General features: G+C 39.5%; 1 protein-coding gene across 3 annotated transcripts; it reads right to left on the bottom strand.

Annotated features, from left to right (window-relative positions):
* Positions 1-48,599: 48,599 nt before the first annotated feature.
* KHDRBS3 (KH RNA binding domain containing, signal transduction associated 3) lies at positions 48,600-263,631 on the bottom strand. Of its 3 annotated transcripts, none has more exons than XR_010021789.1 (11): positions 263,140-263,326; positions 207,635-207,753; positions 184,494-184,610; positions 178,212-178,358; positions 166,790-166,929; positions 139,104-139,299; positions 100,433-100,515; positions 60,842-60,900; positions 58,841-58,989; positions 57,387-57,444; positions 48,600-48,658 (listed from the first exon to the last, which is right to left on the bottom strand). XR_010021789.1 is itself a non-coding variant. In XM_063079793.1 (9 exons), the coding sequence occupies exons 1-9, from the start codon at positions 263,225-263,227 to the stop codon at positions 58,898-58,900; spliced, it is 1,041 nt and encodes a 346-aa protein (XP_062935863.1). In that variant the 5' UTR covers positions 263,228-263,631; the 3' UTR covers positions 58,424-58,897. The 3 variants fall into 3 exon arrangements, 1 of the variants encoding a protein (XP_062935863.1); XR_010021790.1 differs by lacking the exon at positions 48,600-48,658 and adding an exon at positions 52,632-52,652; XM_063079793.1 differs by lacking the exons at positions 48,600-48,658; positions 57,387-57,444 and having other exon boundaries at positions 58,424-58,989; positions 263,140-263,631.
* Between the last annotated feature and the right edge of the window lie 24,727 nt (positions 263,632-288,358).

Below are 288,358 nucleotides of genomic sequence, written 5' to 3'. Positions count from 1 at the left end.
CAGGAGAATCTCTCTCTCCAGCTTGCTAGGAAGGGCTCTTATACTACAAGGCTGAATCGACGCTGTGACATCATGTGATCTTTGTCATATTCTATTAGTCAGAAGCAAATCACGGTTCCACTTGCAAGGGGAAAGGACCGCACAAGGGAATAGCTCATTAGGGGTCATCTTAGGCAGTGGCTCCTAAAGGATTGAAAAGGCTTGGTTTAGTTCTCTGCTTATTCCTCTATCCCATCCTAACTTTTAAAGCAGCTATGGGTACATTCCAACCCAGATGCGACCTCCTCCATGAAGCTTTCCTTTATCTCTCCTTTCTTTAGGGTCCCAGAGCCTATTATCTAAATTTCTGTGGTGTATCAATTTTAATGAATTTTGTTCAAAGAAACAGAATGCCTGTGTATTAATTCTCTGTTGCTGCCTAACAAATTAATCTGTTACTAGTGAATTAAAATAACACACATCTATTATTTCACAGTTTCTCTGGGTCAGTAGTCTGGGCACAGCTTAGCTGGTTATTTTGCTCAGGATCTCACAGCCTCAGGAGGCTAAGCCTTTTCAATCCTTTAGAAGCCACTGGCTGGCTGTGTGTTTGCAGGCAAGTCATTTCACTTCTGTGACTCTTCTGTCAGACGGAGATAATAATTCCTGCCACTCATGACTGACAGGAAGATCAATTAGATAATGTATTGAGTGGGCTTCTGCTGCCTTTCCCAAACCCAGAATCCCTCCTGCTCCTGTGCTAACTAACCACACTTTCCCCCTGGGGTGGGGTGGGGGCTATTCCTGCCTCCACCCTCTGTGCACATGATTCTGGCAGAGTTGACTCAATCCCCATGACCAAGGCCAAAAGCTTTCACTGTGGCCACCATCCACCTTGAGGGTTCCAGGGATGGTCACAGGGGCCAGTTGGAGCCAGTGGGACGAGACAAGATTTTTGCTGGGAATTCTGAACTGAGACCTTGTCTATCCCTGCAAGGACATGAGCCCACGGCAGCCATGCTCCAACAAGAAGAGAGCTTGTGTGGGAACAGAAGAACCATGGAGGAAGCTGTGAAGAATGATGGAAAGAGAAACGTGATCCTAGGAACATCATCTGAAAGTCTGATATGGCCATGACTAAAACCATATCTTACCCCTGGATGTCTAAGTCTTATGAGACTATAAATTACGCTTCTGGCCCGAGCCATTTCCGGTCAAGTTTCAGTTGCTAACAACCAAGAGTCATAATTGACATATGTTAACAAAAAGAAAAAGAAAAAAAAGAGAGAGAGAATACAGCCTGGCATACGGTAGGTGCCCTGTAAATAGAACCAGTAGTGGTGGAATTAACCTTACTTTCCCGTATATTCCTTTCTTAATCCCTCTCAGTGGGAGTCACTGGAGGATCGTCATTCCTGAGGAGTCCTGGCCACAGCAGAGCATCCCTGAGAGAGTCCATTGGCCAGGTGGGAGAAGCTGCTTGTCCATCTTGCTGCCCTGGGCTTGGTATGTGGTAGGAAAGAGACCGGAGATTCCTACTGCCTCGAGGTTACTGTAGGCTGTCTGTCACTCAGCCTCCATCAGGGGCTCCATTCGGTCTCCCAGACTGTAGTTTCTTTCCTCAAGAGTCTGCCCAGAACTCCGTCCCATTTAGCTGGTCCCTGCCCTCCTCCTATTTAGCTCTTCTGGTCTCCTTCTTGGAGGCTCAAATCCCGAAACCATCAGGTTAGTTCTGCTGTGATGGGGCTAAAGTCCCCTTCCCTCATTCCACAGCTGTTGATTGAGCATCTACTGTGTGCCAGATCTGCTTCTATGGACACCACAGTTCACAAAACAGATCTAATGCTACCGAGGGGAGAGAGAAAAAGCAGAAGCAAAAAGGAAGGGAGGGGAAAGTGAGAGGAAGGAGGAGATGAAGGAATGTTGGGAGGAGGGGAGAGTGAAGAAATACAGCAGAGACCTGCGGAGGTACAATGGGATCGCGATCATGTAGTGCTTTAGACAGGCAGAGAGGAAGACCTCTTTAAAGAGGTGGCATTTGAACTGAGGCCTGAGCCCAAGTCACAGAGCTAGAAAGTGATAGAGCCAGGACAGAGTCCCCAGGATTCCTGGCTCCAGGTCACTCTTCTAGACTGTAGAGGGCTGGGAGTGAGGGTAAGCTTGGATTTTGGAGCCAGACGTACCTGCCGACAAACTCAGTAACTGCACAACCCTGGGCTCGTTTCTTAACTTTTCCCAGTGTTCGTGTCCTCCTCATAAGATAGAATAACTTTACCATATGAGCAGTTGTAGCAAGAGTTAACTGAGATTTATTTCTTTATAAATATTGTGGTTAAAGAGTGTGACTCCACGAAGTGCACACCGAAATAGCTTTGTTCGTCCCTTCTACTGTCCCTGTAAGCACCCTGTGAACTTTCTCTGCCCTGCTTCCTGGATAAAGTTTTAGGCAAGTCCCATAATTTTATCACCCTTGGATAGTAGAAAAGGAGTCTGCCCTCCTGATAACTCTTATTTCCAAGAACAGACTCAACACGAATTAAAGCATCCAGATTAGTTTACAATCAAAACTCTCAACTTCATTTAAGTAAAACCTTGCCCACCCCAGGTGGTCCGATTCTTCACCTCTCTATCCTGGGCTCCTCCCTTCCCTTCCCAGCCCAGCTCTCTGTGTTGGGGGAGGGAATGGAGAAGCGGACGAGAGGGAAGCAGGTGGGCCTTAGAAAGTCCTGCTTGGTTCTATGGAGATCACGTTCTGTGCTTGCTGGTCTTGTAAGCTTCAAAAGCTGACTGCTTTCCTTGGAGCACATTCATAGACTCATTGGAGATCCCATTAGGGTGCTCCACGTGGCCCAGGCTCCTGACACAGAAGACACCTATTTCCTGCCCGACCTGGTACAGACCTCCCTCTCATCAGCCATCCTGGCAGCACAGCCCCTGATTCCTCACCGGGACACTCACCTGGAAGGCTGCCCTCTAAGGAGGGTCCCTTCAAGGCAGTTTCAACCCAGTTACCTCCTGAGGTGCCCACTGCCCTATGGGAAAGTCCTGTCTTCATCAGCTCAGGCTTCCATAACAAATCACCATAGCCTGGGTAGATTAAACATCAGAAGGCTAGGAAGTCCAAGGTGAGAGTGCCAGCATGGTCAGGTTCCAGTGAGGGCTCTCTTTCTGGTTTGCAGACAGCTGCCGTCTTGCTGTGACCTCACATTGTGGAGAGCAGAGAGAGAAGAAGCAAGCTCTCTCCAGTCTCTTCCTATAAGGGCACTAATCCCATCATGAGGGCTCAACCCCCCACGACCTAATCACCTCCCAAAGTCCCCATCTCCAAATACTATCACATGAGGGAGTACAGTTTCAGCATACAAATTTGGGGCAACACAAACATTCAGTCCATAACAGTTCTTTATCCGGGTACCCTGAGACAACCCTGCTAGGTCTTCAGTCTCAGCAGCTCACCTGCCCACTCTTAGAGATGCTGCCGAGGCTCTCCCACCTGCCGGGCAGCCCTTTCCCTGATGCGCCCTTGACTCTAGAGAAACAAGAGAGCAGCCAGGCAGGGCCAGCATCTCCCATGCGGGCTCCCACCAGCCCAGGGAGCAGGCTGTGTGCTTGGTGCAGCCCTACTGGGTGCTACCACTCCTCTCCCCAAAACTTCTCCAGAGGAGTCTTTCCACTCGCCCATCAAGAAAAGTGTGTGCCTCGCCCTGCCAACCCTGGGTGTAAAACCAAAATAGTGAGAGCACAAGTGGGTGCCCAAGAGTGGAAATGTGTTTCAGGACAGCCTTGGTAGGAGGGAAGATGTATAAATGGGAGCCTGGAAGCAAGCTCCAGGGGAATTAATAAAACACTGTCTACAGAGCAGCTTGCTACACAGCCAGAATGGTGCTAAGTGTGTAAAGACGATGTTCAATTTAATCCAAAACAATCCTAGGAGATGTCTGGGCATCTCCTACATGCTTGGGTCACACCACTGAAAAAAACTGGCCGGCAGAGCTGACATCTGAGAGGAAGGAGACAGACAACGTGCGATCAGCACAATGAATTGGCACAATGAATTCCTACAGCAAGTGCGTGGTGGAAGGTCATCGATGCTATGGGGAACGTTGGGCAGCAGTGTGAAGGGACCGGAGGTGCTGGGGCACGGGTGACAGCATTAGTTGGGTGGTGTCACGGATGGTTAGATGGAGCCCTGAGGATACATAGGGGACAGCATTCCAGGCAGAGGGTACAGCTAGTGAGGAAGGAACAGATTCCCAATTTACAGATGGTGAAGCTGTAACTCAAATAAACTAAGTAATTTTTCCTGTGTCACAGGCGCTAACAGATGGCAGGGCTGCTTGCTAAGAAGCAGACTGCTCTGGCCCCTCCCAAAATACTGCATCAAAACTTCTGGGATTCAAAATCATTCTGATCACTCTGAAATTAGGGATCCACCGTTCTATAGGATGACGTATTAGTCTGTTTCCGTGGCTTATAATAAAATACCTGAAACTGGATAATTTATAAGAAAACAAAATTTATTGCTCGCAGTTTCGGAGGCTGGGAAGTCCAAAGTCCAAGGAACATTTATGGTGAGGGTCTTCCTTGGTGGTAGCTTCAGTGACACAGGGTATCACATTTCAAGAAAGGTAGGAGGGAGAGAGGGAAAGAGAGAGCGCTCTTCCTATGCTCTCCTTGTAAAGCCTCCAAACCACACCCATGACCACCATTAAACCATCAACTTAATCACCTCTTCAAGGCCCCACCTTTCAATTACCATAATAGGATTTCCACCCTCCACAGTTACAGCGGGACTAAGCCTCAGCGAGGCTGGGGGCGCACATGCACTCTGCAGCAGGTGAGACTCTCACGCCAGCCCAGTTCTGTGACTCCCTAGCTGTGGTTCTGGGGGAGTCACTTAACATCTTAGTCTCCTCCTCTGTAAACGGAAGTGTGACTGCTACAGCTGGGTGGAATTGTAGCCCCGAGCAACCCAAGCAGCAAAAATAGAAAACAGCAGAGTAAATAATGACCATTTTTCTAAAGAAGAAAGCACACAGGTTATCAGAGATGAGAAATGCCCCCGGCGGATAGGACGATGCAGGTCCGGGGTGCACACTCAGCAAACATTGGCTCCCATCCCGCAGTTTCCTTTCAAAAGTCCAAAGGTCAGCCCCATCCCGGACCAACCAGGACACTACGTGGGGTCTGAAAACAGATCTCAGATTCTGGATCCCACCTTCTGTACAACTTATCACATTCCCAGCTGGTTCTAGGATTTAAAAAAGAAGAAAGAGAGAGAACGCAAGCCACGCTGCTTTCCTTCAGCAGCGAGAAGGCAAGGACTTCAAGCAATCCGTCACGGAGGAAATCAGGACACTGAAGTAGGGACTTGAAAACGAAGCCGAGACAGACAAGAAAGTAGATGAAGTACGAAAAGAAGCTCTTCTTTTATGCATTTATACATGAGAACATCAAAAATATCACAGCTGAGACCAGCTGCACTTCCATTTGCAGAAGTAACTGTGGGACTACAAGTAGGGGACAGAGGTCACAGTGGCACTGGACGTGGCATTTGTGTGCACCCAAGCACATGCGCACACACACGCGAACACACACGCACAGGTGCTGCCTCATTCCTGAGCCACACGGTGGCCATCGGGTTCCTCTTCCCTTCCCTCTGGCGCTTCCTCCTTGGGACAGCCAAAGGACTGCTTCAGAAACACGGGTCTGACCTGTCCCTCTCAGGCTGAAAGATGGCTGTCAACTCGCCACTGCCCCAAGGAACTGGAAAGGCTCCTTCCCGTGGAATTCTGAGCTCTCTGTGATGTGACCCTGGCCTCCTCCCCAGCCACCATGCCCCCATCTGTTCCTGGACTCCGGCTCCGTCAGTGGGGACAGACTCTCTTCCTCCACGTCCCGCCTCTGTGCCTTTACCCACGGTGTCCTTCCTTCACTCCCACAGCAAGCACTTATTGAGTGCCTTCTGTGTACCCAGCACAGGAGCAGGTAATGGTGTATAATAATAAGAATTAGACACATTCCAAGCTTTGAAAAGGAGCCTATCCCAGGGGGAGACAAATACATAAAGAGATCATTAAAAAGCCATGTGTGCAGGAGGAGAGCATGTCCAGGAGGGGAGCCCGGGACGAGGCGTGACAGCCAGGCAGGGGGCAGGTCAGCGGGAGCAGGAGGCCTCTGCGTGGGGGAGGTTTTATGCACAGAAGGACGATCCAATGAGTGAATGTATTAAGTGGGGAGGAAGCCAGATTTCCCACTGTTGGAGAAGGATTTAGCAACACGGAAGGGTTGGAAGCCAGAATGAACGCTGGTGAAGGACTGGCATCGGGCAGCTCAGGATAACTCACACTTTCAATATATACAGATAGAAACAGAGACAGACAGACACAAATGTGCAATGGGAGCGCCTGGCCGCAGCCACGCTCCGTTGATAACAAGCACACTTCACTCCCAGATCTTGGCTTCTCGATTCCATTCTCTTCTAGAAAGAATCAGGGATTCTTGAGAAATGGCTATTTTCAGGGCTAAGGCAGAAAATGTACAAGACGAGGCTGGAATATCTTGGACCAGAGAGCATGATAGTGTTAAAAGATCGATGCGAACATGCCCAGAGGAGGCCCTCACCAGTGTAAAGGGGTCCCAATGGCCGAGGCAGAGAAATCAGGCCGTCAGAATGAGGGTAATAGATCATAACCTGTAGAATAGAATAGGGAACCACAGTCTATCCTGATAAATAAATGAGTGAATGCATTTGAAATTCCTTGAGGAAGGGGATACTTACATATTTTGAATGTAATCTTCCCATGAAACACTTGTGACTTGCAAAGAAAGTCAGGGAAAGGACTCTAAAGGGATGTGACAACGAAGGAAACAGGTGGTCCTTTTGCTGTAAGGATGTTACTGGGACAATTGGAGAAACTTGGTGGGTCTGAGCATGGACGGTTTTGATGGATGCCGTGCGCTTATGCAGGAGGATGTCCTTGATTACGGAAACACACTCCACAGTGCTCACAGTGATGGCAGCAGGTCAGGGACAGACTCTCAGATGATTCTAGAAATGTGTTTGTACCTCCAGCCTCCTGTGAGTTTGCAGCTGTTGATATAAAAGGAAACAAGAAGAGGTGCCCCTGTGGAGCTATGCAGAGGGGTTACAGGAAAGCTCTGGGAGGAGCCCCAGAGAAGGTGACACCTGACATGCAGCCTGAAGAATGATTACAAGTGTCTGGGATGGCCGTTGTGGGCCCAGATGCCTTCTTAGTCCTGGACAGGTCGTTGCTCACCTGCACAGGGAATCCCAGGGCCCAGGCACCTCCCCTCCTGCTGCTTTGCCTGCTTCCAGGAGCCGCCCTCCCCTGTGTGGATGAAGCTCGTTCATCTCTTCCGTCTGGAGTTCCAGCTGGAGGAAAGGGGCGGTGGGGCTGGGAAATTAGGCCTTGGGAGTCAAGCAATTTCCTTTTAAAAGACGTGGCCTGAAGGTCGCACGTTCCATTCAGACCAGTTGGTTGCAACTTTGTCGCATGGCCTGCAGGAACAGAGACACAGGGTGGGGTAGTGAGGTCGTCCACCACACCCCACGCTGGTTCTGTGAGTTTGGTGTCTGGTCTCTTTCCAAGGGGAGCAGTATGAAGGTTGCACTGAGATGGCCTGTGGCCCTGCTGGGGGGGTGGGGCATGGCACCCTGAAGCCAGTTCTGCCCGGGCAGAGGGGCACCACAGAGAGATGGGGTTGATGGCTGCTCTGAATAGCCAGGAAAACAGCTGAGATTCCAGGACTGGTGGGAGGAGACAAGAGAGTGCTGAATGGTGGCAGCACCAGGAGACCCAGGGCTCCCATCCCCCAGTGTCCCCAGGAGTGCTAGTGCTTTCTGTCATGACTGCCTCCTTTTCCACGCCCCCCACATTTTAGTTGAGAAATGTCACGGGCTTGGGGCCAGACAGCCTGGGCTCCCACCCCGGCCCTATCCCTTGCTGCAGTGCGACCCTGGGCAGGGCCCCTAATCTCGCTGGTACCACTGTGGTCAATGGAAAAACAGGATGAAAGCGTCTCCCTCCCTGGTTCAGAGAGCATCACCTGCCACAACCCCTGGAACATGGTGGAAGCTTAGAAAGTGTTGCACAACCGCAACCTGTGGGCGTGTCTGCTTCCTGCACTGAGCCCAGGACCCCCCACTTCTCTTCTCTCTCTTCCACTGGGGCCCCGCCTTGCGCTTCTGTTTCTCTGTGCTTTGGGCCTCGTTGTCTCACCTTGCCCCTGCCGTCCTCACCATGCCTCACACCCGCACTACGCAAAGTGTAGTCCCCTTCTCAGCAGCATCCCCTGGAGCTTGCTAGAAATGCAGAGTCCCAGGACCCACCCCAGACCTATTGGCTCAGAACGAAGCCTCATTCTGACAAGATCCTGGGGGGATCTGTGTACATGTTGAAGTTTGAGCAAAGCTCCAAACTTACATGGCTATTCCACAGCCGTCACCTCGTAAGCTCTTCCCAGCTTCCTGTGTGGCAGCTGTGTAGCGAATGTCATCAACATTTTACAAATGAAGAAATGTCCACAGGGACCAAGAGGCAGAGCAGGGACTCTGAGCTGGCTCTTCTGCCTCTCGCCCAGGGTCCCTTGGCATGCCGTGGCCTGCCCTTCCTTCTCAAAGTTCAGAGATCTCAACTGTGTTTCCATCCGTGTCCCCACCCACCTCCCCAGAGCACCTGAGAAATGACATTTAATATTGCTGCAGGTTACTTTGTCCCTACCTCAAACAAAGTCATCAGGGGAACTGGAGAAAGTACAGACCTAGCAAGGAAGTAATTGCCAGGCTGGAAGACTTGATAATTGCCAGATGACTCGAGCTTGTGAAGAGTGGAGCTGTGGAGATTGGCTAATTGATCTTCTTGATGTGGGCTAAGAAAAAACATCGCTACCTGCCACAGTGGTTGCAGGGTTTGCTCATCCCAGGAGGGAAGGGCAAGATTCTGCTCCCAACAAGGTGAGGTCTCCTTCCCACGAGTGACACAGCCAAGAGATACAGGCACAGGCTGACCTGTTTCTGAATTGTCATCACAACACTTAACGGGCTGGGGAGACCTGGGAAAGTTCTTATTCCTTCTGAGCCCCCCTTTCTCTTCTATACAATGGCTTAATCACACAAATTTCAGGTCCTCTGCCCATTTTTTAATTGGTTCATTTATGTTTTTGCTAGCAAGTTATATGAGTTTCTTGTATATTTTGGTCACTGCAGCATAATGCACGATAGGAAAGATATGGAAACACCCTAAGTGTCCATCAATGAATTGATAAAGAATATGTTTTATATGTATAATATATTATATATTTATATACAAATATAATGGAATATATATTATTCAGCCTTAAAAAAAGGAGGAAATTCTGTCATTTGTGACAACATGGATGAACCTAGAGGACATTATAAGTGAAATAAGCCAGACACAGAAGGACAAATACGGCATAATCTCACTTGTCTGCGGAACCTAAAATCAAATGCATAGAAACAGAGAGTACAAAGGAAGTTACCAGGGGCTGGGGGCAGGGGAAAATGGTGGGGGGGATTCTGGTTAAAGATTACAAACTTTTAGTTATAAGATAAATAAGTTCTGGAGGCCAAGTGTACAGCATGGAGACGACAGTTAATAATAACGTATTATATACTTGAAATTTGCTAAGAGAGTAGATATTAAGTGCTCTCACCAAAAAAAAAAAAAAAAGATAATTATGTGCACACATATCAAAACATCATGATGTATACCTTGAATATGTGCAATGTCTATTTGCCAATTATACCTCAATGAAGCTGAGAGATGTTTTTTTTTTTTTTCTTTTTTGTGACCAGTAAGGGGATCATAACCCTTGGCTTGGTGTCATCCGCACCACGCTCAGCCAGTGAGCGCACCGGCCATCCCTATATAGGATCCGAACCCGCAGCCTCGGCGCCACTGCGCTCCCAGTGCCGCACTCACCCGAGTGAGCCATGGGGTCGGCCCAATTTTTTTTTTTTTTATTTTATAAAATACCAATATCAGAGGAAAGCAGAAGCATTAAGTCACATGTGGAGTGATGGTTGCAGTGCCACAGGAAGTAAGAGCTCGGCAGAGCTGGTTGTCATCAACCCAGAGGTACCCCTTTTGCACTCTGTCTTACAAGCAGAGGTGATGATGAACAAACACAGAGGAAACCAGCCCTGAGGAAAGCAGAGCAGACTCAAGTCAGTAGGATGACCAGGGCCACGTGAGAGTCTCGCCTCCTCCAGGAGGCCCTCCCAGCTTCTAGGGACAACCCACTGACCTCTCCTTTCCAGGCTTGCTGTAGCAGTTACCATCTGAATCGGCCCACCCAGACCACCTCAAAGACACACAACTGGTACCCACACTCACCTCCAGCTCATCCCACCACTTACTCAGCTTTCTAATTAGTTCTGCATCTCCTGACCCTGACCTTGGACTTGCTCTTTTGGCTGATAATGGATTTAGATTCTCCAAATCAGACCTTTGGTTCTCTTCCTCTCAGAACTCACCCATGAGTCTCTTGCTCCATAGTTCTCAGGAGCAAAACACTTCCCCCAGCTGAAGTCCCCTGGGCTCAATGGTGATACAGTGATGCCTCAGTCTGTTTGTGCCACTATAACATAATACCACAGACTGGTTAATTTATAAACAATAGAAATTTATTTCTCACAGTTCTGGAGGCTGCAAAGTCCAGGGTCAAGGTGCCGGCAGATTCAGCGTCTGGTGAGGTCTGCTCTCAGCTTCCAAGATGGTGCCTCATTGCTCCGTCCTCCAGAGGGGAGAAATGCTGTATCCTCACATGGCAGAAGGGACAGAAGGGACAAACTCAGTCCCTCCAGCCCTTTTATAAGGCACTAATCCATTCATGAGGATGGAGTGCTCATCGCCTCGTAAAGGTCCACCTCTTCATACTGTTGCACTGGGGATTAAGTTTCAACGTGAATTTTGAGGGGACACAGACATACAAACCATAGCAGGTAACACCTGTGGTATTATCTACTCAGGACATCCCCTGCCCAATACCCCTGGAAGCTGCCCATCCCACCCCCATCCCTCTCCAGAGTCTTCACTGGAGCCACACTTTGCAGCCCCCAGCCCCCTCTTCTAGGTCTGGGAAGCTAGCTGGATCCAGGCTCACCAGAGCTCCTCCCCAGGAATTTTCAACTAAAACAAGACGTCGCTGGAGATGGGGCCACAGGACATGAAGCTCTAGAGCTGAAAGCAAACAAAATTCCCACTGTGGGAAGGAAGCCAATTTTCAGTGATTGCAAATGAACCCAGGAGCTGGGGGAAGCAGGAGCTGGGCTGGTGCCGTCACCCTGGCTCTATGCTCCTATCTGCAGCAGGGTCTACACGCCCCTAAATTCCCTCCCAAGTGGCTGCCAGGGACAGCTGGAGAAAAGAGGAGCTGTGTGTGTGGTTTGGAAGGTAGGAAGGAGGCAGAGGACGTTCTTCTCCAGGACGGACAGGTGCGGAGCTGCCTGGCAGACCACAGCCAGCCTTGCTGACCACCATGGTCTGAGAACCCCATCAGGCACTGGGCAGTGGGTCCGCAGAGGCAGCAGTGACCATAGAGGGGACACGTTTCCATGGCTCTGCTTCCTGCATTTTCCACAAGCTCCAGTTTGTCCAACCCTTGAGGGTGCCTTTCTGACGGACCCCCTCCAGCCCTTTTTTACGGGGCTAAGCCACTCATGAGGGCCTCCAGACCTGCCTGCCCGGCTCCTCCCACCCCCACAGACGCCAGGATTCCCATTTTACGCTCCTTGGCACAACACTCGCTGAGGCACCTTCTTCCTGCCTGGGGTGGACTGATGCGGGATGGATGTTTCACCTGATTCTGGTGGCTCATGGCCCAGATGAGACCCTTATCTGTGGTTGTCCTGCCCCCTTTTGACCCCTAGATCCGGGCTCCCACTCTTGCCTCTCAAAAGCAATGACAAGTGATCTTCAAAAACGTGAAACAAACATGCCACTCCTCACTGCTTTTTCATCACCATCAGGAACAAAGTCCTAACTGTCCCCCGTGGCTTACCAGACCCTCCGTGATGTGGGTCCTGTCACTCTGACCCCATTCACCATCCTAGAGCCACAGTGGTCATCCTTCCCTTCCTGAAACTATTAAACCCATTCTGTGCTCAGAACCCTGTTGTCTGGAGAAACTTCCCGGCTGTACAGGTGTTAACTTCATCTCACACTGCAGGTCTCAGCTGCAAAGAACCACCCCAGAGAGCCCTGCCCACCCCTCTGCTTGTTATTCCAGAACCTAGCTTATATCCAGGCAGAAAGAGGAAGGGTGAATACCTGCTGGGCGATTCACACCTGCCCCCTGGCTCAGTCCAAAGGAAAAGGCAACAGGGCCTCAGAGGGGCCACTGGCTTCCGCTCCATCATGTGACTCCCGTCAGTGCATGTGAGGCGCACCCCCACTGGGATTCCAAGTCACATGGCCAGAGGTGGTACTTTTTATTTCTGCTCATCTCTCCCTGAGGTCCCCATACAAAGGTGTTCAGAGGTGTCTAGACCACTGAAGTCTGGATTTTCAAAGGTCTGAGGAGCTCAAGGAACCACTGGCCCAAGTCCTTCATGTCAGAGATGAAAATGAGGTCTCGAGCGGGGACAAGGCCCACTTAAGTCCCCAGCAAGTGAGCACCAATGCCTCATGGTTCCAGAAGACACGAGGATGCAAAATAAAAAGTCAAGATGGGATTCTTTGCCTGCACTCTCTCCTTTAACTCTCCTACATGTGTGACCTGAGCCCAGCGGAGGCAGGAGACAAAGGTCAGTCCTCACTGGCTTATTTATCTAGGCTGCTTAGCAAACCAGCCGGAGCTTAGTGGCTTGAAACACCATCAGTTCACCATTTCTCATAATTCTTCCTCAGCACTGCATGAATCCTCCTCAGTGCCCGGGGCTTCATGTATGGGGCACAGAGATCCCCAGCACCGGGTCCTAGGCTGAGGGGGGCTCTATCTCTCGTTGGCTGGGCAGCAGCGCTACAGTCTCTGTGGGGTCGGCTGGCTCGCACAGGCCACCGCCTCGAACCACGTGCTTGGCCACGGAGCTTCAGTTCTCCTCTGAGCAGCCCAGTTCTCCATGTGGTGTCTCGTCTTCTGAGACCTCTGAATGTGGCTTCTCCTGTCAGCCAATAGCCTGGGCATCCCTAGAACAGGGCAACTGGATCCCAAGAGGAAAAGCCCCAATACACAAGCACTTTAAAGCCTTTGCTTGCATCATGATTGCTAATGTCCTATTGGCCAAAGCAAGCCCCGTGGCCAAACCCAGAGTCGACATGATATGGGGAGTGAACACCAGGAACGGTGGTTCCTTCCGGATGCCTGTGTGCCAGTCCTCCCCAAAACAGTCAGAAATGTCTCCCTCCCAATGCCTGGCCTGGGCTTTGTGCTGGGGAAGCAGAGATTCACCAGACGTGGTCCTGAGCTAAGCAAGGTTCTGTCTCTGGCGGTATTGGAGACTGAACACCCTGAACTATCCTCTCGTTGAAAAACACCTGCGAACACTGAACACAATTTTATAGGGTTTCCAATGCAAACACAGATGAAAATTCAAAAAATTCTCCGAGGCCAAAAAACAAAGTGAAAAAGGAAGCCAGAGAAAGAAGCCGTGAGAAAGTCGGCTTTCTGCGGGGGACGTCTGCTGGGCCCCAGTGCGTCTGGACCCCAGTGATAGCCACATACCATGCAGAGAAAAAACTGGATGGGCCAGTGGTGGTGCATCTGACAGAGATTCTAAACCAAGCTGGAATCCCAGAGGGTTAGAATCTACTCCATATGTGTGAACTAGAAAGAGAAATTAAAAGCATATCCTGCAGAAAGGCAGCAGGAAAATCTGCCCATCTCTACCTCAGCACTGAGTAGAGAGAAGCAATACCTCCCCTAGAATTCATAACCACCAACCAGCTCTCACACATATGTGCAGACCAAACTATTATTTCTTGTGTGGTTCAAAAAACCCTTTGTGCTTGGGCTGCCGTAACAAAATACCATAGACTGAGCGGCTTAAACAGAAATTTATTTTCTCACAGTTCACAGTTCTAAAGGCTGGAAATTCATGATCAAGTTTCCAGCAAGGTGGGTGCCTGGTGAGAACCCTCTTCCTGGCTTGCAGAAAGCACCATCTCCCTGTGTCTTCCAATGGCCTTTCTTCTGTGCACATGTGGAGAGAGAGAGAGAGAAAAAGAGAGAGAGAGATATCTCTGGTGTCTCTTCCTCTTTTTATCAGGACACCATTCCTATCAGATTAGGGGCCCACATTTAACCTTATTTACCTCCCTAAAGGTCCTATCTCCAAATACAGTCACATTGGGAGTTAGGACTTCAACGTAAGAATTTGGGGGGAACACAAACATTCAGACCATAGCAGACCCCAAGCTTAGAACTTATTTTAAAGTGAAGCAAATATGAATCATTTCTAGAAGAACACAACTTTATTTCAGTACTCAAAGAATTCCTGCAGGTAAATATCCAAAGAACATGAGTTCAACATTTAAAAAAAATCTCAGAACACTTAAGGAAACAACACACTATGAATGTAGAATCAGACCACAAATAATTGGGTACAATATAAAACTGGTGCATTTAATGTTTAAAGGAATAAAAAAAGGAAAATTGCTCACATGCATAAGGCATAGGAGATAATAAAAATGAACAAGCAGACCTAAAAGGTGGTACTTCTCCAAATAAAAATAAAATAACTGAAATTTAAAATTCAATAGGGGGGTTAAAGAACAGACTGGCTGCAGACAAAGGGAGAATTCATGAATAGGAAGATAGTTCTATAGAAATTATCCAGAATGTAGCATGGAGAGACCAAGGTGAAAAGTATAAAAGCGAGATTAAAAGACAAGGAGACTATTATGAAAAGACTTACTCTTCTATAATCAAAGTCTTAGGACAGAACAGTTTTAATTTTTTTTTCAACAAAAATTTTTAGAACAGTGAAAATGGGGAAGGAGGAATCTGTGTAGAGGACATGTCTATGGATTTTCTTGACATGATGAAAGACAGATGAAGATTCAGGAAGCCCAACACATCACAAGCAGACCATTCTGACCATTATAAAACCAAAGAACAGCAAAAACAAAGAGGAGATTCTAACAGCATCCAGAGACGGAATATAGCAATGACCAAAGATGGAAAATTGACTTCTCAACAGCAACAACGAAAGCCAGAAGACAGTCGAGTAATACCGTCAATGTGCTACGAGAAAATGTCAACCGAGAATGGTATATTTGGTGAAACAATCTTTAAAGACAGAGGGCACCATAAAGACATTTCCAGACAAGTACAAATTGAATGCATTTATGACCCACAGCCCCTCGCTGAGGGAAATTCCGAAGGAACCATCTCAGGCGGAAGAAAAGAGTCATCCTTCTGAAGGCTGAAAGTCTTCAGAGGAAAGGATGAGTTACAAAGTTGGGAAATACATAGGAGAATCTCAGCAAACTTTGTACAAAATAATAATCTCTGACAGCATTCACTCCTTCATCCATTTATTTATCCCACATGGGTTTCCTGAACACCACCTGGTCCTCAGGCTCGCATGGACTGTGTCACAAAGAGAATGGGCTTCCACAGAAAGCATGCATCAGTGACCTAACAGTGAACATGTCCATTGCATTATGATTTCTCGATAGTTGCAAAGCGTAAGGTACCTCACTAATAATGGAAAGATGACTGAGAAGACAACGGTGCACTGTGTGTGTGGACCGTCCCCACTGGAGGGTAAGCGACGTAAAGGCTCAGGACTCACGCGTGCTCCCTCTTCGCTGCCATAGGACGGGGACCGGGAATGGCAGCGCAGAAGCCAGGTAACGCTGAAGGGTGTTCCGGGGGAGGCTCAGACCACTTCCATCTGCAGGAGGCAGGGAAGGCCGGAGCTGAGCCTTATGAGACGGTGAGAACTTAGGGACGAGGCCGGGAGAGGGACAATGAACAGCATCGCGGAGCCTTTGTGGTGCCATCCAGAGCCACGTTTCCATGTGCCGCCAGGGATGGAAGTAAACAGTGCATTGCAAAGCAGCTTCCAAGCAAAGACACCAGGAAGGCTCACATATTTCAATCAAGTTACTCCATATTGGAAGGTTTTACTAATAATGTCATTAGTGATGTATATGTAGACATTTACACACAAAAAATTGACGTCATTGTTTATGATAGGAAGAATAGGAAAACAATCAAATTGTTTGGGTAGGGAAATTATGGTACTCAATGAAATATAACATGCAGGTAATACCAATGGTTTGTTATGTTAGAGTATATAATCAAGATATAAAATTACAGGAACAGTGTGATTATAATTCAGGGAAGGTATCTATGGGGAGAATAAAAGTGAATGGGAGAAAATATTCCCAGATGTTAATGGTTATTTCTCATTAGGGAGACTGTAAGTGATTTCCATTTTTCTACTTCTCTGTATTTTTGTGACCTCCTTAAACAGATATGTATTTTTTTCATGATGAAAAATAAACACTAAATCATAATTTTGTCATGTTTCATAGAACACGTGCCGGGTATGGAATGGGATTTTACCCCAAAAGCATCAGAAGAGAACTTTTCAGGCTCTTTCCCCACCTGCAGAAGTGCTGGAACTCCAACTCTGACCAATTTCATTCTTCTGCTCAGAGCAGGATCAAGTCCTGGGATCTCCATCCCCTGAGCTCTCCCACCATGCTCCTAAGAGCGAATGGGTTTTTAGGTCTGGGGAGGTTCAGGCGTTCCTGGCGTGGCTTGGAGCTGGGCCCCGGCCTCCCCCAGCACTCACACACACGGTACGCTGCAGGCGCCTCTCCACCACCCACCTGCACAGCTCCCACCTTCTCATCACGCCTGCAGTGGATGCTGTGAGGCACCACCGCGAACCCCTCCAGCACTGAAGGATCTATTCCCTAAGCTGGGAGTGTTGTCAGCTGTCAGTCCTCCTCAGCAATTGCCTTAGTTCAAGAGAGTCACCTTGTCAGAGGGCATGTCACCTTGCTGGTCAGTCCATATCCAATAACCTGTAAATAACTGGAGCCTAAAAGCCCAGCTTCCCTTCTCCAAGTCAGAACAACTCTGAGGGGCATCCCAGCTGCAGAGCTCCCAGTGGCATTGGTGGCAGGTGTATTGTGACTGACCCCTCAGCTCCTCCCATTGTTCACTCCCTCTTCCTGTCCTTCCCCCACAGGGGCGGCCTCCAGAGCACTCCCTAGCATGCTTTCTGCACGTTCACGTTCACGTCCATCTCAGGGTCTGCTTCCCAGGGAAGCTGCCCAGCGACACCTGCCGAAATCCCCCACCCTTGTCCCTCTGAGATGTGCACACCAAGGGCCTCTTTCTGCCTGACATGCTGATTATCCCACAGACTGTTGTCACATTCACCCTGGAGTCCTGACACTGGGCTTCACTCATACACCAGCCCCTACTCACAGCCCCTATAGGCCTGTGATTCCTTCTTCTCAGGTGATTTTGCGGGTTTTTTTGATGACATACTTAACAAGCACTTACTATTTACCAAATATCCTGCTAATTTCAGTAAACAAAAACCAGACATAGTTCCTATTCCCACTGGACTCTCAGATCAGTACAGGAAACAGACATTAATCAGTCAATCACGCAAATTAATGTATATTAGTTTGAATCATATGACAATGCCAGTATTAATCCATTTTAATTTATAAAGCCAATACTTTCATATGGTTCAACCTAAAAGTGATAAATATTCATAAAACCCCACACTTACTTTCCCAGCTTGAGCAATAAACCAATACTGAGAATTCTCCCTGATCATTACTGACATATTTGCCCAATGCTCAAATCAAAAATCTTACCCTGTTTTTTTGGGTGTTTTCCCCCCATATATGAATTTGTCATTTTTTAAAGTAAAAGCACATGTACGTACAAAAACTTCACTGAACACTGACTTTCCCTTTAGTTCCTTACATCTTATGTGTTGCAACTAATGTTGAGATTGAAATTGAAAAGTGAGTTTGGAAACTCCAATCAGAGCTAAGCGAAAGAAAATAAATAAATAAGTACATCTCCAAATGTGCCCCGGCTATTTCTGCTGATGCGAATTTTTTTCTGACATTTCCTGACAACTAGCATTCAATGGGTTTCTCCCCCCACCTGCCTCCAACCCGCCCCTCCAACAGTTGGTCAATATAATGATGATGTATTGCAACTGACACTGACATAAGCAAGTGGGACTCCACGTGGCCACTCCAGCACTAAAGCAAATTTCCAGCAGACAGGGGCAAGCGCAGAGGTCTCAGAGGACATCCTTCAGCATGCCTGGGCAAGGAGCCACGTGGGCATTCTTGAAGGGACACTGTGCAGAAAACTGGAAGGAATGGAATAGGAGAGAAGAGTGTGAGAAAGGATGGGGCCTCATGGTGGTGGCAACTACCTTGCATGGAGGTTGTCCAAGGACGGCTTCTCATCTTCCAGTTAGGTGTCGTGCACCTCTGTGAGCTCTTTCTAAGTGTTTGCACAAAACTCTAATACCTTCCAAGACAGAGAGAGAGGCCGAGTTCATTTGGGGCACCACTTGAACTGATAACATGTCCTAGATATTAAGGTCCTACAGAGCAGGACTGGGTCTTAGGAAAGACTTTGTAATATAAGTAGGAAAGGAAACACAGGCCATGCCTCGACCACTGGTCTTTCCAGGCCAGCAGAGATTCACGTGGGTTTTTCTTTCTTCTTGTTTTTACAAACACTTCCTTTCTACTTGGACAAATATTGTTCAGCGTGTCTCTGATGAGACTGAAGCCATCAAGCGAGGAACGGCGAGGGGACTGAATCCCGAATTCTTGACCAGCCACTGACCATGCCCGGAGTCACTCCCACCAGATCCCCAACAAAGCTCTGCGTGACAATTACAGAATCCAAAGCCACCTTTATTTTTTTAAATAAACACATTGTGGTTTATTTATACAATTGAATATCCACAAGAGAAAATGGTGGTACGATAGCTAAACACATTAAATCAAATGAAACTAAAATACAAAATTGTTGAGTAGAAGACACACGTTCCAGAAGAATGAATATATCCAGTATTATTGAACTTATGTAAAGTTTTTAAAAGGCAAAATTAAATGATATATTGTTTGGAGATACATAAATAAATTACAAAAGGTATAAAGTAAAGCAAAGACATGATTTTCACACACGCGTGCACACACACACACACACACACACACTAGTAACCCTTTGGCAGAAGGGATGGCAAATCCACCTGGATGGTGCAGGGAGGGGGTCGGTAGCCAGGATTACATTTTCATTGTGTGTGAAGGAGCGTGAAAATGGACCCCTCAGAAATACTAAAACACCTCTAATTTCCCTTCTATTCTAGGACTCGAAAATTCTCAAAGATTTAATAACTTAGGTGTCAGAAATTATTTGGGACAAAACACTATAACTTTTCTTGGCATTAACTGGGAGTCCTCCTCTTGCTCTTCTGTGGTAGACAGACTTCTAAAATGCCCCTGAGATTCCCCTTCCTGGTACACACCCAGGTCCTTCTGATGCCAAATGAAGGCCGGGCTATTTCAGTTCATTATATGCTGTGCAGTCGTGCAATGCAATTGTCCTAGACTCTCATTATTTGCTTTGAAATGCTATTTGCAGGTTTGTAATAACCTGCTGGCAAGCATATTTTTAACTCTTTAAAAGTATAACACAGTCTTTGTGAAGGTCCTATGTAAGTATTGATGTAAACTTTAGAATTAATCCAGTGCTCCTCTTTGAGTGGGGTACCATTATTCATACAGTTGTTCACATCTACTGAGCTGTTACCACATGCTAGACACTGTTTGGGACATGGGAAAATTTTGGTGACCTCGACAGACAAGGTTCTGGTCTTTCAGGAGCCCACAGTCTAATGGAAGAGTGAGACAAGTAATTCTATGCTGAGCACAGGACATTAAATGCCAAAAAGGCAAATTCAGTGGGTTCCAGGGCTTGAGATGGCCTGGGCAATGTGACCGAATGTTTCAAGTGGGAGAAGAGTTGGGAAAGGCTGTGAGGAACAGCGTTTAGAACAGGGAACAGCACAAGCAAAGTCAAAGAGGTGCAGAGATTTCAGTGTTCAGGGAATGAAAGTACGTAGGTTCTTATGCCTGAAATTCAAGGTATAAGTAGAGGAATCTCAGAAAACACCACTGAGGCCAGGCCTAGAAGACACAATTTCATGTATGAGATACATATTTGACTAAGTTAATTCTGTGTCTTCTAGAACACGGGTCAGTAATCTTTTTCTGTATAGGACCAGATAGTAAATATCTCAAGCTTTGCAGGCCACATGGTCTGCGTCACACAAAGCAGTTGTAGAAAGTACGTAGACAAATGAACATGGCTCTGTGGCCAATAAAATCTCATTTACAAAAACAGACTGTGAACTGGATTTAGGAGGTAGACCATTGTTTGTCACTCTCTGTTTCAGAAGTATTATGCTGTTTGGGGGCTTTGCCAATTTTATAGGAGGGTCCAATTTGCAGCAATGAATGAAGATAATTTACCTGAACAGTCTGCAAACAGCTTCGACATGTAATGCGATTTTCCTAGACTCCCTTTATTTGCTTTGAAATGCTATTCTCAGGTTTGTATTAACCTGATGGCAATCATATTTTTCCATGATTTTGTGGTGATTTTTCAATTATAATGATTGTAATTACTCAATTGTGGTTCCATCTGCCCTACTTGCTTTTGTGGTTACAGGGAAGATCAACATTACCTCTTGGATGGGAGCGTACAATGTTGGAGCTCGAAGGGACGTGCGAATTGTACGATCACGTGCATTTTATAGATGAGGAAATGGAGATCCAGAGGGGTGAAGGACATCCCCAAGGTCACAGAACTAGCGTGGCACACAAACACAAAAAACTGTGTTATCAAGGCCTGCATTTGTGGAATGCCCACCTAGTGCCAGTGACTGGGCTGGAGGCTTTACGCTCTCAATTCCAACCCTCACCCACTGCAGTGCTGCTCTTGCAGATGGTTCTCAGAGAGTGGACCTCACAGGAAGCCTGCCTTCCAAGACTCTACCGAGCAGTGGAAATGGGAATTGCACATGAGCATCTGTGCGGAGAACAGCACATGTCAGAGTGGCCTCTGGAGAAGAGCAGCAGGTTTCGAGGCTGACTGACGTGCTCAGCATCCCAGTTCTGACCTGGCTATGAGATCCCCAGTAGGTCTCTTAACCTCTCTGAGCCCAATTTTCTATCATGCACGGTTGCTCTGACAGTTAAAGAAGGTCACTCACCCAGGGACAGGAGCAGGGCCACAGCTTTGCCAAGGCCTCCAGCACTGCGTGATGTTCAGCAACGTCTTCCATGCTGGACAATTAACAGCTGGAGCTTACTGAAATGATTTAGTGTGAGTCTGGACCTTCAAGAGTTCAAAATCCACTGTGGCCAAGTCCCTCCTTCACCTACTGAGCTCTTCAGAGCACACTTACTGAAAATCAGCCCGGCTCAGACTCAGGCTGGGGACTGCGAATCTCCCATGACTTCACAGTGCTCTAGCAAGATCACACCCGTGGAGGATGCTTATGTGATGTGGGTGTCAATGCCAGCCTGTGGGTGTCAGCTGGAACTGGAACTCTGAGGCCAGGAAGGACATTGCTCATCCCTTGTAGGCTGATGTCAAGCAGCCCCAAGGCACCTGAAATGTGCTGAGAGCTCTGCAAACATGACCTCCTGTGGCCCCCTTCATCCCCTGAGGGTCATGCAATAGTTAACTTGGGGTGTCAATTTGATTAGGGATACCTCACAGCTGGAAAAGCATTATTTCTAGGTGTGTCTGTGAGGGTGTTCCAGGAGGAGATTAACGTGTTGGTCACTCAGAGTCCAGAATCTTTGCTATTTCCAGTCTGCGATGCTTCCTTAGTGCCAGATGCCACACGGGAAGGGAGTTCAGCTGCCAGAATCTCACTGAACCAACAAGAACCTCCAGACCCTGAAAACTCCCCAGCCCAGTGCTGCAGGCCAGGTCATCCTTCCTCATTACAGACTGGGTGTCCCACCCTCTGCAGCCCTGCCCTGGAAGCTGCTGGGAGAAGCTGGATTCCTGATCTTACAGCCTTGCCTTTTTCTTTGTAATCAGAGTAACGCTGCATGGCCCCGAGTCTGTCTTCTTAAAACGCACAGGGTTCTCTGAAAGGTGTGTGGATGATGATGAATGGGGCTTGGGCCCAGCCTCATCAAGCCCATGCGTCTTCATAACCGGGGAGTGGAGCCAGAGCTGCAGAGAGAACGGGCGGGAGCGAGGCCGGTGCTGGGAGGCAAGTCATCCGTTCTGGTCTGTGCTGAGCACACAGCTGGGCCTTTGGTAAGAGGCACCTGGGGCAGGTCCCCAGCACATGGCAAGCCAGGGAGGCTGTGACCATGGAGGTGTCCAGGGGATGGGACCCAAGGGTGACTCTGGGCTTCTCCACTGCCAGCTCTGGGACCTTGGCTTCCTCACCTGAAAAAGAGGATGATAGTGATTCTACTAAACCCAGAGAATAGTCAGGACCAAGTGAGAAAATTCACAGAAAGCTCCTAGCCTGGTGCCTGGCTTATAATCGGGGCTGAACACATTTTATTTAGAAAGGAGAAACAAATTTCGGGCCAACATAGGCGAGGAGGCCTGTGGAGACCCAGCCGTGTTGCCATCGACCTTTCGTCTCTGCTCGGGTGTCCAGTGATGCATGACATGTCCTCACGTGAGCTTCTGCATTTGGTCCTCACACCAGTCTTGTAGAAGAGCATAATTAGCCACCCTGTGACTTGTGAAAAGACAAGCTCCAAAGTGTGAAGTGCCCGCTGGAGGCTACCCACAGAGCCGCCTCCTGCGCGAGTGGAGACAAAGCTCACGCAGCAGCTTCCAGCAGCTCCCGGGGGATTTAGGGTTGAAAATCAGCAATGATGAAAATTGATAACTTCAGCTATTGTAGACTGTGTTACTGCTGACAAAATAATAATCATTGTCACAATAATCCCACCATGTTACTTTACTGAAGCCTCTTGGGGGTGCGCCGCAAATGCATACTGGGTAAATGGAGCCTGAGGTTCATTACATTTACACGTGTGGGGGGTGGGGCTGAGTCTGGAAGACTGAGTGACTTGCTTGGGACCCAGTTGCAGAGTGTGGGAGGCAGGACTCAAAGGCAGCTGAGTGAGGGCTCCATGCCCAAGTTCACGCAAGCATCTGGCTAAACTGCTATAGAGGGGCCCTGGGATGTGTGGCCTTGTTCAACTTCTGTTTGCAGGGAACTGGAAGCCAACTTGTGGAGGTGAGCCCAGCAGTGCGTTTTGGCACTGAGAGCCTCTGACCTCGTTTACTCCTGGGCAGATCCCCAGCCTTGGCCTGCCCTGCAGGTTCTGTGGAGAGCTGCAGCGCTCCATGGGAACATGCGGCATGTAATATAGGAAAACCTGCTGGGAATTTTCCCTTATTGGGCAGTCTCTCGTTTCTTTCTTCTTTTTACTCTCTAAGCTTTTTCTTAAAATTCAGTAGCTAATTCCGATATGAAGACTGGAAAGAGAGATGCATATGAGTTTCAGTGCATTATTGAGCCAGGTTTTGAGCCCCTTGTGCAAATAATCGTCAGGTCAGAGCTGGAAGAGCCCTGGGCAGCATGCAGTCCAGACTTATTTTACAGGAGGCTTCCTTTTCAGACTGAACCCAAGCAGCCCGAGGGCAGTAACACACACTTTGTTGCTGTTTCTCCTCCTCTGTCTCATTCTCTCTGCTCCCTCACAGATACTTGACCTGCAGCCAAGCCTGCATCTGCAGCTCTGCCATGGGGAGATCCAAACCAAGGCGCTTAAAAACAGTGTGTGGGGCTGCCTTGTGCCCGTCTCCCGGGCAGTGAGGAATGTCAGGTACACGCTCTGGCTGAAGAACACTCATTAGAAGTCACAAGGTGGGGCTTCCGGGAAAGCTCTTGGAAAACTCCAGCCTTTCTTCCTTTCCCTGCATGGACCAGACATGATGGCTCAAGCAGCTGTGGCCCTCTGTGGCCACCTTGAGAATGGAAACCACCTGCCAAGGACCCAGAGCACAGCAGAGCTGCCATGCCCACAGTGCATGTTCTGGAACACTGAACCCCGACTGCCTGGGGCCAGAACCCAGCTCTGCTGTGGGATATTGGGTGAGTTGCTCAGGCTCTCTGGGTGACATTTCCTCCTCTGCAGAGGGAGCCTCCAGCAGAATGTGCATTCTCTAGTGCTTGTGTGGTTATAGCCCTCATTCCACCTCTGGACCAGTGACCTGCAGGGCCAGCACTATGAGAGGAAAAAAGCTAATTTGCTTAAATCCATTTTTCGGGTTCCTGCGAAGCTAACAGATGCAATATAAATTTTAACTTCTTTCAGGAGCTCATTCAAAACGTACAAATTATGATAGCTGCTCTGTACTGAGTGCTTTCTGGGTACTAGGCTTTTAAATTACTGTGATCGTGTTCATCTTCCAGACAGTGGGGCTCCATGTCAACACCATCGCCTCGAGTTGTCTGTTAAATGGAAGCTGCCCTGGGCCTCTCCCAAGGCCACCCAGCAGCGCAGGAAGAGACAGGGCGCTGCTGGAAGGCCTAGGATCCTTGGTGGGAAGAAGTCCTGCAGATACACAGTGGCTATCCTCAAATGCCTGAAGGGCTGCCCAGTAGACGGGGCACTAGACTTACCCCAGCAGGACTGCTGCATCTCTGCTGAGGACACACTCAAAGGGCCTAATTAAAACTACTTTCATAGAGGGACTGTGTTGGGAAAATAGAATAGTTTGGTCAGGGCCCTCCCTCGGTCCCGTTGGGTGTGGTTTAGCACATCCATTGTAAGCAAATTGTGTGTGTGTGGATTTAGTGCATTTGTGCACCAATGTATCTTTTTAGTTTTCTTGCTATTCTTGTGTTCTTGAGAGAGATGGGGGGGGAGAGAGAGAGAGAGAGAGGAGGGAGAGGAGTAGTTTTGGTGAAGCAGGTGGGTGTGCATCGGCCTCAGGAGTCTTCCCCATGCAGCCATGCTTTCCAACCTATGGCTCCAGGGACCTTTTGGCCAGTTACCTAGCTCATAGACCTGTGTGAAGGGGTCTGGTGACCCAGCCTGGCATATGAAGGGTTTATGACCCAGTCTGTGAATGGGCTTGAGGGGTCTGGGAGCTTCAGACCCAGCCCTAGCTCAACCATCAGCCCAATCAGCAGGATTACTGGCAGGTAAAAGAGCCTGACAACTGGCATGGTCGTCTAGCCGGAGCACCACAACTGATGTAGTCGTGGTTGAGTAGCTTTACAATTGGCGTCACGAACAGGATTAAGTAGCTCTGCAACTGGCTATGTCGATAGGATTTCAGACATTAGCCACCCCCTAGCCAGACAATGGGCAGAGTAGAGGCACCAACGAGCTACCCCCAGGTACTCGCAGTGGTAGGAAACCATTGCCAGCCCAGCCTGTGGAGGCCGGAGGACGCGGGGGTGAGAACAGCCATGGATAGGGTGCCAGATGGGAGCAGTGGCAGAGGCAGAGGAGCGTGGCCATGCCAAGATCACTGCCCAGCAGGAGGGGATGGAGGACCCATACGCTGAACAGATACTCCAGGAGCCAAGCCGGGCCTCCCTTTTGTGGAACGCAACCAGAAACCATAGAGGTCAGCTTCCCAGGGGACAGAGCAGGGCAGAGGAGAGTGCAGGACGGGTCTGGGGCAGAAGGGGAAAAGCTGCTGTGGGAGTTCAGTGGAATGAGAGCATCGGGGAGGGGTTGGGCAATTCGAGAGGGAGCTGGAGGTCTTCAAGGAAAGACTGGACGAACACACCAGAGTTGCCATCAAGGTGTTCCCAGCGCTGGGTAGATGGACCCTCAACCTCATGGCACATCAGAATCATTTAGGGAACTTTAGAAAACTACAGATGCCTGGGTCACACCCCTGAACGGGAACCTTCCGGACAAGCCCAGGCACATGCATCCAAAAAGGCTGCACAGTTGTGGTGCCAGGATGGAGAACCCGGGGTGGTTTGGATGGGAGCTCTGTGCTTTAAGCCCAGGCCCTGACCGGGAGAGGAGGGCAGAGGTCCCAGGTCTGCCACGAAGCAGCTGTCTGGTGTCTTGAGAAGCTCTTTAGCCTCAGAACCTCTAGTTCCTCACCTTCTAAATGAGGGTCTCCAGCTCACCCCGAGGTGTCAGGAGTTGAAGACAAGCCAAGAGCCTGGCACTGGAAACAGCTCCTGCCCTGCCCCTCCCTGAGCCCGGCTGCCTGGGCTCAAATCCCACTCTGACACTTTGTGACCTACGGTCCTGTCTCACTCTCTCTGTGCCTCGTTTTCTCACCTGTAATGCTGTGGTCTGAAGGTTTGTCAAAGTTCACATTGGAGGCGTGATTTGCAATGTGGCAATGTTGAAAAGTGGGACCTTAAAGAGGCGATCAAATCGTGAGGACTGTGCTCTCATGAATGGATTAATGCATTCATGAAGTAATGGGTTAATGGTTTAATGGGTTGTCACGGGTATGGACTGGTGGCTTTCTAAGGAGAGCAGGTGAGCTCACTGGGTGTTCTCGCCCAGCCCTCGCCCTGTGATTGCCTGCATCGCCACGGGTCTCTGCAGAGTTCCCACCAGAAGGCGACACTCATCAGATACACCCCTTGGACTTCGAACTACCCAGCCTCCCAAACTGTAAGAAATAAATTTCATTTTCTTATAAATCACCCAGTTTCAGGTATTTGTTATCAGCAACAGAAAAGTGACTAATACATGTGATATGGTGGAGATAATGGCATCTGACCCATGAGACTGTGAAGAGCCCATGAGTTCATTCTGTCCAGGGCTCAGACCAGCAGCTGGCCCGGGGGCTGGTCCACTATTACTGCTGTGGCTGCTCCACATTCCCCTGGCCCAGCAAGGGCAGGGGTAGAAATCAGGCAGCAGAGGAGCAGTCAAGGGCCTAGGGATACTTAGCCTGGAACATGTTTTGGGGGTCAGAGGGTGACTGTCACCTTCAGATTCTGGAAGTGTGGTCAGGTGGAGGAGAGGTTGGATCTGTTCTCTGTGGCCTAAAGCTCAAGGCAAAGGCCAGTGGGTAGAAGCAACAGGAAAGCAAGATTCAGGTCAATATAAGGAAGTACTAGTTTTCTTCTGCCCCGGCTTCTTTTCTCTCCCTCCTGCTCCCACTTCCATGGGCACGTGTGTGGTGAGCATGTACCGAGCACCACGTCCGTGGCTGGTGATGTAAATACTGAGCCGCCTTCCCTGTGCCTGTGGTCCAGCAGAGGAAGGCAGGGCTAATGGCCCCGCCTCAGGGTCCCCTGGCTCCCATAGCAGCCTGTGTCTTGCACCTCTCACGCCATCCTGCTAGAGCTGCCTGGGGGAGATGTGGGTGCCCCATCGTTGGGGAGGGTTGCACTGGCCAAGCCAGGACTGTTGGTCGGGGCTGTTCTAGGAGGAGGGCTGGGGCTGAGTGAGACTCCAATGGGGGAGGGCTGTGGTCAAGGTGGGCAGCGTCCCTGCTCCCTCTCCTGTCCTCGGGGTGGCCGGGCCCCCGACTGGGAGCAGTCCCAGAGGGCCCCTCACTTGCTCCTTGCTGTGGGGCCCTGCGTCCCATCTTCATCGCTCCCTGACGGTTCCCACGGTTTTCCTGCAGCTGTGGGGTTGGAGGCCTGGCAAGGGGAGAGGCCCTCTCCGCAGCGCCTGGAGGATCCTTACCCAGATGGCTCCTCCTCGCTAATTTCCCATCCCTTCCTCCTGCTTCTCTCCCACCAGAAGCGCCTGAGGCGTCCTTTCTTGCCCTCTTTGTCCCCCGGGGCGGTGCATTTGTGAATGGGCCAATCTGACAGCTCCCAGGGACATTGAGACAAGGAACCTTTGCCAGACTCCTAAGGCCTTGCAACCCTTCCCCACTGCCCCTGGCAGCAGCTACTGCGATGCTCTAAAGCCATTCTCAATTATTTTAGGAAAGCAAGTACATTGACGAACTCTGACATATAAACTATTACCAGACACACATTCTTTGGGACATGTGCTCCCCGTAGCCAATTGTGACAACAGTTGAGAAAGCAGTTCATGTCTGCTATGGAGTGGGCAGAGTTTTGATCCTTCTCGGGATTCATGAAGCCAAGGACGAGGCGCAGGCATGATCCCTGCTGGCCAGAGGGCGGGAGAGGCGAGGGCGCCCCTGTGTCACTCCCTGACTCACTGAGGGTGCAGCCCAGGTGACTCAACACGCGTCCCTTCCTGCTTTACCTCCAGGTAGCTCGGAGCTGAATTAATAGCTGAGAGGCAGAAACAACTTCAGCCCAACCTAGAACCTATATATTTTTTCTGCTTTTAAATGATCTTTATTTCGAAGGTTTTTTTTTTTCTTTTATATGTGTTTTAATATTGTAAGACTGCTCAAGTCCTTTTCAAGGAGTAGACAGAATATAAGTGATAAATGAATAAACACATTAATAAGTAAAGAAGACACAAATGTCTTTTCCAAAGCAATTTTTCATTCCTTCCTGGGTGTCCTTCGCTCAAGGCAACTGCAGTGCTCGTTATCTGGCCCCAACCATTCACCCTTCTGGGCCTTTGCTCACACAGTGTGTATGAAACACCTACTACGTGCCGGTGCTCCAGGGCCTGGGATACATGGGTGCCCAGATCCGGGGTCTGGGATACACAGGTGGCCAGAGACACGGCAGCAGCCACTTGAGATGGGAGGGAAGGCTCTCCCTGGGGAGGCAGCGGCTGCCATTAATGATGAGCTCTCTCCTGCCATGTGCATGTGAAGGGGTGGGGGAGTCAATCCTAGACGGCCCTGCCGGTGGGTCTTTTCTGGTGACCAGATTACAGGTGGCTGGGATTCCAGGGTCCCTGAGTGTGTGCTCTATAAACCTCCTCCACCAGCCCACTGAGATGCCCAAGGCCAAGGGAAACCAGATGAAGACAGATGCGACCACCCACTAGGGCTTGGCTGCCACCCCTGGGCTAAATTAGGGAGCACCAGAAAGACACCACGTAGAAGCAGACACGAAGTGCCAGGCTTCGCCTTCTTCCTGACTGGTTTTCAAGTGGGTGGGGAGGCCTCCCTCTCTCGAGCTGGAGGGGACCAGAGAGACAGGGCTGACGACAGGGCAGCTAGAGAACGTATGTGAGTGGGGGGCCCCAGTGGAGACGTGGCTTGAAGCCCTTTCCCTTCTCACAGCAGGGACAGATGCCACCCAGATACCTCCCACCAACAGTGCTGTGCTCAACTTGTCTTTGGCCTTGACCCAGACTATGGGTGAGAAGGAGTCCTGATTTCTCCTCTGGGGTCTTATCCTCAAATGGCATTCTATTTGGCAACAGTGAATTCTCAAATTCAAAGCTGAGATTTAAGGGATCCCCTATGGGCACCTCATGATAGAATCTTCCAGAAAGCTGGTGGGTCTGTATCTGAGGTCACCTCTGAGAAAGGACACCCTGGGGTCACCAAGCCTGAGAGTCATAGGGCGTCAGAACAGGAAGGGCCTCCAAGGGTGACCGGTCTGGTGGCTTTCCAAGGGGTTTACCAGGCCCAGCACAGGAGAGTGTTGTGGAAAAGCTCCAGGGCCTGGCCTTAACCAGAGCAGTTTCAATTGCACCAGCTGTTCATACTGGTAAGATTTTTGTTAGGAGAAAGGATTAGAAAACTGCTGGCTTCATGCAACCAGCATAATGGCAGGAATCCCTTTCCTGGCCAGAGGGAGCATCGGGCACCTGCTTGAACTCACGAGTGGATGTAAAACCCAGCCCACCCCATCCAAGATCAGAGCCAGTTGAGAATTCAGAACTCATTTGTGTGGAGATCAAAGTGGCACCAAATGTTGGTGACTATGCAATATTTTTCCCCCTTCTTCCTCATGAAATATCATTTCATGCATGTTATGTATTCCATTAGAAGACTACATTGTCTAGCCTCCCCTGCAACCAGGAGTGATTGCTAAGTACTGGCCAAAAGTACTGGCCACTGGGGTGGGGATGACTTTTATCTTTCCTGTTACCAGTGTGAAAGGTTGAGGCAATGGCTAGAACCCCAGCAGCTGTCTTGGCCCATGAGGTTATTCTTAGGGTGAAAGGGTGCATTTTGGGTGATGGAGAGGAAGGCTGTGGAGTCACTGTACCAGCTCTACATTATCTGACTTATTGTGGACATTCTTTGTATGTGAGAGAAACAAACTTCTATCTTGTAAAATCACAACTATTTGTAGTTTTCTGTCATATTCAACTAAGTCTGTTCCTGGCTGAGAAGCTTGGCTAAAGGGGCATGTGACTTAGCTACACAGCACAAAGTACCTGTCCACACTTTTGCCTCTTCCCCAAGACCCAAGTTTATAACTTGGGACAGCTGCCCCTCCCCAAGGAAAAGTTTGATATCATAAGAATGGCATAATCTCCCACACCTCTGCTTCCCTCTGGTCCCAACTAGATATGAGTAGAGAGCGATGAGATGAGCTCTGCCCATCTGAGACAGTCCAGGGAAGCCCCTTTCTCCTGGAAATGTAAGGGGTAGGGGGTTAGGGTTCCACTGTGAGACAGGCTTCCCTCCCTCTGGGGGACTGGCTCATTGTGCCACTGGACAACCTTGACTTCTGTAGGATGCCTGTCATACTGAGCTGGAAAATCCCTGTCCTAGGGAACGATGCCCACGGATGTGAGTTCTACCCGGATTCACACAGAACAAGTCTAATCTCTCTTTGAAGGGTGTGAGGATGCTTTAAAATAAAGAGAGTACCTAGACTGTAGGGTTGCTGGATGAAATATAGGACATCCAGTTTAATCTGAGTTTTAGATAAACAATAAATAATTTTTTTTTGTAAAATAAGTCCCAAATATTGCAAAGTACATACTTAAAGACTTACTGGTTGCTTATCTGAGATTAAAATTGAAGTGGACATCCTGTATTTTTATTTGCTAAATCTGGCAACCCTAGCCTAGAGGCACCACATTTCCAGACTCTCAGATGAGCTGCACTCATTTTTGAGAAAGGATGTGATTTGAAGAAAATGCAGAGATGGCCCATCTGTGACTGTCACCTGAGACATCCTCTTCTCTCCCTGCCCTTGTCCTCTGGTCCAATTCTAACCCTGCTTTGTTCAGAAATCTGTGGCCCCCTCCATGCCTTCCCTGTGACTCTAGCCCACAGCCATCCAAAATGGCCTCTGTGCCCACGTCACTTCTGGTGCACCAGGGCTCCCCACATCGGCAGTGGCCCGGGGCTGAAGAGGAGACCTGGGCCGGGCCATTAGCATCTTCTTTCTCTGGCTACAGTGATTGGCTGAGAGGCTGGCAACAAGTGACCCAAGTCTGTCCAATCAGAATGAAGAGTTTTGGCTGTGTTGGGATGACCAGATGCCACCCTGGAAGGACACTCAGCCATCTTGAGAGCCTGAGGGCAAAGCCAGTCCAGGGACAGTGCCGGCCCCAAGGGACCAAATCTAAGAGACAAGCTAGCTTTATCCTCTGGACTTTTCTGCTACTTGAATCAATAATTCTCCTGTGGCTGAAAGCCAGCTTCTTCACGGTCCTGTTGACACTTGCAAACAAAAGGCTCCTAACTGACACAAATCTCAAAATATGGCATTGAAGCCTGTCCCATCCCAACATGTGCAAAGTGCTGGGCACCTTGTTGGCCCCCGAAGACTTTGCTCCCTGTTTTTGAGAAAGGACGTGGGTGCCAGGGCTGGCCAGGGCAGCAGCAGAGGCCATCAACTAGAAGAGTGGAAAGAGCCGCTCTAGAAATCCTGGAGACAGTCTGATGCTGCCCAGCCCACGCCTGTTCAGGAAGCGCCAGCCTGCCCGCCTCTCCTCCCCTCGGTGTGCCCATCTCCTCTGTTCAGGGCCTGGGGACTCACCTTCCCAGGGCTGGCAACATTTGGTGGGCGGGGGGGAGGGAGGCTCGGGGAGAGCAGCAGGAAGGGGTCAGGGGCTACGGGTGCTTCACGCTGCCCAGTGCTCAGAAGGGGAAGGAGTGAGTGCCTTGATGAGTGGGCCATCCTGGGGCCCACCAGGAGGTTGGCCTGTCTTAGAAAAGTGCCTCTGGTCACCCTGTGGAGACTGGAGAGAGGGAGGAAAGTGGATAGAGCTTCCCAGGCATGAGGTGGTTGTGGTTTCCCAGGCTGGGGTTTCCAGGCAGCCCAGGCTTTCTGGACCAGCCACTGCTAGACAAAGTGTCCCTCCACATTGCTGCGAACACGTTTCAGGTTCTACCTGTTGCCTCAAGCTGGGGCTTCTGAAACCTGGGAAGACAGGAGGGCTGATGAGTGGGGATCAGGGGAGAACCTGGGCCTTATGGGCTATGCTGGTCCTCCCTGCACCCGGCCCGGGGCAGTGGGAAAGGAGCCAGCGGTGGATTCAGACGCATGTGTTATGTCTCACAAGGACTGTTGCTGGAACCCGAAATTGCCTCCCGTCAGCCAGGGATCCCTGTCCTGCACCCAGCTTCCCCACGCAGCAGCTGACTCCTCCTAAAATGTGGCTGTCATGCTGTCACTGTCCCAACCTAAACCCCCAGCTGCTCTTCACTGCCTGCCCACTGGGTCAAGTTCTAGGTCCTTGGCAAGGCGGTGAGGTGCTCCTGGACTTCTTCATGAGGCCCTGGCCCACCTCCCGGCCTCACCCCACCCTCCTCCAGGTGCATGTCACTGCTTGTCACTCTCCCTTTCTCCATCAGGCACTGCTCATGCTGTTCTCTTTGCCTGGACTGTCATTCATTGTCTCCTCAATCTGCAAGAGCAAGCTCAGGCACTGACTCTTCCAGGAGGCTTCCGGGTCTTACCTTCTGCTTTCCTCCCTGACGCTCCCTCCCACTGTGCCCCTCAGGCTGAGGGGTGCTCCTGTGTGTTCTTCCACACACCGTGAAGGATGCGTCTTGTGGACACTTGAGCCTTGCTGTTACCCTCAGTTCTTTTTGCCTTGATTACCAGGATGCTCAGGGCCCAGCTATAGTTTGAATGACCCCCTCAAGCTCATGTTGGAGTTTAACCCCCAGTGTGGTGATGGAAATGTGGGGCCTTTAAGAGGTGATTGGATGGTGAGGACTGTGTCCTCCTGAATGGATTGATCCATTCATGGAGTAATGTGTTGATGGTTTAATGGGCTGTCATGGGTGTGGTTCTTATGGCTTTATAAGGAGAGCAAGTGAGAAAGCTAGCTCTCTTATTCAGGTCATTCTCTCCATGTCATTGCCTGTGTCACCATGGACTCTGTAGAGAGTCACCATCCAGAAAAAGGCCCTCACCATCTGCACCCCCTGGACCTTGGACTTCCCAGCCTCCAAAACTCTAAGTAATAGATTTCATGTCTTTATAAATTACCCAGTTTCAGGTATTCTGTTATAAGCAACAGAAAACAGACTAATACAGGCCCGTCTGGGGCCTTATGCTGTGCAAGTTGCCCTCCAATGCCACCGTCCTCTGGCTGCATCTCATTGCCTCAACCCCAATTACTTTCCCCACATGTGCTCATCTTTTCTTTTTCTCCATATGTGTAGTGTGTGGGCATTGCAGGAAACCATCCCCAAATCCTCTCATAGGGGATGAGACAGAGCACAAAAATCAGTAAATAAAAGTGACAAAAACCTACCATCTTCTTTGAATTCAATTACATAACTAATAGGAGCAATACATTTCTCCTGAGAGATAATGAGGTGGTGTGTTTTCTCCGCACAGAATGTAAAGTGTTGTTGGTGTTTAAGGGAAATAAAAAATAAATTGCTCTGGCTTCTTCCTACTCCCTGCCTCCTGCTGGGTTTTCTCTTAAGCAATGCCAGTGATCTATCAGAAGGTCAGATCAGAAAATCACAAGTTAGAGAGTTTGCATAATTCACCTAAAGGCTTCCAGCTGGTCGGGAAATTCAAAGCAGGCCAGCCTCCCTCCACAACGTGAGCTCTTTCCATTGCACCCGAGGATCACAAAACATCCATTTTGTGTCTTAGTTTCCTGTTGCTTCTGTAATAAATTGCCACGTATTTAGTGGCTTAACACAACACAAATTTATTATCTTGAAGTTCTACAGGTTAGAAGTTCAATATGGGTCTCACTGAACTAAAACCAAGGTATTGGTAGGGTTTTGTTCCTCTCTGGAGGTTCTATGAGAGAATCTGTCTCCTTGTCTTTCCCAGCTTCTAGAGGTTGCCCACATTCCTTGGCTCAGGGCCCCTCCCTCCACTTCAGAGCACATCACTCTAATCTCTGGATCGGTCCTCACATCTCTCTCTAACCTCTAGCCTTCCTCTTACAAGAATGCTTGTGATTACATTGGGTCTACATGGATAATCCAGAATCATTTCCCCATCTCAAGATTCTTAACCAAACATATCTACAATATTCTCTTTGCCACATAAAGTAACTATTCACAGGTTCTAGGGGTTAGGATAGCTTTGGAGGGGGCATTATTCTGTTGACTACAGTTTGGGTTTTCCCAAAAGTAGACTCTAAGACAAGGATCCAAACAGTTTCTTCAGGAGGTGATCCCAGGAAGCACATGAGAGAATGGGAGTTGAGAGGGAAGGAGAACGTCCAGGAGAGGGTGTTAAAGAGCTGTCACCACCAAGACACCTGGGGCTCAGCCCCATGGTGGTCCCTCTCAGACACTGGCTTCTGAATTTTCACACCAAGAGGCAACGGACCTGGTGAATTTATTTACCTGGTACTGACTCCATGGGTACACTCAAGGCAGAGAAAACTGTGATGCTCAAGGCTGGAAGCTTCTGATGATCTCAGGAGTGGCCAGGGGCACAGCAGGTGGCCACTGACAGTGTCTACTAGATTTGCACTGGGGGAACTGAGCCTGGTTACGTGACTTTGTCGCAGAAAGGTGAGGAAGGAGAGCAAGAGAAAAAATGGAGGGTGGGAGGAAGGAGCCCCTGGGGCCCCTGGCATCTATCCAGAGAGAGGGGTGGAACCAGCCCTGACTGACCTGGTGTCCCCACCTCCCCTGTTACCTCCATGCCTGTCCCATGACTTTGAGCCAGAAGCAGAGTTGTCCTGAGAACCTCAGAATTATAAGGTACAATGGATTTTGACGGGAGTGTAGCAATCCCTCCATTTTCCACATGAGAAAACTAAGGCTCAGAGAGTGGACATGACCCACCTAGAACTTTCCTACAGCCCCTAACCTCATGGTGTAGTGGAGAGAAACACAGACATGGAGCCTGCACTAACAAGGACAGGCTATCAAAAGAGCCAAACCAAACACAGAAAGCTCTCATGTCTCAGTGATGGCTCCACGAAAAGTTATTTTCATTTGCATTGTGGTCCAGGGCAGGGGGGGACACTCCTGGAAGCCATTTAGGCCCTTCCTGATGTGTGGCATTGTCCTCTCGCCTCAGGCCACTGTGGGGAGAAGCTGGGTCACAGAAGGCACACTGTCCTGAGTGCCTTGGTTGGGAGGTGGCACCTGCCACCATGCCTTGCTGGCCATTGGTGAGAGCCCAATGCCAGGGCTGGAGCATGTGCTGTGGCCCATCAGGACTAACACGGTACATGGGAGGGGAAGCAACACCTGTCCCCACCTCGGAGCCAGACAGGGGCATCTATGCCCAACTCAGTCCCTTGCCTTCTGGGATCTTGGTCAGATTCCTCAGGAATCCAACGGGGACATGGTTCCCAGCTCTCAGGTTACTGTAGGAATGGAATCGTGGGTAAGAGCATATATCATGGGTCCTTGTGCCCAGCACAGCACCTGGCCTGTAGGAGGTGCCCATGGAGATGAAGTCCCTTCTCTTTCTCATGGATCTCAGTCTGATCCCCTTTTTATCATGCACTGGCGTGACCAGCTGCCCTCTCTTTCCTACCTTTTTGGCTGCATTTACCTCAATTCTGATAAGACTGAGCAAATAACTTTTGTGCAGAGAATGCCCTCGAAATGGCCCAGGAAAGGGGGCCAGCCTGGGCTGCCACTCTGTAGCTCCTCCATTAATTGATTTCCTTGCAGCTCCTCACTGGGAGACAGAAGGAGGGCTCAGCCCCTTGTGCTCCCCAACTCTCCTCTCGTCCCCACAGGATGGCCCCAATCTGTTTCTGTAAAGCATCTATTTACGAAGCAGGTCACAAACAGAGAGCGCCACCATCTAAAAATAGAAAGCCATTATGGAGCAGACAAGTGTCTGTGCTTGTCCTTCGAGAGCTGAGATGGCTTCTGTTTTCCTTCCTTTTCCTGCTTATGCTTCTCTGCACTCCACCCCTCCCCCTTCTCCCCACCACTGCCCATAGCTTGTGGGGACTGGGGGCACTTTTCAGAGACAGGCCATAGGCCATGGAGTAGCGCCTCCATCCCCATGCTCACTCTGTGCCAGCTTTGCCCAAGTTTTCCTCGAATTCCACAAACCCACGAGGCTACATTCCAACTTGCCAGTTGAGGAAACTGAGGCTGAGAGAGCTATGGGGCTGCTCCAAATCACAAAGCCAGGAGGTGGCAGAGCTGAGCTGGGTGTCACTGCCCCACACCATGTCCACAAGGGGATTATCCTCAGAGACAAATGTGACCAGCACCTGAACAGCGGCCTAGGAGTGTGGGGCCCCATCTCCCGTGAGCCCAGCCCCACAGTGGTACTGCCCCAGTTGGTTCCCGAGCTGTACCCGCTGGGCCTGCTGGTTTCACAGAGCGTTGTGGCCACGCTCTCAGCAGAGAGAAGACAGAGCGCTCTGCGAGATGAGGCCATCCTGAACACAGGTTGTGTCATGGCCTAGCAAGACTAATGCCCAGATCTGAATTATGCTGTGGCTCCGGCCCTCTGGTTATTCCTCGTCTTGACTGTCCTTTCATGGCGCTCCCTCTCCCCAGCCTCCTTCTCCTCTTCCCCAGTAACAATAACCAGCCACCAGGGACCTGCTGTGTTCTAGAAACAACCTCCTGCCTGTCTAGATATTACCAACAAGGACTCAGGCCCAGAGTGGCCACATTACTCGGCGGGGACACAGTTTAGGCAGTGGTGGGTCTGTGCTCCACGTGCTCTCCATGCCACAGCAGGGTGTCCAGGCTTGGCAGGATCCCCGGTCCTAGCCCACCAGAATAGGCCTCTTTGCTTGGGATTTCACTGCCTCGCTCACCAAGTGTGCTTTGCACAGCTGCCACATGCCTCTTAGCATCTTTGGACAGTGGATAGAGGCCAGCACTCTAGGATCAGGGAAAATGCCTCTGGTGCAGTCTGAGAATGAAGGGGAGCAGAAAGCCTGGGGCACCAGTGAGTGGAAAAGGTTCCCAAGACCCAGAAGGTCCTGTGTCCACAGAAGTGCTGGTCATTACAGCCTTAAAGCAAGGTGCGAGCACGAGAGTGGGAGAGCAGCCCGAAGGCCCTCAGCTGCCAGAGCAGCTGTGCTGGTCAGGGAAATGGGGATGCTGGGTGGCTGGGGGTGGGGGTCGGCTTTTTGCATTTGACTCTCGCTCAGGTGGTGGAATTTCTCCTGTCACCTGTGGCCAGTGTGGTAGGGCCCCTCCTTTTTCACCAGCAAGGGCTGCCCCAGTGAGGAGTGGTAGGGGATGATCCTGACAGCCTTCAGGTCAGGGGTCATCTGCTGGTAGGTCATCAGTGAGGGGAGGTCAGGTGCCCACCCAGGGAACCTAGTCGAGGCCCCACCTCCTGCCCCTCTTCTCACAGTGAAGCAGGAGGCAGGCGTGAGCTGGAGGTACTGCTGAGTGGTCCAAACAGCCATCCTATTGTGGTACAGAGAGAGAGGGCTGGGCTGCCACTTTTTCTAGCTAATTTGACTGCTCTGAGCCACAAAATAGAGTTACCAAGGCCTCGCTGCTTAGACTATGTACATTAAATGCACATGGTAAATGAGGTCAAAGAATTACCCCAAATGCCTGAAGTGGGCTGAGTGGGAGGTGACAGAGATCAGTGGGGACCAGGGCTGAGCCTCGATGGCACTGCTCCATGCCCCAGCACACTGTGTGCTTGTGGGCAGCAATCTGAAGATGCAGACCATCTGCTTTACCAAGAGAAGCCAGCAATCTAGATGTTCGTGTGGAGTTACCTGACAATACATGAAAATAATCTAAAACATTGTGTGGGCCAAAGGAAACATGTTGGCTATACGGCAACAGAGAAATAGGCTCACCGTTTAATATTGTCTAATGGGAAAGAAGTGTTTTTTTCTAAAGTATCTAATTTTGATCTCATTTATTCAGTATAATAGATTTGTAAGAAAGAAAAGTTTTGAGGGAAATAAATATTCTGTCATATGATTGCACCGGTTGGTTCAAGAAGGAGGATTAAGGAGGGAAGGATCCACTCACACACGATTAACGCAGCACGTGTTTCCCCATGAAATGGCTGTGGTTTCCATTGCGAACACTGCATCCTCACAGTCTAGAGTATCCAGGTGGAGAGACCCATGCTGGCCCAGCACTCCTGAGCTTCCTTGGATTTTAAGCTTCCTATTACAGATGTGTCACAGACTTGCTGCTGCAGCCAAGCTCTGTCCAGGGTGCAGGGGACTCAGCTGCCTGGGTTCTGCTGCCTTTCAATTCCCTCTTTTGAGGACTTCTGCTCTTGCCTCTGCGATTATCTTTGACATCTTTGGAAATCATGAATTTACAGTTGGCTTCTGCCTGTAAAGGGAAGATGTGATCCCTTTGTCTGCACTCTGTTTTCATCACAGGGATGAATTCTCTTTGGGTATGGACACTGATCTCCCCTAGAGAGCTGCGGGCTGCTTCCCCAGAGGCATGGTTTTGGAAGTCAGGGGAGACAGCGAATTAGCACATCAGAGCATGTTGTTTGTGGAGATCGTTCTGAATTTTGTTCAGCTGAAATACCACATTAGACTAGAGATCTAAACGCTCTTTGTCACATTTCTGGTGTGTGTTTGTGATCCTCCGGCCCACTTTCTCCTCCCCTCCCTCTGTGCACGTTTCCTCCCATCTTCTGCACCCAGCCCAGGCCCATCATACAGCAGGTGCTCAACCAATGCTCGATGAATGAATATGTGAGCCACAGCTGCATGCTTTCCTTGGAACTTTGCTCCTGTCCATGGTCCATCTATATCATTACCAACTTCAAGCTTCTGAGAGACTCTCAACAAAGTCCTAATGTAGTTAATGAAGTCTGTCCATTTTATAGATGAAAAAACTGAGGCTCAGAGAGAGAGAAAGAGATCTTTCACATAGCTTAGCTAATGAGGAAGGGAAGTTGAGACCATAGCCTGGCTAGGGAGAACCTGTCCCAGTGACAGGCCATCAGACACCTGCCAGGACACACTCTGCCTGAAGCTGAAGTGGCCAATACTGGGAGAAACAGGCAGAAGAACTTCTTGGGCCGGCCTCTTGGTTCCTATTGGTTACACAGTTGAGGCACCAACTGGCTCCAGAGGGGGCCAGGATCCGGAGGGAAGAAGCCGAGAAGAGAACCAGGGCCTTGGGCAAGTGAGGGTCTGGAACCGGCAGGGAGAGAGATGGAGAATCAGCCAAGGAGACCGAGGCCAAAGCCCCGGCAGGGACAGCAACTTTTAAGGGAAGGCTGTGACTCGCATGATGTGAGGCGGCAAAAGCCCAACCAGGCAGGCCAAGGACAAGGCAGATGGCGGCGGGGCGGACTCCAGGCCACACCTGCTGGCGGGCGGGAGGGGAGAGGCTGCCAGGACCTCCCGGACCGAGCAGGGCGCACCCCTCGCTGAGCCAGCGTTTCACTCAGCTCCTGCTGGTGCTAAGGGTGGGTGACGGGGAGGGGTGAGTCCTCATCCTGCCATTGCAGATGACTGAGAGCTCAGGGACATACCCACAGAAACCAGCGGCGTGCCCGGCAGGGTTCAGTAGCAGAGATGGGCCCCCACTACCTGTGTGACTTAGGGGAGGCATTGCACCCCGCAGCCACGCTCAGCACGGAGGAGGTACCGCAGGGAACTTCCGCCAGAGGGGAACACGAGGTACCTGCCAGGACAGGAGGGGCATTTTCAAAAGGAAACGTCTTCCTGGCATGGATCGGCGCACACCACGGGACCAAGGAGGGAAGGCAGCAGGCGAGGCCACACTGCGCCCGCGCAGATCCCCGCGCTGGGTCCCTCGCCACCCCCGTCGCCCCGTCGCCCCCTCGGTGCCAGCGAGCAGAGCTCTCCACATCCGACCCCACCGTGAATGCTGGATTCATTACATCCCCGGTCACTCCAAAGCAGCTACTGAAATGCGGTAACATTTGAGAAAACGCTTAGCAGTGTGGCCCACGGTAGGACGCCAGCAATTTTTATTTTATGTACTCAGATGCAACTATTTTATTTCTCCATCCCCGTTTGTCTGTTACCCCCATAGAATAATATCAAAATACCCAAAGTGCCCCCTGAATAGAACAGCCTTCGGAGGTTCCTACATCGGTCAGCAGATGTCCACGTCCTACTGGCGAGTAAGCCGTTCTGCCGAACCCTTCCACTGGCGACGGTGGTCGGGGTTTGGAAAGGGATTCGGAGCAGAGTAAGCATCGCCTATATCCGAAGTTGCAACGTTTCTCCCTTCTGTAAAATTACCTAGATGGCTTCAGGGAACCCAGGAAGCATTTCTTTTGTCAACGAAGGCTTCTTACGTTAATAAAAGCGTTCTTTTGTGTGTGTGTGCTATAAAATGTGTCTAGACTGCATTGCTGTTGACGGCGGTGACGCTCCCAGAACACCGTGCAGGTGAGCAGGGGCTTTGCAGTCGGCCGGGTCTGGGCTCAGACCTCTCCGCCTTTCAGCTCCCGGTGAGATTCAGGGCGGGCTACTTCAGCACCAGACCGTCCTGCATCTTCAAGTTGAGACTGCACATGCACATGCACATGCACATGCTTAGCTTGTGTAGTGCTGGGCAAGATGCTCCCACCGCAGTGGGTCTTGTCGTGCACCCTGCAGTCAGCACTCCGCGTCCCCACGATGCCCACCTTCCCTCTGGACAGCGGGAAGCACCTTCACAATGCAGATGCGGTGCCCGGCAGGGCGGCTGCAGTGGGGGACCTGGCGGGAGGGTCAGGCCTGGGAAGCCAGCGTTTCAGGGCAGTGAAACTGCCCACCAGATGGAGCGTCAGGTTCCTGGGGAGCAGGAGAAAGGGGCGGCTCTGAAAGCGGGTCGGGACAGGGTCCAGGCAAGCGTCCGAGACAGTGAAACGGCAGGTGAGTGGGGTCCCAACTGCAGCGCGACAGCGCAGGGCACGGAGGCGTGCAGGGCAAGTGGCCAGAATACGGGGTGGGGGTGGAGGGTGGGGGTCGGGGGAAAGGGGAGGGAGGCTGGGCCCATAGGGAAGGGCCTCGAAGGCCAAGCCAGGGAGCTTGGGCTTTACCCTGGAGCCGATTAGGCAGCACCGGAAGGGTGTGAGCGGTTAGGAAAGTTTAATCTACTGCCACACGGAAAAAGGCAAATTACAGAGGGGTTAAGACTGAAGTTGAGGCCCTGAGAAGGATCTCTTCTGCCACAACTATGTTGCGGAAGTGATGTGGTCTCCAGCTAAAGCAGGGTAGAGGACATGGATATGATGGATCTGTGGAGCAATGGAATTGCGGGCAGGGGAAGGGCTGGCTTCTACCTTCTAAACTGGAAGTGTGGGGAGAGAGGGAAGTATTACCATGGCAGTAAGAACTAATACATGTCAAGTGCTTGCTATGTGTCAGGTCTCACTTTAAAGACTTGGCATGTATGTCACTAAATTCTGACAAGCCCTCTGAGTAGGCACTCCTATCCCCATTTCACAGGTGAGACACAGAGACACAGAGATGTAACTTGCCCAGATGGGAGCCAGCCCCCAAGATGGCCCCTGTGGCTCCCCACCTCCCACACTGTACCAGGAGTGGTGTGTTTGACCCATAGGGTGTGGTAGGAGTGAAGCTATGTCACTTCTGAAATTAGGGTATAAAGGTCTATGGCTTTTGTCTTGTGCACTCTCTCATTCATGGATGCTCCCTCTCTAGGAACACTCACTCGCTCAGAAGGAGCCAGCTGTCATGTAAGGATACCCAGGCAGCCTATGGAGAGGCCCACATGGCAAAGAGTGGAGATCTCTGGCCAGCAGGCATGTGAGTGAGGTCGCAAGTGGATCTCCAGCCCCAGGAGAGCCTTCAGATGACTGCAGCCCCAGCCAGCAGTTAGACTGCAACCTTGTGAGAGACTCTGGGCCACCAGAATGACTCCAGATTCCAGACCCTCAGAAAATGTATGACATCACAGATATTTGTTCTCTTAGCTGATAAGTTCTGAAACAGTTTGCTACACAGCAAATGATAACTAATACACCAGGATACCAGCTCTAGTTAGTACCAATCTGATTCCAGAGGCTGTACCCGAAGCACTGTGCTGTACTGCCTCCACGAGATAAGGAATGCATTTGGAAGAAGGGCATCATGGGGCAAGGGAAGAGCAATGAACAACTGGGAAGGCTGAGTGGGAACTGCCAACATAAGCGTTTAGTGCTGTCTAAAGGAAGTTAGGTGGGGACACAGAACTTGGCACAAGGAAGGAGGTCGGAAGTAAGCAGCCAGTGCAGGGTCAACAGTGAAGAATATGATATAAGTCACCACTGAGCAACAGCATGGGAAGAGGAGCCGTTAGGTTATGCATAAAAGCATTATTTTGCCAGAGCCTCCAATTATTCAACCTGGCCTGGGTCACTTTGCAGATTTTAGCCACGCTGAAGGGCAGAATTCTCAGATTACCAGAAAGTAGAAAATCTTTTGGCATGGCAGCAACCATAATTTTGACAACTCCATAGGCAACACTTTAAAAAGATAGCTTTGGGGGTCTAATATTGTTAAATACACTTTGAAAAAGCCATTGGCTGTTATTTTTAAAGCCACATGAAGATGCTCAGATCCTTTAAAATTAAACACTAGAATGGTTATTTCAACCTGCCATGCTTGAAAAACTGTTGATAACAAGAAAGAAAATGTCAAAGAGGAACCCTAGTTCTCTAAGATGGACCAAAATTTAGTTAGCCAGAGAAAAGTACAGTTGCATTTCAAATCTAAAGGCTTCTTTTGTTCAGTTATTCTTGTGCTGAACAACTCCCTCTTGCACTCTTCTCCCCCAAAGCTATGGGTGGTTGATTGTGTATCTGTGTAGCCAACTATGAGCACCTGCTATAGGTCAGACCCTGGGCTAAGAGTTGGGAATACAGTCATCTAAGATAGTCTTTGTCCAGCAGGCTGCTATAATCTAAATGTTGACGTCCCTCCAAAATTCATATGCTGGAACCTAATGCCCAATGTGATAGTGTAAAGAGGTGGGGCATTTAGGAAGTGATTAGTTGGCTCCACCCTCATAAATAGGATTAGTGTGCCATTATAAAAGGGGCTCAAGGGAGCTCCCCCGTCCCGTCCTGCTGTCTTAGGGAACATAGAAAGTGCCATCTTTGAAGCATAGAGCAAGCCCTCGCCAGACATTGAATCTGTTGGTACTTTGATCTTGGACACTCTCACCTCCAGAACTACAATCAGTAACTTTCGATTGTTCATAAATTATCCAGTGTAATGTATTTTGTTATAGCAGTCTGAATGGACTAAGACAGAAATTAGTAGCAAGTGGGGTGTGTTGTAATAAAAACCTAAGACTGTGGAAGCAACTTTGGAACTGGGTAATAGGCAGAGGCTGGAAGTTTTGAGGTACATTGCTATGAAAAGAACCTTAAGGGTGATTCTGCTGAGGACTCAGAAGGAGAGCTGTAGAGGAAGCCTCAGTCTTCTTATAGATTACCTAAATGGTCATGAACAGAATGTTGGTAGAGATATGGATGGTAAAGCCCACTCTGATGAGGTCTTGGAAATGAGGAAATTGTTATTGGGAACTGGAGGAAAGGCCATCCTTGATATAAAGTGGCAAAGGACATGGCTGATTTGTGCTTGTGTCCTAGTGCTTTATGGAAGGTAGAACTTGCAACTGATGAAATAGGGTATTTGGCAGAAGAAATCTCTAAGCAAAGTGTTAAGGATGCTCCTCTTGACTACTTATATAAGAGTACTTCAAATCTTTCATAGTAAGATTTGTATTATCTTTTAATTCTATTTTTCCACAAACTTTAGAAGTATGCTTGTAATAAACACAAGGAGTATTCTTCACTGGGGCTACTGGGAGCTGCTCGTAGCTCTTTAAACTGGCTGGACCTTCCTGTTTATATCTTCATATGTATCCTTTTAGCCAGTCCACCTTACACATTTCATTCCTCTAACCCAGTGCTTCCCAACTTTTTCAGAATATGGTACATATAGAAAATTATAATACATACGGAACTCATTGGAGTGGAGGAGGCCCAGAGCTACCCAGCCCTACAGAACTTCCCCCAAAGCTGAGGGAAATCAGTATCTTTGTATACCTGAGACCCATTCAAAGCACAGTGAAGAATACTTTTGGAAGTATGTTTGTAAGAGATGCAAGAAAACAAATTAAAGATGGAATTTATAATCAAAAGGGAACCAGAAATTAAAGATTTGGGAAATTCTCGGCCTGACCATATTGTAGAGAATGAGAAAATGAATTCAGAAGAGCACACCAAGGGTGTGGCCAAGTGACCATTTGATAAGAAGATTAGTATGTATGGGTGGAAGCCTGGTGCTATTCATAAAGACAACGGCAGAATGACCCTGAAGGCATTTTGGAGATCTTGGGGGCTGCCCTACACATCACAGGCCCAGAATACCAGGGCCTTGGGAGCAGAATAGTTTGAAACCTCCATTCACTGCATTCTGGTGCAGTGCTCCTTGGCTGCCCCAGCTGTGGCTCCAGGGGGCCCAAATATGGCTTAGGCCATCCCTCCTGAAGGTGCAAGCAATAAATCTTGGCAGTGACTACACAGTGCCATCTCCACAAGTGTGCAGAGTGCACCGTTATAGCAGCCTGAATAGGCTAAGGGCTGTAAAGCCTCATAGCAGGGCAGACAAGGAAGCCAATGACTATAACATAGTGTAATGATGTAGGTATAAAGTGCTGTGTGTTAGAGTTAGTTTCTGGGGCTAAGCCACAAAGGACAAGCATAAGTTATGTAGAATCTTGGAACTTCTAAATCACTGTGCTGTGAATGGGTCTCAGGTGTACAAAGATACTGATCTCCCTCAGCTTTTGGGGAAGCTCTGTAGGGCTGGGTATCTCTGGGCCTCCTCTGCTCACTCCAGTGAGTTCTGTATACAATTTCCTTTAGGTGCCATGTTCTGAAAAAGTTGGGAAGCACTGGGTTAGAGGAATCAAAGGAGTGAGGTGGACTGGCTAAGGATACATCTGAAGGTGTAAACAGGAAGGTCCAGCCAGTTTGAGGAGCTACAAGCAGCTTTCAGTGGCTTCAGTGAAGAATATGTGTGTCGCGGTATGGAGCATGGTGTCAGAGAAGCCAAGTGGAGAGCCAGGACTTTCATGTCCACTTGTTAGCAACAACACCCCCTGTGGTATGGTGGAGACTATGTGAGGATCTTCGACCTTCACCCCCACCTGGCAATAAGGAGGTGCCCCACTTCCTCCCTGCTGGTGTGGTATCAAGGTCTAGTGGACAGTTAGGATTTTAGCACCCATTGCCCAGTGGTAAAGAGGCAACCACGTCCCTCACCATGCCAATGCAGCAATGGTGGTGTCGGCAGACACATTGTGAGAGCTCCCAACTCTGCCTAGCAGTAGTGGAGAGACCCTCCTTTCCCTCTCCCCTTGTCAACAGAGGCCAAGTGGGGAACCTGGACCACTTCTACCTCCACCAGGCAGTAATAAGACAGCACTTCCCTTCTCTCATCAAAGCGGTGTCTAAGGAGGACAGCTAAAACAGATTTATATAAGATCCACAATCTCCCAACATAATACCCCAAATGTCCATGCTTCAGTTGAAAAATCACTCATTCTACCAAGACCAGGAAAATCTCAAATGAAAAAAGACAACAGATGGCAATGTCAGGATGACACAGAAGTTAGAAATTACCTAATAATTATCACAGTAGGGATTTAAGGCTAGAGACACAGGTAGAAGCCAAATCATGAAAGGACTTGGGTAATAAGCTGAGGAGTTGCCAAGTTAGCCTGGAAGCTGTCAGGGAGCTCCTGAGGATTGTGGTCATGGTGGGACATGCATCATTTAATAGCAATGTTACACAGCTGTGGAAGTAGAAGATCTGTAGACTGGGGTAGCAGCCACTCTCTTGGGCTATCTTATGCTATGCACCCACCTTCCTACATCTGCACCTATGTTTTCTGCATTGCTGTTGACTAGACAGTGCTTATACATACCTCTCACCTGCTCATGGACATTTCTCCAGGAATCTTCTCTCTCCTACACTCTCAAGTTTTTCAACTCAGCTCTATACCCTTCTCCAGCAACTCCTTAAAGCAAGATCACTGAAAAAGTTGAATAAATTCCTCTCCTCCAATTCTCTCTTGAATTTGCTCCAAACCTTCACTCTATGAAGTAAATCTCAAGGCCACCAATGACCTCTTTGGTGTTACTGCCCTGTCCAATCTTTAGTCCTCATCTCACTTTTGGTCTATCTGCAGTGAAGGATCAGGTCCCATTTCCTTGAAATCCTTTCTTCATATACTCTCCAGGGCACTACTCTTGCTTCTCTTCTTACCTAACAGCAGCTCCTTCCATGTCTGCTTTTCTGGTTTCTCCTCATCTCACTGACTCAAGCATTGTAACATTCCATGGGTCCTGTTCTTTCATTTCCACACTTACAGTACAGCTTTAAATGACATTCTATATTCTAATGGCTCTCAAATTTCTATCTCTAGCTGAGATCTTCTGCCCCCACCCCACCTCCTCCAGATTTGTATCTCAACATATCACCAGTTCTTTCTATAGTCTTCCCAGATAATCTCAGGAGGCAATTCTATTTTCCAATGGCTCTGGATCAAAATCTTGGCATCATCGAACTTTATATTTTCCAGCTCTCACAACTAATCTGTGTACTAAGTCTTCTCAGCTCTTCTTCTTAAGTATATCTGAAGTCTAGCCAGTTCTCCACACTTGCACCACTGCTACCCTGGACTATGCTAACATTCCCTCTTACCTTCATTGCAGTGGCCTCTAGCGGGTCTCTCTGCCTTGCCCCACTATAGCCTATTCTCCGTTGTCACTGCCAGAGTGATTCTGTTAAACTATATATTAGATCACATGACTCCTCTGCTTCACTCCTCTTCCCATCCCTCCAATAACTCCCATGAAAGTAAAGCTCAAAGATGGCCTCATATGCCCTGGTCCTGCCAGCTCCCTGATTTCATTTTGTTCTTTGTCCCTTGCTCATTCCATTATTTCTGCACTGGCATCTTTGCTGTTCCTCAAGCACTCAAGCATGCTCCCACCTCAGGACCTCTGTATTTGCTAGTCTCTCAATGTAGCTCACTGTTTTACTTTTTAAGGTCCCTGCTAAAATGTCACCTTATTATTCCTCAACCACCCAAATTAAAGTCTAACCCCTCTTTGCATTTTTGTGCTCTAACATTCTCCTTCACTCTATCACCACCCGACACTCTCCTTTTGTGGCTGATGGCCTGTCTTCTGCCACTGGAATGTAAGCTTCTCCAGGAAAGACTCCCTCTGTTTTGTTCTCTGCTCTCTGCCTAGTACATAGGATAGGCTCAGCATGTAAGAGTTTTCCAATAAATGTATGTTTAATGAATTAAGATGCAAGCAAAGAGAGTTCAAAATTCTTTTCCTATTTGTTTAAAATTAATTCCACACAAAAGCATACACCGAGCTGCTCCTCGGCTACCACAGCCCTCTGGAGCGTGCCATGTAACAGATGCCCATGCCCTTTACTTGTGCATGACCTGCTCACTGAGAGAACTGCTGCTCCCTCGAACACACTGGCTTGTATTCCATGCATTTCTGGGACGGAAAAATTTGTATTTGACAAATCTAAAGGTCTGAACTGCAGGAGTAGAGAACTGTGTTTTAGGATGCATCATAAGAAGATAAGAAAAAGATAAACTATTTGAAGTCTTTCTGTGGTTAACACAATGCTCCAAATGTGGTCCACTGTAAAAAGTGAATGCCTTGAGAAAATGTGTCTTTGAGGTAAAAAAGCGACAATTTAACAATGTGCGAGACTGTTCATGAAATTCGAAGACAAGGAAACGTACATGTGTGAGCTTCTAGAAGAAGAAATAAAACAGATCCTCCTGGAGCATACTGAATTAAAATCACAATGCACCAGTAAACTAGGAAAAGAGAATGAACACAGTAACACTGTCCACAGGGATTATGACCTTTATGTTCCATAACAAATGACAGAGAAGCACAAAAATCAGGTTTCTATTCTGTCAGTGCCACTCGCCTCAGAAGCCTTTATAATTAATCTTTCATGTGACAGAATACTTTTGGCATAACACTTTCATACTTATTGGTCCATAACTGACATGGACAAATCATCTTCAAATGTGGAATACATGTACACTCTTGACTTTCTGCAGTGAGCTGCAGCTGTGTATGGTTCTCAAGTGTGCAAAATTTAGAGCTGGGCTGAAATAACAAGACTTTGTTTTTCGAGGCTTATATTAAAGTAGAAGGAGTTTCAACAGACAGGCTTTATTAACTACTATACAAATCACACTTTCTGTTATTAGGAGACACAAAATAAGATCGATTTTCTTTCCTCTTTTTAAAAAACAGGCTTTCCAAATTTAAAAGCATACCATTTAATAAAACACTTCACAGAATACAAAATTGTGCAAAAAAATAAAAATAAAATAAGATGATTTTCAAGTTCCCAAGTGGATTCATTTACTGACTAGGCACATTGGTGAGTTGACTATTCTTAAAAGCAGTCCATAAACAGAAGGAAAGTTCCTGAAAGAGAGGAAAATGAAATATATTTCTATTCATCAAGAAATTAATAATTATATGCTGTGTTGGGAATGGCAGGATTTAGGTGAAGGAAGCAGGCATGTAGAAATTTAATAGAAATATTAATGTATATGGAAAACAACGCACAACAGAATCGTTAAAATTAAGGACATAAAAAATTTGTGATCAGTAAGGACAGAAGAATGATTAGTTAGTATGATGAAAGCTACAGTTCTAGCCATTATGACACAGGTTTGATTTCAGAATGGCAATGCGTGTTTTACGTGAAACCTCCAATATGAAAACATTAAATGAATTCCTATGAGTCCACCCTGGCGCAGTCCTTGCATTCTTGTCATCTGATAAGAGACTGAACTTTCAGATATATTTAAAAATTTTATAGTGAACTAACACTGGAGAACTTATGTTGATGTGCTATCCACAGCTAAACTCTGTTACTTAAAAAACTAGGTGGCGACCGAAAGGAAAACTCCCCAATCACACTGAAGGGTCCATTGCTGTATTTACTTCTCATGGCTCTGTTTATATATGCTCCATCCTAAGGGATCCTGACACACCAAAGAGTACAGCCCAAAGCACTGGTCTGTCCTCCATGGCTCCCTGGGACCCAGCCCTTCCTATCTCTGCAGATGCATCTCCTGCATTTCTCTCCCAGCACCTAATCTCTAGCGACTTCTTGTGTGTTCCCAAACACATTCTTCAGTGTTGAGGTACTGAGCAAGGCCGTTTGATGCCTGCCAACACTCCCTTTCCCCCCTTGCAACAGCCTGTTATGTCCAACATTTTTCTGCTCCCATCCAGCCTGCAAGATTTCGACTTTCAAAACCGTGTTCAGGTTTCATCTCCTCCCCCTTCCTCAAACCAAACTGACCACTTTTTCCTCAGAACCACCCGTCTTTAGCTAGGTTTTTATTAATGCAGAATACTTGAGACACAGTGAGCATCACAGTCTTTCCTGCAAAAAGCATCAGTATTGCTAGGACAAATTAGATGCAGACGGCCAAAGGCTAATACTTTAAAAAGTTAAATATCTAGTATAGTAAATCTATTGATTAGGGTACTGCTTTAACTAACCAATGACTATTGCTTGAATGGCTTGCGGATAAGTACTTTAAGGTCTATAAAATAAAACAGACTTATTTGTGACCCTCACAGAGCTTACTGGGGGATGCAGGACACCCCACACATGTCCACTAGCAATTCAGAATTAGGTATTTGCCAATGGAGTGTTATCGCCACCATTCTTGGAGGAAGAGACGAGAGGGCTTGCTTGGCTGTAGGAGAGAGAGAAGATCCTGAAGACCTGGAAGGATCTGGATGACCAGAGAAGAGGAAACGGTGGGCAAAGGTGCTGTGAAAGGAAGTGCTAGTGGGGGTCTCACCTGCTTCCCCAGAGATACCATGGGTCCTCAGGACAGAGGCTGTCTCCCTTACCCTGCTGTGCCCACAGTGCTAGCACAAGTCTGCCACACAATGGAGCAGCCCTTAAAACACATCCGCTAAAGCAAATAGGTTCCGGGAGTGAGATGAGACAAACACGAGTCTGAGGAGGAGTCATGGGACTTTCAGCTCCCCCCAGAAGACACAGGGATGAGCACCCAGGAGGTGCCCCTACTTGGCTCCACACACCTGCATCTCCTCACTTGTTCATCAGGTATCTAGCCTACCACACGCCAGATGCTGTGCTGTGTATGAAAGACCATTGTAAACCCACTTTTGAACAGAGTTTTCTGTGTAACCACTGGTGCTAATCACTGCATACAGTAATGCATACATATAGTATTTAGAGTTAAAGTTTCTTTAGAAAAGCATTCTAAAATACACCATGACCCCTATGGGGAATAACAGAGTAGTACCTGTAAAAAAAAAAATGCAATACCCAATAAGTCTACTTCAGAAATTTATTCTACACGTATACAAATGTGTACAAAAAAAAAAAAAAAAAGAGATGCAAGGCTTCATTCTAGCACAGACATTAATGAGAACAAAATATTGGAAACAAATTACATGTCTGACAGTAGTTGTTTAAATTATGGCCCATTCATATATAAATATTATTCAGACAATAAAAAGAAAAAGGTAGCTTTATAATATAAAATAATAGAAAATAAACTCTGAAGTGAAACAAGGAGGAGAGAAAACAATGAAATGCTTTATATGTAAAAAGTAGTGACAACTTAAAAAATATATATGCTTTACCTGTGTACAGACTTTCTCTGGAAATATACACACAAAAAACAGCAGCTGTGTTTATTTGGGGATAGAGGTAGGAACTAAGACCAACTTTTCACTGTATACTCTTTTGGAAGTTTGGATTTTATACCAAGCACACACATTACCTATTAAAGAATGTATTTTGGTTTTCCAACATCACATTTCCCACTGACAAAAGCCAATGGTTACAGAACTAAATACCTAATTTCCATTGAGAAACCAAACTAACATAGATGGTTTCTTGACTTATGATGGGGTTATGTCCTGATAAATCCATCATCAAATTGAAAACGTCATAAGTCAAAAATACATATAATATGCCTAACTTACAAAAACGTCATAGCTTAGCCTAGCCTACCTCAAATGTGCTCAGAACACTTACATCAGCCTACAGTTGGGCAAAATCATCTAATACAAAGTCTCCTTTATAATAAACTGTTGAATATCTCATGTAATTTACTGAATACTGTACTGAAAGAAACAGACTGGTTCATTGTTGCTGCCCAGTATCACAAGAGAGTATAATATGGCGTATTGCTAGCCTGGGAAAAGACCAAAATTCTAAATTCAAAGTATGGTTTCTACCGAATGCACATTGCTTTTGCACTATCTTAGAGTTGAAAAATTGTTAAGTTAAACCATTGTAAGTTAGGGACTATCTGTGCTAAAAAAGTGCTCTGTGTTAATTTTTCAGGAATTACAGGTTAGTTTGTTCATTCATTCATTCTCACTGCACAGCTTGTCAGTCCCTGCTATTTCTACGTGCCAGGCACTATGTTAGCATTTGGAAGTGCAAGTCAAATAAGACATGATTCCATCTTTACAGAATCTAAAGTCTTACAGTCTGGAGAAAGACACACACTCAACAAGTAAAGCAGACAATCAGGATACCACCACAAGCACTCAACAAGTAAAGCAGACCTTCAGGATACCACCACCAGCCCTGCACATGTCACGGGGGTATCTGTTCATTTACTCCATGTCCTTGTTTTGAATGTCTGTTAGGTGCAAGGAACTGTATTAGGTAGCAGACATATGAATCCTGCCAGTAGTGGTGGTGAAATGAAATACTATCACACACCCACACACCCATGAGAGTACCTAAAAACCTGTTAAGTCCTCTTTGAATGGAAAGATGACTAACTTCATCCAATAAGGCCAAAGAAGTACTAGTCCATTTTCCTGTACTATAAGAAACTGAGCCATCTCATTCATCTTACTCACACATTCCATGCCTTGTTCATTTACTGCTTACCAGGCATAAGACAAGGCATCGGCACTAAGGATGTTTATATTCTGATAGGGGAGAGGAGGATAAATAGCCAGTCACAAGATACTGTGTTGCAGAATACATAGAGTAACATGAGGGTCCTCAAGTAGGGATTCTACACCCAGGCTAGACGTGGAGCCAGTGGGCCAGGGAAGGCCTCCTGGATGAGGAGATGCTCCAAGTTTCACTTTGAAGTTTAGATAGACCAGGAACGACTAGCTAGATTGAGCCAGGTGCGTGGGGTAAGGAAATGTGATTTAGGGCAGAGACTGGCACAGACATGGAAGTACTGAGTATGGCAGGGCTGAAGCAGAGCAGGGCAGGGTGGACAGAAGTGTTGGGCCCGAGGCAGCAGGAGAGGCAGGCAGCAGGTCACGCAGGGCTTTACGTACAGAGCAAGGAGCTTGAGCTTCATCCGAAAGCAACTGGGAGCTACTGAGGAATTCATCATACCAAGATGCACAAAACAGTTGGAGCAATGGGTACTAATCACTGAAAGAAATAACCAAGATTGCTGAAATAGGAATCCTAGTCAGAATCCCTTCAACTGGATAGGAGTTTCTATTAGATAAGGGAGGGTGACATTCAAATAGAAAAATGATCCACAGCCTTTCTCAATCAAAGATGAAAACAGAATCAAGCATAAAATAGATTACGTTAAATATAATAATGGATGTTTTCCTTTCTGTCCCTATAAAATACTGAATATTGATATAAATAGATATTATTTGCATAGAAATTAATAGGCTCTATTATTTATATGCCACAAATAATCTATAAAATGGCTTATATTTTGGTTAAACTTTTGACTGTACCTTTTTTATTTTTTCTTCAAATCATCAGTTTTAAATTCTGGGACCCATCTCTGTACACAGTCACAAGACTCTAATTTTGAGTTAAAATGAGAGAGCTAGACTGTCTGAATTGTAATACTGTTAACATGAGTGTGATGTTTTGTGGGGTATTGGGGGCATGTCTCTGCTAACTGTTCTTAACACTGCATGTTTGAAATCATATACATCACCCTGATGATGCCTTTCATTCACTGATTTACTAAACCCTTAACTCTGTCAAGCACTGTGTGAAGAGATGGGAACAAGAGGACGAAAAGTTAGGGCCCCTGGTTTTTAAGGCACTATCTGGCTACAGGACCACTAGCCAGTGCAAACAGAGGTTGCACAAAGTTTTTTTAGAACACAGACTAAAAAAAACACTATATCTGCCTAGGAGAATGCATCAGGACAAGCTTAAAAAAGGTGAAGAGGATATTACATTTGAAAATGGTTGTCATGTATTTAAGCTTCTAAGCAGGACCTACAGGAGCCTTCATTATGTATCCCCTTGCCTACTCAGCCAGCATCATCTCTTACTTTCTCTAATTATCTAATAGAAGTTTCCTAGATGATTGTGTTTTCTTACAACTCCAAATATTTACATACAGCAACAAATAAGCGTAAACACCTTTATCTGTGCCAGACATTCTTCTAATTTTCACAGCAATCCTATGGTAGATATCATTATCATGCCATTTTATGGGCGGAAAAATTGCAGTTTACACTGCACTTTAGAGAGGTTAAGTCACTTGCCCAAGATTACAGAGCTAAAGTAGAGCTACGCTATAAATGTTCCAAAAATACCTTCCCTATGTGGTTGTCTTCTACTGGTCCTAATATCTCCACTGGCACCTCCTTCTATCTCTAACCATCTGCCTGGGTTATGCATCCCCCTTCCATGGGCCTATAAAGCACCACATGCATATCTGTCAGAGTCCTATTGATGCCTTCTCTGCCCATTTTTCCAGTAGACTGTGGTCCCTCCAACCACAGGAATTATACCTTCAATCACTATATTCTTATTGTCTGCAACATAGCAGATGCTCAGTAAATGTATCTGAGTGAACACTGATACTGACTTGACTTGGAATATCTTGAGTATAAGAAGATTCAGAACCTAAATAAAGTCAAGGAATCTCTCCATGAAGGAATCTGGGGCAAGGGTGGGGCAGAGACAGAGAAGGCAGTATCAATCATACTGTCTAGCCAATGTTCAGTGTTGTGTGAGTTACTGCCAGGGATACAAGATAACAAAAATTAAAGGCTACTGCTCTTAAGGAGCCTTTAATGGGGAAGCTATTGTAGCACACTGAACTGACAGTGTAACAACATGGTGAAGACCAAAAGCTCTGGATAGAAGCAAATGGGTTCAAAACTTGGCTCCACCAGTTACAAGGTATGTGAGCTAACCTAAGTGTGAAGTTTCACCTCTTGCAGCTTAAATTTCTTCCTTTTTAAAATGGAGATGATCCCGTTTTACAGTTGTGAGGATTCAGTAAAATAGTCTATAGAAAGTGATAAGCACATGCTTGGTCATTATGGTAACTTGCAACCAATAAAAATCCTATGGTTATCAATACTAAAATGAAGAAATATAAACTAAACATGCTCTTCAAGGAGGGTGGTAGAATCGTGGCCTGGTTTAACTGAAGACATAATGGCAGAGAGGGATTAGGCCAAGTCCTGAAAGGATGTGTATTGTTTTGGGCAGAGGAAGATAGGATAGCGAGTGGTGGTTTATCAGTCTATCACCTCCATGAGATTTTGAGTTGCCTGAATGTAGGCTTTTATATCTTATAGATCTCTATATTTCTAGTGCCTCCTTTGCGTCTAGTATAGAACTCATGCTTGATGAATGTTGTCATATGAGAAAATAAATAAATCCCAAGTGGGGGAAAAAGCTAGTAGAAGGAGATTTGAGAACAATGCAATGTGCTCTGAGGAACACGAGAAGACTGGCTTGTCAACAGCAGGGTCTTCACACTGAAATAGGAAGAAGTAAGGCTTGGTAGATTATGGGCTAGACAAGAAAAGACCTTGAAAACCAAGCAGGATCCAACTAAAAAATAGGCAAAGAAGCTGAATAGACATTTCTCAATAGAAGACATACAAATGGCTGACAGGTATCTGGAAAAATGCTCAGTATCACCAATCATCAGACAAATGCAAATTAAAACCACAAATGAGATTTATCTCACCCTAGTCAGACTGGCTATTATCAAAAAAACAAAATAAATGCTAGCAAGGATGTGGAGAAAGGGGGACCCTTACACATTGTTGGTGAGACTGTAAATTAGTACAGCCATTATGAAAATAGTATGGAAGTTTCTTAAATAAGTACAGATACAAATATCTACCATACGACCTAGCAATCCCACCACTGGGTATATACTCAAATGAAAGGAAATCAACGCGTTGAAGGGATACCTGCACTTCCGTGATTATTGCAGCTCTATTCACAATAGCCAAGATTTGGAACTAACCTAAATGTCCATCAGCGGATGAATGGATAAAGAAAATGTGGTATACATACAAATAGCATACTAGGCCATAAAAAGGAATGAAATTTGGCCATTTGCAGAGCACGGATGAGCATGAAGGAAGTTATGTTAAGTGAAATAAGGTAGGCACAGAAAGAGAAATACTGCATGTTCTCACTTATATGTGGGGGCTAAAAAATAATAAGTTGAACTTTTAGAAGTAGAGAATAGTACTAGACGTAGGAAAGATGGGGTGGAGAGAATGAGAGGTTTGTTGATGGACACAAATTTACAGCTAGATAGGAAAAATAGGTTCTAGTGGTGTACACTAGAGCTAGGCATCTATAACAGTAACTTATTGTATATTCTAAATGGCTAGAAGAGAGGACCTTAAATGTTCTCATCACAAAGAAATGATACATTTTTACAATGATAAATTTGCTAACCACCCTGATTTGATCACTACACATCATATACATGTATTGAAACATAACTGTACCCCACAAATATATACAGTCAACACACTTCAATTAAATTAAAAAAATAAAAAATAGAAATAATAATAAAAAGAAAATCAAGCAGGAAAGCTCCTGTTCAGTAGTGTTCCTGACCTTTCTGGATCGCAGTCCCTTCTTATAGTCTGATGAAGACATGGATTCTTTTAAAAAATGAAAATAAACATAAAATTGCACAATAATTCCTATGAATTAGCTCTGAAGACCAGCTGGGGGTTGACCCTCTACCTATCCATAATTCCTGATTTAAGAAGCCTACATGTATTACCTGATATGCTAGTTCCTAAAAAAATTATTTATAAAAGAAAGAAAATAGTGAAAAATTTCAATAACATCATGCACTAAAGAAATGTGGTGTATTTCACATTCCCTTTCTGTGTAAGGAAAGAAGTCCCTCCCGCACCCCAACACAATGAATTTTATTTTAATCTATGAGAATGATGAAGAGAATTATTTTCTCTCTAAAGACACATTATTTGTTTTGTAGTAATTTGGCTATTGAGAAAAAACAAGCTCATGTATTTCTCATATCAGTAAATATGTGAATTCAGCTTTGACAAACTTCACAACTGTATCACTTTCAGGTTACAAAACACTTTCACAAGATTATCTCACGTAATTCTTATAACAATTACATGGGACAAGACAAACATCATTTTCATTGTACTGATGTAGAACATGAGATTTGCCCAAAGTCACACAGTTAAGTGGCACAGGTCAAATAAAACACTTTAAAAGTAAGACTCTCTAGAAAATCAGGGACTAAATAGTGTTTTTTAATAATTTAGGAAAAAAAAGCAAGAATATCTGAAAAGTGAGGCCAAATTAATACCTTTCCCTCACAGATCCCTACATATTTTTAAATTTTATGAAATAATTTTATAAAACATATTTTATAATATTTAACCTATAAAAGTAATAATTTGTTTTGCAAAACTCAGGAGCACAAAAATTCATACTTCCATAAGACTAAGATAATTATCACTAAAAATTTCCACCATACCTGTGTAATTTTTTGCCTATATATCTATATGTAGAAATATAAAAAAAACTGGAATATTACACATTGTTTGGCAAACTGCTTTTTTTACTTAATAATTTGAAATTTTTTTCATGTTATTGACTAGACTGTTATATTTTCATTGAAGAAAGTAATCTCAATATCTAAATATTGTTAGAACCTGAGCCTCTGATATCTGCAGATTATAATAAAGCTTACTGGGTCTGACTTGTTATATTCAGGAGGCTGCTTTTCTAACTCGAGAAGTTAATCTGCCATAATCACTACGGTTGGTAATAGTAAACCAGCATGGGAAATTTTCCCTGTCTTTAGATAAGCATGAAATTGTCTTCATCTTCCACAGCAAGTTGGAATCACTGGAATAAGAAGACTCTTACCTTTGTTTGTCTAGGTGCACAACCAGTTTCTTTGAAATTCCAAGATGGCTGACATTTCCTAACAAAAGAAAAGATCTTTTTACTCAAAATAAAGAGAAGGAAATTCCCCAAGAAATAAACATTAAACACTTTACATAATCTACAATTAAAAAAAATCTTAAGCCAAATGATTAAAGAATAACTTTATTAAGTATTTGTCAGTTTTAAGAAGTGCCCTCCATTACTAACCAAATAATGTATTACAAATAACTAGTTATGAGGTTTTACATTTGTTTAATAGGGAATAATTGGCCCCAATTAAACTGACTAAACTAAGGATTTTTAGATTACTAAAACAAATTAAACTTTTTAAAATGAGAATTTAGGTGATCTTAAAACCTTTCTAAAATGGATAATAAAACTTGCTAAGTTGTAATCTCCCTGGTTTTTTAGTTATATTAAGATAAATTAAGTGAGATTAAAATCTTATTTGATTTATTTACCTTTGAAAATGAAGACCGTTTAAGGGTTACACATCCTCAGCCTTGGCGAGTGCGACCTCAATTAGTCAAGTCAGAATGTCTTTAAAAGCTTTGTGCTTATTGCTTCCAGCATGGAGCGAGGTGTTCATTAAGGTACCAAAATTCTCATAAAAAATCCAAAGTTGCACTAGTGAAAAAACGCTTAACAAGATGAAAACTGATCACATCTTTTTCAGAAAATCCAGTAGTTATTTTAAAACCAGTTTTTAAACAAGATTTGGTTTTGCATAGTTTTAACGTGCCACTCAAGCAGCTTGATACCATTTGGACTCTTTAAACAGCATTTAAATCTACGGTGAGTATAATGGTACATTTAATTTTATACCATTTTTAAAGTAAGTTGTACAATGTTTAGTGTGACCCTTTTATGACAAGCATTGTTAAATGAATTCTTTCCCTGTTTACAACTATTTATGAAGGCCTTTTTAAATAAGAAAAACATGAAATTGTTAGCTCACACACACGAAATTTCTTTCAAAAGTTTATTTAGTATCAAGCAAGAGAAGATTTTGCTTAACACTACAGAACATTTCAAGACTTGAGTTACAAAAGAATACCACATTATTTGCACTTGTAATTGGCTTCCCTTTTTACGCATGTTGGCAAGAGGAAAAAAAAAAACTAGCATATGGCTGAAAGATAAAATAACTAAATTCTATGGAAACCTTTAAAATGAAAGGTGAGGCTTGTGTTAAAAGAATAGATTAACATATTTAGTAAACCTATTTTTTTGTTTAACACTAGTTAATCAAAGTTATTTTTTTTCCTTTTGATCACCTATTTTTTCATATACAGATTGGAAATAACAAAATTTTACATGTCTTTTTTTTCTGCCCAGGTTGATGTTTCAACAAAGTAGTTTTAAGTTCCATCCATTCAGATTTAAAGCATTCTGATTTATTTAAAAAGGGATTGTTCATAGAAAAAAATTACTTTGAACAGTATACAGGACTGGTGGAGATTGGCTATTCACAACATCAGACAGTACAATCAGTATCTGCCATATGGCTGGTCTCTGTAGACGCCCTTTGCTGTCCTCGCTGAAGGTGCCTTGTGTCTTGAGTTAGTCCACTCCTCTTGACCTAAAATCAGTAAGATAAATCACAATTAGATCATTGCCATGGATCCCACTGTCTTCACTTTTCAGAATTAATCTATCCCTGAACCAATGGTAGACATCACATTGAAGATATATATCCCTCTCATACTATAAGAACACCTAAGGGAACTTACTTAAAAAAAATTATAAAACAATGGAAAACAATTGTCTCACTAGCAAAACTTATCATCATGCGAAGAAAAATGATTTTTGTATCTTATATGGCAACCAACTTTGCAAGAACTTTCCTCTTGGCTACTCATTTAACAAAAGCTCACAAGGTCAAGTAACAAATGGAACTGCCTTTTGCTAAACATTAAGACATTTATGAATGGGAAAGAGAATGGGAAAAGGATGACTTAAATTTCTTCTAACAGCAAAAACAAAGAAGAAAACACAGATAAAAATAAGCAAAGACAACAGGAGAAAAAACTGGAGAGCAAAATGGGAATGGGCAGACTGCAAATGAGAAACGCTGCCTCACTCTTCATAGGTCCTTTCATAGAAAGACGAAAGGAAAGTTGCATTTGGTGGAAATTTACAACTCAATAAGATTTTGTGAATATGAAATAACTTAATGATATAATGTCAAATTTAAGAAATCATAATATAAAATCCATACTGGACAATGTTATTAATAACAAAGGACATTCTATCATCTTTATCTCCTGAAATTAAACGCCTGTTAAGCCTGAAGATAACTTTCACATTATCCACAGGTCTTTGACATCAAACAGTTAACATCCCTGCTGCAACATAGAGCAATTTAAAAGCCATGTGTCCACAGAGACCAATTTAAAAAGCTGTGAAGGAAAAATGCTTAAAATGACCTCTTCTTTTGATACAAACATGCAATCAACGTCATTCCCTCAAGCAAACTTGCATCAATTTAAGTAGAGGGCATTCAGCAAGCCAATACATTTCTCTTAAGTGTCTGTTGTGAATTATGAAAAAAAAAATCCAAGGTACAGTCATCACTGCTTAGGGCAGGTGATACAACAAAATGCACTTCAAAAGGAACACTGGAAAATGTTTTTTCAGTTATGTTCAGGGAAATGTCATAACATCCATTAACCACAATCCTGATTCCCTGCACTGGGTACTAGGCATTCATCAGAGCTCTACAACTGATTGAAGCTTCGTGTTCTCTGATATCTCTGCCCGGAGGCAGAGGCGCTTCTTACTATCATTATGTTACTGCCGCCAATTCTTTTAATTAAACCTGTCATCCTTTTGCATATTGAGATTCTGGACATGGGTTCCCCAGCATCTATACCAGCTCCCACTGAATTAAGAGGGCTTAGCTGTCTCCCTGTAAGCCTGATAGATCTTTGTAATCTCCTCCTTGGCTCAGTGCTTTTGCAACCTTTATAGAAAGACTCCCAGTGCAATTTTTTCAGAGGATTTGAGATTAGAAATGAATTAAAATATAAAGATGGGGTGGGGAAATCACTTTAGAGCTATAGACTCAACTGCTTCATTTCCCTTTACTGTCAAGAAGCAAAGACACTTCAGAAAGACCCAAGCTATCAAATGTTTTCAGTTTAGCAAACTATTCTATAAGAGAAAAAATCAGCACATGGCAATCAACCCAAACAGAAAATCTAAGTTCAGATTCTGAATTCATGCAATTTTCTAAAGTCTTTAGTCCTTTTTAAATATTAAATTTAAATATTAAAGGAGCCTCTGAAAATAGCTAGATATGCACAAATGAACTGAGAGGAAGCTACTGTTTCATTCTAAAAAAGTCTTTATGAATTCCCCTCCAATTAAGAACTTTAAGGTCTTTCTACAGTCATTACTCCTCTCTCTATATATTCTGGCCACTCACTCACCGTAGGAATCATAAGTCTCCTCACTGAGTCCATGTCCGTAATCATAGTAATCAGCACCACTGTATTGAACAAAACAAAACACAGGAAAAGATGATTTGGCTGTGAGTTTAGATCTTCTTTTTTGGCAGCTGGCTGGTACAGGGATCCAAACCCTTGACCTTGGTGTTATAGCATGGCACTCTAAACAAGAGCTAACTGGCCAGCCCCAGCTGTGAGTTTAAATCATGTTCAATAACTAATAAAGAACAAGCCTACAATCTGAAAGAAATTCCCACCGAGATGGCAGAGCTCTAAGACAGAAGCCTTAGACCTTAGGATTATCAAAGTCCTCTTTCTTAATCCCCCAATTATAAACAAGTACTCAGATTAAATGTTTAATTTCATCAGCACTGTTGCATTACCACCAGGACGTTGCTGGCAAAAGTTGACAAGGCACCACTGCCATATGTAACAGGAGAGCAGGTGAATGGAGCTCTGCAGTCTAGTCACAAGTCTGTGGTTACATATGGCTGAGGATCTCTTCAAAGTACAGGCCAATCTACATTCTAATGCACAACATTCTTGAGACAGCAAGAGGGAGAGAGTTTATCATTGCCATTTTGCAGATAATGCAAAACAGGCAACATACAGATAACATATTTGAACTTAGAATAATATTTTATAGAAATAGACTTGTGGAAAAACCAGATTACTAAACCATAAGCATCTTCAGTACCTGAGGAAGGGCTTCCATTCACCCTCTCAGGCTTTCTTCTTTCCCATTCGACTTAATTTTGTAGGAAAACAATAATCCTGAACTTGTTATCTTGGACTGTCACGGAAATAAACATCCCCAGTATTCCAACTTCATACAATCAAGTAAGAAGTTTTTTTTTTTTTTTTTTTTTTTTTTAAACCAAAATGGAAAATGATCCAGCTTAGCTGTTTAACACCTTAGGAAGTCACAACATGAAGAACACAATCCATGCTGGGAGTGCCCACTGCATGCTAGCTGCTGAGGTCCCACCAAGAGTCATCATAACACCTCCGGCCTGAGGTAAGTGGAACTGACATATCCATTTTATAGATAAGGATACTGCGGATCAGAAAGGCTTAAGAAACCAGTCTAAAATCTCACTGAGAATAGTACAGCTGAATCTATCTGACTACAAAGACCACAACCTTTGATTATATACACACTTGGCTCTCCCCCCCATGTTTCCTTTCTCAGGTAAATGACACTAGAGACCACTCATCAAATCCAATGACTATAGCACAGTATGGCCATTCCTAGTAGGAAAAACATAAGCAGTGGGAGTTACATTCCTTTCTGTATCAAGCATGTGGGATGGGTCCTCAGATGTGCTACTTCTTCTGCCACAAATGTTCTTCTTTCTTCTCCAAGCTACTTCCTTCTCAGTCTTTAGCCTAAATGCCACTTCCACACAGAACCCTCCCAATCTCCCAGGGTTAGGCAGGTTTCCCATTACAGCACGTCCATTGTTTTTCATCCTCCTCCTGGTCTGGAACAGATCTGTATGTTCACATGTGTTGAGTGACTGGGTATATGGAGAAGGGGCACTTCTATCACACTGGTGTGTCATGGATGGCTTCTTAGAGACTGTAATGCTTGCGCAGTGTTCTGAAAGACCAGGAGGTAATGAAGGGCGAAGAGAAGGAATGAACGAAGGTAATGGCAGCAAGCAACTTCCAGGCAGAAAGAACAATATATGCAAAGCACAGAGGCAGGAAACAAGTTGAAAAATCTGAGTGTCTATAAGTAGTTCCATCAAATAGAGTTAATAAGTATTGATAAAATGCCTGGGCCAGAATATTCTTCAGTATAAAATGCTTCCTCCACATACAGAATATAGACTACACCTTGTTATAGTGGTTTCATCACATCGTTACTAGTTAATGCAATGCAGTGTATCATACTGGCTGTGATGTGAGCTCTATGTATAACATAAGCTCTCTGGAATGTGCTATGTTAAGCTCCACTGGCTCTTTTAAATGTTACCCAGGAACAGAAGAGTCACTTTTATTGCTGACCTACTACACCAAGTGCAATGTGCAATTTTTCCACAGAGGCACATGTAGCCCTAAAAATTTTAAAAATGGCCTTCAAATTGAGGGCTGGCATTCCTAGAGGACCTAGATGAAAGGAAGGAAGGAACTGTGACAGGAATGGAACTACATATTGTGAGCTGCACCACTGCCACACTGATAGCTTCTCATGTTCACAACTTAATCTAAAGAAAACCCCTCTAATGCTTTTATAGATGAGGCAGCTGAGGCTCAGAGAGGCTAAGCCACCTGTCCAGGGTCACACAACTTAAATGGCAGCACCTATACTCTAAGCTTATGACACTACCATTGCCATGTGCTGAACACACATGCAGGACGTGGGCTTGTTCACCACGGCAGGCCATCTTATGAAGGCGGTTCCTGCTTTACTCTGACCTACCCTGTCGCTCTTCCAGAATTTCTCTTACTGGCTCCCCCTGGGGTTCACCTGATCCCTCCTTACGCTCAGAAACAGAAGTCAGGGTCCACGTGAAACACTGCCACTTGATTACAGCGACTTGTAACTGCCTTATTTCTCTCTCTCGTCTCAAATTCCTCCTCTCCCTTTCTGTAGTCCTAATTTTCCCTCAAGGCATAATATATATTTATGGTGAGAAGAAAATAAGGGGGACTAGCTGAAGAAAGAGAAGAGAAATTTTTACATTCAAAAAGATTAAAAAAAAAAATCCAGCACAGACAAAAGAAACTATGGCTTTCCTAGTTCTTAAAGTGTCACAGCCTTAAATATGAGAATGCTATTAAAGGAGAATATTTTTCTTTGTCTTGAGAATAGAAATTCAGACTCAATCAAACCTTTTGATAAAAAGTGACAAAGAGCGGTCAAGATATCTGTGTCTAAACTTGGGCCTTCATCTGCGGTATAACCTTGGGAGAGACACTCCGCTTACTGTATCTTTGTGTTTCATCTGTCAAATCAAAGGGCTGGTCTAGATGCTGCTCAGATCCCCCAGCAGCCCTACCATTCTCCATGGCTCATTCACGGCATCTGCCCCAAAGTAGTCAACAGAACTTCTCATTTTGTTGAAAATAAATTGGCTAATGCTTCTCTGTACTAAATTAAATGAACCTCAATCTTCTCCCCAAAGGTCAAAACTTACATCATGATGGCTTCTCAGACAAATAAAACCTTGATGTTCTTGAGAAATTTTGTCTTTTGCAAAAATAAAAATGAGAGTAATCTCTTCATAAAACTGTAAAGAATTTCCTTTATTAAGACAGTTCCCAATTGTTTAACTTGGAACAGTAAATGACAGGTACTGAGACTAATAAACAGAAGAGTCCAACAACTGCTTTTTGACCAAACTAAGCCTGCTTTATTAAATGAAGTGAGCAGTAATGAACATCAGTATAGATTGGAAATTTGTCTGTGAAGTACTCTAACAGTTCAGCATAAAAACAAGGGGCAGTAAAGAATATTTTCCAATGAACAGGAAGATAAAAAGTAACATAATTTGGTTCAGCAAAGGTTTGGTGATAAGACAACCTTAGCTTTGACAAGTGAAAACTTAAAACTGACATTTGCTATCATTTCATCCAGTTTCTGATCATTTATTGCAAGACTGTCATCAAGTGAGAAGCTAGCAGCAGCTGAGCCCCATTCTCATACCTGTCAGTTCCATCTGAATTGCTTTTGCAGCATTTCATTCTGTGCACCTCAAATGTCTATTAACCAAAGACGTGTCCTATTTCCCAAGGATAAACTAAAAACACAACATATGGCAAAGACAAAGCAAAACACAACAAAACAAAAAACAAGAACACTAAAAATCTCTTCATTTATGGATACAATTTATAATATTAACAATAGGCAAGAAACACATTAGGCTGAATATTCCTCAACTCCATCAAAAAGGATCAAGGGGAGCCCCTCCCTCAACATATCCAGAGCAGGTTTCTCTCACTGGCACTAATGACCACATGTCCCCAGGCCACCTGCCCTCCCTTCACGCTCTGCCCCATTACAAGGGGTCAAAGGAAGTCCAAGTACTCAGCATAATTTTTGTCTTTACCAGAGGTTCTTGATTCCATCAACCCCAGACAAGAAATAGCCCTTAGCACTGGCAGAAAACCAACTGTAGCACTGGGATCAAGTCCACGTCTCCCGAGGCCTTCTGTCCTCCATCTACAGAGGCCATAAAGAAAAGGACCACAAATTCTGAGCAGGGACTCCAAGTGAAATGAAATCCGCCCATCTCTATGAGTAGAATGAAGAAGGAATTCCTATTATTAATCCTTCCTCTGTACCTTCAACCTGTTTGGGCCTCACCATCAATTTCTACTTTAAATCCGCTGGGACTAATCTCATTAGGCCCTTTGCTTGTACTTATGTCAGCTAAAGAAGCTCTAGAACACTAGGTCACTCTTAAACTCCAGCACACCTAAAGTTCTGCACATCCCCTGTCTGTCCTAATCTCCTGCCCAACTGCAATTCTCTTACTGTGCCCACTGGAATGCATGGCCTATCACTGGCAAAATTCCCTATGTAGTCTCAATATCTTCTCTGAAAACTTCTCACTCAATGAAAACTTGATTCACCTCTAGCGATAATTGTTCCCAGGCAGCCCTCTCCAGTTTTTTCTTTATCTCCCACAGCTGAGGTACTTGTCCTAGAGGAAAGGAGGGTGAATGTTCTCTTCACTAACTCTGTCCCCTAATACCTACACACCACAGCCACTTCCAGACCATCATGCTTCACTCCTGTACAAATACCCAAGCTATGAATTCCCCAATAGCATCACTGTCCTGAGTCTTGGTGATTTCAGTATATAGGTAGATGATCCCCTCTTCCCTGGACTCCTCTTGTCCCCTGATCTTGCCTCCTTTGGCCGTTCACACCCATGTCACACCCTAGGATCTTGTCATTAACAAAAATTTAAATCTTGAATTTCATATATCCCACTCTCTGACTATGATTTCCTCTCTTTCAGTTTCTAGTATTACACCAACTATCCTTTCAAATCCATTGCAATCACCCCCAATACATCCTTTAAACTTTTTATCGCTTGTCAAGATAACCAATGAATTCTAAGTTGCTAAATATGATGGTCAGTTCTCGGTCCTGATGTTCTGTGAGTGATCAGTATTTGGTACAGCTAATCACTCATTCTTCCTTGATAGTCTATCTTCCTTACTTGGCTTCCAGATGCTATTCTTCCTCATTTCCTTCCTACCTCATTGACTACTGCTTATCAGTCGACCTGCCTATTACCTCTTCGCTCAGATTTTTTAAAGTTGGAATATCCCAGAGTTCAGTTCTTTTCTTCTTTATTTACACAAATCCCTTGGTGATTTTATCTCGTCTCTTGCTTTAAAAAAAATCTAAATAGCAAAAACTCTCGAATTTCTATCTCCAGTCCAGGTATTTCTCCTAAGGTTTATATTCATGTATTAACTGTATCTCAACTTCTAACACACATCTCAAATTTAACAAGGCCAAAACCACACCGAACTTCTCATCTTATCTCTAGATCTCCTATGCCAAAGCCTTCCTACGTGTCAGTTGACAGCAAATTTATCTTGTTTGCTCAGGACAAAAAGTTTGAAGTCATCCTTTTCACTGACTTTTCTCTTTGCCTAGAATCTCCTACCTCCAAATATCTGCATAGCTGACTTTATCTTTCTCAAGTCTTGGCTCAAATGATGTCATCTCAATAAGCTCCACGCAGATGAAAACTGCAATCCCCTACCCTGGCAACTCTGGACATTTTTATTATGCTATATATATATATATTTTTTTTTTCCTGTAAAATTTGCCACCTTCTATACATATTATACACCTATTTATTATCTTTATTGTCTATTTCCTCTTAGTAGAATGAGAATGTAAGCTCTACAAGGGAGGATTTGTGTGTATTCACTGATATACTGCAACTCCCTTAGAACAACACTCAGGACACAGTAGGAACTCAGTAAATATGTGTTAAATACACTGACTGAATGAATTACAACAAAATTGTTGAAAAACTATGTGCCCAGGCAATTTAGAAAAAGACAAAATGTTGTTAGTAGGTAAGGTGAACAAGAGACTACCCCCTCACCTGCTACCCCCAATTTTAAAGGCATAAGATGGAAGGACTCAAAGGTACTTAATATTTTTTGAATGCTGAATAGACTTGGAAAATAACGTAAAATGAAGTACTATGCCCAAGTGTGGTCATGCATTCAGCAAACATTTTTGGGCACTGCTACGTACAAGATACTGTTCTAGAAAACGAAGCTATAGAAACAAACAAGGTGTGAGCTCTGCTCTCAGGAAGCTAATGAAGACAAATGTAGTTCAGTAGAATATGGTATGAGTATAGAGGTATGCCCAAATTATCTTAGGATCAGAGTCTAATTTTGTTGGGAGGTGGGCAGAAGGTATGGAGAAGAAGGCTAATCAATAAAGGTAACATATGAGTGGTTGAGGGACTGAAAGAGGAGAAAAGAAAGATGTGAGTGGGGGTCAGACTGCAAAGTATTTCATGAACTCTTGAAGAAGGGGAATTACTAATTCACTTAGTATAAACAGGGCTCTGCTAGCTAGTCTATAATTATATATATATAATCTATAATTATTATAGATTATAATTATATTAAAATATAATTATATTTAATAGGTAGTTAGATGTATAAAATCTCATTTAACCTCATAACAATTCTGTGAAATAGATATTTTATCTCCTTTATATATAAGAAAATTGAAGCTGTCAGAGGTTAACTGAACTATCCAAGGATGATCAAGTAAGGTCAAGGCTGTAAGTCAGGGCTGTCTGATGCTAGAGCTGATTTTGTTTTCCACACCAGGGCACCCCCTCCCCACTCCTATTTGTATGGCTAAGAAATTTGGAGTTTATCCTTTTGACAAGAAAGCTACAAAAGTCTGTTTATTCATAGCACTGGGTTGTTGTTGTTTACCCCCTTATTTCATCTCTCTTTATTCCTGGTATACAACCAGTTACATTCACATTTTGGCACTTACTATGCCCTTTCAATCTGAATAATAACCCACATCTTTCTTTGGCTCATGAATTTTTATTCTTCTTTTTAAAAATTCTCTCTTCACCCTTTAATTTACTTTATTTTCCCATTCTGGTAAACCCAGTTAGGTTACTTTTGAAGTTGTGGGCTCTATATTCCATCTCTCTCAGTTTTTATATCTAGCTCTTCATCCTTTGGTTACTATTCAGCAGCCTATTTAGCCATCTATCAACTTTTTATCTTCTCAACTCCATAACTGGTTTGGCCTGTATAGATTCCATGTCTTCTTATCCATCTGAAGATTTAATTACTTATTTTATAATCATCTTCTTTCCTCTGAGCTCTGATTACTCAAGGTGTTAGTTTTTCATTTTGCTGAGTCTGATGTTTATTAAACGCTTTGTAAATTTTGGGTGTGTGGTAGTTTTTGCTTTTGAGATTCTCAGTTTGCTTGTCTGTGGAAGCCACCCCTTGTTTAAAATACCTTTCTTCTGTTCGTTATGGAAAAGGGACAGAATATACTATTGGGTGGGATACATAAGTCATTTATGTTCTGCATTTGGGGGCTCCTGGTTCCCCCTAGAGGGTGGTACTACCGCGGTTTGGCCTTGCACTGTTACAGCTTTAATCTGGGAATTACTCTGCACTGCTGAGCACCACTAGGTTATAGGCAGGACCAGACCAGTCTAGTTACTCCAAAGGCAGATCTTCGATCACTTATGAGAAGAATGCGCTGAGCCTCTTGGCACTCCTTGTTTACAGCCATTGATTTTGGGGTTAAATCTTCCCTAAACCACTCTACCATCACAGTACCCATCTTCTGAATGGGGGGTTGTCCGATTTGGTTTTTTCATAGATCTGGTTTCAACTCCTTCCTCTTATGAATCTTTCAAAACTTATTTTTGTCACTTCATGGAATTTTAAGAAGGAAGGGTGAGTGGAACAGGTTCTTAAATCTATCCTCTTGATTTATCTTCCATTCTTTTTAAAAGTCCTTTTTAGTTTACAGTGCATTTAGATAATCTTTTAATTCTCAAAATCCCTTTCTGAAGTGGACATTATTTAATTCTACAGATAAGAAAATTGAGGCAGAATATAGCAACCAGGTCTAATTCATATTTCTGCTCTATGGTGCTTATAACCCAGCATATAGTAGCACTCCAAAAACATAAATGAAAGACTAACATGAACACTGAATGAAAAGTAATATTTAAAATAAAATTTTGGGACTACTCTTATTTTGCCATTATCATAGATAACTGAAGATTTCAAATTCCTTCAGGGTAGATGGCTAAAAAAATTCCAATCTGCTTTTATTAAGAGCCTTACTTATCTAATAGTTCTTTCATAACATTTAACAGTATTTCCTCAGGAAGATACTGAATAGTAGTTTCCAGATTCGGGTTGTACAAGTTGGACAGAACAAGAGTTACAGCCAAAGTCTAGTTATCTGACTGTGGTTTTGCTACATTTTGTCCCTTCTGTGATACCTGTTCACTAGAGCTCCTACTGGGAGCTTTTCAGCTACTACGACTACTGTCATCTAATCTGGGAAAAGAAGATGCAGTAACTTCGCTGCATTCCTGTCTTCTGTGTTTTGCTAAATGTGTTCAGATTAAATACATGAATGTTAATCTTTTGTTCTTCTTGACCTGAGAATTCCAAAGTTAGATGGGGCCAGTTTTGATGTGTGAGGCAAAGGCTCAGCCTCTCTTCTTAGGCACACTTAGTATCCAGAGTACTTACTATGTGACAGGCAGGCGATTATGATATTTCTGCCTTTAAGGAGCCTATGATGTGAGGATAATTCATTTGATGGGAAAACTACACAAGGTTTATAATATTGTAGATAACTTGCCTTATTCTTCTTCTGCTGGATCCGTCACTAATTTGTCTCTTTCCCACAGCATTAATACATGTGAGTATTACATCTTCAAAATGGCCTAGAGCAGTGGTTTTCAAAGCGTGGCCTGTGAACTCCCTGGAGTCCCTCAGACCCTTGAGGGCATCTACTAAGTCAAAATATTTTCACAATAATACTCAGATGTTATTTGTCTTTTTCACTGTGCTGACATTTGTACCAAATTTGGTGCGTAAAACTGTTGGTGCTTTACCAAGAACCAAGGCAGTGGCACCAAACCACACTAGTAGTTTTTTTAAAAGAAGCATTTTCACTTAAGAACGTCCTTGATAAAGGAGTAAATTTTACTGATATTATTAAATCTCAATTATTAAGTACACACTTTTTAATTATTCTGAATGATGACAGGAAAAACACCCTTAGAGCAATTCTGGGGCACCCCTAATGGTGATCTCCTGGAAAAGCACCTGGACAATTCTTTACTTGGAGGGCCCAACCAACTGCTTTTTTCTCAGAACATCATTTTTACTTGAAAGAATGAATGGCGCCAAACTATGGTTATTCAGAATTGAGTATGTGGAAGACATTTTCTCAAAAACAAATAAAGTGAGCCTGTCACTTCAAGAAAACAACTGACAGTATTTGTAACCAATGCCAAAATTTGAGATTTCAAGTTAAAAACTGCGATTTGGGAAAACAAGTATTTGCCTCTGTAAACTAAAAGCAAGCCAATAATTAAAGACGTCTTTGTAGAGATCAGTGGTGATCATAAATATTTTTTTTTAATTATTGCATAATGAAATGTGTAATAGCATTGTGAAGACATGCATAACTCAGTGGTCCAATATATTTCAAATGACAGGTGCATGACGTCATAAAATCCATCAAGTGTGTAAGACAGACCAAGGTATTTTAATGTAACAGAATATGAAAAGTTTATTGATATTGTTTCAGAGCCTCCATTGCAACTAACCTTTAAGAAACTACCCTACCAAAGAAGACTATTCACAATTACCTGAAAAGGCTATTATTCCCTTTTCAACTACCTTTCTGTTGTTCCAACTACTTCAACCAAAACAACATATCACAACAGACTGAATGCAGAAGTAGATATGAGAATCCGCAATGCCACAAATCTTACTAATATTTTTTTGTTTCGGAAAATAGCAATTTTTCATGAAAATAGATTTGTTAAGAAACAATGGATTGAATACTGTTATATTTAATGATTAATAATTTTTTTATTAAAATATTTTTAAACATTTCTGTTTTAATTTCTAATACTGTAAATATTAATATATACACGCATATACTCTAAAGAACTTTGTGGCTCTCATTAGTTTTTAAGAGTATAAAGAGGTTGTTGAGACCAAAAACTTTTAGAACCACTGGCCTAAGACACATGGCTGTAGTAAATTTTAGGAGGAAGGCAGATTGAGTATTATGTGCTTGCCTGGAGAATGATTCCTTTATCTGCAAACTGTCTCTTTCTCCATGCAGTGATGAGGGAGGAAGTACTCACAAGCTAGCCAGGAGAGAGCTCAGTATCACAGGCTGCTTGGTATCAGATTTCACACAATACCATGATTAAAAACCCCTGTCTTTTGAGGCAGATACACAAAAAAAGTCAGAGAGAAACTAGGATTTCATCAAAGCAACGTAAATGTATAGATTCCCCCCAAATCATCAGGAACACTTTTAACACAGGAATAGTTTCAGTTCCCTAACTGGTATGTATTATTCACTAGTGCCAAGAATGTAAGAAACAGAAACATAAACCTAGGTTTGAAATAAATAATTTTCTTAAGAAAAAAACCCCACATACATTTGACAACAACTGGAATATTTAATTTTCAATTTAAAAGGCCAGATGAAATATATAGTTTAATCAGAGGCTCCCTCTATCTTGAAGAGCAAGGTTCAGCCATCCTATCAGCTCATAAAAATTGAAGGTCTAATTTTCTAAATTATAGACCTTTCAGAGTTGATATTCTTAACCTGATTGTTAGACATTTCATTCCTCAGGAGAACATCCATCATAAAGTTGACAAGGGAAAATAAAACAAAGGCAAATTTAGAAAATAATTTTATCTTGTTTCTTAAGCTACGAAATAAGATTTAGTAAAAAGAATAAGCAGAAAGCAGGGCTTAAAATAATTTGAGAAATGATTCCTGCTCCCATTCAAATTATTAAGAGTTAACAAAAAATCCAGTTTACAACAGAATTCCATTTTAAGAAATGGGCTGATATTAAGTACATATACTGTAAAAATATTTTAAAAATTGTAACTGAATCAGCTGTTGCAAGAGATTGGGGAGAGGGAGGGATAAATAGGCAGAGCAAAAAGGATTTCTAGGGCAGTGAAAACACTGTATGTTACTATAATGGTAGATACATGTCATTACACATTTATACAAACCCATAGAATGTACAACACCAAGAGTGAACCCTAAGGTAAACTGCAGACTTGGGGTGATAATGATGGGTCAGTGTAGGTTCAACAATTGTAAAAAACATGCCACACTAGAGTAGGGGAGACTAGGTATGTGTGGGAGTAGGGAGTCTCTGTGCCTTCCTCTCAGTTTTGCTGTGAATCTAAAACTGCTCTACAAAATAAAGTTTTTAAAAAAATTATAACTGAAATCTCATCCCCTATTTTTTTCCAGAGACAAATAGGATTTTAAAATGATAAATAACAGATCCTTTTCTCCTTTACTAATAAATTAGTAATTTAAAAATATGAAATTTGTTTTATTTAAATATTTAATAGTCACCTTATTTTATAAAATTGAGGCTATTAAAATATGAGCTTTACTGTGACATTAATGTCAGTTTACATTTCCATAATTTCTGCCAAAAAAAAGTACATTCACCTATTAAAAGTTTCATCATTATTTTAGTAGAAACAGTTAATCATTTAACGTAGAGAGACATGGCCCAGAGTCCTGGCTCTGACACTTACCAACCAACTGCAGCATCAACCAGTGGCCATTTACTAAATCAAATATTATAAGCCAAACAAGCTCATGCATTCATTCAACCATCACTCATGGATTCAATTTATCCAAAAATATTTCAGAAACAAAATAAACTCACTACTTTTGTAGAGCTTACCTTGTAATGGGAGAGAAACAATAAACAATTTATATGTATAAATAATGTCACACGGTATGACATGCTACTGAGAATAAGACAACAACCAGCAGAAAGAGACTGGGAAAACTGGAATAAGGCTGTTCTTTTATAATCTAGTCAGAGATCCCTCTCTAATAAGGTGTCAAGTGAGCTGAGATTTGAAGGAATTAAAGGAGTCATGCAGATATTATATGGGGGAACAGTATTCTGAGCAGAGGTACTACCACATGTCAAAGTCCTTAAGGAGGCCACATTATAGGTACAATTGAGGACTTAGAAAGAAATGCAGTGCAGTTGGAGCAAAAGGGAAAAGGGGAAGGGCAACAGAATCAGAAGGCAAGGTGGATCATATAGGATCATGCTGGCCTCTGAAAGGCTTTGGCTTCTTTTTTTTACTTGTTTTTATCCTAATTGAGATGGAAAGTTCTCAATGTTTCTATAGCTCCAAGAAAACACAGAATTTGTCATTGACTGAGAAAGGAAAGAGTATGGCAGAAACCATGTTTGGCTGGGAGAGATCAGGAGTTTAGTTTGGGACAGGTTAGGTGTGAGAAGCCTAAGACATCCCAGTGAAGAGAGTAAGGAGGCAGTTGGAAAGAGAAGCCTAGGGATCAGGAGAGAGGTCTGCACCAGAGATATACATTTGGGAGTCACCGTCATATAAAAGGCACTTTAAACCATGAGAAAGAACGATCACTCAGGGAATAAGTGCAAATGGGAAAGTCAGGTTGGCACTGCAAAGTGTAAAGGGCAAGGAGAAGAGGAGGAACTAGCAAGCGAGCTGGAGTACACAGCCAGTGAAGTGAGGGCACAGTGGCTTCCCAGAAGCTAGGGGTCCCTAATCACTGTGGCAAAGGTACTGAGAGGTCAAGGAGAACTAAGAACTGGCTCTGAGATTTGGCTACGTGGAGGTCATTGAGGACCCCGAAAAGAGTTGTTCAGTAGCAGGGTGGGGACAAAACGATCAGGTTCAGGAGAAACTGGGAAGAGACCAGGTAGAAACAGCGAGTTGCACCTCTCCATCTCATATTCTACCTGCTTCACATGGCTGCTGGAGGATCAGCTACGTTTCTAGGTGAAAGCATTTTATTAATGAAGTCACTTATTATTATGGAGACTCAGTATAACATAATGACTAAGAGTTCAGGCTTTGGATTAAAGGTTCACTTAATTTTTTTTTTTTTTTTTTTTTTCGTGACCGGCACTCAGCCAGTGAGTGTACCGGCCATTCCTATATAGGATCCGAACCCGCGGCGGGAGCGTTGCTGTGCTCCCAGCGCCGCACTCTCCCGAGTGCGCCACGGGCTCGGCCCAAGGTTCACTTAATTTTGAATACTATTCTTCCATTTAGAAGCATTATAATCTTGGGCAGGCAGCTAAAATCTTTGAGTTCCAGCTTCTAGAAGTTTCTCAGATATAAAAGGTACTCAATAAAAACAATGAAAGTAATGAATAAATGAAATACGTGGATTACAGTTACTGCCCAATAAGTGATTAATGCGTCTGTGTCATATATGACAGGGTGATAATAAATGAGGAATAATTACACGAATTCACATACACAAAACACTTTTGACTGGTCTGCCACTTAATCAGTACAAAATAAATGTTGACTATTATTCTTAACCCTATTGTTTTGTTTGTAAAACTTCACTTCAGATTAACTATCACTTTGTCAAATAAAAAGATTTTAAATGCTAATATGTTTGCCAGAGAATCAGAGATGTGAGTTTGCCTTTTATAGCTGATCTTTCCCCTCTCTACTGTGAAATACTTTTAAATTTATCTCCACTATAAAGTGTAAGAACTTACTGGTACTTCGCTGAATTAAAGGCAAGAGGTTGACCTTGGGAGGTCATATGGCCCATCTGCTGGCCTCCGGGTTAAACTATCTTAATCATCTGAGAGAAATGATTATCTCTCCATTTTCAAAGACTTCCAGAGATGAATCCTGAATAGCTTGTCATAGTAACACACTCGAACATGCCTGCCAGAAAGTTCTTGTTTTATGTCTAACCTTAATCTCCCATGAGACACTCAGAATCCTTCTTCTCTTATTCTGTTCTCCACAGAGCTTGAGAGTACCACCTTCTGTATAAGACGACTCAGGAAGATAGATTACTCAGAGAAAGCAATAAGGAGGCGTGTGCCCTGGGAGCTCTTTGCAAGTCTAATTTAGGAGGACCTATTGTAACTGTAACTATTATCTGGTGCTAGGTGTTGGTCATGTAAAGACAATGAGTTCACACTCACAAGGGACACAAAGATTTAATACAACACTAAAAGTAGATACCACTTATTAAATGCCTATTTTGAGCCATGAATTGTGCTAGGTATTCTACACAACTTTTATTTCATCTTTAAAACAAGCTTGCAGTACAGATAGTATCTTTGTTTTATAACTTTATGCTAAAAACCAACAACACTTTTCTACCATTTAAGAAGATGTAAACTCTCACCTCTTACACTATCTTTTGCAAGATAATCTTGGTAGAAAATTAGGAGATTCAGATACCATCTTCTTCATTAAATATTTGTTCAGATATTTACAGAGCATCTACTATGTGCCATTCCTCGGAAAGGTGGCCATGAAGATTTAGTCTTTGCAATAACACTAGTTTAGTCTAGTGTTCAGGCTAAACAAGTGTTAATAGGTAAATGGAGTACTATAATATGGAGAAATCCAGAATCCTGTAGGCACTCAGAGGTGGGGTGCCTGAGTCAATTTTGGGGCACATGGGAAGGTTTCCTGCAGAAGAAAAATCTAAACTGACAAGTAAGAGAAAAGCTAGACAAAGATGAAGAAAATAAAGCATTCTAAGCAGAATAGCATTTAATCTGGCTTGGTAATAAAGCAGCTAATCAGAGACGTAAAGTAACTTATCTAACATCACATGGCTAGAATGCCATGGACTTAGGATATGCCTAGTTACTCTGACTTTCAGTATAGATTCTTTCCACACCATCTGCTTTTCACTACCATCTAATTTAATTATCAATCACTATATTCTCAGAATAATAAGAAATATGTATGTTTGGGTACTTTTTTAAAAAGCCATGTAATTTAGGGAGACAAAAGAAAATGACTGGAAATAAGATAACACTTAATGAAAGTCTTAAAGAAAGGAGTGAAGGAAATGTCCTAACTGAAGACTAACTCACCTAAGGAGGCACGACTTTCCACTTTTCCTCCTAATTGCCTGAATCCCCAGTTGGTGGCTGGTACTACAACAGCCACTGTGACTGAGATGAGCCTTGGGATACAAGCCAGGGTTGAGGAGGGTGAAAGAGAGGCAGAAGAAGTATGGACCCTTAGTGACTATAGAGAGTTGTCACAATAGCCTGGAGTTGCTTACATTCTTGCATGAGAGAAAAATAAACCTTTAATTTGATTAAATTTATGGTTAATTCAGAGTTTAACCCAGTCCTAAAAGACAGAGCACTACATTCTGAAAGAAGAGATGCTGAGTATCACTATATTTTTCTGATACAGAGATATCTAACCATGTTTTCTTATTTTAACAGAAAACAGCTCTATCGTGCTACTCCTTCCTACTGAAAGTTGCTTATGGACACGAGGGGTGACAATTAGCTTTGTATCTCATGAATACCCATAACCAATTTTAAAAAAAGAGAAAAGTTGCTTAAAGGGTTGCAGATGGTTCTGAAAAAAAATCTTCATTTTTATTAAATTTCAAGAAAAATTGAAGAGCAAAAAGAAAGCAAGATTTTGTTTACAAGAATATCCTCAGTTCAATTGTGCTTTTTTTTTCTTCCTGCAACACACCTGAGTCACCAAAGCAGTCTCAGTGATAATTGGTGTATGTTTCACAGACCATAATGCCAAATTCACTTTCCTTATACATTTATATTTTCATTTTTAAGCAGGTTTCTCCATCTTACTGTAATCATTTTAGAAGATTATATAGAATTAACAGTTAAGAAGCAGGCTTTGGAAACAAACATACAAGGGTACTTTAGAAAGCTCATGGAAAAATGGAATTAAAAGATAATATGCATCTTTCCATGAACTATTTGAAGATCTCTTGTATATCAGAATCTTGGCTTCACCATTTATTCTGTCTAAGCTTAGGCAAAGTTAATTCAATTTTCTCATCTGTAAAAATTGTCTGTTTATTATTTCTTTTTTTAAAGAACTAAACATTTTATTTATTTTTAGAGATTTATTTTTTATTGAAACATAATTGATTATACATATTTGTGGGGTACAGAGTTGAACACTAATACCTGTGTACAAAATGTGATGGTCGGTTTTAAATTAATATCTTTAATAAGACTGCTGTAAGGCTTAAATGAAATAACATGTTACATACATATATCAAACTCTTATTCAAGGACAGCTGTTGTTAATAATAAAGCAGAGGTCCTTTCTAAATAACTAATATTTTCCCCAGTGTTTATCCGATGTCATACAATCTACTACTCAGCAAATACTCACTCTTGACTAAGAGAGTGAGGAACTTATCTTTAGTGATACAAGCCTTAATGAAAATATCGACAATAACAGTTTCCTTATATTTGCACAATATTCTGTAATTTCATAATTTATTTAACTTTCAGGGAGGTGAGTAATATTTTGTTCATTCACTCTATTAGTTAAACAAAAGGTTTCATAAGATTTACTGTGTGTCTTGCCCAAGGTCACACAATAAATGACAAGGCTGAAATTCAATTTCAGACCTGTCTTTTGACTCAAGCTTCAGTATTTCTACTATAGTTGTTAGTTAATTTCAACAATTAATTGATTTCTCAGAAACACTAACATTAGAACTAAGATTTCTTATGAAGAAACACAGGGAAACATCCACTTATTTTTCTGGCAAAGAATGATTTTAAAAATATTATCAATCACATATACTGTAATTAGACATCACAAGTAATTTTAATGAGAATTCTTTGCATTAAGTATTAAAACTATATATTAGAATTTGATAGAACTTAACTTTAGAAACCGGGGTGAAGTAACAGGAAGATGTTAAAAGGAGAACTGTCTGTCACTACAGACTGGGAATGTGGAAAAGTCTTGAGAGTGGGAAAGGGGTCAGGGATTAGTATTCAAGTGAGGAGGAGGCTGGGAAGGTTGTTGAGAATGAGTTTCAAAAGAATGAAATATATAGTTACAAGTTTTAAACACATAAAAACATTTTTTGGAGAGAAAAACAGATCAAGGATGGGTTCATTAAGCCTCTTTATTCATATTTCTATTTTTGATTCCCCAAGTCCAACTACTCTGGGTGCTAAGGCATGTAATTTTTTGGTATTAGATTCCTTGCCTCTTCCAATAGCATTAGAAATGGTCTATCGACTTCTCTCTTATTTATTTATTTATTTTTGGTGGCTGGCTGGTATAAGAACCAAAACCTAAAACTTGGTGTTATCGACACCCCACTCTAAACAGCTGAGCTAACCAGCCAGCCTGGTCTATCAATATTTTATGAGCCAGTTTACAATACTTCATTGGATCCTATGTTAAATCTTGGATTTGTTTTTGCAGCCACTCCTTCCACCTGCTATACTGAGGAAGCTTTTGGGGCAGATTTCTGATATGCAATACATTGCATATCTGGATTTCAAAGCCATATCTATTACTCTTTAAGAAAACACCCATTGCAATCTGCAATATTTACATATGAGAAATAGTTAAGTCTGGAAGGAAGCCTCGTGATTTTTTTTATGGGACTATCAATATCCTGGTGAAACAATGTTAGACTAGCATATAGTTTTCAGTGCTTCTGGAGAATCTGGCAGTACACTACCTTGCATCACTTTGCTTATCAAATTATATTGCCTCACTCTTCACATACACAGAATCAAAATAATTTAAACTACACTACCCACAGCACCGTATTTAAACTCAGTGTTAAGAAATTGAGATAAGAATGCCTATTGTTTATTAAAATGACTAATGTCAAGTAAAATTTTACCTCTGTATTTATTCAGTAAATATTTATTGAGCACTTTGTATGTTTCAGCACTGCACTGGATGCTGGGGGTATGATAGCAAACAAGTTTTAAAAAGACAGATATTGATCAAAGAATCACTTCAATATTGAATTTTAGTTATGAAGGAAAATTACTTGGCATTGTGAGAGAATATAATTATATGGAAAAAAAACCCCACTCTGGCTGCAGTGTGGAGAAATGATAGGAAAGAGCCCATGAGTGGCAGGGCAAACAGCAAGCAGGCTACTGGTATCACAAGCAAGATGACCTGAGTTTGGACCAGCATGGTGGTAATGGCTATGGAGAGCACCCTGATTTATAAGAACCCAAAACTTGCACAAACCTGAGCCTGGTCTTTAGGGCCATCACAAAATGGCCCCTATTGATCTTTCTAGACACTATGCACACCTCCTTACGCATGCTAGACTGTAGCCTCCATAAAATCTAGTTATTACCAGCACATGCCATATCGATTCCTTCACAGGACCACTGCATGTATTGTTTGTGCCTTCTCCTGTTTGCCTGGTAAAATGGTGATCTATTTTAACCATAGTTTTGTATTAATGATAGTTTAGGGTAAACAATAACTCACTCATTAGATCGAGAGCTTTGCAGGAAGTACTTTTTCAAAATTTCCTTGGAGTTTTGTCCATATTACTGCAGCTACCACAATCACGTTTATTTTTATTGCCAGCAGCATTCCATTCATTGTATGAATACTTCATGGTTGATTCTCCTGCTGATGGGCATCTTGGCTGTTTCCAGCTTTTGGCTGATACAAATGAAACCACTTTGAATATTTTTACATGAAGCTTTTTCTGGATACATATTCTCATTTCTCTTGGATAAAATTATTAGGAGTGAAATTACTGGTTTATAGGGTAGATATATATGTTTAACTTTTTGAAAGTCTGTGAAATTTCTGCTCTGGTCTTTTGCCCGTTTTTAAAATTGGGTTATATATTCTTTATCAAGTTATAGAGTTTCTTGATAAAGTTTGGATAAAAGTCCTCTGTCAGATATATATGCCACATATATTTTCTCCCTAACTGTGGCTTACCTATTTATTTTTTAATGATATTTTTTGATGAAGAGATGTTTAAAATTTTGATGAAATCAAATTTATAATTTTTTTCTTTTATGATTTGTGTTTTCTATATTCTCTTTAAAGAAATAAAAAGAAAATCTTCTATATTTTCACATAGGAGCTTTATAAATTTATCTTTTATCTTCAGGTCATGAATTATCAAATTAACATTTGTAAATGGTATGAAGTGTGTGTATGTATGCGGGAGGAGGGTCAAAGATTTTCCCACTTTCACATAGGAGGGTACTACAGGGAAAAATAGAAGTAAAAGATAATATAAACCTTTCCATGAACTTTTTGAAGTACCCTCGTGTATTTAATTGTCACAGCATTACTTATTAAAAAGATAATTCTTTACCCACTAAATTGCTTTGGTGTCCTTGTTGAAAGTAATTATGTGTGGGTCTATTTCCAGACATTCATCAATCTACTTATTATCTATATATTCAAAGTACCACACTGTCTGGATTACTGTGGTTTTATAAGCTGAAAGTCAGTAGAGTATTTCTAATTTGTTCTTCTTATTTTGGCTATTCTAGTTTCTATGAAACTAGAATATTTTAGAACTAGCTTGTCATTAAAAGAAAAAAAAAAGCAGTCTGCAGGAGTTTAGATTGAGTATGTAAAGAATTTATAGATAATTTGGAGGAAAATAGACATCTTAACTATACTGCGTCTTCCAATCCAAAAACATGGGCTATCTCCATTTAGTTAGATTTTCATTACTTTCTATAAGCATCTTTTAATAGATGTCAGTGAAAAGGCACATTTTGTTAAAATCAACCCTAAGAATCTTCATATATTGTTAGTGAAAATTTAAAATGGTTCATCCACTTTGAAAAACAGTTGGGCAGTTTCTTAAAAAGCTAAACATAAATTTATCATTTGATCTAGCAATTCCACTCCTGGTTATTAACCCAAGAGAAACAAAAACTACAATTCCACACAAACATCTGCACATAAATGTTCATAGTACTATTATTTAATAATAGCTAAGAAGTAGAAACCACCCCAGTATCCATCATTTGGTAAATAAATAAACAAAATGCAGTATCCCATTTTATGAGTATAAAATGCAAAAAAAGTAAAGAAAGTGATGATACATGCTACACTGAGGATGGACTTCAAAAATGTAATGTTAAGTGAAAAATATCTGATGTAGAAGATCATATATTGTATGATACATTTATATCAAATGTCCAGAAAAGGGAAATACATAGAAAACAAAAATGAGACTAATGGTTGCCTGGGGCTGGGGCTAGGAAAAGGAACTAATTTTAAACAGTTATGAACGAACTCACTGGAGGGATAAAGTGTTCCAAAATGAGATTTTGATGTCTGTTGCACAACTCTGTAAATTTACTAAAAATCATTAAACTTTTAATTTAAATGGTGAATTTTATGGTATGTAAAATTTATGTCAATGAAGCTGTTAAAAAATCAGCCCTAAGTATTTTATGTTTTTTAATGTTGTTGTACATGGTCTCTTTCAAGATTATCTTCTAAGTGTTAATTGCTATTACAGAAATACATGATTTGTATACTGACTATATTATGTAATTCATAAACTTACTTATTACTTTGAGTGGTTTTTTAGTAGATCCCTTAGGAATTTCAATTATAAAATCATGTCACCTGTGAATACATATAATTTTACCTCCTCCTTTTCAATCTGTGTACATCTTATTTCTTTTTACTCACCTTACTGCACTGATTAGGTGACAGTACAATGCTGAATACAAGTGGCGAGTGTGGACAAACTTGGCTTGTTCCCAACTTAAGAGGAAAGCATTAAATATGTCAGTTAAGTACAATGTTAGCTGTAAGTTTTTCACTTTTGCATTTTTTTCTGTAGCTATCTTCTATCAAGTTAGGGAAACTGTCTTGTACTTCCAGTTTTCTCAGACTTCTACTTGTTATTAATCATTAATGTATTTTAAGTTTTATAAAATATTTTTTCTGTAGCTATACTGAAATGATCATATGATTTTTCTTCATTACTTAATGTAGTAAATTACACTCATTAACTTTCATGCTATATAATATAAACCTTGCATTGCTGAGATAAACTCTACTTAATCATGTTAAGTTATCCTTTTTATACATTACTATATTTGATTTGCTAATACATTGTGTGAATTTACATCTATGATCATGAGAGAGCTTGGTTTGCAATTTTGTTTTTTTTTTCCTTGTAATGTCTTTTTCTGATTTTGGTGTTAAGGTTATGGTGGCCTCATAAAATGAGGTGGAAAATGGTCACACCTCCTCTATTTTTTAAAAGACTTTGTGTGGTACTGACATTACTTCTTCCTTACAGGTTTGATAGAGTTCACTAATAAAGCTATCTAGCCCAAAGTTTTCTTTTGGGGAAGGATTTTTACTTATGCATCTATTTCATTAATGAGTACTGAGCTATTCAGGTTTTCTATCTCTTCTTGAGTAAGTTTTCGTAATTATGATTTTGAAAGATTTTGTCCATTTTTTGTAAGTTGTAAAATACACTGGCATAAAATATTCTCTCATTACATTTTCTTGTGACCTGAATCTGTAGTGATATTCTCTCTTTAATTCCTAATATTGATAATCTGAGTTATTTCTTTTTTCTCTCTTGATCAGTCTTAGTTTATCAATTTTATTAATCTGTTCAAAGATCAACATTTTGCTTTACTGAAATTTTTTCTTATTAGTCATCTATTTCATTAATTTCTAGTCTTACTTTTATTATTTCCTTTCTTCAACTAACTTTGGGTTCAATTTGATCTTCTTTGGTAACTACTTTTTTTTTTTTTTCTTTTTTGTGACCGGTAAGGGGATAGTAAACCTAGGCTTGGTGTCGCCCACACCACGCTCAGCCAGTGAGCGCACCTGCCATCCCTATATAGGATCCGAATCCGTGGCCTCGGCGCTCCCAGCACTGCACTCTCCCGAGTGAGCCACGGGGTCGGCCCCTTTGGTAACTTCTTAAGATGAAAGAGTAGATTACTGATTTTATAGTTTTATATGCTTACGATTTTTTTCTGTCCTTCCATTTTTTATTCATTTTTGTGCTTTATTAGGTGCATGTACATTTAACATTATTTCTTTTTGATGAAATGCCCACTTATCATTATGAAATGACTATCTCTAGCACTTTGTAATCAATTCCGTTCATCTTGAGATCTACTTTGTCTGACATTACTACACCCACACCAACTTATTAATGCATACTATTTTCATGATATATCATTTCCTATCCTTTTATTTTCAAGGTTTTTCTATATTTATGTTTAAAGTATATTTTTTCTAAACAATATATATAGTTGGCTCTTTGCTTTGCATTCAGTCTGGCAGTATCTGATTTGTAATTTAGGTTTTTAGTCTGTTAATGATTGATATACTTTGACCCAAGTGTACTATATTAGTATTTGATTTCTAATTCTCTAAAATGCTCTTTTTTCTTCTGTTTAGCCTCCTCTGCCTTTTTATGAGTGAAGTAGATTTTTCAGCATTTTATTTTTATCTCTTCTATTGACATTTTAGTTATGCCTGTGTTTTATGTTTTTAGAGGTTGCTCTAGAAGTTGCAGTATGCATCTTTAACTTACATTCTATCTCCAATAAATATTTAAATGCTTCACAAACAGTGTAAGAACTTTCATCTCAGCCTTTATACTACTGCTGTCATATTTCACTTTAATATATCTAATATGCTATAAATTCCATACTAAATTACTATAAATTTTACTTTCAACAGTTAAGTTTTAAAAGATTTAAATATAAATAAATGCACATGAATTTTTCTAAAGGTCTCATATTCTCCATATTTGCTTTTTCAGGTGGGTGTCTTTCATTCCTTTAGATAGAATGAGTCTTCTATCTAGTATTATTTCTCTTCAACCTACATTTTTTAGCATTTCTTGTAGTGCAGGTCTGCTGGATACAAACTCCCTTTTAACTTTTCTTTCGGTCTGAAAATGTCTTTATTTCACACTCCTCTTTGAAGGATATTTTCTCTCTACAAAATTCTAACATGATAGGTGTCTCTTTCATCACTTTAAAGACAATGTTCCACAATTCTACTCTCAACTTCTATGAGAACCACTTTTTTTAGATTTCCCGTATAAGTGAGTTCACACAGTATTTGTCTTTCTGTGCCTGGCTTACTTAATGGTATCCAGTTCCACCCCTGTTGCTGCAAATGACAGTGGAATAGTATTCCATTGTGTATATATATATCACATTATTTTTACGGGTGGGGGGAGAGGTGGATTAATGGGTACAAAGCCATAGACAGAAAGAATAAATTACGGTGTTCTAGGCTGATTATAGCTAGCAATATTGTATCATGTATTCTAAATACCTAGAAAAGAGCATACTGAATGTAATCACTGCAAAGAAAACATAAATGTTTTTGTGATGTTTTGGTGATGGATATGCTAGCTACCCTAAGTGAGTCACTGTACGATACATACATGCATTGCAACAACATATTGTACCCTACAGATATGTACAATTAAGAATAAATAAATAAATACAAACCTAAAAAAAAAAAATTCCATTGTGTTCTGGCCTCAATTGCTCTGGATAAGAAGTCAGCCATCTTTCTTATTATTCTGCCTCAATGTAACTTGTCCTTTTTTCTTTGTCTGCTCTTAAGATTTTTTTTTTTTTTTTTAGCAGTTTGTATATGCTTTGCCTTGCTCTATTTTTCTTTATATTTATCCTCCTTGGGATTCTCTGAGCTTTGTGGATAGGTGTAATGATGTTTTTCATTAAGTCTGGAAAATGTTCATACACTATCTCTTCAAGTATTTCTTCTGTCCCGTAATTTCTCTCTTCTCATTCTGGGACTCTAATAATGCATGTTAGACTGTTTTATACAGTCTCTCAGACCTCAGACTCAATGTTCCCTCTTCTTTTTGTGTGTCTATTTGGATACTGTCTATTAATCTGTCTTCAAGTTCTCTTATTATTCTTCTATTGTGTACAATCTGCTTAATAAACCCACTGAGATAATTATTCATTTCTGGTATTACAATGTTTCATTTCTAGCATTTCCACTTGACTTTTAGAATTTCCATCTCTGCTGAAATTCCCATTTGAAAAATTAAAATATCTTTTAATTAAATCTATTTAATTAAAATATATTTTAACATATTTATCATGTCAATTTTTAAGACACTGTCTGCCAATTCCAATATCCAGGCTGTCTTGTTCTACTGATTATCCCCTCTCTTGATGATTATATTTTCTCATCTCATAAGGTATTATTGAATGTTGGATGTTTTATGAAAAAGAGCAGAGAAATTAAGATAAGATTTTCACTGTAAAGGATCTAGTTCTTCTTCTGTCTGGTTGTTAGTTGCTGAATTCCCTTTCTATTTCTGCTGTAACAAATTACCACAAACTTAGCAACTTAAATAACATACATTACTTTTCATGCAGTTTTGTAGGACAGAAGGCTAACATGAATCTCACTGCATTAAAATCAAGGTGTTGGCAGGGCCATGTTCTGTTCTGAAGGCTCTAGTTTAGAACATGTTTCCTTGCCAATTCCAGCATCCAGAGGCCAACCACATCTTGGCCTGTGGCACCATTCCTCCATCTTACAAACCAGCAGTGTTGGATCTATCTCTTTGTGCCTTTTTTCCACAGCCACATCTTCCTCTGATTTTTCTGCCTTCCTCTTTCACTGTTAAGGTCCTTAGTGATTATAATATACCCACCCAGATATTCCAGAGTAATCTTCCCATCTCAAGGTCCTTAACTTAAACACATCTGCAAAGTCCCATCTGCCATGTAAAATAACGTATCTACAGGTTCTGAGGATCAGGATGTGGACATCTTTGAAAGCCATTTATCAGTGTATATGGGCAACAGTCTTCTCCTGTAATAGTTTTAAGTTTGCAAGCTCTTTCAAGCATAGTGGTATTATTTTTAGATAGGAAGATGCTATTTTGAAAAGCTAATTTTTTGTTCCAAATTGTTCAAAAATATCTTATTCCAAAGGGAAATTTGAAGTTTTCTATTCAAAAGAATTTGAAATTATGAATTCAAATGAAAGAAAATTATAACTTTAAAGATGACAAAATACATGAGATACACGCTCATCAGAGGGCTTTTGCACAGACTCCTACTCCCACAGATATCCCCTAAGGCAAACCCTGAAACCTCCTTCAAATCTTAAATTATGTTCTCCAAGAAGCCAAACATGCCTAACATATTAAAAACAGTCACCATTAGAATTTAAGCTTTATAAGGGTAGGGATTTTTATCCTTTTTGTTCATTGATACTTCTTAAGCACATAAGGTGGTTTTTGGCACTAAAAGATACTCAACAGTTGTTTGCTGAATGAACGAATAAAAGACATTAAAGAAATGCCAATAATTTACTTTTCTGGGACACAAATATTTATTTAGCAACTATCTGCGAGGCACTTTGCAAAGTGCTTAATATATATTACCTTGTTTACATAGTACTTACTACTCAAGAAGAGTAGTTCAAACCTTGGCTGCTTATCACAATTACCTGCAGTGTTTAAAAAATTTACAGATAGCTAGGCTACACCAAGACCCAGATTAAAAAATACTAAATGAAGAGGAGATTTGCTTGGGCGCCATTTTTTTCCCCCAAAAGGCTGCACAGGCTACTCTTCTATGCAGCCAGAGGCGAGGACTATGTCCATTTTCATATTAGACTTTCAATGGTACCAGATTTCTTACTGTTTCCAATAAAGAAACTTTTAAAACAGATGCAGACTGAAGAACACAAATAGATCACTTTTCTGATCAGTACTGTACGGGGGCTGGGAATACAAAGATGAGTACAAAAGGGTCCCTGCCACTGAGGGAAAGGAGAGAGATTCTCAACAGTTTAGCAATTAATACCAGGGAATAGAGGCAAGAACAAACATAGGGTATTTTAGAAACACAGAAGACTGACTTAGCACTTATCAAAACATGGAAGGAGGGAGATGTGAGAAGAAGAGAATCAGGAAAGGTTGCCAGATGATATACCTACTGACCCAAGGAACTGTAGCTCTGCTGCAAGCAATTCGAAAATAATTAAAATGTAAAGAAAAGCAAATTGTCCTGTTTGTACCATTTTTGGAACCACAAAATGTCTTTAAACCACAATGTCTTTTAAAAGTATATGTGAAGAAAATAAGTGAAGAAGCCATGAAGATTCTGATGACATTAAACTTACTTCACAACTTATGCTTTAGATTTTAATATGTAATTTAGCAAACTACAAACGAGCCACGAGTGAACAATTCAGGATAAGGTTAGATTATACCTTATATATATGGGTGAGTTGAGATGAGTCTGGAGAAAGAATTGGGGCCAGATCAAGAAAGGCCTTGTTAAGGTGATGACTTTTAATAGAACGAATGGTCCTATCCTAAACCGTTAATCCATTCTATTTAAAAATTAATTGCTAGCATTAGTAATATTGTTGTACTTGGTGGAATGATAACCTGCCAAGGCTAAATACCACACATCCCCCTCCTCAGAAATTCCTTTGTTTTGTTTTTCAAATTGTCATACAAACCTTCATTTCTCTTTATCAAATTTTCCTGAACCATAAACTTCGAGCACTCCAAGGGGCAATCACTATCCCAGAGAAGCACAAATAGACTCCACTGGATTAGTATCAACATATACTTGTAGACCATATTGTCTTTCCAAAATTCTAAAATTGTGACTCTAAGACATTTGGCCTTAACGGTTTCAGATAAAGGATTATAGAATTTTAACAACAGCATTTGTGTCAGGCATCAAAGTGCTTTCCACATATGAACGCATTTAACTTTACAACAACCCTATAAGGTAGTTACTATTATTATCAATAAAGCACAGGTTAAATAACTTGCTCACGGTCACACGTTTAGCAAATGGCAAAGCTGTGATTCAAATCTAGGCAGTAAATTTTTTGTTAAATTTTTTATTAACCAAGTGTTTCCTTAATCGAGACACTATTTTATCTATATTCTGGCTATGTTAACATGATTTTTTTTTTTTCCCCTATATCTAAAATTGTCTTATCAGGCTATATTCTTGTATGTAGTTTTACATCTAATGTACCTAAAATTTAGCAACATCTAAGCCTATATCTAATACTTTTTACCAACCAATTAATAAAGGTTGCCATTGGATTAAATAACTACTTCTATTTTGTAAATTTATAAACAACATAAATTCATCTTCATGCGGTATAGCAATCCATTTATAAATGGTAGATTTAGGAAAAACATGGAAGTTTTGATCATTAATTCCCTACTTTCCTATATATATATCTATTATTTTGGTCCTTTACAGAACGCAAACAAAAGCACCAGAGTAAGAAACAACCAACAAAAAAGTAAAAACAATTATTTCTTTTAAACTTGTAGTGAGCTCCAAATTAGCTGGTGATATTTTGTACAGAGAATAATCAGACATGAGGTGATCTGGAACCAATCTGTTACATAGTGATGATGAAGATGCTAATGATCATGCCACCATAAGTCACTATTATTAATTGAAAACCAACAAAATGCCTAGCAATGATAGATTAGTATAATAAAACACGATGTAAAAAAAATGGTGAGTGCTATGTGGCAGCCTCTATCCTAAACTGTTCAAGTATATTCTCACACTTAATCCTTACATTTGCCCTGCTAGGTAGGTACTATTATTATTCCCATTTTGTACATGGGGAAATTGAGGGTTAGTGAAAGATCATATACACAGCTACTAAGCAGAAGTCAGGTCTGCCTGACTCCTAAGTGTATAATATTTTCACGCTACTTTGTTTAATATACTTGTGGAACTGATCAATCCTACCCTCCGTAAAAATACTGAGTTACACAAACTTTAGGACACTAATAAAAGAGAATACCAAAAATAAAACTACAACTCAATTACTTGAAAAATTGGGGTAAAAATCTAATTATAATAATACATTTTGTAATTACTGAGAAAAATTGGGACAGAATAATAACTACCATTTGTATAGTGATTTATTAATATATAAAATATTTCCATATCAATTATTTAATATAATTTTTAAAATTTTGGGGACAGCCCAAATTCAACATACCCTAGATGGACTTATTAAATGTTTTCCCGCAAATCTTATTACCCATCATAATTAATTATAACAATCCACCCAACAGGTTAAATGAGAAATTAGATTCATCATCTGTCCCTCCCTTTTCCTGACAAAAACCATTTATTCTTTTTAAAGAGCTCAAATATATTTACAGTGCCAAACACTCATTGTTGTAAGTTCAGGCACTTATTGTGCAAATATTGCGTCATGAGTTACAAACATTTTTTTTTTTTTTTTTCTGACCGGTAAGGGGATCGCAACCCTCGGCATGGTGTTGTCTGCACGACGCTCAGCCAGTGAGCGCACCGCCCATCCCTATATAGGACGCAAACCCGATGCCGCTACCAGCACTGCACTCTCCCGAGTGAGCCACTCTCCCGAGGGGCTGACCCGTTACATTTTTAAGGTTCCTGGTATATGCTCATAAATTACTTTGCAAAATAAACATATCTCTTCACAATAACAAATGAAAGTGAAAAATACAATCTACAACATGTCTGAATTATTTCAGTATATAAAGCTGTGAGTACTATAAGGGAGATGTGAATAGATTCTGAGAAATTAAAGCACTGACATTCTCTATTATAAATCATCCTTCAACAAGTAACTTTAAGCTCTGACCTCAACTCTGTGCTTCTAACACATTTTAGGACTCCAAACAATCTAAATTAGATGAGTCTTAAACAACTTTTTATTTCACAAATGGGGCATCAAAATGGCATACATAATTTTATGAAGACTGTTTATTTGTTGGGATTTTATTGACTGGGGACTCCTTAGAAAAGACTGTACATTTCTACATGCAATAACTAAACTCATAACGACAGTTATACAGAGAGGTAGAAGAGCAGAATGCCTAGACTGCCTGGGTTCACATGCTCCCTCTAGCATTTACTCTCCATGAAATTACGGAAGTTCCATAATCTCTGTGCCTCAATTTCCTCATCTGTAAAATGGTATAATAATAGTACCTACCTTTATAAGGCTGCAAAATGCTTAGAACAGTGTGTAGCACCTACTACATACACACTACTATAGAAAATTTATTGAGCTATTATGTACATTATAGCTGCTACCTCGTTTAATCACAATCTTATACCCAATATTATTATCATCTACAGGTGGAAGAAGACTCAAGTTTAGGAACCTGATCAAAATCATACAGCTGAAAAAATGGAGCTGGGATAAAAATCCAGGTTTCTGTGAATTTATAGTCACTGTCTTTTTTACTAAATCATGCCTAACTTTAATAGTCATAAAATTATACAAAACATATTTTTCTACTTCACTAAAAAAAGACTGTATATATACAATTTTTAAGGTTAATTCTCTTAAACATCAAAAATACACTTTAAAAATGTAGAAAACATGGGGAAAGAGAACATGGGGAGATTTACTGAGTAGCTCTTTATCTTACAGAATCTAAAATTCTAGTGAAGATTTAAAATTGGGGGTGTGATAGCCAACATATCTACTTTTTAGAAACCCTGTCACATAATCTACATTTTAGTAATGAACCTCTTTCCCTGGTATGTTCACTCTCCACAGCATCTGTCACTGCTATGAATGGTTGATCATAAGTACCTCTGTAGTCTTCTCAATGCTATTAAGCAGATGGCAGTGCTAAATCCAAATGATGTAGTACATCTCCCTGGTGGACTTTGTTTTCATATACTACCATTATTCTACAATTCCTCAGTGATAAATCTCATGTATTCTCAAGAACATTAAAGAGTGAACTGACAGTGGCAATTGATTTATTACTACTAGCATGTCTTTGCCCTGCTATTGTGTTTTCATACACTTGTAGAGATCATGCGTGAAGATTCCATGTGGTGAGTATAGGAGCTCTGGTATTCTCTACAATTATAGGAACATTATTTTTTATTTACTTATTTTTACTAGTTGCTTTAAATTCAAGCAAAAGAACTTTTCTCTTAAAGAGAAATGAGAATGAAGCCTGACATTAATTAGCTATGGTGACTTAGGTTAAGCTCAAATTCTTTGAGGATTAGTTTCCTTATTTGTAACATTAAGGACTGTGGGGTATTTTTGGTTTTTGTTTTGTTTTGTTTCACTATAGGTGTCATGGAGATGGCAGATTCAGATACCAAGTACTGAAGACAAGAGAAGCATCCCACCACGAGGTTGCAAATTAATGATCACCAGCAGCTGAGTATTGGAACCAGGCGCATTGGCTTTCTATGGAGGTTTTGAGAACTGAGTGCTGGAATGCAGTTTTAGAGTTTGCCATTGCAGCAAGTCAGCCGAAGGGGAGGTTATATCCCCCAAAGGATGATCAGTCCAAAGGACTAGTGGCTGCCACCAATTTGGATTCTGAAAACCTAAATGTCTTCAACACTTGGTGTAGGAAGATATCTGCCTTGTATATCAGAGAGGCCATTCTTCTCAACAAAACCAACAGATGTATCAGGCATCTTTTTTCTAGGACAGGCACATCTGGTATCACTCATTAAATTTTTGAGTTTTCTAGCAATGTCCCTTGCCAACTTGCCAAACAGGAGCATCTATATCTTTTTATAAATTTACTTTTCTAACTTGGTTGTTGCAAAAAAATAAAATAAATAAATAAGGACTGACAATCTTACAGAGGTTCTTTAGAATTAAATGAAATGATAATACAGTAACCAAGAGTTAGAACTCAATAGATATTTGATTCCTTCAAGGTTTGTTAACTTGAAAATCTTGAAAAAAAAATGCCTTTTTTTGTTTGTTTATTTAATTCTAAGGAATTTCCTGATTAACTACACAACCTCTTAGATTATTTTCAATACAATCAAGGTATCAAGTTTAGTGGAAGGAGAATTCTAAGTTTGCGAGAAGCCCAATGGTGATTATCAAATTCATGTGATCAAAGCTTCCATTTAAGCAATGTTACACTATAGCTGGCCCAGTACCTGGTGATATGAAACAAACCTCAGCCATTCATGGACCACTCTCAGGACATCTGCCATCCATGGATAAACTTATCCTATTAGTGACTTAATACTACTCCCTATACTGACTTTCTTCTAACTTAAATAAATTTATTATAATTGAATAATAACAGTAACATTCATGAAACCATGTGTCTGATAATGCTATTTAAACTTTTCTAATAACTTGAAAATCTAATTATTACAATTTTTAAAAAATCTGCCCATGTACCATCTGAAATCATATTGCAAAACATCAATGATATGTGTACTACTCTTTGAAAAACACAAGTATAATGGAAAGACTTTGAAATCAACAGTGTTTGACTAAGTGTGTAATTCAGGTCACTTATTTAACCTCTCTCTGAGTCTCAGTTTTCTCAAGAATTAAATGAGGATGATAATACCCACCTTTTAAGGTTAAAATTAAGATCACAGGGGGGATATGTATGTGTGTGTACTGATAAACTAATGGGACTGAGACACTACAGTAGATGGCCAATACATAATAATTATTATAAATAGTAATACTTATAAATGTTAACACTTTAGCCTTGGGCTGTTCCTTCCCCTTTCTCTGTCAGGGCTGACAAAGATTCTTGGCTTGGCTAAACTATGGTCAGGCTCCTAAACCTTCTCCTAGGCCCATCTGTGTACTTTCTTGCAAAATCCAGTTTTAGTGAAGAACCCTGCTAAGTCAGTTTATCAAAAACCTCCCACTCATGATATCTAACTGCCCTCAGTATCATCCTCCACTATCCCCCAGGTAATGCTTGATCACCCTGGCCTGTCTTCGACAAGAAGCCTGTTAGGTGGGTTTATCCAGAATCCACCTTACCCCTGATGTTTCTTCTCTGTGATTTTCCATCCACTGACCCCACCCCTACTCCTTGGCTATAAATTCCCACTCACCCACGCTGTATTTGGAGTTGAGCCCAATCTCTCTCCCCCACTGCAAAATCCCATTGCAGTGGTCCCTGAACCCATCACAATGGTCCTGAACAAAGTCTTCCTTGCCATGCTTTAACAAGCATCACTGGGTAACTTTAAGAGGGTCGTGGCTTCACTTTCTCACTGCTGCCCTTCCTCCTTTTTCCTTTTTCTTTTTCTTACTACAGGGTCCTTGACTGAGAATTAAAGTATTTACTGGTCTACAGTATAATTTAGGTTTGTATCTCTGTTTTTTTGTCAATGTCTACATATTACTGTGTTAGAAGTGTTTGTCTGTTGATAGCTTATAATGCTGAATTTGTACTAAGAGGTTCCTTCAGTAGTTGTGCAGCAAAGAGCCATAAAACCAAAGGACCAATCTATATAAAGTATATTTGATGAAAATTTTACAAGGCACAGTTAACCCCCCCCCCAAAATCATTACTGTTTTTAAAAGTCCAAATCTTGACACATTAGGACACATTATTTTCCAAAAGAAAGTTTTACTGATGTTTAAAATGGTTACATCTAAGTTAAACCACAGGTCATCATTTCCAAAAGGAAAATTCCAAATTATTTTCAGACCTCCATAGTTTAGCTCTTGAGAAGACATTTTTGGACACATAATGCTAAAGCTGCCAACAGGCACATGGCAACATTAATTTTTGTCTCACCGCTTGCTTTCCTTGGGTGTGACATTTGAAAACACACTAAGAGTGTTCACAGTTTCTGACAGCTTTCATTACTTTGCCTATTTGGACAAAGGGGCTTAGGTGTTGTTTTGTCAGAAAACAAGTCAATAATTTTATAATTTAAAATATTTTTCTTAGCTGGATAATAATTTTTAAGAATCAGATGAAAATATAGGCTCAAGTACTTTTCAGTTGTGTATTTCTGAAAAAGTTGCTAAACGTCTCAGCTTCCTCATATGGAAAACTCTACCTTGTAGAGTCTTTATGAAAATTGGAGATAATGCATATAAAGGACATAGATAGCTGGGTCCTAGACTCAATAGATTCTGCAAAACTAAGAATGATTTTTAATCCTTTAATTCCTTTTTCGATATAATTTTTAATTCCTTTTTCAATAATTTGTTTTCATGAAGATCATAGAGATTTGGAAGGATAAAATGAAATAACTACTTGAAAGTATAGTCTAAACCACAGAGGGCTATGGAAAATTAGTATATCAGTATTAAACCCATTCATAAGCAAACTATTTTTACTACACTGTCATCCACATATCCTCAGGAGGTTATATATTAACATTTTTTTGAGACCTTTTTTGTTTTACTTACTTTATGATCACTCCAGGAGCTAAATATACTGCGATTGTTATTAGGATTATAAATAAGACACTGAATGCAAACAAATTCCACTTAGTTTAGAATTAAATGGATACAATTACAAGACGCTTCCAGTAGTTAAAACTATGACATCTGTGAAGGCTCAAGTCAAGTCAGGGCAGTGGTCAGGGCCCTGAGTGCTGAGGCCATTTATCAACCACTATTCACAACAGCTATTCAGTGGCTGTGCATCCACAGGAAGTAAACAATAACTATTTTTCAGCCAATGTGTATTAGAACAATTCCAATATTATAAAGAACAGTTTATATTTCTCTTCACAAAAATTGTGTTGATATCTTTTTACTCATTAAAAGTGTGAAGTTAGATAAATGAAGCTTTGTTTTACACTATAATATTAGTATTATCAAGATCATTACAAAAATCATTGGGGAAATGTAGCTGAACTATACTGAATTTTCTATCAGTAGGCATTCTTAATGGTACTCTAATTTTAATACAAGGTATTAGAAAATTGGGAGAAAAAATTCCTAATTTGTAAAACCTCCTGAGAGAAAGAAACTTGTTTCTGCAACAAAAGAGTGTCATAAAATGATTAGGACTTATGAAGTTTAAAGTTATAAATGAAAGAAACCCTTTCACACTGCAGCTAATACCCCATGGAAAGCCATACCATTCTTCTTGTTCTACTGTGTTTTCAAGTGGGCTATGATTGTTCACCCTAATAACTCCTGGTTTATGGGAAATGGTGATACTGACCATCCATCCACATGGAGAGAAGCCCTTTGCAAGGTATTCCTCTCTCTTCTCATTCTCATTCTAAAACATTTACTTGAAGAGTCCTTCCAGGTTTACTAGTACCTGTGTTTCACAGCCACTTTGTATGAAATGAGAACCAGAAGTAATCTAGAACTGTGGAAGCAGGGCAGGAACTAGTGTTTACTCATTGTCCAGAATGTGCTACTTTACATAAGTTATTTCATTCAGTCCTCTAGCAGAGAAAACAGAGTGGACGACATATCTCCCTCCACACAGTTTACAGAGAATATATGCTTCCTGTTTTGTTCAGCCTTTAGGTCAACTCTCTAAAGCAGTAACTATACTGCTATAGTAAATAGTAAATACTATAGTAAATAGTTACACATTTTATAAACTCAGGCTTAGAGAGGTTAAATAACTTCCCAAATCACATAGCCGGTAAATGTTAGAGTTAGGCTCTGAACACAGGCTCGTCAGACTCTTCATCACTGTGGAATGGATCTCCACATTTTTATTTCTTTTCCCACTTTTTTTTGGCAGTTGGACAGTATAGGGATTAAACCCTGGACCTTGCTGTCCAGAGCACTACACTCTAACCAACCGAGTTAACCAGACAGCTTTCTCCAAATGTTTTTGATAATACATCTGCATCAGAAAGAAAAATGTTTTTGAATTTGTAACTGTAATGTGCTTATGTATAATATGTGTACAATAATGTTACTAAAGTTGTCTTAAAGTACAAAACATTAAAATAGAAATGTAAAAAGTATGAATATGAGCTGATGCTCTCTAATTCTCTTTCTGCACACTCCTGAGTGAGTATGCCCTTAATACGGGGACTAGTACACTATGCTGAGGTCAGAGACAGACATAGCCAGGATCATTTAACTCAGCAGTGTTTAAGAGAAAGAAAATGAGAACCACATTTACAAAAAGTAAAAAGAAACAGATGGAATTAATTTTAACATCATAACTGTACTCTGAAAGGAGACCAAGTAAACAATTTTGTAGTAATACATAATTATAACTACAACATAGTATGTACTTTCAAATTTTGAGTCGAGAGAACTATTGAAGTATGAAATTAATTTTATAGAATCTGAAGTGTCACAATCAAGAAATTTTAGACAGACATCAAGTGTTACACAGTATTATCTTCTGGTGAATATGAAGACTGTATGCTCCTTGAGAGCAGTGTCAGTGAATGTTATTTGCTGAAAGCATCTAATGTAAAATTCGAAAAGCTAAGTGTCTAATTTAACTAGTCTTAGCCTATAACTTTAATATGTAGCATAAATAATTCTATATTTGATTAAGGCAGTACAAGCCTCATATGGCAAAACTTCTGGTTCAGAGTGAAACAATTCCTAACGGATTTAAAAGCATCACAAAGCTTTAGATTTTTGAATACTGTATATGAGAAATACAAACAGGAATTAGTTCCAGTAACTGAAATAAAAATCATGATGAAAGTACAGCTGAAAGGCAATGGAGCAGACTACAGAAGAGAATGGTCTGGGGATTTGTACCACTGCTTGGTACAAGCAATAGAGTTTGGATGAGCAATAGAACCTTTCTGAACCCACATGCAAGGGAATGACGTGAGCTTAGCAATACTGCAGGGGATGCTGAGAGGGGAGAGAGAGTTTGTATAAAGTCCATGGAATGGTGCCAAGGACACAGTAAACACTAAATAACTGAAGATGATGGTGATGATGATTTCCCCGTTAATACCTAAAATTTGGTAGTGGGGATGATTTGAAAATATGCTATTCTTACTGGTTTTATACTATATTCCTACTTCTGAATAGTATTGTGCTTAAATCCATGTTATAATACTGAATTGTGTATACCCATTTCAAATCCACATGTTGAAGCTCTAATCCCCAAGACCCCAGATTGTGGCTGTATTTGAAGATAGTAACTTTAAAGAAGTGATCTAAGTTGAAATGAGGCCTGTATGGTAGGTTCTAATACAATCTGATTGGTATCCTTAAAAAAAGAGAAAGTTTGGATACACAGAGACACCAGGGATGTATGCACACAGAGGAAAGACCATATGAGGACAGGCTAAGAAGGTGGCCAACTGTAAGCCAAGGAGAAAGGCCTTAGAAGAAACAAAACCTGCTGTCACCTTGGATCCTGAACCTCTAGCTTCCCAGACTATAGTATTTTCTTATGGCAGCCTAGCAAACTAAAACAATGCATAAAATCATTTCTTCACTCCACTCCACAGCTGCTTTATTTCAATTTACAACAAAGCAGTGGTTTAGTGTAGTCTGAGAGTGCCGTTGTGGAAAAGATACATGCTTACAGTCAGTTGTATGATCTTAGGCAAGTTACCTAATTTTTGAGAACCACTGTTTTCTGCTTTAAAAGGGACAGATGTTTATTTCACACATTAGTTATGAGGATTAAATGAACATTCAGAATACCTAACAATGGCCTTTGCATTTGCCCATGTGTGCAGTTCTCACAAAGTTCTCTGCACTCCTTCAGGTAAGACAAGTTGTAGCACTGAAAAGATCACTTCAAAGAAGGTAGACTGGCTGTCATGCAAGATGTTTCTTTTAGTGAGTCTTTCCTGGTATTTAAAGGTCTTATAATTTATAACATACCCAGCCTCTTAATTGGTCTGTGCTTCTAGGCTCACCATCTGCCAATTTGGCCTTTACACTGTCATCTAATTAACTTCTCTAGATTTAAGTCTGAACACGTCATTCACTTGCAAGTAACCCTTCAATGGCTTCCTACAACTGTCTAAAGTATTAGGTCTCAGCATCCTGAGTAGAGAACATGCGGTCACTCCTCCTCCGGCCCCATCTCTCTCTCCCAACTCCTCCTGTGCGCATCACTGTAGCCTTACAAAAGCATGTGTAGCTGCCACAAAAAACTTGTTTCATGGCTCTGTGCCTTGCTAGTCCTGCTCTGTAAAATGCCCTTACCTGTTTGTCAACTGTGACTGCTATGTATCCTTCCCTTTCTCAAGGAAATGTCCCCAATATTCCCAACCAGAATTTAGCACTGTCTTCTTGGGGAAACAATAAGTTTCTCCTGAGACCTCTCATAATAATTAGGATATTACACTGCATTTAAATATATATATATATATTTGTTTCCTTGTAGCCAGTAAGCTAAGATAGTGTCTCTATCTTAATTAATCTTTGTATTCCAAGCATCAAGCACAGTGCTTAGTACAAAATGGACATTCAATGAATACTGATTAAATAAATGACCAAAGGAATAAATGCTTGTAATCAATCATATTATGATCATAACTTAAAGTGGAAAGACTGCAAGCTTTATATGTCTGGGTTCACATTCAGGATTAGTTATTTACCACTCTGAGCCTGTTTCACCATGTATATTAACTCTTGCTGTTGTCATATTGGATTAAATGATACGTTGGAAGTAACAGATTAAATTCCATGCCTGATTTAAAGTAGGTTCTAAATAAATATGGACTTCTTATTCTCTATTGGTTCACCTGGAGTCATACTATGACATCACTCTCTTTGAAAGAGCATAGCACTTAACAGGATAAATGCTTTAAATTTGGTTCTTCATACCAAATATCAAAAAACAAAAGCTTATTTGGACTATTATCTTGTATTGCATATGCGCTTCATTAGAAAGCTACATCTTGATTTCCACATCAATTAACTGGATGTGATCATTTTTACTACATAGGGTTGGACTGATGGCTTTGAAGATCAGTTGAAATCAAATATAAAACCACTAGCACAGTATCTGGAACATGTTAGATACTCAGTAAGTATTAGATCCTTCTCTTTTCTCCACGGAATGAATCAAATTGCAAACGTAACTAAACTGTGCATAAGTTCAAGCAATAAAATACACCTGCATTTGAAAGACAACACACTGCATACTGTAACAAATATGGGACAGAATTAACAGAAAAGTGCAGTGAGACTCTAGAAATATACCAGGGTTAAGAACATGTGCTTGGCAGTCATTCAGTCTGACATACCGCTTCTCAGCTGTGCAGTCATAAGCAAGTACCACAATCTCTTTTATTCAGTCTCCTCTTCTATAGTAACAGCATCTGCCTTATAGGATTGTTGTTAGAAGTGATGTGTTCATATGACCTAGACTGTAGGCCTTATGAAACTTATAAAAACAGTGCCAGAAATAAAGTATATACTTAGCAAATGTTGTGGGGGTGGAAGACCTGCTTTGCCAGGATATTTAGATTGAAAACTGAAGTACTTGTGGATATTTATGTTTTCAAACAAAATCTGAGAAGGACTTATTATAAAGAGCACAAACCTTTGAGTTAGAAGATCTGACTTAGATTTTTATCTTTCCACTTACTATGCAATTTTTGGCAAATTATTTTATTTTGGGTTCCTTTTCTTCATTTATAAAAATAGAGAACAGTGCCACATACCTCATGAGTTGCTGGGATACTTAAAGGAGATACTTTATGAAAAGTCTTGCCTAGCATTCACTATGTGCCTGTTACCGGGCTCGATATCAGGAGTGCTTCTATCCACCACACTAAAGGATACAAACATGATATACAAGGCTTCTACTAAAAAAGACCAGTTGAGAGCCAAAGTTTGAAGTCTATTAATTTTACAAGTTATACAAGAAAATAATTTGGCATGAGCAAAAATAATTTTTTTTTTATATCCCAGTTTACCTCAGTATCAGTTAACAAATAAAAGAAGCGACGTGTCCAAACCTAGATTGGCACAGTATGAGTTTAAAAGTGAATTTATACTTCATCAAAATAACCACATGGTCCATATTTATTTATGCTTCATAATCACTCTAAAGCCAATATTTCATTTTATTTATGTCTATCTTTGTCCTCTAGTTAGAATTTTAAGCATAAGCAAAAGGTTTCTAGGTATTTAGGAAAACATTTTGAACATAATAAACACTGATTTCATATATCAATGAACATCAACGTAAGTTATCGGAAGAGATAACCATTTAGTTCTGTTTTGACTCTGCTAACATTCATTTATTTCTGGGTAAATACTTCTTTAGAAAATAAATCAGAATTAACTCATTATTCACAAGTAGAAATTTGAAGTTAGAAAACAGGAGTACTGCTGCTAAGAAGCTGAAATGTTCTATAATAGGAAATAAAACTTCTGGCACTTTCTTCTCCAGGCACTGACAGTACAAGATATTTACACATTTCTGACGTAATTTTTGGCCTTAGGACTGCTTAGTCACAGAATTTGAGGACATTATTCCTCTTCAGAATATAATGAACATTTAAATCAAATTTTTAGAATAGATAAAATTTCAATTTCTATTTCCCAAGCCTGATTGCTTTAACTTAAAAGTAAATTTGGGTGGGGTAACACATGGTAGTTGGTAGGACTGAGAGTGCCTCTTCAATTAAAACAAACAAAAAACAAAAAGGGCAAGCCAAATTATCTTCACTAACTGATTACCGTATTTTCCCCAGAGTATATAAATGTAGCAAGGCACAAGTGTCTGCTGTGGGTCTTGTAATAAGGACTGACTCTTACCTTTGGGCTGGGGTGCTATAGCTGTTATCATAGGAATCATAACTCTGTTCATCATAAGCAGTGCCATATCCATCATCATAGTCCTATAATATAACAGGAGAAGTACAATAACATTTAGAGAAGTTTCTGGAAAGAAAGAAGTACTCTGTTTTTTAGAGAATTTTCATTAATTCAACTAGCATTTAATTATATGTCCATAGTATAAAGAAAAATATATGAGTGACTTCAGTGAAAATGATGGATTAAGAACCTCCAAACATTCTTTCTACAAAAGCAAAGAGAAATTGGCAAAAATTGTCAGAATCACCACTTTTAGAACCCTGGATTGCAGAGATCTAGAGATTACTTATTTTTTAAAAAATGACTGAATCCTGTAAGAACATACAATCTTTGTGCTATTTTAGCTTGTCCTATCTGCATTGGCCCCTCCCCCTCCGCAAAGCTGAACAGGAGCCTTGAAAACCAACAGCCACAATTACCAGCAGTCTGGAGGCCACTGCAGGAGGAAGAACAGGGTGGGAGCTCTTTCAAAACCCCATTTCCAGTGATCTATTTTTATTTAACCTGATTTGGAGCTTAACCATTGCAAAAAGCCTTTTTCCTGAAGGTACATGAAGAAAATAATTAGAGGCAATTATTTAAGGTTTCAGCTATCTGAAATGATGAAAAACTCCCTGGGCAAATAATAGGATAATCAAAGAGGTTAAAAGGAAAAGTGAGGAAGGAGATGTCCACACTTTTTTGAAAACCCTGAAATATTCCTGGGACTCTAGAAGGCACATCCACACTTAATGCCATGCATAATATCATGTCAATGCCCAGGAAATACCTGAGAAGAACCTGAGCTCTCTCTTCTGGTTGACTCTGAGGTTCAGCACAAGCAGGAAATGAAAGGCTAAGGCAGAGTTTGTTGTAAACTGACTGGGTGAGTGTTGAAGACAAGTCCTTGTACGCACTCAGGGGTCTTCGGCAAAGAACAGAAAGTTTCCAGGCATTTACTGAAATCTCTATGCAATCATGAGATCATCATTAAGCTAACACAGAGGTGACTTCATAGATAAAGACTTTACAGAATTAGTTTGGAAAAAGTCACTAAACAAAGGACAAAAACAAACAAGAAACCCTAGAAGAATTTAATTTCCAGAAATGATGCATTATATTAAATGTCCCGTTTTAAGCAAAAAATAGAGACATGCAGAGAAACACAAAAGTATGGTCCCTACACAAGAAAAAAAGCAGTGAATTAAAACTGTCCCTGAGAAAGGTGAAACACTGGACTTATTAGACAAGACTTTAAGTCTTATCTATTTTAAATATAGCTAAATAACTAAATGATACTCTTTCTAAACACCAAAAGTAAAAGAACAATACACCTCACCAAAGAAAGAATTAATATAAACATAAAAAATATAAAAAAGAACCAAAAGAAACTGAGTTGCACAGTACAATAACTAAAATGAAAAATTCATTAGGGAGGCTCATCAGCAGATATGACTAGGCAGAAGAAAAACATCAGTCGAATTGAAAACAGATGAATTGCGATTATCCAGTCTAAGGAAGAGAAAAAAAAATGATGAAAGTAAAGGAACAGAGTATCAGAGACCTGTGAGACACAATCAGATTTGATCCCTGAAACACCAAGGTCAAGGATCAAGATCCCCTTATCAGTAAGCTCCCCTGCTGCCAAGAAAAAAAAAAGTATGAAAATATGCACAATGAGATATCAGGAGAGGAGAGAAGAAAGTAGGAAGATTATTTTAAAAACCAATGGCTGAAAATTTCCCAAATTTGATGAAAAACTTTAATGTACACATCCCAGAAGTTCAACAATCTCAAAATAGGACAAACTGAGAGACCCACACCTATATATGTCATTATCAAACTGTTGAAAAGCAAAGACAAAAAGAGAATCTTGAGAGCAGCAAGAGAGGCACAAGTTTTCACATGCAATAGAACCTAATGATATTAACAGCTCATTTTTAACTGAAACTATAGAGACCAAAAGACAATGGGATTGTATACTGCAAATACTATAAGAAAAAGACTGTCAACTAAAAATTGTATATCCAGTAAAATGAAGGAGAAATTAAGACATTCCCAGACAATCAAAATCTGAAAGAATTCATTAATAGCAGATATCCTCTATAAGAAACACTAAAGGGAGTCCTTCAATGGAAATAAAAGGTCATTAGACAGTAACTTGAATCTACATGAAAAAATAAAGAACACCAGTATAGGTAAATTGTAATCCCCAGGGGATTGCAATGAAAGAAAATAATTTTTAAAAAATGTAGAAAAAGAAGCAACAAAGGACTTAAAGTGGGACAGTAAAAAAATATCTATTTAATAAAAAAGAAGCCAGTATGGTCTATTAAAAAAATATACTAATAAAGCATATAGAAAACAAATAACAAAATGGTATATGTAAATCCTGCCTTATCAGTAATTACTGTAAAAGTAAATGGATTTACCACACCAATGAAAAGGCAGAAATTGATATCACAGAATAAAAAATAATCCAATCAATTCTGTCTACAAAAGACACACTTGAGATTCAAAGATAAAAACAGGATGAATTAAAAAAAAAAGGGGGGGGAATATATACCATGGAGAAGTAGCAAAAGAAAGCAAGAGTGACTACAATACTAATAACAGACTTTAAGGCAACAATTTTTACAAGAGAAAAGACATTTTATAAAAGTGGTAAGAATATCGATCTTCCAAGAAGATAAAATAATTATAAGCATGTATGCATATATATGAACATATGTAATAACAGCTTCAAAATATATAAAGCAAAAACTAATGGAAATAAGGGAGAAATAGACAATTCATCAATAATAGTATGGTACTTCAATACCACACTTTCAATAATAAGTAGAATACCTAGAAAGAAGGTAATAAATAAATAAAGGTAGAGAAATCCTTATCCAAAATACTTGGGACCAGAAGTGTTTTGGATATCAGACTTTTTCAGATTTTGAAATATCCGCAGAGCACATACCAATTGAGCATCTTTAACCCCAAAATACAAAATCTAAAATGCTTCAATGAGCATTTCCTTTGAATGTTATGTCAGCACTCAAAAAGTTTCTAATTTTCGGGCCGAGCCCGTGGTGCACTCGGGAGAGTGCGGCACTGGGAGTGCGGCGACGCTCCCGCCGTGGGTTCGGATCCTCCATGGGAATGGCCGGTGCACTCACTGGCTGAGTGCCAGTCATGAAAAAGACAAAAAAAAAAGAAAGAAAGAAAAGTTTCTAATTTTCTAGTATTTCTGATTTCTAACTTTCAGATTAGGGATGCTCAACCTGTACATCTTATGAACAACAATACAAATCAATTACACCTTAAAGACATCTATAGAACCCTCCACCCAATAAGAGAAGATTACACACTCTTCTCAATAGTACATGGAACATTCTCTCCAGGACAGACAGTATATTTTTCCAATTTCAAAGTTTACTACAAAGCTACAGTAATCAGAACAGTGTGACACTGGCAGAGACATACAGATTAACAAAATAACATTGAGAGTTAGATATAAACCCTTACATTTAAAGTCAATTAATTTTCAAGAAAGTTACCATGACAATTCAGTGGGGGACAGAATAATCTTTTCAATAAATAGTGTTGGAACAACTGGATTTCCACATGCAAAAGAGTTAAGTTGGACCCCTACCTCATACCATATACAAGAGTAATATAAAATGCATCATATACATATCATAAGTATATGAGCAAAATTATAAAACTCTTAGAAGAAAACATAGGTGCAAATCTTCATAATCCTCAGTCATTGATTTCTTAGATATGCCAGCAAAAGCACAGATGAAATACAAATAAGTGTACTTCATTAAAATTAAATTTAAAAAAAAATTAAGCAAAAAATTTTATTGAAACAATTGATTATACATGTTTGTGGGGTGCAGAGTTGAATATCTATACCTTTGTACAATGTGTGATGATCAAATCAGGGTAATTAGCAGATTCACCACCACAAAATGAAAGCATTCTTTGTGTCTGTTAACCAATTTCTCACCAACTCCCCCAAATTAAAAACTTTTATCCTTCAAAAAACACTAAAACAAGGAAGTGAAAAGATAATACACTGAATGGGAGAAAATATTTGCCAATCATGTATCTAATAATGGTCTAATATCCAGAACATATAAAGAACTCTTACAAGTCAACATTAAAAAAGATAATAGCCCAATAACAGCACAAGGCATCCTCCTAGTTCTACTGAGGACAAACTTCAAACTGAGAACATTCCAAAGATGTGATAACAAGCACGCTACGGTTATTTTAAAAATATCATAACATTAAAAAAAGTCAAGAAAAGTAATCATTCTATATAAATCAGATGTGTGTTACTCAATGATATTTAAGTCCATGAAAATGTGACTCTTACCCTACAAATGATTTCTAAGTTTCCATGGTTAAGTCAATTACATAGTGACTTTGCACTTTTATTGGTATTTACTTAATATTTAAATGAGAGCTTGGAAATAACACCTAAGACAAGTATCCTGGAACATCAGTATTATCAATACTAATCAATTTAATGATTACAGAATATGCAAAAGACATCCTAAAGTAGAGAAATATGGTTGAGGAGCAAGAAAAAGGGTCAAGTGTCAGATAGGCTTCTGTAATTTACTATCAGTAACATTAAGCAAGCTCATTCACTTCTCAGAATCTGTTTCATTATCTGTAAAATGTGAATCTTTGTAAGTATCTTTGTAAGGGACGAAAATTTACATATATTCTTGCACAGTGCCAGATACAAATTAAAAACTTTATAAAGGATAGCTTATATTGTAGTACGACATTACCCATGCAGACCCCTCTTCTGGATTTTTAAAATAATACAACTCACAGATCAAGAACATCAGAAGCCACTACATACAAATGGTTTTAAAGTGATTACCTTAGTTATTCTCTTTTTAAAAGCATCTACTAAATATGAGACCTCATTTGATTTAGGAAAATACAAATATCTAAATAGGAAGTTATACTGCAATGGTTTTAATTTTGTAAAACAAATATTAACATGAAGAAAAGATACTGTCTTTGTAGGAGTAAAACATAATTTACACATGATCACCTTAGTTTTAAAATGTCTTTTTCACAAAGGAAGAACTGAACACTTGTCAAAGAGCTATGTGTTCTATATTAGTAGCTTGAAAAGAATAAGGCTTCTGTACTTTGGAGACGTATAATAGAATGTAATATGAACAGTCATTAAATGAGGGCAAAGGAAGAATAAAAGTTGGGAATGTGGTTACACGACAACATGCAAACCATACTCCTCTTCAAAATAACTAAAAGTAGATTACTAATTTGGCTATGATCTTTCAATGGCCCATGAAAGGAGGAAAAAGCTATCAGACAAAAATAGAAAACAAAAATTTTGAGATGATTTTCGTTATCAGGTAAGTAGCAAAATGAAGACATACTAATAATTCTGATGAATTAATAAATTAAAAGAAGCCTGCATCACCTAACAAAAAGAACATTCATACTAAATTTAAAAAAAATTTTTTTTCACTTAGCACCTCTCCTGTTTTTGGCACTCTGTTAGACACCGTGGATGAAAAGGAACTTCACAGTCTGGTGAGTACACTGGCATGAGGTGAAGTGGGAGAGAGATGACAGACAACTAAAGAGACGACTATAATTCAACATGTCAAATTCTGTGTCCCAGGTAAGCACCGAGGTGGGAAAGACTAGCCCAGTTGGGAAAGGGAAAGAGGAAGGAAATTTCCATGAAGTGTCAATGCCAGAACTTGGTTTCAAAGCACAGAAAAGCAAAAGTTGCCAGAAAAAGTGTTGGGAAAATAGAATAATTTAATCAGGCTCCCCTCATCTCCTGGCCGGCTGGGGGTGGTTCAGAGCATTCTCTGAATTGTGTGTGTGGGGAGGTGGTTGGAGTTAGTCTGCCCTATGGCCACCTTCCTGTTCACTGGGATCTGGTTGCTTCATACTGTACTGTAAGGCAGCGCAGACCAGGTAATACAATGCAAAACCCCTTGGGAAGGGGAGGAAATGTGGCTGTCTTGAGTTTGTGGTGCCTGGTGGCTACTTTTCTGCTGACCAGAGCCTGGCTGCTGTTAACTACACTGCAAACTGATTGAGATTTGCAGCAGAAAGCAGAGTTGTTGGAAGCGTGGATAAATGTCCTGGAGGATGACATGCAGTGACTGGCCACTCCTGCCTCCCACACCAGGGAAGACGACCAACCCAGTGGTGAGTTGGGGGAAACTGTGCGTCTCCAGGCACGACCTGTTGTGCACGAGAAATTGAGACAGTAAAGCAGCACAAACAGGGAGAGCCCTTGGCTGCTACAGCTATGGGACCTAGGGGTGGATGGTGTAACATGCTCTAGAGACGACACAGTAAACATGTTGCATTTGTCTGAAGGCAAAAGGCTCGGAGAGTGCCACTTAAACCCAATGGCCAGACAGGTGTCATACAAACCCAAGAAAAGAGTGCCACATCCAGATGGGCAAATAACTTGAGGAAGGGTGCCCCTGACTCGATGGCAAGTGGACTTTGTCAGACCACTGCCAAGGTCAGAAAATTTCAGATACATCTTCACAGCTGTCAGTACAGCTACTGGACTTCTGTTTGTATGGCCTTGTAAGGGCCCAGACCAAGTGAACACTGTGAAGGCACTGAATAGCCTTACAGCTATGGTCAGCCGATAGTTATAGAGAGTGATAATGGAAACCACTTTACTGGACATGGGGTTCAGAGGTGGGCCTCCCAGTAGTACATTCGGTGGAAGTTACATGTGCCATATCATCCCCTGGCAGCAGGAATGACTGAATGATACAATGGTCTGTTAAAAAAGGGACTAAGGGTATCTGCCCAACCCCATCCCTGAAGGTGTGGGCACGGTGATTATGGCCAACAGTCAGAATTCTAAATGAGAGACCCTGCAAGGGAGGGCCCTCTCCAGTGGAAGCTCTGTTGCATGAGGCTGCAGCACCTATACAGCTGCAAATCACTACTAAAGGCTTTTGAAACCAGGATATGGCAAGAATGGAAATCTTCTCTTACTGGCCCCAACCTGTTTGCAACAGGGACAGACAGTACAATGGGAATGGCCTTGGAGAATAAAAGCCCCCATATATGCTGGGTAGGTTTAATAGGGCCTTGGGGAAAAGGATTAGAGGAAGCCTTGCAAGTCTCACCTTGGGTGACAAGTACCTGGCCTCCTCGAGTAAAGGTAACATGGCCTGGAACAGATGAGCGCTCTATTCCAAAGGGCACATTTCTATTATCATTATGGCCAATTATGAGTTCCCCTATACTGTTACATGTAGAACCCACAGATCCAACAGTGTTAGCAGATAAAGTATGTTAACATAAGCCAGGTAAGATACCTACTCCTGCAACCATCCTTTCTCGGGATGGCAAACTGGCATGTACCTTACCAGAGGGGCGAGAACTTCCCCTATTGGTACCAATAACTCTTCTGTCTTTTGGCCCATAGTGTTCTGGCTGCAGGCACTGCACCAGAGTCGACTGGGTACATAGGTACGTTGGCATGATCATCTACTGAATATGCATTGAACGGCCCATCAGTATGACTGCAGGATTCCCATGAAGGATCACACCAATGGTGACTACTAACAGGGCATATGTGGCTAATAGTTAAAAGGACAGAACTACAAGCCTTATGACATATTGAACAGACAATAGGTTATGTAAATGTAAGGGCCATTTATCCTCACTAAGGTAACATCGAGGAAGATTCAGAATGTGTAGACTGTATGGTGAGGGAACCTGAATGGGTGGATTGTTGGGAAAACAGAATAATTTAATCAGGCTCCCCTTGCCTTGGGTCTGGTTGGGGGTGGTTCAGTGCATTCTCTGTAAACAAATAGTGTGTGGGGGGTGGAGTTAGTTAATGTGCATGTGTGGTACCACGGTTTGGCTGGCAGACTGGCAGGCATCTGCCTCAGGTGTCCGCTCCATGCAGCCATGCTTTCCAACCTACAGCTTCCAAAGACCTGTTTTTTCAGTTACCTAGCTCAGAGACCTGCGTGTGAAGGGTCTGGGGACCCAGCCTGGCATGTGAACAGTTTGTGACCCAGTCTGTGAATGGGCTTGAGGGGTTGGTGGGCTCCAGACCCAGCCCCAGCTCGACAAAAAGTTTTAAAAAATAAAACTAGGCAGAATAAGCAGCAGGTGCAAAACAATGGAGGTACAGAAAACAATGAGGTGCACAAATACAAAAACACTTCTCATCTAGACAAGCGAATAGCTTGTTGCAAGTCCACTGTAAGATGCAAATGGAAGAGAGGGGAACAGTGAAAGTGAGACACCAATAAGCCAGATCATGAAGGACCAACGTAAGGAATGTGGATTTGGATTTTGAGTGACATGATTCACTTTGTGTTTTAGAAATATCTCTCTGATAATAGTGTGTGGGCATGGAATAGAAAGGGGGAATTTAGAGGGCTAGATTTGCAACTAGGTCACTGCATTGTGCATCCAGTTTGGCAAAATGCAAAGATCATGATTTCTTTATTAATTTGTTAGTAGCCTGAAGAGAATAAGGTTTCTTCAAATGAAGAATTACTTTTCCGTGCTTATTTAAAGAATCAAGATTGTAAATGACTAGAACTTTTTAAAATAACTAAAACATTAAGCGCTACACTATTTTAATTCTATAGTTATGCCATTTACTTCTTGCTCAATTATTCTGCCAGATATTACAATGTTAGCAATTTGTCTGAATTTTCAAATTAAGTCACTGAATTATTGACTTCAATATTTTTATGCTGAAGATTTTAAAAGATTAAATTTGCAATTCTCACGAGATTTCTTTCCATGACTTCACAGTTGGATTTGGCCATGGGGGTGAATATTTTGTACTTCCTCCCATTATAACAAGTATTATTTGTTCAATGGACAACACTTGAAAAATATAGGGAAGCATAAAGAATATTGTGACAGGAGAAAAGGGGAAAAGCTGAATGTGACAGCAAATAAATGTGTAAGTTTCTAGGCAGGGAGTAGAAAGAATTCTTGTTGATCATCTACTTTGACTGCAAGGTAGAAGACGAGGTCACTGGATGAGAACAACGGGGAGATTAATCAGTAAATGACTCAGCAAATGATTAAAATGAGGAAGGGCAGAGGGTAGCAGAGCTGGGTAAGAGCCTCTAAACATTAGGGCTTCTTTTGTCTGAGAACTGGGTGACCTTTGGTAAGCTGAGAGTTTCTAATTCTCTTACCTTCCAGTGTTCTCAACAAGTGGTTGCCCATTTTTTCTTATTTACAGAATTTTACATTATAAAATTCCTCTTTAGATTTTTTTGAGGCTAGGGTAGAAATTTTAAAAAATAGTGAATGCATTATTTGCTACAATTTAACATATAATTGAGTAGAATCATACAATATCGTATAGACAGGGGTGTTAAAGATTTCGTTCAATCACACATCAAAGCTTACAATCAACTCTTAAAAAGCTCGCCAGAACCTGGAGTGGAGAACTCACTATACCTCACTGAAGGCACTGGTCAGACCTGCTGATACATTTTCTTTACACTTGAAATATTTGTGTAATTTCTGACATTTCTATATTTTTCTCCTAGAGAACATTCCCCTTTGTGACATGGCCCCAATCTACACGTCAACCTCATTTTTTGCTGTGTGTTCTCTGTGCCTCAAATGCAGTAGCTACTTCCAGTTCAAACGCTGTTTCCTACACAACTCTCTGTGCTTGTCCTCTTTGCTTAGTGAGTTTTTCAAGATGAAGCTCAAATGAGAGCCTTCAGTTCTAACTTCTCGGGCCCACAAAAACAGTTTATCATACCTGCACCAACAATAAACCTAATATACATACACTGTAAGATTTGCTTTTTGCCCCACCTACTATTATGAACAGGGACTGTACCTTATTTATTCTTTTATATCAGGCACAGGGTAATAACAGTGTCTGGAACACTACTCTTCTCAACTTTGTCCTGAATTTTCCTTAGCTGGTCTATATACTTCCAGAACATCTAGGCATCCCTCAGATGACTAAAAGTGAGGAAAGTGGGCATTATAAACTTATTTTAAGCAAGCTATTGAATTTCCTTTGGAACAAGCTTAAAAGAGCTCCCTTATGTTGTTAAAATGCATTGCAAAGATGTTTTATACCCTACCTTGCACTTTTAAAATAAGGTCCTTTTCCTATGAATGAGGCAGTACTGGAGATCCATGAGATCTCTAATAAAATGGTATAGATTCATCAATCTACACAAACCTATAAAGCACTTTTGTCTGGATAGAATTAATGCTTTCTGCTTTACCAACCCAACTAACCAATAAGTATACTTTTTATCTCCTAAATCTCTCTCACACCCATCCCTTCCTCTACATTCCCAAAGTGAATCATTAGATTCATTCACAATTATTACATTCATTCGAATCATTCAAAATTTCTCAGCTGTGGCTTGCTGGTTAGCTCAGCTGGTTAGAGCACAACCTTATAACACCAAGGTCATGGGTTCATATCCCCATATTGGCCAGCCACCAATAGAAAAAAAAAAAAAAAAAAAAATTATCACGGAACTAGTAATATACCCTAACTGGTCTCCTTAGCTTTCTAGTGCTTCCTCATCTAACCAGTCCTCCAGAATTATCTAGCTAAAACACAAATCTGATCTTGTGGCTTCCCTAGTTAAATTTTCCACTTTCCATTCCTCTCTCTTGGTTCCTACAAGATAAAGAACAAATTCCTAAGCCTTTCACAGTCTTGCCCTTAGCAATTTACGTAGGAACAGTGCCTGCCACTGCAGCTTTGCACTATATGCTTCAGCACCTTGTTAAGGTCCCTGAAGCAGCTTTGCTGTTTCATGCTGTAATTTCTATGACATCATCTTTTTGGTTGGTCACCAGAAGATTCCAAGCTGAATTATCACTTCCTCCTTTGTGCTTCCATGATAACTAACAACTTACATATACATGGCACCTGTAATTATTTTTTTGCTTCCTTTTTCTCTCACTAGTCTGCAAGGCCCTTAAGGGCAAGGGCCAGGTCTTGTTCTCTTATATTCTCAACATTTGGAACATACAAAGCATGTAGTAATGTTTGTTGAATGAATGAATACAGACCAAACGGCAAGAAAGTGATAAGCTCTTCTTAAAGATGAATGCAAAATGAGGAGATAATGTAGAATAAAACACAGTATTAATTAAAATACTGTAAAATCTTATAAAAAGATTTCACTTGTATTAATTTTTGTCAAACATTAAATAGTCTTATATTCCCTGCTCTCAGAAAAAAATAACCCTTTGAAACCCTATTCTATTTCTGAAAGTTGGAACAACATTATCAAAAACTGTGGACAAACATGAATAAGAAATAAATGTATATACTCTCATACATTCTTGCTTCATTAAAAAGACTTGCTTATTCATCAAGCTTCATGTCTGAGTTCTTAGCTTAGAAAAGGCACTGAACTGAAGATAGTGACTTGGATTCTTGGTGGATGCCAGGCTACAGTAAGAACAAACATGTTCAAATACAGGTAGAGATTCTTCCTTTGTCATTCCTGGCTTATAAAACTCAAACCGACATATGGCCAAATACCAGAGAAATCTTGCTTTGAAAAGAAGAGATTTTCCAGGATAAAGGAAACAGCATGACCTATTTAATTCTATTTCTGTCACAAGTAAAATCAACCATAACATTTAAACTTGGGAAAAACCATTTTAAACATACAGAAGAATTTATAGAAGAGTGATTTTAAAATACTGCTTCGGTTTTTACTCCTTTTCAAAGGAGATAATTATGCTATATAATACTTCACTTTAATTAGAACAAAAATCTCAATATTAATAATTCTAAATAAGAATATTTCCCATATCATTAAGTAAAATGTCATTTACTTATTCAAATCACATGCTCAGTTGTTTATTCTATGACTGTGAGAAATATACAAAGGTAATTCAAAAAGTTCATGGAAAATAGAATTGAAAGATAATATGAATCTTTCCATGAACTTTTGGAAGTACCCTCATGTTATGTGACTTCTAGACTAACACAACTTTTTCATATCAGTCTTTGGAGTCTGAAGACTATGTTCAAATTCCAGCACTGCTGTGTGGCTTAGGGGAAGATCACTAACCTCTCTGAAACTCAATTTTATAAGTTGCAAAATGGGAATCATAATACACCTTCTGGCTGTTTCTGATGGTTGTGGGATGATTAACAAAAAAAATACATGTGAAAATTGTTTGGCACAGTTCTTACCCAATATAGGTCGTTTCATCTTAGTTAGAGACCTATTCCTTTTAACACACTCAAGCTATTAGGCCAGAAAAAAATCAAAGCTATCTGGGTAATTGTCTTTGGTAGAATGTGATGAATTCTTAATATTTTGTCTAAAACTCAATATCTGCATATGCATTCTGCAAATACTAGTATTAACTATTGTGGGCTTTTAGATAAAGAAATGACTGACCAAGATTAGCTACCGTTCTATCCACAGCTGAATATAGTCTTTAAAAATATGCCTATGTCAATTATTCACAGAATGTCTTCTCTTCTGAACTGAGGTAGAATTACATTAGTTTGAATTTGCCAGTATGCTAAAAAATATAGTAAAAGGAAAATAAAATAACAATGAAGTTTAACCCAGAAATCCCACAAACAAGGGAAGGGAAACTAACTGCAAATGGAAAATTAAAGAAGATGAAATTAAACCAGAAATCCCACAAAGAAGAGGGAAAAGGGAAATAACTAAATTTTAGTGAGTCCATATTAACCTGGCATCATCCTGACAATTTTTATATCAATCTTTCCATTTACTCTGAGAGGTAGATATTTGTCAAATGCTACTACGTGTCAGGCATTGTTCTGGGCACTGGAAATAAAGCATTTAACAAATAAAACAAAAGAAAAATCTTTGTCCTTGTGGGCTTACATTCTGGTGGAGAAGCAGATGAACAAAACCAATCATCAAAATATATCGCATGTAATATAGTCAGAGTGTTGCGGGGGGGGGAGGTTGAGATTTTAGACAGGGTGGCCAGGACAGTGCTTACAAGCAAGAGACTTAGAATACAAATGTGACAAAAGTGAGGAAACCAGCCATGCAGATTTTGGGGGGCAAGAGAGGGAGAGCATTTCAGATAGAATAAACAGCAAGTAGAAAGGCCATGAGGTAGAAAAGTGCTATGGTTTGAACGTCTGTGCTCCTCCAAAACTCATGTTGATACTTAATGCTCATTGTGGTAGTACTAAGAAGTGGGGCCTTTTAGGAAGTGATGAAGTCATGTAGCTCTGCCCTGGTGAATGGGATTAATGCCCTTATAAAAGAGGCTTTAGAGAACCGCCCACTCCTTCAGTCCCTTCATCCCTTTTGCCCTTCCACAGTGAGGGGCACCTTGAAGCAAGAGCAAGCCCTCACACAGACACGAAATTTGCAAGTGGCTCAATCTTAGACTACACAGCCTCAAGAAATGTGAGAAATAATTTTCTATTACTTATAAATTATTCAGTCTAAGGTATTTTGTTATAGTAGCAGGGATGAATTAAGACAAGACATAAAAGAGGAGTAAGCTGGGGGAGAGGTGCAGGGGCCAGATCATGTGGGGCCTTTGTGGTTTTAAGTGAACATGGCCATTGGAAACATTGTGTCTCATGGTATTTTCTGTGCCATCCAGTACTTTGTCTTTGTGCTTCACTGATCTCTTTCTTCAGCTATGTCTAATCTGCTATTAAACCTATCTGCTAAGTTCTTTTTTAATCCCACAATGGAGTGAGATGACTAGAAGGTGAACATCGGTGCCCTCCTCTGGGAATACAGAAGGTTCCAAACCAAAGCCTAGAAGATTTATTTATCAGCTCCTTCAACCAAACTCGGTACACCTTAAACTCTATTTTTTAGACCTTTCCAAACTCTGAATTTCTTTTAAGGCTCGATTCAGTTTCTCAGCTACCTTAATTAAGAATTGGCAGAAACCCCCAGCAGCCTTTCTCAACCTGGGTTCCACCAGGGAACAAAGCCTGATGCTCCAACGAGTCCACTATACATAGACTGAGTTAACTTCTCTATGAATCTAGAATGACACTAGTTATATGCCATTTTGGGGACAATTAAGGAAACAGTCACATAAATCATTTTTTAGGTTATGTGATTTAGATGAAGAATCCCTTTTGAGAAAGGATGCCCCAAAAGAAAATCAGCCAGAAATGCTGAACTTACCTTTTTGGCTTTAATTTTCGTCCAAGTTGGTTCACCCAGTAATTTTATTTTATTTTTTAAACTAAGTTAGCTTTTATGCCTTCAAAGGTAGTTTGTTTATTAGTTGTTTTTGTCTCATCTTCTGTAGTTATTCTCAGCAAGAGGGTCTCAGGTGCTGATTCTCATCAATACTCAATATTTATTTGTTTATTACTCATGTCTCCTACTACAAACGTAGTCTCCATGGGAACAGGATATTCATCTGTCTTGTTTACTACTGTGTTCCCAGTGACTTGCACAGAATAAGCATTCAATAAACACTTTCTGAATAAATGAATGACTGCCGGTAATGGGTTTATACTGACTCATAACTCCAAGTGTTTTTCTTTGAGAAAAACTGCTCCTATCTGAATGATTACTGGCCAGAAAAGAGATGCCAAGTGTCTTTTATCCTACTGTGAATGAGGAAAGGGCTCCCGGTCTACCAAAATGCACATCTGATTCACAGTGCATAGTTTTCTGTACAATGAAAATGTAAGCACCAGGCTATCAGAGTTTTTAATTTTAGTTTATTCTTTTTTCAGCTTTTAGACTCACTGAGAAACCTTCAGATTATCACCTTGTCTAATAGCAGATCTCCTTGAAGAAAGATGTGCTGTTCTGTTATAAATGAGAAAATCTGGTCTATTTATTAGTACAATTCCATTAATTCACAAATTGATCATATTTTAATACATTTTATTCAAGCATAAAATAAGTCATAAAGTACAAATCCTAACTGCACAACTTAGTGAATTTTCACCAAGTAAGCACAACTGCAACTGTTCACATATTTGGAGTAATTAGCATCCAGGTCACAAAATAGAACAACAGTCCCCAGAAGCTCCCTTTGTTCTCTTTCCCAACTATCTCCCCTGAAAAGTAACCACTATCCTGACTTTTCAACACCGCCAATGAGTTTTTACTTACTTCTGAACTTTATATAAATGCAATCAAAGTAGTTCCTATTTTGTGCCAGATTTCTTTTATTTAGCATCATGCTTCTGAGATTCATCCATGTTGTTGTGTGTAGCAACAACTGGTTCCTTCTCACTGCTTTAAAGTATTGCTCAATATGATTATACAAGTTACTACAATACATCTATCCATTCTACTGTTGACAGACATTTTGCTTCTTTCTAGTTTTTGTCTTCCGGTCCATCTATCCATCCACCTACGTATGCTTTGCTGCTGAGGAGTTACCTAGGGGCAGGACTGCTAAATCCTGGGGAAGCATGTGCTGGGCTTTAACAGATAGTACCAAACATTTTTCCGAAGTGGTAACAATTTACATTCCCACAGCAGTATATGAGAGTTCCTATTGTGCCTCATCCTAGCCAATACTTAAAATCACCTTTTTAATTTTAGTCATTCTGGTGGGTGTGAAAAGCACTGGATATCATGCTTTTCGTATACTAATGTCTAAGTAACAGCAAGAATCTTCCTTGAAAAATAGATAGAGCTACATTGGTAAACGGAAGAATGAAGATTTCTAAACCAACAAGAATAAAAATACTTATGCATCACTTTTTATGTGTCAGACACTACTCTACGTACTTTCCGTATGTTAATTTATCTAATCTTCATAACATGCTCATGAAATAAGCACTAATATTTCCATTTATAGATTAGGAAATGAGGCACAGAGCAGTTAAGTAACTTGACTAAGTTCATGCAGCAATTAAAGGCACAGCAAGGATTTGAAACTATTCAGTTTGGCTCCCTGGCTTTGCTTTCAACCACTGCGATATACTGCCTGTCCCTATATGACTTAGGGCCAGACCCTGTACTGTAGTGAACTCCTCGGGATAATGTCACACTATGAGGAAATACTGGGAAGGCCACCTGGCTTTCCACTTATATTACCCAATGTCACTGACAATGTGGTTTTATTTGAAACTGCTTTTTTATTGTATTTATTTTAAACGGCTATAGCCCTGAAGTGTCTCAACATTCTATGCCCTGTTATGTATCTCACACTCTATTCTACATATACAGTAATAAATAAACTAAATAGAATAAAAATAAAATAAAATAATTTTTAAATATAATAATAAGCCTCATCAATAACATACCACCACCAAAATTCTTCTGGCTGTCTGCAGTATACTAAGACCTTCCATGTGTCTATGACTTTGAAATATCATGTTGAATCTCCACGTAAAGTACTCTCAGTTCTCCTGGTCTGCGTACTACCAGTCCCCATTACCACTTGGTTTAAATGTTATCTCCTCGAGAAAGTCTTTCCACATTCCATCTAACAGTCTTCTCGCTTTGCCACCCCCCTACAATATTCTTTGCATATAAGTCAATTACAGGTGTTTTTACCCTGAATGTTAGTTGTGTTTTATCTCTGAATTAAGAAATCAAACACTAAGCACTTACTATATGCAGGGCTCTGTGGATAGAAAATCATGGCCTCTAACATCAAAATAACTTAAAATGTAATGGGAAATAATAAGACAAATGAGTGCTTACATTACTCTAAGATAAGTACCTTAAATAAGATGAATACACAACGATCCATACTGACCACCTAAAACATATAGGGGGTTAAGAAAGTATTCAAAGGAATGGTGGTAACTGCTGTAGAAGAGCAGACAGGCCATCCTACAATACGTCACTTTAGGTTAAGGATTATTTTAAGCCGAAGGCAACTGAGAACAGGCAGATTCAAGAAAAGTTCTCTGCTCTTCCCCATTTGCCTGAGAGCAAGACATAAATTTACAAAGGCAAAGGTGTCCCTCCTCCCCTCTCTATCAGGAGAGACAAAAGTTGATCACTGAAGACAACTTTAGACTCTTTAGCCTGAGATGGCACCAGAGGAATTTACATAACAAACTCCTATTTGCTTTTCCACAATTTGCAGCCCCTAGAGACTCAAAATCCTTCTCCCTTGCCTAGTCACTTCTTAAAAATTTTCTGTTCTTTGTTGAAGATGCTATGTAAGCTGGAGTTCCAGAGCCACCTCTTTGAGATTTACTCATTCCCTGGGTATCTCCCATGTACATATAAATACAGTTGTCCCTTGATACCCACCAGGGATTGGTTCCAGGACCTCAATGGATATCGAAATCTGAGGATGCTAGAGTACGTTATAAAAAATGATATAGTATTTGCATATAACCTATGCACATCCTCCAGTATACCTTAAATCATCTCTAGATACTTATAATACCTAATACAATGTAAGTGTTATGTAAATAGTTGTTACATTGTATTGTTTTTTGTTTGTATTTTCTTAGTGCTGTATTGTTTTTTTTTTTTTCCCCCTCCTGAGTAATTTGATCTGTGATTGGTTGAATTCATGGATGTGGAACCTGTGAGGACCGACAGTACACATACTGATAAACTTGTTTGTTTTTCTTCTGTTACAGGGGTCCATCCCAACTCAGAAGTGTAGAAAGAAAACTATTTTCCCTCTCCTACACTGTGTTCCTTCCTAGAAGCTGACCTACTTGAAGGAAGAGACTGAGTTCTATGAATGCTGCTTAAATGCTAATAGGAAACGATGAAAATAAGACTGTGGGTTCTTGTAGAAAATCCACTATATATAAAGGCCTAATCTAATGGCTCACAAGTTCCTCACCCTGCTCCTAGCCCTAATTCACCTGATGAATACCATATATCTGTCACATCAGCTCAAACACAAACATCGCTGTTCAACTCACTTGGATGGAAAAGCCTAATTATAAAGGCAAAATTTGCTTCCCATGCCTTAACAACACTGTCATTTTAAAGTCCTCCACTCCTTTGATAAGGCACTTTTTTTGTTGTTGCTTTTTTTTGTTTAAGGTGAGAAGAGAAGAGAAGAGAAGAGAAGAGAAGAGAAGAGAAGAGAAGAGAAGAGAAGAGAAGAGGAAAGGAAAACAAAAACCAAAAACCCTGTATACTCATATATTTAAAATCTGGAATTATTTCCTGAAGTTTTACATTTCTAACATAAGTCAACCTTTCAGGTAATCAGGAAAACAACTGACTTGTGAGACTCCTGATAGACATTTCAAGTAAACTGCATATTGCTCCTATCCTTGCTTCTGGTAAAATGAATACAAAAAATTATAAGCCTTCATCTTTTTATCTAAAATAAAAAGGTGTCCCTAGGCTTTTCAATTCATATTTAAAATGCATTTTCATAAATAACCTTTTCACAATCTGCACAGTGTTTTAATTAAATTTCTCACTATGGAAAACAAGATAATTGAAGCAGTTTAGAGATTAGTTAACTGTCAAAACTTATGCCAGAAGTCACTGAATTGGGAAAATTTGCTATCAGCGCAATCCTCATCTGTACAAAAATCCCCAAACTAGTCATATAATTAAAGCTTCAGGTAAGCACTAGCTTTTTCAAAAGAATGAGAAATACTATGACTTAACTGAGTCTCTAAACAAATCTACATTAAAGAATAACATGTACATTAAAATATATATTTGGTTTTCCCTAAAGGCCTTCATCAGTGTCCTCAGACATCAAAATTTCGGAAGAGTTTTTTTGCTTATTGCAAAGGAGGAAGTGGTGGTCCTGTATTCCCATGTTACAGATGAGAATACCACGTGTGGTAGAAGCAGTGTTTTTCTTCTACACAATTTTCATCTTACATAGCCTTAATGAGTCATGAAGCTAGAGAACAGGCAGAGGAGGCACATCTCCTCACAGAATACAAGGTTTTAGATCTGTGGTGCTATTCAAAACCATCTCTTTGACTCTTTAAATGTGGATTAAGTTAACCAATGGCAGATGTCACATCAGGAAATACCCTACAGTAGTTGCAGAGGATTGGTAAAACCAATTACTCCTTAATCATGTAGCATTTGCTCTTGATTCTGCATAGCAAACTTTTATGCCTGAAAAGATTAAATAATTTTTTTCATTCACTTGTCAGTTTCTCCATTTGCAAATATAGTAGTTCTTCTAATCCGCAGGGGATTGGTTTCAAGACTTCTCTTGGATATCAAAATATGAGGATGCTCAAGTCCCATAAAATGGCATAGTATTTGTATATAACATATACATATCCACGTATACATTAAGTCATCTCTAGATTATTTATTATACCTAATACAATGTAAATGCTATGAAAATAGTTGTTATACTCTATTGTTTAGGGAATAATGACAAGAAAAAAAGTTTGTACATGTTCCAGACCCCTCGTTTTATTTTTTTAATACTTTCAATCTGCAGTTGGTTGAATCCACAGACACAGAACCCATGGATACAAAGGGCCAACTGCACAAAGTCTGGGATTAGATGAAACTGACAGGATGCTGGAGCATGGGTTCTGGAGCCAGACTGTTGGGCTTTAAGTTGTAGCTCTGCTCTAATCAGCCGTGTGACTTTGAAAAGCTACATACCTCATGGTGGTGTTCTAAGGATGAATGTGAAGTGCTTGAAAAGTGCTTGCCAGGAAGTAAGGCCACACGGGTCTTCTGTACTAGAAGCATGATTTGGGGAAAATTATTATCCTCTCTAAGCCCTCTAAGCTTCAGTTGTGCAGAGACGGTAATACTTACAGAGTTGAAGTGAGGACTGAATGAGATCATATAGGAAAAGTGCCCATCACACTAATACTTTAACATAATAAACAACCACATGACAGCTGCCTTTCTTCCATTAACTTAAAAAAAGTTGAAGAGTGTATCATTTTTCTGTGATTACTGAATTAGAAAAAATATTATTAAACAGCTAGGAGTAGGCTGGTCTACAATTCTGTGATGATTCCCAAATGACAGTTGCTTGAGGTACTGCCCACCCAAACTTATAATAAATTACAGCAATAACATTTCTACTGGCCTTACAACTGCAGTTGATGATTTTACAAAGAATCGTCACAAAGCACAGGATCTTCTTCCATGAGTAAGATATACCAGGGCATCAGTTTGGAAAAAAGGTCCATGACCAGTTATGCCTTCTTAAACATTCACAATTGTCTTTTGCTCCAACTTTTGTACTCTTTCCACAACTACTTAATTTCTCATTTCTTCTAGCCCACAACATTAAACAAGTTAGAATGCTGAGAATAAAAATTTTAGGGTCCAAGAATCTGGTATCAAATGTCAGTCAATTTTCATCCATGTAAGTCACTGGATGGTACTGGCTGGTTGGTTACTTTTTTAAAAAAAAATCATTTTTTAAATTTAAATTTATTTTTCTCTTCGTACATATTTGTGGGGTACAGTCTGTTGTTTCAACACATGCATATATTATATAATGATCTAATGAGAATAGTTAGCATATCTATCACCTAAACATTTATCATTTCTTTGTGGTTATAACATTCAAGATCCTCTTTTCTGACTATCTCAAAATATACAACACAATATTATCAGCTATTGTCACCCTAGGGCTCCAGAACTTATTCTTCCTATCTAACTGTAACTTTGTAACTAAGAACCAGTTGGTAAACCTTTTCCTGGCTGCCCCTCTCCCTTACCTTTCCCTGCCTCTGGTAACCATTATTCTACTCTCTTTCTCTTATATATGCAGTACAATACATTTGGGTACATTCATACTGTGTGCAATGATCGAAACAGGGTGCTTAGTATATCTGTCACCTCAAACATTTGTTACTTTGTGTTAGAACATTCAACATCATCTTGATATCTTGTATATTTAAAGATACAAAGTACTTTATTAATTCTACTCTCCCTATGCTACTACAGAACACTAGATCCCATTCTTCCTATCTCTCTAATATTTTGTATCCACTGATCACCCTCTCTCTCCATCCTGCCCTTCCTCTTTCCCCTACCGTCTCTAGTAACCACCATTCTACTCACTACTTCTACAAGATTAACTTTTTTAGCTTCCATGTGTGAGTGAGAACATGTGGTATTTCTTTCTGTGCCTGGCTTATTGTACTTAATTGTCTCCAAGCTCATCCATGCTGCTGCAAATAGCAGAATGTCATTCTTTTTTTTTTTTTTTTTATGGCTGAGTAGCTGTTGGGAAAATAGAATAATTTAATCAGACCACTTCGCCTTAGGTCCAGATGGGGATGGTGTGGCGCATTCTTTGTAAACAAGTTGTGTGTGAGAGGAGTTAGTGCGCATGCACAGCGCCACCACCAAGGCATTTACTGCCTTGGGTGTCCGCTCCATGCAGCCATGCTCTTGAATCTATGGCTCCAAGGACCTTTTTGCCGGTTACCTAGCTCAGAGACCTGCATGTGAAGGGTTTCGTGAAACAGTCTGGACAATGGGCTTGAGGGGTCTGTGAGCTCCAGACCCAGCCCTAGCTCGACAATTGGCATAGTCATAGCAGGATTCTGAGCAGGCACAGGAGCCAAAAGCTTTTGGAAGAAGGAAGAAATGTGGCTACTTTTGAACATGTTGTGCCCTATGGCCACTTTCTTGTTGATTGGGATCTGGTTGCTGCACACTGTACTGCAAGGCAGCATAGACCAGGCACTACAGCAGAAAACCCCTTGGGAGGGGGAGGAAACCTGGCTATCCTTGAGCATGTGGTGCCCAGTGGCCACTTTTCTGCTGACCGGAGCCTGGCTGCTGCTCACTATGCTGCAAACTGATCGAGATTTGCGGCAGAAAGCAGAGTTGTCAGAAGCGCGGATGATTATCCTGGAGGATGACGTGCACTGACTGGCCACTCCTGCCCGTCACACCAGGGAAGACGACAAACCCAGTGGTGAGTTGGGGGAGACCGTGCATCTCCAGGCCCAACCTGTTATGCACGAGAAATGAGACACAAGCAGCCTATGGGACCAGACGGACAACCAGTGGGCAGGTTGACTTGGGGAGACAGTTTAGGCAGAAACATGGGGAGACCCTGACTGCTTGGCTGTTACGGTTATGGACTTAGGGGTGGACAGTGTGATGTGCTCTGGTGAGGAGATGTAGAAATTGGTCTCTATTACCATACACTCATCCCTGAGGCAGCAGCTACAGAATAGCCACAGATATGCACAAGGGCAAGGTGCTTACTCTTTGATGGACTGGGTGAATGCAGCTGCCTGAACCGTGTGGGCAAATGCTGGAGAACTGCCCAAGATTGTTAGTAAATGGCAAACGTATGCTGAGCTGGTCCAAATCATTCGAGAGCTGGGGATGCGGCAGTCCATGTTTAATCTGAACAACCGTGGCCTGGACAATGAAAATTTTACAGGCAACATGAGACACAGTGCTTCAAAATACCGTCAACGTCCTTTGAGTCACTGATGGCCATACTGGCCCCATACAATGGTCATCCTATATACGAAGTAAGGACCATGATAGCCGGCTTGGGTGAAGTAGAGGACAGCAGGCAAGCAAAAGGGGGCCAAAAGGTGGCTAATACCAAACCCGCAAGAAATGCCCGGGATTTTATCCTGAAGGCACCAAGCAAGACTAGCCATAAGCAGATGTCGCTTGACTTGCTTGCAGCAGGGGTTGATAAAAAGAAAATTGACTGGCAGCCAAATGCGGTCCTGTTTGCCTCGTGGCAACAACTGGGCCCTGAACAGCATTTCACCAAATGTCTGGAAACAGGTAGCAAGGTATGCTCACTGGATTTAAAAGATTTTTTGGTTGCTCCTGAGGAGGTGGATGAAATGTTCCATTTCGATTAGGGAGCGGGCCAAGGTGCTCATCTTTTAGGAGCAGGTGAGGACTGGAGGTCTCATGTTGAATTGTAAATATATTGGTCAAGGACAAATGTGCAGAGTATTTTGGCCTTGGTGGATACAGGATGTGTTGTTAACCCTGACTCTCTTGCAGATTTAACCCAGGAAGCTCCAAAACTGCTAAGTCACTTGAAACAATGTGGGTGGGCCGTGAACAGAGCCAAAATGCAAGCACCATGGCTGTCAGTCAAATTCTTTGGAGTGGTCGGGTCAGGTAAGATGAGGATCATCCCAGAAGCTATTGTAGACAAGATACAGGCATACACTTGACCCACAAATGTAGCTCAGCTACAGACATATTTGGACTTTTGGGGTATTGGAGAGCTTTTGTACCCCACATGGCCCAAATGGCACACCCACTATATGCGTTGACAAAGAAAGGAGCCTTCTGGGATTGGGCTGAGGAAGTAGAACAAGCTTACCAGGCTACAAAAAGGGCAATACAGCAAGTATAGGCTTTACAAGTGGCCAATCCCACTAAGCCTTTTGAGTTAGACGTAAATATAACCCAGGACGGGTTAGGATGAGGTTTGTGGCAGAGACAAGACCGATGCAGAACACCAGTAGGATTCTGGTCTCAGCTCTGGAAGGGCACTGAAGTGTGCTACAACCTAATAGAAAAGCAGTCAGCAGCTGTGTTTCTGCCTTGATAGCCACTGAAGCTATCACAAGAACTGTCAAAGTCCTAGTAAGGACAACATACCCCATAACAGGTTGGCTGAGTATGTGGGCAACCAACCCTAAAACGGGTGTAGCTCAGACTCCCACTTTGTCTAAATGGGGAGCATATACAGAACAAAGGAGCACTCTGTCAACGAGTCCTCGGTCCAAAGAGATGCAAACTGTGCTAGGCCCAGTAGAGGTCATGGAGGAAACACTGGCACAACCCTTACCCATGGAAGTAGAGGCTACACCTTTCTATGAGGGACAGGGACCCATCACAGAGCAAGCTTGGTATACAGGTGGCTCTAGCATGGGAACTTCAGCATCGTGGACAGCACTTGCTGTCCAGCCTTTAACAGATACCATGTGGTATGAAAATGGAACAGAAAGCAGTCAATGGGCTGAACTGAGAGCAATATGGACGGTGATAAAAAATGAGCCTGGGCCATTAACGATTTGTATTGACAGCTGGGCTGTGCACAAAGCTTTAACCCTTTGGATTTCTACTTGGAAGTACCAACCGTGGATAGTAGGCCATGACCCCTGTGGGGACAAGCCATGTGGCAAGAGTTATGGAAATTGGGGCATGAGAAAGAAGTAACTCTTTTCCATGTCACAGGACTCTTCCCCTTAGCCAGTCCAGGAAATGATAAGCCGATGCCTTGGCTAAAGTAAGATAGCTGGAGAGAGCCCCAGCTACTGATGTAGTCCAGTGGTTACATCGACGAATGCACATGCTGGCAGTAAAACCATGTGGATGTCAGCTCAAAGATGGGCCCTGCCTATAAAATGGGAAGATGTAGTGAATGCCTGTAGTGCTTGTTCAGTGTGTGCTCAAGAGAGTCCACACCCTCGGCAGGTGCCCCATACAGATGGGCAAATAATTCGAGGAAGGGTGCCCCTGACTCGATGACAAATGGACTTTGTCGGACCACTGCTAAGGTCAGAGAATTTCAGATATATCTTCACAGCTGTTGATATGGCTACTGGTCTCTTTGTATGGCCTTGTAAAGCCCCAGAGTAGATAAACACTGTGAAGGCACTGAATAGCCTTATGGCTGTGTATGTTCAGCCTGTAGTTATAATAGAAAGTGATAACGGAACCCACTTTACTGGACATGGGGTTCAGAGGTGTGCTTCCCAGTAGTCCATTCGGTGGAAGTTACATGTGCCATATCATCCCCATGCACTGGGAATGACTGAACGGTACAATGGCCTTTTAAAAAAGGGACTAAGGATTTCTACCCAACCCCCATCCCTGAAGGGGTGGACACGGTGATTATGTCTGACAGAATTCTAAATGATAGACCCTCTCCAGTGGAAGCTCTGTTGCATGAGGCTGCAGCACCTATACAGCTGCAAATCACTACTAAAGATAAGCTTTTGAAACCAGGATATGGCAAGAATGGAAATCTTCTCTTACTGGCCCCAACCTGTTTGCAACAGGGACAGACAGTACAATGGGAATGGCCTTGGTGAATAAAAGCCCCCATATATGCTGGGTAGGTTTAATAGGGCCTTGGGGAAAAGGATTAGAGGAAGCCTTGCAAGTCTCACCTTGGGTGACAAGTACCTGGCCTCCTCGAGTAAAGGTAACATGGCCTGGAACAGATGAGCGCTCTATTCCAAAGGGCACATTTGTATTATCATTATGGCCAATTATGAGTTCCCCTATACTGTTACATGTAGAACCCACAGATCCAACAGTGTTAGCAGATAAAGTATGTTAACATAAGCCAGGTAAGATACCTACTCCTGCAACCATCCTTTCTCAGGATGGCAAACTGGCATGTACCTTACCAGAGGGGCGAGAACTTCCCCTATTGGTACCAATAACTCTTCTGTCTTTTGGCCCATAGCGTTCTGGCTGGAGGCACTGCACCAGAGTCGACTGGGTACATAGGTACGTTGGCATGATCATCTACTGAATACGTATTGAACTGCCCATCAGTATGACTGCAGGATTCCCATGGAGGATCACACCAATGGTGACTACTAACAGGACACATGCGGCCAAGAGTCAAAAGGACAGAACTACTAGCCTTAAGGCATATTGAACAGACAATAGGTTATGTAAGTGTAAGGGTCATTTATCCTCACTAAGGGAACATGAAGAAAGATTCGGAATGTGTAGATTGTATGGCGAGGGACACTGAAGGGGTGGATTGTTGGGAAAATAGAATAATTTAGTCAGGCCCCCTTGCCTTAGGTCTGTTTGGGGGTGGTGCAGCGCATTCTTTGTAAACAAGCTGTGTGGGTGGAGTTAGTGTGCATGTACAGTGCTGCCACCTGGCTGGCATTTAGTGCCTTGGGCATCTGCTCCACGCAGCCATGCTCTTGAATCTATGGCTCCAAGGACCTTTTTGCCAGTTACCTAGCTCGGAGATCTGCATGTGAAGCATTTGTGACCCAGTCTGGACAATAGGCTTCAGAGGTCTGCGAGCTCCAGACCCAGCCCTAGCTCGAAAGCATTCCATTGTGTGTGTGTGTGTGTGTGTGTGTGTGTGTGTGTACACACACACACATCATTTTCTTTATCTAATCATCCACTGCAGGACATTTAGGTTGTTTCCAGCTCTTCGGTATTGTGAATAGAGAGAGCCCTAATAAACATGGGAGTGCAGACGTCCCTTCAACTTATTGATTTTCCTTCCTTTGGCTATATACCCAGTAGTGGAACTGCTAGATCGCATGGTAGTTCTAGCTATACTTGTTTGAGAAATCTCCATACTGATTTCCACAGTGGCTGTACTAATTCACATTCCCACCAATGATGTATATGAGTCCCCTTTCTCCACGTCCTCACTAGCATTTGTTATTTTGTCTTTTTGATAATAGCCACTCTACCTGGAGTGAGATGGTATCTCATTTGTGTTTTTCAGCTGCATTTCTCTGACGACAGTGATGCTGAGCATTTTTTCATGTACCTGTTGGCCATTTGTATGTGTTCTTTAGAGAAATGTCTATTCCGTTCCTTTGAACATTTTTTAATCAATAATTTGATTTTTTTAAGATTAAGTTGAATTCTTTATACATTCTGGATATTAACCCCTTGTTGGATGCACAGCTTGCAAATATTTTCTCCTATTCTCCAGGTTGTCTTTTCACTGTTAGGCATTTCCTTTGCTGTGCAGAAGCTTTTTAGTTTGATATAATCCCACTGTTAATTTTTGCTTTTGTTTGCTGTGCTTTTGAAGTATTATTCATAAAGTCATTGCCCAGATCTATGTCCTAAAGTGTTTTCCCTGTTTTCTTCTAGAAGTTTTATAGTTTCAGGACTTATATTTAAGTCTTTAATCCATTATGAGTTGATTTTCGAATAGGGTGAGAGACAGGGGTCTAGTTTCATTCTTCTGCATATGGATCTCCAATTTTCCCAGTATTATTTATTGAAGAGACTGTCCTTTCCCCAAGGTATGTTCTTGGTTCATTTCTCAAAAATCAGTTGGCTGTAGGTGGATTTATTTCTGAATTCTCTATTCTGTTCCATTGTTCTATGTGTCTGTTTTTGTACCACTACCAGGCTGTTTTGATTACTGTCATTTTGTACTATATTTTGAAGTCAGGGAGTGTGATTATGACCCCCTGCCCCCACTTTGTTCTTTTTGCTTAAGATTGCTTTAGCTATTTGTGGGTCTCTGGTTGTTCCATATACATATTTGGATTTTCTATTTCTTGATTTCTTTTTTTACTAGTTCAATGTTGGTGTATAGAAAAGCTACTAATTTTTGCATGTTGATTTTGTGTCCTGCAACTTTACTTTATTTATCAGGGCTAGGGGTTTTTTGGTCAAGTCTTTAGTTTTCTTTCTATATAAAATCATTTCATCTGTAAACAGAGAAAATTTGACTCCCTCCTTTCCAATTTGGATGCCCTTTATTTCCTTTTCTTGCCTAATTGTTCTGGCTAGGAATTCCAGTACTATGCTGAATAAAAGTGGTGAGATTGGGCATCCTTGTCTTGTTCTAGTTCTTAGGTGGAAAGCTTTCAGCTTTTCCCTGTTGAGTATGATGTTAGTTGTGGGTTTGTCACATACAGGCTTTATTGTATTAAGATACTTTCCTTCTATGAATAATTTGTTGAGTCTTTATCATAAAGGAATGTTGAATTTTATCAAGTACTTTTTCTGCATCTATCAAGATGATCATTTTTTTTTCTTTCATTCTGTTGATGTGATGTACTATGTTTACTGATTTGCATTAAGTTACACCATCCTCGTATCCCTGGGATAAATCCCACTTAATCATGGTGTATAATCTTTTGATGTGCTTTTGGATTTGGTTTGCTAGTATTTTACTGAGAATTTTTGCATCTGTGTTCATTAGGGATATTGGCCTGTAGTTTTCTTCTTTTGTTGTGTCCTTTCCTGGTTTTGGTGTCAAGGTAATGCTGGCCTCATAGTACGAGTTTGGAAGAATTCTATACACTTCAATTTTCTGAAATGGTTTAAGTTTTAAATTTTTTGAATAGTTTAATTGGGATTAGCTCTTCTTTAAATGTTTGGTAGAATTCAGCATTAAAGCCATCTGGTCCTGGGCTTTTCTTTGTTAGAAGATGTTTTATTACTTATTCAATCCTGTGTGTTTTTGGTTTATTTAGGTTTTCTATTTCTTCTTGGTTCAGTCTTGGTAGGGCATATGTGACCAGGAATTTATCCATTTCCTCTAGGTTATAGTATTTATTGGCATATAGTTGTTCATAATAATCTCTGATGATACTTTGTATTATGGTGCTATCTGCTTTAATGTCTCCATTTGCATTTCTGATTTTATTTATTTATTTAGTCAGTCTATGTCTTTAAATTGGAGCTTTTAGTCTGTTTACAATCAAAGTTATTATTGATATGTGAGGTCTTACTCCTATCATTTTGTTGCTTGTTTTCTGATTGTTTTGTGTATCCTTTGTTCCTTTCTTCCTCTCTTAATGTTTACCCTTGAGGTTTGATTTCTTTCTCTTCCTGTTTGTCTCCTCTACCAGTGAGTTTTATATTTTCAGGTATTTACATGATGGTTATTATTTCTCTTTCTCTTCAAGAGATATTAGCGAATGATAACTACACCCTATGAGTAGATAGCTGATGCAATCATATTTAAATGAGTTGGAGAATAATCTGATTAGAATTTTGAAGACAATTTTAGTTTTTACATCTTAAGGGACTGCGAGTCTGTATTTTTTTTTTAATCTCACTTTTTACAACATTTTTCAAAACTTTTTTTAGAATTCAAAAGACTCAGAGCCACTAACTTTTAGCTTTCTTCTATTATCATTCAAATGTTTGCTTTGTTTATTCTGACTATCTTTTAAATAGCAAAGTTTCTACTTGATAAAAATAGTTTCTTATTATAAAAACTATCTTTAGGGTGATTGTGGAAACCAAGTTTCAACAGATAACACTCAATCCACTGTAGTATTTCTAAGTTGGAAAGAGGTTTAAGAACACCATCTGCTCTTTATGCAGATTAAAAAAACACAACAAAACACTAAGATTCACACTCAGAAAAATCAAATAATTTGCATAAGAACACAATAGACAGGCATACTGAAGAGAAGGGGGATTAGAAACCAAGTATCTTGCCTCTCAGAATAATATTCTCTTTATTAAATTGCATTGTCTTTCATATTTATTAGCTCACTAAATGAACCATGTCATATTTGCTAAAACAATTTTATTTCATTAAGTATTCTGAAAAGTGTACCTAACCCATGGCATAACATGACATAGGAATTAGATGGCATTAATAAAGGCCAAGTTATCCATCCTCCACACAATATATTTAATATCTCCAAAATGTCAGGCCCTGTGATAGGCTCTGGGCAAACTAAGATAAAACAAAGACACAGTTCCTGCATTAGAGGAAACCACATCTACTGGGGAGAAAGACAAGTAAGTTAACATAGAGATAGGTACAAAGTGCCAAAAGGACACAAAAAATGCTAACTATGCCTGATTAGGACCAGAAAGTCTTCACAATTGAAGAGCAAGTAGTAAAAACAAATTGGCATAAACAAAACAAGAAAGGGCATTCAAAGAGAACCAACAGCACATGGAAACAGATGCATTGTTAAAGTCCCAGGTATGTTTAAGGAACTGCATTTATTATATATGAAATGTGAAATTGAAACAGAGTAAGGCTAGGCCTGTGAACCAAACTGACTCCATTTTCCCTGCAGAGGACACTTCGTTACTTTTCCACTCCTCAGTCATGAGACCCCCCAGGGCTAATGATTACCCCATGGGCTGCCCTGACAAAATAGACTGAGATGAGAGGAAACAGATACGTACTGAGTTGCAACCCCCCCCCCCCCAAGGCTTGTTTACCATAATTGTAAAAGTTACAGATTAACCTTAAGACCCCTTTAGTAATTTCCACCTGCCCACGAAGCATCAAGGTAACTGCTACAATGACCCTCCTGGGGTGACAATGATGAGCACCACTGCCATTTTGGACCTACTGAGCATGCACCCATGACACAACCAGGAAGAACAGAATGGACTACCTCCAGTGACACTGGCCTGTACCTCTTAACTCCTTTCCCTATAAAAGACCCTGAACAGGTCCCCTCAGGAGGCTAGCTTTACTGCTGGTACCCCCCTTATGCATAAGTCTTTCTCCTCTTTTAATAAAGCATTGCTTGCTTTAGTGCTGGGTACATTGTTCATTTCTATGACTTTGGAATCCAAGAGCCTAATTTAATCACTGGCGAAAACTGAAAAGCTTTGGGCACCAGAGAAGACTCTAGCTGCAAGAGGCAAGTGGCCACTGGGACTATTTTGCTCCCACGTTTCTACTGCTGGTAAGTCTCTCCTGGAGTCCCCAGCCTAAATTCTGACAAGGCAATGCTTTATTCTCTTTTATTCTCCTTTCTTCCCCTTTTCTTCCTCTTTAAAGTGGTTGTGGGACAACTACAGCTTAAACTCCTCTCACCCTGTGAGAAGCTGCTCCCTCTGGCCAGCAGCAGCTTGCCCTGATGGATAACTAGCAGAGGTGGGAAGGCTACTCCTACACTGTGAAGATCTTGCTTGAACAAGTTCCTCCTGATGGGGGATTCATGAGAGTGGTGGATATTCATTCCCATGCCGCACAGTGAATGGAAGTCCAGAAGCTGCTAAAATTCCCTTTACCTTATTCTGATTTTCTGAGCCCTCTTCTGCTGTTTGGTTGGATTGTATCCACTATTATGTAGGTGCACCCTTGAGTGCTCCTGGCTATGCTTTGTTTCTCTGATTTAAATCTAGTTGGTACTTTTCTTCTTTGTGCTGACAACAGTGGGGAGAACTGCTTTTATCAACTACTGTCAGTGGACTAGGCTGGCCCCACTGATTGGGACTAGGATAAACTGGACCCCACTGCTCCTCTTTTCTCTTTGTTTGCTTGGTTAGACATTTACTTGAGTACGGTAATCTGAATAAATCTTCCAATCATTGCACCAACTTTTGGACTTTCAGGTCATTTCTTTAATGCGAGAGGGCAAGTTGAGCCGGTTCTGTCAGTAACAAAATGACAATGTGGGGAGAGCAAGAAGCTAAAGAGACCAGTCAGTCACTCAGACAAGGGGACAGTCAAGACCCTCAGACAACATGTAGAAGAAGAGTTTCACCTTTATCCTGAAGAGACTAAGAACTTTCTAAAATTCTAAACTAGTTCTCTATACCTATGTTGGGGGGGTAGTGTGTACAACAATAGCATATCAGATTTTAGATACTAGAAATACATTTAGGAGCAGTATGAAGAATATATTAGTTAAGGAAAGGAACTGGGGCTGGGCTACATATGACTAGTATATGTTAGGTGCTAGGAATAAAAGCGTGAACAAAGATTTAAAGTTAGTGGGAAATCAGACATGAAAACAAATATCCTAACAATTGCAAATCGTGAATGGTGTGGTGTACTATGACAGTACATAATCAGAGCACATGAGTTAGACACTAGGGGATCAGGGAGAAGGTTTACTAGTGAGAATAAGCATCATAACTGCAGCAATTGCAATGTAATGAAATGGAGATCAGTTATTCATGAGCAAGAAGTGAAGACTTAGCAACTGTTCGAATACATAGAAAGAAGATGACAGAAGAATGAAATCTTGGCAACCTGGCGGAGCCATTCACCTTAAAAGGGAACTCTGAGGAAGAATGAGGCTCTTCGTATTAGTCTACATCACAGCTTTCAAAGTGCTTATAGGGCATTCAGGGAGAGAGGGCCATAGGAAGGTGATACCAGACAGAGTTAGAGATTTAGATTTGGTAGTTGTATTACTCTGATATAATAAGAAATACTTATTTTGGTCTTCTTCACAGCCCTTGGCTCAGAGCTCCTAAAACCGTTAAAATTTCCTAAGTGATAAGAGTGATAAAAGTGAAAGGAGGGTTTTTGTTCTTCATAACAAATCCCTTTCAACCACACTTAAATTTATGCTAATAAGGTAACTATCCAAATGTCCCTAAGGATGGGGGTGGGGAGAACTGGGCTGGCTGCCACGGGAACCAAGCACAGGATTAAAAAGTTGGAACTTTTTGCCCTATCCCTGAGCTCCAGGGAAGGGACAGAGCTAGAGGTTGAGTTAATCACTAATGGCCAATGATTTAATCAACCATGCCTGTGTAATGAAGCCTCCATCAAAAACCCCAACTGAAGGAGTTTGGAGAGCTTCCTGGTTGATGAACACACAGAGCTGCTTAATAGATCTGCAACATAACCAGCGCCATCTTAGACAAGCCCAAGTACAAAACAGCACCATCCACCTCCTCCCCTCCCCTCCCCCATTATCTCTTACAATAAGCCTCATGGTTTTGGAGAAAATGAAACTTTCAGCGTTTCCATAGGTGCAGAACTCTCCATCCCCATGACCTAACTCAATCACCACCCTGGAATTACATCGCCAGCTCTTGGCGCCAACATACCAATATAAGCTCTACCACCCCCACACCTGGTGCTGTCCCTTTTTCAGGGCAGCCCCAGCTGTCCTCCATTTTGAGTACAGCCTGGCAGATTTCTTTCTTTAATAAAGCTTGAACGGTACCCAGCATCTTGGCTCACTTTCTTTCACTGCTGAGAAAGTGGCTGCCTGGACAGGACTTGGAAGCTCCAAGATACCTCTCCCATACCTTGCCCTGTGAATCTCATCTCTTGCATCTAGCTGTTCCTGAGTTGTATCCTTTTATAACAAAATCAATAATAGTAAGTAAAATGTTTTCCTGAGCTGAGCAAATTAGGGAACCTGAGGAGGGGGTTGTGGGAATTTCCAATTTGTACCCAAGTCAAACACAAGTTTTAGCCTGGGGACTCACTACTTGTGACTACCATATGAAGGGGGGAGGGGCAGTCTTGTGGGAATGAGCCCTTTACCTGTGGGGTCTGTGCTAACTCCAGGTAGTTAGTGTCAGAATTGAGTTAAACTGTAGGACACCAGTTGGTGTCCTCAGAGAATTGTTTGGTATGGGAAAAACCCCACACATATGGTGCAGACGTCAAGTATCCAGAGTAGCAGTAAAGAGAAAACATGAGTTTTCCTTTCAGTAGTTATTAGCATGTGTTTAGGTGAAGTGATAGAAATGGACAAGATCTTTCACAGACAGTAATAAAACGACTGTACTGAGTTTTAGGGGTACACACACGCACTCTAACTTCCTGTTTTTTTCGCCATGTTGACCCCTAAAGCAATTTATCAAAAATGGTTTGACTTTAGAAATTCATATGTAAATTGTGTTCCACCAAGAAACATCAGGCATGTCTTTCTGAATAATTACACCAACATTTATAATTGTTAAAGTGCTCTCATTCAATGTACACTGGGTTACACTAATTAGTTATTTAATTATTTGGATATAACTAATAAATCAGTGTCATTTTGGTTAAGAGGTACTTCTTGTTCTCAAAAAAATTAATAAAAATTTTTTAAAAACCAGACGAGTTACTGTAATTATGTCTAATTTTACTAAGTGAAAAGTAAACAGAAGCTTCCAATTTATACTTAAATGGTTAAAAACACATCCATTATCAGTTTTCTTTTTTTTGGAAAAAGGCTAATCACATTGAATTGACTTGTTTTCTTAAAAGATAAATTCACTAAGGAAGGATCTGGTCTTATCAATGGTTAGACTGTTCTACTCAAATGGCTATAGTGCATGTCACAGGTACTCTTGTAAGAATAATCTCACAGTAAAATAGATTTGCTAACAGATGTTCTTCTCAGTGACACACACTCAGGGAGTATTTTGCAACAGTGACTCCAATGAAGAACAGCTGGCTCAGATGACATTATAAATAATCAAATATCTTCACCAACCCACCCTGAGCAAATCAGTTACATTTCAAAAGGCACATTTTGACAAGGAAATGGCCGTGAATTACCAGATTTTCTCAGATGGGCCAATAAAGCACATTCTTTTAATAAGCATAATATAACTATTTACTAAAAAAGATTAGAACATGCATCGTTACTTGAGTTTCTTGGGCCTAAAACTATATTAGAATACTTTTATTTACATAGGCATAATCTGGAGCCTTTTGAGCATTTCTAAGGTATGGAATGTATACTTTCTTCAAAATAGTAGTTGTGGCAGGATGTGAAAGAACAGGATTCCCCTCTACCCCTTTTTATTTAAATAAGCAACTGATGTGATTTTTTTTTTTCCATCTTTTATTTTAGAAATAACGGCCTCAGATAGTAAATTTTAAGTAAAAGTTAAAATGAAGAGTAAACCGATTTGGTTAGATATAACCAAACAGGTTCTATAGAAATAAAATATTTATCACTATAAATGTTTCTAGAAGATATTTAAAAATTACATTTCTGAATTCCAAAGGAACAACAAATTCTCAGAAATACAGATGCTCTGCAATTCTTAAAGTGAAATTGCTATTTTATTTTTGCTAATAAATGTGATAGCAGTGCTTTGTTCTTTTATGTTTTTAATCCTAACCCCTTCCTATTCTTCCTAAAAGTTCTTCATTACTATTTGCCTGTTTAGGGTAGCTTAAAACCAGAGAATTACTGAATCATGAAGGACACAGAGGTGATTTAATACAATCCCCTGTAATTCCTTTCAGAGAACTCTTGATTAGGGGAATATACAACACCTGCTGCACTTTCTCGGAAGATGAAGAGATTTTATAATCTCAGCTAGTAGAACACTGTTTTTGGTTCTTTGTTAACAGAGCACTGGTTTTTCAAGGTAGAACATAGGCCTTGAATTCTGCATCCTGCATCTGCTCCTTCTTTATCAGCCATGTGACTTTGGGCAAGACACTTAACCTCTCTGACCTTAAATTCTCATTTGTACAATAGAATTCATCATAATTCACTGGGTGGTTGTGAGAATAGTATGACATACATGAAAATGCCTTGGGGAGAGTAGTTGTTCATTAAATATTATGCTCTTCTTGAGTGTTCCTTCTTATACTGAGAAGAGATTTACAGTATGTTACTTTGTTTCCTCTAGGCACAGAATTAGTTTTATTTCTAATCTGTGACTGCCTTTTGAGTACTGGAAGACAATGATAATTTGGGGAAGCTATTTTTTCAAATGCCAACTATCATATTTCTTCCCACCAGATAGTTCTTATAATGACTTCTTAAAAAATAAATAAATAAATAAAAAGCAATGGTAACTTCCATTGGGAAAACTTAAACAAGTCTCTGTGTAGGGTTGTTTAGTCCAGCAAACATTTACCAAGTGCTTACAATGTGCAAGAAACTGTGCTAGCAGCTAGACTTTAAACTAATTAAGAGATAAAGTGCTTTTCCCTAGATATTTATGTTATATATAAATTGCTATGTGAGTAGAAATGAAAAATCACACAGAAGGCATCTGTGCTGGGTTTTCCACAGGTGGCAATTTTTAAAAACTCAATCTTGAGAATATTCATTCATTCATTTAGCAAATATTTGCTAAAGACCTACTATGTGTTAGGCATTATACTAGTTGCTGGTAATAAAAAGACGAATAAATGGGGTAGAGTCCCTGCCCTCATGTACGTTAGAATCAATTATTTCAGCATATATATATATATATTTTTTTCCCCTGACCAGTAAGGGGATCGCAACCCTCGGCACAGTGTGGCCTGCACCATGCTCAGCCAGTGTGCGCACTGACCATCCCTATATAAGATCCGAACCCGCGGCCTCGGTGCTACCAGCGCCGCACTCTCCCGAGTGCGCCACGGGGCTGGCCCTATTTTAGCACATTCTAAGACCCAACTTTACTACCTGATACATGGATGAATAACAATTTTTTTGTGTTACAGGATCCTTGGCTTTTTAAATCGGATATCTTGTACTGCACTCATCCTATCTAAAATACTAGAAACAAAGAAACAAAATAAAAATTTAAAAAAAAAAAAAAAAAGCTTTGCTTCACCCCACCCCCCTGCTTCCCATGCCACAAAGCTAAGCATGTTGTGTAATATTTAGGATTTCAATGGGCAATGTCTGGAGAGATGCCAGAGACTGAAAAGCTGTATTAGAGAGGGTGGAAGTAGGAAATTCAATTAAAGTTGGATCAGGAGAGGAAGATGAGGTCAAAAGGGTGGTGGGTATACCTGAAAGGCAGTGCTACTGACGGCAAGCCACTGTAAGTGAGGCAAGGGCATTTTATCTACCCCTTACACCAGCTACCAACAATGTTATACACAGTGGTCAGGTATTGAAGCTTTTCCTGTGTCACAAAAGCTTATAGAATGCAAGGCTAAATGGGAAAAATCCTTCTTCTTGGTTATTACTTTTAAAAGGTATTTCTAGGAATAATAAATACTAAATTAAATGGGAAGGTTATAACACTTATAATCTGAACCCTTTAATTCAACTTGGGGAAGGAGATGAACCCATGATAATATTTCTTTTTCTTTTGCATCCCACTACACCACCTAAAGCCTACCTGGAAAGCACAGAATCTTTTAATGTGTGCAAAAGTTGTTATTGTATGACGTTGATGAAATTGCTAATGCTGCACTCCAGCCAAAATAAAACAATGTCAGATGTGGCCATCAGTTATTTGACAGCAACACCATAGCATGGCAGAAAAAGTAGTGGCCCTATGTTGAAACAGCAGCTGCAGCAACAAATCACTGCCAGGAAGAGTGCCAGGCGTGAGTGAGTGTGGGACTCAAACCATACAGGTTGCCTTTCTTCTTCAGAACTCTAAAACCTTTGCTTTGAAAAAAACATAGGTAGTATTCTACAGGGCGAATATCCTATTATCCATGGTAGTGGATGGAAGAGAGAGTAAACTCAACAGAATACTTCTCAATTCAATTATTTTAATGCTTTTCCCATAATTTATCAATAAAAACCAGAGCTACAAGTACCAAAACCAAGCGTTTTGTATTTCTCTTGCTTTTGCTTTTCCTCTCCAGAACTTTACCCTTTCAAGAAATTTTTATTTTTACTCATTCAATTTATTTGTAGACTTGCATACTTGCTGAGACAGAGAACATGTGTGTCTGGTTCACATGGCAGGAATTCAATCAATCTTTGTTGAGTGGGAAAAAAAATTAACACATGTAAAAAAGGCAATAGCTCTTTCTGAAATACATGAATGGTGAAGGCAAAAAAGTTAAATACTTTGACTCATACCAAGTTTATGGTAAAATGGGGCCTAAGATCCAAGTTTCCCACAGCCACTGCTTGACAATTTTCAGTACAAGATCCAGCAACATCTACGTTAAATCTAAACCTAAGCCAAATCAAGGTAAGCAGAGGTGGAAATAAGACATGGGCCTACCAAACAGGAATTTAACAACAATTCCTCTTCTTTATAGTCCCTGCTACTTTCAGGAGATTCAGCATTTGTGGAAGATCTTGAGGCATGATTATTATTGTCAGTTTGCTAAGAATATCAGGAGATAGAAAAACGTCTAACAGTAAGGAATAAAAAAAGAGGGGCTGTGTCCTTCCCCAACCAAATAAAAAAATGGTGAAACTGTTTATTAAGAGATTTATTTGTTAAATATAATTAATTCACTGATCTCCTGGTATGCACTCTCTGTCAAGTGTAAAGAGATAAAAGCTATCCATTCTTACCCTTCCAGAAGTTCACAGACAAGGTGGGAGAGAGACATGTAACAACTGTAATAATGCTCCATATGTCAGCTATTACCTCCCCTGAATTTCCCTAGCTGACCTAAGTCTAGAGAGACAAATAGGAGATAGATGAAATGTGAGAAGATCATTCTAGACTGAGCAGGTGGTGTCAGCAAAGGTCTGGAAGCATGAGAGCATGTTCAGGTAATTACAAAATGTTCATTATACTCAAGACATACTGATCTTTCCAGTGGATGCAGATGAAGCTGAAGAGGTTGTCAGTGGCCCAGGGGATTACTGCAGCCTTCTAGAAACTGCAGAGAGGTGCTAAGCACCCAGTAAGAGATGTCCATTAAAGTAAAACATGAACATCTATTGGTTGTTAATTTTATCCCCAACACTACTCCCCTTCACTGACTACAGTTCATATAGTCTTACTTTAACACTTTCATGACTTATATGAATCATCTAACTGCTGCTTATTTTCTTCATTTATGGTAAACTAGAACACTATAGTAAGAATCCTAGGGGCGTTGTATTTCTAAAGAATCTCCCCCACTCCCCAATTTTCACAGTTATACTTCTTTCTTTTATGTTAAGTAAGTCCATGAATCATATCAAAGAATTATCAAATGGTAAATGAAAAAATGATTTGCATCAATTAAAATATAGGAAACTTTTGTTTTCTTCACTGAAAAGAATTTCCACTAAGAATCTTTACTTAGTAGCATAGCTTTAAAAAGAAACACTTAAGGATAAAACTGTCTTGGTATATACAGGCAATTATTTTCTAAATGATTGCATTACTAAAAAGCAATCTGGAGTGGAATATGAAAGAATACTATGTTAAACTACTATCAGAGCTTAATAACTGTCTTCTTGACTGCAATCTTATACCTCCTCACCACTCAAATTCTTCTTCCATACCTTAGATTTAAGCAATTTGATGAAAGAGGTCATGTCATTTTTGTACCTCTAGTATCAAGTACTAATTCAGCATTCACTACATGTTTGCTGAACTAAGGTAGAATATTCACGAACTAAAACAAGGTGAGAGAGGTACTTGTTTACAACATCCAGAACTATGTCTGGATTGGGTCAATCTGACCAACCAAGCTCCTGTTTGGCACTTGCACTTACATATTCTCCATAGGTCTCCTGTGTTGGGGGTGGTGGTGGAGGTCTGTACCCAGTTGGGGGGGCTCCTCTTGCTCTGGGAGTGAGTAGTCCTCTTCCCCGACTCACTGGCCCTCGGGTGGAAAGGACTCCCCTGGGAGTTGGCGTCCCTCGTGGTACACCAACTGCAACTGGCCGGGCTGTGACTCCTCCCCTTCCCCTGCAAGCAAGAGAGTCAAATTAGCAATGTTTGTCATATTCTCTAAACATTCCATCATTTATATATATCTGTATCTCAGAAAAATCACTGTTCCATAATTCTGTAAAAAGGAATAAGAAAACCACTTGCAAAGTAAGAACTAAAGCAAACGAGAAACAGGTATCTACGAAACGAAGGTCAAGTCATTTAGGCAGTTAATCTAGCAACAATAAATATGGTGTCCAGACTCAATTTCTGGCTAGTAGGAAACAGAGTAGGAGGCTCTGATCTGGAGAGAATGCACCCACTGAAGACTTCCGTATGATGCCATGCCAGGATCACACCCAAACTTCATACCAACACTGTGAAGTGGGCTTTATCTTGTTTATCTATAGACAAGGAAACCAAGGCTTAAAGAAACTTTAAAACTGGCCAAGAACACACACAAACAGCAAAGCCAGGTGCCAAACATATGCCACCATTCCATAAGAGAGAGAATAAAATATATTTTCTCAATGTATCAACTACATAATAATATAAAGTAGCATTCTTAGGTTAAATAAACAGACATTTTCTGAAGTTAAATTCAACATATTCATGCATTTCTAATGTAAAACGTGAGACTTAGTCACAGAGGAAGGAAGGAGGTGGCTACATCAAGAATGGATCAGCATAAGCAAAAACCTGAGAAAATGTGCAAATCCTGTTTGAAAAAATGAGGACAGAAAAGTGTGGCTACACCAGAGAATAAAGACACAGCCTGATTCACCTTACCTGGACAAGGTCCTCCAAAGAAGAACTACAGCTGATAATGCTGGTTGCCTACAGATCAATTTTCTCCTTCTTCGGTGTGTTTGGAAGCAATACATCGTGAAATGCTTATTTTCCAAAACAACAGAGAAAATTAACAAAACCAAAAGTTGATTCTTGAAAACATCAATAAAATTGATAAATCTCTAGACAGACTGAACAACGGAAAAAAAAAAACCCAACAAAATCCAATATTGGAAATGAAGAGGATTTCATCACTACTGGTCTCAGAGACATTAAAAAATAATGAAGGAATACTATGAACAACTCCAGGCCCACAAGTTTCTTAACTTAGATGAACTGGACTAATTCACGGAAACTTACAAACAACTAAAACTCACATAAGGATAATCTGAATAGGCTTACACCTATTAAAAATATTTAATCAATAATTAAGAACCTTCCAAAAAAGAAAGCACCAGGTCCAAATGGTTTTCACTTAATTCTATCAAATGTTAAAGGAAGAAATGATACCAGTTCTCTAGAATCTCTTCCAGAAAATAAAATCAGAGGGAGCACTTTCTAGTTCATTCTATGAGGATGGACATTGGAACTGCCTCCTAAGAATTATTTCTACATTACTAGTCAGAGATAACTGGCCTCAGCCTGGCCTTGAGCCCTGGTGGGGACCTGTCATAGCAGGTACCTCCCAAAATTCTTATCTAAGTCCCCCTCTGGGGGCTACAACTATCCAGGACAGGGGTGGGGGGTACGGGCCTTGGGGCCAACCCAGATGTTCTCTAACTTCCCCATGTTGAGACATAGGGTCCAAGAAGGAACGAGAATGAAGCCTCCTAATAACCAAAGTGGATAAAGATATTATGAAATGGCAAACTACAAATCAATATATTTCATGAACACAGATGCAAAAATCCTCAAAAATACTAGCAAATTGAATCCAATTATGTGTTAACAGAATATTACACCACAATCAAGTGGTATTTATTCCAGGTATGTAAGGTTGGTTCAATATTAGAAAATCAATGTTATACACCACATCAACAAGGCTAAAGCAGAAAAATCCTATGACCATATATAGAGAGGAGAAAAAGCATTAGGCAAATTGCAACACCCATTCATAATAACTTTCAGTGAACTAAGAATAGAAGATTTCTTTAAGTGGAGGAAAAAAACATCTATAACAAACCTACCAGTAATATCTTATTTAATAGTAAGAAACTGAATCTTTTCCCCTTAAGACTGAAAACAAGGCAAGAACAGCTACTCCTTTCAATACTCCTATTCAACACTGTACTGGAAGTCCTACCTACTTCAATAATACAAAAAAAGTGAATAAAACTTACACCAATTCTGAAGGTCGAAATAAAAGTTTCTTTGTTCACAGGTGACATCATTGTCTATGTAGAAAATCCCAAAGAATCCACCAAAAAGAAAAAAGAAGAAAAAAAAAGAAAAAACAAAACAAAACACGACACTCTTAGAACTAATAAGCATGCAAAACGAGGCTTTAGAATACAAGATTAATAAGTCAAATGCTTTCCTATATACCAGCAATAAACAATTGGAATTTGAAATTTAAAAAAAACACAAAAACATTTACTGAAGCAACAAAAGAAATGAAATGTTTGGGTACAAATCTAACTAAATAAATACAGAATCTCTGTAGAAAACTACAAAACTCTGATGAAAGAGACCAAAGGAGAAACATACCATGTTCATGGTTGTAAGACTCAGTATTGTTAAGATGCCAATTCTTCCCAATTTGATCCATGGACTCAATGCAATCCCAGTCAAAATCTCAGCAAGCTACTTTTTTTAGATATTAACAAATATATTCAAAAGTATACATGGAAAGAAAAAAGACCCAACAGACAGCACGTTACTGAAGAAGAAAAACAATGTCAGAAGACTCACAATATCTAATTTGAAGACTTATTATAAAGCTATAGTAATGAAGACAGCATGGGATTGGTGAAAGAACAGACACAAATCAATAGAACAAATTAGAGAGCCAAGAAATCAACCCATAGACATACAGTCAATGGATCACTGACAAAGAGTAAAGTCAATTCAAAGGAGAAATGATAATCTTTTCAACAAATAGTGCAGGAAAAATTGGGCAGTCACAAGCAAAAAATAAGAAAGTAAAAATAACCTAGACACAGACCTTACATCTTTCACAAAAATTAACTCAAACGAATTTTAGATCCAAGTACAAATATGAAACTCATAGAAGAAAGCACAAGAGAAAATCTATGTGACATTGGTTTGGTGATGAGTATTTAGATACAATATCAAAAACATAGTCCATGAAAGAAAAATTAAGTTGAACTTTATTAAAATCATACACTTCTGCTCTGAGAGGACACTATTAAGCAATAAAGAGACAAGACATAATGAGAGAAAATATTTGCAAAACACACAAAGAACTTTTAAGACTCAACAATAAAAAAACAAAAAACCCAACTAAACAATGGGCCGATATCCAGACAGCTCACCAAAGAAAATATATGGATACTAATTAATGAAATGAAAAGATGCTCAACATTATTTGTCATTAGGGAATTCCAAATTAAAACAAAAATGAGATACCACTTCACACCTATTACAATGACTAAAATAAAAAAAAAAATGAATATATCAGTGGTTGGTGAGGTAAACATAGTCTTACCATACAATCCAGCAACTGTATTACTAGGTATTTACCCAACTGATTTGAAAACTTATGTCCACATAAAAACCTGTACATAAATGTTTATAGCAGTTTTACTCATAGTCACTATAACAACCAAGATGCCCTTCAACAGATGAAAGAATAAGCAAACTGGAGTACATCCACACAACGGAAAATTATTCAGCAATACAAAGAAATGAGCTAAGAATCTATGAAAAGATATGAATGAATTTTAAGTGCATATTTCTAAGTGAAAGAAGCCAGTCTGAAAAGGCTAAATATTCTATGATTTCAACTATATGAAATACTGAATAAGAGTAGAGAGATGGTGGTAAAAAACAAACAAACAAAAAAAACCCAGTGATTGACAAGGGTTCAGGAGAGAAGGAAAAGTTGAATAGGTACAGCATAAGGAATATTTTATGGTGATGAAACTATTCTTCATGCTACATGACACAAAGCATCTATAAAAACCCACAGAACTTTATAGCACAAAGAGTGAACTTTAATATATGGAAACTAAATAAATAAATAAATAAATAAAACCAACAAAAAAACCTTATTATCTAGGAAATAGGGGAAATGCTAAATGTGACAAAACATTTTTTCTTTGTGACAAAACAATTTTGGAGGCAGCTGGCCCAAAGAGAGATAGAACCCTATACCTTGGTGTTTCCAGCATCATACTCTAACCAACTGAGCTAATTATTTTTAATTGACACCCATTGATTGTACATATTTATGGGGTACAGCGTTATATTTCAATACGTGTATACAATATGTGATGATCAAATTAGTATTTTCATCATCTATCATTTCTTTGTGATGAGAACATCTGAGCTCTTCTCTTCTAGACATTTGAGAACATAACAATAAATTATTGATATTTATAGATGTCCTGCACTACCGTACACCACAAGAATATGTTTTTTCCTTTCTAGCTGTACTTTTTTATCCATTAGCCAACCTCTCCCTATCCCTCTACCTTAAAAACAGTTTAAATATATTAAAACATATGAAAACAACTTTACTAAAAGGGTTGGGGGAAAAGTAAAGTCTGAATGAGATGAGTGAAGCCTATAAGACTAAAGGCAAAAAAACCCCAAAAAACAAACAAAAAAAACTGTCTATAAGCACTGTTGTAGTTGATAAAGTAATTTCCTACAGGAAGGGGTGTGGGTACTGATTAACATTCTGATACCTCTATACATGTATATTAGAACTCCACAATGAAATAAATGGATGGCGGAAGCCAGGTTTCTCATGTTGGAGTGAAGGTTCTAGACAAACAAGTAGAAGAGGCTAGAATAATCAATGCAGTAATGGATTAGAATTAGAGACATCATTATGAACTCATATTTAGTCTTCTATAGATACAGGTGGTTAAACAAAGAAATATGCATAGATATGTGCATATACATGGGTTAATACACAAACATATATGTCCTCGCTGTCAGCTGAGAGGGCCCAGAGCAGGGACATTCCAGTAGCAACGAGCAAAACTAGCACCCGATCTTAATTTCTTATACAAGTCCCAAATAAAAGGAACCAGAGCTCACCAGAGAAAAGGCTAATTCTAAGACTGGAGGAAGAAATATATAAGATGAGTCTGGAACAACTTACAGTGCCAAAAAGAAAAAAAAATGCATTAAAAAAAATAAATCAATAAATAAAAGCCCCTAATTACGGGGTATGTCAAAGGAACAGAGAAGGTAACTGAAATAATTCCCAGTGGCTAAAGCTGAAACAATATGAGCAACAAAATAGTTTTGGATTGTAACCCAGTGTATAAAATAAATATCCATGAGTCCAACTGATGTAACTGATTGAATAAATAAACAAATAGGGGAGCAGAGCCAAATCTTCCAAATAATTTTTGTAGATTTTCCACTCTCCAGGAGGTGAATTATAATTCCCTACTCCTTAAATATGGGCTGCCCATAATGCCTTCCTTTCAAAGGTACAGTATGAAAAGAGGGAAAAAATAACTTTACAATGGAGAAACCTGACAAATACTACCTCAGCCAGGTTTAGCAAAGTAACATAAACAGTTATAAGCCATGTGGAAAGAATGTACACTTGACCTGATGTGATCAAAATGGCATTTTACCCTGGGGTTTTCAATCTCCAAACCCATAACCCCAGGCTAATCATGAGAAAAATATCAGACAAATCCCAACTGAGGGACATCCTACAAAAAACTTGATCAATACTCCTCAAAACTGCCCAGGTAATTAAAAACAAGCAAGCCTGAGAAACTATCACAGCCAAGAGGAGCCTAAGGAGACATGACGACTAAATATGATATGGGATATTAGATGGGATCCTGGAACAAAAAAGAACACTTAGTAAAAACTAAAGAAATGTGAAATGGATTTTAGTTAATGAGGTATTAATAATATAGTTAATAATGTATCAATATTGGTTCATTAATTGAAATAAATGAACCATACTAACATAAGATTTAATAATTAGGGAAACTGAATGCAGGGTATACAGAAATTTTCTGCATTATCTTTGTAATCTTTCCATAAAAAACCTAAAACTGCTCTAAAATACCAAGTATTTAAAAAAACAAAAACAAAAAAAACCCCTTCAATTTTGCAGCTTGCTCATAGCTATGCGTAGCCTGTGATCATGTTCTGGCCAATGAGACATTAGCACTTACTTATGGGAAAGCTCTTCTTCCTGCATGAGACGTGGACATGGTTGTAACAGCAGTAAGCTGGAGGGCAAAAGTGACAGGCTAGGAAAAGGGTAGCCAAGCTAGAGGGAGCAGGGATCCCCATGGCAGTGTGGGGTTATTATATAGGCTTCTAAGTGAGGGGGAGAAGGGTGATAAACAATTTCTACTAGGTTAAGCCACTGAAAGTGGATATTTGGTATCAGCAGTTGAACCTAATCTTAATACAAGAAACCTGAAGCAATAAAAAGAAAAACAACTTTTTTCTCAGAAATAAACTTCACCCTTAGGAAACCTATATTATCCCTTTTCATGAGTATCATTAGTTTTTGTTTGTTTGTTTGTTTCATCCTGTGCCATAAAAATTAGTACAGTAAAACTACTTGTCAAGAGCAAGGGCACTGAAATGAGATTTGAATTTAATTCCTGATGTACTTGCTAGCTTTTCTACCTGCCAGTTAACATCCAAACTAATCAAGAGGCTGAACTTTCCAAGCCAGTTTCCTCAATTGTGAAATGGAGATAAATACACAATAACACTTCTGTGAGATGAAAATAAGAGAAGACATTTCAGTGTTTACAATGCTTCCTGACTCAACAAAGATCAAGAATTTATATAAATTTCAATCACTCTGAACTCTACTGACAGACACTATAATTTCTGTAATGTCTTACTATCTTTGTATCTCTGGTATATATCTAGAAAAATCTTCAGTGTGATTAAAGAATAGATTGCAGTTACAGTACAACATCTAACTCATTTGTGCTATTTCAATTAATCATTGTATATTTAAACTAATAAAGGCTTCTTGCTTCCTTATCTAATACATCACTGCCATCCAAAATATTATATGGACCACAAAAAATTCAATATGCTTCTTAAACATATAAATTTATGCCTTTCATCAAATTGAAAGGCATAAATTTCTACGTTTAAACAGCTTACAATTTGTTCCCATAACCATCAATATTGTTGGTTATGTGCCCACTGGGTATATGGACTCATACTAAGATATTATTATCTTAGACAATTTTAGACAAGTCATTCGATATATCAGGTAGTTCTGAATACTTATCTATAGAAGATGCTTTAAAGATTGTTTTTTTAAGCATCTGAAATTCCATGGGAACAGTATTAAGTAGCATAGTATTAATATTGCTGTAGATGATGTGATACTCTGGTGGGAGAAAGGCATGATGGAGAGTGAAATGCTAACATAAAAATCTTGTCTTACTGCAAAGTAGTTATTGAATGCTACAAATGAGGTTCAGGGGAAAGCTGAACAGCTGGATTGATAACAGGGGGATGAGAACAGAAAGAGTGTGTTAGATGAGACTTATAATGATAATTAATGGGAATTTAATTTTTTTTAATTGAAAAACAGATTCAAATTGGCAGGACTAGGGTGCCACACTGCTCACAATGAGTATAACAGAAGAACAGGAAGCTAACACACCTGCATAGGAAGTTTCAAAAGCAAATGAATGGATAGATAGATTTTAATGGTTCCTTCTGACTGCACTTTTTACCATAGTGACCATGGTTTCTGGTCTTGAAACTCAGATACGAAAAAAATCCAAAAAGGTTTTTGTAACGAACAGCCATGTTGTGGGAACAGTGTTTTGAATGAACAAATACAAGAAATCATTAATTAATCAGAACTAATTATTTAGTTTACAGATTAATACAAGTTTTAAGATGTGAGTTTGGGTTCCAACACACCATACTCAAATTTAGTTCTGTCACTTAATCTCTGAGTCTCAGTTTTCCCATCTATAAAATAGGGTTAATATCAGCTATCTCTTGCAGAATAGTGAAGATTAAACACAGGGTATGTAAAACGCATAGCCAACAACAGGCACTTAGTAAGTGTTACGTAATTATTACATAAACTTCTCTGTCCTGACACTTTCCTTTTAGCTGCTTATCGAAGGATGAGGAGGGAGAGCAGACAGAAAGTATAACTCACGTCAATTTTCATTTTATACATTTAGCAACAGTAATGTGGTCTGGCACAGTAAAAGTTTATAAACATATACTAAATTACTGGGTTTTTATCTATAAATTTTATGAGAGGTAACAAAGTACGGTTTAACCTAAACCATGAATTTGGTGGCAGAAGCCCCAACCACTCAAGCTAGCTCCAGCACTACTAATTTGGTGACCTTGGGAAACACAGTTGACTCCTGAGGCTCAGGAGGAGCAGGAGTGATCTCTCTCTACAATGTGGATGTCTGCAGGATCTAGAAACAGACTCTCAGTCTGATATTATTGGTATCACAGTGAGAAAAACCTACACATATCTATCTGAGGTCCAAGTCCTGCTGCAATAACCTGAGGGGTAATTTTGACAATCTTTCTTCGTTTCTATGAGAGTGCTTTTCTAAGGATAAAGCTCAATCACACTAAGAATTTTTTTTCACTTGACTAAGGTTCCTAGGCGAATGAAACGACAGACAAAAGGAAAAGTTGAAAGTAGCCTACAGTTACAATCCCCTCAGCACATACATAAGAAATTGTCAGAGCTGATGAATACAGAAACTTCTAAACAGAGCACCTTTACAGATCACTTGACATGTGGTTCTGGGGCAGTGCTTCTAACATGTTCATGTGCATCCACATCACCTGGGGGCCTTGTTACAGGGCAGAGTCTGAGTAAGCAAGTCTAGGCTGGGCAATGAGATTCTGCATTTCTAACAAGCGCTGCTACTGGTAGTTTGCAGACCGTCTTTTGATGAGCTGAGTTTTAGATCCAGAGGTTATAGCCTTATTATGAAATTTATTGCTTATTTCTTTATTCTGTGTTCTATCCAATCTTCAATGTACTGGGGTGCAGAAAATGACACCCCAAAATATGGTGCTTTGGCATGCTGATTGCTTTGAATCAAAGAAAACTAAAAGCCTCCAAAATAAGCCTCAGAACCAAGGTCTCTCTCTGACCTTCCTCTGCTTCCTTTTCTCTGATCCTCTTTCAGGAAGTACTCTCTAGAAATTCCTTATCTAAGAAAGCTTCCTTCCAAAAGAAATGCAATTGTCTTAAGGCCCCCTCCGGAGGAATCTTAAAAAACATTAAGGAAAGACTAACCATCTGAGAAGAGAGAGAGTAGGAGTTGCCACCATGCCCAGACAAGACTTTCAGCTATTCTCCTGAAGGTAGCGCCAGCAGGTTACTTGGGAGGCTTTGTCTGCATAAAACAACCTTTGTTCACACTGAAGTTTTGCCTTTCACCTTCCTGCCCCCTCCCCCATCGCTCAGAAGTATTTTGTTCCAGGCCATTGTTCTTTGTGCTCTTTCTTTTCCTTTAAAAACCATTTACTCCTACAAACCTTTCTCCCTTTCCCCTATGAAGATGGGTATGTATATAAGCTTCTGGACCTCACTGAGTTACTGGGTCATCATTCTCCTGCCATTCTCCTATGCATGTTAAATAAACTTTGTATGCCTTTTCATCCCATTAATCTGCCTTTTTTCATTTCATTTTCAGCAAACTTTCAGTGGATGAAAGGAAGTTTTTCCCCACACTTATAAAAGTAATTAAAACAACTTTTTTTTTTTTTTTAACTGAGTAACTGCTTTGTTACCTACATTGTACAGAGTATCAAAAAATACAAGGCAATTTGTTCCTTTTCCAACAAGTTATAAACTGGTTTTATTAGTAACGTTGACAATAAAAGACAGTGTGTGAAGAAGTGCAGGCTTTTATAAAGAGCAAGTTACTTTTCTTTTCATCCAGTGATGTGGCCCCCTGATGACAGAGAGCTCATTCCTTACTCTGAAGCCTGTGTCACTCAGTGTCTTCCAGTTCTGCCTGTTAGCATGTTTTTACTTTTTACCTTTATTTAAAATAATAAACTCTTTATCCTTTCTAACTATCAGTTCTATTTCTGCCTTTGGGAACATGTAGCACAAGTTTTCTTCCTGAGAACAATATTGATATAAAGGAGATTAAGAGAAGTAAGCAATTTGCTCAAGGGCCTATGTTGAGGGACTAATCAAAAACCTGTTCTACAGGAACTCAATTTTTAGTGTGAGATCATTTTGAGTAAATGATCATTTCTCCTTTGAGAAAAGGGATTATGGCACAGTTTGGGCCTGAACGAGACGTTTAAAAAATCAAGTAGGATGAAGATGAGTGTGCGCTCAATTTTCTATCGCCACTTTATTGATGAGGGAACTATGGCTTAGAGAAAAGTTCCCTGAAGTCATATAGCTAGTGAGAACCAGGGTGACTCTAGAGCCTCTGATTTTCCCACAGGGCCACACCCTAATTTCAAGCCAGGGAAATGATTACTCATTAGTTGGTAAGCAGAATAATCCCAAAGAGAATTTATACAAATTCAGATTACTAGTCAGTCCTCTTCGCCCTCCTCAATTATTTGTACGAAGTTTCCATTTATTGTTTCAGAAAGCATGTTCATTACTTTCACTAGCTCTTCAGAACCTTCATGTTCAAACTATGGCTTCCATGTATATTTGTTTTCTTGGCATTTTAAGTTTTCTTTTCCTATGCTTATTCTGTTAGCTCAGAGTTTCTCTGGGGCTCCTTTAGGAAGACTCTTAATTCCCTGGCAGCCTTTTATAGTGCATTCACTTTGATATTTTTGTCCATTTTAATCCCATCACTTTTTATCTTCCTGTTGGGAAAATAAAACAGTTTGATCAGGGCCCCTCACTTTAGGCCTGGCTGGGGGTGGTGCAGTGCATTCTTTGTAAGCAGGTTGTACGTGTGGGGTTGAAGTTAGCGCATATGCACGGCGCCACCACCTTGGCTGGCGTCTGCCTTGGGTGTCCGCTGCTCACAGCTATGCTCTCTAACCTATGGCTTCCAAGGTTACTGAGCTCACAGACCTACGTTTGTGGGGTCTGGGGACCCAGCCTGGCATGTGAAGGGTTTGTGACCCAATCTGGACAACAGGATTGAGGGGTCTGTGAGCTCTAGACCCAGCCCTAGCTTGACAATTGGCCCAGTAGGCAGGATTACGGGCAGATATAAGAGCGCTACAATTGCCATAGTCAGTGCAGGATTCTGACATTAGCCTAGCTTTACACTTCCAGAAATGTGTTAATATTACTAATTTAATAATTTGCAGCACTTCTATAGACTTTAAAAGGTTTTTTTCAGTCATTTAGTAGAATATTAGGGAGAGGAAGGTACAAGAACAAGCATCTCTGGAAATGAGTCTTTTGATAGTTATTTTATGAAAAGTTCCATAGGTTCCCAAAAGCCAAGAACCAGTGAGTTATCTTTTGTTCTTTTTAAAAAAACAAATTCAATTTTAGCAGCCTATTATGCTTATAATTGTTTACTGTATAAAGGTGTAATAATATTAAGATTTTAAATATTTTTACAGAAAATATAATTTTCAGAATCAAGATGATAAAAAGAATTGAAATATGTTAGTATTCTTTAAATTCAAAGTTAGGTAAGAGAAGTAGAAAAGATAAGAAGTAGCTTTTGTTCAGGGCTAAGTGTGTGCCAAGTATGGCAGTAATCATATTCTATATGGTATTTTATTTACTCCTCAGGGGAAACTTGTAAAACTGGCAGTGCTGACCCCATTTGACTGAAATGTAGAGAAGTGAAGTAGCCCTCATGTGCTACTTAAATAATCAATAGTGGCAGTGACATTTAAAATTACTTCTATCTGATTCTAAAGCCCTCTTCTTTATGTGCCACCCTTCAGGGGCAAAAATAGAAACCTTCAACCCCAGCAGCAAGTGAGCATGCAAATTAAACTGGCAAGCATTATTTAGTCCAACACTAAATTCATAGTACTTTTGCTTTTAGTTTTATGGGTGATAGAAAGATCCTATGGAACACAAAACTTGTGGTGTTGGGGTGATGGTAAATGCATTCTTGCCATAGGAGCAACCAGGAATTTCTTAAGATTTTTGAAAAACTGATTTCTATTCATTTATTATTTCACTGAACATTTACTGAACACACACTGAGTTCCATGACTGGGTTTAGATCCAGAAATACAAAGGACAAAAGGCTTATCTCCTCTCTAATATGAGCCCAATATAGTCTGGAATTAAACAAATGTAGTACGGTAATTACGTTGCCATATGGTCCTAGTAACAGCAGAGGTTAGCACAGAGTGTGAGACAGTCAGAAAAGAAATGCAGTACCAAGCTGGAGTTATTACATACTTTTGGAATAATATATTTCAAGAACTCAACAGAGGGGAAATATACTTAACTAATGTAAAAGTATATGATGCAATCCTTCTGAGGCCTTCAGAAAGTGCTGTATGAACAGACTTTTTTTAATATCTGAGAACCTCTTCATTCTTTATATCTAGGATAAAGTTTTATTCAATTGCACCCAGAGTCTTCTGTACTGGACAATTTTAGCAGTACTATAATAATCAGAGGGGAATAGCTCCAAAGCTCTTCAGCACAGCAGTTAACATACATCCTCATCAAACTGACTAGTGGTCAACTCCAACTACATCCAGCTGTTGCAGGTGTGTCCAAGGGAGTTAATATGCAGGCAGCTCATTCAGAGGCATTTAGGAGTAATTATGCAGTCAATGACGATCACCACCACTTGGGGCCCATTAAAGGATCTGTGTTGTTTGCTTTAGCAAAAATAAGTCTGACTGTTCCTTCTATTAAATTGTTTAGTGCTCTACCAGCCAAAGAAGTGGCTTTGGAATTAGTGTGTTTGGATTAAGACTACCAATTGATGATGTAGTTTTCTAGGTTTAAACATTAAAATAACTTTAATACTAAAGGTTTAGTTTTTCATTTCTCTCTGTCTTGGTATTTCTTTCACCAACTGATTAATTGCATCCTCTACTGTTTCTAGTTTTACATGTTTGGAAAACTTGAATTACAGTGATTGAATAATAAAGATTAATTTGGCTTTGATGTATTGTGACATTTCTATATAGAATTTCAGATTATTTCTTCCTCTATTGTGCATGACTTAAATTTTAATGTTACATTTACATTCAGAGAGAATGCTTGCTAATAATAAATTAATTTTAGCAAACATCTGGAGTATTCTTTTTCAAATATAAGAACATAAAAGCAACAAGAGAAGAGAGAGCATGAACTCTGGATTGAGGAAGTTGGATATAAATGTTGACTCCACCAGAAACTAACTGCACAAAATTCGAAGAAGTATAAGTTCTATATTTACAGTCTTACTTTCATCATTTATAAAGTGAGAATAATATTTGGTTTATACACAGTTGTTGTGAGGCTTTAAAAGGGCCACATATATAAAATTTCTGGCATGTGTGTGTTCTCAAAAAAACATCAGAAGGTCCCACTGCTTCCAGTATAGCTATATAAGCTCCAACCAAACCAATGTTTGGGAAGATAACAACTCTAAACTTTGGGTAAAATACAAAAAACAATTACTTAAAGATACTAGGTAATGATTAGAAGCGGGCAGATGCTAGAGGGCTGCTGACATTCAGGAAATGGCACCTGGACATGGCAACTTCTGGCTTTTAGCATGAGGACAGGCTGCGGCAGGCATACATAGCAGCTAAAACTCTTACTGAAGGCCCATAGTCTTTGCGGCCTGAAGAATCAGAGGTCAAAGTATGGGGCCAACCACAGCTGCTGGAAAGTGAGGAGGGAATTGCAGAAAGAAGAGAGCCAGAGGCAGGAAGCCACAAATTCTATGAACTCTAGCCAAATCTCTTGTGACCACTGAACCACAAATGCATAGGGCAGACTGCAAGTATCCCTGAAAAAAATGAACAATCTCTAGTGAGACTTGAACTGCTTACCAAGCGATAGAGTTTGGATGTATTGTCCTCCCAGAACTCACACGGAAATTTCATCCCCAGTGTGTCAGTTTGGGCGGATCCCTCATGAATGGATTAATACTCTCCCTGCAGGAAGGGGGCCAGAGTGAGATTTCCCTCTATTAGTTCCTGCGAGAGCTGGTTGTTTAGAAGACCCTGGCACCTCCCCTCTCTCTCTTGCTTCCTCTTGCCATGTGATCTGCTTGTACCCAACGGCTGCCTGCCACTTTCTGCCATGAGTAGAAGCAGCCTGAGGCCTGTACCAGATGCAGCTGTCCCAGAATCATAAGCCAAATAAATCTCGGTTCTTTATAAATTACCCAGTCTCAGGTATTCTGTTATAGCAACACAAAATGGACTAATACACTAAGACAGACTTTGCAGTTTGAATCCGATCAATCTATTTGCTAAAACAAACATTCTAACAAAATAAAATAAAATAAACACTTTTTGGAGGAACATAACAAAGTCTAGCATTTTTACAACATAACATGTACTCCTAAATAATCCAGATTAATTAGCAAAGGCTTAATTTAAACATAGCTTTCATAAATGTTTAATGTATAAATGGAAATATGCTGGTAATGAAAAAATAAATCTTAGCAGAAAAATAAAAATGATTAATAATCAAATGAAAATGTGAAGTATGCATAAAGCAAATGTACTTCATAGGGCCTGGTTTTCCAAAGCCTTGCAGTTTCAAATATCTACCTTACAAAAAACAGGAATTTTTCCCTAGGCCATTTAGTCTCTGTTGTAAGATAAAGAATTGTAACACAACAAGGCTGCTGGTTCAAAGACAGACAAGTTACTGACTGATAGGTAAAGTTACTGGGAAGCTGCTGGAGGGAGAAGAAATGTTTGCTAGATAAAGCTTTTGTTAGTGGATTGACTTAATTGCATGTTACCAACTACTGTTAAAGTTTATTAAAGGATACGTAGCAAAAACCCCACCTGTGTTCTCTTCCTGTAACTTCCTGGTCTGAAGAATAAATGCAGGAAGAGAACCCCAATTCATATTTAATTTCTCAAATGGGAGGAATGCCTTGCTCTTGAGGGTTCGGGGAGATTAACCCCTTTCTGGGGCTTCTCACTCAGAAGAGATGGGCTTTGAGTATTCTTTGGTGGCTCCATCATGCAGAGGAAAGGGGGTGACAAATCCATGGGAGGCAAAGCAACATGAAAACTTTACAACTGAAAAAATACAGTATCTGAAATAAAAATATCAATGAACAGGCTTAACCCCGAAAAAAAAAAACACAAAGGAAAGAGGCAGTGAAGTTTGAGGCTTGATTGAGAGACTGACTGGTCTGGAAAACAGAGAAAAATGATAAGGAAAATGAACAGAGCCTCAAAGGCCTGTGGGGCACTATCACAAGGCTAGAATTTCCCAAGCTTTCTCAGTTCACAATGCACTTAGTGTCTCAGTAATTTATTCATACTATTTCCCCCAGGCCAAAATAGAGAGCAACACAATTCTGATAATTGAATTGTGAGGTCTGCATAACTTACACATTCACTTCCTAACAACTCTGTAGCTGTTTGAAAATATACATGTACATAAATTGAAAGGAAATATTTCATTATTAAATAACCACAATTACAAAGCATATTGGGAACCACATAACTTCTTAAACCATGGGACCAAATAAGACACTGTCATTCTCATTTCCTAATCCACACTGATTTTCACATGATGCATACTATAACAGCAATTGCAGAAATACCAGCTTCCCATAGATATGCTATCATTAAAATCAGTGGAGCATGATCTAATGTTGAAAAAAATACCCTAACCTCACAATTACTGCAGTATCTCAAAGATACTGATTATTACTGTGTTTCCTATGAAATTTTAAAACTATCCCATGGCAACACTGTGAGTTTGTTCCAGTGCCTCAGCACCTTGGCATAAAGTCTGGGAAATAGAGTCATAAGATTTACATGTGTAACTACAGTCCAAAAAAGGGGAAAGAAAAAGGGGCAAGTAAAATATTTAAAGAAACAATAGCTAAACATTTCCCCAATTTGATGAAAGCTGATAAAAGACCCTGAGTGACTGGGTCTGCCTAATAACCTACTTTAACACAAAGCCACCACATTCAGCACCCTTTATTGGTGAACGTGTATTTCCTGCTGGAAAGAGGCTTAATCATCTTTGTTCATGTCTCTTACTGCTGCTTCTGGTATTAAATGTAGGGAGATAAGCCTGACTTCTATTTGGAAGAAAGGGCCAGAAGGGCCAGAGTAAAGGCCAGTAGAAAAGCAGCACAAAACAAACCATTTATTTTTAAAAGAGGAATAGAAGAGAACATCTTTTGGCATTCAAAACTGTAGTCCAGACCACCAAAGAAGCAGGCAAGTGTGAGAAAGACCAACTGAGAAAAACATAAAACAAAGCAAAAAGTGTGTTGCCTGGTTGGCCTCAATTCTACATCAGTGTTGCTTCTCAAATTCTCTCTCTGCCGGGGTTTCCTGGGCCTTGGAAGGAGTTAGGAAGGTAACATTTTCAAAGCAATGCTTTTTAGACGCACTGTGCAGGACAGATGGTAGAAACTTCTTATCTCCTAAGTTAAAAAAGTATAATCTTATTTCTCTCATTTGAAACTAAAATAAAAAGGTTTTATTAAAACATTTATTACTTCTCACTGGAGGACTTAATTTTAGATTGTTTACGTCCTGTAGCAGAAAGGGCTCTTGAAGTCATAACAGCAGGGCACATTCATGAAGATTCCAGTAATAACTTGTTCCACTGTGAAATTCCAAAGTGGCGATATCCATGTGACCATTCCCAAAGCTAATACCCACGCAATCCAGTTATTTGACAAATAAGAACGACATTAATAAAAGAATATTTAATGGTCAACACTTTATCAGAAAGAGCTTAAAGAATGTGTTTTTATACTTTATTCCCTTTGTTAGTTACTGAGTGATTACCATATGCCAGGTACTAGGGACACAGGACTTTTATGAACTTACATTATAATGAGGAATAACCAATTAAAACAGTGAACTAACAAGGTAAATTCAGCTTGATAAATGCTACTAAGTAAGCAGGACAGTGTTATGAACCAGATCTGGATTAGAGAATGGCTCCTTGAAAGCAGGTGATCAGCAAAGGCTTCTGTTACAAGGTGCCAGCGTATGTTGAGCATACAATGCTGAGGAGTAGGAAGCCAGACACTTGGAGACAAAGCACCCCAAGGAGGAGGAGGAGTGAAGGCAAAGGAGTGGGAAAGAAATGAGCTTGGCCTGTTTAAAGAAAAGAAAGGAGACCAGTATGGCTGGAATGAAGAAAATGGAAAAGTGGAATGAGATAAAGTCAGAAAGGCGAGGAAAGTACCAGATCATGCAAGTTTGTATCAGGAAATCTGGATTTTCTTACAGCTGCAAAGGAAGCCATGGAAAGATTTTAAGTAGGGGAAAGATATAATCAAATCTAACTTTAAAAGGTTATTGTGACTGCAAATAAAAACTAGTAGTGTGGATTAGATTAGGAAGGATAGCAGAGGTGATTAAAAAAACAGGTTTGAGGTTTATTTTAGAGGCACAATCAAAATGACTTACTGAGGAATTGAATATGGCGAAAAGGAATGTTATTTAAAATGTTATTACATCATATGAAGACCAATACATGACTATCCATTGGAGATATTTATCCCAAGTCTCAGAACTAGAAAGTACTAGGCTTCAATGAGGATGGTTTTCTTTTTTTTGTATTGTTATTATATTTAGACATTTAGACACTGTGAATTCTGTAACCAAGTGTTCCTAAGCTTTGACCACTAGGAAACTGAGAGACAATTTCAAGACTGACTTCATCAGCTCTACAGAATGTTATTAACATGTACATCTTTGTGTACTAACTTTACCCTTGTGGATTATAATTTCCTACCCAAACTGCCACATCAATTAATTTTTACTTTTTATTATGTTTATTCTGTTAGATAAACCATTTTACTTTGGTAAGTTAGCACATGTGAGTTCATGAGAAAAAGTAGTAAATAAATATAAGCCTTTTTATCATACCTTATATTAAAAGTGCTACTATAGGGTTTTTTCAAGATGGCGGCGGCTGTGGCGGCTGGCGCGGAGTAGCTGAGGTGGAAAAGGTGGCCACTGGGCCTCAGGCAGCCGGGAAACTTGTGGACCTTCCTCTCGCCATCTCTTAAGGGAGGACTGCTGCTGCTGACCGGTCGTGGGGGGGTGACCGCCACTTTGCCCCCGGCAGGAGAGGCTGCCTCATTTACAGGCAACAGCTTTGAAGTGTGGAGCAGGAAAAGAACTGTTTTTTAGCTGCAAAAGCGAGTCTCGAAACAGGGAACACGGCGCCAGGGCTGCTGTGGATGCAGCCAGGATCCCGGAGGCCGGGGCCGCGCTGAAGGCGGCCAGCTGCCCTATTCAGGATTCGAGGTTTCAGGCCGGCATTAAAGAAGATTCCTGGGAGCGCCCGAGCCGCGCCGCGACTGAACAGCCCGAGGCGGCAGCAGCCGAGAACTGGGAAAGGCGGCAAACCAGAGACAGAGAGCGAGCACCCGACCTGGCACAGCACTGTGAGTGATCCCTGGCACAGCTCTGTTCGGGGGGTGGATGCCCACGCAGCTCCCACCTGCACCACTAGGCCACTCACCGCCCGGTGCTGCCTCCATTTTCCCAGGTCCGGGCAGCTCCGCCCTGCTCGGCCATCACTGAGCCCTCCCGCTTGCTTGGCCTGGCGCCGGGCTTTCCGGAGCCTGCGGACCGGCCTCCGCTCCCACTCCCTCCGCGGTTCTCTGGCGGGGCTGGTGGCAGGGGGTGTCCCGGGCCAGTGTCGGGAGGGCAAGGAAGTACGGGCGGGCCGACTGTCACTCCACCATACCCTAGACTCCGGCCCCAGGTAAACTCCCTGTTACTGGGAGGCAGATACCATCTCTGCGGCCACCAGTTTGGAAAAAAAGCCTAACAAATTTCTGGTTGGGAATAGTGTGGTAGGAGACTTCCCAGGTCTGCTTGAACCTGCCGGAGACCAGGCTGCAGGTGGGCGCTAGACTCGGTATATACTGGGAGGATACAAAGGTGAACAAGACCCGAGAAAGATCTACATAGTGCTACAAAGGCACCCAGAGAGACCGGTCGTCTGTGCCCAGCAGAAACCTGGTAGACTTCCTGGGCAAGGCGGTGCCGAGCAGGGTCTTGAAGGCCCAGCTGATAGACAGGGGTGCAGAAGACACGCCCCAGCCCAGCACAGTGCGCACAGAGGGGGGAGACGTGCGGCCAGGGAGGCGGAGACTCGACAGAAACCACACACCCGGTGGGGTCGCCACTGCACGATCTAACAGCCTGGGCCAGAGCACACGGAACAGGGAGAAGTCCTGCACAGGAAGTGAAAGCTCAACAGAGATCACACACCCTGTGGTACGTGATCCACCAGCCCAGCAGAGTCCAAGCTGACCAGAAAGGTGGCTCCCCGGAGAAGCCCAAGACCCGAGGCAACCACACACACAAGGCACTAGAGGCCAACTGAGCAGTCACGGAGGGAGCCATACGAAATTGGCAACCACAGCAACATCCTAGTTAGTCATTAGTCTCAAACCGGTGGACTGTGAAACCCCCGGCCACAATGAATAAATACCAAAAAAAAGATACCAGAAATACAAAAAATCAAGAAAGTACACCACCAAAAGTTAATAAATCTCAAACTCTAGATCCTATAGAACAAGAAACCCTTGAAATGATTGACAAGGAATTTCGAGTGATAATTCTAAGGAAACTGAATGAGATACAAGAAAACTCAGCTAGACATCATGATGAAATGAGGAAAAGTATACAGGATCTGAAAGAGGAAATGTACAAGGAAATCAATGTCCTGAAAAAAAATGTAGCAGAACTTGCTGAACTGAAGAAGTTATTCAACGAAATAAAAAACACAATGGAGAGTTTAACCAGCAGGCTTGTCGAAGTTGAAGAGAGAACCTCTGAACTTGAAGATGGGCTGTTTGAAATAACACAAGCAGACAAAAAGAAAGAAAAAAGAATCAAGGACATTGAAGAAAATCTGAGAGAGATATCAGACAACCATAAGCGATCAAATATCCGAGTCATGGGTATTCCAGAAGGGGAGGAAAATGGAGATTCCATTGAAAACATATTCAACAAAATAGTGGCAGAAAACTTCCCAGGTATAGGAAAAATCACAGATCTTCAGATCCAGGAAGCTCAACGATCTCCAAACGTATTCAACCCAAAAAGGCCTTCTCCAAGACATGTCATAGTCAAATTGGCAAAACTCAGAGACAAAGAGAGAATCTTAAAAGCTGCAAGAGAGAAGCGTCAAATCACCTATAAGGGAGCCCCAATCAGGTTAACATCAGACTTTTCATCACAAACCCTAAAAGCTAGAAAGGAATGGGATGACATTTTCAGAATACTAAAAGACAAAGATTGCCAGCCAAGAATACTCTACCCTGCAAGGCTATCCTTCCGAAATGAGGGGCAAATAGTATATTTCCCAGACAAACAAAAACTTCAGGAGTTCACTACCACACGACCACCCTTACAAGAAATCCTCAAGGGAGTACTGGGTTTGGTTCCTGAAAAATAACTACCACTGCCATAAAAACCCAAGAAAAATCTAAACCCGCTAGTACAATAAAAATGGCATTCATGAAGAGAAAACAAGCTAACAAAAACACTATCTACAACCTAAGGAACCAACAAACAAAGAAACCAAACAGTAAATCAGAAAACAAGGAACAAAAGACACCTAAGACAACCAAACAACCAATAAAATGCTAGGAATAAATCAACACCTTTCAATAACAACTCTTAATGTTAAAGGCTTAAATTCCCCAATTAAAAGACATAGACTGGCTGACTGGATCAAAAAGCAGGACCCAACTATATGCTGCCTACAAGAGACCCACCTCACCCATGAAGATTCACACAGACTAAGAGTGAAAGGATGGAAAAAGATTTACCATGCAAACAGAAAAGAAAAACGAGCTGGAGTGGCTATTCTTATATCTGACAAAATAGACTTTAAACTAAAAACCATAAAAAGAGACAATGAGGGACACTACTTAATGATAAAAGGACTGATCCATCAAGAAGACATAACAATCATAAATATGTACGCACCCAATGTTGGAGCAGCCAGATTTATAAAACAAACTCTATTAGACCTAAAGAAGGAAATAGACACTAATACCATAATAGCAGGGGACCTGAACACTCCACTGTCAATATTAGACAGATCATCTAGGCAAAGAATCAGTAGAGAAACACAAGATCTAAACAAGACTCTGGACCAATTGGAATTGGCAGATATCTACAGAACATTCCACCCAACAACCTCAGAATATTCACTCTTCTCAGCAGCACATGGATCATTCTCCAGGATAGATCACATATTAGGTCACAAATCAAGTCTCAATAAATTCAAAAAAATTGCAATTATCCCATGTATCTTCTCAGACCACAATGGATTAAAACTAGAAATTAATAACAAACGAAACTCTGGAAACTATACAAACACATGGAAATTAAACAGCATTCTACTTAATGACATATGGGTCCAAGAAGAAATCAAGCAGGAAATCAAAAAGTTTATTGAAACTAATGAAAACAATGATACATCATACCAAAACCAGGGGGATACTGCAAAAGCAGTATTGAGGGGAAAATTTATTGCATTAAATGCTCACTTCAGAAGAATAGAAAGATGGCAAGTGAACAACCTAACACTTCACCTTAAAGAACTAGAAAAACAAGAACAATCCAAACCTAAAGTTAGCAGACGGAAAGAAATCATTAAGATCAGAGCAGAACTGAATGAAATTGAAAACCAAAAAACAATTCAAAAGATCAACGAATCAAAAAGTTGGTTTTTTGAAAAGATAAATAAAATTGACAAACCATTAGCATGGCTAACAAAAAAGAAGAAGAGAGAAGACTCAAATAACAAAAATTAGAAATGAAAAAGGCGATATTACAACTGATTCATCTGAAATACAAGGAATCATTCGAGACTACTATAAACAACTATACGCCAACAAATTTGAAAATCTGGAGGAAATGGATAAATTTCTGGACACACACAAGCTCCCAAATCTGAACCGTGAAGACGTAGAAAATTTGAACAGACCAATAACAATAAAGGAGATTGAAGCTGTTATCAGAAGGCTCCCAACAAAGAAAAGCCCAGGACCAGATGGATTCACAGCAGAATTTTACCAAACATTCAAACAGTAATTGACACCGATTCTTTACAAACTATTCCAAAAGATTGAAACGGACGCAAATCTCCCAAACTCATTCTATGAAGCAAACATCATCCTGATACCAAAACCAGGTAAAGATATAACCAAAAAAGAAAACTACAGGCCAATATCCTTGAATAATATAGATGCAAAAATCCTCACTAAAATACTAGCAAGCAGAATACAGCAACACATACGAAAAATTATTCATCACGATCAAGTGGGATTCATCCCAGGGATGCAAGGTTGGTTCAACATACGCAAATCAATAAATGTGATACACCATATTAATAAACTCAAACACAAGGACCATATGATCATCTCTATAGATGCTGAAAAAGCATCTGATAAAGTTCAGCACTCATTCATGACAAAGACCCTCTATAAGTTAGGTATAGAGGGAAAGTATCTCAACATAATTAAAGCCATATATGCCAAACCCACTGCCAATATCATCCTGAATGGGGAAAAGCTGAAAGCTTTTCCTTTAAGAACAGGCACTAGACAAGGATGCCCACTCTCACCACTCCTATTCAACATAGTGTTGGAAGTACTAGCCAGAGCAATCAGAGAAGAGAAGGAAATAAAGGGCATCCAGATTGGAAAAGATGAAGTCAAACTGTCCCTGTTTGCAGATGACATGATCCTATATATCGAACAGCCTAAAACCTCTACAAAAAAACTGCTGGAATTGATAAATGATTTTAGCACAGTAGCAGGATACAAAATCAACACACAAAAATCAGTAGCATTTCTTTTCTCCAATAGTGAACATGCAGAAGGAGAAATCAAGAAAGCCTGCCCATTTACAATAGCCACCAAAAAAATAAAATACTTAGGAATTGAGTTAACCAAGGAGGTGAAAAATCTCTATAATGAGAACTACAAACCACTGCTGAGAGAAATTAGAGAGGATACAAGAAGATGGAAAGATATCCCATGCTCTTGGATTGGAAGAATCAACATAGTGAAAATGTCCATACTACCCAAAGTGATATACAAATTCAATGCAATCCCCATCAAAATTCCAAAGACATTTTTCTCAGAAATGGAAAAAACTATCCAGACATTTATATGGAACAATAAAAGACCACGCATAGCCAAAGCAATGCTGAGCAAAAAAAATAAAGCTGGAGGCATAACACTACCTGACTTTAAGCTATACTACAAAGCTATAATAACCAAAACAGTATGGTACTGGCATAAAAACAGACACACTGACCAATGGAATAGAAAGAGAATCCAGAAATCAACCCACACACTTACTGTCAGCTGATCTTTGACAAAGGCACCAAGCCTATTCAGTGGCGAAGGGACTGCCTCTTCAGCAAATGGTGCTGGGATAACTGGATATCCATATGCAGGAGAATGAAACTAGATCCATACCTCTCGCCGTATACTAAAATCAACTCAAAATGGATTAAGGATTTAAATATACACCCTGAAACAATAAAACTTCTTAAAGAAAACTTAGGAGAAACACTTCAGGAAATAGGAATGGGCACAGACTTCATGAATACGACCCCAAAAGCACGGGCAACCAAAGGAAAAATAAACAAATGGGATTATATCAAACTAAAAAGCTTCTGCACAGCAAAAGAAACAATTAAAAGAGTTAAAAGACAACCAACAGAGTGGGAGAAAATATTTGCAAAATATATATCTGACAAAGGATTAATATCCAGAATATATAAGGAACTCAAACAACTGTACAAGAAGAAAACAAGCAACCCGATTAAAAAATGGGCAAGAGAGCTAAGTAGGCATTTCTCTAAGGAAGATTTCCAAATGGCCAATAGACATATGAAAAAATGCTCAACATCACTCAGCATCCGGGAAATGCAAATCAAAACCACATTGAGATACCATCTAACCCCAGTTAGGATGGCTAAAATCCAAAAGACTATGAACGATAAATGCTGGCGAGGCTGCGGAGAAAAAGGAACTCTCATACATTGTTGGTGGGACTGCAAAATGGTGCAGCCTCTATGGAAAATGGTATGGAGGTTCCTCAAACAATTGCAGATAGATCTACCATACGACCCAGCCATCCCACTGTTGGGAATATACCCAGAGGAATGGAAATCATCAAGTCGAAGGTATACCTGTTTCCCAATGTTTATCGCAGCACTCTTTACAATAGCCAAGAGTTGGAACCAGCCCAAATGCCCATCATCGGATGAGTGGATACGGAAAATGTGGTACATCTACACAATGGAATACTACTCAGCTATAAAAACGAATGAAATACTGCCATTTGCAACAACATGGATGGACCTTGAGAGAATTATATTAAGTGAAACAAGTCAGGCACAGAAAGAGAAATACCACATGTTCTCACTTATTGGTGGGAGCTAAAAATTAATATATAAATTCACACACACACACACACACAAACCGGGGGGGGGGGGGAGAAGATATAACAACCACAATTATTTGAAGTTGATACGACAAGCAAACAGAAAGGACATTGTTGGGGGGGAGGGGGGGAGGGAGAAGGGAGGGAGGTTTTGGTGATGGGGAGCAATAATCAGCCACAATGTATATCGACAGAATAAAATTTTAAAAAAAAAAATTTAAAAAAAATTTAAAAAAAATAAAAGAAAAGAAAAAAAAGAAAAAAAAAGTGCTACTATATGCTATAATAAAAATATAATAAAAGTGCTAGAATGAAAGTTCTATGCGAGACTTAGAGTAGGTCAATGGAGAGGAGAAAAAAAATTATCCTGGATGAAACACAAGGGAAGGATCAAACAGATGGTACTTCTCTGGCTTCACATTCCTCATCTGTAAAATGGTGATGTTAACAAAATAGTGCCAACATCAAAGAATTGTTATGAGGCTTTACTTAGTTAATATCTGTTAAGTGCTTAGAAAAGTCCTTAACATTAATCAGCAGTAGGCAGTAGGCCTATGTAGGTGTTTGGTAAAAGAAGTTTCAGTTTAGGATGTGTAGTGGATTGAACTATGTCACCTCCAAACTCACTGAAGTTTGAATTGTGTCCCCCCCCAAGTTTTACGTATTAGAATTTCAGCCCCATTGTTACTGTTAAGAGGGTGGGAAATCCTATTCTGGTAATTGAAAGGTGGAGCCTTGAAGAGGTGATTGGATTGTAGGACTGTGCAGTAGTGAACAGATTAAAAATGGTGGTCAGGGGCCTTGTTCTGAGGACTTTAAAAGAAGAGGAGAGTCTCTCTCTCTCTTTCTCCCTCTGCTTCCACCATTTTGCGATGTGAGACCCCTGGGTCACTGTCACCACCACCAAATGGACCTTGGACTTCCCAGCCTCAGAAACTGTAAGCAATACATTTCATTTTTCTTTATAAATCACCCAGTTTCAGGTATTTTGTTATAAGTAACAGAAACAGACTAAGACAGGATGTAAAGAAAAGTAGGATTTAAAGTAGGTTGGAGGGTAGAGGGCAGAAACACAGAATTGTGGACAGAAGAAACAACATGAACGAAGACAATAAGCTTTACAAAACAAAGTTTCTAGCCCAGGGCTGGTTAAAATGCGCTGGAAACACAGCAACATAACCAGTAAAGACTAAACTGGAAACAGGTTTTGAGGAAAAACACAGAGGGGCTTTGAATGCCTCTTCTAGGAGTATGGAAAAACAGGGTATTTAAGTGATTTGGCACCAAGATCTATAACCATATAGAGGAAAGAAACTCGGGTATGTGTACAGTGCTCTACCCAGTGTAGCATATGAGCTGCTTATGATTTCAAGTAAACATATGGTGTCTTTAAGTATGCAAATAAAGACATTGGACTCTAGCACTAAACCATCCAATGTTTAAAACAGTTGATTAAAAAATTAGCAAATTAAAAAAGCAAACATTCTAATTAAAATGTTAAAAATTGTTAACAATTAAAATTGTTTAAAAACAATCCTATCAGAGAATAGTAACCATCAAGACAATGAAATGGCTTTATATGACAAATAATGTAAATACTATAATCAAGAGGAAATATTTTTCATCTGGGAAGATGGAGATGTTCCTCCAGGTACTATATTCCAAAAAAAGAAACAAAGCTTTTCTTTTCCTCATCTGTTTATAACATTTCCAACTTAATTTAAAAACAGGCAACAAAATTAGAAATTGTCTTCAGTAAAAATGGCAGATATGGTTTAGGGACGCAGCATCCCCTAAACAATGGCATTGCATGTGTTCAATTCTCTATACTCTCTAGCCAAAGAATATTTATTCTGTGCTTAGATTTTTCAACGAGAATATAGGTAAGAGCAATTTAATCTTAAGTGAAATAAGTAACACTGAGTTACTTTTATTACAGATAGATAAGACATAGAGATATATATCAAATAAATGTTTTAACAAACTTTTTGTATACTAACCTTAGTTGCATTAGTAAGATTATATACATCACTAAAAAGAAAATGTGTATATATATATATATGTATGTATGTATACACACACACACAGATATAGAGATATAGAGATATCCATCTGTCTCTATTACTAAAAAGTAAAAAGAAAGGAATGCTGGAATACAAATGTTCTGTTTTTCTCTTTTTACTTATCTATATGCATTTTCTGTTCATCTTTTGGGTGAGATCCAAAGATAGACGTCTGATTTTCAAAGGGGTACAGAGACAATTCCTTGATTGGGAGGTATCTGCTATGGCATCAATAAAGCACCTAGTCTATTATGAACACACACTATATGCTTCATACATGTACAAACGAACATATAAACTGGTAATGTAGGGTCAGGACAAGTTTGGAGATGTTTGAAAAAGTTTGTTACTGTATTTGGCATATTTTGGGAAAAGGCACAAGCTCTCATCATAATAAAGACAAAACTAACATGGAAAATGTAATACGCTAAATAATATTAGGCCACCCAAAATTATGTTGTCCATTACCTTATTTAGAAAAGGGGCCTTTGCAGATGTTTTTAAGGATCTTGAGACGGAAAGATTATCCTGTATCATCTATGTGGGCCTTAAATACAATCACATGTATCCTTATAAAGGGGAGGCAGAGGGAGATCAGACACAGAAGAGAAGACAGTGTGAAAATGAAGGAAGAGATTCACAGTGATGTGGCCACAAATCAAGGAATACTGGCAGTCACCAGAAACCAGAAGGGACAAAGAAAAGATATTCCCCAGAATCTCCAGAAGGGAGTGCAGCCCTGCCAACACCTTGACTTTGGCCTAGTGATACTGATTTTGGACATCTGGCTTCAATTACTATGAGGAAATAAATTTCTATTGTTATCAGCCACTAAATTTGCACAGATATATTGACAGAACTTTTTCAGCTATTACTAAAAAAACATTTAAACTATTGCCATGAGATCCTAACCTTAAAAAAAAAAAAAAAAAGAGTCAATTAATTACACCTACCTCGTTATTGCTGGGGTTGGTACACCTCTTGTACGCAAGGTGGGTTTCCCTCGAACCACTGGGACATCTGCATTTTCTGAACCACCATTCAAATATGTTAATTCCTGGAGCTGTGCTTGCCTGATTTCATCATTATAGTCCTGCACAAAAGACCGAAGAAAACGTAATTCTCTTCATATTAAAAATACAAAAATACTTGGAATAAAAAGCAAACTTTTTTTAAAAAAAAAGGTTAGAAAAATAGTTGAATTCACAAAATCAGATATGAGTTTGTTAAAATGAAAATTTCTTAATAAATTTTTGCAAAAAGGGAAAAAATGCCCAGAGTATTTTTTCCTGAGCTAAAATTTTCTATAATCAGCCATAAATTCCCTCCCTGGGCATACTTTCCAAGTGAAACATTTACAATAATATTAAAATAACATATAATATATGGACATTGTCATTTACAACTCAATTCAACTAGTAGTTTTTGAGCACCAAAACTAGGATGTACTAAGTACCAGAAAAACAAAAGAAGCCAGGATCCCAGAAGCCAAGAACTCAGTCTAGCAAAGGAGAAAGACATATACAACATGACAGATTTTCTGAAATTAAGAACCACATGTACACATTCCTTTTGTACATTTATTTCCATTTAGATATTGCAAAAGTTGTGAAACTCAACATTTCCAAAAGTGAAAACATAAACTTATTCCTGCAAACTTATTCTTCATCTTTCACCTTACTGTCTAAATATTCAACTCAGAAATTTGGGAATTATCCTTGATTCTTCCCTCTTCCCTACCACACTCAACTCAATTCAGAAATAATCAACAGAGACATGGAATAAAGAAATAAAAGTGTGCTCTGTTTTACAATAAAAAAAAAGTTCAGGTCTAAGCAATCAAAAAGGAAAGTTATTTAACCCAACAGTGGACTGTAAGAGCAGGTTCTCTACCAGACGTTATCACTTAAGGATGAGTGAGAACTAGTAGAATATTCCACACAGAAGGAAAAACATCTTAAGATCTAAAAGTAATGTTGTATCGAGGGAAGAGAAAGAAATGTAACAATTTGGGGTGGGTGGGAGGAAAAGCAAAGGTCAGATCATGCAAAGCCTTAAGTCATTTTAAAGATGACTTTAAATGTTTGGAGTTAAGGGTGCTGAAAAGCCTTTAATGATTTTCAGAAGGTAAGCTGCATGTTTGTGTTCTGGAAAGATCATTCTAGAACTAGTGATACAGATGACATAAGACTAAAAGCAGAGCTCAATAAAACATTACACCCCCCAAAAACAAGGATCAATAAAACATCACACCCCAATACATACATGCTTCTCAAGTGCATACTGAACATTATCAAGGATAGGCTATATGTTGGGCCATCACACAAGTCTCAATAATTTTGAAAGAACTCAAATCATACAAAGTATATTTTCTTATTACAATGAAATAAATTAGAAATTCATTAAAGAGAGAAATTGGGGAAATTCACAAATATTTCAAAATGAAAGAATATAATCAAAATAACCATTAGAAAAAAAACAGAAATTACAAGAAAAATTAGAAAATACCCCAAGAATGAAAATGAACACACAACACACCAAAATACACAGGATACATCAAAGACAGTGCTCAGAGGAAAATTTATAACTTCAAATTAAAAAATAAGTTTTCAAATCAATAATCTAAGCTTCCATACCTTTAAAAATAGAAGAAAAAAAAAGTAAACCCAAAGTAGGAGGAAAAAAATAAAATTGGAACAAAAATAAATGAGAGAAAACAAGAGAAAAATCAATAAAATCAAAAGTTGATTAGTTTAGAGGATTAACAAAATTGATAAACATGTAGCTAGACTGACCAAGAAAGGAACAAAAGAGAAAACTCAGGTTATTAAAACCAGAAATAAAAATAGGGCATCACTTGGACTTCGAAGAAATAAAAGGATTTTGAGGGAATACAATAAACAATTGTATGCCAACTTAGATGACAGGGATAAATTTCTAGAAAGACAAAAACTACCAAAATTGACTCAAGAAGATATAGAAAATCTGAACAGATAATAATACGTATATCACAGTAAGAAATATATAATTTGATCTCTGCCCTGGGTTCTTGACACAAAGTGCCTTAACCCCTCGGAATTTCCTAAGTGAAGGAGGAAAGAGAAGCATCTTTTATTCTTCATAATAGGCCCCTTTCAACCATGCCCGAGTTCATGCTTATGAGGTAACACCTGGAGTAGGCTGGTTCGTATGAAAAGATGAGAAAATTTCATCCCCAACCCCAGACCTTTAGGAGTTGCAGACTGACTTAATCTTCAATGGCCAATGACTTAATCTACCAAGCCTACATAATAAAGCCTCCATAAAAACCTTAACTGATGGGGTTTAGAAAGCTTTCACGTTGGTGAATGCATCCATATTGCAGAACGGCGGCATACCCAAACCCCACAGGGATAGAAGCCTCTATGCTCACGACCCTTCTAGACCTTGTCCTATGTACCTCTTCATCTGTATTTTTATAATATCCTTTATGAGGGTACTTCAAAAAGTTCACAGAAAGATCTTTATTATCTTTTCATTCTATTTTCCCACAAACTTTCAGAAGTGCCCCCATAAGCCAGTATTGTAAGTAAATTGTTACCCTGAGTTGTGTGAGTTGTTATAGCAAATTATCATACCCAAGGAATGGGCATGGGAACCCATGATTTGCAGCCAAGTTTATCAGAAATACAACTGGCACCTGAACTGGGGGCAGTCTCGTGGGACTACGTCCTTAACCTGTGAGGTCTGAAGCTAATTTCAGGTAGTGTCAGAATTGTGAGAAACTATAGGACACCCACTTGGTGTACAGAAAGTTGGAGAACTGGTTGGTATGGGGGAAAACCCCACACATTTGGTGTCAGAAGTACTGTGCATAGAAAAATGGTTTTTTCTTTAATAAGAGGCTAAATTACTATTTAAAAATGTTCCTGCAAAGAGAAGCCTATGCCCACATGATTTAAATAGTGAATTCTAAAAATTTAAATAACAGTTACTGCTAATCCTTCACAAATTCTTCAATAACAATTCATAGAAAGGGACACTTCCTAATTCATTCTATGAGGCCAGTATTGTCCTGATTCCAAAACCAAAGACATCACAAGATAAGAAAACTACAGAAAAATATCCTTATCAATACAGATATTAAAGCTGTCCAAAAAAAAAATTAGAAGCCAAATACAGGAGCAAAATTTATATACAAGAATCAAGTAGAACTTATCCCAGGGTGCAAGACTGGCTTAATGTCTGAAAGTCACTTAATGTAATATCATAATAATAAAATAAAGGACAAAAATCACACGATCATTTCAACAACAAAAAAATTTGACAGAAGAATCTGACTTTAATGATAAAAACATTCAACATACTAGGAAAACCCACAGCACGCATCATATCTAATAGTAAAAGAATAAAAGCATCACCCTAAGATCAGGAACAAAACAAGGATGTCCACTCTCACCATTTCTACTCAACGCTATACTTGAGGTTCTAGCCAGGATGATTACATTACAAAAAGAAATAAACAACATCCAGACTGAAAAGGAAGAACTAAAACAATCTCTGTTCACAGATGGCCTAAGCCTATATACAGAAAATCCTAAGGAATCCTAAAAAAAAAATAAAAATAAAAATAAGTAAATAAATAAATAAATAAATAAATAAATAAATAAATAATAAATAAATAAATAAATAAATAAGCTAATAAATGAGTTTACGAAGGCTGCAGGACACAAGATCAATATACAAAAATCAGTTGTATTTCTTTACATTAGCAATGAACAATCCAGAAATGAAATTAAGAAAACAAGTCCATTTTAAGTAACACTGAAAAGAATAACATAATTAGGAATAAATTAACAATTTTGTTAATAAAAGATTTGTCCACTGAAAACTACAAAATATTGTTGAAAAAAATTTAAAAGATCTAAATAAATGGAAAGATACCCAATGCTCATGGATAAGATGACTTAATATTGTTAAGATAACAGTATCCTCAAATTGATCTAGAGATTCAAGGAAATCTTTATCAAAAACCCCTATTGGCTTTTTTGCAGAAATTAACAAGCTGATCCTAAAATTCATATGGAAATGCAAGGAACCAAGGATAGCCAGAACAATCTTTAAAAAGAAGAACAAAGTTGGAGGAATGGCATGTTCCCATTTCAAAACTTATTACAAAGCTACAGTAATCAAGACTGCATGGTAAAGGCATAATGGATAGACATAAAAATCAATGAAATAATAGAATTGAGAGCCCAGACATAAGTTACGGATGACTTAAATAGTCCCTTTTATAAATGGTGCTGCAACAACTAGATATCCATATAAAAAATAGGACCCCTACTTCATGCCATACCCCAAAATTAGATCAAATTGGATAACAGACCTAAATGTAAGAGCTAAAACTATAAAACTGTTAGATAAAAACATAAGGAGTAGGGCCGGCCCCGTGGCTCACTCAGGAGAGTGTGGCGCTGGGAGCGCAGCAGTGCTCCCGCGGCGGGTTCGGATCCTATATAGGGATGGCCAGTGCGCTCACTGGCTGAGCACGGCGCGGACGACACCAAGCCAAGGGTTGCGATCCCCTTACCGGTCACATAAAAATAAAAAAAACATAAGGAGTAAATCTTCAAAAAGTAGACTGAAAAGGTATGCCAAGAAACTGAGTATAAAGAGATTATCATATTATAAAAGCCACAGAAAGTCAGTGTTGTAATCACATTCTGCCAAACAGCCAAACCCTAATTCCATGGATTTACTAACAATAAAGCCAATATTGACTTCAGAAATAGGTGGTGAAGGGTAGAGCAGGAATCCATTTCAGTGGGATGAAGAGAGAATGGGAGTCACAGACAGCACAAGGAAGGCAGATTCTTCCAGCTGAATGGCTACAAAGAGGAAGAAAGAGAAAGGATCATAGTTTGAAGGGAGGAAAGGAGAATCTTAAGATAGAAAAAAGAAGGGCTTATCAGACTGTACAAAGAAGATTCAGGAGACTGTTTCCTGAATTATTTACAACTAGAATTTAAAGAAATTTAGTAAATTTACACAAAAAAAAATACATGGTCTCTTCCTTACTTTTGAAAGCATAAACAAAAAATGACTTGAAAGTTATAGCAGAAGGCACTGTAGAATAAAAGTAAAAATATGAACACCAGTCAAAAAGGAAGTTGAAATCGTAATCAACTAATAACCTCTGCAAAGTAGGAGGAAGGAAAGGCAAATGATGACCAATAGAAAGTCATTGTAATTAACAGGAAAAGCTAAGGGTGAGGGGTTTTTATTTTATTGTAAATATAGATTCTTTCCCTGACTTATTTGGGGTATTGTGACCTCAGAGGAGACGTCTGAATCTTTCTGTTATTATTCTAATCTCTAAAATAAGCCCACTATGTTCTCAAATATTTTACCAAAAATGTATAAAGATTAATAAATTAATTTGTAAAGCACATTCTAAATAAAATGTGCTACATAAAAGCTATATATTTGCCTTGTTGAAAAGCATTAGAGGTGTAATACTAAATTGAATGTGTTTAAAAACAGATTTACAAGAAAACATGGTTAAGGCCTTATCCAAAAACATCATTAGCAAATTAAAAAAATAAATAAAGCATTGCTCTAATATTAGGTGATTACAATGGTGTCACAAAAACTATAATTACAGTCCATTTTAAATATCATTTTTGGAAAACTGTACTTCAAAATAAACAGTGTAGCAGAAAAAAAAAAAAAAATGGAATTACATCTGAGGTTAAGCCTGAATTTAACCAATGAACTTACCAGCTATAATTTTACACAATTTTTAAAAATTTTAGGTGACTGTTTCTTCTGATGTCAGATGGACACTACTGATATGATCACTCTAGTTACAATTTCCTGATCATTAAAATAATTCTTTTAAATCGGTAGGGAGACCAAATCATACATGGTAGTTTACAAGCTAACTTATTTTTATAATTTTACATCTGAAGTTATTTTAACTAACCATCTGAAAAGTGAAATTATTACAACATTAATATTAACATCACTATCGATAGCAAACAATGGAAAAGTTATTAGAATTCTAATTATATATGTGTAGGAAAAATTTTTTCTATCCTGTGGGCTTAGAATCTATTTTAAATGTATGTTAGCCTGAAGAGTGGGGAAAAAAATTAAGGAGATCATCAAAAGTAACTTATTGAAATTCAGTGGTTTCTCTGCCAGGAATGTACACTTCAGATATATTTGCCAAATTATTTCAGTGTTTATGTCCAAGGTTAATCCTGAGATCAGTGTTTGCATTATAATCTATAAAAATAATCTGTGTTAATCATTTGAGAACCAATTAAATAAATTATAGAATGTGCATGTAATGAAATATTATATAGATATTAAAATGAATTAAGTAAAACTTTGCATACACTCATATAGACATTTGCAAAACCACAGAAGCTTAAAAAAAATTAAAACATGGGGCTTTTGGTCTAGCTAAGTGAGGAGTTTAGCAAAGCTTTCCCATAAAAAACGACAAAAAAGTTGATAAAATGTTCAAAGCAATCATTTTAGGAGTCTAAGAAACTGACTGAAGGCATATAGTAAACTGAAAATACAACAAATTTATTCATAAAAAATTGCCAGATGTCAGGTAAGAAAAATGGGAGTCTGTGGCACTCTTGCCTGGGGATGCTACCATCCCTCCTCTCCAGCCCAGTTGGTCCATTAGTTCCACTAGGGTAGGGAAAGCCATGAAAACCTGTAGCTTTGTTGTAGAAGTAGACTCACTCAATTTGGAATAAAGTATGAAAAACCCCATGCCCAGCAGCACTGTCAATAACAGTAGCAATTTTGGTAACAAACGAATAGGGAAGACAGGTGAATCAGCAAGCCTAACAGAGTCTTGGGTGGGGCAAGCAACTCACTAGCCAGAAACTTAACAGACAGATTCAGGAAACGAGATAGCCATGGAGGGCCTTGATAAGCTCTCCACACATCTCTGGCTGAATGGAAGGAAGACAGGCTCATGTATAGCAAAGAATGGAGAGAGCCAAAGCTCTCCATACATCCTTGCCTGACAGTGAGTCTGTGCACATGCAGAGGAGACACAAGGAATCCCAGAGGAAAGTAAAAGTGGGGGCAGACAAAGAAACAAACTACTGTGGACACTCCAACACACACATGGTTCCATCAGCAGAGGGTGGACAACTTAGTAACAAGAGTGAGCACTATCTCTGACCAATCACTGGCTGACCACTAAGCAGTGTTGATACAGAGAAAACTCCTAGCAGGCCAGGCTTAAAAATAAAAGCAAGAGAGAAAAACATTAACAGAAACATTTTAGCTATAAACCATGAAGGAGACAGATTTCACAAATTGAGTCCAACTAAATTATTAAAGAAATGGAAGACAAAAAAACCCCCCCAGCAATTATAGAATAAATTATATTCTATACGTCTCTCCGGAAAGAAAAATCGGAATGCAGGTTTGCTATAACGTGTTATCTAAATGTAGAGTTTTCAACAAAAACTAAGAGACATGCAAAGAAACGGGAAAATGTGTGACACATACAAAGGGAAATAAAAAAGCAGTACAAAGAAACAATCCTGGAAGGGGCCCAGATGTTGAACTTACAAAAAAGAGATTTAAAAAGTAAAAATTAACTGCAATGAAAAATTCACTGGAGGAGCTCAGCAGCAGATTTGAGATGGTGGAAGAATTAGTGAACTTGAAGACAGGTCAATTAAAATTATCCAGTATGAAGAAAATGATGAAGAAAATGAGCCCCAGAAATCAGCAGGACAACATCAGATGTACCAACATACACAATAGGAATCCAGGGAGGAAGACGGAGAAAGAGAAAGAAAAAAACTTAAAGAAATAATGGCTGGAAACTCCCCACATTTACAGAAAAGCATAAACCTATAGATCCACAAAGCTTAGCCAACAAGTAGGATAAACATCATAGTCAAACTGCTGAAAGCCAAAGATAGAGAAAGTTTTCACAGCATCAAGACAAAAATAACAGATTGTGTACAGGAGAACAACAAAATGATTAATGACTCCCTTCTCATCAAAAATAATGAAGGCCAGAAGGCGTCAGAGTGGCATATTCAATGTGCTAGTGGGAAAAAAATACTGTCAACCAAGAATTATATAACCTATCCTTTAGAATGGAGGTGAAATAAAGACATTCCCAGAAAAACTAAATAATTTTTCCCCCAACAAATCTAGGTTACAAAAAAGACTAAAGAAAGTTCTTCGGGCTGAAAAGAAATACCACCATATGGCAACTCTAATCACAGGAAGAAATGAAGAGCACCAGAAATGGAAATATGTGGGTTAATATGAAAGACTATAAAAACACTGTGCTATAAACCAGTATCCCTCATGATTACACATGCAAAAATCCCTAACAAACTATTAGTAAACCATATCCAGCAAAATATAAAAAGAATTACATACCATGCATGACCAAGTGGAATTTATCCTAGGCATGAAAATTGGCTTCACAAGTGAAAATCAACTAATGTAATACACTATCATTAACAGACTAAAGGAGAAAAAAAAATCACATGATCATCTCAATAGGCAGAAAAAGCATCTGACAAAATTCAACACCTATGTTTACGCTATTTATTAATGGCAAAAACTCTCAACGACTAGAATAGAAGAGAATTTGTTTAACATGATGAAGGGCAGCAATAAAAAACCTACAGCTAATAGTGGAAGACTCAATGCTTTCTTTCTAATTTCAGCAACAATGCATTAAAGGTTCTTGTTAGTCAATATAATAGCATATGATAGCATGACATGATATGACATGACATGACATAAAATTAAAGGCATCCAGATTAAAAAGGAAGAAGTAAGACTGTACTCACAGATGACAAGGTCACATGTCATGGAATCCTAATAATTCCATTAATTAGGATTAGATTAATTAGAATTCCAATTACTCATCTTAATAATTCTATTTTAAAAATAACACACTAGAATTTATTAATAAACACATTCAGCAAGGTCACAAGATACAAGATCAATACATAAAAATCAACTGTATTTCTACATATTTGTAATCATCTGAAAATGAAATTTAAAAACAATTCCACTCACAATAGCATCAAAAAGCATACAATATTTAGAAATAAATTTTACAAAAGGAATGCAAGCTGGTACCCTAAAACCCTATTATTAGCAGAATAAAAGAGAAAAAAAAAAAATCACACAATCATCTTAAAAGACAGAAAAAGCATCTGACAAAATTCAACACCCATGTTTACGCTATTTATTAATGGTGTAAAATATTCCTGAGAAAAATTATAAAATACTTTAAAAACAAAGTGAAGAAACATTTCATATTTTATGTTCAAGGACTAGAAGACTCAAAATTGTAAAGTTGGAAATTATCCCCAAATTGATCTATAGATTGAATATAGTATATATAAAAATCCTAACAGTTCTTTATAGGAACTGACCGGCTGATCCTAAAATATATATAAAAACGCAAAAGTACCAGAAGAGCCACAACAATTTTGAAAAAGAATAAACTTGGAGAACTTACACAACCTGTATTTCAAAATTTATTATAAGGCTAAAGTAATTAAGAATATGCTACTGGTATTAGGTACAGGCATATAAATCAATGGAAAAAAATTGAAAATTCAGAAATAAACCTTTACATTTATGTTCAATTAATTTTTTCCTTTTTTTTTTCTTCTTTCTTTGGCAGCTGACTGGTATGGGGATCCGAACACCTTACTGAACTAACTGGCCAGCTTCCGTAGTTAATTTTCAACAATGGTACTAAGGCAGTTCAATGGGCAAAGGACTGTCTTTTCAATATATGGTGCTAGGACAATTGGACATCTATACAGAAAAAGACAAATTAAGATGTTAACTTCACAGCATACACAAAAATAAACTCAAAATGGACTACAGACAAATGAAAGAATACTATAAAACATTTAGAAGAAAACTGCAGAAAGTCTTTGTGACCTTAGGTTAGGCAAAAAGTTCTTTTGGACAACCCAAATTCAGGGTAAGGGAAATCAGATCCTACCTCTTGGTGAAGGACTATAAAGGTCATGAGATGGGAGGTATTACTGCAGCAATCTTTGGAAAATAGAATCTGTTCCACCTGCTAGGTCAGCACTGACAGGTGTACGATGCATGAGCACTAAGATATAAACCTCTCCTTAGCTGTGGTCATGCTATAGTTCCAATTTATAGTCAATATATGACTCATATCTGACTCTTCCATTAAACCATGAACTCCATGAGGGCAGGAATCATGTCTTTTATTAGCTCACATGTATCTATCACACAGCAAGCACTTAAAAAATTTGTTTTTAAATTAAATGAATAAAATGAATAAAAATGGACTATCATTTGCTTGCTGAAACCAAAAAATATATTAACTATTTTCAGTTCCCAGGTTACTAAATACTTAGTGCAATTCCATGTGTTGAATTTCTGAAGGCAACTGTGATTTAAAATATCTTCACCTATAAATAAAATAATTGTTTTTCTTACAGATAATATGATCACAATACATGTGCTGCAGCATATAAGTCAATCCACCAGCTAGCCTGGGATCACTGAAGACACAGTCTTACCCCGACAGCTGTGTGGCAGATGTGTCAGCTTCTTTAAAATAAACTGTCTACAGAACCAAAGTGTTGAATGCTTCAGTTTTTTAATCAAGAGCATGCAAATCACACACAAGCTCTTTTTATCAAGAGCATACAAATCACACAAAAAACTTAAGTAATTTTTGAACAGAGGTAGAGATATATTAATAATCACATTCTTAGTAATGTCAAGGTATCTGAAAGGGTTAAAACAGTCTATCAATTGTTAACAAAACATAAACACCTGGCAGAAGCTAGCTAAATGGTCTTTCTCCTCTGTGCTCATTATGGTTATGTCTGTCGTATTTATCATGCTGTACTGAAATCATCTGTTGATGTTTCTCTTTTCCCCTAAACTACATATTCCTTGATGGTGAAAACTGCTTTTATTCATGTCTGCATACAGAGCACAGTGCTTGGCACACAGAAGTCACTAATGGGCTTGTGTTGGAGAACAATGAATTTGTCAAGTGTTTTCAGTGTCACATAAAATCTTAGGATCTGAAGTCCCAAAACCTGAACTAGTGATTGTGCTCTCTAAGTTTTTTAGCCATGTAACATTAGTAGTGTCATTTAATCTCTCTAAAACTCTATTGCTTAAATGTATAAAGAAGGAATAATGCCAAATAATTCACAGGGACATTATGATGTCTGATTGACATGATGTATATGAAAGTTTTTTAGCAGATAAGGAGCTATGCAAATAACTATTACTGACAAGAATTATCGAGGATTAAAATAAAGGACTTTAAAGTGCAAGTTAACTATCAAGAAAAATTGTACTAACAGGGATGAGAAACTTTTTGATTTCTTCCAAAGCATGTCCCATACGGGCATAAGCTTCTGCTGGCGGGGCAAACACTTCAATGAGAACATGGAGATCATCATTCAGGTGAAAGTATTTTGCTTCTCCACTTTTCCTTAACTCTTCTTCCTGAAGAAAGAAAAACAACATTTAGAAATGTGTCACTAAAAGAAGAAGAAAATAAAAACTACTCAAAGCTTATATAGCATGTATTTATCATAGGAGATTCTCAACAGCAAACATCAGCCCCTGAGGAAGAAGGTTTCAACTAAAAATCTGATCCTGTCACTCCCGAGCTTTTATAAACACTCCAAAGCCTTCTTACTACCACTGGAATAAAGTCTATACTCCTGAAGCTGGCCTGTAAAGAATCCCATCAACTACCCATTATCCCCTGCTCCAGCTCCTTTGCCTTCTCCTGTCACCTTTGCTCAACTCACTGCAGCTGCTGCACAGACCACTTTTGTGTTTCTCAAGCTGGCTAAGCTCCCAAGCTCACTCCTGCACTGGCTACGCTGTGTAACTGTGATGCTGTTACAAACCACTTATCACTATCTATAATGTCTAAAATACCTTAATTTTTAATTGTCTTTTTAAAATTTTCCCTCACTGGACCGTAGGTAATCACCATGGAGCAGAAACTGTATTGCCTTATTTGGTGATGTATTCTCCAGGTCTAGAAAAGTGGTTGGTATATAGTAGATCACAACAAATATTTGTGGAATGAATGGTTAAAAATTATTCATTCATTGCTATGTTCAATTGCTCATTCACATATTCATTCAAAAACATTTTTACATGTTAGACACTATATTATGTCTAACGACAAAACTGAATAAAATAAATGAGATTTATTACATGATTTTAATAATTATGACAAAGGTTTTTAAACTTTTATCAGGGGTTTACATAATGAAATTTGGGGGAAAATTAGAAGGAGGGAAAAACCAGATTGTTAAGGGTCTACTGATTTTGCTCTATTACCTTTTTCTAACTTTCAACCATACAAAACGTGATCTCCAGAATCTGGGTCTTCTATTAGTCTTTAGTTTCAACATTAAAATCAGACAGATCAAGATTAGTAGGAATCTGTGCATAAATGATTTCCAAAAGGTAGGAAATCTTCCTAGCCTCTTCAGAAAACCTATCGCACGGGCCGGCCCCGTGGCTCACTCGGGAGAGTGCGGCACTGGTAGTGCCGAGGCCGTGGGTTTGGATCCTATATAGGGATGGCCGGTTCGCTCACTGGCTGAGCGTGGTGCAAACACTGTGCCGAGGGTTGCGATCCCCTTACCGGTCAAAAAAAAAAAAAAGAAAACCTATCCCAAAAGAGAGGTAAACCCAGGAAGTCTCAACATCCCCCCCTTTTAATTCCACCATTAGCCAGCAGCCCAGTGACGCGAATGCTAGAGGCAATACAGCCTTGACTCACTCTCTAAGGTTTCAACTTCTGTTACTTAATTGATTTGAATTCTTCCAAAGAAAAGGAAGACTAACACACAGAGCATAAAAAGGATTTAGTCAGATATACCTGAATCTTAGCTATGCCAGTCATGAGCTGTGTGAGTTTAGACAGATTATATATAGCCTTAATTTGCAAAATTAATTTGGTGTTAACACATGTATACTAATGCAGGATCATTGAGAATTCAAGGTACATCTTTATATAAATATCTGGCAAAAGGAGTTATATACAGCCTAGTACATTGCCTAACATATGGTAGTCAATAAATGCTAGTCTCCTCCACATTTATGGAAAGTGGGTCATAAACAAAGAAAAGAAGAAAAAATATCTGAAATAAGGGAGAGTAAATATAAGCTATCCTATACATTTCCTTTGAAATTTGTCTTGAGTATAAAAGGCACATTCTTTTATGCCAACTAACAGTTCATCGTTCTAATCAGAACATTTCCACCATTTGATCTGAAACTCTGTCTTTCCTAGCTGCAGTTTTAAGAATTGGATTCTATGCACAGCAGTTCATCTCTGAAAGCATGAACTACTGAAACAAACATTTCTAATCCTTTTCTAATAATGGCACCAAAATAATGATTTTAACAAAAGATTCTAATTATTGGTTCATATTTAAGCATTTTCATTTCTATCCCAAACTTAAGGTGGGATAGAGATGATTTCTCATCATAACTGTAGCCATTGTACAACTCCATAGTGTGAGACGTTATCACCAGACTATCCATAGATCAATGATGAGAGGCAATGTGATGTTTGGGGAAGAGCACAAACTTTGAAGTTTTGTATTCAAAGTCAAAATCCAATATTTACTTTATGGCTTTGGGCAAGTTAAATTATCCTCATCCTGAAAGGATAATTTCAGGTGAAGATAACAATAATGTAGTACCTATCTCATAAGGTTGTTATAGTAATAAAGGAGTTAACACACACAAAAAGTTTTTAGAATTACGCCTATTATTACATAACTACAGTATTAAATAATATATTATTCTATCCTATAGATGATGTGAGCAAAATATCTACCATGAAGTTTGGTACAAACTAAAGGCTCAACAGACCATAGAATTATCATGATTATTACGTTACATTACCAGCTGATACATATCAGTGATCACTCCCATAATTTCATCGATGTAAGAAAAAAAAAAAAGTTTGCAGTAGTCCTTAAAGAGCAAGCACTCTGAGAGTCTAAAAGGATGAGCTTTTAATACTAAGAAATGAGAATCTCTTTAGAAACACACATATTATTAACTGACAATTTCTGTAGACTAAAATTAAAGTAGTAAAAAGGATCAACTGAAATCAATATTACAGTGTTCAGGCAGTGTGGATCTGATTACAACACAGCAGATGGGATATTGGCAGTATCCATTTAAAGTAGTAAACCTGTTACTTAAACTATCACCTGTGGACACCTTCAGTGAAATGCTTATAAAGGTATAACTGATGGGCCATGTGGCAGAGGCTACAGCACAGTGTGACAGCAGGCAAGAGAAAGATAAGGCCGGTGGGGTGGAGTGAAATGGGCTGTTTTTTCCTGTACTCAAGAGTTTAAAGAAGGTAATAACAGACTCAGGGCTTTATGTTATCAATTCAATGCCTGCAAATCCAGAAGTATCCAAGGAGGTTTTACTACCTGTAGTCACAGAATGATGCTGAGTTCAAGCTTGTATACTGCTGAATGACAATGCAGATGCCCAGCCCTCTCTTCTGCGAGCACAGAACAACGGATAACAGTGAAAATCTGAGAACTGGATTGGCAAAATTTGGCAGGATTCAAATAACTCTGAGTTCCCAATGCTAAAACCCCACTGAGCCTTCTACATCAGCAAAAGCCTATCTGGTGAGCCCTTTCCTACGCTGCTTGAACAGCTGAGGTATTCCTTGAAAGAAGATGACAATTCTCATTCTTCATTACTACTACTCCTTATATCTCCCTGGCCTACCATCAGATCTCTGCTTGCCCCATAGATGCAGAGAATAAGAGAACTAAATTAAATCTAGAGGAGAAGGCTGCTCACATATAATAACCATAACATCTATCCTAGTGTGAGACACTTCCTCCTATTCATCCCAGTAAGGATCTGGGACCTTTTACTAGAGTGACTGTCACTGAGGTGAAGAAATACCTAGATAGTTTGAGAATTAATAGAATTGACTCTGAGCTAATGGTGCTTCACTGAAATCCCCCAATCACAGTGGGGCTTATGGAGACAAGAAACAAATGGACTTTTGGGCCTAGTCCTTTGACAGTGGGCTTAGTTGATTGTAACTCCACTGTGTATGCTGTAGCAGATTGAATTATGCCCCCCAAAACTCAATGAAGCTTAAATTGTGTCCCCCAAGTTTTATGTATTAGAAACTTAGCCCCCACTGTGACTGTTAAGAGGGTGGAAAATCCTATTATGGTAATTGAAAGGTGGAGTCTTGAAGAGGTGATTGACTTGAAGGACTGTACAGTAGTGAATAGATTAAAAATGGTGGTCAGGGGCCTTGTTCCGAGGACTTTAAAAGAAGAGGAGAGTCTGTTTCTCTCTGCTTCCACCATCTTGAGATGTAAGACCCCTGGGTCACTGTTGCTACCACCAAATGGACCTTGGACATCACAGCCTCAAAAACTATAAGCAATAAATTTCATTTTCTTATAAATTACCCAGTTCCATGTATTTTGTTATAAGCCACAAAAACTAACTAATACATTTGCTATTCCTCCAGTTCCTGGATGTCTTGATGGAATGTGAATAATCAGCCACTTGCAGAATCCCCATATTGATTAGCTGACCCATGTGATCAAAGACATGGAAATGAGAGGATTACTGAATGGGTGATAAGTGGTCTGAAAAAGAGTCCCAAGAGTGTAAAAACAGAGTGCTCTATGCTAATGCAGAGCAGGCACTCAGCCAGGTAGTCAAGAGGACTCATGGCAGCAAAAGTTAGAGCACCTCATTCCTCAACCACTTCAGTGCTTCTCAAAGTGTTCATAAACTAAGTGACCATAGTGACAAGAACAGAAATTATGCATTACTTCCTAATACAGATTCTCCTCAACAAAAATTACTGGCTACTGTCATTGCTGAGTGCCCAACATGCCAACAGCAGAGAACCACCACAAGCCCTTGATATGACAACATAATCTAGAAAGATCACCAAGCCCTAATAGGAAGCTAATAATAGTTAGGGTCCCTTTCAATATATGGATAGCCAGGCACTTGCTGTTACTTGAAGATACAATCTAGATAAAGATTTGCCTTTCTTGCTTCTATTCCACCTACAAAACTATTGATGGATGCCTTGATTACACAAAACATTGCTTCTGACCAAGAAACTCTCTTAACAACAAATAAGGACAATAGACACCTGTTCATCGGTTTCACTGTTCATATCATGTAGCCCATTACCAGATGGCCTCAGCATGGGTGGAGTACTGTCCTACAAGATACACATAATTTCTCACCAACTGGCTAATACATGCTTTCATTTTCTTCCACTACCAGAAAGATGAGTCAGGTAATCAAAGAAACATCATTTGAGATAGCAATGCTTAGTGAGTAGTTAGTAAAACCTGGCTGTGCATTAGAATCACTTCAAACACCTATTGAAAATGCATTTTTGAGGACTTTAAACAAGCTGGGATATAGAAATCTGTATTTTTTAAACAGTATTCCATAGAGTCTGACACATATCATGTTTTCCACTGCTGTAGTATAAAACATACAGGTGTTGATGTCAGAAAACTATGGTTTTATTGACTGTGTTAACTAAACAATACAATGAACTTCTCTGATTAACCCACACAATATACTCAAGTTCCCTGAATCTGTTTCCTTACATGTAAAATAAGGAAAATATTATCTTCCATCATTTTTCCAAGGATAACATGGAGCAATGCCTGCAAAATGTCTCACACTGTGCCTGACTCACAGTGCTGTTCAATAAACAAATAGTGGCTATTTCGTTATAAAAGCTATTATTTAGATGAAATTTTTTATGAGGAGGCTGAATTTTATCTAAATAACTTTCAATTCTAAAATGATCACTGTGCTCAACATTTCATGGTAAGTGATCACTAAATGTGGACTTGGTTCTCAGTAATACAAATCTTTTAACAATGAGAGAACAGTGACATTAGAGAACAACGTTAAGTGACACACATTATGAAACATAAAAATGTCTTTCGGAATAGGTATACTTATGAAAATTATCAATAAAAATAACTCAGTAATTTTTAGCCTGTTTAAAAAGCGTCATATTGCCAAGTAGAACAACTATTTGTCAGAACAGTAAGCAATTATTAAAACATGTAGAATCAATTTTAATAGCTCAATAAAATGCATATACTAACAAATAAAGGTCAAAAAGAAGAAAAAAAGCATATACATTATAAACTAAACTATATGAAACATATGTATGGAAAAAATGATCCAAAGTAATTAATCTAAAATGCAGTGATTGTGAGACTATAAATAACTTTTATTTCTCTTCATAATAATTTTAATACTTCCCACAAGGTGACATATTACATCTCAAATCAAAACTACAAGTACTGAAGTTTTATGTTATGTATGAATATAAAGCTTACAGATGCAGTTTTAAGATCTCACATATTCTGAGATTAGCAAGAGTGACTCAGTTTTCTACACAATATCATAAATATATTACCTTATATAATATACTCATATAATTCCATTTGAGAGCCTAGTTACCTTTTATATACTATATATAATACGATAGATGGTTTAAAAGTACATATCTTGACTAAAAAAGTAGCTACCGTCAATAATGAATATTACCTTTGCCTTGTCTCTCATGGAACCTTTTCCAAGGATGGACATTTTTGTCAAGGTTTCTTCTTGCAAACGCTTCAGAGAATTGCCACGTGGACCCAAAAGCTTCCCCACAAAGTTGAACTAGGAAAAACAAACCAACCAAATTTGTAACATTCATATCTGAAAGTAATATACTAATACTGAACCTTAGGAAATGCTGTAGTATGCTACGCATCACTGATTAATGACAAATATTTAAGTTCCTGCTACATGCATCACACTGTGATGTTTTCCATGAACACCTAAAATGAAGCTAAACACTGTAAAATAAGTTGCTACATTTCTTCATACCAATCACTTCAGTGACAGCTATATTTCACAAATTTTGAATTAAACCAGAATTCTTAGGTTGCTATCCGGACAATTTTAACACACATTAAATATCAACCATGAACACCTGTAGGATTAGAAGGTAGGCGAGGAAAAAGGACACCACGTGTACTGTAATATCCACTAGGATGGTCATCATGGAGTACTTAGGTTCTTTTACTAGGTCAGCATTTAGAGTCCATTATTCAACCAAGGAGTAGACTGGCTTAGATCAGTTTTTAAGCATTCAGTGGCTGAAAGAAGATTTACAACAAAATCCATTTATCTCTTCCAAAATAACTGCCAGAATAAATATCAGCTGAGTAACCTGAGCAAGTTACCTAACTTTCTCAGTTTCCTCATCTGTAAAATAGAAATGAAAATAGGACCTACCCTTCATTGGGCTGTTCTGAGGATTAAATGGGTCAACATAAGTAAATCATTTAAAACAATGCTTGGCACATAATAGGCACCCAATAAATACATCCTGAATAAAAGAATTATTATTTGGAATTTCACACAACTTTTAAAAGCCTTACTATATAATGAAGGTAAATCATGAATACTTCTTTATCAGCAGAGAGAAAACTGCTCTCTTTGGCAAGATTCTTGATTACAAACTCATGTAGTTGTCACTTCCTCCATGAACTATGCTGCTGCTGTGCTGCTGCTGTTTACTAGCAAAAATTGTTCCTCAATTTATCTAACTATGGCAATTAAAGTAATTTTCCTGAAATAAGTAGTTAGCACTTTAAGAAATCAAAATGATATTTTTTCCTTCCCACTTTAAATTTTATTGGCCTTCAATCAAAACTTATATATTTTTAACCTTTACATGCTATTTTTTGCTTTTTAAAATTTCATTTTAAATAATTTTTTTTAATGTAAAAGTTATACTTACAGAGTTTAAAGCATCAACTACTACTACAAGGTGGGGGAAAAAAATCAGTGACCTGAGCCACCCACCCCCTACTTTATTCTTGCTCCCCATTTTCTCTGCTTTATCTTTCTGAAAATTTTACTATTTGAATATTGGAATTCCCGAGTTGAATCTCTAAGTTTCTCTATTATTTTTCCTGTCTCTGTTTTACTTTATGAAAGATTTAACTACATTTCCTATTTATCTATTGATTCTTTCATTTCTACTATCAAATGTTTTTACTACTACTCAGACTTTCTTATATTTGTTCCTTTTTTAGTGGTATTTTTATATTTTGTGGAAACAATATAATTTTCTCATTTTTCTGAAGATATTAATGATAGCAGTCCTTCCCTGTCTTGGATCTTACAGGTTCTGCTTCTTCCTAGTTTCCCCTTTCATGTTTTGTGAGTTGGTCTCTTTCTACATAACAGGCTTTCTTCAGATGTCTGGTAATCCTCTAACCACCAGTTGTAAAAAGTTAAGATTCAGGCTCTAAACGTTAACTGGAAGTCCTGCTTTCATACATGGGACTTGACAATTGGTAGGTTTCACTGTAAACAGGGCAGATAAGTTTTTCATCAAGAGCGTCTCAGATATCAGTATCTGTATTTCTTTTCTCTTGGGCTAGGCACTTCCCTGAAGAATTCTCCAATCTCCTAAGAGGAGGTATAAGCCTGGCCACCAGAACCCTGGAAGTCCCAACATTAAGCATGCATAATTTTACTTAAAGGAAATAATTCCCTCATTTCTACTGTGACATTTCACTCTAGCCCTCAGCTGTATCTATCTGTGTCTTAGAGCCTAACGTTTCTCTTTTTCAACCTCTTCAGGAAACCTCTGGTCTTTTGCGAGGGTGTGGAGGGGCAGACTCTTGGTTTTATCTGATGGGAAGAACATCTGGTGATCTAATTCTCATACAAACAATCAACCAAGTCTACTCTTTTCAGTTCTACCACATAAATCCACCTTTAACAGTAAAGTATATCTATAATTTCTGAGTCTTCTCAAGGTTTTCTCATACTAATGAGCAGGTTTCTGGTTGAATTCCTCGCACCAAGCAAGCTCAGTATTCTGCTTTCTCTGGTTTCCTGAGTCATGACCATTTATCCACTTATTTTGCAGACACCAAAATTTCACTGACATAATTGCCTATTGTTGTCTCGCCCATTTTTTTTTTTCTTAATTTTCATGAATTTGTGCCATTTTTATTTGTATTCATTTTAGCAGGTTTCAAGGATGGAATAAAAATCAATTTCTGTAGTCAAATGGCCGTATTTACATCATGTCTTTAATAGTCAAATACTTCCCAACTGATAACAAGAAGCTTTAGAAATCATCTAGTCTACACATCTAATTTTATAACTAAAGAAACTGTTCTAATTTTATAAATAAAGTCCACACAGTGATATGACATTCAAGGTTATGTGATAAACCATATTTTGACAAAACATATTTGCTAAAACATATTGAAGGTTATTTGATAAAACAATTTTAGATAAGAAGGAAAAGCATTTTATATAATTTTATATATCTTTAGGGGTTTCTTTCTCCATTTAACTTCCATTAGTCTTTTGTTCACAAAAAGTATATAAATGAATATTCTGACAATCAGAAACGCTTTTATTCCTGTCCTTGTTCTTCTTAACTCTGCTCAACTATATATTGTGTATCAATTATATCTCCCTGGTCAAATTAACCTTCACAACATAGGGATCATTCTACCTACTGTTGGTGCCTGGTATATGAATTAAGTAAGAACATGCATACAAATCACTTACCAGACAGGCAATAAACTGTGCACACTTGGTACCAAATTAGTACATTATAAACGGATGGATTTAACTATTTTAGACATGTGTAATTTTATCTGAACAATATCCACCTTCATCCACAAGGCTACCAAGTGAGTCACAATACTGAAACATGACCAGGCCCAGGACATCTAAACTGGTCAAGAAGTTGACCTTTGACTGGAAGTCAAGGGAGTCTGAGGTTTAGAACAAATTGTGTAGGCACTGAATGTCCTTAGAGCTGAGTCATAATGATGGCAATATGCTTGGTTGCCTGGTCAGGTTCTCAAACTGTAGATTGCATCATCTCCCTAGGGTGGCATTTGGAAATATTTAGCATGTTTGTTTGGTTGTCACAATGACTAGGGGGCACTTCTGGGATTTAGTGGGCAAAGGCTATAATGTCACACATCAGAAATGAATGGGACTGTCCCTCACAATGAGGATGTTCCTGTGTAAAATGTCAACTGTGCTCCTATTAAAAAATACTGTTAGAGAGAAGAGACACAGACTTAGGATTACTTTCTATTTCCTAGGTTTGGAGCCCTTGTTATACTGCCCTTTCTTAGTCTGTAAATTCAAGTCCTCTATGGATTCTATAAATTATCCTAATGTAGTTAAAAAACAAGACAAAAAAGTAAATCCCTTAATCTAGCCACAGTCAGTACTCACAACAAGAAAGGCCTAAGTAACAGATGGACTAAATATATATCTTGGACTCTTTAGGTAATATAAACAATAAACAACCAAAGTTCTCTTATTTGGCATTAGTCCTACAACACCTCCTGATATTCCACTTGCTATGCACTTCTGAAGGAGAGTCACTAGCGCTCTCTGTAACCAGCAGTGTGAACACAGCAACTCCTTAGACTTTCTAGTCCTCAGTTTCATCATATTCACCACAGTGTGGCTTATAAGTCATTACACTTCAGTTATTATGAAGATTAAAAATCAGATAAAGTGCTGAGCACTGTGACAATGTTGAATTTTACCTGAGCCCTGTAATCATCAAAATCAGTGATGATTAGGAAATACCCCCACACTTTTGTGTTCCTGGAAAGAGCTTACTGCAAAAGACCACTCTTCTCCATATGATTGAACGACCCCTTATTTACTTACAACAAAACCAGACACAGACATTCCAAATTCCCATTCTTTGACCCATAAAAGATTAGCTGAACTATCTACCTCCACTGATCAATCGGAAAAAGCCCCACACCCTGATTGATTAAACCTTAATTCAGCTTCTCTCCTTCCCCAAGGCCCCTGAACTTTGATATACCCTCAACCTGAGCCAGCACACAAGCTTTTCTAAAAGGTTCCTCTGAAAAACAGACCAAGATCAGGGTAGAACATTCTCTGATTACTGTCTCATCCTGTCACTGCCACCCATTCATCCTACTTCCCTACACCCTTCTAGCCTCACTCACTTCACCCCATAAAAGGAAAGCCCTTTTGTACTTGACCTCCAAGATGTAACTTACTTGTCTCATGGTCAGCGAATTCTCTCTAGTGTAATAATCACCCTTCCCCTAGTACAATTGCCCTTTTCTATGTTCTTAACGATAATCATTTCAAATAGTCTCTCCTCATTTAAGTACAGATTTATTTTTTATTTGACAACTATATCTGCAAGATAGACAGTAAGAACTTAATACATTTTAAGATTTACCTTTATAGATAACTTCATTTGTTGAAATAAATTCATTTGTTCATTAAAAAATAGTCATGTATTAATAATTTCATTTGTATGAAGGTCAAAGGGTTACCATTTCTAATACCAATGATTTTTCTCCAGATGTCAATTATTTTATTGCATGCATGCACACAACAAACGTCACAATTATAAAGAGAAAAATTTAAGAGCTTATGAAGATGGTAAACCAATATATAGTAAGTATATTTGAGTTTCACTACATAATGTATAAGCCACAATAATTATATTCTCCACTGGTAAAGACCAAGTGCCTTTCTGAACTACCTTTAATTGATCTAAACTATATTTGTGACATGACACTATTCCTTGGGGAACAATTACAATTCAGCTGTCATTTCATAAACAACTAAACCTCAAGAACATGTCATGGTCTACATTAAAAGGTTTCTCTTAATTGGGTGCTCACCAAAAAGTTGATTAGTCTACCAAAGAGATGTTTTATTGACCTCTAACTCAACATTCAAAACTTGTAACCTCTGCCACCACAGCTTCAAGCACGTTCTTCTTCCAGAGTCACTTAGCCCAGCAAATGGCACCACCATCCATGCAGTGACTCAAGTCTGAAGCCTGACACTTATTCCATGAAGGCAGAGCCTAGGCTTTTTGTGTTTCCTGCATTAACTCCAACACTTGTGCAGAGAGGGCATTTAATAAATGTTCAATGAATTAATTAACTATATCTTAAGTTTACCTCCTAAACATCTCTTAACCTGTTCATTTTCTTCAGCTCTATCACAATCATCCTAGTCTAGGCCCTCACGCCCTCTTACCTAGACCACTGAAGTGTCCTTTTTGTGTCCACTTCTGCCTTTTTCAATCAGCAGAGAGGACTTTTTATTTTTATTTTTGCAGCTGGCCTGTACAAGGATCTAAACCTTGACCTTGATGTTGTAACACAACACTCTAACCAACTGAGCTAACTGGCTAGCCCCAGAGAGGTCTTTTTAAAATACAAAGTTTACCTCGTTACATCTCTGCTTAAAATACAACTATTAAACTATACTTAGAATCTAAGTCCAAATATCCTGTTATTGCTGTAAAAGGTCCTCAGGGAGTGAGCTCTTGCCCACGTTCTTGCCTTACCATACTCCTGCTTTTAATTTTAGCCATTCTGAATTTCTTTCAGTTTCTCAAAATTACCATGCTGCAAGAACTGCCCATTAATCAGATGTAGAAAGCTAGAAAGAACATTGCTCTCATTCTTAAAACAATAAAAAAGCTGGACAGAATTCAATTAATGCTGAAGTCCCAGGGCAAACACTAACCCCACATCTGGATCGAGGCACCCATAAGGAGAAACAAAACTCATGCATATGCTTATCTAGGGTGGGCTAGCATAAGAGTATAAAGCCCTGGAAGCCCCCAAATTAGAAGGGTTGACACCCTTTTTCTGCAGGAGTCACCCCTATCCCTCAGGTGCTCCCAGAGAAGATCAGGGAGAATACTGAAACCACTTCAGGAAGGGGGCACAGGGTAGAGGAGTCTGGGCAGATTCCAGCAGTGGCTGCTTTCTTCTACCTCACCAGCTCCCCTCTGTCCCCCTCATGAACGAAAGCTTTAGTCTGCAGGAAGAAGGGCCACAAAACCATTTTATTTATTTTTTTAAAACACTAACAAATTCAACAAAACATGTACTTAGATCAGTGCCTAGCCCTCAGTAATTGTTATTACTACTACAACATTGGTGATATGGCAAACATTCTAGATGCTGGCTGGTAAACAAAAACAGACAAGGAACCTGTCCTTGCTGAGTTTTTACCTTCTAGTTGTAGGAGACAGATGATAAACAAGTAAAACATCCCTGTAGATGATAATGAAAATGTCTGTTAATTGCGAGAAAGCCTCTAGTGATAGAGACAGAAAGCAACTACAGACTGCACGGGTCTTCACTGAGTGGATGAACAACTCCAGAGTAGGCTGGCCTCTCTGAAATGGTTACATGTGAGCTGTGCCCTATGCAAGGATCTGGGAACTGAACATTTCTTGCAACGTGAACAGCAAGTGCAAAAGCCCTCTGGTACTAAGGAGCTTCTAAGAAACAAGAAAAGAGAGTCAGCTTGGATGGAGAAGAGTGAATCAGGGGAAGAGACATTCTTTTTTTTATTTTTTGTGGCTGGGATAAAGAAGAAAGAAAGGGAATATCTTAAAATACAGTTTGGAAAGAGTAACAAGAGAAATGTAGGAAGAGGAGAGAGTAAGTATGGATTCAGAACGTCAAAACAGGGGTCTGGAGGAGAAATCCACGGAGCCTGTTAAACTGTGAATGAGCTGTAAGAAAGGACTGGGCTGTGCATGAACTTTTTACAACTGATTTTGTTCTTTTTTTCAATGTAAATTTGTGTCATTGTTAAAAAAATGAATTCACAATTATATGGAAAACTTAAGCAGTAACCAAAATATAAAGAGAAAATGAAACCACCCATATGATATGTATATTTTAAATCCAAACTCTTGGTGATGGCCTGTGTGGCCTGACTGGATTTGTTTCTCTGTCTTCTACTCTTACTTCATCTCTTAATTCTCTGCCCCCAACTGGCCAGCCCCGACATTCCCTTTTTTAAAGAGGATTCTTAAGAAAAGGAAATGTGTTCTATTTATCTTTGAAATCTCCACATCTCAATCTCCTCCATTTGTAATACACAGTCTGGCACATAGTGATGCTCCAAAAAAAAAAAAAAAAAAAAAAGTAATAAATCAACAAAAGCAACAATAAATTAATAAACTTTGGGTCCAGGAACCTAGTGTCCTGTCTATTGCTGCTTTATTTTGAGAAAGCCACAACTATACAGGTAAAACCATAAAATATAAAAAACAAGAAATAAATAACAATATATAATATATAATATGAAATGTTATATAAAAATATTTTTGTACAAGAAATAATTTCAAAACATAAAAGTCCTCTCAATGGTAGAGTCCTACTGTTGACTAAGACAAAAATGCTCCAAAATGTTATATAGTCTTTCTTCTGACTATAACATGAACTGCTTAATAGCAGTTTTAAAAAAAATATATATTAGGTTTATTTGACATCTATACACATAAAAGAGGAATTGCCCTCTTTGTTACTGCAGCACAAAGGAAATTAGAAACCTTCTGCTATTAAAAAAAAGTCAAGTTCTGCACTATTAAAGTGGCCCACAGAATAACAGATTATCTTTAATAGAGCATTTTGAAATGGAGTTAAACTTTTTGATCCAATGCACATATTAAATATGTAACAACTATTATACTCCATGGACAATACCATAAAATTGTGTCCAATTAGAGATATCAAAACTTTTTTTAGAACATTATACAAACTATATTTTAGAGAGATAGTGAATCCCAACTTGCAAGCAAAAGTGGAAACCACATAATTTTCACACAGCCTTACCTGAGTGGCAAGGAGAAAATTAAGAATACAAGAGTTCCACTTTAACGCTATCTTGGTTATCTACTGCTGCATAATAAACTACCCCAAAACTTAATAGTCTTGAACAATACCCATTTTATGCATCTGCTCACAACTCAGTGTCTTGGCAGGGAGGGGAGATCATCTAAGCTTGTATTTGTGACCTGCGGCAACAGCCAGATTGACTGGGGCTGAAGGATCCACTTCTAAGATGGCTTATTCCTATTGCTCATAAGATAGTGGAAGTTGTCAGCGGGAACTTGGTTTTAGCTGGTTTCACTGATTCTCTTCCACCTGGGTATCATGGCCTTCCACTTACCATGGTGGCAATAGAGTGACAGGCTTTTGCACGGTGTCTGGCTTCCAAGATGAGAAAAGCAAAAGCTATCAGACCTCCTTAAAGCTCAGACCTAGGAATTAGCATTGTGTCAGCTCTGCTACAGGCTATCAGTTAACACAAGATGCAGGGTCAGGACAGACTCAAGGGAGGGGCACTAAACAGAGCATGAATGTGTGCAGGTGTGGCCATTAGGGGGTGGAGCACAATATAATACTCTACCATAGATACAAATGCCAAAGCAGTCATTTATCACAAAGTTAATTAATAGCCTCAAACATCACAGTCTTTTCTAAGGCCTGGCTATATACTGGCCTGCCTTCTTTTCCCTAAATGGAAAGCAGGATAGTGAGCTCTCCCTGTCTTATTCAGTACCTCAATGACTGCCTAGAATGGCACCTACCTGATAATTGGCAAGCAATGTTTCATGCATACAAAAGTTAATGATGAATGCCAACCAAAATTAAGGTCCAAAATGTATTAATCACTACCCAGGATGTTAATTAAAACAAGCCCTACAACACTACACACAGACACAGATGGAAGGAAGGAGATTTCTTGTATATGGGTCCTAACAGGCCAATAGCATCTTATAACTGAGCATCTTAAACAATTTAAATGTTTATTAAAAATGTGTAAAAAGACATCTGAGAATGACTGCAAAATAACAGATATTAGTATTAGATAAACAATGTAAATTCATTTCTCTACAGGCGGATCTGAAGTAGGTCTGAAATAGAGAGGGTATAAAGAAATTTTTTAAAAATGTTTGGGGGCTGGTTGGTTAGCTCAGTTGGTAAGATCATAGTGCTGATAACACCAAGGTCCAGAGTATCTGATCCCTGTGCCAGCCAGCCTCCCAAAAAAAAAAAAAAAAAAAAAAAAATTGGATACAGTATGAAGTATATATCTCAAATTAATTTAACAGCAAAAAAATTGAGAAAGGAAAGAGTCCATCAGTGCATTCCCGGTGACAGCAAATGTAAACATTCCCTATGGGTTATTACCTCAAATGTACCAAGCTCTTCAGTTAGGCACCTTCACACCCTTGCACCTTCAGAGTGTATGTGTGTATGTGTGTGTATACAAATACATATACATGTATATATATAAATTCTTGTTTATATATATACAAGAATTATACTTGTTCTATCACTGGTTAGGGCAAGAGATTCATCATAAACACTACTGGATGTACAGAAATAGTTCCAATTGAGAAGACTATTCTTGTCATATCCAACTGGATCACAGTTGTTTTACCCTGTTACAGGGCTGAGCTTGTACTAGGCACAGGAGAAGGATCAACTTTGTCATTTTCTTGATCATTTAGGTTGTATTTGTAGCAGACCTTTAGTTCACAGTGTGAATTAAAGGTAATTCACAGTAATTTTTGCAATAATCTCTTTGCAATAATCCTTGCAATTTAAGGACAAGTTTACTTAAAACTAGGTAATAAAATCCATAAATCTGTAACCAGGCACATATCAACAACTATATGCCCCAGTACACCCAAAGCAAATGAGTAACTAGAATTTTGTAAGACATTCTGCGTTACGGAATTCCTCCTTTAACTTCAGTACACTTTCTCAAAGCATACATAACTGTAGGACACTTATATGAACAATGTAATAGTACCAGTATTGATCCATGCACAAATTAATAAAGTTCAATTTCCAGATTAAGAGAAAGGCTCTGGAGTCAGACTTCTGGGTTTCAAATGCCTGCTACTTAGTAACTGTAATTTTTAGCAAGTTACTTAACTTCTCTGCTCTCCGGTTTTTTCATATGTAACAAGAGATAATAATTCCTGACTCATAAAATTGTAAAGATTAAATGAGTTAATACATGTAAAGTGCTTAGGACATTGCCTGGCACAAAGAAAGGTATATGATTTGAGTGTATGTACGCACACACGCACAGAAATAAATAGAAGTCTACACACATAAATAGAAGTTCTAACACATTTTTCTAGCAACCAAATGTACTGGACTGTGCATATGTCTCTTCGGAGAATATCACTCAAGCATCTGCTTTCTACACCCTACTGGGGAGAAAGAAACTCTCAGAGAACATCTTTAGTTCATAATCTCCACTCATCTATTTCCTGCCCACAGGCAAGAATACAAAGGGAGAATTAGCAATGTTTATTTTCCCTTTATTCTCTTGAAATAAAAGACCAGGATCACTACCTTTATTAGCTCAATGGGACATTCAGTAACTTAAACGCTAACATGATTACTTAAATAAAGCCACATTTTAGTTGGTATTCAGAATTCTGATCTTATTTAAATTAAACCAATGTCTTAAATGCCAAACTTCACACAGTAATAAGCCTAACAACGATATAAGGTAAATACTGAACATAGACCTATTCCCACTCCCCATGCATACCAGAGTTCCCTCCTGCCCTAGAAAACTACCCCTAGCAAAAGTAGTTACCCAAGGAAAGGCACATCCCCTTTAAGACAAACATCCCCTTTAAGACAAATGTCCCCTTTAAGACAAAAGGAAGACTGGAGGAAGCAGAGATCATAAATAAATTAGCAGGATGGTGTTAAAGTATGCTGGCCAGAAGAATGGCGAGTGGATTAGCTTATCTACTCAGCCAGATCTCCTGTGCACTGAGTTGGGTGAGGGTCTGTGCATACACATGCAAATGATTTACACATGTACTTTGATCTGTTCACTATATAATTGTTGTATTGTAAGCATAAAATATAACTTTAACATGTGCAATTTGCTTCTGACAAGAAAACATAACTAATGCCATTTCAAGTAAGGCAGCTTCTAAGGCGCCAAGCAGGCGGGGCCAGACACACTAAATTCCAGGAAGGGAGGAAATACCACCCGGTTCCAGGGACCAGTTCCTTATCTAGAGGCCGCCTGGCCTGAAAGATAAATGGGTAGGAAATATACTGTTCCTTATCAGTGTGCCAGCCCGCTAAAGAGCACCCATAAATCTAAAGGTCACCTCAGATAACCCTAAGCAGTATACAACTCATCCTGTTGCAAAAATCTGCCTAAAAAACTGTATAAAAAGTGCTAGTGTTAAGAGCTCGGGGTCGCTTTTGTCTTGAAGACTGAGTGACCCCAGCATGCTGGAATAAACTCCTCTTGCTTGATTGCATCGGTCTCTGTCTCATGGTCTTTGTGAGGTGAGCCATCCCAATGTGTGGAGTTTGTGCTTGGTGTGCAGATCTTACAGTATGTACCCCGTGGTGCTGCGGATTTCCAGCGGCCGCTGTCAGCAATTCCCTTTAGTCTAATAAACCAATGTCTCTACCTACTGAACCGGGTGAGTTCTTTGGAATAGGCAAACACTATACAAGTGCCCTTTCAGATTTGAGACTCCCACAATACAAACAAGACTTGGACCATTGTGTTCTTGTGAAATCAAGTGGCCTCTGAAGAAATAAAACACTTGTTTCTTAGGATAGCTACTAATTGAGTCAACCTTTGTAATACTGATAGTAATTTTCAGGATTCCAATAATCATCTCTAAAAATAACAACCACTTTTTACGTGGGTATTTGAATTTCCTAGGAATAAGTGATTCTACACCTGTGTTTAAATCAATCATTCCTAAATTTTAGAAGGGCTTAAAAACTATTTTATAATACAGAATACACTCTACCATATATTCTAGTTGTTTATTTAACTCAATGTTATAAATACTTCAGGGCTCTCTATTGGCTATCTAAAATTCCATGCCTACTGAAGGCATTCCAGAATATCCAAGGATTCTTCAAAGACTTCATGGAAAAACAGAATTAAAAGATAATACAAACCTTTCCATGAACTTTTTGAAGGACTCTCCTATTCCTTATCATTCCGATGAATGCTACAATCTGTTGTTCCTCATAATTAAATCAATAGTTATTCTGTCCTTCTCCCTGACCCCTACTTATTAATAGCCTAAATTTATTCTTAAGGACTAAATTTATTTTCACCAGTAATTCTTTCTCTTGAAGTAACTCCCCATCACTCCTTTAAATTCTTCCATGATGTCTGTAGAGCTAGGGCTGGGTCTGGAGCTCACAGACCCCTCAAGTCCGTTGTCCAGACTGGGTCACAAACCCTCCACATGCAGGTCTATGAGGTAGGTAACGGGAAGAAAGGTCCTTGGAGCCTTGGCTGAAGAAAGAGTAGTCTTTATTTCTGCACGTGCACGCGTGCACGCGCGCACACACGCACACACGCACACACACACACACACACACACACACAAATACACACACACATCTAGGAGCTAGGCAGTCCAAAGAGAAACTCAAAACTTAACTGCTACCAATAAAGTCCAAAGAAAAACTGAGCAGCTGCCAGCAAAGTAAACATGCTCTATTTTTAGACGCGAGCTCTCTGCCCGCCAGCAGTTCAGGGTCACTGCTCCACACAACTCAAGAACAAACCAGAATAGTAACAATTCTAAAAAAAGATACATTGGTGCACATGTGTACTGACTCCACCCACACATACACCATTTGTTTACAAAGAATGTGCTGCACCATACCCAACCGGACCTGAGGCAAGGGGGCCGGATTAAACTATTCTATTTCCCAACAATGTCCTTCTGCCTCTCTTATATTAATTTAATCTTTATCTTACATTTTTAATAAAGCTTATTACCCTGTTAGATTATTGTGATATTGTGAAAATATATATTTGGTCTTCATCCTCTTCTCCTCACATATAACTCCTAAAATCCTTGGAATCTCCAAAGTGATAAGGGTTTTTTCATATGCTAATGATAGCTGGCAGCTGCTAGGTGGCTTCAGGATGGTGGCTGATCTCAGAAAAGACCAAGACAGGACTTTCAGTGCCACTCTTCAACCACTGGGGAGGGGAAAGGGGCTGAAGGCTGAGTTGGTTGCCAGTGGCCAATGATTTAATCAATCATGCCTATGTAATAAATCCTCCAAAAAAACTCAAGAGGCCTGGGTTTGGAGAGCTTCTGGATACCTAAACACATGGAGGTTCCTGGACGGTGGCATGTAAGTGGAGGGCATGCAAGACCCACGCCCCTTCCCTCACACCTTGCCCTATACATCTCTTCATCTGGATCCTTTGTAATATTCTTTATAATAAATGGGTAAATGTAAGTACGTGTTTCCCTGAGTTCTGTGAGCTGCTCAAGCAAACTAATCAAGTCCAAGGCGGGGGTTGTGGGAACACTGATTTATAGCCAGTTGGTCAGAAGTTCCAAATGCCTGGACTTACTACTGGCATCTCAAGTGGAGGGGGCGGTCTTAGGGACTGAGCCTCAATCTGTGGGATTTGACACTATCTTCAGGTAGACAGTGTTGGATTTTAATTAGAGAACACCCAGCTGGTGTCTGCTGGAGAAATGCTTGTTTGTGTGCTTGTTAGTAGGGAGAAATCCCCACACATTGGGACACAGAAGTGAGTCTTCTGTGTTGACTGCTGTCAAGTAAGAGCATTATCAATACAATTATAAATTCCTCGAAAGTAAGTAAGACCCACATTTGACTCACTATTTTTCCTACACAATGGTTTCTCAATAAATATTTGTGGAATTAAAGCTTATTTCCCCCCAAAATCAAATGGTACTACTCAACAAAGTTTTTATTGATTTTCTTTGCTGTGGAGATTACTGCAACATATTAAAGCTATAGATAAATACCCCTATTCAAATACATTAATTTTTGAACCACAAATCACTATCATCGACAGTCACTGAGATTATTTGGTGTTGCTCCATTGAATGTAATTTTAACATATATTTCTAAATGGTAAACAGCTCAAATTATTTACACATTAGCAATTCTAAAAATCAATGAAGTGCACAAGTAACTTTTCCAGGAATGACATGGGCAAAATAAACATACACATACGCATGCACAGGCACACTCAACATACAATCTGAAATAATTTACTTTATGTACTTTCTATCTCCTTTTGCTCAAGGTTGGATATTCTGGAGAGGATAATCAAATAAAATAACAAGCTCTGAAGCCCATATATAAATTGTTTGAAATTGTTAATCCAGAAAATCCCAGATTACAATAGTCTAGCTACAAGTATGGAGAATGAAATGATGGATTTAAAACCAAAGGCAAAAAATTGATATGAATATGAGTCTATAACAATAGACTGGGTGAAAGATGATACTGTTCTAATTTAAGGAGTAACAATGAAGCACAAAGAGACAGAAGATAATTAATTTAGGAAGTAAATGAATGGTATTTGAAGAATGGAGCAGGAGGAGGTCAATGAGGAAAGATGGCATGGGCACTTAAGTACACTGTGCTGTCTGTTATTCACTGAAATAAGGGACACAGGAAAAGGTCTAGGTCAGCCAAGAAGAGATATGAAGTTTGGTTATGGACAGGTCAAATCTAAGAAGTCTGAGATATCCAAGTGGAAATGTTTACCAGGCATTTGGTCTGAAACTCAGGAGAGAGCCAGGTAACACACATGTGAGAAATGCCCTCACCCATCCAATGCCAAAGGATGGACATGGAGACACGAGGTACAGCAAAGCGAGACTTTAACTATGGCCTTATAAGGTTTGGGTGTCTGAAGGGCAGGCACATGGAAAAGGGCTGTAGCAAGCAATTTATTCCCTAGTGCACAAGCCCCTCCTCCAACTTCCTCATTGGCTGAGTACTGTGGGGTACACAATCTTCCCGATGAATGCCTCAAATTTATTACCCCCTTGCAAGGAATTCCTTTGTCTGGGGGCTCAGGAGAAGCCCACGAAAAAGGCCTGCTTAATCCCTGTGAAGGGAGAAACACCACCAGGGAATGAAGAAAACAATGGGGGCTAGTAACTAACTACCACCTCTAGGAGAACTCTATCTGTTCGGACCCTACAGGAATGGGATGGACCAGTCAGACAACTTTTGGGCTGGGCCTGAATCAGTTAAAACACCTTCAGATAAGTCATTTCTGAAAACGAATCACTTAGATTATTTTCTTACAACAATGCCAGAAAACTAGTAAACAGAAGAGGTGGACATAGATCTGACTGCTTTTCACTCTATAACCATCCTTCTCAAACTCCCTTCATAGTATGTGACCCCTGTTTCATGGAAATATATATTAACTTGTTTTGATAGAAGTTCATAGTTCAGTCTATGGCATGAATTTCTGGCACTTTCCTCCAACAGACTGAGTCCTAGAAAAGAGGAATTAAATTCTGTTCATATTTCCTATCTCCAATACCAGTATAGTCATACATTTTTCAGTTGATCCAATTCAGTGATCCTTAAGGGGCTCAGAGCCAAAATAATCAAGACAGCAATATTCAAGACATGTAAGCCAGTAATATATTGCTAAAGCACTGAAAATGTTTTTACTTTTTGGCTCACCAACATACTTAGAGATTTATCCCCTACCATATCTCTAAAAAGTAAGCAAAGATGTGATTAAAGAGTTAAATATAACAATATTTATCACAGACTTTACTTTCCAATTCTCATGACACAGGTACTGTGTGTCACGAGATCCCAAAAGCCCAGAGACCTCTGAGAACAGAACAAAAGTAGCTTCTGAAGATTAATTCCTCCCACTGCTACTTATAATTTCTCTCCCCTTCAATACCTACTGTAAGATGTAGGATGTCAAATGAGTGGAGAGGTCTAAAGTAGAAGGGGACAACATCTTGATGTCAATGAGTTTCAAAATCCCTGCTAGCCAGCTGCTATGTTTTGAACGTGCCCCCTTCAAAATCACGTTGAAATTCAACTCCCATTGTGGTAGTATTAAGATGTGGGGCCTTGTAGGAAGTGATTAAGTCATGAGGGCAGAGCCCTCATAGATTAGTGTCTTATAAAAGGGTTGGAGGGAACTAGCTTAGGCTCTTTTTGCACTTCTGCCTTTCACCATGTGAGGGTACAGTCTGTCCCCTATGTTTGCCCTTCTGCCTTCCACCATGTGAGGAGGAAACAAGAAGGCTCTGACCAGACACCAAATGCCAGCACCTTGATCTTGGACTTCCCTAGCCTCTAGAGCAGAAATAAATTTCTGTTCTTTATAAATCACCTAGTCTTAGGTATTTTTTCTAGAGTAGCACAAACAGACTAAGATACCAGCCATACAAGTTTTGGTGATGACAGTTTAGATAGAAAGAACTAACTTACAAGTACATTATTATTTTATTTCTCCAGGTAAACTATCAATTGAACACCAAATATAATAATTGTTTTCACATAAATTCTCTGGAAAAAATACATGTCTCTGAAAATCAATCAGGAGCCACAGAAAAAGCAACTTTTAACATTATCTATATGACTAAAATATTTACTATACTAGGAAGTTTATAAATCTCTGATGATTTCCATGGAATAGGCTTCTACCAAGTAGTCAATTCATGGGCTTTAAAATGGTCTTTAACACACTGCAAGGAAAGAATGCAAGTCAACTTTAAAAAATAATAGTTTCCTGAAACTCCAGGAGCAAGCATATTTTATCAGTATGTCTCTCTTCTCATTCAAAGACCATTAACCTAAGAGTTTCTGTGAAGACAGCAAATATATCACATTTTCATTATTCATATAATAGAAAAACTTTTTTGGTTAGGACAAAGTTACTGCAAATGGTATGTACACACATTAAAATGTTTAGAGATTTAAAAAACTCAAATTAAGAAATTTCACAAACCTAATTTAAATCTATAGAATTTAATTCAGTACACTAAATCTTGAAAGTCATAATCACAGTACAAAGGCATCTCCTAAATTGTCAACCTCAGGCACATATTCCCCCAAAAATGGAAATCATTTTTTATCCTATTGAGAAAATATGTTATTGTTAAAACATTCAAGTATAGAAACATGTAAAGTAACAAATACCATATAAACCTACCCTCTAGAAAATAAGTGGTGTTAAAATTCTAGTTACTATTTTTTCAAATAATTCCCCAACTTGGATCCTATATTTTCTATACCTTGTTTTTCATTTAACAATGTAATATAGACATCTTACAATAGAGCATTGTACAGAGTTATAATTTTTTAAATTTCATATTACAATTCACTTTTTTAAATGATGCATAAGTTTCCCATTATTAAACACCTGGACAAGCCTACCTCATCTTCTAAACAGCTCAAATGTCACTTTTTATTCTAACTTTGCAGCCTCCATTGGCCAACCACACCCCATACTCTGCCTCCTTACCACCTTATTTGTCTTCTTTAAAAATCTGCACATCTTACTGAAGTTAATCTATTTAGCCAAATAAAATGCCTTCCACCCTATATATAGTGTTCCTCTGTCATGGCCACCCCTCAATCTCACCCTGTCTTACTTGGGACCCCTTACCCAGCTAGCCTCTTTAGAGACAACCTCTTCACAGTAGGTTTCTCCAAGTGTGTCAAAATGACCGTCCCTCTGTTTTTCCAGAGCACCTTGCATTATAAATGTTTATGTATTCATCTGCATTCCCCACAAAACTGAGAGTTCATTGATATCAAAGACTATGTCAATTATTTTGGTTTTCCTAGCATAATGCCAGGCTCAGAGAAGACCCTCAATACATGTTAGGTATATTTGTCCGTTTTGTGTTGCTATAACAGAATACCTGAAACTGGGTGATTTATAAAGAAAAATAACATTTATTGCTTACAGTTTCTTAGGCTGAGAAGTCCAAAGTCCATTTGGGGTTTGGCAACAGTGACCCAAGGGTCTCACACTGCAAGATGGTGAAAGCAGAGGAAGCAGAGAGAGAGAGAAAGAGAGAAGACAGACTCTCCTCCTCTTTTAAAGCCCTCAGAACCACACCCCTGACCACCATTTTTAATCCATCCACTACTGCACAGTCCTACAGCCCAATCACCACTTTAAGGCTCCACCCTCTTAACAGTCACAGTGGGGACTAAGTTTCTAATATATAAAACTTGAAAGACAATTCAAGCTTCAGTGAGTTTTGGGGGGATATAATTCAATCCACTATATTCTGCCCCTGGCCCCCCAAAACTCATGTCCTTTTCACATACAAATACATTTATCCCACCGCCAAAGTCTTAACTTGCCTCAATTCAAAAGTCCAAAATTCAAAGTCCCATCTGTGAAATCAATACAAGTTATCTACTTCCAAGATACATACAATGGTGGGACAAACATAAGTTATATATTCCTGTTCCAAAAGGGAGAAATAGGCCAAAAGAAAGGGGTAACAGGTCCCAGACAAGTCCAAAACCCAGCAGGGAAGACATTAAATCTCAAAGCTGGTGAATCAGGTACCTTGATTCCATGTTCAATGGTGTTTAAGTTTCACACTTTACAAGTTCAGATACATAGCTTAAGAGAGTAAAACACATATTAAGGTTTGAAGACTAAACAACTCATATGTTCAATGCTACGCCATTGAAAGTATTAAAAATAATTCTTTGACAGAAGAGAAATTGATCGACTAATGGAAATCACTTCATTAGATGGAGTTTTACAAATGGTAGATCTCCCTTGCCCTAGAAGTTGAAAGTGTACGGTCAGCATCAATACCACACCACGCAGTACTCTACTCACAGCTATTCCAGAGGGGCAAGCCCTTCCTCCAACTCAGTCTATTAACTGACACATGCATGAAAGCTTTTTCTTAGAACTGATGGCAGCGCAATATAAGCTTTTATAAAACCTAGCTTGAAAGTTGAATGCTCTATTATGCTAAGCAGAAATATCCTTTTTCAGCATTCTGAAAGCAGTGGATTTTTAAGAGGCCTAGTTCAGACATTGTAAGTAGTTGAAATGGACTCTACTCTCTGTTAGATATAGCAATTATAATTTGCTTTCCCCTACTTTGACACGGCTGACAAATAAAAACAATATTTTAGATTTTATTTCATACATTTATTCATTACAACTCATATACAACGAAGTATTAATTTCAGGGGCTGTATCTGTTCATCTTTCCATCTATTGGATATTGAGCATACAGAACATATTGAGCATAAAGAATAACTCTATAAATGTTTCCATGAGTCGTGCTTTGTTTAGTAATGAGTCTGTCTATGATGTTCATAATGTAGTTTTCTGGAATGACAGACTATTTAGAAAATAGAAAATAAAGACAATAAGAATACATATAAAAACTAATAAAATCAATAAATTTAAAAGGATTGAAATCATAAAAAACAAAACAAAAAACCTCTAAAAGCTCCAGTTCTATAGGTATGGCTGAATAAGCTAACAGGAGGACCAGCAACTATACACTCTTAAACTCTAAACAAAATATAAAAGTCAATTACCTGAAGCCCTGAAGAGTGAACAAAAATAGGCAGATTCTGAAAGAGAATCAATACTTAAAACAAGGAAATAGCCTGGGGTGAATTTGCCAATTTTAAAACTTTTAGCCTGACTGGCAGAGTTTGAGGCAACCATAGTGCTGAAATATGAGGGAGGAATACTGGAAACAGAGTCTGAGTTAGGGATCCCCACATTCTGCATATAAAATCTGCCAAAATTTCTGTAGGACCTCTGACTGAATCATGTATGCCAAAAACTAAATATAAAAGTAAAACTAAGAAAAGAATTGAACTGAGATTTGAACTCCCTACCTGACAGAGTTTGCAGTTTAAATCCGACCACATTAATTAGCTGCTAAAATAAAAATATCAACATTGACAATATCCAGAATATATTCACAATATTCAGAATACAATCCAAAATTACTAGCCATGAAAAGAACTGGAGCAATGACTGTTTATCAAGATAAAACACTATCCATGCAGAATAAACCTAAGATGACTGAGATTTTGAAATTAGAAGACAGAAACTTTCAAGTAACTACTTTAACTGTACTTAATGACATAAAGAAAAGTAACACCTGCAATGAATAAAAAAACAGAAAATCCCAAAAGAGAAATATTTTTTCACACGCATGTTTATGTGAATCGAATGTAAATTCTGAAACAGATACCTACAATACCTGACAAAAAAATTGACCTGATGGGTTAATAGCAAAATGAAGACGACATGAGAATCAATGGGTTTAAGACACAGCAACAGAAATTATTTGAAGACCGGGGGGGAAAAAAAAACTTACAAAAGTACACAGTGCTGCCTTTTCATATGCTACTGAGTTCACTGATGGCTGGTGGCCCCTAGGTATCACTCATGTATGCAGATGCAACCGAATATACCAATACATAAAAAGGATAATATGTCACTACCAAGCAGGGTTTAATCCAGAAATACAAAAAAGATTTAAGAAAATCAATCATTAAAATGCACTATATAAACAGCGTAAAGGAGTAAATACACCATATTCATTTCAATAGATGCAAAAAGAAACATTTAACAAAATTCACCACCCATTCAGGATCAAAACAGCAAAACTGAAACAGGGCTGGCCAGTTAGCTCAGTTAGCTCAGTTGGTTAGAGCATGGTGTTAGGACAACAAGGTGAAGAGTTAAGATCCCCACACCAGTCAGCTGCTGGGGAAAAAAAAGAAAAGAAAAAAAAGAGAAAAGGCTGAAACAGAAATTTCCTTTACCTAATAAATGTCATCTACAAAAAACCTACAGCTGATATTGTTCTTCATGGTTAAAATACTGTATGCTTTCCTCCTTAACTGGGAACAAAGAAAGGATTCCTATTCTCACCACTCATACTCAGCATTATGCTGGAGATAGCAGCCAATACAATAATACAATGAAATAAATAAAAGGCATAAAAGAAGTAAAAGTTTAGGCAGATGATATGATCTTGTACGTAACAAATCCTAAGGAATCTACAAAACAGCTTACTAGAATTAATAAGTAAAATAAGCAAGGTAGCAGAAGATAAGGTTAATATAAATAATTTTGTATTAGAAGCAGAACATTGGAAAATAAAAATATTTAAATATTCAATTTACAATAATGTCAAAAACCATAAAATATTTAAGAATAAGTTTAACAAAAGACATATAAGATCCTTACCCTAAAAAGTACAAAACACTGCTGATAAAACTTTAAAAAGATCTAAATGAATGGACAGATATACCATATTCAAGAGATGGAAAACTTAATATATTGTTAAGATGTCAAATCTCCCTCAATTTTTCAACAGATTCAATGCAATTGCAATCATAATCTCAGCAGATAGTTCTGTAAAAATTAACAAATTCTTAAATTTGTATGGAAAAGCAAAGGACGAAGAATATCTAAGCAATCTTTGAAAAAGAAGAACAAAGTAGGAGGGATTACATTACTAATTTAAGCCATAGTAATTAAGACAGTGTGATACCAGCCATAAGGATCTATAAATATATTAAGGGAGAAAAGTAGAAAGCTCAGAAACATACCCCTACTTACATGGTCATCTAATTTTCATCAAAGGTGACAAAATAATCAGTGGGGGTAAAACATCTTTCAACAAATAGTGCTGGAAAAACTGGATATTCATATGGGGAAAAAAATGAATTTGACCCTCTATCTCACACCATACACAAAAACTCATTTAAGTTGTATCATAGACCTAAAAGTAAAAGCTAAAATGATAAAGGTTTTAGAGAAAACACAGGAGAATATCTTCATAACTTATGAAGAACTCTAATATTTCCTTGAGGTGGGCAAAGATTTCCTGGTTCACAGAAGGCAATAACCATAAAAGAAAACCTGATATATTAGATATCATCAAAATTAAAAACTTCTGCTTATCCAAGAATATTAAGAAAATAACAGGCAAGCCCTAGACTGGGCAAAATATTTGTAAAATATATATCTAACTAAAGACTTGTTATCTAGGATATATAAAAAGCTCCTACAATACAGATAAAAAACCATACAGCCCATTTAGAAATAGGCAAAAGATCTGAACAGACACTTCATAATAGAAGATATATGAACAGCCAATAAGTACCTGAAGAATCATAAAAAATCATTAATCATCAGGGAAATGCATATTAACACCAGAAAAAGATAATTAACCATCAAAATGGCTAAAACAAAAAAGACTCACAGCATCAAATACTGATGAAGATATAAAGCAACCACAACTTGCACATATTGTTTGTGAAAAATATTACAAGGTACATCCACTTGGGGAACAAAAAAAATAGCAATTCTCTGTAAAACTAAACACATGGCAATTTCAATACTACGTAGTTACCCAAGAGAAATGAAAATATATGGTTGCAAAATAACTTGAACAAAAAATGTTCACAGCAATTTAATTTATAACAGCTCAAAACTGAAAATTGCCTTGGCAAATGGATAAACTGTGGTATATTCAGGTAATGAACTATTATTCAGCAACAAAAAGAAATGGACTACTGATTTATACAACAGTATGTATGAATCATGTAAATGAACACTGAAAAGAAAGAAAAAGGAAAACAAAAATTTTAAATATTTATGTGCCAAGCACTGCACTTAAGCATTTAACAGGGATAATCTTAGTTAATTCTTAACCATTCAACTCCATACTACAAATAAGCAAACTGAAGCGGAAAGAAGTTTAAATACATTGCCCAAAGTCACATCACTCATATGACTCATAAGCTATTTTTTAGGGCTCCATAACTCACCAAGCCAAACAGAAAAGACAGAATCACTAGATTCACTAAAATTTTTAATTAACTTTGGGGGGGTGGTACTAAGAGAAAACATCTCTAGAAAACATCAGAAAGAATATAAACATCTACTCCCTTGTGATTAAGGTTAACACACCTGCAGTGTAGACCTCACTGTCTTACCTTAGGGAACTGTTTTACAGGAATTAACACTTTCTGTCCCAGCTTCATGTTCTTATTAATCACCACATCAATGTACTTTTCTTCATCCTTTCCTTCTCCTTTTTGAAACTTTTCTATTTCTGTGGAGGCAAAAAGATAACCATGAAGTGTATGTCTCAGAACTGCAGAGCCTGGAAGCTTTGGTTAGCTCTGTTGCGGCAAGAAATCAAATACAGAAATATGAACTATTAAATTGCTATAATTTGTTCAAGTAATGACACTTTCATGTTTTATCAATGATTCTTCATAAATGGAAAAAAATGTATATAGTATGGCTCTACAAAGTAAAATCTTAACTGTCCATGCTAGTGGAGGGGAGCAATAGCCTAGATAACAAACAAAAATAAAAATAAATTATTCAGGGCCTTCTGAAAACCTAGAGAAAGAATGATCAAATAACAAAGAAAAGCCAGAAAGCATTCTCAGTTCAGTGTCACAAAGCACTGAGACATCCCTACGTATCAATCTTGCCTGGCTTTCCAATCAATACTCTTAGATAGCATTAACACCTCAGGACAACCTTCCAACAGCTTACCTTCCCAACCAAATCTTACCTTCTCGCACATGACACATATCAACTATATGTCATTGTCTTTGTCAATACTCTTTGCTCCACTTATGATGTGGTTATGATGATTTCACCTTCATCTCCTTTCAAGACTCAATTATATTAAATCTCACTTTTTCTGTGTAATTGTTCCCTTCCTCAATGGGGTGGTAAGGAATGGGAGGATCAATCACTCCCATCTTGATATTCACAAAGCATTTTATGAACAACTTTACTACTATCCTTAGATTGACATAAATTTCTCTCAGGTAAAATCTATTTCTTCATTCAACAAACATCTACTACATAGCACCTACCATGTGCAAGTTCCAGATCTTAGAAATTATTAGTATATTATTTCATTCACTTGCCTGTAGCATTTGGTTGTACAAGAGGTACATAATTAGGTGCTTGAGTGACTCCTGGACGAATGAATACATGAACTGTTATGTCCAAAGACCAACCACAAGACACTTAGATTCAGATAAGGGTAACAGTAGCACAGAGAAGGTATCAAAGATGGCATCAGTTGTACAAAGAGAAACATGTATTTATTCATTTTGCTATTTAATAATTTAATATGTGCCATCCCTGTAGTAGGCAACTCACATTCATGACATAATTCAGTCCTCAGAAGAGATGACAAAGAAGAGGTTCAAGAAGGTGACTTTATTAATAAATGGCAAAGGTAGGATTTACCTCCCATGTTTGTCTGACTCTAAAGACAGTGTGCCACTGTGGTCTCTCCCACTGTTTTTTTATATCAGACAGAAAATAAGATTTTTATGGCATCTTGGGATTAATGAAGGGTGTATTTGAAGCTGGAGGCTTCAGTCACCACTGAAGAAGCCAGTGGGCCTCATAATACCATTGGGGAACTTCTGCTCTATCAAACTATGTTGCCTCCCATTTGTTACTAAATTATTGTCTATTAAACACATAGATGTCGAACGAACAACAAGGAATTGTTACCATTTAAAGGACACCACATAGGACATATAGATTTCAAGATTCTAGTCCTAGATCTGCTACTGATTTCTGGGTGATTCTATAAAAGTATATCCATTAAGATTCAGATTCCTCTTGTTTAAAAGAAGAGACTAATCTAGAGTATCCAAAGGATTTGGTTCTAAAAACTTAAGATCTTATGTGAGTTATGGATGCTGACAAAAACTATCTCTCCTTTAACCAACTAGTCAGTAATAGTAAGCGAGGTGCTTTCTTGAGTCCTGTGGGTCATTATAGCAACTTATTGAACCTGAGGGAGAGATTGTGAAACCCCCAAATTTGTAAACAGTCAGGCAGAAATATGGATAGCCTGCACAACACATTTGTGGCTGGCATCTGCAGTGGGGGCACCCTTGGAGGACTGAGCTCTTAATCTGCATGGAGGGAGGGTGGGTCTGACACTAACTACTACAGTTACCTTCAGAACTCAATTGGTGGATACCCAGATGTAGTCAAAAACTCATTGGTGTCAGAAAACACTACACAATAGGGATTAACAGTGATAGAGAGGGAGATGGAGGGAAAGAGGAAAGGACCTAAAGAGAAGATAGGATGGCTGAAAGGAAAAGCAAATTATATCTCCAGCTTCTGACCAAAGCTTCTAAGAAAGATAAATACAAGTCACCAAACAAACTAATTAGTCACTTTTTCTGTTTTCTTGTACTATAATATATTTTGATCCTGGAAAACAGATTCTAAATAGAATCTGTATGGGAACAAGTTACATTAAGATAGAAGAGTACCTTTAATTTTTATTGACTTTTTTCTATAAAAATTTAGATGGCACATTGTAAAAATTTAAAACAGTATAACAAGATATAAAATTAAAGTAAAACATTTTCCTATCACTTGTACTCCAGAAGTAATTAAAATCAATTTTTGGTCCAGCCAGTTAGCTCAGCTGTTTATAGATAATACCAAGGTCAGGGGTTCAGATCCCATACCAGCGAGTTGCCAAAAGAAAAAAAAAATCAATTTCACACACTCTTTCAGAAATTTTCCTTGAATAAAGAACTACATACACACACACACACAGTTTGAACACTGTAGAACTTGTGATATAAATGAGCTAAATTGGTTTTGTTTTCCTCAGTAAAGAGCTATAAGTCACATCAGCTGCTCCATCAAGTATAACAATTCATGACTTCGGCTTTAATTAGAAGTAAACTGCATCCTCTTTTTTAAATCTATTTATTCTATAATTGGAAATACCTCTGGCAGAGTTAGAAGATTCAACAAAATTAAGTACACTGAAGCTTCCTCAAAAAAATTTCTTTTTCATGTATTTGTGTGTCAAAACAGATTTAACTGCCTACCTTCTTTTCAAGTAACAAAGCATTTTTATAACTTTTGAAAACTCACACCAGCTGCACAATTACGTATTTTATCCTATTAAATCAGAATTCCAAATGATCTTCTTTGCATCAGTGACTTTTAACATTCTGAAATAACAGAAAGTCATTAAGTTAAGATTAAAAGGAAAAAAAATATGTATTTCACCATATATTAAGTTTGAAAGACACCTATGAGTTTAAAGAGGAAAATAAAAGAAAATCTATATAAAATACCTAATTTCCTTTTTAGATATACACAATCTGCTTCACAAATGTAAAATGCATTACCTAAGGCTTGAATCATGTTGGAATATAAAATTTCACTGTTTAAGATTTTTTTAAAAATGTTTAAACCTGATGCCACATTAAAAGCGTGTAGGCTTGTATTTACTGTACCTAAAGCACCACACAGCAACGGAAGAGCCTGTCATGAAGTCAAACAGACCTGGTTTAAACCATGGCTGCTGTATTTTTGGAGGGCCTTCTGCCCTCCGAAATCTGTATTGTTTTTAATACATGCTGTTTAATCAACAATTTTGTATTTTCTACTTGGTTGAGGATTGTAAGTAGCTCAGTGTTTACATGAAATTCAATAAAATACAGTGTTAAAAAATGGGGAATTATACAAGATGATCTATAAAATTTTGAGATGGCTGTCTAGTATTTATGCCTGTCCCTACCTGGGAGTTTTGTATTCCAAAACCCATGCTACCACGGTACCCCCTCTGATCTGCCCTGGGAGAAGGAAAGTACTTGACATCCACCAAGATGAAAGTGACCCTTTAGTAAACTACAGCAAAGGAAGGTCAACCAATAGAGAAAATCCAATCAGATTTTCAAAGTCAAATGCATAGGAGATTTGACTTTCACTAATCCCCAGATTACATTTGGTACCATACAGCTTAATACAGCAAATACCATCTCCCAGCTCAGAAATAACAAGCAAATGTGTGATTAAGGTTTTAGATAATGTAGGGGATAAAAATGCTGTTTTCAAAACCACAGACACCAAATTTGTCAGCCCAGAAATTTGGTTTCAGTAATAATGTTTTTGTTTAACTTTTTTTTTGCCTTGGTTCAGTACAGAGCTTCCTTTTCGCCTACAAAATATACTTAACTCCTCTAAGCCTCTAAAAAATGGCCAAATAATCTCTGGATATATTCATGAGTTAAATTTCCCATATAAAAATTTTTAATGTAATTTCTTCTTAGACTTTAATTGCTCTCACAGAATCAAACACACCTAAATTGGTTTTCTTCCTTTGTCGCAGCACTTTCATTCCTAGAAACTTACCCTACAGATTTACTTGTATAAATGTAAGATATTACGTACAAAGTTATCTACTATAGCACTGTCTTTAATAGCAACAACAATGGAAACCACCTAAATGTGTACAACAGGGAAATGTGCTAGTGCACACCCAAACAATGGAACAGCATGCAGCTGCTTCACACAATGAGGAAACTCTTCATATTCTGATACAAAAAGGTCACTACCAAATATGCTATTAAATTAACACAGATGCACACAGTGTAAAACAGTATAAGAAAAGAAAATACACGTTCATATTCACTTGTACATGCAGAATATATCTCCCTACTGATATATAAGAAATGGCTAACAGGGGTTATCCATTTGGCATGGAAGGAACAAAGTGAATATGAGACAGGAAAAGGAAAGAGATTTTTTACTTAATCTCTTTTAACATTAGTTAAACTTTCTGAATCATATACCTTACCCATTTAAAAATTATGCAAAATTAAAAATTTTAAAGATTTTATAGAATTTTTAAAAATATTAAAATAAAAAATTAATACACAGATGGCCATGCTTGTATTTTACAGATTGGCTGAAAATACGTAAAAACTTTACTCTCTCTTGATCACTCATTTAAGCTCTTCCTTACTCTTTCACTCAAAGTATGATGGCGAATTTACCTAGAATGCTTATCTCACTTGAAGAACAGATGTTTCTGAAAATTATACGTAAAACATTTTATTTTGAGAATCTAATAATATTTAAATGCAATAGGGTTCACCTAGGGGAGAAAATACTGGCATCTATCCAAAAACCATTAATTAAATTCTGAATACACTGAAAAAACTATACTAGGCGCTGGTAATAGAATATAGAGAGTGTGAGGCATATAAAAAGACAAATTTTATATACTGTATAAAGTACTGCAGAAAAAAGGACAGCTTTGGAATTTACAAAATTATTTTAAAAGCTGATAAATATGTTGTTGGGGAAAATATAGGAAAATGGTCAGGACTCCTCAGATGTTCAGAATTTTGCCAAGCATTTGATGTAAATAAGGTACATGCGCCCAGGTGTTCCTTGGTTATTGTCTAATGTAATTGAGCATGTGCACCCAGGTGTCCTGGGTTATGGACTTAAGTATAAAGGATGAGTGGCTCTGATCCACGGTGCCCCCCGCCCCTGGGATGCCCCTCCAGGGGGAGGGTGCACGGAGAGGCCAGGCCACCACTGCTGCTGGAGGCTGTTGCTGCAAGCTGTTACTGCCAGTGTCCCTGAGATGCCCTGAGAGGCTGCCGCTGCTACCACTGAACCTGTAAGCTGTTGAACCTGTAAGCTGCTGCTGAGTGCTGAGCTCGTGTCCTCTGCCAACGGCTCCCGGGATCTTTCCCAATTATCTAGCATGGACCTGCATGTGAGGGGTCTGGGGACCCAGCCTGGCGTGTGAGGGGTCTGGGGACCCAGCCTGGCGTGTGAGGGGTCTGGGGACCCAGACTGGCGTGTGAGGGGCCTGGGGACCCAGTCTGTTCAATGAGTTTGAAGGGTCTGAGCCCTAACCCGACAACTGGCATAGTCGTGTAGCTTTATATATGTATTATATTCTTAAAAGATAAGGAATGGAGATTGCTAAGCAAAATAAATGAATTCTCTGGTGAAGCAGCCTTGTGTAACACTAGTTAACATTTGTTCATCTGCACAGTTGATATCTGAAATTTTACTAAAATATCATAACCCCTATTTTTTTCCCTTTTTGCTTTTAACAGTACATAATGGAACAAATCAAGCAAATAATAATGACAAAATTCTGCATTCTGAAAGTCAGTAAGTGAACAAGTTTAGACTTCAACTCCATTTCCTAATCCCAAGTCCTGGGTTACTGCAAAAAGATGGGACAGATTCAGGGTGAGAAGAGGAGTAGTTCTGTTTGGCTGACAGAGAAGAGAAATGAGGACAGAAGCATAAAAAGGCAGGCCAGGTTCTTAATGTCAAAATGAGATACAGTTCAGTAAAAAACAGGAAGTCACTGAAAGTTGCTAGCTGAGAGACATTCTTAAGGTAATCTGGCAGATGAAAATAGAATGTATAAAATGTGGAGAGAGATAAAGCAGATTAAAACACTGATGGATAGGTAAAAAAAATCTGCCCAGATGAGCAACAAATGAGGGATGAACCCCAGAGTTTATTTATATTAGAAGCTGACAGAAGATTGATGAGAAAGCTATCAAGGAGGCAAACCTTTCATAGTTAAAGCATCAAGCCTTTTTTTACTGAATATCCTACTATAGTAAACACAGGGACACACATGTGCTCCTTTGCCCTTCCTTTCTTCTCTGTCCTATAACACGACCCATCTTTGTCCATGGGTTCTAAAGCACCACCCTCACCATTCCTGAGGCTTTTAAACTTGTTCTCCAAGATTGGAACACTTCTGTGGAGTTTTTGCCTAAAAATATCCTTCTCTCTGAGGTGTCTACCTAAATCCCACTTCCTAGAAAGGCTGTCTCTAAATTCCCAGACCACTTAACCAAAAACATGCAGCATTCTTTTATACCATGGGTGTAAGGTTCTACTTAATGTGTCCTCTCCAGCAGATTGTTAGTTACCCACTTTTTAATGCTTTCATAGTGCCTGGAATGTGGTAAGGGCTCCACAGAGACATACTGAAAGAATGAGTGATAATACTGCCTCATTATCACAAACAACACACTTGCGTATAGCTTCACCTGCTATATAGTAGTCTCTCCTGCTTTTCTCACTTGATCCTGATTTCTTTGGGGCACTGTTCCCATGAACTTGTCATAAAGCATCAATGATTTCACCATTCTTTTACCCAAGCTTCTCCATAAATATATTTGTTCTTGCTCCAATTTTGGAATTCATGTTGCTCTGATAGGGGCTCTTTTCAAACTGTGGTTTTATCCTTCTTAGTGCCTCAAACCAGATCCTGTTCAGTGAGACACATTATAACAGGTTAGTACAAGTTTACTTTGATTCAAAAAAAAAATTGCAATCTATGCAGTTTTTTCATAATATGTATTTTTCCTGAACTTTTTGAAGGCCTCCCATTTAAAAGGGGCCATGTGAGCACACCTCATATAAAATTACATAGCAAAACTGAAAAATAATAAAAATTGTTTTAGAGATCATTTATTATACTAGTACTATAGAAGAAATTATTACTTTGTTGACAATAACTCACTAAGCATAGGGCTGTGTGTTTGACTTAAATTATCTCTTTATCCTAACAAAATCTATGATCTATCACCTCCATTTTTACAGAATAAAATCCTGGGGATTTAAATAGTGAAGAAGCTTGCCAAAAGTTAGACAGCTAGTAAGTAGTGAAGTCAGGATATCTGTCTTCAAACCCACACCTTTTCCTTTCTTTTTTTACTTTTTAATTGTAAAAAACACATAACATGTAATTTATAATCTTAACAATTTTTAAGTGTACAGTTCAGTAGTGTTAAGTACATTCACATTGTTGTGCAATAGATCTCCTGAACTTTTTCATTTTTCAAAACCAAAACTCTATACCAGTTAGACAACTCCCACTTTTCCCTCCCCCCAGCCCCTGGTAACCACTATCCTAAGTTTTTGTTTCCATGAATTTGATTACTTTAGCAACCTCATATAAGTGGAATCATACAGCATTTGTCTTTTTGTGACTGGCTTATTTTACTTAGTATAATGCTTTCAAGATTCATCTATGTTGTAGCAGGTGACAGTATCCCCTTCCTTTTTAAGACCGAATACTATTCCATTGTATGTGAGGCAGGACAGAATAGGGATGTGCCCCAGGGAGGCTGCTCATAAATATTCTGTTTCAGCACAAGCCGCCTTCTTGAATGGCAGTTAATGAACCCATAATGAGCTGAGGACAGTTTAAACACCCTACTAATCAGCATGCTTCACCTGGAACTTTGCAGATTACAAAAACTGCTGCACCTATGCACTAGGAGGAAGAAAAGTGATGATGACCACTACATGACCTTCTATCCATGAGACTAAACCAGAAAGGACAAAGTTTAAAAAAAAAAAAAAAAAAAGTGACACCACTGCATATGACCGAAAACTTCAGAAACTCAGCGAGGCATGAAAGGAAGCTGATGCAACCTCACGTTGCCCTATTAGTGCCTAATTACCCTAGATCCTACCCCACAGCCAAATATTCCTCCCCTCAAGTTAGGATAGAGAAACAGCCCTGTCCCAGAACAACAAATAAACCCTCCCCAAGAATCTGGAGGTGCGCCTCATTTGGGGATGCTCGCACACACTTCTGCACATACTTTCACTTTATAATAAAGTCCTACTGTTTAAACATTACATCTGTCTCTCCCTCTTCCTTTTTCTTTCTCTGAGTGGGTGCTCACCATGATGTGGACTCCACTTGATCCTGTGAAAGATTTTTCCTCACTGTTTGACCAAGAACCTGGGAAGTGCCATTCAGTAACAAATGTATGTAACACATTTTGTTTATCCATTCATTGGTCAGGACACTTGAGTTGTTTCCACCTCTTAGCTACTGTGACTAATTAAAGACTATACCTATTAATTATATCTTTTTTTTTTTCTTTTCCTTCCTGAAGTGAAATGTGAAAATGTGCTGAAAGCTATAAATTACAGGTATAAGTGTTAGGCTTTCTTAACGTAGCCACATCTGCTTATCTCTCCACTTTATTCTTCCACAACAAAGTTCTTCTGTGGGAAGCACTGCTTCAATGTAAAGAGAACAGTTTGAAATTATAGAAACTCAATCTCCGTGATTTTTAGTGAAGTTTGAAAGTGGAGTTAAAGAACAGCTGAAGGAAATTTTTGTGACATCAGGGACAGTTCAAGTCCCAAATCCAAAAGAAAAACTAAAGCAAGATTCTGTTATTGTCAAAATAAAATAATTACAGAGTTAAATGAATACAAGGGAGTTACATAGAAGCAATCTATGCATGTAGTTGCTGAAGAAAAAAAAAAAGGTCAGAGGGGAGAGAATATTAACATAGCTTCTAAGCCATGGATAAATGTTGAAGGCTGAGATTAACTCAAAGTACTCCAAGGTCCTGCATGGTCCCCATAATGCAACAGGTCAATTTCCATGGTTTTAAGGTAAGGCAAAAACTTACACTCTGGACCAAAACCTAGAAAGATAGAAATGACAGTAAAAGGGTCTACTTTCTCTCATTTAAGACATCTAATACACTGCTGACTGCTGTATTCTTACCTGCTGATTAATAATAACTCTCCAAGAAGAAACTAAAACTTGAAATCTCAAAGAGAGAAAGAGCCTTGGAAAAAATTTAGCCAGACTCCAACTATGGAGCCTATGTTTGAATCCCTACTCTGGCACTTAATAGTTATATGGCTGTTAAGAGTACTCCAGAGTGAGAGAGAGCACATTCAAGAGAGCACAGAGAACCTGTGGGACTGTGGCCTAAGCTTTCCCATGAGGTGTGTGGATTGGCTAACTTAGAGAGCACATGGGAAGGGGGAACTTATTTACATGACTCCACTGTTGACTGCTAGGTTTTATCATATTTAGCAGCTGTGGGATGTGTTGGCTTTTGAGTCACTGAGATGAGAAATAAGCAGGCTATATCACAAACAACTGCACAGGGAGGGGAACTTTTAACAAGGCCAAATGTGATGAGGTGCAACTGAGTTTCAAATAACTTATACCAGACCTAAACATGGATGCCAAGGCAGCAGTCATACTAAACAAATTTATGATGGGAAGTAATTACTCTTTACCTTTAAGGGGCAGGGAGTATTTCATGACTGAGACAATACACACAAGGTACTACTGGAGTGTTGAAAAAAAAATTTCCTTAATGTCAATTATGGTAACATGATTTTTTAAAAAATAACTAACTGTATATATTTTGAGCACTTTTTTGTGTATGTAAATATTTCACAATGAAAAAAATAGCTTCACTTTAAAAATAATAGTTATATGGCCGTTAAAAAGCAACTTGTCATGATTTCCTCACCAAAAAAATAAAAGAAAGTAGAAATATGTGCACTCATCCCATAGGGCTGTTATAAGGATTAAATAATTTAAGATTTGCACAGTACTTATACCAGGTACTGGTAGGTTCTATACAAGCATTTGCCAAATAATGTAAGTTCCCATACTAGATAGTAACTTCTTGAAGGATCAGTTGAAGGGTGAGATCTTGTCTAATTGAACTTTTTGTTTTTTGAACAACATAGAAAATGCAACTCTATGTCCAACACTTAATTAAAACATCAATTTCTGGGCCAGCCCTGTGGCTCATGTGGGAGAGTGAGGCGCTGGTAGCGCCGAGGCCGCGGGTTCGGATCCTATATAGGGATGGCCGGTGCACTCACTGGCTGAGTATGGTCCGGATGACACCGTGCCGAGGGTTGCGATCCTCTTACCGGTCACAAAAAAAAAAAAAAAAAAATCCCATTAATTTCCCTTTGCCACCACAGGAAAATGGATGATGCATACCCTCCACAGTGCCCTGTTGTGCTGTGTAAAACTTGTACCACAGTAGAGTATACTTTATTATACTCGTTCACATTTCCTTTAGCCCTGTATTAGTCCATTTCTGTTGCTTACAACAAAATACCTGAAACTGGGTGATTTATAAAGAAAATGATATTTATTGCTTACAGTTTTGGAGGCTGGGAAGTCCAAAATCCAGGCAACACATATGATGAGGGTCCTGGTTGGCAACAGTGACCCAGGGGTCTCACATAGCAGAAAATAGTGGAGCAGAGAGAGATTAACCTCTCACATACTTTTCTTTTAAAGCCCTCAGAACCACACCCCTAACCACCATTATTAATCCATTCAGTAGAACATGGTCCTACAATCTAATCACGTTTTCGAGGCCCCACCTTTCAACTACCATAATAGGATTTCCTACCCTGAACAGTTACAATGGGAATTAAGCTTCCAATGCATGAACTTTGGGGACACAAATTCAATCAATCCACAGCAAACCCCAACAAGATTGAGGGCCCATGGAAAGGAGGAAACTCTATTTATTTAACTTTGTTATATTCCAACATCTAGCACAGTTACTTAGGAAGTACTCCATAAATGGTTACTAAATGGTTTAATTAAAAAAAAAAAAAGAATGTTTTAAATTATTTGAAATGAGTATGGTGAGTTTGTAAAGAACTAGTTGTCACTGTTGAAGTGTTCTAAGAGCTATAACACTAGTTTATTAAAAGCTATTTCATAAAAATTCATAAAAGGGTCAGAAAAGTATAACTGAATAATGCAAATCAGCCTGCAGAATAAAGTACTAGTGTGGATATTAATATAGTCAATAGAGTCGTGAACCCCCTCACCCCCTTTTCAAGCCCCTGAACTCTTTAATTAACGTTAATGAACTTTAATTAAGGGAGGGGTCTTGGCCTGGATCTATAATAAAATGAGAACTCGTAAAAAGAATGATAATACTCAACATTCAGAAATCTATTTATTTCAAAATATACAACAGTCTGGATGGAGGATTTGTATTGATATTAAAAGATATAGAGTGTTCACAGCCATTGTAAATTCTATTTGACAGATTATTAAAATGTTACTGTAGCTGCTGGTCTGAAAAGAAATTTTTCAACTTCCAACATGACAAATGTTTTCACTAAGGAATTATTTTATATAAGCAATCCAAACATAACTGGACACATATTACATTCAAATCAGAATTGAATACGCAAAAACCTTCCCAAACTAGACAGATTCATACAGCTATCTTCCAAATAAAGTTCCATAAACAAATATATATATCGCTGTCTAATAAGGACAAACAAGCTCATGATATATACACCTAAATATACTATCCGGGAGAAAGAAACAGTGAATACTTTGAATATTAAGAATGCTAAGAAGTAAACTGTTTTTATCAACAAAGAGCAAACCTTTGTAAATAAAATATCCTTCAATATACATACATCGCATAAGATTAAAACATACACACAAGGAAATGACAGTCAAATTCCTCCAGGAAGGAAGAAAGTAGGAAAAGAAGAGTAAGGAAGGATGAAAAGAGGAAGGAATTAGTTAATAAATCCTAACCATCATGGAAAATTAACAAAAATATAACAATGATAGCAGCTGTAATTTATTTAATGACTATCTTCTAGGTAGTTAATCTTTGTTAACACTGCTGCAAAGCTGATTCAATCTTCATTGTACAGAAAGGAAATGCTTAGTTAAAGACATCCGATGACTTAGCTAAGGTCCCACACCCAGGATCCAGGATCCCAAAACCAGTTTATCTGATTGCTAAATCCATGCTCCCTCTACTTTCTTGGTATTACTACACTAAAGGGATCTTGATTTTGAATGAGGAAAAAAATGCTTTGGATTATTATTACATTTTAGGGAAAACTCATCAAGTTACTAAAAGTATCAAAAGAAATGTTCTTCAAAGAGCTTTGAACACTGTAACACAGAATGCAAATATAAGTTGTTATTGGTTACTTAATATAATACTTAATATGTATGGTTTATTTGTACTGTAAAAAAAATTAATTGGGAGGCCATTAGACTGAGATGACTCCAGAGCCTTGAGTTCCTAGGGAAGCAAACTCAAACCTAACTCAGAGTAAATGATCATAGCCTAGGAAAAGGAAACTTAAGATTAACCATTCAGAAACCACCAACTAACTTCGAACTAGGGACTTCCCACTTTAACCAATCAAATGTTCTTTTGTTTGTTTTGCTTATAAAAGTTTTGCCCCTGTCTCCCCTTTGGTGGAGGTCTAAACCACCCGACCTCTGGTGCTGTCTGATTCATGAGTCACTCTCTGCTCAAATAAATTCATTAAAATTTTAATGTGTCTAAGTTTAACTTTTGACAGTTCATATCTCATTGTAGAATGTATTTCAAGAAAAATTTTGGGGACCAAAATGATCCCGACGAATTAAATCCACATAAATAAAAAATTCCAAACACTACCCAGAATTATTAAAATTTTGTTGTTATTTTTCAGAAAACAAATGTTTCCAGTGTACTGTCACCTTAATTTCTCCTTGATTATATGTAGTTATTCACCAAACAAAAGGCATTCATTATGGCAGAAAAAAGAAACACAAAGATAAATATGGTCTTGCGATTGCCTCCGTGAAATATAAATTTATCCCTCGAACAAGGGGAAATACTCAAAGGCCTTTAGTAATGAAAAGTTAAATGGATCTGAGTACTAAATTCTGACAATTTTAAATATAAATTTGTAAATTTGAGAAGGTTTGTTAAAATTTGAAAACAATAAAAACCGGAGTCAAAATTAGAGATAGAATGTTCCCTAAAACTGCCAGAAGGAATTTAACAAGTTGAATAATTATCATATTCTAGATACTATACTGGAAGCTTTATATTTAGTCATCATAACTTCGCAGAATGTTTGGACAGGAATTATCACCCCCTTTTTCTTATACCTAAAAGTGAATAAGTGGCAAAGCTAAAGTTTCACCCCAGGATTGCCTGACTCTCAAAAGTTATGCTTGTTTCCTGAAATGCCACACTACAAAATGCTGGTTTTCAAAATAAAATGAAACCTTCCAAGCAACAAGTAAACAAAATAGATTAAATTTCACCTCCAATAACAATATGGAATTTTATAGGGGTAGGCAGTTAAGTGCATTCACTGAATGCCTGCTACTTTCTGGGAAATATAACGGCAGTAAGAGAGTAAGTTGAAAGCATAATAAATGTACAACAGTGCAAACTAATTTCCATTATACTGTTATGCACAGTGGTGAATATGACAAATGATTGGGGCTCAGGTTTACCTTCAGTTTTATCAGTCCTAATGGTGAATACTGGCAAATTTCTTTTCTATTGACCCATTTTCATCTTGTAGTAAGGAAAGTTCTGAGATAAATATTTATCGAAACTGGTAGGGAAGACTGGCTCTGCTTCTACTTAAATCACTCAAAAGGACAGGCAGGAAAAGAGGCTAGGAGTTCTCGTCTTCCCAAACAGACCAATCCTATTGGCTATTCCAAATGACTGAGGATTACTCTTAATACAATCTAATGCATTTATCAAATAAATATTCAGTAAACCCACAGACTAATAGAAGTTAGTAAATGACTTAAGTCAGTAACTATTAGGAGGAGGGGATGGGAATAACTATTAAAGATTGAAAAAAGAAAAATCTACTTTTTAGTTATACCTAAGGGTTAAACCACATTTCTCACTTTTAATTGCAAACATCATTAAGTATACTGCAAAAGACCAGCTACCTTAAACAATTATCAGGCTCCAGAGGTCACCAATTAGAACCCTGCAAGGATTTGAATTAAAAAAGGTTTTATGATTAGGTGAAGTAATGATCCAAGAAAGAGATTAGTTCTGTTCAGACTGCACTCATTATAAAACCCATTTCCTTTGTGTGAGGATCCAATGTCTTTCTCATTTATCCTGCTGGCATTATCACACTTTGAGATAGAAATATGACAGTACTAATTTTATTCTATAACAACTATATAATACAAACATTTTAGTCTCTATTACTTTCATATCTAATAAGACCATGAATGAGTATTTTCTATTGGTAAGATGTATACACATATACGTATCCATATATATACACAGTGACAAACTATTTAAAATAAATGCAAAGTAGGATTTATCATTCTGTGGCCATACATTTTTAGGTCAGTCTCATAATCAGTCCTTATTACGTAGCAAAGAGTCAGAGTAAACTGGGGAAGGGTGGAAAAAACCTTCAACATTAAATTACATTTTTTGTGTGGTGATATTATTAAAAAGGTCAACTTTTACAAAAAGAATTTTCAAGATAAATAGCGTAATCAGGGATTGCAACTAGTTCCCAAAGAACACAAAAGAACACATCTACTCTGGTGCTATTTAAAAGATGTATCAACAAAACCATGAGATAGGCTAGCACAATGAAAATGGCCAAACAACAACAATCAATGCAGCTTAATGTTAGTACAAAATATTCACGATGCCTAAAAATACCATACTTCTCTCATACTCAATTGTCCTTCTAAGCCCACCTAAAAACAGCCAAACAGGCATTAAACAGTTTTTAAAAGCAAAATACAATTGCAGCAGAAACATACTTTCTGTCACTCAGATTCAATCATGATAGAGAATTAAGCCATTGATAAAAAATCAATTTGCATATACTTTAACAGTCACAGCCTCTGTGGACATGAACCATCCCAGAACAGATCTACAGAATTATTGAAAATGAGGATATTGTCTCGTGTCAACTTAAAGCCATACTAGGTCATTCTCCAGTCATATTTTATATATTGCTTCATATTATGAGTCAGATGCTATGTCTTCACAGTAGAAATTTCCACTGGGGATTTTCATTAAGGGACATTGTCAAGTTAAGTATAGATCTTCACATTCGAGATCAATTTATACATTAAAAACATCTATGGATCTTGTTAAAAAAAAAAAAAAAAAAAAAAACTGTGCCAAGGCCAGTCAATGGCATTCATTTGTTTTAATTTCGTCCTTCAACCCATGAAGTATTTATGAAGTATTTAGTTTGGCAATTACACACCCTACTGGGTTTCACTTGCCAAACTTAACTGATAATAGACTGATCTACTTTAAGGCTGAATATACAGATTGTTACTTTACAGAATTGCACCATCTGGCCTGTATGGGCAAATGAGACAGAATCAAAGAATAAATACAGAGCTTTAACTTCAACAAAAAATTAATAATAAGTACCTTAGGTGAATGTCTGGCTGTCTTCTATAATCTTGTTCTATACATAGGTGGTGGGATTATTTGATGATCTATGCTACGAATGAGTGGTCAACTAAGATAAGAACACTAAAACTAATAACATGGCCAGGAATCCAGAGAATTGTTGCTTTAGATCAGTTTCAATAATTATAGTAACCATGGTTGCTGGCTTACCAAAGGGCAACAACACATAAACATATGTACAATATATCTGAGGTATCACTATTTCTTTGGGGCAGGGGCAGGGGGTGATTAGGAAAAAAAATATGTCCACAATGGCTCTGCAGAGGAGGCAATAATAGAAAAAAGTTGAAAAGCACTGCCTAGGAAAGCCAGCTGAAATAACTGAAAATAGTTATCCCAAAGGATAAATGATTCAGGAGAGAATAAAACTTACATACAAATACTTCAGTATATCATGTTGTTGGGAAAATTCAAAATTAATTCTTTCAGTAGCTTGCTTTGTCTTTAAAACAGAACCTGTTTATTGTATCAGCTTTACTGATAATCAACTGCTCACACTCCTGCTTTTGTAAACATGCTTGCTTATCGCAATGGCTACTGCACTGGCTACGTGAATGCTGAGAAAACGAAAATTACTACTGCACGAGCTACCTGAATGCTGAGAAAACAAAACTTAAAAAAACCCGGAAGAGTCTGCCTATATAAATCCTTTAAGACCTAAACTCCTCGGGGCTCAAATCTTGGAGCGCTAGCTCACCTGGGCCCACCAGCATAATACAATACTTGACTCTCCAACCCTCTGAGTGCCAACCGCTTCTCTGTCAACTCCGTTCCATAACAACGTAAGAGGGATTAGATATGGTCAGTAAGAAGACCAGTGGTAGAATAGGACCAAAAGATAGAAATTATAGAGAAAGAAGCTCCAACTCAAACTATAGAGATGAATATTCTAATAACAGCATTTGCCAAAGATAGAACTAGTTATCTTAAAGAAATTTTTAAGTTCATCAATAGAAGCATGTTTAGCACAGTCTAGCAGGAATGTTACAGAGAGGATTCAACCACGTAATGACAGGTTGAATTTTAAGGTTCCTTTCAACCCTGACATTGACAACACACATCTTTATCAACTGTCTCACTGACTAGCTAGTTCTTAGAAACATAAAACTGTTATTCATCACCATATCCCCAGTACCTAATACTGTACCTTGAATATAACATACATTCTGAAAATATTTGTTGAGTGAATGAGAGTAAATGATGATTTTTTCATGGAAAGGCACAGTGAGGCTTGAACACTTAAGAATATTTAAGGTTTGAATTAACCAAAATGGAAGTCACCCATTTAGCTTTCATTTCCATAAACAAACCATCTATCCAGTTATTAAGCTATTGTTGCTTAGCTCTTTGTCAACAGATCTATATATACTGTTCTAGAATGCTGGGCAGGGATTCTGAAAACCACGTTACACCTGTGCCAACAGTTCCCTATGAGGTTCTGCCAATTGGGAATGCTAAAGTAGGGGACTGGTTCCTCCCCATTTTGTTTCCAGTTCCTGGCAGCATAAAAGAACAATGGTTTAAATCCTGGCAGTTATAGTGTCCCCATCCCTCCCTCCTCCATATTCCCAGAACCAAACTTATACCTCCTCAGCAAGCCAGGACCCTTCCCTCAGAGGTCTGGGTCCTCACTCTGTGAGGTCCCTTTTTTAACCTCCTGAGGTAACAATACTAAATGGGTTCTGGTTCCAGCTTCATGGAGAACTTCTTCCAAATTGCTTCCTTTTGTTCCTCCAGCCTCAAGGATGATTACTACAGTCCCTGTATTACAATTTCTGTTTTACTTCAGTATTACCCATTTGCTTTTTCAGTCATCTGGCATCTATCTAATCATTTCTTTATATTAAATCCTCTCTATTAAAATCTGGAATGATTTCTGTTCAAGTGACTAGGCCCTGACTGATACCCTCTTGGTAAATTCCTAAAGTATTGAAGAAAGAATTTGAGAATCAGCAGGCTGGAGATCTTAACTACTATGTGCCAGGTACCATGCTAGGCCTTAAGGAGGACCCTCAAAGGTCTCAATGGACAACAAACAGGGCAGTTACAGTGTTAGACAGAACATGGGTGTTGGAAGGGCAGACTGAACTTGAGCGCTAAGAATCTTTGGCAAGTCACTTAGCTGCACTGAACTCTAGATTCTTCATGCACAAAAATGGAGAGAAATATAGGCATGTGTGACCCATTCTCAACTACTGGGGCTGGGAGTCTCTAATCTAATGGCATCAAGGCCCTTATAATCTGATTGTTCTAGTTCAGTATTGCTTGGAAAAGCAAATAATGAAACTTTTTTAGACCTGTGATTATTAATGGCAATAAAGCTCTAAAGAAAAGGCCAAACAAGCTTTCCTGGGTATACAGCATATTTTTGCAACATCTCTTTTAGCTGCTAAGAATGTTTTCTTGCTTATATTCTTGGTATCAACTATGTCTTGGAGAGCTGAGAGCAGAGGATAACTAAAATACTGCTATAGTGATTTGCTTGTTTATTACCCACTCCACCCCCAGTATATATCATAATGATCGCCATCAGAGTTTGGGGAAATTTCATCTATGTGATGACATTAGCAGAGATGTTCTCTATACAATGGAACCATAATGAATATTCCTGGAGGCTAAATTACCTGAGCTAAATTTGTGATTTCCCCTGTGAAAAGCATAGGAAGACAATATAATCTGGGAATATGCAACTGCAGGTGATGTTTACCTTGAGAAGCATACCTATCAGCATTCTAATTTGAGTAGTATAAAATAAATTTCTATGAATATACAACCATTCAACACATTATTCAGAGGGAAAGTGTTTATCATCTTCAAAACATTTGCTATTCCAAGAACTAATTAAGTTTACAAACTGTGTTGTGAATACCAGAAGGCAGTAGATGTACAAATCATATTGTTAATTATGCCTCTGACAAAGAAATTGTATTGAAGGTATTACATACAAATGCTACAACCAGCCAAGTCCTTTAAATTCCATGATGTCAAGTTTGGGAACAAATGAAGCCAAAGCATAAGCATAAGATGAATGTAAAATTAAGTTGTTTAGAGGAAAATGCAAAAATAGCCCTAAGTGAATGTTTAATAGAGCTGTTTTGTCACCTATTTTTGCTTCTGGCACTTCCAGAACTATATATTAACTTACAGCCTCCAGACAAGCACAACTGAATAGCTTTTTGACACCTGCCATAAGAGAGTATAAATTAATGATAAAATAGAAAGAGGAGCTTAATTTAGCAAGACTAAAGGTAATAAAAACTAATAAAAACATGGATCCAAATCAAAGACCAACTCCAACTTATGCTGGGGCAGTGGGGGAAGCAAGTCAGAGGGCTCTCTGTCCCCTTGACAAACAATTAGGGATACTGATATCCCCATATTCAAGAGAAGGCTAATAAAAACTTAATGAAAATTTAAGTATTAATATAATTAGAATTAAAAATAAAGATCACAGAAAAAGATTAAGGTAGCATCATAATAAGTCTAAAGTCTCTTGCTGTCCGAAAATGAATCAATTGTGGTAATCTCACCATTGAAAAAGGACAAGAACATGGGAAAATTAGAATTCTGAACATGACTGGAGGTTCTAGAACTCTTCTGTCGTAACTCACCCCTTGCTAATGGTTTATTTGGGTGAGTTACTTATCCTCTCTGAAAAGTAGTTTCATAATCTATAACACAGGGATCACTTATTACCTCATTTAGTTGAGATGGAAATGGTACGAGACTATGTAAAAGAAAACATTCTGAACCTAAAAGATCTCCTCAAACATCAGTGTGGCCATAGAAGGATTCCTGAGACAATTTGTATCCAGGAGGCCATATCTAAACAGCAGAAATAAGTGATGGAATGATCAGTCATTACAAGGAGTCTTTCCAACTAAAGATGGTCCTTAACTTACAATGATTCATGAGTTGTGATTTTTCAACTTTATGATTATGCAAAAGCAACATATATTCAGTAGAATATCAATAAATTACACGAGATATTCAACATTTTGTTACAAAATAGGCTTTGTGTTAGATGGTTTTGCCCAACTATAGGCTAATTTACATGTTCTTAGCACGTTTAAGGTAGGCTAGGCTAAGCTATTATGTTCAGTAGGTTAGGTGTACCTGTATGAAATGCATTTTTGACAACGATATTTTCAACTTACAATGGGTTTATCAGGACACAACCCTATCATAAGTCAAGGGGCATCTGTGCAGCTAAACCAGGGTTTAGGCTTCACTTTTGCCTTTATAGCTTAGCTAGCTCTCTTAAGCTCAAACTTCTGAGGAAAAACATGTCTGCTTCCCTCCATAGAACAGTAACGCTAGAAGGCTGGATAAAGCAGTTTCCCTAAAGCAGTTAATAAAATTATGCATATGCACAATCTCTACAGGAAAATGTGCTTCTGGAATAATTGAGCAAGAAAATGCCAAATTGGGAAGTATTTTATTACAGGATATACAGGTATATTTCCATATGATGCTGTTTGTCTACTATGCTATTATTACTGTCCTAAACGTGCCTCGCAAAGGTAAGCAGGGATTACTTACAGGGCAATCAAAACTACCTAGACCAGTACCCTCCAAAAGAATTTTCTGTGATGACAGAAATGTTCTAAGTCTGTGTAGTCCAATATAGTAGTCACTAGCCATGTGTGGCTACTGAGCACTTGAAATGCAGCTAATGTGACTGAAGAACTAAATTTTTAATTTTATTTCATTTTGATTAAATTTAAATAGCCATAAGTGGCTAGAGGCTACCACACAATACATCTAGAATACAGCTAAAAACCAAAAAGGAAGTGAAAAAGACATGTGACTAACAAAAAGAGATGCCATGAAGTTCAGACACTTACTCTTTCACTTAAGAATTTACTGAGTGCTTACAACATGCTACCAATATTCCCTAATAATGATTCTAAGCAGCAGTTTGATGGAATGGAAAAAGCACACATGGACTTTGGAGACAGGAGGCCCTGGGCTCAATAAATGGTAGTTATGTTTTGTGTAACATGATATTGACCCTATTCTCAAGAAACATACATTTTAGTAAAGACTACATGTGGATATTCACCATGTAAAGTATGCATTTTAAGCACTTTAAGAAAAGCACAAACGAAATTTTATAAAATTGATAGGAGACAGTAAACACTTCTATGTCAAAAAATCAAGGGGAACTTCAGCATGAGTGGTATTTTAGCTGAGCCGAAATGAATGGGCTTGTATATATGGAGGTGGCATCCTATGCATAGGGAAGAACATGAGCAAAACTTTGTAGACATATCCATGGCAATGTTTTCAAAGAGTACAGAGCAGCAGAGTAAGAAAAAAAAACAAAGTACAAGAGGGAGCAAAGCTGAAAAGGTAGACAGACTAAAGACAGATTGGGAAGCTCTTTTATGATAGGACTGGGAAGCTTAGAGAGACATTTATACAGGGCAGCAGAAAGAGATTTATGCTCAGAAAGAGAAAAACTGCTTCTTACAGCAATGCCCTACGATTGTTCTGTTCTGATGCTTTAGTGTCCACTACTATTAGTGTTAAGGGTTAAACTACTTTAATAAACAAAGATGACACGAAAAGGCTGTACAGGAATAAAAAATACATAGTTTTTAAAAAGTGATTTTCAGACCTCTACAGGCCCTTGTAACTACCTACACATCAGAAGAGTGAAGCAAATTAAAAGACTTCAATAATTCACACAAAAAGTACAAGATGTGCTGGTAGGAATTTTAGTGAAAAAATTCATGCATTATATGATAAATCTAAGGCCACAGGCAGGCTGAAGACTGCAAAAAGTGAGAATTACTACACAATAGCACCCCAAAATGTCTTCCTGTGATTACAAGGTCAATTTACAAGGATAAGCCTACTCTGAGATTATAAAAATAAGATATTAAAGAAAGTTCCATGATATGATATCTATGAAAGAAGAAGAACAAAAAAATACCTACACTCCAACTTTTCTATATGACAGGAAGAAAAGGATTGATAAGCTACATTTTTAGACCACTGGTAAAACAGTTAGAAATCTTACTGAAGGATGGGTAAAAATGTATGCCTTAATATTTCTTTTGCTCTAATATTATTTCCAGCACAAAATCTGTTGAATTCATTTCTATTTCCTTCAAATGCATTCAGATAGATCTCTTAAGCATTCTTTGAAACCTTTTAGTTCCTTACTCAGTAGCTACATTTGATTCTTCAGGAAATGACTTTTATAATTCACAAAAACAACATGCTAAAAGGAAGAATTCTGCCAAAAAAAAGAACCATATTATGACTGATATTATATGTGGACTTCTACAAGTCTGAAGACCAAGGCATCATTATGTATGCTCCTGAGTAAACATTTGGATATAATCAAAGGCTCTAAATTCTAAGAAAAAAAAAAATACAGAATAAAGAAAAAAAGAGTTCAGAATTCAGCCAGTTTTGTTTCTGTTTGCTTTATAAATTAAATACCTGTTCAGCTGTAAACTTTACTGGATATAATTTAAAGACAGAAGGAGATGGGAACCAGCATTTATTGAGAGCATACTGAACAGGAGACAAACATATTTTAGGCACTTTTTAAATATACTGTCTTAATTAATCTTCAAGGGAGGTAGACAAATACAGGAGGGTCTTTCCTTACCTATCAAGCTAATAAGTGCAAGCAGTAGGTACTGAATCTATATCTGATGAAAGATCCATGTTTTTGGCTACTGCATTCTTCAGTGAAAATATTTAAGTCCGATATACTCAGTATAAGCTTCCACTAATCCCCAGTTAATCATTTTACTCATCTTTCAAAAGCATTGATCCTATGCTACGTTGTAGCTTATCATGAATTGCATAGATGTGCCTTATACATGGGTAACCTCCAGTGCTCAGGATAGTGCCTCGAGTGTAACAAGTATTAAATGAATAAACGAATATAAGAAAGAATCTTAAACAATCATAAAATTTGAGTTCCTTTTTGGTTTTTGCCATGAATTAGTTAGGTGACCTTAGCTAAACCACAAGTTTTCTGAGCTTTATTTTTCATTTCTTGTAGAAAATATTTCCAGAGCTCCCTACTTCTTCCTACCCCAGACCAGCCAAGGTCTACAGCTGAGAACTGCCTTTTGAGAAGAGAGTGAGGTAGACTTCTGTTTCCTTTCCAGACAATTCCTCTTCTGAGTGGCCTCTGTTCCTGTCCATTTCAAAACCTACTACCATAATCTTCCATCAACCCTTTGAGCTCCTCGAATGCTTATGATAAATGCAAGTTTTGTTGTTTAGCCAAAGTCAGTTTCCAGTCTTTGGAAACAAAGGACTTTAAGAGACACAACATGAAGTACAGTATCCTCCAGACAGTAAGTGCTTCTTATACTATTACTTCTAACCTCTTTATTTACATAAACACACACACACACACAACTACCAGATTCCGGCTTACAAACACCTCACAATTAATTGAATTTTCTCTCACTGGACTTTCATCTCTTCTTGAAATTCTTTTTTCCATATGTCTAGGGCTAAGTTTGACTGTCAGCAGCTGCAGTGATTTTCTGGGATCAGTGCTATATCTGTCTTTCATTAAGTAATGAGATACAGAATCATTAAATATGAGAACATGATTTTTTATTTTAAAAATCCCGAAGGTAATTGTAGCCATTATATAGTTTTAACTACACAATAGGACTAAAAACTGTAAGCTTTATTTTAAATATAACAAAACAATTATTTTTCTATTTCATTTTAATTTTGTGGTGGTAGAAGGGGATAAGTACTCTAGCATTAGAAAGACCAGATGAAAGGAAAATGAAATTCTCTAAAAATATTTTTTCATTGCCACCTAATAAAAAAGTATCTTTGATCAAATAAAGATCCAGAATAAATCTATTCCCCTTGGCGAGGTTAAAAACTCAGGAGAAGAAAGCAAATAAGAGACATTGATTTTAAAACACTCTAATCTGTTTCTACACATAAAAATTAGTAACTTACAACATGCAATGACAGAACTAAAATGTTTAGATAATGTGCAATAACAAAAATATGACCTTCTGGCTATATCCTATATCTAAGATTTTTTATCTTCAAAAAGAGAAAATTATATTGAAAGACCAAGTTCCAGGTAAGAAAAGAGTTGCAATTTGCATCTTCTATAGATAAAGGAGCAGCTATAGTCAAGTCTGTCAGAAATTTTAATTGCATCAAAGTGGATTAGTAGAAAGACTGATTTAAGAATAGGCAGAAGTGGGCTTAAATTACAACTCCATCACTTAGCAGCTGTATGACTCTGGCTAAATTACTTAATCTCTGACAGTTGGTTTTTTTACTGACAAAATGTGGATAATAACACCTAATATGCAGGACTGATGTAAGCCTATATTAGTAATATTAATATTAATAACATTGTCATTATATTTCCTATATGCACATCAAAGTGACACCAAAAAAAAAAAAAGCTACCCATACCAACTACAACTGTCATGATCTTTGCCATCTTCCACCTCTTTTACCTGTACAATAAGGTGCCCGCCCTCTAGACTAGGCACTAAAACTGACCTGTGATTGTAGAGTAAAAGAAATATGAAAAGCAAGTCAATTCTAAGGGCATACACAATGAACAGAACCACTCTGAAACAGAGCTAATCCAAATTTCAACAAAGATTTTTAAAAACAATGGTACCCAGTATTGTGCAGGATAGGTCTGCTGTACAATGCTTCGATAGCACTTACCACAGGCAGAACTGCATGTCTTCACACTCCAGACTGTGAGTCGGGAGGGCAGATCAAAGGCTTTCTCACTTCTGTATCCTCTGTATCTCAGAGTGCATACTCAATATATTTTGAATAAATGAATGAATGACTGTATGACTTATGTATATGAAGGAGAAGGAGAAGAAGAAAACTAACTTTTAACCATTACTTGAAAATCATTTTAATTCATCTATTTATTGAATGCCTCTAACATGACGGGGATTACACTGGCTGCAAAGTTCTTCCAGAAACAAGAGAGACACAGCTTTGGTGATCAAGAAACGTAGGGCAGAGAAGATAGACATTAGGGAGATAATTATAGCAAAGGGTGATGAATGATCTTAACCAGTAAGTGCATAAGACTATATAAAAAGATATTAAAAGGATTCAATCCAGTCCACTTCAGGGTCAAAGAGTGGTTATGTAAACTAAGATCTATTGAAATGTTTTCAACACAAGAATTATGTGATCAGGACTGGCTGATAACAGGTCACTCTAGCTGCCCTAGGGAGGATGGATCTGTCAAGTAAGCAGCAACTCAGTAGGACAGGTAAAGCATATTAGAGAATGCTGTTGAGGCACTCCTTAACTATGATTAAGAGCTCTCTTATTTATCATCCCAAGAAATTCCCTAAAGAAAGTGTGTTTTATGTACTGAAGTTTCAATCCCTTACAGAAATGCAATACAGATAGAACATAACTGGATTTTTTTTTTCATCTTCGAGTTTTTTAACATCGCCAAGCCCATTCATCCCCTTCACACAGAGCCATGCAATATCCTTAAATGAACATATTAGCATAAGAATCAAACAACAAACCTAGGTTCACAGGGCAGCCTAAGAAAAGGAAGGAAGTTACAGTCATGCCATGGTGATTTAGTGCAAAAAGACAGTACTGCTTCCAGTTTTACCATCACATGTAAATTGTCTGAGAGTAACCCAATTATATATTTTTGAGAAAACATATGTAATAATACAAAAAGAATGTCCAACTTCTAGCTTTATGACCTCAGAAAAGTAACTTATTCGCTTGATTAACACTTTACTCATCTGTAAAAGAAGAGAAAATACTATTTAGTTTTTATAGTTATTGAAAAAATTAAATGAACTCAGTGCAAAAAACAGCACCTACTAAACACAGTTCTTGACACACAGTAGACATTAATGGCTGCTATTTTAACAACATTTATATTAAAACATTATCAATCTCTTTTCATATATCACTTTATTTGTCCTAATAACTTTACAAGTTGTGCCCGTGACTCCCCCGTCCTGCTCAAAGACCTTTCAGGTATGTCGCTTCCTATTAGTAAGTGATGAAATGCTTGTGTTAAAAGTAATAAAGTAGTACTTTCACACAGAAAGTAAACATTTACAAATCCTAAAAGACCACAAAACAGCCAGTAAAATGTAGCTTTAAGAAGAGAAAATGATATGCAGAAAAGTGGGGCTGCTGAGGCCACAAGACATACCTTCTTTTCAGAATACCCTTTGAAACATACCTTTAGGACCTATGGAGAATTTCTGGCATATCCCCCGCTGACAACATAATTGACTTCTAAGATCCACCTTAAGAAACTAAAAAGAAAACAAAATAAGCCCAAATCAAAAAGAAAGTTTATAATACCTATCTATAATAGTAAGAATCAATGAAACTGAAAACGGAAAAATAGAGAAAACTCGATAAAATGATAGCTGTTCTTGAAAAGATCAATAAAATGGATATACTTCTTGACAGACACTCACCAAAAATAAAAAATAAAAAAGAGGGAGGGTGAGAAAGAAAGAAAACACAAACTGCCACTATTAGAAATGAAAGAGGAGATATCACCACCGACCTCATGGACATTAAAAGGATAAAGGAATAGTAGAAATGACTCTACATATGTAAATTCAGCAACTTAGATGAAACAAACTGGTATCCCGAAACCCCAAAACTACCAAAACTCATCCAAGAATAAACAGGATAGTCCTTTAAAAAAAACTGAACCATTTAAAAAAGAAAGCTCCCTACCCAGAGAGTTTCACTGGAAAATTCTACCAAACATTTAAAGAAATAACACTATTTCTAGAAAATCTCCTTAAAAATTTCAGGGGGTGAAGGGGCTATATAGTTTGTTATTGGATCTCACCTGTTGGGAAAACAGAATAGTTTGGTCAGGGCCCTCACCTCGGGTCCAATTGGGTATGGTTCAGCATTCTTTTTTTTTTTTTTTTCCTTCTTAAAAATATTACATGTTTTATTATCCTGTCCCCTGAAGGGTGGTTTATCCAGAAACCGAGAAAAAAAAAAAAAAATCAATCAGAATAAACTCAAAAAAAGTGGAGGGGGGTCAGCATTCTTTGTAAGCAAATTGGTGTCACGAACAGGATTAAGAGCTCTTCAATTGGCACTGTGAGCAGGATTCCAGGCCTTAGCCTAGCCAGACACAATCTATCTCACTTAAGTGCTGGTGACCCCAAACCATTTCACTGGGTCAGACTCCTTTCATGAGCACCAGAGCACCATCTATTGAGTGCTTCTTAGGTTCAAAGCAGTTTACAGTAATTATCTTATTCACAACAACCCTCAGAGGGAAGTTGATATACCCACTTTAAGAGTCCACAACCAGTGAAAGAGTGCAGAAGAGGCTTCAATCTCAGTTGTGTCTACCAAACTACACTGCCAAGCTGTAGGCCACCTAGATGCTGTAGTCAATGCAAACCCAACATGTCCCAAACTAATCTTCCCTGTCTCAGCTGACTTCCTCCTACATTCCTGAGCTTTGAAAATGGCACTACCATACATTTAGTTTTCTTTAAGAACTGATGTAGATAAAATGTTAGAAATTACTTATTTAGTTCTAAAATTTAATTCAAAATAAGTACGCCTACCAAGAAGCATAAAGCATATATCGAATAAATATTAGATAAGTAAATAAAATGCTAAATGTGTTTCCAATGCTATTATTATTACTACCCATTTTAATATGTTTTTAAACCCAAAAGTGTTAAGCAAAGGAGTGCTTTAAAAAAGAGCCAACACAAAAAAAGGAAAAAAACAAACGGAAAACAGTTCTCCATTATTCATTACTAATATGGCAGACAGTGAAGCTAAGAATTTCAACCTCCAGTGATACTTCCTTTTCTAAAGAATGTGGCCTCACTCCCCTCCTTGGCATTCCTCTTAACACCCGATTACACAATGTCTTGTATTATTTACTCACTTTCATATTATTTAACTTTTCAAAACCTAATTATAAAAAAATGTTGAATTCCACATCTCTGTTTCAATAACCTTAACAAGAATAACAATGACGGTGATAATAATACTTTGAATTTTTATTACACTTTACAAACTGAAAAGTCTTTTTCATTTTTCCATTTTACCTTACCCTACAGCTCTAAGGAGTGAGCAAGCTAGACACCATTATCTCCATTTAAAAGACAAGCAAGTAGAAGCTCAGAGGAGAGCAGGGAAATAATTTGTCAGAGTTCACAAGGTTCAAAGGCAGGCTACACACTATCAGACATCCTCCATGCAGGTGTGGAAGAGGGAGGACATTTTCTTCCATATAACATTTCCTGAACCGTAACACTGAACTGAACAAAAGGTAATCAATTTCCTAGGGCAAAAAGCTACCAATCCACATCGTAGACAACGTATATCAAAAGACATCCTTTTTTTCAGAATAGGACAGGACACGCACCAGACCTAAGTATCATACCACTAGCCAACAAGCAAGTATTGAGTATGTCCTATGCCCAAAACAGTTTACAGTAATTATCTTATTTCATCTTTGCAATAAAAACAAAGGGTCATTGACCTTGGATTATAAGGCACTTCCCCTCTACCTATAGATACGAATCTATGGCTTCTCTCTCCCAAGTGAGAAGCCCAATCTTCTCCAGATATAAAGGGTCACTGCTGATGTATCTCAAGGGTTGGGACCATTATAAGTGCTCTATAACCATAAAACTTTGAAATGCTTCTGCATCTATGGTATTAATGTCTATAATAACTAAAAAAAAAAAAAAAAATCTTTACAACAAACCTTTTGTCAATACCATTTTGGCCAAGATCATACAACTAGTAAGTGGCATAGTCAGAAAAGAGCTGCCATAAACATAGAGAAACTACAAGGAGCACTCTCTCAGCCTAAGTGGCTAGGAAAACAGCAAGGAGTAAGCAAGCTTTTAACTGAGGCAGTGCATGTGGAGAAGGCTGCTGAGGCTTAAAATGCAGGAAGAAAGAAGCTGGGAAGACAGCAGTGGGCAGACCAGCGCAAGGAAAGACATGCCAAAAGAACAGGGTACCATCACAGAAATTCAGCACAGCTACTGGGCAGTAAATAGAATGGAATCCTGCTATCTGTCCACCACCATGACAGATACAGGGCTGAATGAAAGAAAAACAGACCCTGTTTCTTGGAGCTTATGGTCTAGTAAGGGAGACAGACTTCGTAAAGGAGTTGGGGGAAGGGGTTGACAGAATTACCAAAACAACTTAATAATAAAATAAGAAGCAGTCCTCTAAATATATTATTAGCTATAATTTGATAATAATTTTAGTATATTAATCATAATAATAGCTGCTACCATTTATTGGATGGGCATGCACTAATGAAAGGTACTTTTTTGGGCTTCTATACATGATATCTCCTTTAATTTTCAGAATAATAAAGAAAGCTCAAAAACTTAAGTAACACTTCAGATCCCCATAATGGCCAGCCAACAACAACAAAAAAAAGATAACTTATCTAATATTGCACAGCTAATAACCAGCACTGCTGGGTTATAAACCCTGGATTAGCTGGGCACAAACACTCAACAACATCTGCTCAGAAAATTTTTACTAAGCATCAACTATGAGCAGGAACTACTTATGTGCTGAGAATACAGTAATAATCAAGACATGTCCTCTTTCCACTTAAATTACACTGCTATATTCAAATTATATTGTTCTTTAGTAGCCACGAATTGAACATGGGCTCTTTCTATGGCTCCTGGCAACAACCAAACTCCAAATCAAATATGAAACCCATTCTATAAGTATCAATAGACTTGCTTCCTCTACTACTTCTCAATCCTCTCTATTGTTGAGGGTAGCATAATTTTTCAAAAGGACGCTTAAAACTGGGCTGAGACTTGCCTACCCTGCATGTTGCTCCCACTCTCTGGGCCCAGAGTCTAGGACTGCCTTACTGCCTAGCGCAAGTCCATAAGACATCAAATAGGACTCAGGAGCTAAGGCCTCTGGTAGAATTGCCTGGCATTCTTTTGTAAACTTATGTATTTTGAAGGCCTAGGCAAATGAAAAAAATATATCAAAACTAGGGATGCCAATAAATCCTGCATACCTCATAGTATTATTAAGAGCCTCATAGTACTATTAAGAGCCTCAAGTGAAGTAACAAGTGAAAATGCTTTGATAAAAGCACTGTAAAGGGCTTTGCAAATGCTACGATTATCCTCACTATTTAGTCCTATTTGCACTTGATTACATCACTGAGGAATAGCTGGTATTCTAGAAATTAACTTCACTCAAAAAGATGAAGCTATCGTATGAAACCTTACATAAAAATACATTTCCTGCAATACCAAAGCAAGACTTTAGATGAGAACATGAGATTGACAAAAAGAAAACAAACAGAAAAACGAATTCCTATAGTCTCGTAAACTAGCCCTCAAATTATCTGATGTCATAACAGGTGTGCCCCATTCTCCCCATTCATGCCACAGACTTTCATATGTCTAAACCTCTGCTCTTTTGGCTAAAATGTTCTTCTCCACCTTGTAGACAGCTGCCAAACTCTTACTCATCTTTCAAGGTCCAACTTAAAAAGTATCATCTCTCTGTACTTTTTCCTTGTCTTATTCCAGGCAAATTCACTGTTTTCTCATCAGTGCTCCCATGGCACTTTCAGCATTCCTTCACTATCTTTTATTGAATACTTATTACACGTCAGTCGCTGTTAAGGTGCTGGGGATATTTACATGGAGTTTATATTCTAGTAGGGAGAGACAGATGATAAATAAAGCATATGTCAGATGGTAAGGGCGTGCTCTGAAGAAAACTGAACTGAGTAAGGAGGATAATCGAGATGAAGAGAGGGTTTTTCTTCTGCACAGCAGCTATCACATTATATACAGTTCCACTGTATACATCCTAGTGGACTGCAGGTTCTCACATCAGGGACTATTTCTTATTCATCTTCACATCCCTAGCAGTTAGCACAGCACTTGACAAATAATTGTAAAACGGTAACAATAATAGCTAACATTTGTTGAATGTTACTACCTTCCAGGCAATGAATGCTTCACAAATGTTAGCATATTTAATCTTCATGACAACACTCTGAGGTGGTTGTTTTTACTATAGTCCACATTTTACCGCAACTGAGGAAATTTAAGTAAGGGGGAGGGGGTGCAAATTACTTGCCCCAGGACACACAGCTGGTAAATGGGAGTGATGAGACAAGATTGAAACCTAAGCAGTCTGATTCCAGAGGCTGCATTCTTAATCACTATGGAATACTGTCTTGCAAAAATAATGAACTTTCAAAGTCATCTAACATCAAGACAAGTTGGGATTCTATATTTATGCTCTAAAATACATCTAAAAAGGTCTTGTACAGGCCAAGAAACAGAGTCCCAACAGCCCTGGACAGGGAGAGAGAATAAGTGGTCATGACTGGATTCAAACATCAAACACTCTAAGGTCTCAAACAGAGGAAGCTCAGCTCTGCAACAGACAGCAGAAGAGCAGCAGGAAACCAGACAGATGGCAGAATCAGGCACCTAAACATGATGCCTTCATATCATGGTCATTCATAAAGGAGAAGTAAAAGAATCATGTAAATTTAGAGTATCAATCTGATTCATATGCTTTTTATTATATTTAGTTCCAAAGATTGATTGGCTTCAAAGATTCCAAAGTACAGAAAATGCCCTCCACCTTCCCCCACAGCCTCCATGAGAACATTTTACTACACCACAATCTGACAGCAATTACAAGCCAGTGTGGGCAGCTGCAAACCACAACAAATGCACTAATGGCAGCTGAATATATTTACTTGCCATAATCCATCATGCTTTGGGTTTGGTGCTGTAAAACAATGTAACTATAATAATTACAGGTTTGAGAAGAAGATATCTTCAGACAGGTTGGACACTGTGCCACATGTTTAATGTGAAGGAAAACAGCAGCTTTCAAACATGGGCCAGGTGCAAAGAGTATTTAGTTAGTAAATACATTTCAATAGAGAAAACCCTTTAGCTTTGACCTTTCTTTTTAATGAGAAGGGAGTACAGAGAGAGGGAGAGACGAGGGAGGAAAGAGACTTGATGTCTAGAAATGCTATGGGAAGGAAAAAACAAAAAACCCAAAACATGATATCATCCTCAGGAATAAACACAAGAACAGTAACAAAGCATCATCAGCTATTCAATGTACATAATTCTTTTCTAGATGTTCTGATGAGAAAAGCCTTATGAAAAATAAAGGAGTATTTGCTGTACACCTACCACATGCCAGGCACTAATATAATTAGACTCTTCACAACTTTATTTACTACGACTGACGTTCACACACACTTCCCAACATCCCTAGGTAGGTAGTGGTATACCACTTTACAGACGCAGAAAGTGTGGCAAAGGTGAATTAACTTGCCCCAGTCCTCACAGCTAATAGCTACCCACAGCCCATTTGATATCTACTCTATGAGACTACTTGTCCAAACAATGAAATCATAATCTCAAATAGCAAGCTTCTCCCAGTCAACTCCACTTTCCATGCACCTCAACACACACGCACAAGCATACATGTCCAAAAACTTAGAAAAAGAAATCGGGATTAGAAAAAAAGATGGCACACAGGTGCATTTGAGTCTATGGAAGTATAAAGACAATCTGTGCATATAACTGACACAGAATTATCTTAGCCATGGACACAAGGTTTCTTCCAGAAACCAGACTTGTAACCAAGAGCTCCTTTTTACCCTCCATCTTTTCTAGTACTAAGGCTTATAAAAGGAAGTCTAAACTGTTTCCTGTTTCCAGGGCAGCACTGAAAAATACTTGTACTTCTACTGAACGTTTTAGCAGATGCAAATCCAAAGACTACAAACGTCATCGCTAATTATTTTTCTCTCTGCCTATGGACAACTTTAGACACTACTAAGAGTTCATCAGCCCAACCAGCAACTCTGAGGTTATATATTAGTAATGTCCAGTGACATTAGCAACATCTTTTTTTAAAACTTTGCAAAGCCAGAAAGAAACCAGAAAGAACTGCTTCTCCAAGAACTTCTCCAAATTCTGAAAAGCATTTATTCTGGCAGTATGCCTATTACTGTCTTGATCATTACGCTGAGTGCCAAAGAAAGCTCTCTGCCAATATAACAATATCAAGGAACAACAAATTATATTTGAAAAGCAACCATATACCAGGATAGGAAATGGAAAACCAAGCTTCCAATTTTCTAGTTTGGCACATTTCGTTCCACTATCATGTATTCATAAAAGGTAACAGGCTGAAAGTCTGCCAAATAAATGCTTTCTACAAGATCATGTCATCTACAAACAGAGTTTGTTGTACCTCTTCCTTTCCAATCTGGATGGCTTTTACTCTATTTTTTTGCCCAACTACCCTCACTAGAACCTCCAACATAATGTTGAATAGAAGTGTTAAAAGCAAACACCTTTGCTTTGTTCTTGATCTTAGAAGAAAAATCTTTCACAAGTATGTTTGTTATCTCTGGATTTTTCACAGATTGCACTTTATCAGGTTTGGGAAGTTCCTTTCTATTCCTAGTTTGCTGGGTGTTTTTGTTTTGTTTTGTTTTGCTGTATCATGAAAGGGTATTAGGATTTGTCAAGTGCTTTTACTGCATCCATTGAAATGATCAGGTGATTTTTATCCTTTATTCTTTTGATATATTACTAATTGATTTTCGATCCTTGCATTCCTGGATAAATCCCATGTGGTCATGGTGTATAATTCATTTTACATATTGCTGAATGATTTGCTAGAAATTTGTTTAAAATGTTTGCATCCCTATTCATAAGAGATACTGATCTGTAGTTCTGTGATGTCTTTTTCTGATACTGGAATCAGGGTATTGGACTCAAAGAATGAGTTGGGAAGCTGCTATTGTTGAAATGTTTATGTCCTCCCAAAATTCATATGTTGAAAACTGCCCCCCAAGCTGACAGTACTAAGAGGTGGGGCCTTTGGGAGGTAACTAAGTCATGAGGGCTCCACCTTCATGAATGGGATTATTACCCTTATAAAAGAGGCTTGAGAGCATGTTTGCCTCTTCTATCCTTCCATCATGTGAGGACACATAGAAGGTGGCATCTGTGAGGAACAGGCCCTCACCAAACACTGAATTTGCCAGCACCCTGATCTCAAATTTTCTATCCTCCAGAACTGCAAGCAATAAATTTCTGTTATTTATAAATTACCCATCTAAAGCATTTTGTTATAGCAGCACAAACAACTAAGACAGAAGCATTCATTTGTATTCTATTTCTTGGAAGAATTTGTAAAGAATTCATATTAATTTTTCTTAAATGTTTGGTAGGATTCACCAGTGAAGTCATCTGGATTTGGGCTTTTCTTGGTGAGTAGTTTTTTAACAATTAAATCTCTTTTTCACTCTATTCAGATTTTCTGTTTCTTCTTGAGTCAGTTTCAGTTTTTTGTGCCTTTCTAGAAATTTGTCTATTCCATCTAAGTTATCTAATTTATTGGCATATATTTGTTCATAGTATTCTCTTACAATCCTTTCTGTTTCTGTAAAGGTCAATAGTAATGGCCCCTTTTTCATTCCCAATTTCAGTGACATGAAGTCTTCTCTTTGTTAGTAAATATAGCTGAAGTTTCGTTAGTTTTATTGATCTTAGTGAACCAACTTTTAGTTTGCTGACTTTTCTCTACTGTTTCTTCTATTCTCTATTTCATTCACTTCCATTCGGGTCTGTATTTTTTTCCTTCATTCTGCTTGCTTTAGGCTTATTTGCTCTTCTTCTCCCAGTGTCTTAACATGGAGGACTAGGTAAATTTGAGATTTATCTTTATTTCTGACATAGCATACAGCTATAACTTTTTCTCTAAGTAGTGATTTGCTGCATCCCTTAAGTTTTGATACACTGTGTCTTCATTTTCATTTATGTCAAAATATTTTCGAATTTCCTTTGGCTCATTGGTTATTTAGGAGTCTGTTAATTTCCACATATTTGTGAATTTTCCAAATTTCTTTCGGTTGTTGATTTATAATCCCATTTTACTGTGGTTGGAGAATATCCTTTGCATGATTTCAATCCATTAAAAGTTACTGAGGCTTGTTTTATGAACTAGCATTGGTCTATCCTGGAGAACATTCTATGTGCACTTGAAAAAATATATACTTTCTACAGTTGTTCTGGGGCATGTTTTACAGATGTCTGTTAAGTCTAGTTGGCTTATAATGTTGTTCAAGTCTTCTATTTCCTTACTAATCTTCAACCTAGTTGCTGTATCCATTGTGGCGTACTGAAGTCTCCAACTATTATTGTTAAACTGTTCATAATTATTTAAGGACATTATATTAGTTTCCTATTGCCACTGTAACAAATTATCATAAACTTAGTGGCTACACAACACAAATGTATTATCTTACAGTTCCAGAGATCAAAAATCTAAAAAGGGTAATAAGTAAGGCAACATCCCTTTTAGAGGCTCCACAAAGGAGAATCCTTTTCCTCTTCTTTCCCATCTTCTAGAGAGTGCAGCATTCCATGGCTTGTGGCCACATCATTCCAATCTCTGCTTCCATTATCATGCTGCTTTCTGTCTGACTCAGACTACTCCTGCACTTCCATTTTATAAGGACCACTGTGATAACACCAGGCCCACCTGGATGATCTGAGATAATCTCTCCATCTCAAGATTCTTAACTTCATCTCATATGCAAAGTCCCCTTGTCAGATACAGTTAACATTCACAAGTTGTGGGAACTACAATATGGACATCCGGGTGTCCAAAATTCAGCCTACCACAGACAGACATTAACTGAAACAAACTGCTAAATCAAATTTGAAACAAATTGCTTAATCAAGTCCTAGTTCATTACATGTCACCAAGCTCATCAGAATCAATATAAGCCAAGTACACTTTAGCCCTACTTTAACATATATACACTTATGTTCTTTGAGCATTGTTTATCTGTTTATTTACTATGCCAATCATTTTCAGTTTCTTTCTCCATATTCCCATGTTTTATAAAATTATTTCAAATGATCATGTTGAATATGCAAAAGTGAAACAAAAATCTGTGCATAAGATACACCTTTCACAGTATAGCAAAGAGTACAGTTTTTGAAGTCAAAACAGACTTGGTTTTAATCTCGCCCTGCTACAGATTAGTAAACCCTAAGATTTAACCTTTCACAGAATCTGTTTCCTTACCTATAAAATGGGGGTATTGATACCTATCTGTATAAGGCTGTTGCAAAGATTAAGTAAAATAATGTATGAAAAAATCTGGAAAATAGATCCTAGAATTATATGTGCAATAAATGGTAGCAACCACTATCATTATTAAATCTTTTATTTCTGCCTATGGAACATCCCAGAACAAATTACACAGAAAGAAGAAAATAATCTCTTTTCTTTCATAAGCCATCACTAACTACACACAGCCTAAAGTGATCTTTCCTGAACTTCCCTACCATATTAATTGCTGGTATAATTCACCTGACAAATAGTTACTTCCTTTCAACATTTCCCCTACTGTCATCTTCAAATGTCATTTACCTTCTTTCTTTTGTTCTGTTTTTACCTATTTCTATTTACCTAACTAATGTGCTAATTTTTTGAGGCCATGAACTCTAGAGCTTTGAAACCAAATGGACAATAATAGAAGTTCTGGTTCTACCATATACTGCATAACCTTGAGTAAGTCATTTATTAGCATTTCTGGTGCTCAGTTTCCCCATCTACTCAACTGTGACAGTAGTATTACCTAAAAGAGGATGTTGTGAACATCAGATGATGCGATGCACCTAACACAGAATAGGGAGAGGAAAACACAAGTGCAAAAGCCCTAGATACCACATAACTACATACATAAAAATTTACTATGACACCACACAAACAGCAAGGTGTGGAATATACTATAAAGCATATGTATTTCACAGCACCTGATTTTCCAAAGCCTTGCAGTTTCAAATAGTGACCTTGCAAAGGACAGGAAATTTCCCTCAGGCTATAAAGTCTCTGGTACAAGATAAAGAATTCTAACACAGCAAGGTTGCTGGCTCAAGGACAGACAGGTTACTGATTGATATGTGAAGATACTGGAAAATTGCTGGGAGGAGAAGGAATATTTGCTAAGATCAAGCTTTTGTTGATGGATCGCTTAATTGTCTTAAGGGAATGTCATCTGACTTGTTTTTACTGAGAGTTACCAGTCTATATTGTTAAACTATAACCCTACCTATGTTCTTTTCCTATAACTTCCTGTTCTGGAAAATAAATACAGGGAGAGAACCCCAATTCGGGGTTAATTTCCCAAGGAAGGGATGCCTCTCGCTTGAGGATTCCGGGGAAGTTAACCACTTCAGGGCTTCTCACTTCTCAGAAGAGATGGGCTTTGAGTAATCCTTTGCGGCTCCATCACCCAGGGTAAGTGGGGTGACAAATCCGTGGGGGGCAAAGCAACAGCAAGGGAGAAATATACACTTGGTTTGATAGGAAACTACTCACCTGAAAACATTTCATAGATCAGATTTCCTATAAAGTTAAGGACTCTGATTTCCATTTCACAAATTGCAATATATTAAGATTAGAAAAGACTGTTTCGGGGAAAACCAAAAGCAGTTACTAAGGAGAAGCACAATAAATACTAAGACTGGTATGGTCTACCAATAGATAAAAAGTGTGAAGGTAAAGAGAAGGAAAAAAAGGATAAAAGTTGTAAAGTCAGCTTAGCAATTACCTGGTCATTTTGACATGTGATAGCAAATACCTGACAGGTACTCTGAATATTATCCAGATAAAACTTCATTATGATGTGGGAGGCAAGAGAAATCAACTCTATAAGATCCCTACATCTTAATCCACTGTAACTTAAAGAGTAACTTAACAAGGCCTTATTGTGATTGCTGTCTTCTCCCCCCAACCCCCACCATTTGTTTGTTTGTATATTTATTAGCTCCCACAAATAAGTGAGAACATGCAGTATTTCTCTTTCTGTGCCTGGCTTATTTCACTTAACATTTTCTCTAAGAGAGGGGGGCAAGGAGTAATTGGTAAAGGGATACAAAAATCAACTACACTGTATATTGATAAATTAAAAGAAAAGAAAAGAAAAATTCACTTTGAATAGCTTAAGATCTTATAGGAAAATACAGTTTGGGAAACTGATTTCATGTAAATGTGTTGAAACACTGCATAGACACACAATCACACACAAATACATTTATACAAAAAAAAATGAATCTAACAGGTTTTAAATTTTAAAAATAAAATTTAAATAAAATTTTTAAAAAAGAGAGAATGGGTTTGTGAATTAGATGGCTGAAGTCTAAAGCATTCAGTTATAAGCTAGCCATATGACATTGGGTCAGTCACAACTTCCATGAGAGCCTGTCTTCTTGCCTATAAAATGGAATTTATGTCTTTCATCTCAGAGGGCTGTACTGAGGATTGGGAAAAATACAGCCTGTAAATCTCCTGGCACAGTGGCTGATACTTAGCAAGAATTCAACAAATAATAGCTCATTATTATTAACAATTACATGGCACTGCCAAATCATTTAATGTCTCTAGAACCTCTGATGTATAATTTGAAATATCATAATATATGAAAATCTCTAAAACTAGGCTGAAGATACAGTAGGCACTTGATAAACATCGGTTTTCTGCCACACACACACTCCTCCTGTATTCCTCTGTGGTAGGCAGAATGATGGCTCCCCTAAAGGTGCCCACATTCTAATCTCCAGAACCTATAAATGTTAGATTGCATGGCAAAGGAGAATTGAGGTTGTAGATAGAACCAAGATTGCTGGTCAGCTAGCCTCAAAATGGGGAGATTATACAGGATTATACGGACAAGCACAATGCACAAAGGCAGTTATAAATGGAAGAAAAGGTAGAGCAGAGAGAAAAAAGAGAGACGGCAGTTTTAAAAGGATTCAGCCTGACGTTGCTGGCTTTGAAGATGGAGAAAGGGGGCCATGAGCCCAGGAATGCAGGCAGCCTCCAGAAGCTGGAAAAGTTAAGGAACAGATTCTCCTCTACAACCTCCAGAAAAGAACACAGCAGTGCCTGCACCTTGACTTTAGCCCAGTGGAAACTATTTCAGACATCCAGTCTCTAGGATTTCATAATAATAAAGCCACTAAATGTATGACAATCTGTTACAGCAGCCATAAAAAACTAATACGTTCTTCCTTCCAATTTTTCAGTTTTATTTTAGATAGGTCTTAAAGAACATCTGAATCTAAAAATTGAAAAAAGAAAAAGCAATTCTAGTCTGTTTTCTTTACACAGATGCACCTCATCTTAAAATGAAACCTCTAAAGAAAATCACTTCTTACTGAACTAAATTGAATGAGTGATCTTCTTAATAGTGCTTGATTCCAGGCCCTTGCCATAAAGAACTTAGAGAATATTAAGCAACATAAACTGATTCATTACAATTTTAAACCAACAGTGTTAAATAAAATAATTAAGATATAAGACATAGCATAACCTGAGGTTATGAGGAACAGCCAACTCAACTGAAGTCTGAATTATTAGAAAGTAAGCAAGACATAGTGCATACCTCCCTTGAGCATCTGGCTAGCTTCAAGCATGCTGCATATATTAGGTTTCAAGGCAAAGTTTATGGTTTCTGAACATTGTGATTTTGTTTAATCAGAAGAAATACCATTCCCTTTATGTGTATGTGGCATCAGTTAAGACAAATATTTTCTCTCCAAACGAGGAATCCAAATCAAGAATACTTAGAAAAGTTTATCGTTAATATTTTTCAAACAGATGGCAAAATTATTCTGGAAAGGGGACTTTTACAGGTTACTCCAATAGAAATTGAAAACTTTAAAGTGAATTAAATTAACTATGAGACTATAAACTATGAACTGACACTTCTTTAATTCCTAATAAGGTCTATAGGCAAAGGAACTGAAAAAAATGTCAGTGACATACTCAAGTCTCTGGAGGATAACAAAGATCCCTACATGTAACACCAGTACCAGTGAGAAAGAACTAAGGCCATTCTAATAAACTCCTCTGAGACATCAAATCAGACCAGAGTACTAGAAGGTAGAGATTCCATGTAGGCAAGGAACTAAAGAGTTCTCTTCTGAAAAGGAAACTTTTTCTGGGCTTTTCTCCTGTAACTCTCCATTTGGCCTATTTTTATCATGTGGCTGTTGCAATGAGAAAGCCCCAGAGCCCCACCCAATTTGGATGAGGCTCCCAACCCCACTCAAAAAAAAAAAAAAAAAAAAAAAAAAACCCAAAAAACAAACAAAACAAAAAAGCCCCAATGAATTAGGGTACAACCCAAGAAAAAGACTACATGAGCAGACAACTGGGTCTGCTCCTACCCTAAGCCCTAAATGAAAGGAGGTGGGAGGGAAAAAATCTGTTGCAGTTCATACATCAAAGGCTTTTATGGCCAAAGTTCTTTAATAATAAGTGTATATCTGCCTAGAATGTTCTCTGCACTCTACATATATCCTCAGAGAACCTCTGAGGCATGACATAGGCCCTTTAGGCAGCAGGATTCACATTCAAGGACAAGAAGATCTGGGCCCAACCACTCAGCTGATGTAGCAACACTAACCAAAAACATTCACAATGAAACATTCAGCAATTGCAACCTGTATATGCTGGTGAGGACTGGGAACCACGAAACATGTCATTTACATTTAAAGTCTACTGGGAAAGTGCGAACCAACTCAGAGTTAATTTGGAAGACTTGTGGTCACTGACGAAGAAAAATTATCAGGAGCTATTAAGCTCTCCAATAAGCCTGTGATAAACTGACTATTCTATCCCATGTCTCTTCCAAATTCTTATCAGCTTAGGGTTCAAGAAGTTTACAATGGCCCTGCTTTGCTTAAGCATCGCTGGCAACAACAAATTTTAAGATGTCTACTTGAAAATAAATGCATTATCAAGAAAACACACAAGCTTTAAAAATAAACATTTGTAAGCATTATTTACAGTGGCAAGATACACAACCTTTATGAAGTTAGCCACCTTAAGTAAGAAAATAACTGAGGTTTTCTTTTCCTTTGCCCAATCCTTCAGTGTTGATATAGCCACAAGGATTCCTTCCTTTGTCCTTTTCTCTTTCGATTCCTCACACCCCGTAGCTGATATCATCCTCAATCAGGACTTCAAATACAGGGCAGTGTGCACTTTTAGTGAAAGGAGATGTCCAGAAACACCACATATAACTCTGAACTCACGTAATTCAAAACTTTTCAAGCTACATTGTTCAGCATCCCAAATGATCGTTCTAAAACACACAGCTGATCATGACATTCCCCTGTATTACATACTTTAACTGTGTTCCAGGACCTTAAGATACATGCAATACTCTTTAGCTATTTGTGAGACCCTTCATGTTCTAGTCCCTACCTACCCCTCTTGCCCCATTTCTCTACACATTCCTGCTTTCACGTTATACTCCAAACAGACTTCTAGAAAGTGCTTTCAAATACGTTGTTCATTCAACAAATATTGAGTATCCACTGTATGTCAGGCACAATCCTGGGCACTGAAGATCCAGCAGGGAATAAAAGCCCAAGCTCTCAGGAGACCTGGAGTCTAGTCACATACAGTCTTGATTCACAAGAAGTTTGGGAGGTAGTTAGTATCATGCCTTTTTTTTACAAACTAAGATACTGGAGTTTAGAGAGGTAAAGGTATGTAGCCAGGTGCAATAACTCTTAGTGGCAAGAGGGGGAATTCCCACAAGGTCTGAGTCCCAGACTCAAGGCTAGTACCTGTAGGGCCTTAAAAACTAATGCCACCTTAAGTGACATTATAAGCGGCACCATTATGGGCCCACAAGGGCGTATTAACGTGGCAGCCTGGGCCGGCCCATGGCGCACTCGGGAGAGTGCAGTGCTTGGGAGCGCAGTGGCGCTCCCGCCCGGGGTTCGGATCCTATATAGGAATGGCCAGTGCGCTCACTGGCTGAGCATGGTGCGGGCAACACCAAGTCAAGGGTTGCGATCCCCTTACCGGTCACAAAAAGACAAAAAAAAAAAGTGGCAGCCTATGACAGCGCCAGGAGGAAGTAGGGTGGGAGTGTCTGCGGGAACTTTGCCTTAGCCCTTATTGGCCAAATAAGCGCTTCCACGCTCGTGAACACTGCGTGGTTGCCATAGCTAGGCATTGAGACAGGATGCATGCCCTTGACCTTTAAGCTGATTGGATTATGTAAAAAACCTCCCTTCCCCATTTGCCTTTAAAAGCAAGTGCTTGTGTGATAATAAATGGAACTGCTCGACAGAACCCCCGCCGTGTCTGAGTGTCCTTTAAATCGGGCTAGTTGGGGCCGGCGGCTGTGCTCACCTCTCTTCACGGCTCTCTTCCCCTGTCTCCTTCCAAAGGGGACCGGAGGGAAAGAGTAATCCAGGCCATTCGCTCACCCACCAAAAGGAATGAGCCTAGGGCTGTTCGGGTCGCCAGCGGCAGACCCGACAAGTGCCCACACTGCCAGAGTGCACACACTTGGTACACTTAACTGAGAAATAGCAGACCTCTCCTCAAAATCAGCAGCTAGAAACTTAAAGGAAAGGAAAACACTCATCTTCCTTGACTAAAGCTTCTGAGAGAATGAATTCATTGCTCTAATCCATAATGAAGAAACTGAGACCAACTGGCTATTCACTCTACAAACATTTACTGAGTGCCCACTATCTCACAGCCACTATGCTGAGTACGGGGGAAGGAATCAAAGATAATGAGTCAGATCTCCTGCCTGTAAGGCACTTGGATTCTCACTGGAGAGATAACTCCCAAGCAATCATTATGATCTAAGTGTAATAAATGCAATTCTGGATGCAAAGGAGGAGGGCACTATGCAAAGAATGTGAGAACAGGAACTCATTCACTGCACAGTATATGCTAAAGAGCCCTGCATGGTTTCATAGAGAGGAAAGAGACTCCAAGAAGTTAACTTACATCACAGTTATGCCACACTCTGGAGCCCAAGATGTTTCTACTACTACATCAGGAGTCACACGTAAGTCCTCTTCCATCCCCCAACAGGGATAACGAACTGCTCCTATGAAGTGCAATAGTACCCAGTGCACTTGTCTTTATTACAGCACTTACCACCCTACAATATAAATGTCTTTTAATTTGGCCGCTGCGTCCCCACTGAGCTGAAAATTCTTTAAGCAGGGATGAAGTATTACCCAGCTCTGTATCCTAGCACTTAGTCCAGCCTAAGCACGTGATCTTTACAGAATAAACAGAGGAAGAAGTCAACATTCCTCCAGTCTACAGGGAAAGACTGTAGAGAGGTGTACACCCTACTAGTCTTCTCTTAAAGGTTTTTCCCCCAAAAGTCTAACTAGTGATTTCCTGAAAGAGTCTGAGGTCTGAATAGTGGATTATGCTACTCCTTTGCTTTAACACTCGTTCTCCAACCCTAAAAAAACTATTTTCTGCTATGAATCCTTTATTGGTACTCTACCAAAGACAGGTGAGCCAAGAATTCACACACACTCTTCTCCTAGCATTTTGTGCTGGGCAATATGTCCTGATAGCCTACTTAATTTTTGGGGGGGAGGGAAGTGACTAACTTTTGAGCACCTAACAATATGCCAGGCATTTTATGTAGATTTTCTCATGACCATTTTATAGATTAAAAAAATTGAAGCTCATATAGCTTATTATTTCCAAAAGTAATGCACCCCAGGGAAGGAGCATGGGGGAGGAAACTAGAAAAATACAATCCAGAATATAATCAATTGCTAAATTACATGAGTTTTTTTTATTTCTTATTCCCTTATTCTTCTAAGTTATTGTAGACTGTATAAATATAGGTCAGGGAATTATGGTTCCCTATTTTTTCTGAATTGACGGTATACTAACTGATGGGTAATGGATCAAAAAGTGGAGAAATTCCTTTTTCCACATATCTCTTTAAGAGAAAGAGATACAGACAGACACTAAGGAATAATTTCCTTAGTACTTTTCATATTAAAACAACAACAACAACAAGAAAACAGTAAAACTTATTAAATAAATAAAAATCGTATAAGGTATCTCTAGAACTAGAAAATAAAAGCCAAGTGGGGAAAGAAATCCTGCTCAGTTTCACCTTTATCAACAGACCATAATTTATGTTCCACAGAACCACAAATTATTCTGAGACACAGAACTTTAAAACCACTTCTTTGGATTGTAGAGAAAGGATTGAGCAAAACTTCATGCTTTTTCTAATAAACAATAGGATTGCTTGCTGACAACAGAAAAACTGCTCTCCAACAAGTTTAAAATCGACTTTTGAATTTTTGGAATTAAAAAAAATGTAAGCAATAATTAAAAGCCTAATTTATTTTAGAGTCATCAGAGACACTTTAAATTAATTGAATACTGAATTTGCATCTTTATGTTTAAGCTATTGATATTTGCAGTGATGTACTCTGGTGCTTGGTTTCTTTTTCAGTGTCAAACATTACCTTGATGGCAGTCACTGTGCTTCAACAATAGGTGGTCTTTCCTAATGACATACTTTTCACTGATAATTGGATCACTCCCTGATAAAATCCATTTGTTACTGTGTAATAAAGCCCTTTTTTGAATAAATTAGAGCGATAAATTACATTTAAAGATTGTGAAGAAACATCTATTCTAAGACAATAAAAGAAGTATAATTATGAGATTTTTCAATAACCGACAGGTTCTGGAGTCTTGTCTTTCAGCTGAGACTATGTGGAATGGGAGTAATGCTATAGACAACATCAGGGACCTTGTGCCGATGCCTGCACGTGTGGCTCTGCCTTGAGATATGCCTTGACTAAGAAAAAAGTAACTATTTTATCATGGCGAGAAAAATGCCCTCACAAGTTTATGAAATTATTTTTCTCACTATTACTTTGCATTTCATGAATATGAAAATTCATATTCAGAGAGTTTTTAAAAGACTCTCATTTTGCAAATAAGGATCAACAAATTACACAAGTCACAAGAAACTGATGTCCAAAAAATCTATACGAGAGAAATGAATGGTCTGCAATAAAAACAGCCTACCACAATCATTAATTCATTCACCCAAATAACTTTTATTGTGCCCCTACTGTGGACAGCATTGATAAAAGAGAATTTTTCTAAACTTGGTAATAAAACGTGGTCTCTAGTCTCTACACTGCAAGCAGGGAAGGGTAGGCAGACAACAGCACATGGCCAAATCCAACAGACTGCCTGTTTTTATCAATAAAGCTTTATCAGAACACAACCACATTCATTCATTTACGTACTATGTATGGCTGCTTTTCTGCTGCAACAGCAGAGGTTGAGCAGAATGTACAGTGACAAAGTATTTACTCTTTGTTCTTTACAGAAAAAGTTTGCGGGCCCTAAGCTTAGAGTTTAGCATAAAGACAAAGGAGATACACCCACACATACATGTCTATTTCCTAGCTCTCTGGTGATAGGGCCTAGAAACAATGACACACCTGGAGTCCAGATCTTGGTTCCTAAGTAGCATTCCACACTAAAAAACAGGAAAAAAAAAAAGAGCTGATTCTAGGGCCAGGGCAAAGCAAGTAACAAAATGCTTGTTTTTAGAAAGGGAAACAACAAACAAACAAACAAAAATACCTCTAAAAACTTATGGGATGGTCTTGTCAAAAGGACCCACGAGTCAGGGCAAAGGGCTCCCAAAGGCCAAATCTGGAACAATTTGAGTGTCATAGTGATAGTAAAGGATTATAACCAATTGCATTAAAAAATAATCCATGAATTTATAAAATAGATAAGACAGAAAAGACAGTAAGAAAGGGAGGAAGGAGAAAAGATTTTTTTAAAAAGTGAAACGTTCCTTTTCAGTAGAATGCCAACCAATAAACGTAGATGGAATAACTGACTTAGAAAATTACCATTTTACAACCATCATAGTAATAATTCAGGTAAGAAACATTAATAAACGCTAAAATTTGTGAGGGAGAGTTTAACGAGGAACAGAATATTTACATGGTCTCAAAGTATCTCCCTAATTACAAAAGTACTAATTAATTACAAAAGGATAATAGTAACTTTACAGTGGAGATAACTGGCACCACCTTAACCAAGTGATCAAACTTAACACCACCAACGAACGGACAAAGTGATATTGACGTCATATGTCCCTGGTATGTTGTACTGAGAAGGACACACCATCAGCTCAGTGGCATTCCTGATAAAGAAGAGCATACAACAAATCTAATTTTAAGGAAACATCACACAACACAAACTGAGAGACATTCTAGAAAAAAATTACCTGTGTAGTCTTCCAAAATGCATATCATGAAAGGCAGGAGCTATTCCAAACAAATACACTAAAGAGACTGGACAAGTAAATACGATATATGTTCTTGAAAGTATGCTCTTGAACTGGATGCTATAAAAGACAAACTGGATCAACTGGCAAAATGAGCATAAGATCTGCAGAATAGATAGTACTGTTAAACTTAATTTTGATCATCATACTGCAGCCTTAGAAGGTGCTTACTTTTAGGAAATACACCCCAAGGTATTTAAGTATTTAGGGGTAAAGAAACATGATAAATACACCTTACTCTCATATAAGTTATGAAAACACATATACACGAGGTCTTCAAAAAGTTCGTGGAAAATACGTATTATGAGAAAACTATGCATGGATTACAAAATTTTATTGCATCAGAACTAACTCGTACTAACTTGTTATAACACGTCTGAATAGGACCTAGTTTAAGGCATGAAAAAGGATAAGATATCAATTTGAAAAGAGCCCCGATCAGAGCAACATGAATTCAGCTAACATTGAAGAAAATACAAACATCAAATTTAAAATGAAGCTTGGTGGAAGAATGGTGAAATCACTGATGCCTTAAAAAAGTTTAAGGGAACAATGCCCTAAAGAAATCAGCAGTTTACAGATGGATAACTTGTTTTAAGAAGAAACGAGATGATTTTGAAGATGAATCCTGCAGCAACAGACCACCTAGGTCCATTTGCGATGAAAAAAATCAATCTTATTCATGCCCTACTTGAAGAGTACTGACAATTAACAGCAGAAATGATAGCCAACACCACAGACACCTCAATTAGTTCAGCGTACAAAATTGTGACTGAAAAATTACAGTTGAGCAAACTTTCCACTCAATAGGTGCCAAAGCTGTTGTGCCCACATCACATCAGTTGCAAAGAACAGAATTTTCAATGGAAATTTTAAACAAGTGAGATCAAGATCCTGAAGCATTTCTTTGAAGAACTGTAACAGAGATGAAACATGGTAAGCAAACAAAAGATGAGATGATTTTTCTAAGTGTTTTGCTTCTGTTTATACTTCCTGAGTACACCCAAACTGAAAGCAAGGGATCCAGGAGACACAGGTGGTAGAAGAAACTAGCCCTAAAAAAAATTACCAGCAGATAATCTACTTCACTGGGAGATAACCAAGAGCTGAGGTATGAAATCCAGATATAAAAAATAATATATGAGGAACAGAAATATACAAATGTACATAAATCCCATATTAGGTATAACAAATTATTCTAATACATTAACACTTATAATAAACTTGAACAAATATGAAAGTACTGTCATTTTATCTGAATGACAACCAATGAGGCAGGCATCAGTGCCATCTGCAGATGAGGGAACAGCAGCTCAGAGAAGTAAAGTAACCGGTCCAGGGCACACAATTTAGCAGTTCAACAAATATTAGTTGAATAAACAAATAAAATGAAAGAAACCTCAGCAGCATAAATTTTTGAAGACCTGTGGACTCTTGATCCAGTATTCAGCCCTGCTAAATACTACTAAAAATATAATCACAGCTTTGTCCAAAATTCTTCCCACATTTTGTAGCTGGTACTGATCAAGTCCCTTAAACCACTCAAGTCGGTAGACAACAGAAGGCAAGAGGAAGCAGAAATTTCCACACCAGCTGACAAATATTTTGTTACTACTGTTTGTTTCCTTACACAAATGAAAGAATCTGACCTACACTCTAATGCAAATTAACTGTGAAGACTATAATTTCCCTACCAAAATACAGACTGCAATGGCCCACAGCCACAAGTCAGACCATCCTCACCATCCTTGAAAAAAGTTTTCAATTCAATGCTTTGGAATCTTTTTTTTCTTTAGGGTACAGTGATCCCTAAAATATAAGTTAGCTGCATGACCTTAAACAAGTTATACATCCCTCTAACCACCATTTCTTTGTCTGCAGAATGAAAACAACAGAACTAACTTCACACCACAATCACCAGGATCAAATGAAGAAATGTGTGAAAAAGAACCTAGTAACAGTTCCGTGCACACCTCAGGCAATAAAGAAACAGTGGCTACAAAACAAAAACAAAAACAAGTCATGGTTTTCTACAAGTACTGGTTAGAAAATATCCTTCTTAAGATATCAGAAATACGAAAAATTAATACCAATGCATGAAAATCAAAAGCAATGCAAGCTTGTTGATCAAGACTAATTTCAGTTCAGGAGTAGCTACCAGTGTGGATGACGGAAGAGGGTAACCTAGCTGTGTGGAGCGCCATCTAGTGGAAAAAAACCAGAGCACACGTGGCATAAATACCGAAGTAGAGAAAAAATGAGAATGAAAACTGCCACTTTTCCTCTCCGTTTTAATTTCACCATGGTAGCTCAAACCAACAGTGACCACAAGTGTAAGATTTCTATCCAAAAGACATATCAAAAAGGGTGCTCTCACATACGCACGCCCTTTATCATACCAAGGAATAGCATCAATAATATGCAAGGGTCATCTTTTAAAATCCTTAAAATAGCAGCAGAGGCTGATAGGTGAAAAATTATGGAAATTTACAGCTTACCAATTCACAGTAAGACATTCTACGTTTGTAGAGAGAAACTACTGAATGTTGTGACATGTTAAGATGTGCAGTCACAAAACTGTTTATGGAAGCTTCATTTGTGAATTTAAGCTTCAGATGCTATATCTTGAATAGCACAATAAAAATCAATCGGATGTCCTGATAATTTTGTACATATTAATGAAAGGAACATCCTAAAGAATGAGTTTCTCCGTTCAATATTTCTAGGATGAGAAAACTATCATACACCATTTTGCCATACCACTGCTTGTCCCTCTGTACAGTATGCAATCTGCCCTGTTCACCAAATCACCCATCCAGACAGTTAATTTGAAGAGCTGCATGACTGAAATTCCCCCACACAAAGTCAAACATGAAAAACCAGATACAGAGAAAGCTTCTAGCTCTATCTGGTGCCCATAGGTACACTGCATAGTGCCCTGCTGTTGGGCAGATAAGGATCTGGTTCACCACTTACTAGTTGTGTGGTCTTGGGCAAATTATTTGACCTTCCTGACCTTAGTTTTCTCACCTGTAAAATAAGGTAAAATGATTTACTCTTTTAAGACTGTTGAAGACTTAAATTAAATAATGAACATAAAGCATGTAAATGAGAAAAAGCTCTTAATAAATGGTAGCTGCTATTATTAGCAATTGCAAGGCAAATATATTTAAACATATTCCCCTCTTCCAGAGAGCCAAAACCATTCTCTGTGGTAATATGTTCTTGTACATTCTCAATACTCTTTTTGAGGATGGTGAATTTCTAAATATACCATAAACTGACTATAAATCCCTGATATCATATTCTCAACCAATTGTTTCTGTGATATGATAGACAAAGTATTAAAATACAAAGAGCTCTGTGCACCTCAGAGGTTCCTTCAAGATAGACCTTTAGCTAGACTTCTACTTACTTTCTATACAGAATGCTTTCCTATTTCCTCTTGGACCCCTGAAATATATAAAAAATTTTAAATTCTTACCTTGAGTCCCTACTCAATACTGACAAATACTGCTGGAGAACACAGGGGTAAAAAGTAAGCTTGCCTTTTTGGTAAAACATATTTTCAGGAACCTCTTTTAAAAATTCATCATCACCAAGTCCTAAGGGGCTTCTACTAAAATGAAACTTTCATTTAAAAACAGACAACACTGTTGAGGTCTATCCTTTTATCTCTTAAAGTAGCCTATCAAAACACTACAGGTTTGATTTAAATTTTCAGCCTATTTACAAGCTGCGCACCTTGACTGGGCAAACTGCATTTTTGAGCCTTAGATGCCTCATTACACAAACGCACTACGAGTCAGGGAGGAGATAAAACCACCTAACTTAAAAGGTCTTACAGGGATGAGAGATAATGCATGGAAAGCACCTGGCACAGAAGAGGCCCTCAACTTGGCAGCTTTTGTTATAATCAATATCTCCAATGCTAAGGAAAACTACATCTATCTGTTTGGGCAAAAAACGTAAGCCATTCTATCTTCAATGAGTGGGATTGGTGACAGCATGCAAAGGGGGGCTTTTGATATCAAAGTTGCTGTTGGCACTGAGTTTGCAATTTCAATTGCTCCTCAGGCTTTGGGTTTCCATTTGGCATCTGAGATTGCAGATAAACTCTTTCAGGTAAGAAGGCTTATTTGGGATGTGACAAGGGCCTCCAAAATTCTGATTTTAATCTGTCATAAGAAATCTCATTAGGAGTTTAGACAAGGAGAACCAATTGTATTAGAGTACACTGGCTAAATAAGTTCCTCAAGAAAGAACAAAAGTAAATAAACATCTGATTCAAAGCAGTTCTGACATCTTCTCATTATCTCCTAGAGAAGGGCCCCTACTGTTCTACCACATTTAAAGAGCACTGGGATGTTCTTCTGCTTAACACTGCATTTCACTTAGAACCTTCTTTCCCTGATATGTGCAGAGCTGTTAAGACTTCATCCCCACTTACAATTCAGGTGCTCTAAAGTGATAAGGAGCTCTCTACAGACTGCAGAATTCCAAATATACTTTCTAATTCTTCTATCTTTATGACAATTAAAAATAAAAGGAAGACTGGAGTTCACCAGGGCTATGTACCAAGAAGTATGCTAAGTGCTAAAGACACAAACAGATGAAAGACCAGGCCCTTCCTCTCATGAAGCTCATGCTCTACCAAGGAAGACAAAGAGATCCAAATAAAATAGTGATGAAGATCGTACCCTAAGAAAGGTAACTACCAGGTACTATGAGATACCAGAAAATGGAAAATCTAACCCATTTTGGAGAAAAGGAAGTGGTCAGAGGAGGTATCTCTTTAGAGCAGAAATTTAAAGGTTGAAGAATAAAAACTGACGCTATAAAATTTATCTTTGGTTTCTAAAACTGAAAAAATGGGCTAATAACCTCTCCATCTCTGGGATGTTATCAGCACTAAGATTACAAACATTACCCAGCCAGAGAAGTGCCTTAAAAATGTTCATGGGCTGACTTAGTTATATCTAAGCCATGCAGTCACTAAATATTTCATTAGCATAGTTGAAGGACTAAGTGCATTTATAAACTTAAAACTCATTCTTAAACTAACACAGATGAGAGCAGGAGTTTGTCAGAACAACGAAGGCTGTGTTTTCCCTCACTACCTCCAGGACTCAGCACAAATATGAGTACTTGACATGGTAAGTTCTTAAAAAACATGTTAGTTATGTCCAAATACCAAAACATTTTAACTCACAATCACTGGAATCATAATACACTATATAAATCTCAGACATGATTTATCTGAAACTGTGAGTCATCACATCCATTTTCTTACAAAAACAAAACAAAAACAAAACAAAAAACTGATAACACAAAGAAAAACAATTCAAAATTAAATAACCATATCTTCCTCTGGATGAAGCAGAGAATCACACACTATAGCATGAAGACCCCACACCTATATGTAATTCTGCAATTCTTATTCTTACTCTCTCTCACTTTACAGGCCTGATAACATTCAGCCAAATCAAAAGTATTTTCCAAAAGGGGTCCCCAAAAATGAATTTTTAAGCCATCAGGTCTGTGGATTAAAAGAGATGTACATAGGGTAAAATAATGATCCTCCCTTTATACATTTTTATCCCCCACATATATCCCAAGTAATGCTAAGAATTTTAATATTTGAGAAATTGATGGAATATGAAAAATCATTATTTTGAAATACCAACAAAGAACTTTATCAATCTGGACACAGACAGACCACCTTAATCTAGAATCCTTTGCTCCACTTCCTCTTGCAACCAACAACTAAGTATAACTTGGCATTGAACCAGCCACCAATCCACACATTCTATCAGATAATTTAAAATATAGTGTTATATAATCGTATTTAATAGTTATTTGGCTTAAATTGAAAACCATCCAAATCCATACCGGACAGATGGATTAAATTATAATGCGTAAGACATTTCTGAAGATGTTTTTTGGTAAGAGTCAGCATATCCCCTACTAGCAAATATAATATAAAACATGCAACACTACTTTCATCTCCAATTAATCTCCCTGGCAAGAAACTGCAATGTCAATTCACCCTATAGGCACTACGGAGGGGGGGGGGGGGGGAGGGCGGGGAGATTCCAAAGACTATTTTCTTCGATTCAGTTTTAACATCAAATAAACATGACCCATTATTTTTGTTAGGGAAACAAATTCAATATTAGGGGGCAGGGGAAGAGAACCAATTATCCTAAAAATAGTAAAATAAAATCAGCAACTGATACCCATTATGAAACACAAGTCTGGGAAAAGTATAAAAGCCACCCTACACTAGATAAGAGTATCTTTCTTGATGTCATCTCAGCTCAAGTTACTACTTAAAAATTACTAGGAAAAAAAAAGTAATTCAGCTCGGAAGTTGATCAATAGTTTATGAGTATGGAATTTTTAAAAAATGGCTATACTTCATGTATAAACTGTTGCATTATTGTAATGTGTTGATTATTAAACTAATATACTGGTCACAGGAGGGCTTTAATTCAAAGGTGCTCCCTGGCCTGAGCATTAAAATCCTGAAAGGTAAGTCTACCATGAATGTTTGCTTCTTTCAAAGAAGACAAGTACAGAAAAAACTTTTTTTTAATAAAATCAGGATAAGTCTTCCTAAAGGACACATTATTTCCTTTACATTTCAAACAGAAATAATCATATTAATTACACTGAGTTCTGCAGGAATTTAAATTAACATGTGAAAAGTGCTTCCTTCCATCTTTTTGGGAAGGCATTAAACAGAAAGAACAATGGCCTTAAAACAGAAGACAGGAGTTCAAATTAAATCTCAGTTGCCTGCAAACCTGTATAGCTTGAGTCCTCAGCCCCCTCCCTGAAAAACGGGAGACACAACATCTGCCTTACAGGAATACAAGTGTGAGGATGGAACAAAACAATGTGCCTCACAGTGCCCTGAAACTTTAAAACACTATGCAAACAGAAAGTATTGTTAGCACTTGGAGATGTTAACCATAAAATATATCTATTACATGACAAGCTACAACTAAATAATGGTTTGCAATGCTGTCCCATCACCACTGCACAGTTTCGTGCCGGAATACCGATTTCAGCGTCAAGAGTTCAGAAGAACCTCTGAAAAAAATACTTTCCTTACAGGCAATTAGTTAAAAATATAGATAAAGAAGAATAAAAATGCTTCCATATAGCCAATACCAAAATGGTTATCGGATTTAAAATCAAAGCTTCCTAACGTTCAAATTCAGAGTGAAGACACCATGTTTTAGAAAGGCACTTGTAATTTTGGAGTTACAAAGAAGAGCATAATTATTATTTTAAAAGACAGGGCTTGGCATTCTGAATATCTCAGCCTATGACTTAAGCATCTGAGTAGCACCTCTTTCTTCCTTCACATGTGAGAAATATACTTCTTACAAGAATTACATTTTGCATAAAAAGTAAGGTAATCAAGTTTAACATCTGAAAAACACTAAAGGCAACACTTCTCCAATGTTCTGTTTCAAGTAACTGGAAGCCAATAACACTAGTAAAAACACAGAAACCAAAAGAATTGTGAATGTATTCGCTACACAATACTGTGAGAACATACACAGAAAATAACTCTGACTTTTAAAATAAGAACTCATACACTTTTAGTTAAACTGTTTCCTTAATTGAGTACAACATTACTTTGATTCAGCTTCTTTATTAGGAAAAATGCACTTGATGCCACAGTCCAGAATGTTTCTAATACCACTGATCTCACACAATGTACAAAGAATTTTCTTTCACAGAGATGACAGCTCAGCAGGCAACAAAGATATATGTAAATCATAAAGAGCAAAGAGTACAAACCTAACTGTAAAACAGAAGAGCATGGGAATGAAATTTAAATTATTTTCCTCTCTTTTAGGAATGCATGCCCACTGCTTTTTCACAAGACCATTTTATTAAAGAAATAAAAATAAGCCTACAATTAAAATAAAATGGGGAGCTCTGTATACCTATTTCTACTCAATAATTCAAATATGCCAAAATTCTTGGAGACAGTAAGAGTCTCTCCACCACCACCACGAATCGACAACACACACACCCTACTCCGAAGAACTGGTTACAACAGGCAAATACCTGAGGTCGCTGTTTTAAAACATAGGTATCTATACACAAATAGAATATGTCTGCCTCATCTTTCACTTCAAACAATAAAAGAGCCAGGGCCAGCACTAAGAGCAGCAGACCCGATTTAACTAGGGAACCACAGACTGTCACCGCACAAGATTGATTCACGCAAAAGGTAACAGATCTGACCAGATAATGTTTCTGCCACTTCCCAGAGAAAAAGCAGACCAGTGGCCCCCAAACCCATCTTCATCTGGAACACATATCCCAGATACAGGAGCAGAGGACTGCTCCCAAAAATGCAGGCTTAATTTACCGTCCATCCCGGCAGATGATTCAGGAAGCCAGCGGAGGAGCAAGCCAGGGGAATACTGTCCTGGGCGGGTGTGCCTCCATAAACCCTTGTATCCCTGTTGGCCAGTCTTTCCCAGGACCGTTCACACCCTGAGCTGGCTGGAGTAGTGTGAAAACGGCACGGGCGGCAAAGACTCCTTGGCCAATGTTCTGAACCCCACGTCAGTCACCAATGAGGGTCGCCCACCCAGCGCTTCCCAAAGAGAGGAGACGCAAGCCAAGAAGGAGGCCCTCTGGCCGGCCGCTTCTTCCCACCTGACTCCTGCCAGGCCTGGCATGAGGTGCCCAGCCCAGGGAGGACACACCGCCCCGCCAGGGCTGCTAGAGGCTGCACACGGGACAAGCAGAGTGCCGGGGAGGGAGCGAGCCTCTCACCCGGGCACTGCTGCGTCCTTCTCCTCTAGGGCGCTTGGGGTCTGACCCCCAACCTCTCCCGAGGTGCCCGAACTTCACTAACCACCCGAGCACCTGTTCCCTCCACCGCTTCCGCTTCTCCCCAGGTCCTTCCATCTTCCTGCAGCTCTCTCCAGTTCCTCAGACAAACCAAACACCCCAGTTCCTCGAGCCCCCTCTCTCTCCCCTCCACTGAGATCATTCTACCTCCTCCCAACGAAGCCTCCGGACGTCCGCTGTCCCCCACCCAGAACTTTCCCCTGGATATCCCAGAGTCCCCAAGGATTTCTTTCAAGTCTCACCCAAACGCCCCAGCCTCCTCCTTCCTTCCCAAGTCCAAACAATTCGGTCGTCCCCCAGGCGTCCCACGTTGTCCCAGGTCCCCTCCGTCCCCGATGCCTATTTCCGGCCAGCGCCCGCATCTCCAGCCGGTCCCCGGTCCCCCCCACGGCCGCGGGCCGGCGGTTCCCGGCCGGCGCGCCCTCACCTTGGCTCACCAGCCGCAGGGCGTGCGTGAACGACGGGTCCAGGGAGTCCTTCTCCGCCATCAGCTCCGGCAGGTACTTCTCCTCCATGCTCGCCGGCCGCCCGGGGACTCGAGGCGCGACCCCGCCCGCGCCCCCAGCGACTCGGACCCCGGAGCCAGACGCCGCGGCGGCGGCCAAGCCCGGCGGTCGCCCCGGCGGCGGCGGCGGCACGGGGGCGGGAACCGGCCGCTCAGCCCCGAGCCCCGTGGTCGCTGAGTACCCCGCGCTGGCGGCCGCTGTCTTCGGGACGCGGCCCCCGCGCTCCGGGTGCGGGCCGAGGAGGAGCGGGAGCGGGCGGGCGCGGCCAGACGAGCCTTCAGGCCAGGCCGGGCGGCGCGCTCGGCGACCCTGAGGCAGCCCGGGGCAAGTCCAGCCAGCCAGCGCCGACGCCCGAGCAGCCACCGCCAGCCGCACGCCGCGCGCCGCCCCGCGCACTCTGAGCGGCCGCGCCGAGCGCCCCGCGCCCGCCGCCCCGCCCCGCCCCGCCGCGCCTGCGCGTTGCCGCCCAACCGCCGCGGCGCGCACCGCCTCCCGGGGTCGCCCCCGGCTACCGACCGGCCACTAGGGCTCGCGGGTCTGAGCGGGGAGGGGGCGTCCAGGGCCGCCTCCCCGTGCCCCGTGCCCTCCTCAGGCCCTGGGGACGGGGGAGGGGGGACTGAGACGTTATTACAGCATTGGCAGATGCCCAGACGAGAAACTGAGGCCCAGAGAGGTCAAGTGGCTCGCCCAATGTCACCTGGCGAGCGATCCCGGGAGGAGGGGCCAGACGAGGGCCGAGCGACGAAGGGAGCCCAGGGTTCGCCCCAGCCGGGCCCTGGGGAAAGGCAACCGGGAGAACCCACCTGCTCTCTAAAGCTCCCTGGACTTCCCTGACTTATGTCGCTTTGCCGTCCCCTCATGTTTGCAAGAAAATTAGGCAGGAGCGCCGTCCTTCTGCGCGCCCGGGCTCTGAGCGCCGGTCTCCTGAGACCCTTGGCGCTGAGGTCGGTTACATAAAAGCGCGCCCTTCAGGCCGTCTTTGTCATCCAGACTTGCCACTGTGTTGTCATTCTTAGGCCCTAAAAGGGCTGTGCCTGGAGACGGATGAGAGAGCCAAAGAGAGAGCCGAGCCCCAGCCAGTCCCCTCCAGAAGAGGTCCCCTAGACACATTGCACGTGGGTGGTGATGTCCTCTGTCCCTCTCTGCCCACCCCAGCCCCCAACAAATGCTCCCCCAGGCGTTTTCAGATTTCCTAGGCCTGTGGAGTAAATGACCCTCAGAGGGCCTAAGATTCCTGAGACCTTGCCCTGCCTTTAAGCTCCACCTCAAGTCCTGGACACAACGTCACCTTCCCTGGACATCCTTCCAGGGCTTCCGCAGCAAAGCTGCTCACTTCTCTGTGTCCCCCAGCAATGATTAGAGGTCATTCACAGCTGCAATTCTGTTTTCATTAGAACATGAGCATCGTATGGGTAGAGCTAGAGTTTTGGTTTTGGGGGAAAAGTCCCCATTGCCTGGTGCATGGAACTTGTTGGGGAGGCATCAGAAATGTTTGTGGAAGAAATAAGCCAGTGGCATGCCACTTCTCTGGCCAATAGCCTCACAGTCCCCACAGGCAATCCCCTGTACTCAGTGCAAATGGAGGCAGCTCCAGAACCAGAGATGTTGGGAGGGGAAACCTGAGGAGCTCTAAGCTGCCCTAAGTCCCAGCCCCTAGTATCCAACTGCCCTCACTCTCAAGCAACCCAACCCCTTCTCCCCCTGTAGAATAACCTGGCTCCCAGGTAAGGTGCCCTTTCAGAGTCCCTAATAACAATCTTCCTCATGTCTCCCTTTGGTCTAAACTTGCAAGAGGAAGTAAAATAAAAATGGTTAAATGCATGGGTTCCAGGGCCAGACAGCCTGAATTTGGAATTGTGGCTCTACTGTTCACTAGCTGTGATCCTTGGACAAGTCACTTCACCTCTCTGTGCCTCAGTTTCCTCATATGTCAAGTGGAGATGACAATGGAACCTATTTCATAAGGGGGTCATGAGGATTAAATATGTTAACTCATAATGAAATACCCAAAACAACAGCCAGGATGTAATAAATGCTTAGCTGTACTTTGTCTGGTTTTTTTTCCCCCCTACATGGCTATTCTCTGGGTCTTCTGAACCTCGCTCACCTTGCCTTCACCTGTAGCTCCCAGGAACACTTGGCAAACACCACCCTGTGGCGGTGCCCTAAATGAACCTTAAGTCTGACCGTCAGAGTCCACACCTCCAAAACCTGGGTTATGCCAGCAGTTCTGGAGAGCAGTTGGAAAGATTCATGAGGAATTGTTTTCTCCTTTTACATCTGAATGGAAGTAATACCTCTGGCTTATATTCCGGCATCACAGGACTTACATTCTAGGGTGTGATTCCCTGATGGCTGCTTGTAAAAGGTAGAAGGAGGGTGGAGAGTGTCTGGGATGAGCCCCTGGAGAGGAGCATGGGGACCAGATGCTCAGCTGCTCCCCTCTGAACACTTAGTCTTAGACTCGCTCTTTTCCAACAGCTCTTCTTCTGCATCTTCCATTCAGACATTCTGCCCCAGTAACAGTCCACACCTTGAGGAATGACTGTTTTTTATTAAGCATTTACGAAGTGCCAGGTGCTGTGCTAGAAGCTTTGCGTTCACTATGGCTCTCTCAACACCATGCAAAGATTCTATTTATCAGTACTTACAAATCAAGAAACCAAGGCTCAGAGCAGTTTAATACTTTGCCTAAGGTCCCACAGCTGTTAATGGGGGATCCCAGGCCCACCTGGCTCTAAAGCCCCCTTTCTTTCCCTTCCCAGTTCTGCCTCCCAGGTAGCAATCTGGAACACTAATAACTGGCTCTCCATTGCCCCTGTGCCCCCCACCCCCAGCAGCTGGCAGAGACCTCCGCCAGCAGCTGGGGAGGAGGTCTGTATACCGAGAAGCTGACAGCAAAGGCACTGAATCTTCCGCTCTGGACCATCCTTCTCACAGAAACTTCCAAGAGGGCAGGTGTCCAGCACTGTGAGTGCCCGTGCGAGGTCCTCCAGGGAAGAAAGAGATGAATGTCTCTGTGAGATGCTCAGGAAATTGTCCCCACCCACCAATCTGGCTGAGCTGTGGCAGGGGGGCACTTCCATGCCTTGTTGCACAATCTTTTGGCCTTCATGAGATCACCATCCTGTGGGCACTAACCCTCTCATCCTTCTGAAAATGAGAAACTCAGTCTTAGGAAAGGCTGTGATTTTCCTGTAAGCAGCTGCAGGTAGTACTCAAACTCAGGTCTTTGGGTTTCCAGGGCAGAGATCTCTCCAGAATACACCAGTACTCACTGAGTACACGCTATGTACACAAACTTCTCTGGGTCCAGGGGAAATAGCCATGGACAAAACAGACTTCTCCACAACCAGTTCAGTCCAGGGGCTCTAGGGCCACTTATCCATCTGCACAGTTTGTACCTGCCTGGGACTGGAGGCACTAAGCTGTGGTAAGGAGTTCTGGCTACTCTTTCTCCTCAGATCCAGGTCAGCAACTCACCTCTCAGCCCCAGAGACAGAAGGGGCACTTCCCAAACCAACCTAACTCAACACCACCAGGCCATCCCAGGAACTACAGCAAGTCTCTGCAGCCTCAGCCAACCACCACCATGGCACTGGCTGTAGGAATCCCCACCTGCATCCTCCCCCATACCCCACCTACTCACTTCTGGGGAGAAAAAGACATCATCTGGCTTTTCTGACACTAACTACAGTAAGTCAGACACTACTACAGCAACGTGCCATCAGAGGAGCATACACAAAATGAAGGGGTTGAGTCTATGAGGTAGTTTTCATATTTGCACAGGATTGCTGCTCACACTACAAGCTTCCCATTCCTTTTGTTTAAGAAACATGAGCCCTATCCCAGTTACTCCAAAACTCTGCGGTGCCGTGGGTGTGAAATCCAAATCTGACTGCCTGGAGGTCTAGAGAGACCTCAGTTTGACCTGCTTATTAGTGTGTGACCCTGAGTCAGTTACTCACTATGTCTGAGCACAGGGAGAAGAGGATACCTACTATCTTCAGGAGCATTGTGAGATTTAAAATGAGGGATTAAGCTCATCACAGGCACTAAGTGTGTTTTAAAGCTTTTGAACTGTCCCTCCTCTTCACTCCACCTGTCTTGTTTATGTTCCTGCTCAAACTTAACACATCAGGTCCTGGTCACCTGTGGAACCTTTTGCCTCCAAACAGCTCTGCTACACAGATACCTGAGACAAGTGAGTGTGTCATGTAAGACAGGAACCAAAAGACAGCACACCCTTACTTAGAAATCAGCCATTTATGTGTTGGGGAGCAAAGCACCAAGAAGGTTCATTCTGATCTCTGACTCCAGTCAGTTACAGCAGGAAATACATTTTCAAAACTTGTGACAATGGCTGAAAAGGCTTAACACAAGTGGGGGAGGACAGAGAGAAACTCTTCAAAGTTGGAAGCCTTTACAAAGTTCAAAGCCCATGCGTAGATCTGAAATGCTTTCTCTGACAACTAGTTGGTCTGAAATGGCTCTCTTCTATTTTATCCAACCTTCCAAAAACCTCCTTCATTCGATGTATAGAAATACAGCTAGAAAGAAACTCACAAATAAAGTAGCTCATAAGCCACTAGTTCCTAGAGACGAGGAAACTGTTGCTCAGAAATTTAAGTGGCCCAAAGGTAATAAGTGGAGAATTATAAGTGGAGAATAAGTGGACACACACGCACGCACGCACGCACGCACATACACCCTTATTCCACCCTGTGGAAGGCTGGATGGAATCGGACATTCCACTCCAGTCGCTCACAAACCTGAAGACACCTGTTCTTCTTTCTTTGTATCCATGTGCCCTGCAAGTCTATACCCTCCTCTCGTTATCTGGTGGATGGGAAGCCCAGTTCCTCTTGCCAAAGCTCTTCTTCCACCAAAGAGGGTAGCCATTCTGGTTCTGTCCTCCAGCAACCAAAAAGCCCACAGATATTGCTCACACACCCCCTAGCGGCCAAGTGTGGAAGCGCATACCCCCAAAAGTCCACGTTGGGTTTGAGCAGGTCTCCAGCGAAAAAGAATCCTAAATAGGACTGTAACTCCATTCTAAGAGGAAGGATAGTGAAATATGATCTTAGGTGAAAGACTGAAAAAGGAAGAAGGTAAAGAAAAGAGAAAAGGGAAAAAATGTGAGGAAGGGAGAAAAAGAGGACAAATAGAGGAGAACAAAGGGAAGAGTAAGAAATATACAGAATAGGAGAGATCAAGAGAACCAGCGAACCTTAAAGGAGGGATGTTTCTAAATACTAAGCCTTTCTTTAGTTCAAAGTTAATCACAAGAAAATAGCAATGGAAATTATCAAGACTCGACATGTCCAGGGTCAGCTGGCCGTCCTGGAGCAGTCAGGGGGCTGCAGAGAAGCCAGGGGTAAGAGGGCCTGCGGAACCCACATTTGACCCCACCACTACCCGACTTGGTAATCTTCAAAATCCAGCTCTTTCTCTGTCTCTATTTCTCAGCTTGTAAAAGGCAGCTACTAGCAGTTGTTCTCTTTCTAGTTTATTGAGATCTGATGAGAACAATAAAGATGTGCTGAGAAAACCCTGAAAAGTGCCCTGAGCTCTGGGATATAACCATCATAGAAATGGGTTTTATTATTTTCCTAGGTGTTGAAGCAAGCCTCCATCCTTGGCGTCCTGGTCTAAAGGTTATATGTGATGCTGGACTGCCGAAGTACTTTCTGTATTTCAACAATGCAGCAAGCTATCACCACCTCTCGTGCTTTGTAAGATGCTGTGATTTGAAAAGCGCTGTTGAAATGTAAAACATTATTGCCACAGTAGTAAAAATATCCATGTCCATCTCCTAACCCACTATTTCTTGTCAGGATGCATAGAGCTACACTCAAAAAAATCCCATCCACATTAGCAGAATTTTTTTTTACAGTAAAACTGCACATATCTGAGTTTGGCAAAATAACCCGAAACAAAATATTTTTGGCAGTGTCAAGTTACCCTTAGTATCCAAACAGCTAACAAGGGGGTGATAAAGTTTTTTTTAGTCACTTGCAAAAGTGAACATGTCCAGGTCTGATATAAAAATGCCAGCTCACGCTTATGTTTTTCTTTAGTTAAAACATGAAGAGGTAAGCTTAACAAAAGTGGCCTTGGAAAGAGAACAGACATAAGTTTGAAGTTGTGTACTCATGAAAGATCATTGAATTACAAGAGAAAACATTTCTTTTCAAGACAAAGGTAGACTTTTGTCAGCGACCCATCTGCCAACTCCCTAAGTGTCTCTGTGGATTTCATCCTCTGGGTTCATCATAACATGGCACAAGCCTTCCCAAAAATCTCAGCCCTCATCATTGCTGTCTGGATTTATACCAGGATGATATATAACACCTCAAAATTATTTGCTTGTTGTTAGTGGAGGAAAAAGGTAGGGTACTTGATATACCCAGGCAACCTTGATCGACTTCCTCCTGCCTCAGGTGACAGCTGGCATGCAGGAACGTTACAGCTTCCTCTGGCAAATCTTACCCTGAAAATCAATTCTCTCTTGGTCTTCCTGGCCATACTCATTAGTGATTGGTCTTCAAAGCAGCAGCAACTAAGATGTACAAACCACAGTGATCCATGTACAGTTCTACACAGTAAGTTACCCTTCAGCAGGTAGCAAGCCGTTTAGGCTACCTGCCGAGTAGCAAAACACAGGCATGGGCCTACCCCTAATCAGCGGATGCTACATGGCAAGGCAGCCTCTTTGAGTCCATCTTTCCCCATTTGCAAAAGGAAGCAATACCACTCCCCACAAACAGTTGCTGTAAGATCTCCATGAGCTAAAGTGTATGCAAAGTGCTTCGCCTAGAGCCGTGCACACAATGGGCATGGAATGAGTGGAATAACAGCAGAGCAGCACTGGCCAACAGAAGTATAATGTGAACCATGTGTGTAATTTTAAACTTTGTGGAAGCCAATTAACAATGTAAAGAGAAACAGGTGAACTTGATTTTAATAAGGTTTAAAAAAAATTTTTTTTAATTGACATAAAGTTATATGTATTATTGCATAAAACATGACTTTTAGAAGTATGGAAGACTTACTATGTCCACTATGGAACACTTAAATCTAGCTGATTAACAAATGCATTACCTCATATAGTTATTTCTGAGAATGATATATCCTCTAAACATTTTTCAAGATTACAATATTTCATCATTAGCTACAGTCACCGTACTGTACTATAGACCTCTTGAACTTATTCTCCTATCTAACTGTAAATATGTACCCCTTATTTAACCCAATTTATCCAGAATGTGACTTCAACATATAATCAATAATTTTTGAATATTAATGAGATTTGATATTCCTTTTTTTAATACTAAGTCTTTGAAATCCAGTGTGTACCTGAAGCACATCTCAATCCAATGCAAAATTTTCAGTGGTTAAAAGTAAAATGTGGTCCTACCAAAATTATAAAGTTATGTTTAATGGAAAACTATCTCACACTGCTTCTATTTTAAATTTAAATTCAATTAATTAAAATTAAATAACGTTAAAACCAGTTTTTCATTCATGCTAGCCCTAATTCAAGAGCTCATTAGCCACATGTAGCTAGTGGCTATGATACTGTGCAGTAAAGAGTTAGAAGAAGAGATTCGAGGATGAGGAATAAAAACCCCAGCTGTCAGTGTTTAACCAAATACAGTAGTTCCCTCTTATCCGATGGGGTTATGTTCTAAGAGCCCCAGTGCATACCTAAAACTACAGATAGTGCCAAACTCTATATACACTATTATTTTTCCTATACGTACATATCTATGATAAAGTTCAATTTATAAATTAGGCACAGTAAGAGATTAATAATAATAACTACTAATAAAATAGAATAATTATAGCAATATTTCAGCATCACTAAATTTGTGCTTTGAGGACATTATTAAGTAAAATGAGGGTTACTGGAACACAAGCACTGCAATACTGTGACAATTGAACTGATAACCAAGACAGCTGCTAAGTGACTGCTGGACAGGTAGCATATAAAGCATGGATACACTAGACAAAGGGATGATTCATGTCCTGGGTGGGACAAAGCAGGATGGCATGAAATTTTATTTCACTACACAGAATGGCATGTAATTTAAAACTTATGAATTCTTTATTTCTGGAATTTTCCACTTAATATCTTTGGACTATAGTTAATCACAGACAATGGAAACCATGAAAAGTGAAACCATGAACAAGGGGAGACTACTTTAGATGTGCCCTTGACTTACCCCACATGAAGGCCAAAAATAGGCTGCCCAGGGCTGGCACAGTGACCACAAGATGTCATTAATGTGCCAGGCTTCTTCAATCTTTCCGCTCCACCAACTCTAAGGAGGTAAAATGCATTGTACCCAGTCCACCTGGGTATCACAGCCTCATTCCAGGCAGGAATAGGGGAAATGAGGAAGAACTGAAGGAAAAATAACCAGCATCTGTTGAGTCTGCTCAGCTATTAAGGTGCTTTCTTGGAAGCCTCATAAAATGGCTTCTGCTCAAGTGTCAATAACCAAACCATATCATGCATAGCTAACCTTATTTGCATGGAACAGAGCTGGCAAATGTAGTGTTTTACCTGGGCACATCGCCACCTCCAATGAAAGTGGAGTTTCTCAGTTAATATTAGGGGACGAGGGGACGATGAATGTTTAACAAGCAACTGACAGCCCCTATCAGAGGTGGCATCTGCAATTATCACTGATACTGCTACTGCTTTTACTACCACTGTACTGCGCTACTACCACCAAACACTTGGATGATCTCCAAGGGGCACTTACATAGATTCTTTAAAGAAATAAAACTAAATAATAGATTTGTGGTTTTGTTTGTTTGTTTGTTGGCTGATTAAAGAAAACAAAACTCCCCTTATGGCATCACATCTTAGAATTCAGCTGGATATGGCCCAGAGAATCAGGACAGACAGGGAAGGGAAGGCAGGAGGCCTGGACTGCCTTCCTGCGTGGGCTGTGGACACCAGGAGGAAACAGAGTCTTCTGGGAAGAACAAGGTGTGGCTTGGACAGGAAGCACCTCCTTTGTGGTGATGAGCTAGAGCTATGGCTCAAGTTAGTGTTGGATGAGAACTTGCCTTAAGCAAGTGTCAGGGTGACTATGGAAGGCAAGTGTGTGCTCCCTGTTCAGGGCCCTTCTTTCCTACAGGCACCAAAGATGTTTCTATGTCTTCAGCTGTAGCTTGGAGATCTGTCTTGAGATGCTTATTTTCTGGGCCCTGATGTCCTTTCTGTGCCCCTGCTCATCACTGAACAGCAACAGACGTACCACCAACCTCAGTATCATCGGCGTATGACCCAGTTTGTTCTTGGAGAATTACTTAAGATCTAAGCCTCACAATGTGATCCAAAATACAACCACTTCATAGGCCAATTGCAAAGATGAGATGGGCTAATACATGCTGAACTAAGCACTAACACATAGAAAGTGCTCAATAAAATATTATTCTGAGTTTTGTCTTGTCATGTTATAGTGAGTTTTGTGTTTTCTTTTATCCACCATATCACTTAATACATTGGTCAGAATCCTGGCAAGAAACAAATAGTGCACTCAAAAATAAGTCATTAAAGAGACTTTTGGAAGGAGGGTATTTATGAGGTATAAGTGGGGCAAAGGAAAACTGAGAGGGAGGAGTTAAGCCATCTGAGCCAAAAGTGGGAAACCTTGCCATCCTATGTCTGAAGAGGCAAGCGGGAGAGCAGGTCCCAGGACCTGCGAGAGCTGCAGAGGTAGGAGAAGGCTTCCAACAGGAGCTGTGGCTGAAGATAGAGAACACAGTGCCTGTCAAACACTGGTGTGTCCAGGAAGGGGCCTGAACACCAACACCCTGTCCTCACTCATCCACCATCTGCTTTGCAGGTGCCACCCATTGGTCAGGGGAGCCCAGTTGAGGTGTTCCATAGAAGTTTACCTCCCAGGGCAGATAATGAGGTTGAAAAAGTAGAGAGTAAATCCAGAGGGGCAAAAGGAGAATGACAAGCCATTTTGCAATGTGGTATAGTAAAAGATTTCACCTTAAATATCGGGAACCGACTTACTAGATTTCTACTTTCTGGTTAGTTCTCTTTTCTCCTTGTGGTATTTGGTATCCTCCTTCAAGTCATGTGTACACATGGCTTCTGGTTGAGAGTCCAGAGACAAGAGAGGCATCATGGTGCCATAGAAAGAGCACAGGTTCTGGACTTGCCTAGAATTTCACGCCACGCCTCTCCCACTCAATAGCCACATGATGCAGGGCAAGCTAGCAGGTCACTCTGGACTGAGCTCTCTAATCAGTGTCAAGGGGGAAAAGTGGTTGCCTTGCTAGCTGGTGGTGAACATCAAATGAAGTGGCAGGTCTTTCCCATGCCTTTGCTACTCTATGCGAGCTGTAGATGGTGTGGCTGCGAGCTCAGGTTCTCAGTGTAGAACGTGTGGGTTCAAATTCCAGCTCTATCATTTCTTGGATTATGGATTACGGTTTGTTGTTGTTTTTTTAACTGTTTTTTTTTTTTTTTTTTTTTTTTGCAGTTGGCCTGTTGGTATGGGGATCTGAATCCTTGACCTTGGTATTATCAGCAACACTTTCTAACCAAGTGAGCTGACTGGCCAGCCCCCAGCTTTACCATTTCTAAGTTCTATGCTCTTGGGCTAATTACTTAACCTTTTAGCATATCAGTTTCCTCATTCACAAAACAGAGGAAAATTGTCCCCACTACATATGGGGGTTGTGATAATTAAATGAACTAAGACATGAAACCTGATTGGGAAGGTGTGTGACACTTACTGACACTCAATTTCCCCCACTGCACGTAAAGCAACAAGCTGCACACAGTGTGTGCTCAATACATGGTGAACTCCCTTCTTCCTTCCTGTAAGGGAAGTCCAGAGGGTGATCAGCACCAAACATGTGGACAGCGCCCTGCCTGGATTCTCGCAGAGCAAGAGTAGGGATTACTCAGTTTATACTGTTAGATACAAGAAAGGCAAGTATTTGGGGGCATCTTAGCAGGAAAGAAGGATACAACAGGGCCCACGAGTGGGATCCCTGTCCTCAGCAGAAGGAGAGCACACAAGCCACAGCTTTACACTTCTGCTTAAAAAATAACTGAGCTTCATCCAAGTATAGGGGCATTTAGTATAGTGGTTAAGATCATAACCCAAGGAGCCAGCTTCTCTAGCTTCGTGACCCTGAGATAGTTACTTAACATCTCTGTACCTCAGTTTCCTCAATTTAAAAAAACAATTTGAATAGCTCCTACATCACCAGGTTGTTATGAGGGTGAAATTAGTTAATATTTAGAAGCACTTAGAACAGGACCAGGCACATAGTAAGTGCTTTATAAAGGTTTCTTAAGTAAATAATCACAGTTTGCAATTTTTTTCCAATTAATTTCCTTAGTGTTCAGTACTGGTTTGCAACACTGTCCTCCCATGGGTACTGAGATCAAATAAAAACTGTTTGTCCAGGAAAGAGACAGAAAATGCTTACATCAGCAAAATCCAGGGACCATTCATTGATATGTCACTCAGACTTACTCTTTAGAATTCTATAGCCTGAGAATGACTTATTTTTTATCTCCTAAACAAAACAAAGCCCTGTCATGATCACTGAAAATAGAATTAGCAGACAGAAACAAAAGATCTTGCTCTTCTCTTATTAGCTTGTATGTGTGACTTGCTCAAGTTATTTTACCTTTCTTTAAGCCTCTTTTTTCTCATCTATGAAATGGAGATAATTCCTATGTCAAATCTTCCTGCAGGCACATAGCATTTACTCAGTAAATGGAAGTGGTTTCCTTCTACCTTTTATCTTTGAAAGCCTATGAATATTGAGGAAGTCTAAGAAAGAACTAGTTTGGGACTGAATTTTACAGATGGAAGCAGTTAATTAAGCATTAACAAGTTTGTCACCAAATGTCCAGCAGGGATTTTTTGTTTTTGTTTTTGTTTTTGTTTTTGTTTTTCCTAACCAAGCAAGGTGCTTTTTGCCTCTGCTAGTCAGAAAGAAGGCTTCGTTGTTCTGCTTTGAACAAAAAGGCTAATATCACAGAGGCGTGGCAGGAATAATACGGACTTCGGAGCTGAGCTTTTCAACTCTAAGATGTGTGATAGCCTTTAGCAAGTGATTTAACTGTTCTAAGCCTCAGTTTCCTCAATTGTAAATACCTTTCTCACAGAAATATTGAGATCGATTAAGTAATATTATGTATATACATTGCCTGCACACAGTAGAGGCTTAGTAAGTGATAACTGTGATAGTATGTTCATGTGCCCCTTGAAATAAAATGAGGCTTCTCGTCAAATCAAACAGACTGTGTAAAGTAGATTTTAAAAATCTGAAGAATTTGTTCTTGTGCTGATGATTTATTTTCTAGATTTCCTAAAATATAGGGAGGAATAACACATTATACTATAAGGAAATAATGCCACTTCTGTTGAAGAAGCTGTTAAGATTTAATGTCATAAGGACAATTTACCTCGATGAAAGTCCAAGCAGACGCTAATGCTGAAAAGTTGCCTCTGAACAGGCCTTAGAATTACCTAAGGATCTGAGGCTGTGTGTAGAGGGGTGGTTGTTAGTCATCGAACAGTTTCCCCAAGATGCCAAGTTTGCTCTTATAACAGCCCTCTTAAATTAGCCTAAGAGCCCTTAAAACAAATGAATCTCTGATTAAAGGATTATTATGGTCTTGTTTTGCATGTGTACCTTTGCCTTTCATAAAATAGTTGTCCTTCCTCTTACAAACAGCTTTTTTAAATTCTTCTTCCCCTAGCCCCCAAATCTTGTTTCCTTTAGTGTTCTCTATCTCATTGAACCACCTCTCCATTATTCTGGAAATCTACCACTGCCCTCCCCATCACCCTGGCAGTGACCCTGCCAGCAATCCCTGTTGACATTTCCTCCTAAATAACTCTAGATTCCGACCCCTTCTCTCTCCCTCCTCCTTCTTCTCTGCAGTCTTCTTTCTGGTTTCACACCTTCTGGCCTCCCTCTTGCCCATTATCCGCACTGTACCAGACTGGCCTTTGAAAACTATGTGATGAAGTCTTAAAAGTTGTAAGGGAAACCATCTACCTGCTCAGCTCAGCTACCTGTCCCAGAGGATGGTCCTGTGCAAGCTGAGCAGGTCATTTCCAAAGTGAAGGTGGCTCCCAAAGAATGAATCAGGTAACATTTAAAGCTGTGGGTTCTGAAAAGACTGAATTGTTGAAAAGTCCCAATGATCTGAATGAAAGTGAACATCTTTAATCAACGCTCGCAATATTTACAAAACTATATAGTGTGCTGGTTGAGGCCAGAGATCAATGTAACTACACTGTCAACCGAGGGAGAGGAGCGGTGGCCATCAGTTCCCAGCTCCAGCCTCATGTGCACTGTATCAGCACCTGTCACGTGTGTAAGTTCTTACATGCACAAAAACACGAGGCTTTGCTTCTGAAACTGGAAACCTTGTGTACTCAAGAAACTTCACAGCTTCTATCGGACATATTTTCTTTGTAGGAATGAAAGACAATTCTCCCATTTTTTGAGCTATTCTTTTGTCAATTCTACAAAATTGCATGGAACTTTATAAATATTTCTAAAAGATAGTTTTGTAAATATTTAATATCACATTAATTTGATTTTGAATTGTAAATGTCAAGTCTTCTGTTTTAGGGGTGTTTATGTTTTATTATACTTGGTAAAAAATGAAAAATCATATATTTGTAGAATTTTTTTGTGAGTAAATTTAGTTTACTGAAAAATAAAAATTAAGGGAAAAAAATGCAAGTCTGGTTAGTTCTTCCTCACGTAAAACCCTTCAAGGGTCTCCAGTACTGTTGGTATAGATGAAGGTCAAATCCTGTATCCAGCCAGCAAGACCCTGTGAGATGTGGCCTTGCCTGCTTTGCCAGATTCTACTAATCTCATTCCAGCCACATAGGTCTTTAGTTTGGGGATGTACCCTGCATGAATTGAATGGTGCTTCGTAACCTACAATGGCTCCCTTTTGCTCTTAGCATCAAAGTTGAATATTCCTATGACTTGGACTACTAACACATTTTCCATTATTTCTCCCTCCCCCACCCATACTACTCTTCCTTTGCACAAAGAGAACAGTTCCTTCTACAGCTGGGCTCTTTCTCTGGGGGGTGGCATAGGAAGTACAGTTTTAGGTTCTGGTTCCTCTGCCAGAATGTCATGGTAATGAACCAAGACAGAGTCAACTGACCTTCCAAAACCTCAACCCATCAGCTCATCACACATGCACATGCCTGCATACATATACTCATGCACATTTATGCATGGATATACACGCATGAGAACATATGCATGCACACACACATTGCTCCCCAGATTATATCACCTAAACCAGTGCTTGGACACTTGAAAAGCATTCAGTAAATCAATGTAGTCAGAGATACTGCAGCTGTTTCTGAGCACAAAAGAAAAATCTCATCATCAACTTTATACCTCTTTTGTGTTCTTTTCCCTTGTTATTCATCTCTGTATTGAATCAGTGTTTACTGAGTATATATTATGTATTCATCACTATTTCAGGCTTTGGAACAGGGTCCCTGCCCTAATAAAGTATAAAGTCTAGTGGAGGAAACAGACACAACACTTACTAGCTCTTCGACCTTGAGGAAGTTACTTAACCTCCCTGTGTCCTAAGTCCATTATCTGCACAATGAAAATATTAATGTCATCTTCTCAGAGTTGTCATGGAATGAAATAACATATGTCAATTGCTTAGTGCTGACCTCATAATACTGATGTGAGATATAGTGAGATAATATAAGAAAAGTGCTTAGAATAAAGCAGGATAATATATGTCTCCAGTAAATGATAGTTTCATATTTTTTTTACGTAAACAAAGTAATGTAGACTTGCATGTTGTGATCAGTTCTCTGAAGGGAGTCCAGGTGCCATTATAAAGAATGACACAGGGGGCCTACTTAGGCGGAGTGATCAGGGAAGTCCCTGAAGAGACAACTGTTAAGATGTGAAGGAATCGGCCATGACAATCAGTAGAGGCAGAGGGCTCCAGGCAGAGGGTTGGGGCTGGGATGAAGCAGAACAAGCACGGGTCTGCTCAACACACAGATCTGGCTCAAGTGCCTTCTCTAGCTGTGTGTCCTCCAGCCAGCTCCATCACCTCTCTGAGGCTCAGTTTCCTCATCTACAGAATGAAAAATACAAGTGAATAACCAGGAGAATGAGGATAATAATAAATAACATAATGTCAATATAGCCGATTTTAAATAAGATAACTCCTGTGAATCACTAAGCAGATTCTAACACACAGTAGGCATTTAATAAATGCTCTCTATTTCTCCATCTGTTCCCCATGCTAAGCATCCTCCAGAATTAACAATTGCCTCTTCACATAACCAATAACTCACATAACAAATAAGTCAAGTTTCAAGGCCATGCTGATCTAACTCCAAATCCTGGGTCCCTCCCATTACACTACTCTGTCAAATCCAGAATCACCACAATAGCTAACAGGTGGCTGGAATACTTATTCTGATGTGAGCCTTTTTCATGCATTCTCTCTTTACTCCTCACAATATCTCAGTAAAGAGGATTCTGTCCTTTCCCTCATTTTACAGGAGAGGGAGAGAGAGAGACCCAAAGATGTGGTAACTTGTCCAGTAATGAGTTGGTTGCCCAGGACGTCCTCAGCCTGTTTTCCAGGCCCCTGCCCCATGCCGGGGCTTCCCCTGTGTTCTCAGGCTCCTTACATCCATCCGGCTAAATGCTGCTCTTGATTAATGTTCACTTCTTTCAGGAAGGTACTGGATCACTCCAGGCCAAAGTGATCTGAACCAATCTGAAAAAGTCAGGACCTTGGCCACACTTAGGCTTAGATCTCTTGTTAGCTTATAAAACATTTACCTTTACAAGGGGCTAAAATTGCATCTGTCTCCCTCCCTCCCTTCCTCCTCTGTTGTTCTTTTTCCCCTTATCCCTTTTGTGCATTGCACAGGTCTGAGGATCTGCTAAGTTGGCAAGTCCTGACAACACGGGATGAGAGGTGAGGAAGAGTGAGAGAAAGACAACTCCGGCAACTCTAGCATGAGTGAATGGCACTATTTCCTCACAGCTGGAAGTTATGTCTGAATAATCTCTGAATTAAAACAGTACTTTTCCTGAAGACGACATATTTTCTGGAATAAGAAATTAGGACATTTCTGATACGGAAGCTGAGGAGATGTGAAGAGGTCAAAACATTGAAATTGTAAGGATTGGTTGGGGGCTGGGGAGGTAGCTGAAATTAGTTTTTGGTGCAATATCCTTTGAACAATATTTTTCTGATTTCATAGATAAACTGAGGCCAAAGTTTATTCAGCTTCTAAGCTGATGAAGCATTGAACTAGATGGTAAAACTTTCTCTCCTGAGAATTATTGCTAGATGTGCTCATATCTTTTCTTCCCAGGTCCATATAACTGGTCATTTAAATTGGATCTACATATGAACGTGACTTCTCATCACATTTCAGAGCCTTCCTGGGTATGTGCTAATGCTCTGACTTGTCCATAGCCCCCTGCACTGTGTGCTGCATAGGGGCTTGTCTGTTTCACGTTTGTACTCCAAGATCTGGGACAGCACATTTTCCTGCCCTCATCCTACACTCTAAAGGATCGCTTTTCCTGTCCCCCAGCCCACATCACACCTCCCTCCTTCCTCCCCCAACCCCCTAACATACATGCTTGAGGACTCCTCTTGCTGGCCTGTGCTTCCTGGATGCAGTGCCCCCCATCTGTAGGGCACCCAGAGCACTGGGCTTCTTCTCCGTTTGGTGACTTACTGCTCCCTTATCCAACCCCGACCCCCTAACACACACTGGGCTATGTTTTCCAGGAAGTCAGAGGCCGTAGGTGCTCAGGAAATGGTAGCTGAATAGATAAATGATTCGACACTGTTGGATCCATGAATTTGTGGTTTAAGTAAAAAAACATGCATTTTAATGTGAGCTACTTAACCATCTGCATACATTTCATATCTAACAAATGTATACTGGGCTGATTCTTTCTGAACTGTGGTTGTTTCAAATACAAAAGAAAAGATAAACTAGTTACGAATAACCAGTTTCAGCATTTAGAAAAAAAAAAAAGCCGATAGTTATTATCTGGAGAATTTTTTAGGGAGATAGAGGTGGGGAGGGCTTTAAATACAGGGCATTCTTTTCCTGTACTCACAAGAAGCATCATGTTTTAGGGCTTTAGCAGCTATGAGTGTGAAAAAGAGTGTGAAATTTCTTAATAGTTTGTTATACATTAGGCCTAGAAAGCCAATTATGTAAAAAAGAAAAAAAAATTCCACATCCATTTGAATAACATCGAAATCTATGAGAGCCAAAAGAAGCTGTTTTTTAATTTCCTCCCTTAAGTGGTATTCAGGAAATCCAGGTTATCGTTTCTACCTCCATTACGATCAGAATATGTTTCAGTCATTCACTCATTTATCCATTCTGAAAATCATTGAGTGCCACGTGCTGAGCACTGAGGAGCTAAAGGGAAATGGCTGTGGTTTCACGGAATCGTCTTCCTCTTCTCTCCTGGGGAACACAGATATTAAATAAGCTCATATGAGAATATGGAAATCACAACTGGTGACAAATGCTCTGAACCAAGAACAGTGGGTGGCCCACTTGAATCAGCTGACAGGCTAGAGGGAGATCACTTTGTCTTGAGTCCTCATTTTACAGATAGGTAGGTGAGGCTAAGGGCTTATGACTCGCTGTGGAAGGCCAGGAACAGAAATGAGGTAAAATTCAAGTCTTCTTTCTCCATAACTCATGCTGTCTCTTCCAGCTCACTGTGTGCGGGTCACAGTCCTCCCTCACTTAATTGGTTCATCTTCACAAAGATGGAATAAGGCTAGGTTATTTCTAAGGTCTTTCTACCTTCAACAGTCTATGAACTTATTTTATTAAATCCACTCAAATAGACACCCTTTGAATATTTTCCTTTTTTCCTGTTCCTATTAAGAATCACTGACAAAAACCAATCATGATGATTCCATAGGGAGAACTTTTTTTATCGTGTGTGTGTGTGTGTGTGTGTGTATGTGTGTGTGTGTTCTTGTAATATTTAAAAACTGGATTCTTCCGCAGCATAATGTAACTCTGAAATGTAAATTTGTGTTAACAGGTACAGACTCAAAACAAAACAATTGATTGAAGACCCATGAGGGGAAATTTTAGAGAAAGAAAAATATCCAGGTTATCCATGCTTGCCTTAGTATTTACATAATCAGCATCTATATACAGAAGACATTTCTGAAGTAGTCTAAAATAATCTATATTTCATTGGGTAGCAGCGTCAATAGAACAAAGTCTTGTTACAGAATAAGTTCTCTGCAATCTGTAATTAACTAAGCAAAGGGACAAATTGTATTTAAAGATCTGTCGAAAGGATATCAACACCATTATATTTCTAATACAAAGTGCTTTTCCCATAATGCATCTGATCCCTCTGTTTTCCCTCTATGGTACTTGGCTGCAAAGAAATTCTTAAAATAGGGATAGTCTTCATAATAAAATTGTAGTTGTCTCGGGAATATTGTCTCAGATCCCCAAATACTGTCTTCTTTCACTAACTGTTCTCTGAGATTTCACCATGGTGGATTCATTCTTTGTATCTAAGGCTTTGTCTTAAACCAAACAGAAATTCCACTGTAGAATTAACTCACAATTTCCTTCCTTCTTTCCTTTCTTTTTTCCTTCCTTCCTTCCATCTGTCCATCTTTCCTTCCTTCCGTTGTTCTTTCCTCCTTTCCTTCCCTCTATCTCTTCATCTTTCTGTCTCAGTGTCCCTCCCACCCAAAATATTGAAACATCTCAACATTCCTGGTTGAAATAGGAGAAGGGAGTGTGATGAACTATCCCCACCTCTGACCTTCCGTTATCTGCTTGGAGCTGTCAAACCACTTACAGGACTCAGGACAACGCTAGGGCTCCCACTCACACAGACAAGCGGAGAGCCGTGGAAGGGTCTTAGTCTCTTTCTTACCTCTGCACAACGTGAGAACAGCTCCTGGCACCCTCTAGTTGCTTAAACAATGAAGCTAATTGAACTAAATTAGATTCAGTCTTGCTAGCTGGAAATTAAGGAATTTAAGGAGTCTGGTCCCTATATATGCATCTCGCTGGTGAAGGAAATGTTTATTCCCTAAACCATTCACCATTCCCTAAATGGGAATGAGGCTTCTCTTTTCATGATGTGATAAAAGTGTCAGACAGACATGGGTTCAAATCTTGACTTTGATTTATAGCAATGGTGGAACTTTGGGCAAATTGTTGAACTCTCATAGCCTCTGTGTTTTCTCTAAAATAGAGATAATTGGATTGCTGTAAGGATTGGAGATAAAATCATGAACAGGTCTCCCATAGGTTCTGACATATGATAGGTGCCCAATACAGGTTTACAATTGGTGAGAATATTATTACCTCCATTGCCTGGAGTACAAAGTTGTAAGTTGTAACTACAAAGCTTGGTATTGTTCTCTGACACATTTGCTGAGCGGACAAAATTTCACCCATGTTTTTGTTAAGTACCTATTCTACCTGCACAGGTTTGCCGCTATGTAGGATAAAAAAAAAAAAAAAAAAAAAAACTAAGACAAAGCTCTATTCTTTAAGGAAGTAATGGTTATGTTTGAATAGATCATTTAATCCATCTCATTATTTGGTTAAAAAGCTGGGCCAGCTGCAAACTCCCCTGTATGCCAATGAAGAGAAGGTTTTGAGCAGTTTAGTACAAGAACCTGTCTTCTCTGTCTGGAACACTGGTTAAGGAATGAAAACAACTGCTGCCTTGTCTTCATGGCCCATCGCCAAACAAGGTAGGACAAAAAATTTGCCAACTACTTTCCCATTTTCTTACAGGTTTAAAAGCTACCATCAAAGCAGTACAACTTTGTGTGAAAAGCTGGCTGAACTAGAAATCACAGCTTCCTACAAATTTCATTTGTCATTACATGCAGAGTAGAAAAAGGAATGAATGAACCCACAATGGACATAATTCTGGTCTTTCCTACTTAATTATCATGTTCACAGATGTTTCAGTCATTCACTTATTCACTCATTCTTTCCTTCAAGCACTCATACAGCTGACATTAACCAAGCATCTCGTATGTGTCTGGCACCATGCAAGGTGCTTTACCAAATTACTGCCAATCCGTACAGCAAACCTGCAAGGTAGTTACTGCTATTCCCATTATATAGATGAGGAAATGAAGGCTCAAGAGGTTAAATGATTTGATCACATGTATACCATTAGTAGGAGGCAGAACCCAATTCCAATTCCCAAACAGAACTCCTTTCAGTAACAACCATCTGATTTATAATCAGGAATAGGGAATTGCCCTCCAAACCTGTGCCTCCTGCAGTTTTTCCCATCTCAGTTTAACAATAGTCCTCTTTTTGTTTGTTTGTTTCTCATACTCCACACCCAGCTCATCAGAAAGTTATGTTGCCTTTACCTTTAAACTAAATCCAGAATTGATCACGCCTCATGATCTCACCCTGAATGCACAGTGAATTGCTGCCAGTCCCGGAACCATTTCGCTTCCACCCTCGCTCCCTCGAGGGTGTTCTCAATTCTGCAGCCAGCGGACACTTTTGCAAAGTAGCAAGTCTTGCAGCTAGCAAGTCTGACTGTGTTTACCTTCCACGGCTCCACCTCCATGGAAGGGCCACAGTCCTGACAAGGCTTACACAGTCTTCTGACCCGGCCCTCCATCCTCCATTTCCTCCCCAGCCCCCGTTCCTAACATCCAGTGCTGTTCTGTCCCCAACATTTGCACAGGCCCTTCCTTCTGTTCTCCAGTCTCCTTTGCCAGAACCTACTGGGCCTGTGCTTACTTCCTGCATATCTTTGCTTAGATGCCATCTTCTGGGCCTCCACCACTCATCTCAACTGGGAGAGCTCAGCAGTGTACTGGGCGTACCCAGCCAAACACAGGACCTCCTCCTGGGGTATGATCTGTGTTTAATATTAATGAATTTAACATTATTGTTAAGTTAAAGCAAACATTGAGATATTTGGGTGTAGTGTGCAAACTTTGAATTTTTAAAATAAAACTTGGCATTTCAAAGACACTTCCCACTTTAGTGGGTTGTTGGTCCCGAGCCCACAGACTCCCCCTAAGAGGAACTTAAAGGGAGGGTTTGAGAGGCACCTTCCCTGATCAAGTCAAGTAGATGGCATCCACTCAACCCGACTCACCCACTTCAACAAATGTGTCGTGGCCAGCTGGAGGCAGCATTGCAGGGGGGTCAAAAACGCAGGCTCTGGGCTGCTTCCTCTTCTGACTGATTGATCTTGAAGTGACCCTGTAAATGGCTGGCTTAATCAACATCTCTGAACTTCAGTTTCAGGCTTCTTCTCTACAATCGGGTTAATACCAGTACCTCCTTCATAGGCTGTAGTGAGGACTGAATAGTAAATGGCTCAGTAAATATAAATTATTGTTGTTACAGTCTAGGAATATAGAATTTTGCTCTCATGCCTCTGAGCCTTTGCACATGCTATTTTTTTCTGTCTCAGTTTGCTTCCCTACACGGTGTCTAACTTCCCCTTAAAGTTCAGTCCCCATGTCATGACCTCTGGGAAGACTTCCCTGACTGCCTCCTACCTATCCTGTCTCCCTGGGGATAGTTAGGTCTGGGGTTCTCTGGGCCATCCTCTTGCTTCCTTCTGTACTAGCATGTGGCCCACAGAACTCAGAGCAGTAATTGCTTAAAACATGTATGCACACATTCATGTGCTTGCACACACATGCACACACATGCACACACATACACACACACCAATTATCTTGAGCTCTTGAGCTTTGGAGGAAGGAGGACCCTGTTTTTGAGAGTCAGTATAGTATAATAGTTAAGAGTCCTGGGACTGCCTGAATTCAAATTCTACTTCTGCTTCTTCTTAGCTTTGTGACCTTGGGCAAGTTACTTAACCTTTCTGTGCCTCAGTTTCCTCGTCTGTTAAGAACAGAGACAATGATAGTAACCTATACTGTCTTAGACTGGGGCAACCTGGGCACTGTACTCTGGAGAGCTCTGCTCTGGCTTCTTCCAGCCGTACTCTTCCCAGGGATCAAGGGCAGTTTCCACTGGAATGCTTCACACTCCCTTCCAGACCACGATCCAGGTGCGAGAGACTCCAAGATTCCTTGCCCAAGCAACCTTTAACCCATCCTCTTGCAGGGCCTCGAGGACTTCTTCCTTGGTTTATCCTCTCAAGGGCAGATAATGTTGTGACACTCCTAGGCCTGGTGGGTTGCCAAGGGGCCACTTTTTGGGACAGGTTTCTGCACTGAGTTTGAACTTGTGACTAGAGAGCCCATACACTGTGTGGACCCTTGTGATGAGAGGCAGACTAAGGATAGGAAGAGAAGGGAGGGTCTCTCTTTGTCCTTTGGCCCCACACCTGCCTCCTAGGTTGTTGTGAGCATTAAATGGGTTAATTCACAGGAGACGCCTGGGCCGGTGAATCACCTCTCACCTGTGCAGGTGAATGTCAGCCCTTAGTGTTGCTCTCTACCCCTAACATGCAGGGGTGGATATACGCATTTTCTCATTTTCCTGGAGGGCACTAATTCAGCCTGCTTCCTCCTCCCTGGGACCAAAAGCCATCCCACCTTGCTTCCTGCCTGGCTCCCCTGGAAGTTTCCTGAAGTTTCTTGTCTTTGCAAGCACCAGTTTTGTCCTTCTAGAAGAAACCAGTAGATGTGCTTTCAGAAGTCTATTCTAGGAAGGTCCAAATCTGGATCCCTTCAGGAGTGATTTTTCCCATCCTCAATGTCAGATTTATTTTGCAAATAAATCTCCACAACATCCTTGAAACAGCAAAATGCCCTCTGCACTCTGCCTCTGTGCCAGGAATGAGCACAAATGCTGGGAAAGGCCCTGCATGCTGTGCAGGTAGGACGGTGCACAGATGTGTGCTCAGCCTGCCCTGCCAGGGGTCCACGCTGCCTCTGCCTCCGGCCTCTCTCTAGGCCGGGCAGCTTGATGCTTCCACTGTGGCCTCTGGCCTGCTTGGTGGTGGTGGGTTTCCTGAGGCTGCCTGCCTGCCTCTTCCAGGATACCCTGTCACTATCTCCAGCCATCTGTCTTACTATCTATGCAAGAACCTCTGACACCAACTCTTGTCTGCAGCTTCTTTCTCTCAGTGGACCTCCTGGGCACCTGCAAGTTACTCTGAGGACTCCGAGGACTGCTTTGTCCAGAAGCAGGAGGAGACAGAGTATGTGAAAAGTTATTTGTTCTGAGGGCCAGGCTGAGATGAGGACAGCACCTTGGTTATGGAAAGTTCTGGGACACCTAGTGCTCCCTTCTGTAGTGGGCTGGCCAAGGGAGTTGAGTGCCGTAATTGCCAGACAATGGCATCCTTGGGAACAAGCAGGCACTGAGTATTCTAGTCACTGTTATGTCACAAGAGCCCTGCACAGAGCTGGCACAGAGCAAGTATTCAGTGAATTTGTTAAGTGAATGAATAATTGAGTGTAGCAGGTAGGAAAACAAGATTTTTAAATCTAAAATTACAAAGGCTGTGTATGGAAGGTCAAAGCGTTAAGTGGGATTTTGTGCTCTGTTTGATGAGTTGGAACATATAAGTTTGTGAGGACATGCAGGGAGTGGGAGCTGAATTATTCTGAATAAAAGAAGAAGGAGGATTTGGGGCACTCCAGAGCAAGCCTGGGGGGCTGTTGGTAGGAAGTAGATAGCAGGGAGGAGAGGAGATGGGAAAACGAGAGAGTCTAGGCAGTGTAATATGTGATGCAATCCCCCCATGTATCCCTAGATCTTCAGTAAAATTTACCAAACTCATGAGTTCTTGTTGTGAGTGGAGTGAGAGAGAGAGAGAGAGAGAGAGAGAGAGAGAGTCAGGATTATCCAGAGAAACAGAACAGGATATATAGACATATATAAGAGGAGATTTATCATGGAAATCGGCTCATGCAATTGCAGAGGCCAAGATGTTCCACAATGTGTGATCAGCAAGCTGGAGACCCAGGAAAGCTGGTGGTGTAATTCAGTCTAAGACCAAAGGCCTGAGAACCAGGAGCTCCAATGTCTGAGGACAGAAGAAGATGGATGTCCCTGCTCAAGCACAGAGAAAGAGATTTTGCCCTTTCTCTTCCTTTTTGTTCTATCCAGGCCCTCAACAAATTGGATGATGCCCACCATGTTGGTGAGACAGATGTTTTTTACTCAGTCTGCAGATTTAACTGCTAATCTCTTCCAGAAACACTCTCACAGACACACCTAGAAATAATGTTTACCAGCTATTTGGGCACCCTTTAGCTCAATCAAGCTGACACATAAAAGCAACCATCATAGTGTGTAAATGTGTGTGTTTGTGTGTGCATGTAAAAGTGGGGGGCAAGCTTGCCTTCATGCTGGATTCATCATAGTGTAGGACAGATACACAAGTAAGAGCCTATGAGGTTGAAGAAGCTCTGAGAAAGGGAGTCTCCTGGCCTTAGCAGAAATTGCACAGACGAGTGATGGGTTTTCATGGGGTCAGGGAAGTAGCAGGAATGTGTCTGATGCTATTGTATCTGGATCTCTTGGAGTCAGGGCACCAGAGCTGACATCTGAGTAACTTGGGAAGAGAAGCCTATAGAAGACTAACAGGATTAGTCTGGATCCTTGTAGAGGGGATGAGAATGAGCTCATGGAGGCACAGTCTAAGGACAGTCCCTGCTGAGAGAAAGAAATGGGAAAGAACCCCAGATTGCTGTGGAGTAGGAGCCTGGTGAGAGAGGTGGTCTAGGGTGGGGAGGAGAAGAGAAACTGAGGAGGATCTTCACCGTCACACAACTTCCTTGGTCAGCACCCTTCACCTAGATCTCTGCTTCTCAAAACAGGTACAGGTTCATATTCATCTCTGTGTTCCAAGGTCTATTACAGTGCCTGCTGACATCATGGCACTAATAAATGTTTGTTGAATGAACAAATTAATGGAGATGTTTTTGCATGTAAAATATGATATGTTGCTTAAAAACTCAATTTGTGCTCACTTTGCAAAAGCACATCTGTTTCAATAGTTGGTTATTTTAATTACATTCAGCTTTCTCTATGCAGCATTTATGAACTGGACTGTGGCAATAATATAATTAAACTAATCAGTGTAGAAAGCTAAATA

The sequence above is a fragment of the Cynocephalus volans genome, chromosome 15 (genome assembly GCF_027409185.1).
Source record: "Cynocephalus volans isolate mCynVol1 chromosome 15, mCynVol1.pri, whole genome shotgun sequence".
NCBI classification, from domain to species: domain Eukaryota; kingdom Metazoa; phylum Chordata; class Mammalia; order Dermoptera; family Cynocephalidae; genus Cynocephalus; species Cynocephalus volans.
This window is presented reverse-complemented; position numbering and strand designations above follow the sequence as displayed.

Bases quoted from the DNA above. Each gene is read 5' to 3' on its own strand.
- KHDRBS3 (XM_063079793.1), bottom strand. From the start codon at position 263,227: ATGGAGGAGAAGTACCTGCCGGAGCTGATGGCGGAGAAGGACTCCCTG. The intron at 139,300-166,789 runs GTAGGTGTAATT...TCTTGCTTGCAG, and splicing joins CCAACCCCAGCAATAACGAG to GGGAAGGGGAGGAGTCACAG. The intron at 100,516-139,103 runs GTAAGTGCAAGT...GTTATATTATAG, and splicing joins AGGAGACCTATGGAGAATAT to GACTATGATGATGGATATGG.